Source organism: Giraffa tippelskirchi, chromosome 7 (genome assembly GCF_054371585.1).
Source record: "Giraffa tippelskirchi isolate mGirTip1 chromosome 7, T2T-mGirTip1v1.2.pri, whole genome shotgun sequence".
Classification (NCBI taxonomy): domain Eukaryota; kingdom Metazoa; phylum Chordata; class Mammalia; order Artiodactyla; family Giraffidae; genus Giraffa; species Giraffa tippelskirchi.
The window spans coordinates 114019948-114308305 of record NC_137281.1 but is presented as its reverse complement, the minus strand read 5'-3'; the positions used below and the strand labels follow the sequence as shown (position 1 = coordinate 114308305).

General features: G+C 40.7%; 3 protein-coding genes and 4 long non-coding RNA genes across 13 annotated transcripts; 4 read left to right on the top strand and 3 right to left on the bottom strand.

The window, feature by feature from the left end:
• Nucleotides 1-49853: 49853 nt before the first annotated feature.
• Nucleotides 49854-169085, bottom strand: ALDH1A2 (aldehyde dehydrogenase 1 family member A2). 5 transcript variants are annotated; one of them, XM_081510079.1, is made up of 13 exons: nt 168698-169085; nt 117502-117606; nt 117181-117321; nt 114255-114384; nt 98252-98313; nt 96126-96254; nt 95901-96014; nt 63948-64050; nt 61561-61745; nt 59988-60152; nt 59149-59306; nt 58640-58714; nt 49854-51731 (listed from the first exon to the last, which is right to left on the bottom strand). In XM_081510079.1, the coding sequence occupies exons 1-13, from the start codon at nt 168812-168814 to the stop codon at nt 51659-51661; spliced, it is 1557 nt and encodes a 518-aa protein (XP_081366205.1). In that variant the 5' UTR covers nt 168815-169085; the 3' UTR covers nt 49854-51658. The 5 variants fall into 5 exon arrangements, with proteins under 5 accessions (XP_081366205.1, XP_081366207.1, XP_081366208.1 ...); XM_081510081.1 differs by lacking the exon at nt 168698-169085 and adding an exon at nt 167957-168637; XM_081510082.1 differs by lacking the exon at nt 95901-96014.
• LOC145513512 (uncharacterized) lies at nt 135435-137806 on the bottom strand. Its single transcript, XR_014059456.1, has 2 exons — nt 136457-137806; nt 135435-135919 (listed from the first exon to the last, which is right to left on the bottom strand). It is a non-coding gene; the product is annotated as an uncharacterized LOC145513512 (long non-coding RNA).
• Nucleotides 138681-140848, top strand: LOC145513514 (uncharacterized). The gene is made up of 2 exons (XR_014059458.1): nt 138681-139638; nt 140500-140848. It is a non-coding gene; the product is annotated as an uncharacterized LOC145513514 (long non-coding RNA).
• LOC145513510 (uncharacterized) lies at nt 168629-213600 on the top strand. Of its 2 annotated transcripts, XM_081510094.1 has the most exons (5): nt 168629-169588; nt 183503-183699; nt 186558-186653; nt 208700-208911; nt 213269-213600. In XM_081510094.1, exons 1-3 carry the CDS (start codon nt 169237-169239, stop codon nt 186570-186572), a joined length of 564 nt encoding a protein of 187 aa, XP_081366220.1. In that variant the 5' UTR covers nt 168629-169236; the 3' UTR covers nt 186573-186653; nt 208700-208911; nt 213269-213600. The 2 variants fall into 2 exon arrangements, with proteins under 2 accessions (XP_081366220.1, XP_081366219.1); XM_081510093.1 differs by lacking the exons at nt 208700-208911; nt 213269-213600 and adding an exon at nt 197400-197502.
• On the top strand, nt 170833-173352 carry LOC145513515 (uncharacterized). Its single transcript, XR_014059459.1, has 2 exons — nt 170833-171894; nt 172268-173352. It is a non-coding gene; the product is annotated as an uncharacterized LOC145513515 (long non-coding RNA).
• On the bottom strand, nt 205171-214509 carry LOC145513517 (uncharacterized). Its single transcript, XR_014059460.1, has 2 exons — nt 213395-214509; nt 205171-207202 (listed from the first exon to the last, which is right to left on the bottom strand). It is a non-coding gene; the product is annotated as an uncharacterized LOC145513517 (long non-coding RNA).
• A 29861-nt stretch (nt 214510-244370) lies between these two features.
• On the top strand, nt 244371-288092 carry AQP9 (aquaporin 9). 2 transcript variants are annotated; one of them, XM_081510077.1, is made up of 6 exons: nt 244371-244773; nt 270981-271107; nt 277464-277601; nt 279241-279359; nt 281487-281704; nt 286932-288092. In XM_081510077.1, exons 1-6 carry the CDS (start codon nt 244663-244665, stop codon nt 287104-287106), a joined length of 888 nt encoding a protein of 295 aa, XP_081366203.1. In that variant the 5' UTR covers nt 244371-244662; the 3' UTR covers nt 287107-288092. The 2 variants fall into 2 exon arrangements, with proteins under 2 accessions (XP_081366203.1, XP_081366204.1); XM_081510078.1 differs by lacking the exon at nt 281487-281704 and having other exon boundaries at nt 286932-286943.
• The last annotated feature ends 266 nt before the right edge of the window (nt 288093-288358 follow it).

The following is a 288358-nucleotide window of genomic DNA, read 5'->3' as shown; positions in this document are numbered from 1 at the left end:
ATGATGCCCACAACAGTCTTTCCTTCCTGACACTCCCACTTCTTGGCTCCCAGGGTACCATACTCTGACTCTACAACTCTTCACACTGGGCTTCTCTTTCACCATCCTTGGGGCTCAGTCCTTAGTACTCTGCTGTGGTTCCCTTCAAAGGTACCTCCCTCAATGCGGTGTTGGTCTCCCACTATATCAAGAAATCTCCAGCTCATCGAGCTTCACCCTAAGAGTGCCACAAGTTCACTGGCTTTCCGATTCCTTTCCTTGAGATGCACTGCCATCTCTGAAATATAAATGAACAAGCAACTACTATGTGCAAACTGCCATGGGGATGCATTTTAATCTTTTTACATCATCAGAGTTAATTGGAAGAAATGCAGAACAATATCGGCTCACAGAGAGGGAGCTGGAGGTGGACCCCACCTGGGCAGAACGTATGTGCATGGGACCTATTTACTGCTTTCATCACTTGCCTTCATGAGACGGAGCTACATCTGGATCCCATTACAATTATGAAAGGTGCAGGCTTCATGCTTGCTCCAAAGCCCAGCTCTGATTTCACAACCAGCCTGGAGAAGCAGGAGGCAAGTAAATACTTCCTGTTCCATTTGTAATCAACATGCACTTGACATCAATAAACTAGGATAATTACATTATCATTATCATTACCATCATTATTATTGGACACAATTGAGGAGACATTAATAGAGGTTTCTGCAGGATCCCCTTGGGATAGATAGGCCTAACACTGGAGTAAAGGATGAAGGGGGTGCCATTTGTCTCTTTCCTTAACCAAGGAGATGAGACAATTCTTTAGATGCTCTCAAAAGGTTTGAAGATTTGACCAATGTAATAGTAATTGATCACTTCCATTGTTTCTTCCATACAAAACGACAAGATCTCTAGGCCTTGAGCATTTTCTGAGACCCTAGAACATTAGAGGAGGAAGGGTCCTTAAAGATAGGCAAGTCCAGTCTTTCTCTCTCCCTCTCTTTATTTTATCTTATATTTGCTACTGAGGAAATGGAAGCCAACAAACTCGTGAGCATGTTACTTTGTGGAACTCAAACTAGAACCCTGGCCTGTCCACTTTCTTAAGAAGAGTTTAACCAGGAGTCCTTCACTTTCAAAGGGCAATTTCCTAACCAGGAATTAGGCTTTCTAATGGCTCAAGGGTCTTCACTTTAGCCCTTAGGCCTTCTATAGTCCATTATCTAATGTAATATAAATATTTGGAAAACCAGCTACTTGGCCTCTCCCCTGAAGACAGAATTGGGAGGAGTGAACTTTACAGCAGATGAGTTCTGCTGTAAACCCTCTGGGCAGTGTGGGCTGTTAGACATTGGCAAGAATTGTGGAGAGATTTTTCTCTTTTGGGAAAAAACCTCTACATTGGAGATTTATATATAGTTCCCTTTGTTTTTGGATGGTTTCTTTATCATCAGATGAAATCCAAGGGAGGAGAGATGGTGGTGGAGAGAGACAAGCAGATAATTTTGTGTTCTCCATTATTTTGCACGATATCACGCCTACAATCCTGCTGTGTTTTGGAAATTATTCATTTGAACAGTCAGTAAGTCACCTAGTTAGTGAAAGTACCTGGTATGTCCTCACTCACAAATGTGCATAAGTGTACATACACACACACACACACACACACACACACACACTACTTTCTCATCTTCGTTACTTTTTGCTCCATCACCAAAAAATGTGCAAAGAGAAACAAAACCATCCAGGATGTGTATACACACAGCGGTCCCAGTGCATGAATGGGAACCATGGAATGGGATCATCCCTGAATATGTCTCCAGCCCTTGGCGTCTCAATTAATAAACACTGTTGATACTAAAATTACTTTAATTGTCATTTTATAATATATAAATAATAAGTAAATATTTACCCACAGTGCCTCTTAAGTCACTTCTTCAATGAGCATTTTAAAAGAGATAAATTATGGGACATATCTTAGCAGCAATCACCGACCATGTCACAGGGACCCTTTTTAAAGGCAGCTTTTCTGTTCAGAAAAAGGGACAATGGGGCCCATCCAGGGTGGCTGTTCTGAAGAACTGGCTGGGCAAATGCAGAGAGGTGTCCTCCTCCAAATTTGGCTCTGGCTCATTTCCTTCAATTTGCTCACCTTTCTTGTATGAAATGACCTGATTTTCCTCAACATTTTGATGATTTATTTTAAATAAGGGTTATTTATAAGAAATCTTCCTGGAGGAATAGCAGAATTATGTAATGGCTTCCCAGGAGGCCAGTTGAGCACTGTAACACCCCTTCCTCCAATTCAGGGCAGAAATGAGAAAATAAAACCTCATTTAACTGTTTATTCAACCAAAACAAACCTAACTCCAGGGCCTGCCAAGATTTTACTGTGCTAGAGGCAAGGGGGCGAGAAACCAGAAAGGGAATGGAGGAAAGATCTGTAAAGCATGGGCAAGTCAGGGAAGAAAACAATTCACGCAGCATGAGTTTCCTGCCTCCTCAGACCCTGTTTATGAAATTTGAGCTGCTGCACCCCCGGCATATGGAGCCAGGATACAGAACGGATGGAAAATGAGAAAATTTCAAGCCATTTCCTGACTTCTCCAGTGTGTTCTCACCTTTTACCAGTTGGGCCCCAGACTAGACAGGTGTGGACAACATTTCCCTCACACTGTGTTCTCATTCCCCAGTTCTTGTTCCTGGGAGTTCTGAGGGGCTGTATGCTGGAAGGTCATGAAGTTAATTCTGTTGCTTTCGGACAACAATAGCTCACTGGTGAAGAGCACATACTTTATTCTGAAATATTCCACTATCCCTATTGGTCGTCTGTTTCAAGGTTGAACCATTCTATTTCCAAAATGTTTTCTACTTAGAAGTAAGGGAGAAGGGAGAACTTTGTGAAAAACAAACTCTGTCTTATAGTCCTTCCCCAGGTCTGAAAATGACTTCTTGAGCTCCCACAACTTTGGACCAGTGTGACTGAAGCCAGAAACCAGGCCATGTGATTCTCAGAACAATTCTCTATGTCATCAAAGTATTGAAAAGTGGATGGAAGGTTAAAATGCACAAATAGTAGGTACAGAGAACAAGTTTCAAAATACTGAGAAGGGATGCGCATTCCGTGAAAAGATGTTCAAGAACCAAGGGAGGCTCTTTATTTACTTAATTTTGAGACAGAAGATACATGACTGTGTTTACAGGGTAAGAAAGTGGAGACAGTGAACAGGTGAGGCAGAATAAACAGGACGAAATTTTAAATAGAGGAAGTGATAAAGCAAGAACCTGGAGGAGGTAGGAGGGTTTGTGGTACACAATTCAGGTGGAGAAATGAACCCTGAATGTCAGAAGGACATTGCCTTCTCTGAGACTGAAGGAAAGAGGTGAAGGTGGTGGTGGATGCACAGAGATTTTAGATGGAAATACAGAGAACCTACCTGATAGCAAAGGTTAACGTCATCTGCTGAGTGAGAGGGGCAGGGCTTAGTAGGAAGTTTGAGGAAGGCAGTGAGGATTTTAGTGGCCACTGTAGGGATGGGAGAGAGCATTACTAGGGGACGAGAAGCTTTGCAGAGCAGAGGGTAAGGCAGTAAACTAGAAGTGACTTCCACTCAAAGCCTAGAGATGTCTTTCTAGCATCACTCACAAGTTCAGGTTCAGGAAGGGAATCCAGGATGGTTGGGATAACCCAGAGTTGAAGGTCTGTTGAAAGGAGTATAGAAGGATGAGGTGCAGAAGTTGAAGTTGCTGGTAATAATGATCTTGACTAGGGGAGGAAGAAACAGAGCTAGAAGGAGACTGAACGATGGGGATGGGGAGAAATGCAGGATCAGGGAAGCTGGATATCAAGAACAAGTTGAAGAGTCAAAGGCCTGGAAATGTGGATGCTGGGATCAGAAACTGAGATCTTAGAGGTAGAGCAGTTGACCAGGTAGAGAAGTGGCTTTGAAAGTGGGTAGCTAGAGATGAGAATAATATGAGACCAAAGGATCATACCCTGTTCTTTGGGTAGGGAAACTGGGGGCCCTTCTCAGATACCCACTTGGTGGTGGGGCACATAATGCCCTGACTCCTTATTCCTCTTGTCTGACCATAATTCAAACTCAAAACTTCTATCATGAATGTTACCCTGAAGGTCCTATGAAATAAGCTGACAGTTAACACAGCTACTGCAAGTACTATATTTACTATATTCCTGGATTAGCTCTGCTTGGAGTGTTGACCCAGGCCCCATCCAACCTTACTAGATTGAGCCTTTTGCAGCCAACTCTCTTTTCTGACAGAGGCACTGACAAAGTTTCTTTGTTTGGTCAAACTTTAGTCAGGCTCCTGAACATTCTCCTAGGTCCATCTATGTACTTTCTTATAAAATCCAGTTCTAGTAAGAATCATGCTAAGTCAATAACCAGAACGTCCCACCCTCGATATCTGGTCAAGTTCCACGTCCTCCACCCTCTCCCAGCTGTCCGACCACCCTGGCCTGTCTTCAGCAAGAATCCTGTTAGGTCAGTTTAGTCAGAATCCCCGTAACTCCTGATGTTTCCTCTTAGTCATCTCCCATACAGACACTGCTACACTGTTCCTTGGCTATAAATTCCCACTTGCCTGTGCAATATTCAGAGTTGAGCCTGGTTCTAGTCTGGGGTCTCCTATCCCCTATTGCAACAGTCCTAAATAAAATCTGTTTTTACCACTTTAACTACTGTCCAGCTCTGGATTTTCTTTGTAGCACTAAGGGGTTTTGAAGAATCTTCTTGATTTTAACCTTGAAAGCTTAGGGGTATGAATCAAAGAGTCATAGTATCTCTTAATGACTATTATCTGTAATTTAATGTCAGTTTTTTGGAACTCATTTGTGTTATCAGCATGTACCACACGCTGGGATAATGTGTTACATAAATTTGTCATTCATTCATAAAGTAATAGTTTCTTACTTGCCCTGAATTTGTCCTTTTAAGCATCAAAAGATAAAGTGTTTGGATTCACCTACTTTATAACTTTAGAGACCGTTTTTTTCCCAACCTTTGTAGGGTTGAGTTCTAATCTGTTTGTTTGTTCATATCCAGTCTGACTCCCTTCACCATATATCCTTCTCTAAGAGTCTTCTTGGTCAAGATAGTGATGACGATTTGATTAGCTTTATAGCTTTCAAAGTGCTGTGTCATAACTCATCTCATTTGATCCCCACTGTAATCAAAAGAGTAGGGAAGAACATCCTTCCCATCACACAAATCAGAGAGAGGTTGACTTGTCCAAGGACACACTTGACTTATCACTCCAAGTTCTGGGCTTTCTCCCTACCAGAGGCAATACAGGAGCATGACTTTTTAGGTTCTAGGTTCAAATCTTCACCTGTCACTTTCTATGAACTTGGACAAACTATTGAATTTCTGCAAGTCTGAATATTTTTATAATTAAAACCAAGATAGATGTTCTTATCCTGAAAGCCTGTCAAGTGGAATAAACGAGATAATATCTATGAGCACTCAGTCTATTGTAACTACAATTCCAAATGCTTTATGTCTTTCTTGAGAATAAAGTTCCTGGTCCTTTTCCTGAATCATAATGAAGATCTTGACATTCATAATTTATAATTATAGTTTGGAAATTTCTTCTATTATTACACTACTTAATACTTTGCCAGACATAAACTCATATGTCATTGAAACAGTCCCACAACAGCAGAATACACATTCTTTCTAAGTGCATATGGAACATTCACCAATATAGATCATATTTTGGGCCATGAATCAAGTTTCAACCAATTTGAAAGGATTAAAGTCATACAAAGTTTATCCACTGATCACAGTGAAATTAATGAGAAATAACAATTATTTATTCCTATAAATCAACGTTTATAGGAAAATTAGCATGCCAATATTATACGTTAATATTCATATACTACTAGGAAAAAAGGTCTCAAACAAATGACCTAAACTTCTATATTGAGAAACTAAAAATAATAAAGAATAGAAATCAATTAAACAGAAAAGAGAAAAATCACAGAGAAAATCAATAAAGCAAAAATTGATTCCTTAAGAAGATCAATAAAATTACTAAATGTCTACTCAGATTGATCAAAATAAAAACATTATGTCATAGAATATCAGGAATGAAGAAATTAAGAATAAAAGGAATGAAGGAGGCATCATCACTACTGGTATTAAAGACATTGTAAGGACAGGAAGGTAACTTGAACAAATTTACATTAATACATTTAACAACTTCGATGAAATGGGCAAATTTCTTGAAGAATACAACCAAAGCTCACTCGAGAAGAAGAAGAGGAAATCCCAACACATACATTAAAGAGGCAGAATCTGAAGTTATAAACTTTCCTATCACACGAACAAACAAACAAATACATCAAGTCCCAGATGGATTTACTGCTGAATTCTATGAAATATATAAGGATGAAATAATACAAATTCTATGTATGTTTTTCAAGAAAATTGAAGAGGAGGGACCATTTTCCAACTTAATCTATTAGAACAGCATTATTCTGATGTGAAAGCTAGATAAAGACATTGAAAAATTATAGACTAAACTCATAAACACAGATGTAAAATCCTTAACAAAATTTTAACAGATCGAATCCAAGAAAAAAGATAATGTATCATGAAAACCATGAGGTTTATTCCAAGAATGCAAGACTGGTCTAAAATTTAAAAATCAATGTGATTAAGCATAGTGATAGAGTAAAAAAGAAAAATGTGATCATGTCAAAAGATCAAAAAATAGACAAAATATAATATTCATTTATGATTAAATGAAAACTACCAGAAAACTAGGAACAGAAGGTAACTTATTCCACCTGATGAAGGCCATTGATTGAAAAATCAACAGCTAACATCTTTCTTAATATTAAAAGAATGCTTTCCCCCTAAGATTAGGAACAAGGCATGTATATCTGCTTTTAACACCTCATTCAAATTGTCCTGGAGGTGCAATAAGGCAAGTACATAAATAAAAGGCATCTAGATACAAAACTGTCTTTATTTTAAGATGACATAATTGTTTACTTAGAAGATGCTAAGAAAGTTTTTAAAAGCCAGGAGAGCTAATAAGGGGGCTTTATAGTAGTATAAAAAACATGAACTATTTATGTATAAATCTTACAAAATATGTGTAATATTTGTATTACGAACATACCAAAAATAGTTATAAAACATCAAAAAACAACTACAAAATACTGATGAAGAAAATCAAAGATCTAAAAAAAAAATGGAGAGATGGTAATATGATATTTTTGGATTAGATGTTAAGTTACTACAGATAAATCTATAGGTTCAATGTAATTCTTCAATATAAGTCTGAATTTTGCAATAAGGAGTTCATGATCTGAGCCACAGTCAGCTCCTGGTCTTGTTTTTGCTAACGGTATGCAGCTTCTCCATCTTCAGCTGCAAAGAATATAATTAATCTGATTTCAATATTGACCATCTGGTGATGTCCAGGTGTAGAGTCATCTCTTATGTTGTTGGAAGAGGGTGTTTGCTATGACCAGAGTGTTCTCTTGGCAAAATTATGTTAGCCTTTGCCCTGCTTCATTGTACTCCAAGGCCAAAGTTGCCTGTTACTCCAGGTATCTCTTGACTTCCTGCTTTTGCATTCCAGTCCCCTATGATGAAAAGGACATCTTTTTTTTTTTTTTGGTGTTAGTTCTAAAAGGTCTTGTAGATCATCATAGAACCAATCAACTTCAGCTTCTTCAGCATTAGTGGTTGGGGCGTATACTTGGATTACTGTGATATTGAATGGTTTGCCTTGGAATCGAACAGAGATCATTCTGTCATTGTTTGAGGTTGCATTTCGGACTCTTTTGTTGACTATGAGGGCTACTCCATTTCTTCTAAGGGATTCTTGCCCACAATAGTAGATATAATGGCTATTTGAATTAAAATCAACTCATCTCACACTCTAGCAAAGTAATGCTCAAAATTCTCCAAGCTAGGCTTCAACAATACATGAATCAAGAATGTCCAGATGTTCAAACTGAATTTAGAAAAGGCAGAGGAACCAGAGATCAAATTGCCAACATCCATTGGATCATAGAAACAGCAAGAGAATTACAGAAAACATCTACTTCTGCTTTATTGACTATGCCAAAGCCTTTGACTATGTGGATCACAACAAATTGTGGAAAATTCTTCAAGAGAGGGGAACACCAGACCACCTTACCTGTCTCCTGAGAAATCTGTATGCAGGTCAAGAAGCAACAGAACTGGACATGGAACAATGGACTGGTTCCAAATTTGAAAAGGAGTATGACAAGGCTGTATATTGTCACTCTGCTTATTTAACTTATATGCAGAGTATATCAAGAGAAATGCCAGGCTGGATGAAGCACAAGCTGGGATCAAGATGGCTGTGAGAAATATCAATAACCTCAGATATGCAGATGATATCACCCTGATGGCAGAAAGCGAAGAGGAACTAAAGAGCCTCTTGATGAGAGTGAAAGAGGAGAGTGAAAAAGCTGGCTAAAAGCTCAACATTCTAAAAACAAAGATCATGGAATCTGGTCCCATCACTTCATGGCAAATAGATGGGGAAACAGTAGAAACAGTGACGGACCTTATTTTCTTGGGCTCCAAAATCACTGCAGATGGTGACTGCAGTCATGAAATTAAAAGACACTTGCTCCTTGGAAGAAAAGCTATGACAAAGAAGAATTGCTACTTTTGAATTGTGGTGCTGGAGAAGACTCTCGAGAGTCCCTTGGACTGCAAGGAGATCCAACCAGTCAATCCTAAAGGAAATCAGTCCTAAATATTCATTGGAAGGACTGATGCTGAAGCTGAAACTCCAATACTTTGGTCACCTGATGCGAAGAACTGACTCATTGGAAAAGACCCTGATGCTGGGAAAGATTGAAGGCAGGAGGAGAAGGGGACGACAGAGGATGAGGTGGTTGGATGACATCACCAACTCAATGCACATGGGTTTGAGCAAGCTCCGGGAGTTGGCGATGGACAAAGAAGCCTGGCGTGCTGCAGTCCAAGGGGTCACAAAGAGTCGGACACGACTGAGCGACTGAACTGAACTGAATATAATCTAATAAAAATCTATCTCAACAAAAAACTTTTGTGAAAATCTTCAAGTTCATTAAAAAAAATTTATGAACAGTCAAAGGAACAATTTTCAAATAGAAAAACAATGTTGGATACTCACACTGATTTTGAGACTTTCCAAAAAGATACAACAATCGATAGTATGGTGGTATTGACGTAAGAATAGACATAGACCAGTGGAACAGAACAAAGAAACCATAAACATTTACATCAATTGATTTTTGTTGAACGTGCAAAGGCAATTTAATTGTCAAAGAAGGCAATTTAATGTTTTCAACAAATAGTACTGAACCAAATGGATAGCTATATGGAAAGCTAAAAGCTAAAAACTCAGACCTTTTAAAACATACAAAAATTAGCTCAAAATTGTTGTCATAAATATAACAATTAAAACTATAAAATTTTTAGAAGAAAACTTAGAATAAAACCTTTGCTAGCTTTAACTTCCTCAAAACATCAGCAATAGCATGAGTTGCCTAAGAAAAAAAAAACTGATATACTGAAATTCAGTAACAGGAGAATGAAAATACAAGTCAAAAATTGAAAGAAAATATTTGCAAATCACATATTCCATAAAGAACTTGAATCCACATATATAGAGAACTCTCAAAAATTAATAAGAAAAGAAACAAAGTAAAGGTTTAAACAGACAGTTCACTACAAAATATAGTGACAATAAGCACATAAAAAGATGCTCAGCATCATAAATTACTTTGGGAAATATTGAAACTATAATGTGATACAATTACTCACATAATCAAGAGACAATTAGACAGCAAAACAAGCCTTAATTACTAAGCCTGAAATTCTCATACATTTCTCACAGGAATGCAAAATGGTATGGCCCCTTTGAAAAACAGTTCGGCAATTTCTATTAATGGCAAATATATACCTAAGTTACCCAGCAATCCGTCTCCTAGATATTTACCCAAGTGAAATGATAGCTAACATTCAAACAATAATCTGTACACAAATGTTTACAGCCATTTTATGCATAATTGGCAAAAACTGGAACTGAATGCCCTTCAATTGATGAATGGGTAAACTGTGGTGCATCCGTACAAAGGAACACTACTCAGCAATAAAAAGTAATAAGCTACTAATGCATATAAAAACATGGAAGGGTCTCAGGTGCATTAAGCTAAGCCAGACTCAAATGCTACATATTGTATTATTCCATTTAAATGACATTCTTACAAATGCAAACTATAAGGACAGGAAACAGATCAGTGGTTGCTAGGAGCTGGATTGGGAGCTGTCAACTACAACATGAAACGGAGGTTTTGGTGGGGTGGGGGTGTTCCATTTTTAAATTGCAGTGGTAGTTATCCAACTATACTTATTTACTGAAACTTACAGAACCGTACAGTAGATAAGGTTAATTCATTATGTATGTGTATATATATGTATATAATTCATAACAATTGTGGCAGAGACAGGGGCATTCACATGACCAGTTACTCAATCTTTCCCTTGTTATAATAGCTAAGGAGACTATGTGTATTCCACATGATCCACCACAAAACAATGGAACCTCTATGACTATTTGAAATATAAACCTTTGCTGTTAACACACAGATGGTGGAGCTGTTTGTTACTACAGCATAACATGTCCTGTTCTGAATTATACAACCACTGACTGATAGAATCACTATGTTGCACTCCCCAGTAGCTTCCTTTGGCAAGACCTGAGGATCTGTGTAGGAATGTTAGGTTATAACCCTGAAACAGCAGAGAGGAGAAAGTTGTTGAGGGTCTTGAATCCCAAACATAGAATATAGACTCTATTGAATAGGTGACTAGATCTCCCACATAGCTGAACATCCTGGATTCAGTCTTAAAGAACTATGAAAGAGCAGCAGTCTGGCTGCAGAGCTCTGCCCAGGAGCCATTTTCCTTGGTATAAAAAGCTAAGTTTCTCACTGGCAGTCTCTCCAAAGACTGAACCCTTTGGGCACCAAGAGTATCCAGAGCCTTCCTGTTTGGGATCTAGTGCCCCGGTCGGCTCCTGCACTTACAGGCAATGTTTTCCTGTTCAGGTTGCAATGTTCTGTGGAAAATGTGAAGCAGAAATTGTTGTGATAAGCCCGGAGCTGAGGGGCCTCTGAGGAGCAGCCCTAGTGAGCTGGGTCACCTCATTTCGTGAGGGCCAGCCCTGGGGGAGGCTCCACAGACTTAATTAAAGCCAGCAGGAGCATATTTGAAGCAAGAGAAGCAAAAGAGTAAGGGCAGCAAAGAGCAGGCTAAGCCAAGCCCACTTCTTCCCACTAGACACTAACCTGGGAGTTCTGTAGGCTGGAGCCCAGGTCAAAACCAAGGCACAGGATGCATGAGGGGCAGCACCAGGGGGAGGGCAAGAGGACTGGAGCAGGAAGGCAAAGTGATCTGAGGATGCTCGGGGGCGATCACAGCTCTTTTTTTGGAAAACCAGTTCCCAGGGATAAGCTGCTGGTGATCACCAGAGTAACCAGCTAGGGTGTAGGGGCCGGAGGACACAGGAATCCCAAACAAAAAGTGCTCATCAAAGGTTCAGGGTAACATTTTAAAGCCAGATCCTGCTACGATACTTTCTTTTGGAAGGTCTACTCACCGCCCCCCCACTCCAGAGAAACCTCTTCCTCCTGTGGAGGGTCTCCTTTTCTGCTGTTCAGTGTGTAGGCAGCAGGAGCTCTGGCTTCTATCCCTAACCACAGCTGCTCTGCAGACCTAATGGGAGCTGCCTCTAGCTTCCGGGGCCACCGGCCCCATACCATGCTTTGGGCTGGAGAAGAATGGATTTCTTTTTCCTTCCATAACCATGGGCTTTGGAAGTGCTTTTGAGAGGACTTGACTCCTAGATAATAAAGGGTTGTCAACAAGCCTGAATGTGAATTTACACAGCAATTTAGAGTTTGAAAAGCCCTTTCACATATCTTGTCTTATTTTCCCTCTGATTAACTGTGAGGTCATTAGAACAGGAATTTTTATTCCCATATTACAGATGAGGGAATAGAGGCCCAGGAAAAATTAAATAATTCACCAGTCACAGGGATAGACTCAGGAGCTTTTCCTACAGCATAAACCAGGATAGTTTTGAGGTTTTTTTCTGTCATATTTGAGACACTGGTAAAATATTTCTCTTGTAAATAAATAGCCATGTGCGTGCATGCTCAGTTACTTCAGTCGTGTCTGACTCTTTGGAATCCCATGGACTGTAGCCTGCCATGCTCCTCTGTTCATGGGATTCTCCAGGCAAAGTTATTGGAGCCGGTTGCCACGTCCTCCACCAGGGGATCTTCCTGACCCAGGGATCGAACCCTTGGCTCCTGAAACTTCTGCATTGCAGGTGGGTTCTTTACCCACTGACCCACCTGGGAAGCCCAATACATAGCCATAAAAATAAATATATAGCCATCAAAATTTGAAGATCAATACTCTGATTTTTTCCAATGAAGAAACAAAGACCCAAAGAGGTAAAATGATTTTCCCAAGTAACGCTAAGAAAGAGTTCAAGGTGAGGCCTGAACTCATTTCTCCCGCTTCCAGGTCAATTCCCCTCACCCAGTTTTTAAAAAAAAAAAAAAATTATGGTTCTGGGTCAGAATTGTGCATGTGTCCTTACTCTCTCCTAAGTCTTTCTTGCCAGGATCCAGACAAAACCTCAGAATTGAGGGCAGAAAGGAGCCTTAGTCCCTGTCTGAGGCATGGGGTTTTACATTTCACTAACAAGGACACCAAGGCCATGCAGAAGTGACTTTTCTCACATCATACAGTAAGTCAGAGGCAGAAACAGGAGGAACCAAGACCTCTTGGGTCTCCAGGGCAATGTTCTTCCACTGTCTCCTCAGGTTTCCCCGACTTCCTACCTCAAAAACTTCCTGACTCTTTACTCACTGACATCCAATTACCTTCCAGCTCCTCATAACCAGGTGAGGACTCTTCTCAACCCACTCCACGTTGATATTAATAGCAGTGGTTTTTCCCTCTGCATCCCTGCCCTAGCACTGGGTACAAGACAATGTATTTAAGACTATCTGTGCCCAAGAGGGACTTCCTGGTGTCTCAGATGGTAAAGAATCTGCCTGCAATGCGGGAGACCTGGGTTTGAATGCTGGGTCAGGAAGATCCCCTGGAAAAGGAAATGGCAACACACTCCAGCATTCTTGCCTGGAGAATCCCATGGACAGAGGAGCCTAGTGGGCTAAAGTCTGTGGGGTCACAAAGAGTTCGACATGACTGAGCATAGAGTCACAACCTACTGCAGGGTAGAGATGGCGGAGGTGAAGGAGGGAGGTGTCTTTCTGTCCACTTCTCTAATTCTGGAAAGCTTTTTATGCTTCCTCCCTTGGTAGCCCTTGATGTCATCATACTGTTGGCACAGGACTTCAAATCAGCCTCCATGGGGGACCATCAGACCACATCAAGGAAGGCTGATGGTGGGCTTCTGCTCTCCTCCTGCTCTGGACATATCTGACTCTCAGTTCCAGTCCAGCCTGTCTCTGAGGGGCTCATCCAGCTCCGCATTTCCAACATATATGCACAGTACCAGGAACAATGCTGCAGCAGATATTTGATATTTATTATATATTATTCTAATATATTATATTTATTAATGCAACATGTGTTATTTATGTTCTATTTATTTGTATGATCATATAATATTTATATACAAATGCATATTTATTAGCACCATATTATACGAATCATTATTACATATAGTATATAATGTATAGTAATATAAAATATACTGCCATATTATATATAATAGCATAATATATGGCATTAACATAATATATAACATAAATGTTATTTAATGTTAAGTGATCCATCAATAATTAATACATCCCTGTAGACTCATGCAGTACTGAACACCAAGGGAGACAGAAAGATCCTGAGCAATATATTTCATTAGTTACAAGAGTGAGAACTAAACCCCAAATGTGCTTCCCCAAATATTTATGTTACACATTTGTAGTATCTTTAAAGACTTCTTAGGACCTTCATTCTCATTAGTTTCTGTCTCCCAAACTACTAGTTTTCTAAGGCTGAAATGTACTAGCTTCACTTATGCTCCTGACATGCTGTAAAATTACTAAACAGTTATCAACAGAATGCTATGTCCTGGCCAAACCACACAGATGCCTGTCTGATGGTCTGGGGTTAGTTGGGAGCATGCAATCTGTGAGTTCTGCAAGATTCTAGATTTGGAAAATGCCCACAAGTGTCTGTGGGTAGAGAGGATGGATCCATGGTTGTTTCTGCATCTCACATCACCTTTGTCACATGTCTCAGTTTACTCACCTGTAACAGGGTTGAGTGAGGTCACTGGAATAATTGTCCCTCACAATGGGGCTGTGAGAAACAATTAGAGAAACATTGCAATGTGTTTGAATGAACAAATTCAAATGAAAAGCCACTTGAATGGGTCTCTGGGGAACAACAAACAGACTTTTACAAGTTCACAGTTACTTAGCTAAGATCAGGTGATGATATTTTATTTGAGAAAAAAGAAAACATTATGTGCTAGCAGAGTTGCCCACGCTTGGGCCAAGTGAGGGCCATCTGTGGGAAGGGAGGGGGTGCTGCCTGCTTTGGGGGCCCATGGGGAATAGTCACCCTTTCCGGTCACACGGTGGCAGTCGTCCCTATCGCTTTGGTCCTGCCATCTCCCTGCCCGGATGTTTGGTTTTCCCTGACATCCCCTTCCATGGCAGCCTTTCCACTTTATGTCTTCTTCCTGGGTTTTCATTTTCTCAGCTTTTGTCTTGTTTTAGAAAATTATCAGATAAAAATGCCCCCCTCCAAAGCCCAAGATCTAGTATGGTAGTATCTGTCTTTACCTCCCATTTTCCAGATTATTCTTCAGGAATAAGAGGGTCATATGTCCTCTCTGGCAAAGATATTTTTTCTTTTTTCCATGTTTATATAGTTTTATCTTTTCTTCTTTCTTTTCCTTCCTTCCCCTATTTTCTTCTCTCTTTCCTTTTAAAAAAGAAGATTTTCAGGATTCTTAGTTCAGTGTATAGATGTAGATATCTGTGGGGTGACATAAGTGGCTTTGTCCATCCCAACAGCTCAGCAGGAAATACTCATGATGCTTTATCTCAAAACTCATATAGACTGCTCTGCTCTAGTACTGAAAAATCACACCTCCATTCTCTTTGGAAATGTAAGGGGCCTCTGGGCCTCAGTTCCCATATGGAGTAACAGCAGCTCTGAGTCTGGAAGGATGGAGAGAAGCAAATCTATTCCCATCAGCCTCATCCGTGATGTGGTCCTGCTCCTCCACCTTTGAGGCTGTCTAGTCCCCAGGAAAATTAGCTGGTAGGAGACCCATGGCTGGACCGGCTATGAAGTAACTACTGTATTATTTTGACTCATCATACAGTTTCTCTGGATCCCATTTATTTATAAGTAAACAGGAGAAAAGTGAAAGTGAAAGCCACTCAGTGGTGTCTGACTCTTTGTGACCCCATGACTATACAGTCCACAGAATTCTCTAGGCCAGAATACTGGAGTGGGTAGCCATTCCCTTCTCCAGGGGATCTTCCCAACCCAGGGATCGAACCTGGGTCTCCTGCATTGTAGGCAGATTCTTTACCAGCTGAGCTACCAGGGACACTTGGACTGAATCAGTGGATTTCAAAATTTTACATTTTCAGCTGTGGAATGCTTTTCTCAAAATCTTGCATAGGACCTCATTATAGGAAACAGATAAAAGTGGAGCTACCCTGACTGAAGTTGCATAGAGGGCTCAGTTACTGAATCCAGGGCCCAGGCTGGAGAGCAGCAGAGGAGATGTCCACTGCCCTTCTAGTTCCAATAGGTGACGATTCTTGTGCCACAGCCTCTGACTCCCGCTGAGGATGCAGGAGAGGAGTAAGGAACCACAGTATCACCTTCTCTCCCTCGTGTCCCAGCATGCCTACCCACCTTCCTCATTCCACAATAACTGGTTGAAAATAGACTCCTTTGGTTGTGGCCTGACATTAGGGAAAAAACATCCAGGCCCCTCCCAGCCCCCATGGCCCACTGTTGCGTTCTTCCTTAGCCTCCCAGTTTCCGAGGCCCTGGCAGATGTGAAGGCTGACCTGGGATGAGACCTTGAGGGGAGCTGGTGACCTCACAGAGGAGGAGATCAAAGGAGGCTGAGCTCATTTGACCCACGCTGCAGAGTCAGGGCCAGGGAGAGCTGTGAGAACAGAGGGAGGGCACGGGAGTCCTCCAGGCAGGGAGCAAGGAGGATCCTGAATCTTCGCCGACGTCCAGGTGGTACCTGCTCTCCCTCACAGTCATTTTTGTGGCAGACAGTTGGAGAGAGAGAGTCGGGGGCCAGTACAATTTCTGGTTGTTTTGTTTCTTTTAACTAATTCCTCATCCTCTACTTCTCTCCCACCTCTTTAGACTTTATAGGAATTTTTGGTCGTTCAACACACCCTCCTTCCTGTCAGACGATATTTCATTTCTCACATTCCACTCCCGAGGCCTAGGTTAGCAAAGCCCAGCTGCCCCTGTTAACCTAGGTGAGATATTAAACCTCACCCACCCTGGGAGTCACCCATCAGCATACCCAAGCCGTGGGTCCTCTCCGTGGTGAAACGGAGGTGATAACAGTTCTCATGGTATTTTCAATTAAAAATTCCTGAAATGTTTCCAACATCAGCCAGCCAGAAAGGAGGGTGATAGAGAACAAATGGTGACAAGGAGAGAAAGAGAGAGGAGAGGAGGGGGCGGTGGGTGGGGGAGGGGAGCAAATATGCGAGGAGCCTGGAGTCAGCGAGGAGGCCAAGGGGGATGAAACCAGAAAAAGAGAGGCAGCAAAGAAGATGAAGGGCACAAATCAAGCTGCTAAAGTAGACCAGGAGGCCTAAGAGAGGAGCAGAACCTGCCTGTGGAAAAACTGAAACAAGCGAAAGATAAAGTGCTTTGGCTACCAGTCAAAAAACTGCAATCAAGTTAGCTGGCGTTTAGTTGGCATTCGTTAGCCAAGTTTTATGTAATGTCCTTAACTATTCTTTAGTATTGTTTTTTGCCATGTCCTATATTAAGCTAACCAGAGAGCCCATCCCCAAAATGTGCCTTAGGTCACAAGGAAGGGAACTACAGACATCTAAGCCTTTTCAGGAAGAAGTACAACTTTTGTCCCTAAGTCTCTGGTTGTCTTTTGAGCGGTTAGAGAACTCAGCCCAGCCTGACTGCCAAGGCAGGTATTTGGCAAACTCTTGTTGTTGAAACCGATGTGGTCACCCATCCTGTTGAGGAGGGAGGTCCACAGACAAAGATAAATATGAGAGATGGGGAAAGGCCGTTATGTAACATTCCCAAACACACCACTTCAGAGAGTGTGCGGAGGAGGAAATGAGAACCAGTCATTCATTTCAAAAGCATTGAAGCAAAAAAAAAAAAAAAAGCCCCATAGGCACCCAGTCCACACGGAGCTGTGCAGAGAAGGGGGATCACTGAATCTAAGGGAACCACTGCCCCCTAGGAAGCTGCCGGTGAATTCTCTTGAGGAAATAGCCACACAATGGTTTTCTTAAGAGTGTAGGATTCCCCTCCAGGGTTCCTCAGCCCAGGCAATGGTGTCCACTGCGATCCAGTCTGCCTGTGTCAGAAACCCTATCCACTATCCCCGTCCTCCCCCTCCACTATCATCTATCCCCACATCCTGGAAGCTGTAACCACAGCTCAGGCCAGCAGCCCATCTCAGCTGGGGTAGCTCCCCATGACCTCCCTGCAGCCGCTCTTGCTCCCTCTAACTGTCCACCCTGTAGCCACAATGATCTAAAAAGCACTGCTTTCATAGTAGCCTGCATATGGCTTCTCATGGCCCTCAAATCAAGTCCAACTGATGCAGCATGGGTGACAACATCTGCTGGGATTGGTCTCTGCATCTATCTAGCACCCCCATGCAACTCTCCCCTGACACACTGCTGTACCCGCCCCCAATCTTCTTCCTGTTCTGTGAATACACAAAATTCTTTCCTGCCACAAGGGTTTAGCACCTGTAATCTATATGTTGGGGCCTTTCCTTTCTGTGGTACAGGCATTCTCCCTTAGAGAGGGAAGAGAAATATCAACAGAAGGAGTTCTATGGTCTCCCTGGCTTCTAGGGTCCTCTGCTGATCTGTACTCTCTTCCCCTTTAGTAACTTCAGGATGTGACGCAAGGTCCAAGGAAAATCCTCAGTAGCTCCCCTGTCTCCTTACCTCCAACACCACCATGTCTGTTCCCACTGACAGACTGAATACTAAGTCCAAATTAGTCATTAGTAGCTGTTTTCCTGACAGTTTAAAAGAACATCCCTAAATGTACCACCTGGAAGAATAGGGAGTTCTGACTTACCAGGCTAACTTGTCCTTTGGGCTAAGCAAGTGTGTAAAGCCTGACCTTAGGTTTTAAATAGATAGTGTCCCTATTTGTCCCCCCTTGCTATGCATCTTTGTACTTACTTTTGAGGTCCTCTTTGAACTATCCACATCCAAAACTGTTATGGACTGAATATTTGGGGATCCCCAAAGTTCATATGTTCAAGCCCTAACCTCCTATGGGGTGGTATTAGGAGATAGGGGCCTTTGGGAGATAATTAGATATAGATGAGGTCATGAGGGTAGAGTCCTCACAATCGGATTAGTGTCCTTAGAAGAGAGAAAGACATCAGAACTTCCTTTCCACGTGCACATACAAGAAAGGCCATGTGAAGACACAGTGAGAAGATGGTTGACTGATTCAGCAAGTAGGCAGTCAGTTCAGTTCAATCATTTAGTCATATCCAACTCTTTGCAACCCCATGGACTGCAGCACGCCAGGCTTCTCTGTCCATCACCAACTCCCGAAGCTTGCTCAAACTCATGTCCATCGAGTCAGTGATGTCATCCAAACATCTCATCCTCTGTCATCCCCTTCTGCTCCTGCCTTCAATCTTTCCTAGCATCAGTCTTTTCCAGTGAGTCAGTCCTTCACATCAGGTGGCCAAAATATTGGAGCTTCAGCTTGAGCATCAGTCCTTCCAATGAATATTCAGGACTGATTTCCTTTAGGATGGACTGATTGGATTCCTTGCAGTCCAAGGGACTCTCAAGAGTCTTCTCCAACACCACAGTTCAAAAGCATCAATTCTTCAGTGCTCAGCTTTCTTTATAGTCCAACTCTCACATCCATACATGAGTACTGGAAAAACCATAGCTTTGACTAGACAGACCTTTGTTGGCAAAGTAATGTCTCTGTTTTTTAATATGGCCCAGCCCATCAGAACAAGACTCAGATTCCCCCATAGTCAGTCTCTGCCATCAGGAAGCTTCCACAAGCCTCTTATCCTTATCCATTGGAGGGCAGACAGAATGAAAACCACAATCACAGAAAAATAACCAAACTGATCACATGGATCACAGCCTTGTCTAATTCAATGAAACTATGAGCCATGCCATGTAGGGCCACCCAAGATGGATGGGTCATGGTGGAGAGTTCTGACAAAATGTGGTCTACTGGAGAAGGGCATGGCAAACCACTTCAGTATTCTTGCCTTGAGAACCCCACGAAAAGTATGAAATGGCAAAAAGGAGGCGCTCACCAGACATTGAATCTCCCAGCACCTTGATCTTGGACTTTTAGCCTCTAGAACTATAAGAAATAAATATCTGTTGTGTGAGCTACTCAGTCTATAGTATTTTTGTGATAGCAGCCTGAGCTAAGACACGCCTCAGGATTCTCACCCTTCTCGAGAAGAGCACAGTGCCCGTGGCTCCAGTGCTGGGAGATGTTAATGGGCCATTTCTCCTCCCAGGCTTCTCCCTTCCTGGAGGGGCAGAGTCCCAGCAATTGCTTCATCTGAATTTTTGTCTTTCTCCCTTGGGGGGAAGCCTATCACTGGTTGCTTCCTGAATCACCTACAAGCATATGCCATTGTGGAAACCAATTTTTTTCTTGATGATGACACAGTCTAATCTATGAATAAAACCCTTTTTTTTTTTTTTTAAAAATTTACATGACTCTGACCTTGTGAAATAACCCTTGTCTTTTTATGCCATATGTATATTTGTCTCCTTTCTGAACTATGCTCATTACAAAAAGCCCCTCACCTCAACTTCCATCCCCACATCAACTGCATTTCTCTGCCCCCATTCAGGATGCAGGGCATGATATTCATACAGTTTCCCCCTGGAAAGTGAAAGAGGGCTCATTTCAGTTCCTCTCCATTGGCATGCTTTACCTTCAGACGAGAATGTTCCTCCCTCCCCAGTTTTTTTATCTGATTGGCTTCTGCTTGTCTTTCACTTCTCAGCTCAAAGTTCCTAAGGGAGTTCATTTGTTCATTCATCAATTCATTTATTCCTTACTTCCTTGCTCCGTACCAGACCCTGGACCAGATTTTGATGATACAATGATGAGCCAAGACCGGCATGCCCCTTATGGAGCTCACAGTCTTGTGGGAGCCGACAGTCCAGTGGGAAGGCATAAGAGTAACACTGTGATAAGCTCCAGGAATTTGTCACTGGACAAACTGGGCCTATTTAGAGAGAGAAATGAGGGGGCCATATGAGCATTCCAAGAAGGGGAACAACCTGTGGAAAGGTTGTTCGTCAGGAGGGAGCAAAGCACATACTAGGAATTAAAAAAGCGTTGAGGTGCTGGGGCAGAGAGTGTAGACTGTGTTTCAGTATGAGTTTGGGAAAAGAGAAACTGGCAGAATATCAGGACTTTATGCTTTGGAGTTTTGATTCCAAGAGTAAAGAGACATTGAGGTTTTCAGTGTGGGGTTGGGTAGGGGTGTGGAAGGAACAGAGGTAAGGGTAAGAGTGACATGATCAGGTTTTCCTTTCAGAAGATCACTGTGGCTGTATTGTATATAAGGGCTTGCAAGGGCCCCAGGGATGGAGTCAGATCCAGTAGGTGTACTATAGATGAGAGATAACAGTGCTCTAGGAGACAATGCAGTGAGGATGCAGAGAGGGGCAAGATTCTGGAAGATACTTAGGAGCACAATCAAGGGGATGTGGTGAGGGACTGGGAATGGGGAGTAAGAGGGTATGAGGATGATTCCTGGGTTATTGGCTTCCACACAGGGGTTCGGAACAGGAGTCCTGATTTCCCAGATAGATGGGACTAAAACAGGACCTGTTTTGGGAGGGCAGATCATGAGTTCTATTATGCCCTCACTGTACAAACCCACACAACACTCAGTAGTGTTGTCATTAATCATTATCTGGGTAGTTGTATGTTTATTATATGAATTTCCTGGAGAATTATTAGTTCCATGAGGGTGGGACTTGGTCTTATTCACCAGGAAATTCACAGGGCCTGACTTGTTGGCTTTCAGCAAATGTTTGCTGAACGGATTAGTGACCATCTGCCTCAGTCTGTCTGCCTATGGGAAATCTCCATTTGAAATATTTGCCATTTCTGTAGCCTCCAAGTACCCTAGCCTGAATTTGTTACTAATGTCATATGTTGGAGTTGAAAAGCACTGGGCCTACAGTCAAAAGATCTGGGTTGAAGTCCCACAAGTTATGTGCTATGCTAGCAAAAGGTCTACAGATGAGTCAGAAATATTCAGAAGTAAGTTCCCTCTGGAATAGAGCAACCTGGAAGCCAAACCAATCAAAATACAAACACAGCAAACAGAGAAGTGGTGAGTATCATTCTGAAGGTGCTAGTTTTAACACATCCTATAAGAGCTTATTTTATCATTTCGTTTTTATTATTATTAAATGGTGGGATCAGAGTAAATCAAGGGTCTCTAAAAAGGGATTGAGATTTCCCTCAAAAGTGGGGCTTCCCCAAAAGGAATTTCTCCTGGAGACATTTCTCTAAGAGACCTTGCCTTCCATCATTCTTTTCTTGAGAAGAAATCAGATGACAGAGGGCTTAGGGTGTGGACTCTGAGTCACAGGAGGAGGTTGGGACCCAGCCTCAGAAGTCCTGGTTCCAGACCCAATCTGCCATGTGACGATAGATAAGCTAGCCCCACTCCAGCCAGAGCCTGAGTTTCTGCATGTAGAGCATGAAGACCTTGTACTAATTTAATGCCAATTCCCAGGGTGGCACTAGGTACTGGGGACATTGTTGCAGAGGCAGGAGAGGTGTTGCTTACAAGGCTAAAATCAAGGAGACCAGAGTTGGTGGGATGAGGCTGCTGACCTGACACCAGGAGGCACAAGTTCAAATCTCTAGGAGCTGGGGTCAATTCCGTTGACTTATCATCAGAACCCCAGTCTAAAGTGGGATCCCCGTTATTTTCTATCACAGTGCCCTATTTTTGAAGTAAACTATACAAATAATGCAACTTTAAATATTAATTGTGTGATTATGTTTTAAACATGTCCCTGCCACCAGGCTATAAGTTCTATTAAAAACCCATTCTGTATGAATAGAACTTAGCACAGTGCCTGACAGGCACAGGGTAAATGGAGATCTCTTGAAAGAATGGATGGACAGATGGGTAAATAGATGGAAGGAGGAGTGTGTGAGTAAATAGATATGGAAACAGCAGTTTCTAAGCTTCAACATTCCCTGTTGTGCTGGAACTTCTGCCTTCTTTTTATTTTTTATTTTTTATATAAACTCACTTCCTCTTCCCCAATGACTGCTCCCATCCCCAAACTTAGCAGAGCTCACACCACTGTCCTTGGCCCCAGGAGAAGACCTAGATCTCTTCAGCTCACTTGCCAGGCTCAGCAGTGGGACTCTCTTTACTCTTCTGTGGCTGCTATCCTGGTAATCTTTGCTTCTGTGATTAGAAGTGTTAGAAATTAGCCCAGTTCTGAAGATTGCTTCACAAAGATTAGCTGCCATTCAATTTCTGGTTTGCCAGGACTTTACCAATACCTCCAAGATGACTGTGGTTCTGACAACGACAGCAGCTACATCACTGTGTTCTTATTACTTGGCAAGTTGTGCTGAGTACTTCCTAAACATCATCACTCATTCTCCCAGCAACCCAGTGACATGGATGCTATTCTTAACTCCATTCGGAGATGGAGGCATGGAGGCACCGGGGTGGGGCAGGGGCTATCCATCATCACGCAAGTGGTGATGGACTGAGTTTGCGTTTGGATTCAGGCAGTCTGAGTGCAGAGACCATGCCTGTAGCCATACGATAACTTCTTGTTCTAAAACTGTGTTCCCTTCAGCTGAGTTCAGCTCCAGCTGTGAGATTACTATTCTGGGGTTTATATTGGGTCTCCAAGTAATGCCCAATTGCAAAGCGGGCTGGTGTGGAGAGGGCTGGTGTGTCGCTGGGAGAGGAAATATTTTGATTTTGGAGTGTCAGTGGTGCATACAAATTCTGCAGATTGTCCTCCAAGGGCTGCAGGCTGCGCTTTCAGGAAATGCTCATGTCCACTCTGGATGTGATCAGCCCAGGAAGGAGGGCCAGGTGCCCAGACTCTGAATGCCAAGTGTGGGCCTAGGACAGCAATGATTCTCACACCTTGACTTCTTGATGGCAGGATGCAGAAACTCTGCTGCAGCAGAGCTCATCTCTTTCTCACTGCATTTATTTCAATTTTAAACAACAAGGATTTTAAAAAATCAAATTTTGGAATTAAATCCCAAAGTGTGCCAAATAACAGACTATAACACATGGAGGATCGATGAGTATTTCGTAAAGCACCATCTTAATGTAATAGAAATGCTCCCAAATTAGTGCTTTTAACCCTTTTTTTTAATTGCTTGGATTAAAATCAACTCTTAAACAAGCCTGGAACCAATATGCCGTTGTTTCTTCTGTTTGTATCAGTCTTACAGCTGTTGCCTTGCTAGGATTAATTTGTCTCCAAGGGGTTTCAACACTATCCTCCCTAGTGTATTTTCAGAGCCCATAATGTCATATAATCGGGACCATGTTATTTTTGTCTGAATCTCTGGGAGTGATGTAAGAGGAAAAAGGAAACCAGCTAACTCCCAACCATTTGACCAAAGGTTAAATTAGTCTTGGCCTTTCCCCAGCTGGACAGAATGCTGCTCAGTCAAACATTTATTCCACCCAGCAGACTGGAAGTCCTCTTCCTTTCTTCTTGAATTATTTTCCTTATGATATTCTTCCCCATCGTGCCCCCAAATAATGCACCAATGCTCATTTCCCCCTCCTGGGCCTCTACCATCTTTACGTTGTTCATTATGGATCATTAGTATTAGGTAGAAACGTGTATAAAAAGTCCTATGAGATAGACAGAGATCCTGATGTGGGATCTGGAGACATGTTTTCCTGAAGAAAGACTTCAAGCTACTAAGTGACTGGAATGAGAACACTCTGCTTGGTCCCTTGGTCTTGTCACCAGTGCGGATGCACAGTGCTGCCAGCATCTCGGGAACACCCTGATAGCTCTGACAGTAGCTTCTTCTGAAGCCAAGCAGGACGAGCCAAAACCCCTGGACGAGCTAGTAGCTGGTTGTCTTATAAGACCCATAGATGTATTGATTGTCACTCCATCAAACTTCTACTTCCTGTAAGTGTAGGATGGAACCTGAGAGCAGGTCTTGAAAAATTAACATCTCTCCATTGACACTCTTTTATATGTCAAGAAACTTTGGGGTGTGAGTTGTGACAATTGAATGAGGTAGCAGGCCTGGTGAAATAGCCATATTTCCTTTGGGTGTTTTTCTTCTGTCAGCAAGCAGGTTTACCCAGTGGTAAACTCGAGTTTTCTGAAAAAAAGAAAAGTGCCCCCCTCCACTCCCAGAAGTAGGGGACACTGAGGTAGAGGAGAATGAGCTGAGACTTTGGAACTAGAAGGAAAAAAAAAGGCAACAGCTGACATCCACTGAAACTTTACCAGGTGTGTGCCAAGCACTCTACGTGAATGATTTCCTTCCGCCTGTGCAGTGATTCCAAGAGGCAGGTACTTTTGTTGTCCCCATTTTCCAAGAAGGAAACTGAGATTTTGAGAGTTTGGATAAAAGGTCTAAAGTCACAGAGACAAGAAGTAGGAGCTCAGTCGGATCGTTGGGACAGGTTTCCTAGGCTGCTCCATACTGCTTTACTGGGAGTGGGCTGTGCATGCAACCTTGACATCTTCTTCCTTGAAATGGAAACAATAAGACTTGTCTTTCCTGAAGACACGGTGGTTATAAGAATCTAGGGAGGTACAGATGTGGAAAAATGTGGGCCTGTGAAACCATGTGCAAATGTTTGTTATTTTATGGCTGAGAAGTGAGGAACCCCAGGGACTGGCTGCCTCATGAGCCTCTGTTCATAGCCTGAGCTCTTGTAATTTGTAGGATAGTTTGGGGCGATGGTGCTCTATGTGAATGGTGGTGGTGATATTTCAACTCTTAATGGATGACGTGTGAAGACAAGCAGAAGCAAGAGAACAGGAAAGGGATCCCAGACAACAAGGGCAACACCATGTCACAGAGAGAGGAGAGGAGACCAGATGTTGCAGTATCAACCCTCAGGTCAGTTACTTTCCGTCTTGCCTCCTAGCCTGAGGTCCATTTGTCCTCATCCAATCAGATTCTGTCAAAGGCCCCCTGCAAAGAGCTCTCACATCTGACTTCTCTGTCTGCTCTATGTCACTGTTTTGGTTCAAGTGCCCATCACCACTCACCTTGACTTTGTCATAGTCTCTACTTGCTTCTCCATGCCTCTAGTCTCATCCCCTTCCTCCACCCTGACATCAGAAATCTTACCCTTCAAAGGCTACACAATTCCTTGAAGAATCATGTCTAAATTCTGAGCATGAGTTACTACCCTTCAGGACCTGGGCATGTAGCCTCAGGTGAACCACATCTCATAGTCCTATATTCCAGCCACATCGAACCACTGGCCACTACCAATGCATGACATTTCCTTGGTTAACCTTTGTGCTTTTATTATTTGAGAGGTAGGGAAATGTCCTTCTCTTCCTTACCTAGAGAACGCCTATGCAAAGTCCAGCTCATGAATTGTCATTCTTTATATTCTGATTGTATTCACATTATCCAATAGTATTATTCACCACCTGATGTGAAGAGCCGACTCATTGGAAAAGACCCTGATGCTGGGAAAGATTGAGGCCAGGAGGTGAAGGAGGCAACACAGGATGAGATGGTTGGATGGCATCATTGACTCAATGAATGTGAGTTTGAGTAAACTCCAGGAGATGCTGAAAGACAGAGAAGCCTGGTGTGCTGCAGTCCATGGGGTCACAGAGTGAGACATGACTGAGCAATTGAACAGTGACAAATAGTATTGTAATTATTTAATACCTGTCATCCTCACTCAGGGGTTCTTAGCTCTAGGAACTATGTGTTAGTCCCTAGATCTTTAATCCCCAGTGTTGCTGTCAGGCACACAGAGGCACTTGAGAGGGGTCGTATGAAACAATGAATGAGCCTCTAAATCTGGGATTGAGCTCATATGCAAGATGGGTCTTCCTCTTCTCTTCCTTCAGTTCACCGGCTGTGTTCTCCCACAACTTTCATGTATTTTTCAACAACTGTAGAGACTGTATTCAGGCCTTATGATGTGATATGGCTACTTCTGATTATTCCTGAATTGGGGAGTGGGTGGCATGTAAAATATCTTAGAGCAAATAGGCCCTCCCGTAAAAGCTTTTCTTAATTGGAAGAAGAAAAGATTTTGGTTTAGTGAAAGGTTTGAACAAAATCTTTGCCTGTCAATTAATCCAGGAAAATGACCTCCCACACCTCCCTTATCTGCTCTTCTCACTGATTTAACAGAAAGAACTGGAATGTCGCTGACACCACCATGCTATCCAAAGAAGCAAGATTCAGAGCTGTTTTTTTCCATCAAAAGGAAGTTATGGAGTCTGCAAGCTGAAGCATGTTTCGGTTATTTTTTCATGAAAACCTATTCCAATTCAGTGGGTTAACCATAGCTATTTTGGATAAACACTGTATTAGATGGATAGTCTCAAAGCCAAAATGTCAGACATTTTAATTAGTCTAGTTGACTAATATTAATTATTTATATATATATAAATGAATTTATATATGTATAAATTCTGCTCTGAATTTTCCCCACCAACAAGCATATATAATAGCCTAAAAGTAGAAATAGATTTCACTTTTAACTGTTGCTAGTCTGATTACAAATGAGAAATCCTCTGTGGTTAAGAGCAACAACTTCAGGCAAATAAAAATGCGTAATGACCACAGAAAATCTTTCCTTAGAAATATTTCTTGGGTTTAGCCAGAGTTCTAGATGAAACCAATTTATTTTCTAGGAAGTTGCTATACTGGGAACAGTAATCTGGTTCAGTGGTTCACAAATACTAACCCAATGATGAGTGAAGGGCAGGTGGAAGATGGAACTTGAAAGGAGATTTTTAAAGTGCTATTTGTAGATCCCCTTAGATAGATTCACTTCCCTGGTGGCTCAGCTGGTAAAGAATCCTCCTGCAATGCAGGAGACTTGGGTTTGATTCAGGGAATGGCTACCCACTCCAGTATTCTGGCCTGGAGAATTCCATGGAAAGAGTTGGACACGACTGAGTGACTTTCACTTCACTAGATAGATAGTGATTTGGTGTGTCTGGGATGGGTAGCAAAATCCCAGCTAATCTGATGCAAAGCTGGGTTTGGAGTCCACTCCCATCCCATCCTTTACCTTGCATGGGTGCAACTTAAGACAGCACCTTGGTACTTCTTTAAGTGGCACATCTATCTGGAACCTAAACTGTGTGTGGCAGTGCCCTGAATGCTGGTGCTCTATAGCAAGAGCCACAGGCTACATGAAAATGTGTTCACCACTCAGAGAGCCAGAGTGTAGTGTTCCCAGGCAGTCAACAGCCTCTTCATATGTAAGTGATTTGTCACAGATTATTCTGGACTTACTCTATTGTGCAAGAGAAGTGGAATGGCCTAAGTAAAGCCACTCCTCAACAGCCTCTGCTCTCACGAATTCTGAAGTTTTCCCCAGATCAGGATGGAAGGGACTGCATCTTTCAAGCTAGCCTGTCTGTCCTCTTCACCTGGTACAGATGTGGCCTGTGCATCTAAATGCAAGGGCCTTCCCTCCGGGGTCAGTGGAAATCAGATACCTCAGCCTGTTCTCCAAGCTGTAGATCAGAGGCCTGACTGAGGGATAAACATTCTGAGGAAGCTTCTCAAGGATGAAGGGGTGTGCAACTACCGTAGAACACCCAGTAATTCCTGGACCCTCTTATCTTGAAAACTGATTATGCAGAAACATAGTGGGTTATTGGGAGATGGCTCATATACAAGGCAGTAGGTGACCAGAGGATATCAAACTGTTTCCTTTAATATGAACTGCTAAGCACTCTAGACTTCCTTATCATATTATATAAATGTATACAATAGATTTTAAAGAGTATTTCATATATTTAAATGATGTCCATAAATATGGGGAAAAAACAATTTAAAAAATGACTCCAGCTGACTGTACTACTCCATCTAGGCAAAGAGAGTCATTTCCGTTTGGAGAAAAGAGTTGAATCTTCCTTTTTCTTTCAGTTATAAGTTGTAATGAATAGATTTGAATTTCATAGTTTGATTTTTCTTAGTTTATTGATTTCTTGCTATATAATAAATTTCTCCAAAGGAAAGACAATTATCTAAGACAACAGCAGACAAAAGTGTTGAGAGAGAATTTTTTGTCTTTTTTTATTAACTTTGTCTGATATTAAAATTTTAACTTTTATGATTTTAAGAGAAACAGTATTAAGCAGCATGGGTCCAAGTGTTCAGGTGATTAGCACTAGTAGCAGGGGATTCCTAGGTGGCACTAGTGGTAAAGAATCTGCCTGCCAATGCAGGGGACATAAGGGATGCAGATTCAATCCCTGGGTCGAGAAGATCCCCTGGAGGAGGGCCTGGCAACACACACCAGTATTCTTGCCTGGTGAATCCCATGGACAGAGGAGCCTGGGGTCAGTGGACTCACAGAGTTGGACATGACTGAAGTGACTGAGCATGCATCCAGCACACAACAGAGATCATTTCAAAACCTCAACACAGTTTAAATGTTTCACTCTAAAGGCTATTCAGTTCAGATCAGTCACTCAGTCGTGTCCGACTCTGCAACCTCATGGACTGCAGCACGCCAGGCCTCCCTGTCCATCACCAACTCCCAGAGTTTACTCAAACTCATGTCCATTGAGTCAGTGATGCCATCCAACCATCTCATCCTCTGTTGTCCCCTTCTCCTCCTGCCTTCAATCTTTCCCAGCATCAGGGTCTTTTCAAATGAGTCAGTTCTTCACATCAGGTGGCCAAATTATTGGAGTTTCAGCTTCAGCATCGGTCCTTCCAATGAATATTCAGGACTGATTTCCTTTAGGATTGACTGGTTGGATCTCCTTGCAGTCCAAGGGACTCTCAAGAGTCTTCTCCAACACCACAGTTCAAAAGCATCAATTCTTCAGTGCTCAGCTTTCTTTATAGTCCAACTCTCAAATCTATACATGACTACTGGAAAAACCATAGCTTTGACTAGACGGACCCTTGTTGGCAAAGTAATATCTCTGCTTTCTCATATGCTGTCTAGGTTGGTCATAACTTTTCTTCCAAGGAGCAAGCATCTTTTAATTTCATGGCTGCAGTGATTTTGGATTCCCCCAAAAATAAAGTCCGTCACTGTTTTCATTGTTTCCCCGTCTACTTGCCATGAAGTGATGAGACCAGATGCCATGATCTTACTTTTCTGAATGTTGAGTTTTAAGCCAACTTTTTCACTCTCCTCTTTCATTTTCATCAATAGGCTCTTTAGTTCCTCTTCACTTTCTGCCATAAGGGTGGTGTCATCTGCATATCTGAGGTTATTGATATTTCTCCCAGCAATCTTGATGATCTAAAGGCTGAGCACCGAAGAACTGATGCTTTTGAATTGTGGTGCTGGAGAAGCCTCTTGAGAGTCCCTTGGGCAGCAAGGAGATCAAACAGTCAATCCTAAAGGAAATCAGTCCTGAATATTCATTGAAAGGACTGATGCTGAAGCTCCAATACTCTGTCCACCTAATACAAAGGGCCAACTCACTGGAAAAGACCCTGATGCTGGGAAAGACTGGAGGCAAAAGGAGAAGGGCATGGCAGAGGATAAGATGGTTACATAGCATCACCAACTCAAAGGATATGAGTCTGAGCAAGTTCTGGGAGATGGTGAAGGACAGAGAAGCCTGGAGTGCTGCTGCAGTCCATAGAGTTGCAAAGAGTTGGATATGACTTAGCAACTGACAGAAAACAATAAAACCCAGTTACTTGCTATCTCTAGACTTGTGTAGAGGTGAATTCTAGAATTTTTTGTCCTTCAAAGGTGACATGAACACAGTAAGAGCCTTATCCAGTCCTGTGTTTATAGACACAGCATTAAAGCCCAGATCAACTGTCTTGTCTCAGGCCATAGAGATGTGGCCATGCCAGCTCTGAAACCTGGGGTTGTGATATACAGCCAGGCCACAGCCCTTCCTTTCCCAATTCCTGGGACAAGGGATTAAGACCTTGACCAAAGGAAAGAATTGTGCTGCTAATATATGTTACCTTAATGATGTCAACTGACTCTGTCATTGCACATTCCTGTTTTCAGCATCTCCAGTTCCTCCCCCAAAATCAAAAATCAGCACTGTTAAAAATCAAAACTGTTCAAAAATCAGCAGTGTTAACATAAGTCCTTTCCCTGTATTATGTTCGAGTATCTGAATGACCAACACATACTCCATCTTTCTCTTTGGTAGGTATCAAGAACAGTGTCTGTGAGGATTCATTACCTCTACTTAGCCACTACTGCCTCTACTGAAGGCTCAACTTGTCCTTCAGATCAGACCAGCTCCTCTGCAGCAGAAAGCACGGCTCTATTGTTTGGCTCTGTGGAGACCCCACGGACTCCTGCACAGAGGGGCTGCTGCAAAGTGCAAGCAAGCAAAGTCTCTCATTTCTTCCTCCCTCCTTCCTTTTTTCTTTTTTTGTAATTTAACCTGGTCCCAGATATTAGAAACCTAGGGTGTGCTGAATGAGTCCCACACCACATGTTAGCAGCTGAAGACTTCCCTCACATTCCCCCATATCGGGTATGTGTGGAGTAGAGTCTACACAACCACCAACAGCAGACTTTGCCATCTGATTTTCTTTTCGGTTTCAGTAATTTTCACTGCTAATTTGATAAACATTCTACTAACAATGTATTTCCTATTTCTGTAGGATTTGAGATTGATATGCACAATTTCCCCTCAAAGCTATTGGTACGACATCCTTTCCTTTTCTTTCTTAGCCATCTATCTGTGAGGGCTGCTCTGATGGACAGACATTATCTTGGTATTAGGATCACAGACTCGACAACAACGTGTAGGTTCTCTCTGTCAGTATTATGTGGCAGTCTGAATGAGAGGGGAGTTTGGGAGAATGGATACATGTATATGTATGCCTGAGTTGCTCTGCTGTCCACCTGAAACTACAACACTGTTAGCTGGCTATGCTGCAGTATTAAACTAAGGTTGAAAACAAAACAATGTGTAGGTTCTCCACCAACCCCAAAGAGAATTCACTTCATCAACAAGCTTTTAAAATATTAATTCTTGTTGGTGGCATTCACTGGTGACTATTACAAATTACAGTGGAAGTAAGAAATAAATTTAAGGGATTAGATCTGATAGAGTGCCTGAAGAATATGGATAGAGGTTCATGACATTATACAGGAGACAGGGATCAAGACCATCCCCAAGAAAAAGAAATGCAAAAAAGCAAAATGGCTGTCTGAGGAGGCCTTACAAATAGCTGTGAAAAGAAGAGAAGCGAAAAGCAAAGAAGAAAAGGAAAGATACACCCATTTAAATGCAGAATGCCAAAGAATAGCAAGGAGAGATAAGAAAGCCTTCCTCAGTGATCAGTGCAAAGAAATAGAGGAAAACAACAGAATGGGAATGACTAGAGATCTCCTCAAGAAAATTAGAGATACCAAGGGAACATTTCATGCAAAGATGGGCTCGATAAAGGACAGAAATGGTATGGACCTAACAGAAGCAGAAGATATTAAGAAGAGGTGGCAAGAATACACAGAAAAACTGTACAAAAAAGATCTTCATAACCCAGATAATCATGATGATCACTTACCTAGAGCCAGACATCCTGGAATGCGAAGGCAAGTGGGCCTTAGGAAGAATCACTACAAACAAAGCTAGTGGAGGTGATGGAATTCCAGCTGAGCTATTTCAAATCCTGAAAGATGATGCTATGAAAGTGCTGCACTCAATATGCCAGCAAATATGGAAAACTCAGCAGTGGCCACAGGACTGGAAAAGGTCACTTTTCATTTCAATCCCAAAGAAAGGCAATGCCAAAGAATGCTCAAACTACTGCACAATTGCACTCATCTCACATGCTAGCAAAGTAATGCTCAAAATTCTCCAAGCCAGGCTTCAGCAATATGTGAACCATGAACTTCCAGATGTTCAAGATGGTTTTAGAAAAGGCAGAGGAACCAGAGATCAAATTGCCAACATCTGCTGTATCATCGAAAAAGCAAGAGAGTTCCAGAAAAACATCTGTTTCTGTTCTATTGACTACGCCAAAGCCTTTGATTGTGTGGATCACAACAAATTGTGGAAAATTCTGAAAGAGATGAGAATACCAGACCACCTGAACTGCCTCTTGAGAAACCTGTATGCGGGTCAGGAAGCAACAGTTAGAATTGAACATGGAACAACAGACTCGTTCCAAATCGGGAAAGGAGTACGTCAAGGCTGTATATTGTCACCCTGCTTATTTAACTTATATGCAAAGTACATCATGAGAAATGCTGAGCTGGAAGAAGCACAAGCTGAACTCAAGATTGCCGGGAGAAATATCAATACCCTCAGATATGCAGATGACACCACCCTTATGGCAGAAAGTAAAGAAGAACTAAAGAGCCTCTTGATGAAAGTGAAAGAGGAGAATGAAAAAGTTGGCTTAAAATTCAACATTCAGAAAACTAAGATCATGGCATTTGGTTCCATCACTTCATGGGAAATAGATGGGGAAACAGTGGAAACAGTGACAGACTTTATTTTGGGGGGCTCCAAAATCACTGTAGATGGTGACTGCAGCCATGAAATTAAAAGACGCTTACTCCTTGGAAGGAAAGTTATGACCAAGGTAGATAGCATATGAAAAAGCAGAGACATTACTTAGCCAACAAAGGTCTGTCTAGTCAAAGCTATGGTTTTTCCAGTACTCATGTATGGATGTGAGAGTTGGACTATAAAGAAAGCTGAGCACTGAAGAATTGATGCTTTTGAACTGTGGTGTTGGAGAAGACTCTTGAGAGTCCCTTGGACTGCAAGGTGATCAAACCAGTCCATCCTAAAGGAGATCAGTCCTGGGTGTTCACTGGAAGGACTGATGCTGAAGCTGAAACTCCAATATTTTGGCCACCTGGTGTGAAGAACTGACTCATCTGAAAAGAATCTGACACTGGGAAAGATTGAAGGCAGGAAGTGAAGGGGACGACTGAGGATGAGATGATTGGATGGCATCATCGACTCAATGGACATGAGTTTGAGTAAACTCTGGGAGTTGGTGATGGACAGGGAGGCTTGGTGTGCTGCAGTCCATGGGATCACAAAGAGTCGGACACGACTGAGCGACTGAACTGAACTGAATTACAAATTTGTGCAAGTTATTCCTTAGGGTGGAGACTTTTTAAAAAATCTTTTGGCAAGCAGAGAGATATTCACTAACATCTCCTGGCATCATCAAAAAGCACTGAAAGTCAAGACCTGACTCATAGGAGAAACTTCTGCTGATCAGTATGTGTATCTCCTACAGTGACAGTGAGAAGAAGAGCAAGCCAGGGTACCAGCTCCTTGTGAGCCCCATGCCACATACAAGAAAGGACAACCTGGGGACAAAAGGGCTGGATGACCACAAAGGGGACAGCAGCTCCTCCCAGGCTCCCAACCCTTAAGAGAGAGAAGCTGAAAGTAAACTGTGTACTGAGGAGCGTGCTCAATTGCTACAGACACTGGAAAAGGAAGATGAGCCACTAACACCCTCCAGGCTGCATATAAAAGATGGCAGGTCTGTACCATAAAAACAAAGATTCTCAGATGCTACTGTGAGAATCTCATCACCAGAGTGGTCCAGGGGGCAGCTGGAGTCTGAAAGCTGGCTAGGCGGAGTAGCCCATGCTCCATCCATCACCTTCAAAGCAGCAGCCTACTAAGCACTTAGTAGGGTAGGCTCTGCTGAGCAAACAAGTGTCCCATTTGCATTTCTTTGTTGCACTGTTTGCATTTTGCACTTCACCACTTGTCAGTACCCAAAGGTAGAAGTTCACTAAAACATCCTCCAGACTACACAGTCCTTCTCAGGAGATATGGTTTCCCTTCCCCACAGGAAAAGGTCTTACTTCAGGGAAGTCCAAGGAGGCCCTTTTTCTTCAAGACAAAGGAACTTGGTGCAAACCCCTTCCTCTTCTCATTTATATCTATAGTGCATGCCTCCATAGACATCTCTCTCCCACTCTGGTAAGCCTCTCTTGATTAAATTTGCAGGTTAGAGAGAGTTAAGTGCTTGACTCTATTCACATAAACTTTTGGATGGACAGTGGGTCTGACTGGATGCAGTGGGATCAACCAATACATCTCTGCAGACACATGCCCTGTGTTTAAGAACTGAGTATCTTTGTTCCCAAAAGCATCTTCTGGAAGTGATGAGCGCTGACTCCCATGGAGAGTATTTGTCTTTAATATTCCTATGTCATCTCCAGCTACTCTGGATCTGTTGACAGTTGGCACCTCACGAAGAGGGGGGGACCTCACATGATTCTTGGCATGTTTTGATGAGTTTTTGAAACTTTTCTTAAAAGGCCACTTGGCTCTATTTATCTACTTATGCTTATTTGCCACCCAAAACTAAAAATAAATGTGTAACATTAGAAATTATGATCACTGTTTCATTATGATACTTTTGACCTTTAGTGAATCTTGAGTGAAAATAGTGTTTCACTGTATTGTTAACTACTTTTTCTCAGATGGACATCAGTGTGCAAATTCTGTCAGTAGGGCAAGATATAGAGAATATCTATACAAATATATGTTCTCATGGACTGTGTTTTAACACGTTTATCCCAGCTCTGCAAAAAATGACAAAAACCATATTCCAAACCTTTTTCATTGCTTAAATTAAAAAAAATTAATTTAAAACATGCCATTTAATTTAGCAGAAAGTTAAATCTTTTCTAAAACTCTTGGGCGCACTACTTAAATGCTCTGCATCTTGATTTCCCCCTCTTTAATTTGTGAATAATAACAATACCTGTCTCACTGAGTCTTGGAGACCACATGAGATAATATATGAACGTGCTTTGAAATTCGAAGACTAATTAGTGACTTATTTCCCTGGAGCATTGATTTGGAACAGGAGAATCACCACAACCAGGATGTGTTTCACCACTGCCCTCAAGCAAAATACTTAGGCCATGAGTTAGGCTTTTACTGGAGTCACACTTTTCCTAAGGAATTCTGGTAAGATGTGTGTAAAGAAAAAGACATTAACATTTTATAGGCACAGAAATGAAGCTGAGTCCAAGTGTTTTTATACCTTGGAGAATTTAATTTTGTATTACTAGAGCACTAAGACTTGGGAACCAGAATCTGAATTGGGAGTGTAAAACTTACTGTATCACTTGGACAAGTCACTGAATCTCTCTGGTCTTAGTTCCCATGTCTATAGAAGGTCACTGGGCTAAATGTGGGCCTTCCTATCTCCCATACGGGATGATTTTTGCCACCCCATTATAGGAAGGAGAGCAATGATAGTAAAAGTTTTATTATTAAGCCTTTCTACATGCCAGGCACTAAGTTGTTTACATGTATTGATTCATCTGTCTGCATAATAACTGCCCTTGGCAAATTCTACTATTATGCTTATATCAAGAATCAGGAAACTAAGGCAGGAGAAGTTAGATGACTTGGCTAAGCTCAGAGTAAATGGTGGAGCCAAGGTATGCACTGGATAGTCCAGGTTCTGAGCTGGAAATGTTAACCATACCTCACGCTGAGATAAATTCTTATATAGATGCTAAATTTTTACTCACTTAATGTACCCATTTAATGTACCCATTGTGAGAGTCGGACTGTAAAAAAGGCTGAGCACCGAAGAATTGATGTTTTTGAATTGTGGTGCTAGAGAAGACTCTTGAAGATCAAACCAGTCAATTCTAAAGGAAATCAATCATGAATATTCACTGGAAGGACTGATGCTGAAGCTGAAATTCCAATACTTTGGCAACTTGATGTGACCAGCTGACTCACTGAAAAGACCCTGAGGCTGGGAGGGCAGGAGGAGAAGAAGGTGACAGAGGATGAGATGGTTGGATGGCATCACTGACTCAATGGACATGACTTTGAGCAAATTCCAGGAGATAGTGGAAGACAGAGGAGCCTTGCGTGCTGCAGCCCATGGGGTCGCAAGAGTTAAACATGACTTAGTGACTTAACAACAACAAGTACTCATTTAAATTAATCTATGAACACATTCTTATAAGAAGTTGAAACGTTCCTGATACAGCTAAAGTGTCCTTTGACAGTTCCCACCAACCAAACATGGCAGGCCCCTCCATTGAGGTAGCCACTGATAAACATTTGGTGGGAATATTTTTCAGTCTTTTTCTAGACATTTACAAGAATACAAGTGCACTATGGACATACAGAGTATGCTTGTGTATGTTTCAATCTGCATTGTATCATGCTTTATGCATTATTATGCAATAAATTTTCTTCACTTAACATTATGTTTAAAAACACATTATTTTCCCTCTGCCCAGCAGTGGAAAGGAGTCAGTAAGTGTAATTCATTTTATGGGAAAGCTACACGAAAGTATATTTAACCAATATTAATGGCATCTCATCACTGTGAATCTGCATTGCTGAAATTGCTGCTAAGAATAAGGATATTTTCGTATGCTAACTGAACTGGCCTCTATATTTATTCTTCTATTGAAGAAAACATATTTTTTGGAAGGGGTGATACTGAGTTTATTGAATTAGATTTTTCTATTTACAGCTGAGATCACATCTACTTACTATTTTGCGAGTCTACATGAGTACATTGTTTCTAACGTGTTCACACTTATGATGAATGGGCTCAGTCATACAAAAACACACCCAAGTGCTCACATTGTTTTAAAACAGCAGTGCACACATTATACTCCTCGTACAAAGCCACCTTTGATTAAAAACCACTAGTTTCAAAGATCAGTCTGATTTTGAACATGAACCAAGATACATACTGTATGATCCAGAAATCTATTTTAGCCATTTTGTAGTTGATGTCTTACTGCACTATATATATATATATATATATAATATTGTATATTATATATTATATATATATATTAAAAGGACACTGATGAGGGGCACCATATGGTATTAACTTTAATTAAACAGCTGACTGTCTCCCCCTCCCCCCAAAAAATCTTTGGCCAAGAGTGCTCCATTGTGAAGACTGAAAGTATCTGGTGATACTTTAGCAGCAGTCTATTGGCCTGTCTTTTTCTTATTGATTTCCAGAAGCTCTTTATATATTCTGAATAGTGATAATTTGACTGTTACATATGTTGCAAATATTTTCTCCTAGTTTGTTGGGTGCATACTTTAAATCCTCACAGCACTGCAATCTATTTATTATTCTCTCTCCTCAGTTTTATAGGGAAGGAACAGGAGATATAGAGGATCTGCATCTTGCCTCAAGTCACAACAGACAGCAGAGCCAGAATTTGAAGCCTACCTGCTTCCAGACTCAGTCTTACTATTACTTTTGACTTTGTCTATTCTAACAGTCCCACTTGGTTAAGTGCAAGGATTCTTGTAATAGACAATGAATATAAACTCTTTAATTCAATTAGTAAGTTCTCATCCATTTCCATTAATGTCATTTGGTGTGACAATGTGCAAGCAGATCCAAAAAGCATAAATCAAACCAAACCTCTGGAAGGAGGGAGCCTAGTCTGGTTGGTGGCGCTACACCAGAGCCCACTGCAGTGCTTGGCAGGTGAACGCGCTGGGCACCCACGAGGTGAAAGGTCCTGTCTCTAGCAGGTAGAGTTCTACTTGCCTGATGTTGCTGCCCATGGGAGGATTTGTGTTCTTCAGAAAACCCCTGAGGTTGATTACATGTACTTTGGGTTTTCTTTTGTTTGCTTATATCTGTGCTCTTTCTCCCCTAGAAGTTAATGTCCCAGAGTCAGTATGAAGTTAAGTAAGACGCTGAGCTCTGGATATGCCTCTGAATCTCCTCGCGATGTGCTACTGGGAGAGTAAGAAGTGCCTGATATGTAGTAGGCTACATGATAACCCATCACGTTCTCATTCCCTGATCTCTACACAGTATTCATCCTTCTAAAAAACTTTTGGTAGTAGGGAGGTATTTGAACAAACTCAAATGTCACTTTCTCTATAAAATATCCCCCCAAAACTCACCCTAGCTCCTGCTCAAATAAAAATATATCCCTTTCTTCCTCTGCCTTCCCATTGCAACTTTTCTTCTTTCTAGTACAGCATTTATGACATTATAGTGATTTATTTACTTCTCTGTCTCTCACATTAGACTGTGAGCTCCAGATAACCAACACATCTCACTGGCTAGGTATTCCCAGCACCTAGTATACACCTGACACGGAGCACAGGGCAGTCATTCTGCTGAAATGTGTAAGTAAATGACAGAAAGAGAGGGGAAGTCAAGGGATGTGGGGTCGAGTTCTGGGTGGGTGGGGAGTGAGTGTCAGTGAGCAGAGTGGGAACAATAATGAAAGGGCGAGCTGGAGTTGGAGGAGCAGAGGAGGGGGAGGGTGTGGTGATGGAGACATGTGGCTGGGCAGAGGCTGGGGGTTAGGGTCCCATCACTTCTCCTGATGGATGGAACAATGCCTGGAATACCAGTCCATATACTGCTGCTCCCAAGTTCCTCTCAAATCTCATTGCCATCAATAAAACAGGACTCATGTGCCCTCTTCTCAGGGCAGTGATGAGACTAAAGTAGAACAATGCAACATGGGGAAACTTCATGGACGAGAGGCACTAGCATGTGCACAGCAGGAAGCTGGCCCCGAGGGTGTGGAGTCAGCACACAGCTGGGACCAGAACCCAGGTGCCTGGACTGCTCGTCAGGGCCCTTCCCACTGCACAGGGCTGCCCCCCGGGAGCTCTAGAGAGGGGAACATCAGATTTTAAGTAATGCAAAGGAATTCTTCGTATGCTTGCACACAAATCCTATACTCCCGGCCAGCTCCAAGGCGAGCCAATTGGATGCTGAGAAACAGGAAACAACCAAGCTATGAAGTAAACTGATCCAAGTGTTGAAAAGATAATTTGTCCAAAACCAGACCCCTGGTGAAGCTTCACTGTGTTATTTATTAGCTAAGGGCAGGAGTATGTGGAAACGAAGGGTTGCTGGGACCATTGCTGGAAGATCCTTAAGGCCATTACTAAGTTAAATATCAGGAGTGAGAGCTCTTTACTCTCTAGAATTTCCAGCTCCTTTTCTGGGAAGATTTTCCAGTTATGAAATCAGTCAATTTGGAGAAACATTTCCTGCATTAAACTTTTTGATGCCACCAAAGGCGGAGAGAGGAGGGAAAGAGGCGGTGCCTGTAGTGGAGTGCTTATCTTCCCAGGGGCGTGGGAAGGAGATGCATTTATTCACCTTGCCAGGCTTCCTTCTGAGGCAGCGTCTGGGGGTCCCATAGTCGTTCATCCAGCAGTTCTGAAGCCCAGCCTGGTGTTTGGCTCTGAGTGTGGGAGACCCTTCCTGGCAAGGTTCCATGCTCGGAGGCAGACACCTCATAGCCCTTCAGTCCCACACAGCAGTGGCCCTCAGCAAGATAATGACAACAGCAAGGAGAAGCCTTAAGACACGCCAAGCACAGATTCAAGAGCACTGGACAGCAACACTGCTGTCAGTTCCCAAACACTCCACGAGGAGTGATATTTTAATGTCTCCAAGCTTTATTTCCCTCATCTCCAGCAGGAAAACTCTAGCGCAGACATCCCAAATGCCTGTTTTCAAACCAGCTGTACCACAATCACCTGGGCTACATGTTAAAACCATCAATGACATCTTTGGAAAGATACCAAGAAACTGATATCAAGTCTATTTCAAGAGGGATGGTACACGAGGGCAGAGAATTGGAAAGGAACTTCCCAGTATACAAATACTTTCTTTTTTTACTTTTGAATCCATTGCATGTAATACTTCAAAAACAACAAAATAACTCACATTTAAAATAAGATGAACCACAAATATATATTTCCAGGTCCTACCTGAGTCCAGAAAAAATGGGGCGGTGCTTTTAAACCAGTCTCCAAAACAAGTCTGAAACCAGATTCAAGGACTCCTATCCTCCAGGATGACTCCTCCCTCCTGACGGAAGATCCTGTTTAACAGATAAAACTGAGTTCTGAGAAGGGTGGGGATCAGGCCAAGTCACACCGTTACTTACCTAACAGTAAGTAAAATCTGAGTTTTCAGTGGCAGGTCTTCAACCTGCTGTTTTATGTGCTCACCCCACCGTGGCCCCAGTATCTTCTTCTCTCAATTCTACTTCTCTACACAAGAAAGACTTTTCTTGTCTCAGATCCCTTGCCCTTCAAACCCTGCTTTCTTCAAGCTAATCTGGTAAACGGAGTGATGATGTGTTTAGTGGGTACTAATGGGCCGATGCACTCTATTAAAAGACACTCATGAACCCTTCTGGAAACATTTGAATCAATGACTGCATTTCACTTCTGTAAAGTAATATGGGGGATTCAGTATAATGATTTTTCTAAAATTCTATCCCAGAAGGCCGGGGAGAAAAAGCAGCAGACTCAAGTCCCAAGACCTGGGTTGAAAGGTTTACCGTGTGGAAGTCATCTCTTTTTTTGGCTCATTTTCTACATGTGTAAAATGAGGGCATTAGACTGAATAATCTCAAAGGTCCTCTTAAATGCTTAACATTCTATTATATAATCCCTGCCTAAATCTGTCCTTTCTGTTTAAATCTGCATGTTCAACCATAGGCTCTAGAAGATATAATTGTGCTTTTGGAAAAGAGTTCTCAGTAACTGAATATTTTGTAACTCTGAGCTTGAGTAGCATATTTTTAGCCATTTCAGGATTAAGTGGGTGGCAAGGAGGACCTTGGGGCTTCCCAGGTGGCACAGTGGTGAAGAATCTGTCTGCCAATGCAGGAGACACAGTGGACGCATGTTGGATCCCTAGGTCGGGAAGATCCCCTGGAGGAGCAAATGGCAACCCACTTCAGTATTCTTGCCTGGGAAATCTCATGGACAGAGGAGCCTGGCAGGCTTGAGTCTATGGGGTCACAAGGAGTCAGACATGACTGAGTAACTGAGCATTCACACATGCAAAAGGGACCTTTCAGTGCAAATTCAGTCTTGATCACAAAAAAGAGGAATAGCTTGGGATTCATTAAAAAGAAACTGAAACCAAATAAAAGTTAAAGATGGAAAATAGCCTATTAGAATTGGAGAAGACCCAACACAGGAAGTTGCATGTCAGCATAGATACACTTGACCTCTAGTGATTTCTGCTTCTGCTGAGGGAGGAAAGCCAGGTATGTCTGAGAAAGAATGTTCCAGAAGAGATGCTATAGTTGGCAGTGCCTTAAGTTCCCCCTGTACCAGCTGGGATAAAGAGCCTTGATCTAAGGTTTCTCTCCTGCTAAAATGCAAGTGTCTTGAGACAATACTACCCACCCCAAGTATATATGAATTTTTAATTGGCTGCATCGGGTCTTAGTTGCAGCACATTGGATCTTTCATTGTGGCCCATGGGCTCCAGAGTGAGCAGGCTCAGTAGCTGCAACACATGGGCTTAGTTGCTTTGTGGCCACAGGGATCTTAGCTCCCTATGCGTGCATGCATGCTCACTGAGTTGTGTCCAACTCTGATCGCAGGGACTGTAGCCCGCTAGGCTCTGTCCATGGAATTTCCCAGGCAATTCCATGGGTTGCCATTTCCTCCTCCAGGGGATCTTCCCTGACCCAGGGATCAAACCCTCATCTCCTGTGTCTCCTGCACTGGGAGACAGATTCTTTACCACTGAGCCACTTGGGAAGCCCTTAGTTCCTTGACCAGAGGTCAAACCCTGTGCCCTGCATTGCCAGGCAGATTCTTAACCACCGGACCACCAGGGAAGTCCCATATATAGGAATTTATCAAATCTTTTTATAAATAGAGTCTTTTAAATTGTGATAAAATATACAAAAAAAAAAATGTACTATTTTAACCATTTTAAAGTGTATAGTTTTGTGGCAATACATTCATCATTGTGCAACCAACACCACCATCCATCTCCAGAACATTTTCATTCTTGTCAGCTGAAACTCCGCACCGATTAAATAACAACTCCCCACTTCCTCCTCCCCCATTGCCAGGAACCACTCTTCTACTTTCCATCTCTGTGGATTTGACAATTCTGGTACCTCTTATAAGTGGAATCATGCAATGTTTTCCTTTTGTGACTGGCTGATTCCCTTAGTACAATGTCTTTAAGGTTCATCTGTGTTGTAGCATATGTCAGAGCATCCTTCCTTTTTAAGCCTGGGTAAAACTGCATTGTATGCATTGCTGTTGTTTAGTCACTAAGTCCTATCCAACTCTTTGGGACCCTATGGACTGCAGCATGCCAGGCTTGCCTGCCTTCATTATCTCCCAGAGTTTACTCAAACTCACGTCCATTGAGCTTGTGATGCTATCCAACCATCTCATGTTCTGTCACCCCCTTCTCCTGCCTTCAATCTTTCCCAGCCTCAGGGCCCTTTCCAGTGAGTTGCCTCTTCGTATCAGGTGGCCAAAGTATTGGAGCCTCAGCATTAGTCCTTCCATTGAATATTTAGGGTTTTATAGCATATTTTGTTTATCCATTCAAGGTCACTTGGATTGCTTCGATTTTTACTATAAATAACACTACTGTGAACACAGGTGTACAAATACCTGAGTCCCTGTTAAAACTAGGTTTTGGTGGAGTTGGAGGATCAACCCCCTCCCCTTCAGGGTTTCTCATAACCTTCCCCTGGAGCGGGTCCCCCACCCTCATTACTTTAGGTCTGGTCACACCCCGGCATTGACCACAGCAGATGGAGCCCCCCTCATCAGTGAGCCCTTGCTAGTAGGCGGCTGTGTCCAACACCACAGGCTCCCCTTCCTGACCAGCGAGGCCCTGGCACAGCACAGTTTGGTGGAACGTTTTCCTCACAAGCATGGACCTTCCTGCCTCTTCAGCTGAGGACACGGACTCGTGACTCAAAGTCACATATGAGAATATCTTCCAAAGTCTAAATGACCTTCAAAATAGGAAAAAACTTAATTGAAGGGTATGGGAAACTCTCTCCTAGAGTAGGACTTTAAAGGTTACCAAAACATTTCTGAACAATGTGTTGAATAGACAAGACTAAAATTGTGGTTGAGTTTCCTGAAAAGAACTCCTGACAAGCTTATTTATCACAAAGCCCTTGATATCGCTGAGGGTAAGTGGAAAAAGAGACAAGCCTTTCCAATATGGATGTGGCTTTGCACATTAATTTATTTGTTATCTTTGAGAAGGAAAAGGAAAAAAAAAAAAAAAGCCAAATCAGAATCCTGGGTCATGATGCCCCAAGCCAGGGTGGTTTTATTTTCCCCAGGTTTTTTAAGGTTATCGATTCTTCTTGTGGGTGAGACTTGTATCAAGTTCATAAGAATAACCGTTTCTTGTGGGAATGAAACAGAACAAACAGGCAGCAGAAGAATGTGTTCTGGGCTTTTTTCAGGTTTGCCCTCTGCAGTCCTTCGGGTTGAGCTGATTTGATGCAGCTAAACCCTTGGCAGAGGGTTCCTGTTTTCCAGAATCTGGGCCTAAGCTCCATGGAAAGGGCCAAGAGCTGGCAGAGAGCTCATACTTTGTAGCTTTGTGAGAGATCTTTGTGAATGCTATTCCTCCACAGGTGACACCATCCCCTTCCTGAGAATCCCTGCTGGGCTCCCATTTAAATATTCAAACTAGACCAGTGATTCCCCTTCCAGGCAAAAAAAGAAAAAAAAAAAGCCGCCAAGTTCCTTCAATTAGAGAACAATGATAACAACAATAATAACAATGCTGCTAAGTCGCTTCAGTCCAGTCCGACTCTTTGCGACCCTATAGACAGCAGCCCACCAGGCTCTGCCGTCCCTAGGATTCTCCAGGCAAGAATACTGGAGTGGGTTGCCATTTCCTTCTCCAAATAATAACAATAATATTCTATTATTTTCTCTTATACATATAATAGAAAAATAACATCAACACAGCTCACATTTATTCAGCACAAGGTGGCAAAAGTCTCTTCTAGTGACTTCTCTGGTGATCCAGTGGCTTAGAATCCACACTCCCAATGCAAGGGGCCTGGGTTCAATCCCTGGTCAGGGAACTAGCTCCCGCTGCTCCCGTGTGCTGCAATGAGGGCTGAGGATCCCATGTGCAGCAACTAAGACCCGGTGTAGCCAATTATTAAAAACAAACACACACAAAAAAAATCCTTCTTCTAAATTAACATTGGCTTCCCTAACCCACGTGCCCCTTCTTGCTACCTGTGCTTTTAAACAAATGGGCGCCAGGACATCTTCTGGGTAAGAAATTCCTGGATCTTGGTGATTCAGCAAAACTGACTGGGCACTGGTGTGGTTTTAAATTATTATTATCCTTCTGACCTCCTCGCATTCACCAAGATTCCTGGTTCCCATACCACCCTTGAAGGCCACCTTCACACAGGTGTCCTCCTGCCTCTCCTCTGCATAGGAGACTAAGGCCTCAACGTGCTAGACCAAGGAAGGCAATGTGAGATTTACAGCTTCTCTGGGACTATAGCTTGCATGAATACTTACATATTTGTTCATGTCCATCAGTTGCTACTTTTTTTCCGAGCTCTTACACTGCAAACTATTATGTACATGCACTTTCTGGTTCCACACTTCTAACAACGATGAGAGGTAGATGATTGTATCACCCTGTTTTCCAGCTGAGGATGCTTAAGGGTTAGGATGGCTAACTGATTTTCCAAGAGCCCATAGCTGGTGAGATGTGAAACACTTTAGGATTCTCTGTCTTTGCCCAGTAGAGAAGTTCTTTATATTACTAACAGGCTTCCCTTTCCTAAATTAGCATGTCAGATCTGAATTTAAAAGACTGAACACATGGTGGATGGGCAATTTTCTATACACACACACACAAACAAACCCCTAGTCCCCAGTCTTCGCCTGACAAACTCCTGTTCCCCCCCCTCCCCCCCATTACAGGATGGGAGAGGACATGGCTGCAGGCTCTGAGAATGTTTGGGCATTACACCTCCCTCAGGGCCACTAGGGAACATGAGCTAATTGTATTAACAAGTGGCATCTGGAATTTATTCAATTTTACATGAACGCTGTGTTGTTTATGAATGAACCTCACTTGGGAAATGGAGACTAGGATCCCAGCTGTTTAACAAACAGACCCTTCCCTTGGGTTTGCCAAGCTGTGGCAAACTAACGAAGCACTTGGGTTTATGTTTACTGCTATCCACTGGCTACCCCATGGGAGTCCTGAGAGTTCTTACTCTAGGTTATCAACCAAGAGGACTTGGGCAAAGGTCCTACACATTATCCTTCCATAAACTGGATGCATCTGCCTGGAGTCAGAAAGACAGAAGTCTTCCCAGGGTCCTAGAATCCCCATGTTTGGCTCCAGAAGGGGTAGGGATAGGAAGGGTCCCTATTCTTTGCCGCTCAGGGGCACCTGGATTGGTGTGCTTTTTATCCTACTCAATATAAAATATGAAACCAGGTGTGCATTTCTGAAAGACTGGGGAAATGGTTACCGTCAAAGCTCACTGGGGTCCCTGGGATAAATAAGATGGAGTCTGGGTGATAAGATAAAGGCTACCACTGGTCTCTTGCTGCCTTAAATTGTCTGGGATCCTCACTCTCCCAGAGGTTAGAAACCTGGTGGTCACTCGGGGATGTGGACGGACAGGGCCAAGGCCTGGGACAATCAGGTGTATCTGAAGGGGATGGGGAGAGGTCTTGCTCCTCCACCCGGAGTTATGACGATGCCCCAAATCAGCAGGAAACGGTTACAGACTAGCACCTGTGCCCTTGAAAATGAGAATCAGGATAAAAGACAGAGGAGGGACTTGTCACCAGCAAAGCCCATTAACCATTCCAGGAAAGAAAAACAGAGTTTGGTTAATAAAACAAGGCCTACCTGTTTTTCTCTTCCTTGGTGCTTAGTCTGGTTTCACTTGCTCACAGGGGCCAAGGACAGAGGCCTTGCACCTAGACCTTCGGACCAAAGTTCCGAGTATGAAAGGGCTTCCCCAGCATCTCATCACCAACCACAACACTGCTACTCAAGATGGCGGCAGCCCACGCAGAGACGCTGCCCGAGGCATTGTGGTCCAGAGCCGCGAACTGTGCCCTAACCCCGCCCCCTCCCAGCTGGCAGGATCCCTATAAAGCAGCCCCACCTGTCTGGGAGACCGTGGACTCTAGATCCAGAGCTCACTTCTTTTGGTTTTTTGATCAAAGAATAGTTTTTCTTTGCTTCTAAACCAAACTCAGTCTCATTCTGTTGGCTCCAATGACACCAGCCAGGAAGATCTTTGTTGGGGACTGACTTGGGAAGGTTGGCAACAAAACTGTGTTATAAAAGAAATTAGTCAGCTCAAGCAGACTTGGTCAGTAACATAGCAGGTCAGTAACAGGGACCTGCTCTTGAGAAACACACTAAAAAAGCTGGGCCAAAAGACCTTGAAGCCATTCAGGGGTGTTCACGCTCCAGCAGGAATGGGGCCCGGGCCATGCTGGTTTCAAGTTCCTCCTTGCTACATAAATGGCCAAAGGAAACATTATCCAAGAGTTTCACATCAAAGGCTAAATGGCAGGCTGATTTTCCTTTTAATCTGTCCAATAAGCAAGTGAGGATTAGACAATGTACGTGCTTAGGAAGAAGACTTCATGCTGTTCCAGAGTGGACTTTCCCGTGCTCTCGTTTCCAGCCTGCCCCACTGAGGAGCAGTTGTGTGAACAGGGTGGCACAGACAATCTCTATAGAGTGTCTGAACAACATACTGAATAAATGGAACTTAAACCTGGGGAACAGTTGGAGCTGCAATCACCCCCTTTACTCCCAGCTCGCTTTAGGAATTCAAATGAGGTCCACCCCTGGGAAAGGAGGCCTCCTGGAAACCACAGGAAACCTGCCCTAAATAACCAGGGTCTACATGATGGCTCAACGCTGCATGAGAAATGATGGCTTCTGATGTCCTGTGAACTAATCTGCAAAGCAATGAAGTCTTTTTTTTTTTTTTTTTGGAGTTTTAGAGTTGTGTGTGTGCAGCCTGGTGTCTCAGACCAATGGATGAGATCCATCATCCGTGACGTTGTTTAATTCTCACACAGTATTGTGTGGTATGCAGGGCAGGATTGATCATCTGGATCCTACACAGGAGGAAGTGGAGGCCCACGGAAGTTACATGACTTATCCCAAGCCACACGATTGCAGACTGGCCGGGATGGGACTCCAGGTGAGGACTTCTGATCACTTCTCCGACCCTCTGATGCCATGTGCTTTTCACTCTGCCATGTTGCTAATGGGCTGTTTCTCTGTGCAAAGTTGTCACTCTGGGTTACCTAAAGGACCTGGGAAAGGTCTATGTTATCCTTCCATAAATTGAAGGTATGTGCCTGGTAAGGTATTACAGCGAGACAGCAGAGAAAACTACCGACTCTTGGGTCTGAGTTGCCATATTAGACCAGGAGCTTCATGAGGGCAGTAACCAGGCCTGGCTCGCTCTGTATCCCAGGACCTGGCATAGTAAACATCTGCACAGGGTGGGAAGCGGAGAGAATGGGAGGGACGAAGGGAGGTTAATTTCTTAGGATCACTAGCCTGCTGTGTCAGCTCTTCTCTCATTAGATTATCTGAGACGCTCAAGCTGAGTCCTAGGCTAGGACTTTGTAGAACATGTTTTTTTCGGTCTCCTTCTGGCTGTGTTAGTTTCTCGCCTTTGTTTTTTCTTTACTCCTGCTTTTAATTCGCGTGGATTTTGTTGTTTTCACTTTTTCTGCTATACTTTAAGCATTCTTGTGGCTGGCTAAATATTTCTGTGACATTAGTCCATCAAAAAATAAGAAAAAAACTTAGAAAAGCAAATGAATAGCTATACACACACATAAATGGCAGTGAACATTTCTATTTGTGCACCCCCAACCAAGAATGCAACCCATTCAATATTAACAAATTTCGAGATTTTTTTCCCAGCAGTTCTGCTATTCTTCCTTTTCATATCTTCCCAAATTCTACTCACCTATTCCACCAAGTTTCCTCCCTGACCTCAGCCAGCTAGTCCAGCTCCAGAATCTTCTAACTGAAAGTGGCATGTGCTACTTGTGAGCTCTGAGGCTAGCGGGAGCCTGGGGCAGAGCAGTGCCATGAAACTCACTGGCCAATCCCCCACCCCTCGCAATCTGACCGAATTCCAGCATGTGGTAACTGCTCTTGCCAGTCCATCCCCTACCACAAGAGCATGCCTTGGCCTCCCTCACCTCTGCTGACTCTGAAGGTTTATTGAAATTACTTTCCTACCTCAAGCCTTGTTTAAAATCCATCTCTTCCAACAACTTGTCTCTGTCCTCTTTTCTTGAGTGCCTTCCTATATTAACTACACATTCCAGTAGATTAAATGTTTCTGTTTTTTACTCCCTACATTATATTTTGCCCTTTATTATCTAAAATGTCATGAAAAAGAATATTATCCCTATAAATGCACTGAGGATGATTTAGAGGAAAAGGTACAATGGAAATCTCTGGGGTGAACAAGAAGACTGTAATTATGTAGTGCTGATGACAAAGGACCAATGGGTATCTCTGTGTTGTTTTCATTAATGACCCCTGTAATGCCATCTTTGTTTTCCTTTACATCAGGATCATAAACAGATGAGATTTGAAGGACTTTATGCTTTGAAGAACTATCAAATTATGTCTTACCTTATTCTGGATTCCTGTTATCTGTAACCTCTACTTGGCATCTAACAAAGCACTTTTACATGACTATTCTGTGTCCATCTTGTTCTCATTTTCTTCTCGACATCTCAAAGTATTGAACACGAGGGAGACTCACAGAGAGCCTACAGCTTACATTTGAGAGTTCACCCCATCCCCAGGGATGGCATTCTCCCATGCTCAATTTGTTCCTCTGAGGAACAAGACACCAGCAGTCCGAGCAAGTAATCCCAGTCCAAAGCAACATGTCTCTCCCCGGGACCCACTTCCTTTGTGTCGAAGTCATCGGTTTTTGTTGCACTTGTCCAGGATTTGGGTGGGGAAGTGGGGTTGGTGGAGGGGATGTGCTGGTCTGAAGGGTGGAAACCACTCTCCTAAAGCACCACCCTGAGAACACACGGAAAGCAAACATTCTCTGGCTGGTCCTACAGTCACCATTTACAGCTTCCTTTCTACAACTGCAAAAATATTGCATCAGGTTGTCAGTTTCTGACTTTGTTTTAGTTTAGTAAATAAAAATAAAGCTACCGATAAATGCCATTAGGAAATGTGGGCTCTCGTCTCGTGGTCCATGTTTGTGAGAACAAGGCCTGAAGACTCCTCTATATGTTAACTCTCCTGGAGGCTACTCTGGATGAAACTGTCATTTTCTATGTTTCATGCAGGGTTGGACTGGTTTGCCACATAGAACTGTATGTATACCTGGCTTTATTTAAATAGAGTCGGAAATAAGGGCTTCATTTACCTTATGGCAAGAATATCCTCCCAGACTGCTCAATAACCAGAGCAGGCAACGTACCTGAAAAGTCCAGCTGCTGAGTCAAGTGCCTAGATGGACTCAGTATGACACGAAGACACTGATAAACATACCCAGAAGATCCCAAGAAGTACACAATATAAATGCTTTATTGCTAGCACAGAGGTTTCTTTTTAAGTAAATTAAAAGAAATAAATCTTCATTTTCACATTCTATATTGCAGTTCAAGGTAACTAGCTGGTTAGTGGATATGTTCATGGGGGACACAGGCTATAGGAGGAGAGCATGACATTCACACGAAAGAACTCAGAAATGTGGCATCTCTCAAGGCATCCAGCCACTGTCCTTTGTCAATAACAGCAAGTAGAGATTTCTTTAAAACATCATGAGTAGACACAAGGGTTATAAATAGACAACTGGCAATGTTAGAAAGCAGAAAACCATTAAATACAGAAGGCTATATATGTGTTGCTCATATTTCATATACTCTAGGTTAGGTTTGGTACTTTTAAATAAGTGATCTTCATCTAGGTTAGAGATGAACTGGATTCGGCAGCTGGAAAGGAAGTTGACACTGCCCACGTCATGGAGCCTTCAGTGGGAAGCAGCAGTGGGGTGCTCAGTTGGGAGGAGAGGGGGAGAGGGGGCTGGCCTGTTTCACGCCATGCCCCCACCCTGCCAGGAGGCCAAGAGGCAAGAAAGGTGTGTGGACGGGCCACGGGCATGACAAGTGGAGCTCTGGTGGGGCATGGCAATCATGGCAATCATGGCACACTGGAACACTACAAATGGAGAAGGAAACCTCCAGGCCTGGCCAGATCTTCCAAGGTTACCGCCAGTAGATCTAGGGCATGGGTGCCAAAAGTAACACTTGCTGCACCAGGACTAGCAGGTGGTGGGCACAGGGGACTGGGGGGCAGAAGAGGCTGTGGATTCCAACTGCAGGGAGAATTCACTTCATACGAATTGTCTGTAGAATTGGACATGGAATTATTTCTACAAGGCACCCAGCATTACCTTCTTTCCAAATTCTCAAGTCCACTCAGATCACTTTTTGGTTGATTTGAAAGACAAGCTTCAGAAAAGATCTTATCAATCTATGAAAAACAACCCAGCCCCTGACTTATTCCAGAATAATCAAGAAGGAATTAAATGCATACATGCACATGTACACACAAACACACACACACACACATCTCACATACACACCCCCAAACCATGCAGTGAGCTCCGAGGCTGTGAACTACACAGAATGGTCTCTGGAGCTCCATCTCCTGATCTTTCACTCAAGTTATTTATGGATGTAAGAAAGCCAGACTGGGTCAGAAACTTCCTAAGTTCTTTCTCCTTAGTACATCTGCAGTGTACCAGCTCCTGGCATTTTCAATCTGGTCTGGCTCTAACTAAAACCATTTCATGTTTTGCTTTGAAGAAATGGATAACATGAAACGGTAATTTGGCTGCAAAACCTTGGAAAATTGTTCCCGGCCCAAACATCTGCCCCAAATGAGCTCAGCTGAGATCTCCTTGGAGGAGCAGGAGGGGAGCATGAACAGAGAGAGCCTGGAAGAGGGAAACGAAGACAATGGAAAGACTACCTTTGCTCATGAGTGAGGTCCTCTGTGACAGAGGTATCAAACAGTACAGCTCCCTTACTCAGCCCCTCACTCCAGAAAGACACACTGGATGTGCCCACAGCTGCTCCCCGGGCCTTTATCCCATTTCCAATATTTGGTATCATTAGGGTGATCCCTCACAGAGTGCCAAGAAACCACACCCACTGGCTTGCATTCATTACACCCAGCGAATGGTCTACATGCTGTCATTTGAATTGTTAAATAAGGACTGAGTATTGGGATTCCTGAGAGCTGGGCCCCACAGGGAAAGCAGAGAGGGGAGTCGTGCAGGCTGGTCTTCACCTTCCTTCTTGGCCACCTTAAGAGTTCTTCTGGGGGATCTTTACTGTCACAGTCTTAACTTCAGAGTACTCTCGCAAACCAAATTCTCCCCTGAAAAACAGAAAAGGGCAGAATCAGGCACCTGAGGCCAAAACAGTCCACCGTGGGCTTTCCCCTTCAGAAAATGGGGTAGAAACCCCATTCCTACCACTGGACACTCGGGATGTGTCTGTGCTCTCTTGGGTCTCCTGGAGATCTAGTCCACTTCAACTGAAAGAAAACCACAAGGTTCCCAGGTAACAGTCCTCTCGGCTTGGGATTCTACATTCCTTCTCATTAGTCCTTAGGTTTAACGTGTGTGCTCAGTCGCTGAATCGTGTCTCTTTGCGACTCCCTGGAAGCCAGCCAGGATCCTCTGTCAGTGGAATTTCCCAGGCAAGAATACTGCAGTAGCTTGCCATTCCCTTCTCCAGAGGATCTACCTGACCCAGGGATTGAACCCAGGTCTCTTGCATCTCCTGCATCCTTTACCATTGAGCCAACTGGGAAAGTGGAAACAAATACCTAGAAGCCTCCCATGGAGGAGTACAAATCACCAATAATGCCTTAAAAATAGAATCCTAAATAAATACTGTCCACAGTTCTCCACAGAGGCAGGGGAAAGAGTCAAGAAATCAAAATAACTGACTGAAGAGGAACTGGGATGTGGTAGCAAGCTATTCCCCAAGACTTGCCTTTGGTCACTTCCCCTCCTGGCTCACGGCACTCTCTGGGATCTTGGTCATGGACCAAGGAGCCTGTATCATTTGGTAAACAAACACTGATGGCACTACTACCATGGGGCAGCACTGTGCTGGGCTGGGTGAAAGAGAAACTACATAACTGATCCCAGCCCCTGAGCAGCCTGCAGGTGGTCCGGCCTAAGAGGGAGGGGTGGGCGCCAGGTCACCTGCCTAGGTGGCCACAGGAGGCGAAGCCCCGCAACCTCTGCTCTAAGGATGCTGGGGCGAGGACAAGCCTCCTTGACACCATGCTCCTTTTCTTCACCTCTTTTCTCAAGTTCCTTCTCATTTTACCTCTCTTTAAATGCCTTTTTTTCTTTCCTCTATTTCACTGTTATATCAACTATGTTCTCTTAATTTTTTTCTATAAAATACTTGAACTTTTTTCTTCTTTTCTTTTTAAAGTCACTCCTCTGTGAAGCTTCTCCTCACGCTCTCAGAAGGAGTGCGCCCTAATCCTCTGTGTTCAGAGCACCTTGTACTCGCCTCTACTACTGCGCTGGCTGCACCAGGGGGCGGGGTGGGGGAGGGTGGTGGTCGCTCTGGCTCCCCCACCAACCTGTATCTTACTGATATAGCTTTCTGTCCTCGCCCACACCTAGTGTGTGGCCCACAGCACCAGGCTCAAAGAAGGCGCCTGATAACTGTGGGAGTTATCTGAGAACTTTCCTGGCACCACACAAGGCTCCTCATGCATTTCCAGCAGGTCCTCTGAGCACCGGGGCACCTGAGTGGTCAGGCCCCCCTCCCCCCAGCCCCCAGGACATCAGAGATTGGGGGAAGCGTGCTGTCCTCTCATCTGCATTGGCCACCTTGCTCCAGGGATGAGAAGAATAAACTTGGGATTGCCCCACTGGGTATATGGTTCCCTTGCTGGCTCCAACCAGGCTGGCTCTTTATTAGCAGCTCAGCTCTGGCTCTCACTGGACTTTTTTCCTGCCCTTGGGCAACTGTGCATGTGTCCCTTCATCACGGACATCATCTGCCTCCTGTTTGAAGTGTGGTTACTCCCTTCTTGTTCCCTTGCTTGTGCACGCACTTGGGGCAGACCCTGAACCACTCCCCTCAGATCTCTAACTAGGCTGAGAGAGACCTAAGAAAGCCTTTAGAGGCAGGCACTTGCATTCCAGTGTGACTGTCAGATCCCAAACCTTTGGGTGCTCAAAGCAGTGGAAAACCCTGCTGGACTGGGGGTGCTCTTCTCTTGGATCCCAGGCAGCTAGCTGCTGTAAGCGTTCAGACTGCTCCAAGAGGGAGGACTGGGTTCAAATCTGCCACAAAAGGAAATAATGCCCATGGGCCCGGACTGCCAGGAAAGCCAGTGAGAGGTCTCAAGGCAGTGAGTGGAGCAGAATACTGGGGCAGGGGGTCAGCAGACAGCAGTGCCACCTCAGCCCTGTGTTAATTGCCTGTATGACTCCAGCCAACTCATCTCCATCTCCTGGCACCCAGCTATCTTTCTGACATCAGTTCCTATACATATCACTCATGAAGCTTGCTTAAAGAGTAGGTTCCTGACCAATCCCCTCCTAAGATTCTGCTCCATTAGGTCTGGGGAAAAGCCCAAGAGACCATGAGGTGGGTGGTTATTCGGCCCAGACTTTGAGCAATACTGCTGTAAGGTCTCTGAAAGCCTTGACATATTGCCATCTCCTTCCAGGGTCTTTTTCTCAAATCTACTGATATTTTTCTTAATCCAGATTAAGATTAATTTCTTAATCCAGTTAAATTCTGTGGTACAGACAATTTCACAGTTAAGGAAGAAGCTCACTGCTGCACAAAAGGCAGATGCACTGTTACTGACACGCCCCAATATCTCTATATGGTCATCTGTCCAGCTGGGTCATGGGTCAGGGCACAGGACATTTAGAAGACTGTATTCCTGCTTCTTGACCAGACGAGGTTATATTTCCAAAGATGAACCAAACTTGGCGTACATATGAAGTAAAGTAAGATGTTAAATTTTGGTGTTTCTCAATCAGCCATTTTAGGAAATCACTCAGACTCACGCATAAAACAAACAAGGATTTCTGCCTAGGGCGTCTGTTTCCCTGCCCTTTCCTTTGGCCTACAGCAGCATTTCTCAGAGCAGGATCCCCGGATCACCTGCACAAGAATTATTCCAGAAATTTGTTAAAAATGCAATCCTGGGCCCTAGCCCAGATCTACTAAATCAGAACCTCTGAGAGGGGCGTCACCAGATAGGCATGCTTGGCAAGCCCCTCTCCCAGCCTGCAGGTGACTTTCCCATGCACCTGCATACTGTACGTACACACACACACACACACACACACACACACACACACACACACACACACCACACACACACACACACACACACACACACACACACACACACTCAGGGGATCCAAACAGCGCTTCTTGTCTTCAAAGCCTGTGTCCTTAAAATGCTGAGGTTCACAGCTTTCCATCCCCCAGGTTTGTGACACATATTTTATAGCTTGGGCTTGGGCTTTATGACCTCTTGTTTCAGGAGAGCTTAATGAGATGCGAAAGGACATGAAGACTAAAATAGATGGAACTAGCTGAACAAGCAGAACTGAGAGAAACTCAGCCCAAGTCTCTGACCCTAGGAATTAGAGGCCAACCCACTAGGTGAAAAACCAACTCTGAATATTCATTGGAAGAACTGATGCTGAAGCTGAAACTCCAATACTTTGGCCACCTGATGCGAAGAGTCGACTCACTGGAAAAGAGCCTGATGCTGGAAAAAACTGAGGTCAGGAGGAGAAGGGGGTGACAGAGGATGAGATGGTGGGATGGCATCACCAATTCAATGGACGTGAGTTTGAGCAAACTCTGGGAGTTAGTGAAGGACAGGTAAACCTGGCATGCTACAGTCCATGGGGTTGCAAAGAGTTGGAGACAACTTAACGACTGAACAACAACAATCACCAGGTAACCTGCAGAGGGCAGCCCTCTCCACAGCTCTCTGTAGGGGAGCGATCAGAGGCTCAGACAGCCCTCAGAAAGTGCTACCTCCCTTCTCTGTGCCTCTTAGACGCGGGCAAGGCGATGCCAGGAACCAAAGTTGCATGGAGCCTGCAGGTCTTGAGAGAAACAATTCTGTGCAGCTGGAAGGTGAAGCAGAGTTTCTGGGACTGTATTAAATAAGACGGAAGAGTGAAGGACCAGGACAGGGCAGGTTCTTCTATTTGAAGCATTTCCTACCACTCAAGGTCATTTAAGGAAGAGAAAACATGTTTTGGGGGCAAACAGGAACAAAGACAAGAAGAAGTGAGTCTCATCAAAGAGCACTGTTTCCTAATTATTTTTTAACTGCACAGAGAAGGCCAAATCACTGTTAGTGCCCATGAGATGAGTAGAGAGAGAGGCCACTAGTCTGTGTGGTTCTGACACAGCCAAACTGTTCCCTGGACCTTCTTTCTAGGCAAGGGCAATGTTTCCGATAGAAAGTTCTGCACTGGACAATGTCACAAGCTTGAATCCTGGTAGAAGGCTTGCCCATGATGAGCATCCAGGGCTAGCCTGGGATGAGAAATCACCAACCAGCAGTTACATATGACAAGTATTTTATGCCCATGACACACCCTGTTAATGATCTGTAACAGTCTATGTGAGCAGCGTTTCCAGAGGCTGGGAGAGCACAAACACAGGGGCAGGAAATGAAACAGGTTGAATCCATCTTGAAAAGCAGGAGCAGAAAGTTAAGGCAAGTTAAGAAGAGATGAGTACATGAAGACTTTATAAAAGCTGAAGGAATACTAAGAACAACAAATGGGTTCTGGCTGTAGAGCAAGTGGGAGGCCCTGAAGGCCAGAAGCAAAGGTTCACACAAGAGCAGCTTCTCGCTGGTGTCACCACAGACAGAAAGCAGGTTGATGATACTAGCTGAAATTTAGGAAAACCTGTGCTGCATTTCTAAAGTAATGCATTTATTAAGAGAAAAATGGATTGTCTACTTGGCAGTCATTTAGTTGATCAATAATGATGATAGTAGCTCACATTTTCTGAAGGTCTGTCAGACACCCTGATGGATATTTGGCATACTTGATTCTCACATTTAATCCTCACAGCAACCCTGTGGGGGAAGTACAATAACAATTCCCATTCTATAGATGAGGAGACTGAAGGTTAATGAGAGTAAGTCATTTGTCCAAGGTGGCACAGGAATTAAGCAGTAGAGCCAAGGCACACATCTGAGCTGTGTGATTCTAGAAACTCTGCTCTTAGCCTCAAAGCTAAGCTTCATTTTCACGGTTTAATGGCTCAGGAGTAGAAATTATTGGCTACAGTATGTAAAGATGTGAATCTTCTGTGCTGGTCACAGGTTCACTCCTCTTCTCCCTAAACACCACACATTTCTCCCATAGAGCCTTTGCTCACCTTCCCTCACTGCCACCCTGTTTTGCCCACCAACCCTAAAAAATTATTCCTCTCTCTTCATCTACTTAAATGTTCCTCTTCTTTCAAGGCCAATTCACATCCCTGTAAAAGATCACATCTAAAGTTGTCCTGGACTTCTCTGGCTCACACCATCTCTATCACCCATGAATTCCTCTATTACTTCACAGGCTGTTCTGGAATTCTTTTGATTCTTTAAGTATTGTGTATTTAATTTATCCAACAAAATTTTAAGTGATTCAATGAGCTGGACATTTCCCCACAGACCAAGGATCATGCTTTGCACAAAGTATATGCTCAGTACTTGTTAGCAGATTAATTGTGAACTGAACATTTGTTTAAAAAAAGGATATATTCAGTAATGCCAGGAAGAGTGGGCATAGAAGATATTTCCTCTTAAGAGTCACATGGATCCACCTCTTTTCAAAATGAGTGAAAATTCAAGTTTTGGGGATGAGGGGAGGTATCAGCTCAGGAAGACCCTAGCTACCATTCCTTCTTCAAAGCCATTCTAAAAATCCATCTATATATGAAACTGCAAATACAACCCCTCTGGTTTTCCTCTGCCACAGTCCCATTTTTCACATCCTTAGCATCACAAGAGGGCAGTCCAGCTCTGATCCTGACCCGGAAGAGTCCTTATTAAACCTGATACCCACCTTCCTTGGCCAGACATCACAGAAACTAAGCCACCAAAGTTTTGGTTCTAAGCTCAGATCTGCTATTTACTGGCTGTGTAACTTGTGCAAGCTACTTAACCACTCCAACATTTAGTTTCTCATCTGAACCATCTATGAGATAAACATAAATGTATCTATTCCATAGAATCACTGTGAAAAGCAAATGAGACAAATCAGACAATGTTAGGTAAGAAGGGAGAATAAAGCTACATGCAGAGCAGGCATCTGATTAATACCTATTACTGTTATTGCAAAATCCTCATAATGGGTCACCTTCCTGTAATCTCTACCAAAACATCCTCTCTACACCAAGAATGCTGCCCTTAAAATCTCTGGTATCTTCTCAGTTCCCACATCTGCCATCTAAAGACCTTTCAGACTGGGTTTAAAGCAACCTCTCCACTTGCATCTTCAGCAAGTCCCCTCCGTCCTCCCCATGTCCAAGCTCTACAGCCCCAGACTCAAAAGACCCAATAGGCACCGAGCAGGTGACAATGAGCGAACTGGGTATGTGTAAAAATAACAATACCAATATTAAGTTCCGTGAACTGCAGAACTCACAGCTGCAGCAATTCCACTATGGGAGAATGAAATAAGCAAGAAATTTAGATTTTATGGAAAGCCTCCTCTTTTTGGATGTTAGGTAAAGATTTTTAAATGTTATGAGGGAAAAAAACCAAAACATTTCTCTAGGCCAGATTTGTCCCTGAGTAGGCAGTTGGTGACCTGTTTTAAATACACCCAACTCTGTCTTGTGTCTGGACTATTCTATACTTGCTGTGACTTCATGCACAGGAAGTGTTCTTGCTATTCCCTCTGCCTGGAATATCTTCTCCTAGAAAAACTGAAATGTTATTCCTTATGAAACTTCATAGGCAAAATTAATTGATTTTTTCTCTGTACTTAACAAGATATTTAACCTACTTCTATAATAGCACATATTACATGAGATGATTGGTGCATGAATTTTTCTCCATTCTCACTTAAGGTAAGGGCATTGTTGTGTTTTAGTTATCCTTGTAAAGTGTGCTTTGTTTATAGACATGTGTTTTCAACATAGTGTTTGTTTAATGAATGGATGAGAGTAAGAGAATTCACTGATGTGAGCCCACTCTATGCTGCTATTTGCAACTCTATTTCTCTTTGGGCACCAGCAACTTTGGACACTTACATTTCTCTCCCATTTCCAGACATCTTGAATCCCCCAAAGGGGCTCTGGGCATTTAAGGCATTGTAACAATTGATCCTGAAAGAATAAAACATGTACTGTTAGCGTGAGTTCTGTTTACACAGAAATAATCCCACTGGAATGATATTTCTTTTGCAAGTTCTATTTTTTAATTCCTTTTCCCACATGAAAATTTTATAATTTAAGATTTGTGTTTTTTTAAATTGTTATTAGAGGATAATTGCTTTACACTGTTGTATTCGTTTCTGCTGTACAACAAAGTGAATCAGCTATATGTATACATATATTCTTCTCTCTTGAGTCTCCCTCCCACACTTTAGATTTCCTGATTTAGTCAATAGGAAGTATCCCTTCTCAGGGTGAAGTCTTTGGTTGATCTCCCCCATCTTTCCAGAGCATATGTGCTTATTTCACACAGGCTCTGAAGAATTACAAGGCCCCACCCCCCACAGAATGTTTTATAGCCAGAACAAGACTGACCCTGATCTTACCAAACAGTCCCAGCTTGCATTGCAGAAGACACCGTGAGGGCCTTGTTGATGTCATTAGTAAAGACAGCTGCTACAAGTCCGAAGTCTGAGTTGTTGGCTCTTTCAATAACTTCATCCATAGTCTTAAACCTCAAAATTTCCTGAACAGGGCCAAAGATCTGCAACAAAATAGATTGATCCAACATGAATGCTTTGCCATCCTTTCACCTGTTCTCCAAATTTCAGGCAAGTGTATTCTGCCTTCATCATTTAAATGATGTTTAAGTTTAGCAGAACGTAACTGTAAAATATCCCAAACTTTCCCAGAGTAAGATTACATAAGTCTACCCTTAGAGTTTAACACCTCCACTCCCCGGCCCTGCCTGGTGTCCCTTGATTTCATTTTATGTTCTAAAGCTGTGTTCTCCACAAGCCCCCAGGCACTGCTCCAGAACTGAGAGCTACTGCTCTGGGTTGCTGGTTGATCTGCAACTGGTCCTCTCCTGCAGAAGCGTGATGATGCTTGGGTGCTTTCTCTTTCCTGGTTAACAGCCTAATGACCCACATCGGGGGGAACTTAACTGTTATCAATGTATCACTGAGACTAGTGATTGATTTTTATGATGGTTCTATTGCCTGATAACAACTACAATCATCATGTGTCATCACTTGGCCTCCATCTAGCTTGCTTGCCTTTTTGTCTAGCTTTTTTCTTGAAAGTGGCATGTCCATAGCCATGTTTATTGCTATTGTATAATGTATATAAAGCACAAAGAACTAAACCTCTAATACTGTCTACTAGAAATGCCCTGGAAACAACCCCGGGGAAGACGTGGCTGCTGTTGAGGTCTATGAGCTACCTCCTCCTTGGCAATCCGCATGTCGTCAGTGACATTGGAAAACACCGTGGGCTCGATGAAGAATCCCTTTCGGCCCAGCCCCTTGCCTCCGCACTCGAGCTTGGCGCCCTCAGCCACACCGCTCTGGATGAGCTCCAGGATCTTGTTGTACTGTTTCTTGTCAATCTGCGGAAGAAAGCACCTAATGACTCCAAGTGAAATCTTCTCTGAAAATGGAGTAAAATATACTCAAGAATCTCTCATTTGTGATTTTTTTTCAAAGATTCATTATACCTAGTCAAATCACATGGAACTGCTGTTAATTAACCATTTTTTATCTACAAAAAGGGAAATTTTGTATGGTTCAACCTAATACATCAAGAATTCCAATAAATGCACTGCTCTGCTGATACTGACAAATCGTTAAGTACCAGTTCAAGATTTAAGCAATGTTTCTCAATGACGGAGATATTGGTTGATTGACTACTGACTTTTTACAGAAGTAAAAATTAGCCTTATAGACAAATGAATAGTGTAGCAACTTGTACTGATACTAAACAGATGAAAAGAGCAGAGGCGCTAACACACAGCCCCTGTACATGGTGCTACACATCAAATCCTATTGGGGTAGTATTTTTATGGAACTACAGTTACACCATCAGAGGAAAGGATTAAGCTTAAAGAGTGAGAGCTAGCATCCTAGTCCATAAAATAAGGTCATTCTTGCCTCCCCCACAAGGCCCCCAAGTTATAGAGTTATTGCTCAATTGCTATTGTAAATAAAATAAAAACCTACACTCACCTGTGTTTGAACTGCTGTTAGAACTTTAGTCTTCTCTCAAATGGCCCCTAAACTAAGGAGATGTTGTTTCTTATCAGGAAAACCCATGTTCTCATGATCCAGATGAGATCTGGTCTACATATTCCTTTAAATACTCTCAGTTCAAAACTAGAATTTCCGGAATTCATCTGGAAATACACCTAGATGAGTGGGGAGGACCTGCAGAGCTCAGGAGTGCAGTCTGCATGGGGTCTGTGGGCCTCCTCCTTCACCGCAGTGCATGAAGCATTTAGAGTAAGAGAGAGCCACATGGCCGAGGAAAAAGCAGATGGCTCTTGTTCCCTACACGTTTACAAGCTGCAAGTGGTTTCCCCCGAGTGGGTCAGATTGGTGGAAAGAAACCTTGGCAGCCGGTAAAAGGATAAATGGTTTCTGGGAAGGAGAAATACCTGCCCTCCTTGACTGTGGCACCTGTGGGGATGTCTTGACTCCAACAGTTAAGAACTGGGTTCTAGTTAAGATCCATCTTGCCATGCCTGGATCCTTCTTTAGAGCCAAGAGACTCCAACTTACCCCCAAAGTTGATGATACCCTTAAGGCAGTCCTAATCCCTTAGTTTTTCAGAGATAAAATTTAGAAATGAAAAGAGAAGTATAAGACACAAGCAAGTAATGCCTTGATGGCTATATTTTCAGCCATGAAGACAACTGAGGAGGAAGAGTAAGGAGGATGGTGCTTTGTTGGGTTCCATTACAGTGTCCTATTTCTGTGCTCACCAGGGATTAAGAAAGGACATGTCTATGATTTCTCTACCTGGGGTCCCTGCTCGGTGGTGGGGTCAAAGGGACTCCCCACTATGCGCCTCTTGGCCCGCTCCACACTTCTTCTCACAAATTCTTCATAGATGGACTCCTCCACAAAGATTCGAGACCCTGCAGTGCAGCACTGGCCTTGGTTGAAGAACACACCCTGGTGAGCCTGCTCCACAGCATAGTCCACTACAAGAGGAAACAGCCATGTTCTCATCACCAATCTATGGGACTGCCTCCCTCCCCTCCCCAAAGAACCAGGCATAAGGTCATGCTCACTGCAGAGCAGAACCGTGAGCAGCCCAGTGAAAAGCACTGGACTGAGAACACAGCTTTTTTCTAGTTCTAACCAGACCCTGACACTATTGGCTACGTTAGCTTGGCAATCTACTCTTGGAATCCCTTTCTTCTTCTATAGAAAAGAGGAATCAGACCACATTACCTATAAAAGGAGTCTCAAACCCCAATAATCCAAGGGGCTGGGCAGATAATGCAATGGTAGTAAAGCAGTGTGACAGAGACTCAGAACCCCTATGCATAGACATAGCCCAGGGTTGCCAGATTCCAAGTTTAAAGAAAAAACAGAAATCAATATTTTGTGTAATATTTAGAAGTAAACATAGCTATGGGGCTTCTTAGGTGGTGCTAGTGTTAGAAAACCCACCTTCTAACGCAGGAGACATGGGTTCACTCCCTGGGTCAGGAAGATCCCCTGGAGGAGGGCATAGCAACCCACTCCAGTATTTTTGCCTAGAGAATCCCATGGACAGAGGAGCCTTGTGGGCTATGGTCCATAGGGTTGCAAAGAGTCAGACATGACTGAAGTGACTTAGCACACACAGAACAAACATAGCCATACCCTGCATTTGGCCTATAGACTGCCAATTTGCAATCCCTAATCTATAAGACCTTGCAGTTATGCTTTTAATTAGTGTTTTGGTGAATTAAACTGTAACAGCAATGATCGTCTTTGAAGACACTAAATTTTCTCTATATTTACATGGAATTATATAATAGCATGTGGTAACTCATTTTCAACTCTTGTATCTGATACTTGAAAACAGTATTAATAAACCTGGTGTCTGCGTGCTTAGTCATATCTGACTCTCTGTGACTCTACGGACTGTAGCCTGCCAGGCTTCTCTGTCCTCGGGATTTCCCAGGCAAGAATACTGGAGTGGGTTGCCATGCCCTCCTCCAGGGATCTTCCCAACCCAGGGATCGAACCTGCATCTCCTGCAGCTCCTCCACTGCAGGCAGACTCTTTACCTCTGAGTCACGGGGGAAGCCTGGTGTCTGCTAGTTGCTAAATGACTGACTCAACGAATCAATCAATGTACTCTCAGTGGAGTACCTACATTTTAATAGGAATTTTGTTATAGAATTCTGATCCCTTTGACAACTAGTATAAAGCTAAATTCTTTGCAAATTCCAAGCTAGGGCTGAAATTCAGGCAATCTGCTTTCTGTTTTCTGACATCTCTAATAGTGAAATTGAGGGAGCAGGGCTGCCTGGCAGGATGTGAAGAAGAAAAAGGATGCTTGAAAGAAGTTTTGTAATTTTATTTCCTGGGAAGTTTTCCCAAACAGAAGGACCACTCCCATGCAGAGTGGACTACAGAGCAGCCTATCAGGAGACATGGGGTTTCCTAGATTGTAGCTCTAAGCCTCTGTATAGTCTTACTGCCAATGTGTGATCATCTCCAATTTAGGTCTGTTCATACAGAACTGTGGAGAAGGGAATGGTAACCCACTCCAGTATTCTTGCCCAGAGAATCCCATGGACAGAGGAGCCTGGTGGGCTATAGTCCATGGGGTCCCAAAGAATCGGACGTGACTAAGGGACTAACACAACACACATACAGAACTGACCAGAGTGTGTCATCAGCCTGACTGAAAGCCACAGGAGCAACAGAAAGGGGAGTGGGCAGCTAAACAGGGAAGAGGGTGTGGGTTTGGGACAACGTTGGCAAGGCTGGTGAACTAAAAAATTTTTAATGATCTACAAAGCTACCAGGCATACATGAGACGTTTCAGATTTCTTCAATCTAGGCGGAGGCTACATTTCCAGTGTTGAGAGGCTTAAACCACACTGTTCTTTCCACTGTGCAACACTGGCCAAGCCTTCACCTCTTCTATTATACTCTATAACATCACAGAATCAAAATGGCTTATGATGTCTAGAAAACAAGCTCTATCTGATTATAAGTGGTCTTTCCCAAAAATGGAGAGAGGTTTTTCTCCTTAGAATGAAGGGTCTAGACTTTTCTCCTTGAATGCCACTTAGCTTCAAAGACCTTTCTCTGCATGTTCTGTCTAAAGTGAAGACAACAAAAGTGAGCACCACAGGGCAGTGTGCCAGGACAAGGTAGCACATATGTGGTGGACTTACAGTCAGCATCTGCAAAAATAATGTTGGGACTTTTTCCTCCAAGTTCCAGGGTTACTCGCTTCAAATTGCTTCTTCCAGCTGCTTCTTGGATAAGCTTTCCAACCTGAAAGAAGGGCAATGGAGAGAGCTTTTGCACATCTTGCAGTTGAGACCATAAAGTGGCCAGAGGCAGCTGTAGGCAACAGTGGGACAGGGTAGTAGTGGACCCTGCAGGGCAAAGCCCCTGCTGGATACACAGGATCAGCTCCTGTGGTCACCTTGTGTAGACATGTAATTTGGGATGCAGTTTCATGTCTGTGCTGGAGGTAGTTGGAAGACAGCTTCAGTTTCATGATGGAAGGAGCAAGGAAAAGGGGGTTAAGCCTGATTCTTAATCACTGAACGATTTCTCTAAAGACAACTGGCAAGCAAACTGTAACTAGAGATTTTCCATCACTGCACTGTGGCTTTTAGCTTTGGACTCTGGCCTCTAGAAAAAAAGCCAACTGGCTCCACTTGAAAGACTTTTATGAGTAGAAAACAAACTCTTCATGTGTCTCCAAAATTGCCAGGTATGACTTTAATCACATGGTCCAAATATATATATATATATATATAGATGTGATACCTCTGCTTCTGCCTAGGGCTATAGTAAAAGGATTCCAGAAAGCTGAGGACCTGTCTTTATTTGTGCAATGCCCATTAATCTAGAATCCAAGCAAGCAAGAGGTGAGTTTGAAGAAAGCATCTCCCATTGTGTAGACTCACACTGTTAACAACATTGAAAGTATCAAGATAGAAGCATGGATGCAGCACCGAAAGCCCCCATTCAAGAAAGAGTGCACTGCCTCAGTGACTAGGAAAGCTGTCAGTGCCTTCAAAATGGGAGAAAATAATAGCAAACAAAGCAACTGACAAACAATTAATCTCAAAAATATATAAGCAACACCTGCAGCTCAATTCCAGAAAAATAAATGACCCAATCAAAAAATCAGCCAAAGAATTAAACAGACAGTTCTCCAAAGAAAACATACAGATGGCTAACAAACACATGAAAAGATGCTCAACATCACTCATTATCACAGAAATGCAAATCAAAACCACAATGAGGTACCATCTCATGCCAGTCAGAATGGCTGCTATCCAAAAATCTACAAACAATAAATGCTGGAGAGGGTGTGGAGAAAAGGGAACCCTCTTACACTGTTGGTGGAAATGCAAACTAGTACAGCCACTATGGAGAACAGTGTGGAGATTCCTTAAAAAACTGGAAATATAATTGCCATATGACCCAGCAATCCCACTGCCGGGCATACACACCGAGGAAACCAGAATTGAAAGAGACATGTGTACCCCAATGTTCATCACAGCACTGTTTATAATAGCCAGGACATGGAAGCAACCTAGATGTCCATCAGCAGATGAATGGATAAGGAAGCTGTGGTACATATACACAATGGAATATTACCCAGGCATTAAAAAGAATACATTTGAATCAGTTCTAATGAGGTGGATGAAACTGGAGCACATTATACAGAGTGAAGTAAGCCAGAAAGAAAAACACCAATACAGTATACTAACACATATATATGGAATTTAGAAAGATGGTAACGATAACCCTATATGCGAGACAGAAAAAGAGACACAGATGTAAAGAACAGTCTTTTGGACTCTGTGGGAGAAGGCGAGGGTGGGATGATCTGAGAGAATAGCATTGAAACATGTATATTATCATATGTGAAACAGATCGCCAGTCCAGGTTCGATGCATGAGACAGGGTGCTTGGGGCTGGTGCACTGGGATGACCCAGAGGGATGGGATGGGGAGGGAGGTGGGAGGGGGGTCCATGATGGGGAACACATGTAAACCCATGGCTGATTCATGTCAATGTATGGCAAAAACCACTACAATATTGTAAAGTAATTAGCCTCCAACTAAAAAAAAAAAAAAAAAAAAAGGAATGCTGTCAGCTCCTTCTGAAAAGAGCTTCCTCACCCAAGGGGACACCCTCCTCCCCTGGGGTCCCACATCCACTGCCTGTCGGTGGCAGTGGTACCACCACTAGACAGCTCTGCTCCACCACACCCATGTGCATGGCTGAGGCCATCAGGCCTACACTGCAGCTCCGCTGCCTCTGTTTCCTCTGCCCTTCAGCTGGGATTCCCCATAACATATAACCTGCATGGCAAACTCCACCTCAGCAACACCTTCCAGGGCACCTGGTCTGCAACAGATGCTGTTCTACTGGAGGACAGAGGTCACTCCGTGGAAAGTGCTGAGCCACCATATAGTTCTTATAGGCAGTGTGCCCTTGTTGAGATGAAAACAGATGCTCATGCATGCAATCCTACTGAAAACAACGTAATTTAAAAGTCTAGGGGAAGAGAAATACTAAATATATGTCGGACTCCTCTAGTCTCTGATTGAGATCCTGACTGATAACTCCTCAAGCAGTGTAGAGCAGTTAATAGTACCTGGAACCTAGATTTTTTTTTTTTTTAACTGATTATAACACTTAACAACTGTTTGAGCTTGGGATTTTAAAAAATCTTTTCTGAGCCTCCATTCCCTCCCCCATATATGGAGCCATTCCCTCCTCCGTAAACACTACCTGCATCAGAACTTCACTGGCAAATAGAAGGGGAAAAAAATGGCAACAGTTACAGATTTTATTTTCTTGGGCTCCAAAATCACTGCAGATGGTGACTGCAGCCATGAATTTAAAACACACTTGCTCCTTGAAAGAAAAGCTACGACAAACCTAGAAAGCATATTAAATAGAGCACAGACATCATCACCTTGCCAACAAAGGTCCATATAGTCAAGCTACGGTTTTTCTAGTAGTCATATATGAATGTGAGGGCTGGACCATGAAGAAGGCTGAACACCGAAGAATTGATGCTCTCAAATTGTGGTGCTGGAAAAGACTCTTGACAGTCCCTCGGACAGCAAGGAAATCAAACCAGTCAATCCTAAAGGAAATCAACCCTGAATATCATTGGAAGGGCTGATGCTGAAGCTGAAGAGACAACACTTTGGCCACCTGATGTGAAGAGGTAACTCACTGGAAAAAACCTTGATGCTGGGAAAAGACTGAAGGCAGGAGGAGAAGGGGATGACAGAGGATGAGATGGTTGGATGGCATCACCGACTCAATGGACACGAGTTTGAGCAAACAATGTGAGATAGTGAAGGACAGGGAAGCCTGGGCGTGGGCACAATGAGTTGGACATGACTTAGCAACTGAATAACAACAACAACATCAGATCTTACTTGTCCTGAGGATGCAGTGATCTAAGATCAATGGCCCTCAGAATCCAGGCTGGCACACAGTAAGTGCCCATATGAGTTACCCACATCCAGGTGCAAGAGGCCAGCCCCCACCTTGCCCCAGAAGAGAAACAGAGATGGTCCATAAGGGGTGGGGCCTTCCAAAGCCAGTCTCCTCTCAGGGCTCCCAGCTATGTATGCACATCAATTACCTTGGGAAAACACTGAGGAAACTCTCTGACATGCCACCAATCTCCAATACTGCTCATTAGCTGGATTAAATGCTTTTTATGTTTTTATTGTTACTCTACCTCCTGGCAAGAAAAATTTGGAAAATATACTCCCATTCTGAGGAAATCTAACCTTGGTAAAAGAGGTAAAATTAAGAGTCTCTCAGACGCAGAACACTATTGCTCATTGAAGGTGTAAGAAACACCAACATCTGATCCTAAGGATTAATGCACAGACCAGTCCATGGCCAGACTGCCCTTATCCACTTGCCGGTGGCGCGTCTCTTCTACTTCCCAGGAATACGGGCTAACAAAGCCCTCATTCTCAAGCAAATGTGCTCTTTCTCTTGCATGAGGGAAGTATGGATACACAAAAGTAAAGGAGGATTTGGGCCTCTATGCTGGTCAGAGAACAGCAGGCAGGTGAGATCAGGACTGAAACCTGAGAGCCCAGTAGAGGGGAACCCACACGAGGGCGATAGGGCTTGGCTCTTTCTGCCTCGAGGAATCCATATTAACTGATGGGGATTCATTTCAAAGTCCAGGAAGATAAAGAGAGAAGAGCTTTCTCAAAGAAGATAATCACTATCACTAGAAGTCATAAACATTATTATTAATTATATTCAAAAACTAGCATTTACTGAGTGGGTTTATATGAGACATTTACATGTATTCATTCATTTAGGCCTCTCAAAACCCCTACAAGGTAGGTATTATCTCATTTTAAAGAACAGTAAGCTTAAGTTAGAAATCAATGGCTGTTACCAGGTTACCTGGATGGTTACTGCAGAGCCTGTTGGGCTCTGCGCAGGCTGACTTCAGGTTCCAAGTGTGGACCACTTCCTCTCCTTCCCTTAACCTCCTCCCAGCACACTGCCTTCCTTTACATATTTGCTGAGCACCTAACGCATGCCACATACCACCAAAACCTTGTCCTTGAATTTAGAAGAGAGGAGGAATATCACTTTTTACAGACACAAATAATGATCATAGTTCATCAGCTACATAACTTATATTATGCCTTCAGACTGACTTTTGAAAACCAAGCAAAAGGAAGCAGAAACCACGCTTTTTACACAAAGGAAGATGCTGAATAAATGTTTGGCATTGGTGAAGAGAGTGCCAGCCTGCTGGCATGACATTTCTGTTAGCTCTGTTCCCCGACATTCATCAAAGTGTTCTACGGCTTGATATCTGTTGCACTAAGAATGCTGTCCAATGATTAGTATTTTCATGGCTACAGTAACTATACAAAAATCTTTCTCAGTCAATGGTCATCAGAGAAGAATACCTAAGAATAATTTTTTCTGTGTCAATGCTTTGCCAACCTTTCCTTAGAAACCAAATTTGTACTAAACACTGCAAGGCAAATCTCAGAGGAATAACGCTTTTCCTTTTCATCTTTGGAAGAAGGTCAAGTTGCAGCCCAGCCTCAAGAAAGAACTGGATGTGTTACCTACGCTACAGGAGAACCACGGCCGTCTAGAGTGGCCTCATGACAGAATACTCTGAAAAATCCCAGTTTCTCATCAATCCCCTTCATTCAACATGTACTCCTGGTTCTCCTCCTGTGTGTCAAGCACAACGCTAGGTACTGCTCCTTATCCAAAAGGAACTCACAGCTAAGAGGATTCCCATGTAAACCTAACAGGTGTTCAGTAAGTACAGAAAAATCTGGGCCTGACTTATTATTAGATCTCAACAGTGTAATTATGATTGTGCAGCATTTTGTTGTAATCCAGGGTCAAGCTCCTTTGAACCTCACCCAGAGAAGTGGGCTAGGATGAAATCTTCATTAATTACAGGATTGGGTATCATAAGCCTTCCCATTTTACTCTCAGTTTCCAGGTCAGACTATCTTTGGAGAATACATTACTACTCAGGAATTCTCCCCACAAATGGAATGAAATTCATGGGAAATAGATGGGGAAACAGTGGAAACAGTGTCAGACTTTATTTTTTTGGGCTCCAGAATCACTGCTGATGGTGATTGCAGCCATGAAATTAAAAGACGCTTACTCCTTGGAAGGAAGGTTATGGCCAACCTAGACAGCATATTTAAAAGCAGAGACATTACTTTGCCAACAGAAGTACGTCTAGTCAAGGCTATGGTTTTTCCAGTGATGTATGGATGTGAGAGTTGGACGGTGAAGAAAGCTGAGCACCGCAGAATTGATGCTTTTGAACTGTGGTGCTGGAGAAGACTCTTGAGTCCCTTGGACTGCAAGGAGATCCAACCAGTCCATCCTAAAGGAGATCAGTCCTGGGTGTTCATTGGAAGGACTGATGTTGAAGCTGAAACTCCAATACTTTGGCCACCTCATGCAAAGAGTTGACTCATTGGAAAAGACCCTAATGCTGGGTAGGATTGGGGGCAGGAGAAGGGGACGACAGAGGATGAGATGGTTGGATGGCATCACTGACTCAATGGACAAAGGTTTGGGTAGACTCCAGGAGTTGGTGATGGACAGAGAGGCCTGGCATGCTGCAGTTCATGGGGTCGCAAAGAGTCGGACACGACTGAGCGACTGAACTGAACTGAAGAGAGGTACTCCTCACTACGCTCAGCGGGAAAGAGACAACAGGAAGAACAGATGTGACTCCAAAGCACGGAATTCTTAGAAGGAAAGAATAATGTTTAAAAATAAAGAGTTCAGGTGAGAACTCTTACAAAATATGATATGTCCTGTGCAAAGCAACCTAAAATATTATTTGTCCAAATCCCATGCAAAGGTTTCCGAAGTTAAAATCTCTGGGGTAGGAAAGTCCAGGAAGAAGTGAAGTACAAACATCAGATGAAGTATAGACCTGGGATTAGGTAGCTCATGTTAAAAAAGTTCCGTGGGGATATTTATGTGCCATGCCAGTCATGTTTATACATGAGCAGAAAGGAGGAACATATGATGAGCTAAATGAAGCTGCCAGGATGGACAGGCCTTCTGAGTGGTTCAAGTCAAGGCAATGGGGTGGACTTTGTAAAACTAAACCCTATTCTGATAAATAGCCAATCTGTGAGATAAAATAGAGAAATAAACAGTTTGAGAAACTAAATCCTATATGTGAATACGGATTAAATAGAATAAAGGCACAGAGAGCAGATTTTGACCAAATTTATCATTATCTTTTTTTTTCAAATAAGATTTTCCAATATACTTACTATACATCCTGTCCTATTTTCTGACAACCTAGCTAATTATAACCACGACCAGGTTAATAGGCTACAATTTGGCCCACAGGAGTGAGAAGAACTATTTACTACAAGCCCTGGCTTGGTTTCTAACTAACCTTTGATTTGGGAAAGTCACTTCACCTCCTTGGGCCTCAGCTTCTTCATCTGACGGATGAAGACACCCACCAAGCAGTTAACCTGGCCCTTAGTGCCCCAGTACCAGGCCTCCCCAGTGGCTCAGCAGTAAAGAATCTGCCTGCAATGCAGGAGACCCCAGGTTTGATCCCTGGGTTGGGAAGATCACCTGCAGGAGGGCATGGCAACCCACTCCAGTATTCTTGCTGGGAAAATCCCATGGACAGAGGAGCCTGGTGGGTTGCAGTCCATGGGGTCCCAAAGAGTTGGACACCACTGAGCAACTGAACACACACACATACACAGACCCAGTAAGTTGGAAGAGTTAAAAGAGACTCAGGGCCCCTGTTCATTCTGAGAGTCTGTCTACAATTCTACTGGATTCTTCTTGTCTTTGAGCAGAACTCAACTTTCATAGAGGCATCACAGCTGCACTGAATGGGAAATAAGCCTGATCTTTTTCAGTTTCCCACAAAGAGTTCATTATGAAAGAGTAAGTGATCTTGTTTCTATCATGCGGTGTCTTAACTTGGCACCCTCTGCAGAGTCTCTCAGCTGTATCTGTGTCCCCTGAACAGGCAAGGGCGGGGACCTGGGGCTCACCCACACATAATGGAACTGGGCTAACTCTCAGCAGGAATGTTGGCACAAGTCAACTCTGACTCCCATCCTCATTTCGAACAGGCTTCAAGATTGATATCAGGAGTATCCCTGGAAGAGCCACAGTGTACCAGAACCATGCTCATGGCAATGCAGTAGGGTAGGAAATGCAATTTGGAGCTTTGCATGGAAAATAATTTGTTATACAGGACAAAAAAGACCATGGAAGGCTTCCCATGCCCTCTTTATTTAAGGTTGTTGTTCCCTGAACAGATCTAAAGTCTGGTAAAATTTTTCTTTTTATTCATTAGTTAATCACCCATATTTCTAGGATGGGTTTCTTTTCAGAGATACTTCTTTTTCTTGATTAGTTAAGTACACATGTTGGAGTGGATTCCTTCTAGAGATATGCCACCTTTTTTAAGAAATGGAAAAATCTCTAGTAGAGACCTCAATAAACAGGTTGAAGATGAATGATTTTTACAATATATTTCATTTATTAAACCCCAAACAAACTCTGGTTCTTCCCACCTCTCCTTTCTTGATGTTCACTGTGCTCTAGGTTCTGTCAGGATAGAAACAGAAATGCCCCCAAATATGTGTGTACTGTAGTGTTAGTTGCTAAATTGTGTCTGACTCTTTTGCAACCCCATGGACTGTAGCCCACCAGGCTCCTCTGTCCATAGGATTCTCCAGGCAGAAATACTGGAGTGGGTTGCCATGCCCTCCTCTAGGGGATCTTCCCAACCCAGGGATTGAACCCATGTCTTTTATGTCTCCTGCACTGGCAGGTGGGTTCTTTACCATTAACGCCACCAATATGTGTAACTGGACATTTCTTGTCTCTTGGAAATATCCAGAAATAACAGACCAAATCAGTCTGTTTGGATCTGCACCAGAAAGTAACAGGACTAAGGTATTAAAGAAGCTCCTTTAATTTAAGGGATAAAAGCAATTTCAAAACTTTGTGAAATTCAGACTGGAAAGACCAGTGCAGCCACTGATTATGCCTCCAGCCCCTCTTCCACCATCGTTCTCACCACACACTTATTATTCCAGCATATGAACCACTTGCCCTTCCCAGGATGTGACTGTGTACCTCTATCAGCTCTCTCCTCTGCTTGAAATGCCTTTCCTCTCCTTGCTTACTTATTTTTCCGGCCCTACCTTTGCTACCTCCTCTGAGAAGCTAGCTTTCTGGATCTGCCCTCGCTACAGGGTTTGGTTTTTCCACTTTTCTGATCCCACATAACTCTCATACTCTTCTTGTTTAACTGTTGTCTTCCCTACCAGACTGACAGTAAGCAGAGGGACTCCTGTGCGTGTGTACATGCACGCACGTGTGAGCACACACAGACATTTTCAACATCTGATGAGTCAATGGGCCAGACATGACAGTTGCTCTTCAAGTCTCTGGAAATTGGAGAATATGAAGTCTTTAAGGAAACGGAGGTGAGAGATTGGCAGACAGGATGTCTGTGTCCAAGGCTCTGCTTTGCCACCACTGCCACCACTGTCCTTATCTTTGGCTGAAATTTCCACATCTTTAATGAAGGGAATGGCTTCCTGGTTCTAACACTGAATGCATATCTATATTCCTGAAGCTCTTAAAAACTTTTTGTCTGGGCTCTACCTCCAGAGATTCTGATCATGGTGTCTGCAGTGGGTATTTTTAATGTGCTGCTAGGGTTAAAAACCATGGGATTAAACAATCTCTAAGGGCACCTCTCTCATACTATCTCTAATCTTCCCCTATTGGTTCTATTTTTCAGTTGTTGAACATTCTCATTTACTGAGCACCTATTCTGAACTGCTTGTTCTTATAAACATTATTTAATCCTCATGGTGATCCTGTGAGGCAAGAATTATTACCCCATTTTAGGTCTGAAAGAAGAAAACATGACTCAGGTCAAGCAATGACTTGCTGACAGGCACCCACTGAGTGGCAGGGCCAGTACGGCTGCTCTTCTGCACGTGTGCTCCTGGGATTAGATACCTTCTGCTCTGAGCAGAACCCTGATGGCTAAACACACTCTCCACAACTAACAGAGTGACTGCCTTGAACATTCAGCCTGCTTCTGTTACATAAGACTCTCCTTTTTTATTTCAAATAAATTTTAAAAATTAAGACTTTGATTTTGGGGAGGTCTCCTTTGATAGGAAGAAGCCTAGAATCCTCAAGTACCACATGTCCCATGAACCAGGTGATCTAAAGGGATGAGCTTCTTAGGATCAGTTCATACTCAGCCTGAGCTCTGAGGTGAGAGACCTACTGCAGAATGAATCATGGCATCTCAGGGTGGCAGGCAGGGGCTACAGCACACTCTTTCTTATTCTTCGGTACTCAAATTTTTCTTTAAGTGTTAAACAAGAAATGTAATAACTTAAAATCTGTACATCCAAAGGTTTTGACACAACAAACTGGTATTTTTGAGTCAAACACTGGATAGTTTACTAATGGACTCATACAACCTTAGAAAGACACTTGCTTATAAGCTGTTTTTAAAAAATAACTAAAACTCTGGCAGGCCACTTCCTCCCACCTACAAAGAGGGGTGAGGTTACCCAGAGGGGAGAGCTGACCCGATTCATTACTCAAGCAGCAGAGAGGGTGTCCGTACCATGTACGATGACATTCATCTCACTTAGGAAATGAAAAGAGAACCCCGGCTGCGTAAATTAGAATCAGTGATAATACAGCTGTTAGCTACAAACATTTGTTTGGCATGAATCAATCTGGACTCTCCTGTAGTTTGCTTTGATGGTCTCTCTGTTATCTTGTTGACTAATGATGAAATCATGGTTTGTTAACCTAACTGAATAAAGAAAACATCATACTAAGCAAAATGCAAACTGTTTTCCTATACTTTACTGAGGTTGTTTATTGCCTCTGTGTTTATAAGAGCCCTTTCATAGTCACATATTAAATATTTACATTCATTGCTTAAGTATTTAGCTGCATAAGGAGAAATTAATCCTATCTTTGAGTAACTTGTTTTCTTTTTAAAGGTCTTTTTCTAAAGTAAAATGGAAAGCAGCCACCTCAAATAAGCTTCTTATTGCTGACTGTTCCAGACGTTTTGTGACACTAGGATAATCATTAGTGGAGCCACATTCAAATCCGTATTTAAGTGATATGTACCCTCTGGAAGAATCTATACAATTTCTCATGCAGCATACAAAATTAAGAGAGGATAGGTAAATAAAGAAGTAAAAAACTACAAGATGTAAAGCGGTTTGGGATTATGTGATTATTAGACTTGCCTGTGAAAGTTCTCCACTTGCCACCATTAATATAATTATAAGCTGGCTTTCTTATTCTAGTCAGATACTCTGGTCTTCTATTGGGCTTCCCTTGGTGGCTCACTGGTAAAGAACCCACCTACCAATGCAAGAGATGTGGGTTTGACCCTGGGTTGGGAAGATCTCCTAGTCCAGTATTCTTGCCTGGGAAAGCCCATGGACAGAGGAGCCTGGTGAGCTACAGTCCACGGGGTCACAAAAGAGTGGGGCATGACTTAGCGAGTGAACAACTTGGTCTTCTATTACCCATCAATTATATCATCCCAGAGAAGAAACTGGGAGATACTCCAGATGCACAGGGTTGGTTTCCCTCCTATTAAATACAAACCCCTCCAGAGAAGTATCAATAGATACCACCAGAAAACTTTGGGGGAAACTTGCTAATGCACACTGCTATAAGCTATCTCACTGAATGAATGTTCCTAACAGCAAAATGGTTCATGGGGCCACCTTGCATCTTATTCTCTTCCCCAAACTCTCTACTCTCTCTCAGCTCCCCCTTTGGATATCTGCACCGATGAAGATAACATATTCAGTGTTTAATGTTCTTCCTGTGAAGATAAAGTTTTTTGTGTTATATAAAGCAACAGTGAGATAGCACTGTACCCCTATCAGAAAGGCTAAAATTATAAAGACTGATTGTACCAAGTGCTAGTGAGGATGTGAAGGAGCTAGAAGTCTTATACATTGCTGGTAAGATGATGCACCCACCTTGAAAAAAAATTTAGCAGTTGCTGAACCTAATATGATTCAGCCATTCCATTGCTAGACATTTGCCCAAGAGAAGAAAAGAATCAACCAATCTACATACACACATATGAATTGGCACAGAAAATGTTCATAGGAGCTTTTATCTGTAGTAGTTCCCAAATGAAAACAACCTAAAAGTCCAAAATGTCCAACAGGCAAATTGTGATGTGTCCATAAAATTGAATATTACTCAGTAATAAAAAGGATTTTTGATATATATATGGAAAAATGTGCATGGATCTCAAAATAATTGTGTTGATTACAAATGGACAACAGAGTATATACTGTATGCTTTTATATATATAAAATTCTAGAAATGCAAATGACCTATAGTGGCAAAAAGCAGATGAGTGCCTGGGAATGGGAATGGAGGGGAGGAGAAAGAAGGGAGAGAGGCTACAAAGGGGCAGTAGAAAATGTCTGAGGGTGATGGATGTGTGCACCATGTGAGAGCTGTGGTGATGGGTTCACAGGTGGATACTTACGTCAAAACTACCAAACTGTACACTTTACATATGTGAAATTCATTGTATATCAATTATACCTCAATAAAGTTGTTAATAAAGATATATTAAGCAGTAAAAATGTTACTTTATTAGAGTAATTATGCCATACATCTTTTCATTGTCCTCTGTGAACTGTTGGTAGGGAAATGATATTGAATCCGCATGACTATTTCAAATGTGATTTAGTGGTGTTAATTAAAGTCAAATGCATTAGAATGAATTAATTAAATTTTAAAATAATTAAAGCCCGAAAGGGAAAAAGAATAAGTGAAGAGTAAAAAATATAAACTTACAGGAAAGCAAAAGGTGGTGAAAGTAAAGAACAGATTAAAGGCTAATAAAAGAAATTACTGGAAGTAAAAGGGTGACAATTTTTGAGATTATGAATCTAAATAAGAATAAAGCATCATACTCATTATATAAGTTGACCAGTTCTCATTTAACTGCACAGGTGATAGAACAGAATCATTGAGCTAGGAACTCATTGAGTAGATGATGGAAGGGTGGTCATTTCTATCAGAAAAAAAAGGCATGTGCATGGTCACAGTTGAACTGTGAAAGGCAACTCACATTTGAAGATCTGCAAGCAGTCTGGTGAGGCTAGAGAACATGGGAAGGTGCAGGGTTCAGGTCATGAATCAACCTGTTACCTGAAGCAGATTTAATATCCAGGTAGACATGTCCACTCCAGAGCTACAAAAAGAAGTCTGGAGCTCAAAAGAGAGGTTCATAACTATAAGTGACTTATTTCAGGGAAATATTCCACATGAAATACCGCACCAACTGACTTACTTGATTACTTTCACACTGGTAAATAAAAAACTTAATGAACCAATTAGGTTGCTATGGTAGAAAATCTTTTACACTGATGATCTTACAGGGAAGGAAGAGAGTAGGAGTGGGAAATGGTGGTGAATTTCCATGTTCAGAAACCAACAATTATAACTGAAATAAACCTTGGACCTTCCATTAGGAATATTGATTTTCTGCAGATAAGGGCTAAATCAACAAAAATTTTTCAAGAAGAAAATCTGACCAGCTAAGCCTATAGGATAAAGTTTTCTATGAATCCATCAGTTGATTTCTCTGGGCTCCCGTAAGCAACATAAAATTCCTCTTTCATCCAATAAGCGATTGTAGTCTCTCCCATGTTCCAGGCACTGGTAAAAATTCCCTTAATTCACTCCTTATCTTACAAATGAAGGAATTCTGGGGTTCACCTGGCATGCAGAGCATTGAACTGACTCTTGGTAAAATCACCTGAATTCTTCCTGAACTTAATCCTCCCCATCTTCTCTAGTTCTCCTGTGCTCTGGGCATGTTTCCCCAGAGGATTTTGTAAGGTTAGCACAGCTCCAATGCCATCATACAGCATCATTTCATATGGCATTCCATACAGCATGCCCAGGATCATTATGGGCACCTCTTTGTAGGTTGCTTCAAAATACGTGTAAACTGGTGATTCTTGAATGTTAATAAACATAAGAATCACTAGGAAAGCTTATTTAAATAAGAATTCCTGGACCCACTTGAAAGTTTCTAATTTAGAAGATCTTGGGTGGCGCTCAAGAATCTGAATTTAAACAAATCACTCCTCTCTCCCCCAGAGCTCACCTCCCCATTACTATAGGGAAGGTAGTAATACTACTGAAAAACAATCGTAACTACATGACAGCGAACAACAATGGTAATTACATTATAGTTTGCTACAAAGAAATTTCTCCCTACACCGGAACCTAATTCTAACAAGCTCTGGTTGTAGGATTGGCCCCTGATCTAGGGCATAGTAAAACCGTGAGTTCCTTAATAGGTACCAAGTGTCCTCTGACAACACTACTCTCTAAATGGAGTACCCTACTCCATTTAAAAAAATAAAAGAAGAATTCATAATCAGTTTATTTAAGCAAGCACCCAGGCGCTCTTCCAAAAAAAGTGAAACAGAACAGCAAAACAAACCAAATAAACATTTATTAGAAGACAAAAATATTTGTAAAATATTTATAAAAGTCATAAAACAAACAAAAGGAAAGTAAAATTTCTAGAGGAAAGCAGAGATTAGTTTTTGACAGACATTCTCTGCAAATAGATTCAACTAGAATCAATCAGATTCAACTAGTATTCTCTGAATTCTCACAATGTGCCAACAACAGGACTGGAACTTTCAAATAAACTAGCTCCATTAATCCACAAATAAACATGTAAGGAGTTCTTCCTAACCCCTCTTAACAGATGAAGAAATGAGAGATGAGAAAGATCAAATAATGTGCTAAAGAGAGCCAGGATTTGATCCAAGATTGGCTGAATCCAGCCCCCTTCTCTATTACACATTTTCCCAAGACTATATTGTTATATAAATTTCATTTAAAAATAAATATAAAACAATAACAGCTAATATTTATTGACACCTTACTAAGAGCCAGGCCCTATGTTAAAAACTTTAGATATACTAGCTTACTTCAACCTCACAATCGATGAATTAGGTACTGCTGCTGCTGCTAAGTTGCTTCAGTTGTGTCCGATTCTGTGCGACCCCACAGACAGCAGTCCACCAGGCTCCCCTGTCCCTGGGATTCTCCAGGCAAGAACACTGGAGTGGGTTGCCATGTCCTTCTCCAATGCATGAAAGTGAAAAGTGAAGACGCTCAGTTGTGTCTGACTCTTAGCGACCCCATGGACTGCAGCCTACCAGGCTCCTCTGTCCATGGGATTTTCCAGGCAAGAGTACTGGAGTGGGTTGCCATTGCCTTCTCCAGAATTAGGTACAATCACCCTTTATCTACAGACATGCATCTGAGCATGGGAAAGATTAAATATTAACATGTACTGTGAACAAAAGCACATCACCTTTACAGAGGCTTAAATTATGTCTAGTTTTCTAATATAGATCTGATATTTAATCTTGTTTGCATGATTTGAAGACTGTGTTTGGCATATCTTACTGAAAAAATACCTTCCTCTAGTTTTTTAAGAGGTGGAATGATGCAGCATTCTTTCCAGTTTTCATTTCAGCAAAGCCATGAAGAGTACTTTATTGTTTTTAGAGACTCTAAATAAAGGACTGAAATAAATACACTCAAGGTGAACTACATTAAAGCTCTAAACTCCCTAAATGAATGTAAAATTCTGTGAGGAGGTCTTCTTTGATCATGAGATAGATCAGATAGATTATTAACCTATCAGCTCAGTTACTATCTTTGCTTGCTGCTGCTGCTGCTGCTAAGTCGCATCAGTCATGTCCAACTCGGTGCGACCCCATAGATGGCAGCCCACCAGGCTCCTCCATCCCTGGGATTCTCCAGGCAAGAATACTGGAGTGGGTTGCCATTTCCTCCTCCAGTGCATGAAAGTGAAAAGTGAAAGTGAAGTCGCTCAGTCGAGTCCAACTCTTCGCGACCCCGTGGGCTGCAGCCTACCACGCTCCTCCGTCCATGGGGTTTCCCAGGCAAGAGTACTGGAGTGGGGTGACATTGCCTTCTCCGACTACCTTTGCTTATTTGGCATAAAACACTGGATAGTTCTGTAGATGGAAATTAACTTGGCCTGAATATAGGTGAGAGTAATATAATCTGAGAATTAGAAAGATGATCTATGGAAAATCAGTATAGAAGAAAACCTAATACTTAACTTTTGCACACTTTTGTGTCCCTTAAATATAAAAATAATTCCACTAGAACACTGGAAAATGTGTTGAGCAGTCACTGAACATCTGGTGTCCAGCACTGTCTCACTCTCCCAAGTGTTCGAGGCACGAGGAAATCAGACACACACTAACTCCTCAACAATTCCCATATGTCATGATTTAGAGTCACAGGGCTATTTTTTCCCATCTCTATCAGGCTTCTCACTTTAGAAGAGATTTTAATTCCAGAACATGTCATATCCATTAGTAGTCCTTCCCCATTCTCCCCTCTTTTCTGCACCTGGAAGCTACTAACCTACTTTCTGTCTACAGATCTGCCTATTATTGACACTTCATAGAAATAGTATCACACAATACGTAGCCTTTTGTGACTGGCTTCTTTCATTTAGCATGTTTGTAAGAATCACCATGGCAAAGCATACACTGGCATTTCTTTCTTTTTTGTGACTGAATATATTCCACTGAGATGGCTGGATGGCATCACTGATTCAATGGACATAAGTTTGAGCAAACTCCAGGAGATAGGAAAGAACAGGGAAGCCTGGTGTGCTGCCTGTTTGCATGGGGTTGCAAAGAGTCAGACGTGCAATTGAACAACAACAATATTCCATTGTATGGATATGGACACACCCACATTTTGCTCATTAACTCATCATCTAATGGATATTCTTATTGTTTCCACTTTTGGCAATTAGGAATAATATTTTTGTATGCTTCTATGTGGTGTTTGATTTTTTCAGATGATTTTTTCTCTCTACACAGATGATTGTATGGTTTTGTCCTTTGTTCTAGCAATATGGAATACTACACTGACTGATTTTTTGGATATTAAACTGACCTTCCATTGCTGGGATAAATCCTATTTGGTCATATTATATAATCCTTTAAGTTGCTAATTTCTGTTTGATAGTATTCCGTTGAGGATTCTTGGGTCTATATTCATAGAGAATATTGGTGTATACTTTTTATATGATGTCTTTTTCTGAGAAGTCTTCTACACTCTGGCCTCAAGTTTTAAACTGAGAATTATTTTCAATAGCTTGATTTTCAGAACATTACTTTCTAGTTCGTCTGCCTCCCAACATTTCTAAGCCCTTGCTCAATCCCTATTCTCTTCACTAAGACTTTCTGTACTCTCCAGCCTCTAGTTGTTGAAATACTACTTCTTCCCAATTTACTCTACTTACTCATATCCTATAAGACTTATATCAAATCCCTCTTTCTCTTGAAGCCTTGACACACCATCCAACCTACAGAGCTCTCTCATTTTTTTAGGATGCTAATAACATATTACAAACTAACATTTGCTTGTTGCTTACAACTTATAAAAACTCATTGTGCATTTAATTCTCACAACTCTGAAAAATGTATACTTACTATTAAGCAAATTTTGTACAGAATTAAGTGGTTCATAATTATATAGCTACAAAGTAAAAGTATTAAACCCTAAGCTATTAGTGGCATTTTGAAGCAAGTGTTCATCACCTTCTAGCTCTGGGATTAAACTTTTATTTCTCAAATTTAATCTTTCCTCCTTTGTGTACCTAACAAATACTTATAATGATTGCTGACTACATCAGATGCTACTTAGGGTAGTGAGAATAATGACTAAAGGACAGACTTCAGTGAAAAATAATGCAGCCTCCCCAAATCTATGTATATGACCAGAAACTGTAATCTTCAAAAATTAAAGCTTAAAAAATCAATACTAAACTAATAAGCAAATTATCTCACCCCAAAAGATTAGAAATTAGTCATTTATAGGATTATAATCCTTTAAGAATAACCTACACCAAGAAACCAAGGACTTCTAAATCCAAACATCATTAGGGTTGTATTCTTATGACTTAAGCTGTATAAACAGAAGTATATAAACTTGTAACCTCATTGAGTATAATATATCCAATTTGAGACTATGATAAACTATGAAAATTTGCCTGAAACCTACCTAACCAAAGGCAATTTAGAATATCCATGGTGATTATGGGAAACTTTTGAAATCCTTGAACTTAAATAGCTCTAAAATTTCCAAAACTGAATGAAACACATATTTCAATTGGTAGTTTGAGGTTTCCATTGTCAGGAGCCTAAAACTGCCTTTCCGCAAAGTAAGATTTTAAAATTAAGATCCAAAGAAAGATAAAATAGGAGGAGTGGCCAAGATCATGGAGTGGGAAGACATTGAACTTGCCCTCCTCCCTCAGGCACAGCAAAATTACAACTATTTAAAGAGTTTTTGGCAAGAATGACTGGAAGACTAGCAGAAAAGATCTTCTGCAACTACATATATAAAGAAGGAGCCACAATGAGATGGATTAGAGAGGCTGAGATGCAATATAATCAAGACCCACACTCCTAGACAGGTGACCTGCAAGCAGGAGAATAAGAACAATTGTGGAGACGCTCCCCAAGGAGCCGGGGTCTGAGCTCCACACCACGTTTCCCAGCCTGGGGACTCTGTACCAGGAAGAAAAGCCCCCGGAACATTTAGCTTTGAAGGCCAGTGGGGCTTACTTTCAGGACACCCAAAGAGTTGTGGGAAATAGAGACTCCACTCCTAAAGGGCACACACAGAACATGTTCTGAGACCCAAGGCAGGAGCAGTAATTTGAAAGAAGCCTGGGTCATACCCACCAGCTGATCTTAGAGAGTCTATCAAAGAGGAAGGGGGACCCTGGGGCTTACTCAAAATGAGGTGGCAAAGGAATATGCTCCAAATGCAAGAACAAGATAAAGTACCAGAAGAACTAAGTGAACTGGAGATAAGCAATCTACCCGATAAAGAGTTCAAGGTAATAATCATAAATGTGCTCAAAGAACTTGAGAGAAGAACAAATGAACACAATAAGAATTTTAACAAAGAGTTAGAAAATATAAGAACCAAACAGAGCTGAAGAATCCAATACCTGAAGTAAAAAATACACTGGAAGGCATCAACAGTAGATTGTATGATCCAGAGGAACAGATAAGTGAACTAGTAGACAGAGTAGGGGAAACCATCCAAGCTGAACAAAAAAAAATATTTTTTTTAAAATGAGGGCAGTTTAACAGACCTCTGTGACAATATCAGATGTCCTAATATTCACATTATAGTGGTCCCAGAAGAAGAAAGAGAGTAAGGGGCAGAGAACACATTTGAAGACATAAGGGCTGAAATCTTGCCTAATTCAGTTCAGTTCAGTTCAGTCGCTCAGTCGTGTCCGACCCTTTGCGACCCCATGGATTGCAGCATGCCAGGCCTCTCTGTCCATCACCAACTCCTGGAGTCTACCCAAACCCATGTCCATCGAGTCGGTGATGCCATCCAATCATCTCATCCTCCGTCGTCCCCTTCTCCTCCCGCCCCCAATCCTACCCAGCATTAGGGTCTTTTCCAATGAGTCAACTCTTCGCATGAGGTGGCCAAAGTATTGGAGTTTCAGCTTCAACATCAGACCTTCCAATGAACACCCAGGATTGATCTCTTTTAGGATGGATTGATTGGATCTCCTTGCAGTCCAAGGGACTCTCAAGAGTCTTCTCCAACACCACAGTTCAAAAGCATCAATTCTTCGGCGCTCAGCTTTCTTCACCATCCAACTCTCACATCCATACATGACCACTGGAAAAACCACAGCCTTGACTAGACGGACTTTTGTTGGCAAAGTAATGACTCTGCTTTTAAATATGCTGTCTAGGTTGGCCATAACCTTCCTTCCAAGGAGTAAGCGTCTTTTAATTTCATGGCTGCAGTCACCATCAGCAGTGATTCTGGAGCCCAAAAAAATAGTCTGACACTGTTTCCATTGTTTCCCCATCTATTTCCCATGAAGTGATGGGACCAGATTGCCTTATTAGGGAAAAGAAATGCAATGTCCCATATAGGGTTAACCCAAAGTGGAATATACCAAAGCATATTGTAATTAAAATGACAAAAATTGAAGTTAAAGAGAGAATATTAAAAATTGCAAAGGAAAAGCAACTAGTTATAAGGGAACTCCTGTAAGACTATGAGCTGACTTTTTAGCACAAACTCTGCAGGCCATAAGGGAGTAGCATGATATATTTAAAATGATGAAAGGAAAAAAACCTACAATCAAAAATACCCAGCAAGACTATCATTCATAGTTGAAGGGAAAATCCAGAGTTTCACAGATAAGTAAAAGCTAAAAGAGTTCAGCAGCACAAAATAGTTTTTACAAGAAATGTTAAAGAGACTTCTCTAAGCAGAAAAGACCACAATTAGAAATATGAAAATTATGAAAGGAGGAATCTCATTGGGAAAGGCAAATATATGATAAAGATAGTAAATAAACCACCGATAAAGCTGGTAGAAAAGTTAAAAGACAAAAGTAGTTAAGTTATCTACATCCACAATAAGTAATTACGGAATACATAAGACAAAACTGATCAACCTGGTTTCTCTTATTTACATCTGCTAGTTCATATGCTTCCTGGTGAAGGCCAGGCCCAGCATTGGATGAAAACTGCTAACAGGGAAAATCCTGAAACGTGTCTAGAATTAAAGCTGGAGATGAGCCCAGTAAGTTATTATATGATCAGACTCAGGCAACTGCTACACAACTTCATCAAGCAATTTCTGGACTTTTCCAAAGCCTGTTGACTGGGACAAAATTTAAGCTTGCACACAAAATCCTGCCGAATCTGTTCATGACAATTATAATCAACTTCAGATTGTTAAGGAAAATTTTGGTCTTCCTTCAAATGTTGATCCCACCTGGGGAGCTTTTGATTTTGTGTTTATCAATGGGGCTGAACTGGGACCTTTCCCTTCTAGTAAATAGGACCAGGATGGGATGGGTAACTATGTCCAGTTCAGATGCAGTTAATCTGGTATACCAGCTCTCTCACACTTTAGAGGAGTCATCTAAAAGGAAGATCAACAAAATTCTTAATCTTCAACTCAAGCAAATGAAGACCCCTTTAAAAAAAAAACAACAAAAAAAAACCCTCCTAGTTGCTGTTACCTTTGGAAAAGAGACTGTTACAAATTCAAACTTCTGGCACCTTCAGGTCTCTTAACTAGTTTTTCCATTGTCCTCCTAATCCTCAAGGAAGTGGCTCTGAGGAACTACAGGGGGCTCCTCCCAACCCTCCCTCTTAATCATCTTAGAGAAATGTTTCTCCAGATTGGGGCTGAATCTCTTCCAGTCCTAACATCAGAGTCACATCTCGGTGCTCAACTCCACTACTATAAAGCAGCCTCTGTTTCAGAGTACTGAGACAGTTCAAACAGTGAGGCTCCCTAGTGAACTTCACGAGTTTCTTTCTCTGAATCTATTCCCTTTGGTTTAGACCCTTTGAGAAATACACACTCTTTTCTCCTTAGTTCCTCCATCCATATCCATTTTCACCTGAGACTTCTTAGGGAAGTATAATTCCAGAATTCCTCCAAGAAAGAGGGGAAAATTAATTACTTTTCCCTTCTTTAGCTCAAAAACTGCCACTGCCCTTTTGGTGAAGGCCACCATAAAAACTGTTATAGGATCCCCTTTAACCACTTTTGTACCTCATGTAGGAAAAGCTCACCTGAATTCTCATCATAGTTAACATTTCTCAGACAGCTGCTTCACCTCCTATGAAGTCTTTATGTTAACTGCTCTTCATAGAACTCTTTCACAAAGTAAAGGTAACCCTGCTGCTCTTCTCCCCTCTGTCACTGAAGTCCCTCATGACTGCTTAACACTGACAGGTCTCCTCTTGACTCCTTGAGATGATACCCAGGAAAATGCTTTAGGAAACACTGACTTCTCATGGTTCTCTGATGGTTTCTTTTTAAAAAGTGACAATGACAAATACTGTGCTGGGCATGATATTACAACTCCTTTTAATACTGTTGAAGCAGCATCTTTACTTATGGCTACTTTGGCTAAACAGGCTGAATTATATACCCTTACACAGGCTTGTCCTTCAAAGTGCCACTGATAGTAGACATGCTTTCAGAGTAGCTCATGATTTTGGAATGTTGTAGGAGCAACATGGCTTCCTTACATGTGTGCTTAGTCACTCAGTCATGTCTGATTCTTTGTGACCCCATGGACTGCAGCCTGCCAAGCTCCTCTGTCCATGGGGATTCTTCAGGTAAGAATACTGGAGTGAGTTGCCATGCCCTCCTCCAGGGGATCTTCCCAACTTAGGGATCAAACCTGGGTCTCCCACATTTCAGGCGGATTTTTTTTTTACTGTCTGAGTCACCGGGGAAGCCCAAGAATACTGGAGTGGATAGCCTATCCTTTCTCCAGGGGATTTTTCTGACCCAGGAATCGAACCGGGGTCTCCTGCATTGCAGGCAGATTCTTTACCAGTTGAGCTACCAGGGAAGCCAAAATTTTAAATGGCCCTTATATTCAGGAATTACTGGATGCAATACTTTTTACCTGCTGCTTTAGCTATTATTAAGATTCCAGGATATGCTAAACTTGACTTTCTGGAAGCTATAAGAAATCACCTTGTTGACATTTCCAGAAAGAATGCTGCCCTTAAAGAAACCAACAACAACCAAAACTCTGGCATGGTCCAAAGAGATATTTCCCCAAATGGTGACTTAGAAAAACTATAGAAGCCAAACCCAGTTGGCCTCAGAGAAGGGAAAACAAGACTAGAAATTCAACAATTCTTGGTTTGACAAAAAGAGGAAGCTCTGGTTTGGACCAAATAACAACTCAGTCCTAGTGGAGATTCTAAAATTCTCACTCCTAAACACTGTATATACATTAAACCATTGCTCTACCGACAAAATGATAGCATTCATGAATCAACATTGGTGAGGCAACATTAAGGCAGCTCCAAGAAGTTATCACTTAATCCACTTGTCTGAAATATATACCCCAAATAAGCCCATCTGCACTGCTCCTGGACATTTCAAACTTCCTAATGACCATCTGAGGTCTGGAAAAGGATTTCATACAACTTCCTCTATCTCATGAATATAAATATGTTTTAGTTCTGGTCTGTATGTTTTTACACTGGGCTGAAGCCACCTCCTGCAGACAGGCTACTGCCTCTTCTGTGACTAAAGTCCCTTTGAAAATGATTATCCCTACCTGGACAACTCTTGAACTTCATAGTGATCAAGAACTCATCTTACTAGTCAGGTAAGAGAACTGTGCACTGTTTGGCCAGTTTCACAACACTTTGACCATACCACTGTCAAACCTCTAGTTTAGTCAAATGCACTAATGATATTGTTAAGATTCAAACAGGAAATTTGTAGAGTCCCTAAAAACACCTTGGCCAAAAGCATCACCATAGCGGTCCTTCTAGATCTTAGATCGATATCTTTTGGAACTCATAAACTCTCACACTTTGAAACAGTCATTGAATGCCCAGTGCACTTGGCTCCTGCCTCTTGATTCACTGGTAAGAAAGATCCTGCAATATTGCAAAGGCCAAATTACTTCTATTAAAAACAATCATGTTTTGGTACAGCAATCTTTTTACAGCGTGCTCTTGGGAGACAAAGACGTTGAGCATCACACCTTACACTCTGTGGGGATTTTATCTAGTGGAAAAAACTTCCAGAAAGACTTTCTTCAACCTTGCTGGAAAGATCCCTCTATCTAGTACTGCTAACCAACCCAAGTGTCACTGAACTCCAGGGAACAGACTTTGGATTTACATGATACAGTAAAAGAAAGCACCAAACTCTAGCTGGACCTGCACATCATTGGGGACCTGAAAGTAAAGATTCCCTGGAATTGAAGCAGACAATACCTGATGAGACAGCCTTTCCAAGATAATCTGGACCAGATCTGTTGGAAACTTGCCTGCCAGACCTTTAATGATGGCATGATACTTCAGAAGATCTCCAGTGTCTATGATCTTGATAACACAAGGGTTTTACAAAACTGCCTGGGAGTTCTCCCTCCTACCCCTCCTTGTTACTAGAATGTGACCTCAATAGGTTTTCAGTCTGCATGCTTTCCTTCTGATATGGGAAACTACATCAAAGGTCCTTCCTGGCACTGAGAGAGAAAATGCTGCTGAAACCAGAAAACTGGACTCCTTATCAGCAATGCTTTCAGAGAAATGTCTTAATCAAAAGGGGAAAATATAAAAAACTAATAAACAGAAACCTCAATTAAAATAGAGTTGGGAGATCAGAAAAGGGAGGTCTACCACTTATGACAGTAGCAGAGCCCAGCAGAAAAAAGAAAAATTTCTTCTTACCTGGCAAGAGTTCATGCAATGAGAGGAGACTGTCACAAGTCAGGCAACAAAAAGCAACTATACTTCAAACTCTCAATTTCTCCAGTGGACTCTGTTTACTACAGCTCTCCAATTTCCTTTTCCCTTCTTTAAAAGAGTACTCTCCTTGCTGTGGAAGGATATGCATGTGGTTTGCCATGGCTGTAGACCCTAAACTGCAATTCTTTGCTGATTCTGAATAAACTCATTCGCTATGCTATGCCATGCTATGCTAAGTCGCTTCAGTCGTGTCCGACTCTGTGTGACCCCATAGACGGGCTGTAGTAATAACTGGCAGTCTATTTCTCAAAAACTGTCACTGAACTTGCCCTCGCACTGTAAACAACTAGAAAAGTACATGAAATTGCTTTCTTTAAATGGAATATCATGCAGTATGGGACCGTGATTCTAGACATAAAAGAAACAAGGGAATGAAACCATCACAATATTGTAAAGCAATTGGAGCACAATCCAATTAAAAATAAAATAAAATTTTAAAAAAATTAAAAAAGAAAAGAAACAAGGGAAGACCTTTTGCATCATGGGATGTTAAGACCAAAGTAGAATGTGCTAGTCTCATTGAAATGATGAAATAGATTAGAGAGAATGAGATGGTTAAAAAGTAAAAGGCTTAGTACCAGAGAGTACTGACAATGCAGTCAAGAAAACTTATGGGGGTCCCATCAATTCTCTGGCTGAAGACTAAACTAAAGGGTATACCTGTGGTGACTGGTATACTTCACAAGACTGGATAAAGAACAAAGATCAGGGAATTTGTATGCTGAACAATCCTCAGAGCTCATATAGGGTTGGAGACATCTGAGTTCTGACTAACCAGAATAGAAAGACCTAGTTGAACATTGAGAACATTCACTATAAAATCCAGAGGGATCCCAACTTAGTAATCTTAATATATTTTATTATCTTAGTAAAAGATAAACTAATCCTTAATGAAGCTTAAAATTAAGTGTCAAAAGGGTCAACCTGTACTGCAAGTGACTTAATTACCTGACAGAAAAAAGTCCAGCACTCTTAAAAGAAAGAAAACAAAATCCACATGGTCCATAATGTAATGGTCACAAAGTTCAGCATCCTTTCAAAAATTAATAGACCGGAAAAAGCATACATATTTGAAAAAACATTATATACAGTAAAACAAAGATAAGAATGACTGCTAACTTATCAGAAACAGAGCAAGTCATTAAAAAAAAAAAATGACATCTTTAAAGTGTTGAAAGTAAAATAAAAAACTGTTGAATCAGAATTTTATATTCAGAAAAAATCGTAAAAAATAAATACATAATCAGACAAACAGAAGCTGAGAGAATTTGTCACTAACAGACCCGCAGTATAAGAAATGCTAAAGAAAGGTCTCTATACAGAAGAAGAATCATATCAGAAAGAAACATAGTTAAGAACACATGTAAACCCATGGCTGATTCATGTCAATGTATGGCAAAAACTATTGCAATGTTGTGAAGTGATTGGCCCCCAACTAAAATAAATAAATTTATAAAAAAAAAAAAAGAAACATAGTTAAGAAAAAAAAAGAGAGGGTCAGAAACGGTAAGTATGTGAGTAAATGTAAAATAATTTTGTTTTCTCATGATGGCTCAGATGGTAAAGAATCTGGCTGCAATGCTGGAGATCCAGCTTTGATCCCTCTGTTGGGAAGATGCCCTGGAAAAGGGAATGCCTCCCCACTCCAATATTCTTGCCTGGAGAATTCCATAAACAGAGGAGCCTGGTGGGCTACAGCCCATGGGGTCGCAAAAAACCAGACACGACTGAGCAACTAACACTTTCACTTTGAAGAGATAGTTGAATTTTTAAAACAAGAAGTGTAGCAATGTACTGTTGGCTACATAACATACATAACAGTGAATTCTAGAACAGCATCAGCATGAAGGATGCAATGAGAAACAGAAGAATTCTGTTGTACTGTTATTACATTATATATGAAGTAACATAATACTTTTAAATAGTAGACTGTGATTAAAAGAGACATTGTAATTACTAAAGCAACCACTTTAAAAAGAGGCTTAGCTAATAATCCAAAATAAAAGATAAAATGGAGTACTCAATTCATCCAAAATGAGGCAGAAAAAGAGGAGAAAGGGAACAAACAAGCAGATGGGACAAGTAGAAAACAAAAGTGAAAATGGGAGATTCAAATCCAATCATATCAATAATTCATTAAATACTGAACAACAAACCCCTCACCAAAAAAAAACAAAACAGGCACGGGAGAGTACATATTGTATATTCCCTTTATATAAAGTAACAGAGGAAGGAAAATTAACAAAGAGGGTCACTGATTGCCTGGGGCTAAGGGTATGAGAAATCTTTTCAGGGTATGGAAATATTCTATATCTTAGTTTGGGTGATGGTTATGTGACAGTGTACATTTGGTACTTAAATGAATGCATCTTATTATATGTAAATTATACTTCAATAAAGTCTTTTTAAAAGTTTAAAAAACTTTCTGAATGGCAAAACAGAGATTTAAACCCAGGCAACTTGGAAATAAGCACTTATGTTCTTATTGATGCACTATGCCACTTCTTGTCTGGCCTGAAAGTTAAGTCATCCTCTCAACATGACTTTCCAACACACGGTATTGGGACTTTAAAAAAAGTGCTCAGTTTTTAAATTGAAATATCCTTGGAAGAAAAAAATCCCTAAAAATTAGTTTATCAAGGCAAGCCTAAGATGTAAATGATGACATCAGTGATGAATACTGTAGGACAAATAACTGAAGAGGTTTGCACCATGTTCCTGGAAGAGATATCAGTCTTCTAGAAAGAACGCTCATCTTCAATTTAACAGACAGGTAATGGGATGCGAGGCAGCTGCGATGGGTCCGTGCAGAAGCATGGCCGAGAGGAGATAGGCCAGGCTGGGGACCGGGGGCGGCAGCTGGGAGGAGCTAGGCCAGGCTGGGGGCCAGGGGCCAGGGGCGGCGTTGGAGAGGAGCTAGGCCGGGCTGTGGGCCAGGGGCCGGAGGCAGCAGCCGAGAGGAGCTAGGCCGGGCCGGGGGCCGGGGGCCGGGGCGGCGGCGAGAGGAGTTACCCCATGCCCAAGGAGCAGTGGCTGCGTGGGCACAGGAGGGCCGGGAGGAGTTAATCCACATTCAAGGTCAGGAGGGGCCGTCGTGAGTAGATACCCCTTGTCCAAGGTAAGGAGCAACGGCTGCACTTTGCTGGAGCAGCCATGAAGAAATACCCCACGTCCAAGGTAAGAGAAACCCAAGTAAGACGGTAGGTGTTGCAAGAGGGCATCAGAGGGCAGACACACTGAAACTAAAATTACAGAAAACTAGCTAATCTGATCACATGGACCACAGCCTTGTCTATCTCAATGAAACTAAGCCATGCCATTTGGGGCCACCCAAGACGGATGGGTCATGGTGGAGAGGTCTGACAGAATGTGGTCCACTGGAGAAGGGAATGGCAAACCACTTCAGTATTCTTGCCTTGAGAACCCCATGAACAGTATGAAAAGGCAAAAAGATAAGACACTGAAAGAAGAACTCCCCAGGTCAGTAAGTGCCCAATATGCTACCGGAGATCAGTGGAGAAATAACTCCAGAAAGAATGATGGGATGGAGCCAAAGCAAAAACGATACCCAGCTGTGGATGTGACTGGTGATAGAAGCAAAGTCCGATGCTGTAAAGAGGAATATTGCACAGGAACCTGGAATGTTAGGTCCATGAATCAAGGCAAATTGGAAGTGGTCAAACAGGAGATGGCAAGAGTGAACATCCACATTCTAGGAATCAGCGAACTAAGATGGACTGGAATGGGTGAATATAACTCAGATGACCATTATATCTACGACTGTGGGCAAGAATCCCTTAGAAGAAATGGAGTAACCATCATAGTCAACAAAAGAGTCCGAAATGCAGTACTTGGATGCAATCTCAAAAACAATAGAATGATCTCTGTCAGTTTCCAAGGCAAACCATTCAATATTACAGTAATCCAAGTCTATGCCCCGACCAGTAACACCGAAGAAGCTGAAGTTGAACAGTTCTATGAAGACCTACAAGACCTTCTAGAACTAACACCCAAAAGAGATGTCCTTTTCATTATAGAGGACTGGAATGCCAAAGTAGGAAGTCAGGAAACATCTGGCCTAACAGGCAAATTTGGCCTTGGAGTACAGAATGAAGCAGGGCAAAGGCTAATAGAGTTTTGCCAAGAGAACGCACTGGTAACAGCAAACACCCTCTTCCAACAACACAAAAGAAGACTCTACACGTGGACATCACCAGATGGCCAACACTGAAATCAGATTGATTATATTCTTTGCAGCCAAAGATGGAGAAGCTCTATACAGTCAGCAAAAACAAGACCTGGAGCAGACTGTGGCTCAGATCACAAACTGCTTATTGCCAAATTCAGACTTAAATTGAAGAAAGTAGGGAAAACCACTAGTCCATTCAGGTATGACCTAGATCAAATCCCTTATGAGTATACAGTGGAAGTGACAAATAGATTTAAGGGACTAGATCTGATAGACAGAGTGCCTGATGAACTATGGACAGAGGTTCGTGACAGTGTACAGGAGAGAGAGATCAAGACCATCCCCATGGAAAAGAAATGCAAAAAAGCAAAATGGCTGTCTGAGGAGGCCTTACAGATAGCTGGGAAGAGAAGAGAAGCAAAAAGCAAAGGAGAAAAGGAAAGATATTCCCATCTGAATGCAGAGTTCCAAAGAATAGCAAGGAGAGATTAAGAAAAGCCTTCCTCAGTGATCAATGCAAAGAAATAGAGGAAAACAACAGATTGGGAAAGACTAGAGATCTCTTCAAGAAAATTAGAGATATCAAAGGAACATTTCATGCAAAGAGAGGCTTGATAAAGGACAGAAATGGTACGGACCTAACAGAAGCAGAAGATATTAAGAAGGGGTGGCAAGAATACACAGAAGAACTGTGCAAAAAAGATCTTCACGACCCAGATAATCACGATGGTGTGATCACTCACCTAGAGCCAGACATCCTGGAATGTGAAGTCAAGTGGGCCTTAGAAAGCATCACTACGAACAAAGCTAGTGGAGGTGATGGAATTCCAGTTGAGCTATTTCAAATCCTCAAAGGTGATGCTGTGAAAGTGCTGCACTCGATATGCCAGCAAATCTGGAAAACTCAGCAGTGGCCACAGGACCGGAAAAGGTCAGTTTTCATTCCAATCCCAAGGAAAGGCAATGCCAAAGAATGCTCAAACTACCGCACAATTGCACTCATCTCACATGCTAGTAAAGTAATGCTCAAAATTCTCCAAGCCAGGCTTCAGCAGTACGTGAACCGTGAACTTCCAGATGTTCAAGCTGGTTTTAGAAAAGGCAGAGGAACCAGAGATCAAATTGCCAATATCCACTGGATCATCAAAAAAGCAAGAGAGTTCCAGGAAAATATCTATTTCTGCTTTATTGACTATGCCAAAGCCTTTGACTGTGTGGATCACAATAAACTGTGGAAAATTCTGAAAGAGATGGGAATACCAGACCATCTGACCTGTCTCTTGAGAAACCTGTATGCAGGTCAGGAAGCAACAGTTAGAACTTTACATGGAACAACAGACTGGTTCCAAATAGGAAAAGGGTACGTCAAGGCTGTATATTGTCACCCTGCTTATTTAACTTATATGCAGAGTACATCATGAGAAACGCTGGGCTGGAAGAAACACAAGCTGGAACCAAGATTGCCGGGAGAAGTATCAATATCCTCAGATATGCAGATGACACCACCCTTATGGCAGAAAGTGAAGAAGAACTAAATAGCCTCTTGATGAAAGTGAAAGAGGAGAGTGAAAAAGTTGGCTTTAAAGCTCAACGTTCAGAAAACTAAGATCATGGCACCTGGTCCCATCACTTCATGGGAAACAGATGGGGAAACAGTGCAAACAGTGTCAGACTTTATTTTTTGGGCTCCAAAATCACTGCTGATGGTGATTGCAGCCATGAAATTAAAAGACGCTTACTTCTTGGAAGGAAGGTTATGGCCAACCTAGATAGCATGTTTAAAAGCAGAGACATTACTTTGCCAACAAAAATCCGTCTAGTCGGGGCTATGGTTTTTCCAGTGGTCATGTGTGGATGTGAGAGTTGGATGGTGAAGAAAGCTGAGCGCCACAGAATTGATGCTTTTGAACTGTGGTTTTGGAGAAGACTCTTGAGAGTCCTTTGAACTGCATGGAGATCCAATCAATCCATCCTAAAGGAGATCAATCCTGGGTGTTCATTGGAAGGACTGATGTTGAAGCTGAAACTCCAGCACTTTGGGCACCTCATGCGAAGGATTGACTCATTGGAAAAGACCCTGATGCTGGGTAGGACTGGGGGCAGGAGGAGAAGGGGACGACAGAGGATGAGATGGCTGGATGGCATCACTGACTCGATGGACATGGGTTTGGGTAAACTCCGAGAGTTGGTGAGGGACAGGGAGGCCTGGCGTGCTGCAGTTCATGGGGTTGCAAAGAGTCGGACACGACTGAGCGTCTGAACTGAACTGAACTGAATGGGATGCCAATCAAAATTCCAACGAGAGCTGTGTGGAGGAAGGTAAGGTACTTGGAAAACCAAACTGAAATTTTATCTGAAAGAATGGGCAAGAACAGCTGAAAGGTTTTGAAAAACCAAATAAGAGGGTATCTTGCCTGCCATACTCCAACACATCTTTTAAAACCTTATAATTAAAGCAATCTGGTACTAGTGAAAATACTGAGGAGTGATGTTACCAAGATGGCAACACAGACTGCTCCAGACATTGCTTTCCTTCACAAGAAGCGTAAGGAACAATTGTTAAAAAAACAAGACGTTCCTGAGAGAAGCCTAGAACACAAGGTTAAGCGGGAAGCACTCCCCTGTACCAGAGACCCATGAGAAGGGTTAAGAAAAGCAGCTACATTGTGACTGCACTGCCCTCCCCCAGACCACTGCAGCACCATGGGGAGACATTTCTCCTGACCCTCTGGCTTCTCCAGTGGGAAAGGAGAACTCAGAACTGTGAGCTGACCTGTGGGAGCCACTACTCTGATCTCACACCATGAGCACTGCAGGGGAATCTGCAGAGTTCAACCACCACCGAAATGAGACTGCAACAGAGAGAGGGGGAGGGGCTGCAACACACAAATCCTGGCAGACTGAATTCACATCTGCAGTGACCAAGCAGTAATCCCAACCAGTGGCTCCGCTCATCTGCAGAACCAAACTGGGGGCACACTCTGACCAGGGAACACAGATGGGTGCAGATTGGCCTGATTCATCTCCTCAAATGAGGACTTCTGCCAGCCCTAGGGCCCAGACTGCTCTGCCCAAACAAGAAGCTCAATCACGGCACCATTCACTGAAGAGTGTCTTCTAGTCGCATCTGACCAGAATGGCTGATAACTCCTGAAAGACATGTGGCCCAGTAGTGCTTGAGCCAAGAGGTGGACAGGCAGGCAGAGCCCACTGACCCCAGAGCAAAGTCAGTACAGAACATGCAGTGCTCTCCTGTAGCTGGGCTCAGCTCATACTACATTACCTATGGCTACTTTGTGCTCCAGGGGCAGAGTTAAGTAGCTTCAATAGAGATCATATTGCCAGCGAAGTCCACAACATTTGCTATCTGGCCGTGTTTTGCAGAAAAAAATTGCTGATCTTTACTCTCTATGACCCTTTAAGGCTCATGGTCATAGTTAGCTGCAAACAGCATCTACAGGAGTTGGGGATATAATGATAAGACAAAGCTGTGTTTCCATTTTCATCTTGACCAGAGATTAATTTACATCTTCAGTTCTTAATTTGTGTTCTTGATTCAAGAAAGTGTTCAGAACTCCAGCTTCTGGGGTAGACTCTTTTGGAACAGGTTGTTAGTTTGTTTTTGCCTCTAATACATGTTCCTTTTATTTCAAAATATAATAGGGTTTTGCTTTTCTGGGACAGGTCTCATATAAATGGAGCACACAAGAGTCCAGAGATCTGAGGCACAAATAGTCAATGTCCACCTTTACTTTGACACCCATCAGTCTTCTAGCTATGATAAGACCTTGTTAAGGTCTTATCTGCTTGTTAAGACCTTGAGTAGTCACTGCTCTTTGGGTGTTCAGTCCATGGGTAACATTTTCAGTTTTCTCTCAAACCCTCTACTCATTTTGCAGAACTGGTCTTTAAGCTGTGGTTTCTCAGGCACCTACCTCAGTAGACCCTGTGAACGCAATCTTGTCTATGCCAATGTGAGAAGCTATTGCTGCCCCAGCCGTTGGCCCGTATCCTGGCAAAATATTGATGACTCCTGGTGGAAAGCCAGCCTAACAAAACAGAATTGGAGGAAACGTGGCTTGTGAAAGCTGATGAAGCACGTTAAATCGGATATGCTCTAGTAGGCCCCAACTGTAAGGAGGGTGGGAGCCACTCCTTACCTCCTTGATGAGGGCTCCCATGTAGAGCGCGCTGAGTGGTGTTTGTTCTGCTGGTTTAATAACTACTGTATTGCCACAGCACAGAGCTGGAGCAATTTTCCAGGCAAACATCAGCAGGGGGAAGTTCCACTGAAAGGCAAAATCTCAGGGTTGATAGATGGAAAAATATCCCTCCATTACTTTGTTTTCAAGCTGTGACTTCTCAGATTTCTCAGACTGGTCTTCAACATAAATCTTGTCCCACCACAGAGTACAGATGTTTGGATTTTTTAATTACTTCATTAAGAAGAGAACAGGATTGACCTTGAAAATCTCCCGCATTCTCTCTCTGGTCAGCAAATTACTATTTTCCAGCTACCCACAAAAAGAAATCTTATCGTAAAAAGGGAGTCTTTGTTTTGTTTCAACTTTTCATTGTTGCCATTTGATATGTTTTTAAAATTAGCCTTTGGTTCCAGTAAGTTCTTGTGTATGAAAACTTTTTCTTGCATTTGTGATTTTTTTATACCAGGGTTTCAGGCTGGTATAAAAGCTCTTCAGAGAGGAAGACCTGGAAGTCAGCGTGCATTTCAAGGCAGTACCTTTTTCTTTACCTACATGTGTTGTCACAAAACACACAATTACAAAAAATAAAAGTCCATCTACTGATGAGGATGCAAAAATCTTAGTTTGTCTCCTGGCCACTGCAAAATAAACTAATGGAGACTAAAAAATATATGTGTGTATCTGAGCCTGGGGCCTAAGATGGTTTAAACCAATTTTAAAAAGGATATTAAGCTTGTATAGTTATAAGTGCAGGCATGAGCCTCAGTACTATCAGGTGTCATTGATAATTTCATTAAGAAAGAAAACAGAAATCCTGGTGCCCTGGCTCCAGCCCCTGATCACAATGTGTTTCTGCCTGAAGCATCTCAGCTGCCATCCTTGAAGGATTCTCACTGGCCCTAGCAAGCTTGCAAAAATATACAAGTGTCTTGCCTTCACCAAACACCCAATTTCTTTTCCCCTTAGTTGTTTATAAACTTGGGAGTACACAGTGATGTTTTAATTCCATCTACAGTATATAAATCTTGGGAGCACAGTAATTGAGCCGAGCTGGCTGACAAGCGGCTCTTGTCCTGTCAGTGAAAGCTGCAGCTAACTGAGTCTGGGGAAGGCAGGAAAAGCAGGTTTGAGTTCCTGCAATTAAGGTGACAGACCTCAACCCGGCTCTGATCTGAGTGGGATTTCCCTGGGTGGTTTAGGGGCAGAAGAACTTAAACCAAGTCTCTCACCTTCTCCTTTCATTCTTGAATAAATTTCACAGTAACCCAGAGTTTGTGGACCTTTAAAATAATTTATTAATATGTCCCCCAAATCTTTGGCTCCCAAAGCTGAAGATTATCTTGAGTTATTCTCCTATATTTTGAGAAAACTTCTTGTCTGTACTCTAAGAATTTAAATTGAGGCTCCCCTGAAATCCTTGCCAGAATGATTAGCTAGACTCTTCTGCTGGAAGACTCAATGATGTTTTATATAGTGCCAAGGCTATGTATGAGGCAGAAAGGGGAAAAAAAAGACAATGTTTAATGTTCCAATCCAAATACTAAGCACTACATCTATTTCCCTGTACAAGACACACAACAGCCCAGCATGGTTTCAATTATGACTGTGACGTTAAATGTACTGCTGTGTCTTCTTTAGGGTCTTCTATCTAGATTCTTGTGAAAAGAAACAGTGGGAAAGAATGGAATTAAAAGACCATATAAAACAATATGCCTGAAAAAATGGTGAGTCACAGTTCTAAAAAATAAACAAGCAAATCTAACAAAGCATTAATTTTCCATAAGCTGAATGGACATCCATAACTGAGGGCAGGTTATTAATACACTGGGCTTGGCTTTGCTTATTTAAATCATGAGAATTCCATGACTTGAGAATTCAACTCCTGGTAACGAAGCTGAAACCCTATTAACCTGTTCAAATAAGCATTTGCAGGGAGGCTGTTAAAGATATGTCAACAACATGAGCTCAGTTTTTTTCCCCCAGTAATGGAAAACACACATTGCTGAGGTCCATGTTTTATGTATCTTTAAGAGAACTGGTTCAAATGAAAATAAATACTAGGCGTGAGGAGATACACTCACCGGGATGATCTGTCCACACACGCCAATGGGTTCATGTCTTGTAAAGGTAAAATAGTCTCCATCTGAAAGAAACGAGCACAGTCACTGCCACGGAGTTCAGATGAGAAGAAGAACTGCAGAGGAAGAACACGAGTGACAGCAAAAAGCAGAAATAAAGTTGAAAAAACTTTTTTGTCATGGTTCCCACTCCACTGTGTATTAAAGCTAGTAGAAGCTATCACTTGGCAAAGAGTTTCTCCACATCCGGTTCCCAGACACCCAAATAGAGTACTGGTAGAGGACCTTGAAGGCAAAATAAAGGGCGATTTTATCACACCAGATGCAGTCCTGGGGGTGGACGGTGGGGAAGGGACAGGGCGGGGAGTGGCTGGAAACTGGAAAACATTAAATATTATATCAACTATCAAAATGATACTTATATATGGAATAGTTAATTGAGTTAAAAACTGAGGTTCCTCAAAATTTTAAATAGCCTTCTGAAAATATTTAAAAAAAAGAAGTAAAATGCTATTGGATAAATTTAAAATGCTAGGCAACTGGAAAAGGTGAGATTTAAAAGTAAGATCTATTTCATAACTCAGTCTTGGTGTCCAAATGCACTTCTGGGCACTGGGGGAACCCAGGCATGTCTAAGCCTATTTCAAGAAGGCAAAAGTCCACTTCAAAGAAGATTCCATCAATAACCCAAAGCCTCCACCTTCAAACCAGCCATGGAAATGAGGATGATTTAACGACCTTGTTTTCCCTATAGGAGCAAGCGGCAGTTGGAACAAATACCCAGGAAATCCAAACCAAATTCTTCTTTAGGAAAGTACCATTATGTTTATCTGAATTATTTTAAGTGGCTAAAAGAAATAACCAAAGAATGCCTGTTTTTAGCGTAAAGCTTTTCATTTTTGTGTTGGGTCTTCTCCGCCGCCCCCCATTAATTGTCAACCCTTTGGCCACTTCACTGATACTTGTTTTCCCTCTCAAAAGATGTTCACTGGGTAAAGTGGAGACCCTCTGTTAATACTCAGGAAGAGCATTACTATTAGAGATGTGGATAAGAGTGGGGACAGGAGGAGATGTTAATTCTTCCCAGAATTAACAGCTATCTGTTGCTGGCACATCTTTTCAAAGAACTTTCCCCCCCACACACATTAGCATCCTTTTATTCTCTCTCTTTTTCAAAAGAATACAAATAGGACTATATTATACACAGGCTTCTACACTTTGGTTTTTCCCACTTTTTTTTTCATATAAAGCTAACACACTTTTTAAGCTGCTGAATGTTTTGCCACTGGCTCAATAAATAATGCTGCTGCTGCTGCTGCTACTGCTAAATCGCTTCAGTCATGTCTGACTCTGTGCAACCCCATAGACGGCAGCCCACCAGGCTCCCCCGTCCCTGGGATTCTACAGGCAAGAACACTGGAGTGGGTTGCCATTTCCTTTCCCAATGCATGAAAGTGAAAAGTGAAAGTGAAAGTGAAGTTGTGTCCAACTCTTAGGGACCCCATGGACTGCAGCCCGCCAGGCTCCTCCGTCCATGGGATTTTCCAGGCAAGAGTACTGGAGTGGGGTGCCATTGCCTTCTCCCAATAAATAATGGTACCGCTGTAAACTGTCCTGAGGGACCAAAGAGACAGCTTTCAGTGTAAGCTATTACAAATAATGCTGTAACACTATTTTATATATCTCTGCATATTGGTGAAATTTCACAGTCAGAGTATACATGCATTTCACATTTTGATAAATACTGCCAAATCACCCTTCAGAAAAAATTATTCAGTTCATAATTCCAACAACATGTTTTTTTCATCCCGGCCTTTGTCATGTGTATATGCAACATTTTCCCCTAGTCTGCTACTTGTCTCCTAATTTTGTTTGATGTATATACTTTAAAGACTTTAGGAAGTAGGTAAACTCAGTAACTGTAGGAAAGAAATTATTTTAGAATGTATCTCCACTAAAACAAAAAATAGCCCAAATATGGAAACCATCCACAGGAGAACAATAAGAAGTCTAAGTAATATTTTAAAAATCAAGTTAACTATCTCAGCTTTGTATGAAGACAATTCAAGAATTTTCATAGATATCTTTCTTTACGATAGTGCCAGTTACCACCCTTCTTCAATTTATAAATCTCTGAAAAAGTTTTTTTCCTATTAATACTTTTTAATGTTTCACCTTTTTTCCTTTAGAAGATATAAATGTGATGTTTGTTTCTTCTCCCTGGGAAGATTTTTCATGGGGAGCAAAAATATGATCAAGAGGCTAACGAGTATCATTTGCAAGGAAATTCTTCCCAAATATATGCTGCAATCTGGATAAGGTGATGGATTCAAGTATTAATCACAGACTATTTAGAAAGAGACGGAGAAGGCAATGGCAACCCACTCCAGTACTCTTGCCCGGAAAATCCCATGGACGGAGGAGCCTGGTAGGCTACAGTCCATGGGGTCGCTAAGAGTCGGGCACAACTGAGCGACTTCACTTTCACTTTTCCCTTTTGTGCATTGGAGAAGGAAATGGCAACCCACTCCAGTATTCTTGCCTAGAGAATCCCAGGGACAGCGGAGCCTGGTGGGCTGCCATCTATGGGGTCGCACAGAGTCGGACACGACTGAAGTGACTTAGCAGCAGCAGCAGCATAGAAAGAAAGTGTAACGTCAATATGGAGTGCAAAAGGGCTGAGGAAACAAATTGGAATATGAACTGAAGAGCAACACAGGTGCTTATTTCAGCAGCACTGGAACGGTTCAGAAGAATTCACAGGACACTGGCACAAGCACAGCGTGGTCATTCATAAAGCATTTCCCTGCCTCCATTCTAAATGCTGAAGAAGTTAGTTGTACTAATATTTCTGAAAGTTACTGAAGGAAACGAAAGAGAAGGAAAAAAAAATGTAGGGCAATCTTTAAAAGCTGACCTCAAAAGGAAATGAACTTAACTCCATAACTACATTCAAAGGGAAACTGAGTTATGGGGAATGAGAACTTTCCTGGATAAATGTTCACAGAATCAACATTTAGCTAAAGCTGGCACAAGGAAAGAAACGGAAGACTCTTCTAAGTTTCTCTAAGCAGTAAATAAATAAAGGGTATTTTGGTGCTTGAGCTCTTCCCAAAGGAGCACTAAATGAAAGAGATAAAGAAGGGTTCCCAGACCTCGAGTTCAGTCTGTATTATAGGATGGTTAGTGGAAGAGGATTCTGAACACCTTTAGTCTAAGCAGGGTGCTGGGCACATGAGAACTATACCTCCCACATGTAACCCCTGACCAGGGCTGGAGGCACCCCAGAGGTCCCACACAGCTAGTATGACCCAGCTCTGACTCTCACCAGCTTTTAGACCAGGGTTCCCCAAAGGCCAATCACATAAGAGCCACCTTCCTGAAATCCAAAACAGAGGGGATATATGCATACGTATAGCTGGTTCACTTTGCTGTACAGCAGAAACTAATTAAACATTGTAAAAATACTACACTCCAATAAAATTTTTTAAATTGCAAAAAAAGACCATCTTAATTTTTACTGTATCCAAGTGTCACCTACCCTATTACTTATAATATATTAAATTAACTCATCTTTTAAAAGCTACTTGTTAGCCTCACCTTCAGGAAAATCTAAGAAATAATAGATTTCATGAGCTAGAAATACTTTCTTCTAATATTCTTCAAGCCTAATAATTAAAATAAACATGCATTCAGTTCAGTTCAGTTGTTCAGTCATGTCTGACTCTTTGTGACCCGATGGACTGCAGCACCACAGGCCTCCGTGTCCATCACCAACTCCCAGAGTTTACCCAAACTCATGTCCATTGAGTCAGTGATGCCATCCAACCACCTCATTCTCTGTCGTCCCCTTCTCCTCCTGCCTTCAATCTTTCCCAGCATCAGGGTCTTTTCAAATGAGTCAGTTCTTCGCATCAGGTGGCCAAGGTATTGGAGTTTCAGCTTCAGCATCAGTCCTTCCAATGAATATTCAGGACTGATTTCCTTTAGGATGGACTGGTTGGATCTCCTTGCAGTTCAAGGGACTCTCAAGAGTCTTCTCCAACACCACAGTTCAAAAGCATCAATTCTTCGGTGCTCAACTTTCTTCACAGTCCAACTCTCACATCCATACATGAGTACTGGAAAAACCACAGCCTTGACTAGATGGACCTTTGTTGGCAAAGTAATGTCTCTGCTTTTTAATACGCTGTCTAGGTTGCTCATAACTTTCCTTCCAAGGAGTAAGTGTCTTTTAATTTCATGGCTGCAGTCACTATCTGCAGTGATTTTGGAGCCCCCAAAAATAAAGTCAGCCACTGTTTCCACTGTTTCTCCATCTATTTGCCAGGAAGTGATGGGACTGGATGCCATGATCTTAGTTTTCTGAATGTTGAGTTTTAAGCCAACATTTCATTCTCCTCTTTCACTTTCATCAAGAGGCTCTTTAGTTCTTCTTCACTTTCTGCCATAAAGGTGGTGTCATCTGCATATCTGAGATTATTGATATTTCTGCCAGCAAACTTGAGTCCAGCTTGTACTTCATCCAGCCCAACATTTCTCATGATGTGTTCTGCATATAAGCTAAATAAGCAGGGTGACAATATACAGCCTTGACGTACTCCTTTTCCTATTTGGAACCAGCCTGTTGTTCCATGTCCAGTTCTAACTGTTGCTTCCTAACCTGCACACAGATTTCTCAAGAGGCAGGTCAGATGGTTTGGTATTCCCATCTCTTTCAGAATTTTCCACAGTTTATTGTGATCCACACAGTCAAAGGCTTTGGCATAGTCAATAAAGCAGATGTTCTCCTGGAACTCTCTTGCTTTTTCAATGATCCAGCAGATGTTGGCAATTTGATCTCTGGTTCCTCTGCCTTTTCTAAAACCAGCTTGAACATCTGGAAGTTCACGGTTCACGTATTGCTGAAGCCTGGCTTGGAGAATTTTGAGCATTACTTTACTAGCATGTGAGATGAGTGCAATTGTGCGGCAGTTTGGGCTTCTTTGGCATTGCCTTTCTTTGGGATTGGAATGAAAACTGATCTTTTCCAGTCCTGTGGCCACTGCTGAGTTTTCCAGATTTGCTGGCATATCGAGTGCAGCACTTTCACAGCATCATCTTTTAGGACTTGAAATACCTCAACTGGAATTCCATCACCTCCAATAGCTTTGTTCACAGTGATGCTTCCTAAGGCCCACTTGACTTCACATTCCAGGATGTCTGGCTCTAGGTGAGTGATCACACCATTGTGATTATCTGGGTCGTGAAGATCTTTTTTGCACAGTTCTTCTGTGTATTCTTGCCACCTCTTCTTAATATCTTCTGCTTCTGTTATGTCCATATCATTTCTGTCCTTTATTGAGCCCATATTTGCATGAAATGTTCCCTTGGAATCGCTAATTTTCTTGAAGAGATCTCTAGTCTTTCCCATTCTATCGTTTTCCTCTATTTCTTTGCACTGATCGCTGAGGAAGGCTTTCTTATCTCTCCTTGCTGTTCTCTGGAACTCTGCATTCAGATGGGTATATCTTTCCTTCTCTTCTTTGCCTTTCTTTCACTTCGCTTTTCTCAGTTACTTGTAAGGCCTCCTCAGACAACCATTTTGCCTTTTTGCATTTATTATTAGATATTAAATACAGTTCCTTGTGTTATACAGTAGGTCCTTGCTGTTTATTTGTTTTATATATAGTAGTCTGCATCTGTTAATCCAAAATTTCAAATATATCCCTCCCTTACCTTCTCACTTAACTGTAAGTTTGTTTTCCAAGTCTGTGAGTCTATTCTGTAAATAAGTTCATTGTCGTCATCTTTTAAAGATTCCACATATTAGTGATACCATATGATATTTGTCTTTGTCTAACTTAGTACTAACTTAGTACTAACTTAGTGGATCACAATAAACTGTGGAAAATTCTCAAAGAGATGGGAATACCAGACCATCTGACCTGTCTCTTGAGAAACCTGTATGCAGGTCAGGAAGCAACAGTTAGAACTGGACATGGAACAACAGACTGGTTCCAAATAGGAAAAGGAGTACGTCAAGGCTGTATATTGTCACCCTGCTTATTTAACTTATATGCAGAGTACATCATGAGAAACGCTGGGCTGGAAGAAACACAAGCTGGAATCAAGATTGCCGGGAGAAATTCAATAACCTCAGATATGTGGATGACACCACCCTTATGGCAGAAAGTGAAGAAGAACTAAAGAGCCTCTTGATGAAGGTGAAAGAGGAAAGTGAAAAAGTTGGCTTAAAGCTCAACGTTCAGAAAACTAAGATCATGGCATCTGGTCCCATCACTTCATGGGAAATAGATGGGGAAACAGTGGAAACAGTGTCAGACTTTATTTTTTGGGGCTCCAAAATCACTGCTGATGGTGATTGCAGCCATGAAATTAAAAGACGCTTACTCCTTGGAAGGAAGGTTATGACCAACCTAGATAGCATATTTAAAAGCAGAGACATTACTTTGCCAACAAAAGTACGTCTAGTCAAGGCTATGGTTTTTCCAGTGGTCATGTATGGATGTGAGAGTTGGACGGTGAAGAAAGCTGCGCGCTGAAGAATTGGTGAAGAATTGATGCTTTTGAACTGTGGTGTTGGAGAAGACTCTTGAGAGTCCCTTGGACTGCAAGGAGATCCAATCAATCCATCCTAAAAGAGATCAATCCTGGGTGTTCATTGGAAGGTCTGATGTTGAAGCTGAAACTCCAATACTTTGGCCACCTCATGCGAAGAGTTGACTCATTGGAAAAGACCCTAATGCTGGGTAGGATTGGGGGCGGAAGGAGAAGGGGACGACAGAGGATGAGATGGTTGGATGGCATAACCGACTCGATGGACATGGGTTTGGGTGGACTCCGGGAGTTGGTGATGGACAGAGAGGCCTGGCGTGCTGCAATTCATGGGGTCGCAGAGAGTCGGACACGACTGAGCGACTGAACTGAACTGAACTGAACTTAGTACTCTTAGTATGATAATTTCTAGGTCCATCCATGTTGGTGCAAATGACATTATTTCATTCTATATATGGCTGAGTAATAATACTCCATTACATACACACACACACACTCACACACACATATCTTCTTTATTCACTCATCCGTCAACAGACATTTAGGTTGCTTCCATGTCTTGGCTATTGTAAATAGTGCTGCTATGAACACTGGGTGCATGATTTTTGAGTTAAGAGTTTTCTCCAGATATATGCCCAGCAGTGGACTTGCTGGATCATATGACAACTCTATTTTTAGTTTTTTGAGGAACCTCCATACTGTTCTCATTCTGGTTGCACCAATTTATATTCCCACCAATAGTGTAGGAGAGTTCCCTTTTCTCTACACTCTTTCCAGGATTTACTGTTTATAGACTTTTTGATGATAGCCATTCTGACCAGGGTGAGGTGATACCTCAATGTGGTTCTTATTTTCATCGTGCCACCTAATATGCCACACTGTGCTTCTCAAATTTAAATGTGTACACAAAGCATCTGGAGTTATTAAAATGCAGATTCTGAACCTGTAAGTCTAGGGTGGAACCCAAGAGTCTGCATTTCTACAAGCTCTCAGGTTACACCAATGCTTCTGATCCACAGACCAAGTACCCAGGTTCAGAGGAACCAAGTGGATAAAGGGTAGTCCCCAGGTATTGTGATGACCTACAGTTGTTGACTTCATTTCTATTTACTTTTGGCCTCTCTGATAACTACTAATTTGCCTGAAAGGAATGTGAAGTGTAGAAAAATCTAAGCAATGCTTTTAACACTTTTAAATTACAAAAATAAAAAAAAAAACATATATAACTTTTACAAAATATTTTCATATTTTTGCCTCATTTCATGCTCAAAACAACGTATGGAAAAATTAAGGCAAGTATTATTATTTGAAATTTACAATTAGTGAAAATATGCCACAGACAGGTTAAGTCTGAAGTAGTATCACTGGTTAAGTAGTGGCTCCTGAACTTGAAACTGGGTCATCAGACTTCAAGTTCACTTCCCTTAGAAACATACCAAAGGCTCTTCTGTGAATAAGGTTTGGATTTAGATGGATATCACAAACCACAGAATCAGAGTGTAATGTCAAGGAATGCAGATGGGGGAAAAAAAGGGTGAAGATGATTCTTCAAGGATGTAGCGTGTGGACAGAGAACCCACATAGACTCCTGTATCTCAAACTATAAGGGAATAGTTTCCTCTCAGGTTGGGGAGTCTAAGGCTGAGCGCCTCTCTGCATCTGGGATAAGTGGACTCCAGTGGGCGGCAGTGTTACCTCTCCCTCCCTCTCTTCTGTACCTAAGACAAAGTATGAGTACTCCTCTTTGCCTAGAAGAAAAATCACAGCCACTTCCCATTTTTTATGTTAATGTGTTCAGTCACTCAGTCATGTCTGACTCTTTGTGACTCCATGGACCACAGCCCCCTAGGTTTCTCTATCCATGGGATTTCCCAGGCAAGAATACTGGAGAGGGTTGCCATTTCCTCCTTCAGGAGATCTTCCCAACCTAGGGATCAAACCCACATCTCCTGCATCTCCTACACTGGCAGGCAGATTTTTTTTTAAACCACTGAGCCACCTGGGAAGCCCAAAGTGAAAGGGTTAGTTGCTCAGTCATGTTCGACTCTTTGCGACCTCATGGACTATATATAGCCTGTCAAGCTCCTCTGTCCATGGAATTCTCCAGGCAAGAATATTGGAGTAGATAGCCATTCCCTTCTCCAGGGACTCTTCTTGACCTAGGGTTAGAACCTGGGTTTCCTGCTTTGCAGGCAGATTCTTTACCATCTGAAACACCTTTAGTCTTTTTGCTGTAACACTATTTAATATGGCAAGATGATTAAAAAGATTGTTTCCATCATTTCTCTAGCTTTGCACTATAAAGCACATCAGCTTGACAGAGGAAAAAATCTCCATCCAAACTCAGATACTCCACTTTAGGTTACAATCATCTTAGGTCTTACCAAATATGAGGCATTACAGAGAGAGCTCAGACTCAGCAAGAATGGACTGCATTTGATGAAAATAACAAATAAATGTTCTGAATACCATATTCCAAGCCAGCAAGTTAGCATACAACCTTGGTGGATAAAACTAAACAAGAGATGAGACACCAAGACAGAAATACTAAATCTCATGTTTAGGACTTTTTATCTCTCAGCCTCTTTTCCATTTCATTCAAGAAAGTAAAAACTACTGTTCTTAAAAGGAGTTTAAGACACACCCAGAGACAACTTTTCTGATGTGTTTTCACACCTCAGTGTTATATACCTTGATGAAGAATTACAATTAAAAGCTTTATCATCAATTTAGTTGAACTATGGATCAAATTTTACTGAGCATGTATAGATTAAGCCATTTCTTAGTTTGGAGTTAAACAAAGAAGAGTCTTTGTCCCTAGAGATGAGTAACAGAAAAACTTCTTCCATATTTGTGAATGTGGAGCCACTGTTCTATGTTATTTAATGGACATGAGTTTGAGTGAGCTCTGGTAATTGTATGGACAGGGAAGCCTGGCGTGCTGCAGTTGCAAAGAGTCAGACATGACGAAGTGACTGAACTGACTGACTGACATCAAATTACACAGGAAAGATAGAAATTACTTAATTAGAACAATTATGTGGGTTATTCCTTCAGGATAAACATTACTCCTTAAAGCAGATTTTATAGCTGCTTGAAAAAAAATTTAACAGAATTATTATTCTCATAAGAATATCAGGCATTGACACAATCTATATATAAACTAGAATATGATTAGGTAATATGTATGGTAAATGAAATCAGAAGAATCTGAAATGTGCCAGAAATTGAGGAGAAATTTGTTAAATATGGACCTCAAGAAATGGCTCCCAACTACAATACTAAGAGCATTTCAAGAACTGCTACAATTTTTATATACCTGGTAACAGTAAAAATGAGTTTATTTAACAGCATCAAAATCTGTTAAACAATACAATGAATGGATGGCTATCGTCCAATCTCTAATTTGTGTACAGAATTACCTTTCAAGGAGCTAGCAGTGACCTTTTGGTGACCCCAGTAATGAACAATTAGACCAACTACACTGAACTAGTTCATTATGTCCTCTAGCAGATTCCTATGTATTCTGAGACTGAGCAGATCTCACTGGACACTTCACAGCTGTAATGATAAACTCCATAGATGCCTATACAGACAATGGAGATTCTACAATAGCATACAGTGGAGATTACACTATTCCCCCCCGGGTGTCAAGTGGTAGCATCCCAGAAGTTTAACTACATGCTCCTGAGTCGATTATGAACATACCTTAGCTCTACCACTACACATTATATGATATTGGAAAAAAAGCTACTTTACTTCTCTGGACCTTAGTTTCTTTGTCTGAAAAACGAGGAGCATGGCCTTAGGGATCCCTGAGTTTTCTTCAACCTGCCTCTCAAAGAGGTTACATGTGAAGCAGACTCCATGATCTCCTGTCACTACCAATTCAGGTAACTCTACCTGCTTTGGGTTTCCCTGATAGCTCAGCTGGTAAAGAATCCGCCTGAAATGCAGGAGTCACTGGGTCGGGAAGATCCACTGGCGAAGGTATAGGCTATCTACTCCAGTATTCTTGGGCTTGCCTTGTGGCTCAGCTGGTAAAGAATCTGTCTGCAATGCGGAGACCTGGGTTCAATCTCTGGGTTGGGAAGATCCCCTGGAGAAGGGAAAGGCTACCCACTCCAGTATTCTGGCCTGGAGAATTCCATGGGGTTGCAAAGAGTCAGACACTTTGTTTCTTTCTATCTGCCCTGGGTTCTGCTTAGGTGGGTAGAGCAAACAGCTCCTCATTCTCATTGATTGAACAAGATCTCACCATATGGGTTCTCTGTTGACAACATTAAATCAGATCGAGCTATTGAAGGCAAAACCTTAGGATTCAAGACAATTTCTGCACATTTTTAGCCTATCCTTTAATTTAACAGGTAAAACTGAAAGGAGGCAAACTGGATAAATAATTACAGGTGGCCTGTGTAGCTTTTTAACCTTTTGATATGCTAATGTATCATAAAGTCATTTTTATATCAGAATTTAGCTAAAATATGAACTACATTTTCTCTGCTTACATATCACAAAACAAATCAACACTGTTACAGAGAAAAATCATAAGTAATGTAAACCAAAACCTCGACTTCTCCCTCAGTGAACTAAAGATAATCTTTGTTCCTTCCTCTAGCACAAGGATTTTGTGGCCATCAGAGGAGCAGAGAATTTTGGCACAGGTTAAAAATGATCAAAATGGGGATAAAACTACTTCCCCTGGAGGGCTGCTATGAGATTAGAGATACTATAATAGGCACAAGGAAAGTGTACAATAAATCATAATAATGATTATTATTTATCATCATAATTAGCAGATGTTATAGCAGAAGGGTCAAAGAATAGGATTTATGGTCAGAAAAAACGGTTCCATTGAGTACCATGGTCAGAAATTATAGATAATGTTGTAAAGACAAGAACATCAAGACCATCATGAGTCAAACTAAAACTGCACGATTCTGTGAAAACATCCAACTGTGGGCCTTGGTTGGGATGTAACAGAGAGGGATGAGGGAATCTCTCAGTTCAGAGGGAGAAATGGCTGTCCAGTGGAGGCTCAGCAGTGGTCATGCTGTAACCGTTTTCTCCTCCTCTCAGATATTCCAGAGGGAGGCTACCCTTCCAGGGGAGGGGGAAAAGTACATACTTGCTCTCTGCAACTGATTATCCATTATGACATCAAAATCACTTTCTAAAACCAATTTTGATCAAGGCACTCATTTACTTAAAATAATTCAGTGACTCACCATTACTGTGGAATAAAACTTGTAGCCCTTTCCCCAGGCCCAGGGCCCCACTGTCTGCTAAAACTGGCTACACTAGCACACAGTACTCTGCTCACTCCATGCTCTGCCCAGACTGTTACCACTGCTGGTGATCGCCCTGTCTGCATCTTCACTTATCAGCCCTTGTACAGGTACCAACTGTGTAGCTCACTTCCTTCTCCAGGAAGCCTTAATGCTGAGTGATACGCCTTTCCTACAGAGTACCCACTGAACTTTGTACGTCCATATGTGAACAGGCTACTCTATATTGCACTCAGCTGTCTGTCTGTTTTCCTTACTATTCTATGGGCATCTTACTTGTTCACCTTTGTAACCCCAGTGTTTAACACAGGTGCTTAAAAAAATCTGCTCAATGAACATATGAATGAGGGGATGCCTGAGAGACTGAGGTTGACGCATGGTAGAACAGGTAAAGGAAGAGCTCTTCCCATTATGAGGCAGAATGCCCAGCCTTCCTAAATGGGAAGGAGTCCAAGAGACAACAGCATAATTCTTCACACTCTGTCTGGGTCTTGTCCTTCAGTGTCAGGATACTAAGTTGGATGAACCACGGAGTATGATTCAATGTAACAAAGCAGTCATATATTAAAACAAAGACTTTCAGATTTATTTTTATAACTGCTTTCTATCCTTGTATTTCCTCTAGAAGCAATGGTTAATGCTAATCTAAAAATCTGCAGAGGGTTAAAGACTTCACCAGGTTGACTGGCCTCTTCCTTTTCCCACCCTGCTGATAGGTCTCTACCAGAGGGTCTACAATGGCTTAGGCAGAGAGAGACCTGGGTTTGAGTCTCAGGCCTGCCACTTACTCACATGTGACCTTGTTCAAGACACTAAACCCTTGCTGTCTCATTTTCTTACCTGCAAAATGTGTACAATACCTTTTAAAAGCTGACTTGTTTCACAGGATCACACATAGAATCACACAGATCCTGTATGTGAAAGATCTTTTACATGCTCAAACATAAAGTGCATTATTTCTTTACATTTATAATTTCAAACAAAATTAGGCTGTTTCACAGGAAAATGTGACTCAGCAGTAAAGTATCTGCCTGCAATGCAGGAGCCGCAGGAGACCTGGGTTCAATCCCTGGGTTGGGAAGATTCCCTGGAGGAGGAAATGACAACCCACTCCAGTATTCTTGCCTGGAGAATCCCATGGACAGAGAAGCCTAGCAGGCTACAGTCCACGGGGTCATGAAGAGTTGGACACGACTGAAGAGACTTGGCACATGGAGACGTATATAACACAATAAAGACCTCATGGTTAAAGGCTAACAGCTTCCTCATGGTTCAGATTTCATTGAAAAAAGTCAAGAACACAGAGACAAAAATCAAGCTGATATTAAATTATAAAGTTACAAATGACAATAAAGCACAGATGGACTGATTGAACAAATTTGAGAATAAATAAGTGAATAATAATGACCCTCCCTTTCCCCGGTCTTCTACTATGACCCCCTGGTTTAGCCAGCCAGATTCCCTAAGCAGTGAACTAGTCAAAAGGGTTGTGAGATGAACACTCAGTAGCCTATAGGCATGCCAAAATGTATCTAAAACTGGAACAGAAAGGAAAGTGGCCAAGTTCATGTCTGTCTTCATCCTTCCTTCACTTGCCTGAGGCACCACAATGAAAGATCTTATGTCCCAGACCCACAGCTTCCCAGGACCTCTGCCTAACGACCTGAATCCCTGGAGAGTTCTTCATCCTAATATCCCTCTACATGCACGTTAGGGGAAATCAGGGAAACAAAAATTACTTAGCATTTTACAGAATTCCTCCTCTTTCTTTCCTTCACAGGCTGGACACCAGTTTATGAGTAAAGGTGCGAGAGACTACTGTGAATGTCTTTTCTAAGCCCTGTACTTCTAACTCAGAATCTCTAAAGAGCATCAGATGAAAACACTGAGGCTTATAAACCAACCACCTCTACTGCCAGATAAAGTTATAGTAAAGTATCAAATATGATCAAAATTTCCAACAAATCTTAATCTAATCAATCAAGGACTTCTCTCCTAAGGAGGCAAAAGAAAACCAAGACATTGTTAGGCCAAGTGAGCATTTATGTATACCTACCGCCTTCGAGTTCATCTTATTTCTAAGATCTCTGTATATCATTTGAAAAGATGCTGAAATATCCAAAACAGTGAAATGGCAGGTGGGGTGGGATGCAAAAAAACCAGGGCCTTTGATCCTGATAATTTCCTTTATGCGTTGAAACAGCAGTGGTCAGCCTAAAAAGGCTGACGCATGTCCTGTTCTTGAAAAAGGCCCTCCTACAGGTACGCATATACCAAACTATGACTCTGTCTCACTTAGGCCATTCTTCGATCCTACAAATCCTACAAAGAACAGTGGTCTGTAATATCCGAGAGCCAGGACTAAACTAAGATTCTGACATTCCTTTATCTTCTCCATCCTTCTGCATCTGAACTCAGGAAACTTCTGGATGGCAGGGAAGAGTCTCTATAACCAGAAACCCATTTTATAAAACCAGCATTCCACGTGTCACCATCATTCATGGAGATAATTTTAAAATAGTCCTTTGAAGTCTCATCTCTCTTCTTTGTCTCTGTGACTCCTCTTCTTGCTAAATGAGGCATCACAATGGCCACGTGGTTAGTGCTGGTCTCTGTCTAGTCTCCTCACTACTTGAGGCACAGAACCAGCAGCACGGGCATCACCAGGCAGCTGGTTAGGAACACAGATTCTCAGACCCCATCCTAGACCTGCACTTGAAGACGATTCCAGGTAATACATATGCACATTCAGGTTTGAGAGGCACTGCTCTAAGCCAGCCACACTATCAGCCATCGGTTTCCTTTTCTGGGAAGCCAATCCTCCTTCATAGGGGAAGGCCCACACCGGGCCCTCCAGGGTCCCCAGCATCATGCTCCACTCTCTCCAGTGTGCTCTTCTCCAGAGAACACAGGTAGAGTACCGGGTACACTACTCAGCAGCATCCAGGAGCCACTCAGACACATGGATTTTCTTTCTGTATACCTATTCACCACTGCCAATATCCTCATACCTCTTCCAGTTGGCCCCTTTCCTGTCATGATCTCTCTTCCTCCCAGTTTCTAAAACAGATTCTCTAGTGAAGTGATTCGCCAGGCTCTAACACCAAAGTTTTGGCTCTTCAGTTTATTTGCTGGGTGAATCAGGAAGACAATTTAACATTTCTAGGCCTCAGCTTTCTCCTCTGGTAATAACAGCTCCTACCCTTGGGGCTGCTGTGAAAGCACTTTATTTCATATTACTACAGCACAGTACTCATGCTTGGGCTGCCCAGGTGGCACTAGTGGTAAAGAACCTGCTTGACAATGCAGGAGATGTAAGAGACGCAGGTTCGATCCCTAGGTCAGAAAGATCCCCTGGAGAAGGAAATGGCAACCTGCTCCAGTATTCTTGCCTGGAGGATCCCTATGGACAGAGAAACCTGGCGGGCTTGTGTTCATGCTCAGACCGAGACCTTTCCACTGACTTAGTTTGGATGCCTTCCCATTGCTTTAAGGGCCACAGCACTGACAGGCCAAGCCACACAGCTTAGCACCTAATTGTAACTCTCCTGTAGAGATCTTTGTTTTGTCTTATTGGTTTTGTCTCCAAAACTGGATCTTAAAAGACAATGTGTCAGGATGGCGGTTGTTTTCACAGATGGTAAAAGTAGTTCATGGTCTTTATAGGCAATACAGAAAATATTGAGAAATATGAAAAAGAAATAATAAACAATCCATAATCTCACCACTAAGAGAAAATAACTGTTAACATTTTAGAGGATTTCTTTCCAAACAAGAGGATCTTAGGTTTCAGGGAACCAAGGGCCAAGTCTTAATCTTCTCAGAGTTTTCCCTGGCTTTCCCACACCCAATGCTTGTCCTGCCCCCAGCACCTAAGCTAGCATGGTGCAAGGCACTCTGCAGCTGACACACACTTGTTCTTTAGCTGACTGAAGTACTGATACGGCTTTCTCTGCATCTATGTGTGGACTGTCCACATACTGAAATAGAGATACTGTCAAAAGCAGTGACAAAATCTGTTTTGTTCTTTGTTCAGTTCAAGCTGCTGTAAGTGTGCTCAGATCTGTACTCCACGTGACTGCTGTCTGTGTTTGGTGGTGACAATGTGTTTCTGCTGAGGTCTCATGTTTCCCTTTTCAAGGTACTCAGGTCTCACATACCTACAGGAATGGTCATCCCATGAATTTTATCAGCCCAGCCTGCATAATACCGAAGGGTTTTGATGACTCCTTGCAAATCGACATAAAATGCTTGCAGGAACGGTTTGCCACCATTGAGGGATTCCATGGTCTGTGGGAAAAGAAATAGAGAGAATTTTCCAGTGATACACTAGGTGATTGCTGGAGCAAACAAAAAAAGGAATGGAAAGAATACAAATGAATCTGAATAATGACACATACCTGGTCAACTCTCATTTCCCAAATGAAAAGGTTTTAGTACTGCTTGTTGAGTTTAGTTTCCAGTAAAAGCCACCATGAGTATGTATGTGCGTGTTCTTGTGCTTGGATGTGTGTTTCCAGTAACCACTATTCCAATACATAAACACTACTGGTGATAAAGAAAGTGTTCTGCTTGTCAACCAGCTTCTGTTACATGAATGATCAGAGCTGTGTGGGGATTTTTCAGAGTCTACATCAGTAATCTGAATCCATAAAGAGGAGCAGGGACATGGGCTTTCATGCACTTGATGAGAATATAAAACGTTCTCCACAGCTGCCAAGACCCCTGCTGAGAAATGGAATGGCCACGGTGTACAGCGAATTTATTTATTACCACCAAATAAACAAGATCTTCTCTAGGGAAGCTCATACTGTAACAACATGAGGGCTGGTTTTCTGTAAATATTTAGCTTAACAACCATTATCTATTAAGAGTGAAGTCCTCGGTCCATTTAATAAAAATAGAGTTAGAGTTATTAAGCAGTTTTAGATTATAAATGTTATTATTTTAATGACACATTCCTAAATAGGATAAGTCTGTAATGTAAAGAATTTAAGAAGAATTCACTGGAATGAGAAGAGTATTTTGACTTGAGAAATAGTAGAGGTTTTTACATATTTAACAAATAATATAAACAAAAACATATGTTTGCAATCTCATGTCCTCTTCCTCAAGGACATTCTACAATATATACTGGCACTAAAATTATCTGAGTACTAACAAAACTAAAACTGAAATACTCTCCATTCAGTGACATGAAAATAATGTTTACAGTGTAATTTATTCACTTACTATAAGATGGAACTCATTGTAAAATATTATGTGACCTATTCACTGTATATTAGCAAAACAAGGTATTTTCCAGTTCTTTTTAGAATATTTATAGGTCTGTGAGATGAGCATTATATTCTCTACACAGAGGGCATAGAACCAAGGTCTAGACTACAGTAGACTAAAGTAGAGTCATTCATCAGATTCTAGGCCACCTAAGTGGTCCATCCCTATGAGCTGTTGATCACCTGAGAGTTGCCAGCCCTGGGTTTATTCTCAATTGTGTTTACCTGGATGCAATATTAACTTCAGTATTCTGGTCAGGAGTTTCCCTATATTCAACAGGCTACCTCTTAATAAAACTCATTCGTCACATGGCTTAGGAATGTTTAATAGCAGGACCCTCATTTAAGTGTGATGGGAAAAAGGACTTGACCACAGTGAGACATGTCAGAGAAAGGATGGCATTTGAATTTTATGACATGAAAAGATAACTGCAGAAATGAACTTCATCTTTATCTAGTAAGTACTGCTAATCTAATGTTATGAATACTGTATGGATTTAACTGAAAGAGATACTTACAGACCATCAGTGTGCCTCCATCACATTATGTACGTGCCAAGAACTATACTCAGATTACAACAAAAGGAGTAAAACACACTTTTCACTCTCAAAGAAATCACAATCCAGTAAAGAGACAGCATACAGACCAGCATTCCCCCAAGGTACTCCAAAGAATTCTGTTTTGTATGATATTGACAGGTTAGCCAGAAAATTAGTGTTGAGGCTCCAACAGGGTTGAGACACACTGAGTAGGGCTTGTCAGTCTTTAATATGCCAAGTGTCTTATGAATCTCCATGAAACACCTTTTCCCAATATGTAGAAACATCTCTCTGGAGAGAGCATTCCTTGAAGTACCAAACCAGAAAATGCTTTTATGGACAAATAATGTTATGCACAGGAAAAGTTCCAAACCATCTCCATAAAGCGTCCATTTTTGTTTCCACACTAGAAATAGATCCATGAAGGGGATGGAAGAAGGGAGAGTGGTGGCAGAAGTGACACTGCTGAAGGGACTGATGCTCCCCTCCCCCAAAGGAAACCCAACAGTGATGTGACTTTCCAAGCAGAGGGGATACCGTAGTATTCATGGCCTTAATGTACTGACTTGACAAGGATGCCCTCAATATTAAATGATCAACTATGAGTCATGCAGGTGGAGACTACAGGCATTCCAAAATAGTTCCAGTGTCCAAAAGAGTTTGTATTCTTGAAGAAACTGACTTCTATTTTTAAAACAGCAACAACAACAACAAACCACTAGGAAAGGGAATGTCCCATATGTGAGAAAATGATTGTTGTAGCAAAAGAAAGTTGCTGTCTCCTGTCTCTCCTTTCTATTCATTCTGGAAAGTGCCAAAAGAACAAAGGGAGCAGAGCTATATGAGAGGTCTGCATCACACCTTCTGCTTCTGAAGGATTCTCTTTGGTCAAGAGGGGCTCACACTGGAGAGGCAAAACTCTTCTGAATGCCAACCTAGTGATTTGGCTTCCTGCAGGCAGCATGGTCACTTTCCCGATGCTGGACTGTTTTTGTTCTTTTCGTTGAGGGTGGGAGGGAGAGGGACAAGGAAAGCAGCAAGGTCCTTACCAGTCATGGGAAGCTATGGTTTTGTTCTTCAAAATTCAGTAAGAAGAGACACTCAGCTGGTCCCCCAAAGCCAAACCTCTGCCCTTTTTCATGAGTTATCATGTACTCCTTTACTTGTTCCCCAGATCTGCTTCATATCATGTTTTCAGAAAGACTGAGGAATCTAAATTTCAATAGATGGTAAATTTGGCGGTAAAGACGATGTTTTCTTAGGTTACTTACTGCAAGGACTGCTCTGTCTCGTTCCACCAAGTCTGCAAGCTTATCCAAAAGACGGCCTCTTTCTGAAGCATCCATCCTTCTCCACACTGAACCCAGAGAGAAAGCCAGGCGGGCTGCCTGCACTGCTTTGTCTATGTCTGCCTGTTAGAGAGGAAGAGAGATAATGATACAATTAAGGAAGAAACATTTGCTTTCACACACACACACAGAACAAAAAGTGATAAATGAACGCTAGTTGTGATGTCTGGAGAGCATAAGTTTAGTGTTTTGCTGTCTGAATGTAGTTATTTCATAGCAATTTTTTTTCTCAGATGAACATACCTTGTCTGCTTCTTGAACTTCACACACCTGTTCTCCTGTGGCTGGATTATAGACAGGGAACACTCTCCCACTCTCTGAGTTCTGCCACTCGTTGTTAATAAAAATCTAAGGGAGCAGACAACAGAATGGACTCCATGAGACAACTGGCAGAAAGTCAGTCAATGGTGCTGTATTATAAGAAAGTACTATGGTAGTAATACTTGCTCTGCCAGTATTCTTGGGCTTCCCTGGTGACTCAGATGGTAAAGAATCCACCTGCAGTGCGTGAGACCTGGGTTCAATCCCTAGGTTAGGAAGATCCCCTGGAGGAGGGCATGGTAACCCACTCCAGTATTCTTGCCTGGAGAATCCCCATGGACAGAGGAGCCTGGCAGGCTAGTCCAGGGGTTGCAGAGTTGGACATGACAGCATACTTGCTGGTGTATAACTAAAGTACAGAATTTGAAGAGTTACAAGAAAACCTTGATCATTATGCAGTCTAGCCTCACCCCCAAATCAGAAATCTCCTTTGTGGTATTTTTACCTCAATGTCATCCAACGATTAAATATAATGCTTACCTTTAGTGAATCTGTCAATTACTGAAGAGAGTCAAACAAGGAAGAAGGAGAGTCTCACCTACATACAAAGCATATACTGAGGCTGAGAAAGTATTTATTATAGTACAAGCTCTGGCCAATACACCAAAATGGTAAATCGTAGATCAAACTGACAGTCATCCAGCCTGAGCTACTAGTTTCTCTGTCAGAGGCCTTAAGTGACTTCACAGGGAAACCTGAATGGTGCTGGAACAAGCATTTGCCCAATTTATAGTCAGAACCAGGACACAGCAATGACTGACCAAACCAACTGGTGAGTTGAACAACTTACATGTGTAAACCCCAGTTAGATCTCTTTCCTTTTGCTGAGTAGACAAAGGGAAAAGGCCTGTAACTTTTGAATTGGTCTCTCTAGGATTTTTCTTAAGAGCCTTGGTTTCTTTATATAGGAAATGAAGGCTATCTTAAAATGGCAAAGAGACTAATGATCTAAGAAATTATGCAAGTCAATTTCTCAGGAGATTTGTAAGAGATGAGTTAAAGGAGGAGGGAAAATATGGGCAAAAACATTAAATATTTACTGACATTACGAGAAAGTTCAAACTAATATTTTGGACTATGAAAGCTCAAAGAATACACAAAGATATTTTACTCTATAAAATTTATGGCACAACAACAAAAATTTCTGAACTTATGAACCACTTAGTAGCCAGTCAATTTAGAACAAACACAATGATAAGGTGATTTGCTACTGCCTGGCATTTTAATAATTACAGATGAGGCTAAGTGAGTGTATATCTACAATTTTAAATATTAAGCTCTAGATTATGTCAGATCTTTGCTTTTTCCTTGATTTGATAAAACAATGAACCTGTGTTGAAGGAGTCTTCTTTTACTGAAGACTTTTTAACATAAAAGGAGGAAAAAAAATACCGTAAGCCTATAAACACACTTAATACAAATGTATTGAGCACAAACACAATAACTTTGTAACAATTTTTAAATTTTTACTATGAATGTGTAAACATGCTTAACATGCTGTATTCATTTGTATAATGTATTTAATAAATGCAAGATATTTCTAGACACAGGAGAGGCAAGGATGATTAAGAGTTCCAGTCTTCCAGGGTCAACAGTCCCTAGTAGTTCATTAAATACTCACAACAACCCTAATGGCAGGATTTTATTATTTCAACTGAAGATGAAAACATTAAGAGAGGTTAATAGTCAGAAAAAGCAGGTCATCTCTGGGGCTCTGATTCAGTCTGCTGCTCTTCTCACTACACCCTGGTTTCCAGACTTGCTCAGCCCAAAGAAACACAACAATTTAATAGTTATAAGCCTATTTTCACTCCATTTAACAAATTTCCTAACATTTTACAGCTCATCGAATTTGTATACCCCTTTGAAATGCAGTATGATCTTAAAGGTAACAAAAGAAAAACATTTATTAGAGGTTAGTTTCATTAAACATTCACTTCTAGACGTTATCAGGTTTAAGGGAGAATGGAATGGGTCTTGCCAATACTGTTTTTATTCACTATTTGACTGAAACTCCTTAACTCTTGATATATCATTAGATCCAATTACAGTTTTCAAGCTTTGTTGAGCAGTTCTAAATGCATGTGGTGGTGGTGGTGGTTTAGTCGCTCAGTCATGTCTGACCCCATGGACTGTAGCCCGCCAGGGTCCTCTGTCCATGGAATTCTCCAGGCAAGAATACTGGAGTGGGTTGCCATTTCCTCCTCCAGGGGATCTTCCTGACCCCGGGGTCAAACCTGGGTCTCCTGCACTGCAGACAGATTCTTTACTGACTGAGCCACCAGGAATGTATGTAAGGATTGATATTCCATGACATTTTATTGTTTCTTAGAGGTCTTCCAAAGATCAAAGAGAAAAATTACTTATTTTTTAATAGCATAAAATTTATCCTCTTACTGTTATTTAAGTCCATGGACAATTTTCTCAATATAAAATACAGTATGGGATCTTTTTTTAAAAAAATAATTTATTTATTTTAATTGGAAGCTAATTAATCTACAATATTGTGGTGGTTTTTGCCATACATAGACATGAATCAGTCATGGGGTACATGTGTTCCCAAATCCCAACATCTCCTCCCACCTCTTTCCCCATCCCATCCCTCTGGGTTGACCCAGTGCACCAGCTTTGAGTGTCCTGTTTCATGCATCGAACTTGGACTGGTCATCTATTTCACATATGGTAATATACATGTTTCAATGTTATTCTTTTCCTATTTGGAACCAGTCTGTTGTTCCATGTCCAGTTCTAACTGTTGCTTCCTGACCTGCATACAGAGTTCTCAAGAGGTAGGTCAGGCGGTCTGGTATTCCCATCTCTTTCAGAATTTTCCAGTTTATTGTGATCCACATAGTCAAAGGGTTCGGCATAGTCAATAAAGCAGAAATAGATGTTTTTCTGGAACTCTCTTGCTTTTTCGATGATCCAGCGGATGTTGGCAATTGGAGCTCTGGTTCCTCTGCCTTTTCCAAAACCAGCTTGAACATTTGGAAGTTCACGGTTCACGTATTGTTGAAGTCTGGCTTGGAGAATTTTGAGCATTACTTTACTAGCATGTGAAATGAGTGCAACTGTGCGGTAGTTTGAGCATTCTTTGGCATTGCCTTTCTTAGGGAATGGAATGAAAACTGACCTTTTCCAGTCCTGTGGCCACCGCTGAGTTTTCCAAATTTGCTGGAACAACAGACTGGTTCCAAATAAGAAAAGGAGTATGTCAAGGTTGTATATTGTCACCATGCTTATTTAACTTATATGCAGAGTACATCATGAGAAATGCTGGGCTGGATGAAGCACAAGCTGGAACCAGGATTTCTGGGAGAAGTATCAATAACCTCAGATATGCAGATGACACCACCCTTATGGCAGAAAGCAAAGAAGAACTAAAGAGCCTCTTGATGAAAGTGAAAGAGGAGAGTGAAAAAGTTGGCTTAAAACTCAACATACAGAAAACAGAGATCATGGCATCTGGTCCCATCACTTTATGGCAAATAGATGGAGAAACAGTGGAAACAGTGGCTGACTTTATTTTTTGGGGCTCCAAAATCACTGCTGATGGTGATTGCAGCCTTGAAATTAAAGGACGCTTGCTCCTTGGAAGAAAAGTTATGACCAACCTAGACAGCATATTAAAAAGCAGAGACATTACTTTGTCAACAAAGGTCCATCTAGTCAAGGCTATGGTTTTTCCAGTAGTCATATATGGACGTGAGATTTGGACTATAAAGAAAGCTGAGCACTGAAGAATTGAAGCTTTTGAACTGTGGTGTTGGAGAAGACTCTTGAGAGTCCCTTGGACTGCAAGGAGATCCAACCAGTCCATCCTAAAGGAAATCAGTCCAGAATGTTCAGTGGAAGGACTAATGCTGAAGCTGAAACTCCAATACTTTGACCACTTGATGTAAAGAGCTGACTCATCAGAAAAGACCCTGATGCTGGGAAAGATTGAAGGCAGGAGGAGAAGGGGACAACAGAGGATGAGATGGTTGGATGGCATCACCAACTCAATGGACATGAGTTTGCGTAAACTCCGGGAGTTGGTGATGGACAGGGAGGCCTGTCGTGCTGCAGTCCATAGGGTCGCAAAGAGTTGGACACGACTGAGCGACTGAATATTATTCTCTCAAATCATCCCACCCTCGCCTTCTCCCACAGAATCCAAAAATCTGTTCTTTATATCTGTGTCTCTTTTGCTGTCTCATATATAGAGTCATCGTTACTATCTTTTTTAAATTCCATATATATGCATTAATATACTGTATTAGTGTTTTTCTCTCTGACTTACTTCACTCTGTATAATAGGCTCCAGTTTCATCTACCTCATCAGAACTGACTCAAATGCGTTCTTTTTAATAATTGAGTAATATTCCATTGTGCATATGTACCACCACTTTCTTTTTATTTTTTTAATTTGTTTTTTTTATCGAAGGATAATTGCGTTACAGAATTTTGTTTTCTGAAATTTTATTTTCTGAGGTTTTCTGAAACCTCAACATGAATCAGCCATAAGTATACATATATCCCCTCCCTTTTGAACCAGCCTCCCAACTCCCTCCCCATCCCACCCCTCTAGGTTGATACAAAGATCCTGTTTGAGTTTCCTGAGCCATACAGCAAATTCCCATTGGCTATCTATTTTACATATAGCAATGTAATTTTCCATGTTACTCTTTCCATACATCTCACCCTCTCCTTCCCTCTCCTCATGTCTGTTTCTCCACTGCTCCCCTTTAAATAAGTTCTTCAGTACCATTCTTCTAGATTCCATATATATGTGTTAGAATACGAATTTATGTTTCTCTTTCTGACTCACTTCACTCTGTATAATAGGTTCTAGGTCCATCCATCTCATCAGAACTGACTCAAATGCATTCCTTTTTATGGCTGAATAATATTCCATTGTGTATATGTACCACAACTTCTTTATCCATTCATCTGTCGATGGACATCTAGGTTGCTTCCATATTCTAGCTATCATAAATAGTGCTGCAGTGAACAATGGGATACATGTGTCTCTTAAATTTTGTTTTCCTCAGGGTATATTATGCCTAGGAGTGAGATTATTGGGTCATATGGTGGTTTTATTCCTAGTTTTTTAAGGAATCTCCATACCATCTTCCATGGTGGCTGTATCAATTTACATTCCCACTAACAGTGCAAGCGTTCCCTTTTCTCCACTCCCTCTCCAGCATTTATTGTTTGTAGATTTTTTGATGATGGCCATTCTGACTGGTGTGGAGTGATATCTCATTGTAGTTTTGACTTGCATTTCGCTAATAACGAGTGATGTTGAGCATCTTTTCATGTGTTTGTTAGCCATCTGTTTGTCTTCTTTGGAGAAATGTCTGTTTAGGTCTTTTTCCCACTTTTTGATTGGGTTGTCTGTTTTTCTGGCATTGAGTTGTATGAGCTGCCTGTATATTTTGGAAATTAATCCTTTGTCAGTTGTTTCATTTGCTATTATTTTCTCCCATTCTAAGGGTTGTCTTTTCACCTTGCTTATAGTTTCCTTTGCTGTACAAAAGCTTTTAAGTTTATTCAGGTCCCACTTGTTTACTTTTGTTTTTATTTCCATTACTCTAGGAGGTGGGTCACAGAGGATCTTGCTTTGGTTTATGTCATCAAGTGTTCTGCCTATGTTTTCCTCTAAGAGTTGTATACTTTCTGGTCTTAAATTTAGGTCTTTAATCTATTTTGAGTTTATCTTTGTGTATGGTGTTAGGAAGTGTTCTAATTTCATTCTTTTACATGTATCTGTCCAGTTTTCCCAGCACCATTTATTGAAGAGGCTATCTTTGCCCCATTGTATATTCTTGCCTCCTTTGTCAAAAATAAGGTACCCATTGGTGCAAGAGTCTATTTCTGGGCTTTCTATCTTGTTCCGTTGGTTTATATTTCTGTCTTTGTTCCAGTACCATACTGTCTTGATGACTGTAGCTTTGTAGTATAATCTAAAGTCAGGAAGGTTGATTCCTCCAGCTCCATTCTTCTTTCTCAAGACTGCTTTGGCTATTTGGGGTCTTTTGTGTTTCTATATGAATTGTGAAATTTTTTGTTCTAGTTCTGTGAAAAATGCCATTGGTAATTTGATGGGGGTCACACTGAATCTGTAGATTGCATTTGGTAGTATGGTCATTTTCACAATATTGATTCTTCCTACCCAGGAACATGGAATATCTCTCCATCGGTTTATGTCATCTTTGATTTCTTTCATCAGTGTCTTATAATTTTCTGTGTACAGTTCTTTTGTCTTCTTAGGTAAGTTTATTCCTAGATATTTAATTCTTTTTGTTGCATTGGTGAATGGGATTGATTCCTTAATTTCTTTTTCCGATTTTTCATTGTTAGTATATAGAAATGCAAGTGATTTCTGTGTATTGATTTTGTATCCCGCAACTTTGCTAAATTCACTGATTAGCTCTATTAATTTTCTGATACTATCTTTAGGGTTTTCTATGTATAGTATCATGTCATCTGCAAACAGTGAGAGTTTTACTTCTTCCTTTCCAATCTGGATTCCTTTTATTTCTTTTTCTTCTCTGACTGCTGTAGCTAGGACTTTCAGAACTATGTTGAATAATAATAGTGGTGAAAGCTGACACCCTTGTCTTGTTCCTGATCTTAGGGGGAATGCTTTCAGTTTTTCACCATTGAGAATAATGTTTACTGTAGGCTTATCATATATGGCCTTTACTATGTTGAGGTAGGTTCCTTCTATGCCTATTTTTGAAGAATTTTTATCATAAAAGGGTGCTGAATTTTGTCAAAGGCTTTTTCTGCATCCATTGAGATTATCATATGATTTTTATCTTTCAATTTGTTAATATGGTGTATCACATTGATTTGTGTATATTGAAGAACCCTTGCATTCCTGGAATAAACCCAACTTGATCATGGTGTATGAGCTTTTCAGTGTATTGCTGAATTCTCTTTGCTAAAATTTTGTTGAGTTTTGTATCTATGTTCATCAGTGATATTGGTCTGTAGTTTTCTGTTTTTGTGTTGTCTTTGTCTGGTTTTGGTATCAGCGTGATGGTGGCCTCATAGCATGAGTTTGGAAGTGTTCCCTCCTCTGCAATTTTTTGAAAGAGTTTTAGAAGGACAGGCATTAGCTCTTCTCTAAATGTTTGAGAGAATTCTCCTGTGAAGCCATCTGGTCCTGGGCTTTTGTTTTTGGGAGATTTTTTAATCACAGTGTCAATTTCAGGGCTTGTTATTGTGTTGTTCATAATTTCTATTTCTTCTTGGTTCAGTCTTGAAAGATTGAACTTTACAAAGAATCTGTCCATTTCTTCCAGGTTACCCATTTTATTGCCATATAGTTGTTCGCAATAGTCTCTTATAATCCTTTGTAGTTCTGCATTGTCTGTTGTAACCTCTTCTTTTTCATTTCTAATTTTGTTCATTTGATTCTCTTTCTTTTTTGATGACTGTAGCTAAAGGTTTGTCAATTTTGTTTACCTTCTCAAAGAACCAGCTTTTAGTTTTATTAATCTTTACTGCTGTTTCTTTCGTTGCTTTTTCATTTATTTCTGCTCAGATCTTTACGATTTCCTTCCTTCTACTAATTTTGGGTTTTTTTTGTTCTTCTTCCAGTTGTTTTAGGTGTAAAGTTAGGTTGTCTATTTGATATTTTTCTTGTTTCTTGAGGTAGGATTGTATTTCTATAAACTTCCCTCTTAGAATTGCTTTTGGTACATCCCATAGGTTTTGAGTTGTTGTGTTTTGTCATTTGTTTCTAAAAATTTTTTGATTTCCTTTTTGATTTCTTCAGTAACCTGTTGGTTATTTAGAAACGTGTTGTTTAATCTCCATGTGTTTGTGTTTCTTACAGCTTTTTTCTTGTAATTGATATTTAGTCTCATAGCATTGTGGTTGGAGAAGACACTTGGTACTATTTCAATTTTCTTAAATTTATTGAAGTTTGATTTGTGACCCAAGATGTGGTCTATCCTGGAGAATGTTCCATTTGCACTTGAGAAGAAGGTGTATTCTTCCGCACTTGGATGGAATGTCCTGAAGATATCAATAAGATCCATCTTACCTAATTAATCATTTAAGACTTGTGTTTCCTTATTAATTTTCTGTTTTGATGATCTGTCCATTGGTGTGATTGGGATGTTAAAGTCTCCTACTATTATTGTGTTACTGTCAATTTCTCCTTTTATGTCTATTAGTTGTCTTATGTATTGTGGTGCTCCTATGTTGGGTGCCTAGATATTTACAATTGTTATGTCTTCCTCTTGGATTGATCCCTTGATCATTATGTTGTGTCTTTCCTTATCTCTTGTAATCTTCTTTAAGATCTATTTTGCCTGATATGAGGATTGCTACTCCAGCTTTCTTTTGCTTCCCATTTGTATGGAATATATTTTTCCATCCTCTCACTTTCAGTCTATATGTGTCCTGAGGTCTGAAGTGGGTTTCTTGTAGACAGCATATATATGGGTCTTGTTTTTGTAACCATTCAGCCAGTCTGTGTCTTTTGGTTGGAGCATTTAATCCATTTACATTTAAAGTAATTATTGACATATATGTTCCTATTGCCATTTTCTTAATTGGTTGGGGTTGATTCTGCAGATCTTTTTTCTTCTCTTGTATTTCTTGACTATATAAGTCTCTTTAACATTTGTTATAAAGCTGGTTTGGTGGTACTGAATTCTCTTAACTTTTGCTTGTCTGAAAAGCTTTTGATTTCTCCATCAATTTTGAATGAGATCCTTGCTGGGTACAGTAATCTTGGTTGTAGATTTTTCCCTTTCAGTACTTTAAATATATCCTGCCATTCCCTCCTGGTCTGCAGAGTTTTTGCTGAAAGATCAGCTGTTAAGCACATGGGGTTTCCCTTGTATGTTACTTGTTGCTTCTCCCTTGCTGCTTTTAATATTCTTTGTGTTTAGTCTTTGTTAGTTTGGTTAGTATGTGTCTTGGTGTGTTTCTCCTTGGGTTTATCGCGTATGGGACTCTTTGCGCCTCTTGGACTTGATTGACTATTTCCTTTTTCGTGTTGGGGAAATTTTCAACTATAATCTCTTCAAAAATTTGCTCATACCCTTTCTTTTTCTCTTCTTCTTCTTCTGGATCCTCTATAATTCGAATGTTGGTGCGTTTGATATTGTCTCAGAGGTCTCTGAGACTATCCTCAGAGTTCTTTTCATTCCTTTTACTTTTTTCTGCTCTTCAGAAGTTATTTCCACCATTTTATCTTCCAGCTCACTGATTCGTTCTACTGCTTCAGATATTCAGATATTGAGTCCTCAAGTATTTTTAATTTCAGTAATTGTGTTGTCTCTGTAGGTTTATTCTTTAATTCTTCTAGGTCTTTTTTAATTGATTCTTGCATTTTCTCCGTTTTCAAGGTTTTTGATCATCTTTAATCATTTTTCTGAATTCTTTTTCAGGTAGTTTGCCTATTTCCTCTTCATTTATTTGGACTTCTGTGTTTCTAGTTTGTTCCTTCATTTATGTAGTATTTCTCTGCCTTTTCATTATTATTTTTTTAACTTATTGTCTTTGAGGTCTCCATTTCCCAGGCTTCAAGGTTGAATTCTTTCTTCCTTTTGGTTTCTGCTCTCCTAAGGTTCGTCCAGTGCTTTGTGTAAGCTTTGTATAGGGTGAGATTTATGCTGAGTTTTTGTTTGTTTGTTTGTTTTTCCTCTGATGGGCAAGGCTGAATGAGGTGGTAATCCTGTCTGCTAATGATTGGGTTCGTATTTTTGTTTTGTTTGTTGTTTAGATGAGGCCTCCTGCACAGGGTGCTACTGATGGTCGGGTGATGCCAGGTCTTGTATTCAAGTGGTTTCCTTTGTGTGAGTTCTCACTAACTGATACTCCCTATGGTTAGTTCTCTGGTAGTCCAGGGTCTTGGAGTCAGTGATTCCACTCCAAAGGCTCAGGGCTTGATCTCCGGTCAGGAATGAAGATTCCACAAGTGGTTTGTTATGGCATTAAGTGAGATTAAAATAAATATCCAAAAATGAGAAACCAAAGATGAACCCCAGAAAAATGGCAGTTACAAAATCAGGCAAATAATAATTAAAATAATGGAATATATACATATATACCCGTGAGCAAACTCAAAACAGTCCAACAAAAATAAAGTACAGTAGACTGACCTGGCAAACAAAGGAAATAAAAAAATTATATTTACCAGTTAAGAACAAAACTAACTAAAGCACAGCTGGAAAACAAAACTAAAGCAATGTGCCAAGCAGGGAATAAAGTAATGAAAACAAAACTAACAAATATGTTGGGAGGAAAGGAAAGAAAGAATAGATATGCCAAGTTAAATAGAGGTAGATGAAGATTTATACACATTAAAGATTAACTGCAAGGGGAAAAGAATAGTAGGAAAGGCAAACAAAGGAATAAATGTAGAAAAAATATAACAGGCTTTAAAAATTAAAATTATAAAAAAGAAAAGAAGAAAAAAAAAAAAAACGAAGAAGTAAAAAGGAAAACTCCACAGAATTGCAAGAGCCCAACATAGAGGAAGAAGTTTATAACAACAATAAAAAGTGTGACTGAATATACACATATACATATACACCTATAAGCAAAATCAAAATGGTCCAACAAAAATAAATTACAATAGGTTGACCTGGCGAACAAAGGAAACCAAAAATTATATCTACCAGAACAAAACTAACTAAAGCACAAACTGGAAAACAAAACTAAAGCAAGGTGCCAACTGGGGAATAAAGCAATGAAAATAAAGCTAACAAATATGTTAAGAGGAAAGGAAAGAAAGAAAAATAGATATGCAAAGTTAAATAGAGATAAAGAAGATTTATGTACATTAAAGATTAACTGCAAGGGGAAAAGAATAGGAAAAGCAAAGGAATAATGTAGAAAAAATAATAGGTTTAAAAATTAAAAACTGAAATTAAAAGAGAGAAAAGAAAAAAAGGGAAACTCCACAGAACTGCAAAAGCCCAATGTAGAGGCAGAGGTTTATAACAACTATAAAAAATGTGGCTGAGGGGAAAAGAAAAAAGCTCAAAAGCTTAACTATATTTCATAGTGCCAATAAAATCGACAACTACAACAGAGAGAGGAAGAAAAAGGAAAAAAAAAATCCAAAAGAATCTACAGAACAAGTCAAAACATAAGAATAACAAATGTTTTTCTTGAGTCACTGCTGTCAGAGCCCTCTCCCTCGCTGGGTGTCACAGCCCACCTCATCTCCCCAGCATGTCCTCCAACACTGTGCTGATCTCTGGACCTGCTGTGGGAGCATCTCAGATTCTAATCTGGTCCTACTCCCGTGTGTTCTTGCCTCCAATGTCCACAGCTATCAGAGCTAGTGCGTTTTCTTCTGCAGAAGCTCTCAATGACCTCTTATACATTCCATAGACCCAGTGTCTGCCGAGTTGATCATGTGGATTTAATCTGCAGCTTGTACAGCTGGTGGGAAGGTTTTGGGTCTTCTTCCTTAGCCATACTGACCCTGGGTTTCAATTATGGTTTTATTTCCACCTCCGCATGTGGGTTGTCCACTGGGGTTTGCTCCTGAGGCTGCCCTGGAGGACTGGGGTTTGCCCCCGTGAGGGTCAGGTGTGGAGGTGGTGCGACTGCTCGGGTTGCAGGGGTTCTGGTAGCACCAGGAACTCGGGGGAGTTGGCGGCTAGGGTAGCAGGAAATATATTGGCCCATACACTCCAGTACTCTTGCCTGGAGAACCCCCACCCCTGACAGAGAAGCCTGGCAAGCCACAGTCTACAGGGTCGCAAAGAATTGGACACTATTGAAGCAACCTTTCATGCATAGGCGCAAGACTTTTTTTTGCCTGTGGCAGCTCTGCCCCAGTGAAGAGTTGAGTGTGAAGGTGGCGCAGCTGCTTGGCTTTCCAGGACCCTGGCGGCGCCAAGTGTTCAGGGACATGGACTGCCTCCATCGCAAAGTTATGGCCCTATTAGAGTCTTTTTTCGAGCCTCTTGTAGCTAGCGATCAGAAGGCCTCTTTGGCCAGTCTATCTCCGTAGCTCCGCCATTCAGACACTCAGAGGGCTTCCTTGCCTCTGGTCCTTCTCTGTTGTTTGGCACATCAGGCACATAGAGGGGCCCCCTGTCTAGGGTCCTACTCTGTCAATCAGTGCATCAGGCACATAAAACAGCACCCTGGATGGGGTCCTACTCTGTAGTTCAGTGCATCAGGTGTTTGATGGGCCAGCCTCTCGATTGTTCAGCTGCCCATACTGGTGTGTGCAGAGAGAGGCTATGGTGATGGCTCCACCCGCTACGCGTGACTCTGCAGTATTGCTTTGCTTCCATGGCTGCGGGGCTTTCCTCCACAGGCATTTGCCACCACAATCTCCTCCCTCACATCCCCTTGATCCCTCTCTCCACAGTCAACATCAGCCCTCACCATGGGAATACTCCACAATTCCCAAACTCCAGCTCCCAGCCGCTGCACCCTCCAGGGTACCTGCGTCCTGTCAAGGGTATGTACGGCTGCGGCAAGGACTGTCTAATTCTCATTCCATTTAGGCTGCTACAGATAAGCTGTTTCAGCCTTAAATGTTTCTCCTCTGACTCAGACAATTGCCCTGATGTGGGGATCGGACCCCTGCTTCAGTTCCCCCAGCGGCTGAGGGCAGGTCCAGTCCTACTAACACTTCTGTTTTTCCCCCTAGTTCCTTCGTCCTACAGAGTTTTACGTGATTCTATATATTATTTTCCACTGGTCAGGTACTCCTGTCTGCTCTCAGCTGATGTTCTGCAGGCACTTCTGTGTCTGAAGGTGTATTCCTGATGTATCCGTGAAGAGATGTACTCCACGTCCACCTACTCCTCCGCCATCTTGTTCTCTCCTATACCACAACTTTCTTATCCATTCATCTGCCGATGAACATCTAAGCTGCTTCCACATCCTAGCTATTGTAAACAGTACTGCAATGAACATTGAGGTACACGTGTCTCTTTCAATTCTGGTTTCCTCAGTGTATATGCCCAGAAGTAGGATTGCTGGGTCGTACGGCAGTTCTGTCTCCAATTTTTTAAGGAATCTCCACACTGTTCTCCATAATGGCTGTAGTAGTTTGCATTCCCACCAACAGTGTAAGAGGGTTCCCTTTTCTCCACATCCTCTCCAGCATTTATTGTTTTAAAATACAGTATGGGATCTTAGTGAGCTTTTTTTATATCTTGCAAATTTCTTCATTCTAGGCAATATTTCATCATCACTCATCAATTATTTCCAACTATGCCAAAAATTTTAAAATAATAAGGAAATGAAAAACATTATGAAACTATCTAGAAATGACTAAATAAATATGTCACCAGCAGGAGGAGAAGGCGACAACAGAGGTTGGGATGGATAGATGGCATCAGTGACTCAATGGACATGAGTTTGAGCAAGCTCCGGGAGATGGTGAAGGACAGGGAAGCCTGGCGTGCTGCAGTCCATGAGGTCGCAAAGAGTCAGATATGACTGAGCAATGGAACAATTTCATCATCCTTTGGTTTTATTAATGTATTATCCAAAGTAATGCATTATTATGTCTCAAAAGGATATAAATAAAAGAAGTATGATGACACCAGCTTAGTCATATTCTTTTTTCCTTTCATTGAACACAGTTAAGAATTCAGAACTTTTCATTTCTGTTCATTATGAGAAAAAGAAGAAATCTAATAGAAAAAGACATTTCATAACTGCTAGATGAGTCAGCAGCTGAAAGCAAAGAGACAGAAACACTAGAGACACTGTTGATGAGGGTGAAATTGACTGTAAAAGAAAAATCTTGGACTATGAGCCCTTAGGATAAATAAATGCATTTTCTTCAAATTAATAATCAGAGAGCAAACAAGATAATTATAAACATAAAAAAGGAAATATGATAGTCTAACCTAGCTAGCTATTCAATAGGAAGGACTTAGTAATTTAAAACCATCCTGTTTTGATTTAAAAAAAATGTAAGAATTCTTTTATCTTTTAAGATATTTGTGGGCAAAAATTTAGTTGATATGATTTATAAATGGACAAATGCTAAAAGTATGTGTATATACAAAGGTGACTGAGAAGGACAGATATTATGTAGAAATAAGAAGTTCATTGGGATGATCAATCTAATTTACATTTATAAACTAAAAATGAAAATCTTTTAGTAATTATGGAACAAAAATGGCCATGTTCTTTTCTACCAAATTAAGAGCCTTCAAAATTTTCAATAGTATTACATTATGATAAGGCAAACACAAGAAGAACCAGAACAATAAGACATAACCTATTAGAAATGTGTTTAAATATGCAATCAGTATTTATGACATATATATTTCCAGTTTCAAACATGATAGCTGATGAGCAGATGTATATGTGTTCAGTCATTCATTCATGTCCAACTCTTTGCAACCTCATGGGCTATAGCCCGCCAGGCTCCCCTGTCCGTGGAATTTTTCAGGCAAGAATATTGAAGTGCGTTGCCATTTCCTGTTCCAGGGATCTTCTCGATACAGAGATCAAACCCATGTCTCCCGCATTGGCAGGTGGATTCTTTACTACTATGCCACCTGGGTAGCTGCATTCAAAGGCCATTGCTCATTTCATACCTCCAACACCAGGAAAATATGGAAGAAACATTGGTTTTGTTTTAAATTCTTGTTCTATTGCTTTCACTATCTCTGTACTTTTACTTTTCTAAATTTTTCATAAAATAACTTAAAGTTTTAAAACTATATAGCCTCCACTGGACCCAGATGGTAAATATGATGACTATTTTTCCTGGTACACTAAAAGTTAAAATATTTGATATTCTTACTATGCTGTTATTTTTTATAGACTGAGCTTCCCTGGTGGCTCAGACAGTAAAGAATCTGCCTGCAATGCAGGAGACCTGGGTTTGATCCCTGGGTTGGGAAGATGCCCTGGAGAAGAGAATGGCAACCCATTCCAGTATTCTTGCCTGGAGAATTCAATGGACAAAGGAGCCTGCCAGGCTCCAGTCCATGGGGTCACAAAGAGTCGGATATGACTGAGTGACTAACACTTTCACTTTTTTTCACCCTTATGACAAAAAACAAAGGAAAACAAATTCCCCGAAAATACTTGAAGGTTTTCAGATTTTCTGAGCATTTTCAAAAGTTTTGAATGCTGTCTAAAGTGTTCCCCTCTAATCAAGGCTCCCTGAAGAAATACTGTATCTCAAGGCTGTAGAGGAAAAGGACAAGATGATCTCGGAACACTGTGGTGCAGGAAATTAAGTAATGCTCAAATCCTGATGGGGACGTATCAGAGGGACACAGGAGATAACATGAAGGGGGTCCCAGTGGTCAGTTCTGGGATAATTCAAGCAACAGAACAACTGAGATAGTGATGGATTATTACCCAAAGAACAAAAAGGCATCCAAAAGTCCATAATGATATACATTTTCTAATGGATAAATAAATGAAGAATAAGGAAAAGCTGTTCTTAACAGTAGAATTCAAATTAATAGTTATCAAGGAATGATGGGATTAGATTGTCACCAGGTGTCAAACCCCACAATAGTAATTGTTTCATGCAAATATCATTAAATGGATGGTAAAATTAGTGGGTAAAAGTATAATGAAAAGTTGGACATTTATGTAGTCTCAATGTTTCTCCTCTCAAGATACTTACTAATTACAAAGTAAAAAATAGTAACTTATCATTGAAGAAACATGGCAGACAGTACCTCAATCAAGTTATCAAAGTCAGTATCACCAGTAATGGGACAAACTGATCTTAATTTATTAAGTGTTCATCTGCTTGTCCTACTGATAATTAGAAAGCTATGTTGAAATCTTCCACTTTGGTGTCAGACCTGTCAAAATATCCCTTAGTTCTATCATTTTTACACTTATAAATTTTATGTTATTTTATTACTGAATTATGTAGAACTATTAGATTCTCTGATAAAACCATTTCTCAATATGCAGTGACCCTCTTTATTACTAATAAAGCTCTGGGTCTTAAAGACTATTTTGTTTAATACTAGTAAAGCCATCTAAGCTTTTCTTTAATATTTTCTTGATATATATTTCTCATCACATTACTCTCAATTACATCTTTATTGTTTTGATGTGCCCCTTTAAGTGATGTATGAATGACTATATTTTATTCAATACGAAAATATCTGTCTTTTAGATGGCAAGTTTAATACATTTGTATTTATTATGATCATCTTTTGTGTTAAATTATGTGTTTTGTGATATTTGGACTTAATGTTTCCTGTCTGTCTTGTTTTATTTTACTTCCTATTTTCTCCTTTCTTGATTAACGCTTGTTGTTTGCTTTACAATTTAATTTCCTGCTTTCATCAGTTTCGAAGCTGTACATTCTTTCATTGGTTATCCATGATATTTTATCATGCATATCTAACAAAATTAAGTCTAAAGTTAATATATATTTTAAAGGGCTCAGGGCCGGGGCAATGGGATGACCCAGAGGGATGGGATGGGGAGGGAGATGGGTGGGGGGTCCAGGAAGGGGAACACATGTAAACCCATGGCTGATTCATGTCAATGTATGGCAAAAACTATTACAATATTGTAAAGTAATTAGCCCCCAACTAAAATAAATAAATTTATAAAATTAAAAAAAAAAAAAATTTCCCCCAAATAATTACAAGGGCCTTAGTACACAAAATCTAATCACTCTTCTCCAGGGGTGTGTTATAAAATCATTACTTTATGCAGAAAAGGATTTCCTATATTTAGTAAGCTTTAAAATTTTTTCTCAACATTTCATAAAATTCAATTTAATAAATTTATTGGGAGTAAAGTCTCAATTCCTAACATATATTTATTGCATCCTCATACTCAAAACATATCACAATACTTTAAGACCATTATTCCAGTATTTTCTATCTTGTAATGGTGCTTACAAGAAATCTCTGCTGCAAGTCTGGTTATCATTTCTTTGTTGGTGACTTGCTTTTTCTATCTAGTTGTTTTTCATGCCTTGTCTTTGGCTTGGTGTTTTAAGTTTTAACATAATGTGTCTATGTGTCAATTTTTTTATTTTGATAGTTAAGCATTGTGCTTGTAGCATCTGTGAGTTTTTGTCTTGTAATTCCTGGATATTCTTAATCATTATCATCATTTCCTTAAATATCATTATTTATATTCTCTGCTCTGGAATTCCAACTATACATTTTTAGTCTATCCTCGGTGTCTTTTAACCATTCATATTTTCCATCTCTTTTAAAAACATTTTATGTAAATATAACTTTTTTGTGTTTGTAGATGTGCGAAAAATACTGTTCTAAATAATTCAAACTATACAAGAAAGCAAAAAATCACCTCAAATTTCATAATCCAGAAATAACTAAAGTTCACATGTTCATGACCATCCTTCTAGACATATCTCTGTGTGTATATATATGTATACACACACACACACACATATACAATTTTCCAAAACAAGATCAATTTTACATGAGCTTCATAATTTGCTTTTTTTTAAGTTAATATATGCTATAGACATTTTAAATGGTTTCCTTGGACTCCAATGTGTATTTTTGTTTGTATGTATACAGGTATGTTGGAGAAGGAAATGGCAACCCACTCCAGTATTCTTGTCTGGAGAATTCCATGGATGGAGGAGACTTCTGGGCTGCGGTCCATGGGGTCGCAAAGAGTCAGACATGACTGAGCAACTAACACACATATAGGTATGTGTGTGCATGCATGCATGTGTGTGCATGGGCATAGATTAATTTAGTCAATCAGCCCTAAACTGAAAGACATTCAAGTTGTTTCTATTCTCCTTTTCTTTCTGTCCTGCAGTTGAATAATTTCTTCAGATCTATTATCCAGTTATCTTTACCAAGGTCTAATCTGCTAATTTTAACTTTTATTCCTATAAGTTCTGCTTTATTTTTTTTCAAATCTGCTTGGTCTTTTTGTTTTTGTATTAAAAATTAATACTTTAATTTTTAGAACAGTTTTAGGTTTACAGACTATTGAGCATAGAGGTCCTATCTCTCTGCTATTCCCCTCCCCACTGTCTTCTGCTTTTAGTATCTTGCTTTAGTGCTGTATGTTTGTTACAACTGATGGACCAGCATTGATAAAATCTATAGACTGTATCAGGCTTCACTATTTCTTTGTGTTATAAACTTCTATGGGTTTTGAATGTGTCCACCATCACTTAGCACAGAATAGTTTCTTCACTGCCCTAAATGTCCTGGGCTCCACCTATTTATCTCTTCCTCTTCCCCATAAGCCCTGACAAACACTTACTTTTTACTGTCTCCTTTACTGTGCCTTTCCCAGAGTTTCATAGAGCTGGAATAATACAGTTGTTGTTCAGTTGTTCAGTCGTGTCTGACTCTTTGTGACCTGGTGGACTCCAGCATGGCCTGGCTTCCCTGTCCCTCACCATCTCCCAGAGTTTACTCAAACTCATGTCAATTGAATCGATGATGCCATCCAACCATCTCATCCTCGGTCATCCTCTTCTCCTCCTACCCTCAAATCATCCGGGTCTTTTCGAATGCATCAGTTTTCTGCATCAGGTGACCAAAGTACTGGAGTTTCAGCTTCAGCATCAGTCCTTCCAATGAATATTCAGAACTGATTTTCTTTAGGATGGACTGGTTTGATCTCTTTGTTGTCCAAGGGACTCTCAAGAGTCTTCTCCAACACTACGGTTCAAAAACGTCAATTCTTCGGTGCTCAGCCCTTCTTTTTAGTCCAACTCTCACATCCATACATGACTACTGGAAAAACCATAGCCTTGACTAGATGGACCTTTGTTGGCAAACTGATGTCTTTGTTTTTTAACATGCTGTCTAGGTTAGTCTTAGCTTTTCTTCCAAGGAGAAAGCATCTTTTAATTTCAATTTCATGGCTGCAGTCACCATCTGCAGTGATTTTGGAGCCCAAGAAAATAAAGTCTCTGTTTCCATTGTTTCCCCACCTATTTGCCATGAAGTGATGGGACTGGATGCCATGTTCTTAATTTTCTGAATATTGACTTTTAAACTAGCTTTTTCACTCTCCTCTTTCATTTTCATCAAGAGGCTCGTTGATGTCTCTTCGCTTTCTGCCATAGGGTGGTGTCATCTGCATATCTGAAGTTATTGATATTTCTCCCCCTAATCTTGATTCCAGCTTGTGCTTCATCCAGCCCAGCATTTTGCACGATGTACTCTGCATATAAGTTAAATAAGCAGGGTGACAATATACAGCCTTGACGTACTCCTTTCCCAATTTTGAACCAGTCCATCATTCCATGTCCAGTTCTAACTGTTGCTTCTTGATCTGGATACAGGTTTCCCAGGAGGCAGGTAGGGCAAGTAAGATATGGTTTGGTATCCCCATATCTTTCAGAATTTTCCAGTTTGTTGCGATCCACACAAAGGCTTTAGTGTAGTCAATGAAGCAGAAGTAGATGTCTTTTCTGGAATTCTCTAGCTTTTTCTATTATCCAGTGGATGTTGTCAATTTGATCTCTGGTTCCTCTGCCTTTTCTAAATTCAGCTTGTACATCTGGAAGTTCTCAGATCACATACTGTTGAAGCCTAGCTTGAAGGATTTTAAGCATTACTTTGCTAGCATGTGAAATGAGCACAATTTTGCAGTAGTTTGAACATTCTTTGGCATTGCCCTTCACTGGGATTGGAAAGAAAACTGACCTTTTCCAGTCCTGTGGGCAGTACTGAGTTTTCCAAATTTGCTGGCATATTGAATGCAGCACTTTCACAGTATCATCTTTTAGGATTTGAAATAGCACAGCTAGAATTTCATCACCTTCATTAGCTTTGTTCATAGTGATACTTCCTAAGGCCCACTTGACTTCACACTTCAGGATGTCTGGCTCTAGGTGAGTGATCACACCATCGTGGTCATCCGGGTCATTAGGACCTTTTTTGTATAGTTCTGTGTATTCTTGCCATCTCTTCTTACTGTCTTCTTCTTCTGTTAGGTCCATACAGTTTCTGTCCTTTATTGTGCTTATCTTTGCATGAAATGTTCCCTTGGTATCTCTAATTTTCTTGAAGAGATCTCTCGTCTTTCCCATTCTATTGTTTTCCTCTATTTCTTGCATTGTTCACTTAAAAGGACTTTCTTATCTCTCCTTGTTATTCTCTGGACCTCTGCATTCAGATGGGTATATATTTCCTTTTTGCCTTTGCCTTTCACGTCTCTTCTTCTCTCAGCTATACAGGCCTCCTCAGACAAACATTTTGCCTTTCTTGGGGATGTTTTTGATCACCGCCTCCTGTACAACGTTACAAACCTCTGGCCACTGTTCTTGAGGCACTCTATCAGATCTAATCCCTTGAATCTATTTGTCACTTCCACTCTATAATCATAAGGGATTTGATTTAGGTCTTACTTGAACAGCCTCGTGGAATCATACAAGGGTAGCCTTTTCAGACTGGCTTCTTTAACACAGTAATTTGTACTTGGTATACAGTGCATAAAAAAAGGCCTTGGCTGCTCAGGGTCTTAACTGCAGTGTGTGAGATCTTCCATCTGTGCTGCATCATGGGGGCTCTTTTATTTATCTGTGCTATGTGGAATCTAGTTCCCTGATCAGGGATCGAACCTGGGCTCCCTGCATTGGGAGCACAGAGTCTTAGCCACTGGACCACCACAGAAGTCTCCCATTCACTTTTTAAAGGACATCTTAGCTGCTTCCAGTTTGGAGAAATTATTAATAAAGTTGCTATTAACAGCTGTATGCAGGTGTTTGTGTAAATATAAATTATCAACCCATTTGGGTAAATGCCTAAGAGAGTGACTGCTGGATCACATAAGCAACACTATTAGCTTTGTAAGAAACTGCCAAACTGTCTTCCAAAGTGAGTGTACCATTTTGCATTCCCAACAGCAAGGAATGAGTTTTTGTTGCCTCACATCTTTGTCAGCGTTTGGTGATGTCAAGTTTGTTCTGTTTTGTCTAGATCTTAGCCATTTTAATAGCTAACGGCACCTCATTTTAGTTTGAAATTCCCCAATGATGTATGGTGTGGAGAATTTTATCATATGCTTATTTGCAGCCTGTGTATCTTCTCTTCCCTTTGTCCTTTATTTAATGAGTTGTTTTCTTAGTGCTGAATTTTAGAGTTCTTGGTCTATTTTGGATATAAGTCCTTCTTCGAACACGTGTTTTCCTTTTACATTAATTAACAATATTATTGGCTCTTCTGCCTTTCCATATCAAACTCAGAATTTATTAATATCTACAAAATAACTTATCAGGATTGTGCTTGGGATTGCATCGAGTTTACAGATCAAGTTGGAAAAAACTGATATTTTGACAATATTGAGTTTTCCTATCCCTGGCTTATCTTCTCATTTATTTAGATTTCCTTTGATTAATTCCATCAGGGTTCTATATTTTTCCTCATAGAGATCTTGTACATATTTTGTTAGTTCTGAACCTATGTATTTTTCTTTTTGTGGCAGTGAAAATGGCATTGTGTTTCTTATTTTAAATATCAGTTGTTCATTGCTGGTGTATAGGGAAACTAAATGACTTTTGTATATTAACCCTTTGTTAGTTCCGGAGGTTTTCTGTTCTTCTTCTGGCTTTTTTTTTTGGTTTTTTTGGGTCAATTCTAGGGATTTTCAACATAGAAATCATACCATAAGCAAAGACAATTTTATTCCTTCCCATCTGTATATCTTTTATTTCTTTTTCTTAACTGTATTAGCTAGAACTTCAGTACAATGTTGCATAAGGATTCAACATTGAAGAGAGAACATTTTGCCTTGCTTACAATCATGGAGGAAACACATCTAGTTCCTCACCACTAAGTATGATATTGGCTATAGGGTTTGTACAGATGTTCTTCATCAAGCTGAGGAAGTTTCCTTCCATTCCTGGTTTGCTGAGGGTTTTTACCATGAATGGATGTTGGATTTTGTCAAGTGCTATTTTTGTATGTACTGATATTGTCACGTGATTTTTCTTCATTAGCCTGTTGATGTGACAGATTATGATAACTGATTTTTGAATACTGAACCAATCTTGTATACCTGAAATAAATTCCACTGGGTTGTGGTGTATAATACATTTTTAAACATTGTTAAGATTTTATTTCCTAATATTTTGAGGATTTTGATTTTATGAAATGGCAACCCACTCCAGTATTCTTGCCTAGAGAATTCCATGGACAGAGGAGCCTGGCAGGCGACAGTCCACAGGATTGCAAACAGTTGAACACAACTGAGCAACTATCACTAATGAGAGATATCAGTTTGTAGTTTTCCTTCCCTGTAATATCTTTCTAGTTTTAATATTATAGGGATGCCAAGCTTATAAAATAGGAAGTGTTCCTTCTGTTTTCTGGTAGAAATTATAGGAATTGGTATGATTGGTAGAAGTCATCACCAAAGCTATCTGGACTGATACATTTTTAATGGGGGAGGTTATTAATTACTGATTCAATTTCTTAACAGATACAGGTGAGGTCTATCCAGGCTTAGGCAGTATGAGTCTCCATCCTCAGCTCCCATCAGCAATTATTCTATCCTTTTGGGTCTCTAGGTCAACCTCAGGAGAAGGGGAGTTGATTGGGTTCCAGGTACATCCTTTCAAGTCAGGCTTCAGATGTAAATTAAATCACTGCCCTTGGATCCAAACATCTGTAACCAGGATGCAAAAAGTCATGCAGTACAGTTTAAGGCCATTTAAACCCCAAGTCTTGGGTCAGGATAACCTACAATCAAAAAAACATGGAAGGGCAGGCAAGAAGTAATGACTATTTCAGGGACTATGTGTACTCAGTGGTGTCTGATTCTTTGCAACCCCATGGACTGTAGCCAGTCAAGGTTCTCTGTCCAGGGAATTTCCCAGGCAAGAATACTGGAGCAGGTTGCCATTTCCTACTCCAGGGCATCATCCTGACCCAGGGATCAAACCTGCAATGCCTGTGTGACAGGCAGATTCTTTACCACTGAGCCAACTGGGAAGCCCTGACTATTTCTGTTAGGGTGCCAATCTGTTAGGTGTTGGGATTTTAAATATATATTTATAATGTCTTTGGTTTTGATGTCAGGATAATGCTGGTCTCAAATAATAAGTAGGGAAGTATTCTCTCCTCTTTAATTTTCTGAAACAGTTTATGTAGAAGTAGCATTATTTTTTCCTATTTTATTTTTAAATATTTGTTAGAATTCACCAGCAAAGGCATCTGGGCCTGGAGCTTTCTCTGTGAGAAAGCTTTTTAGCAACAAATTCAATTTCTTTAATAAATACAGACCTATTCAAATTATCTACTTCTCCTTATATGAGCTTTAGTAGAATGTCTTTTTAAAAAATTTTCCCATTAGTTATCAAATTTGTGAGCACAGAGTTGCTCATAACATTCCTCTGTTATCCTTTTAACGTCCATGATGACTTCTCTGTCATTTGATATTAGTAATTTGTGTCTCCTCTCTTTTTATCTTTGTTAGTCAGGCTGGATGTTTATCCATTTTATTGATCTTTTCAAAGAACCAGCCTATGGTTTCAATTATTTTTGCTATTGTTTCCTGGTTTTCAATTTCACTGATTTCTGGTATAATTTGTTATTATTTTTCTTCTGCTTAACCTATGTTTATATTGCTCTTTTTTTCTGTTTCCTAAGGTAGAAGCTTAGACTATTTATTTTCTAATATACGTACTCAATGCCATAGATTTCCCTCTAAACACTGCTTTCAATGCATCCCACCAATTTTGATAAGTTGTCTTTTCATTTAGTTCAAAATATTTTTAATTTATCTTGAGACTTACTCTTTGATCCAAGTGTTGTTTAATGTCCAAATATTTGGGGATTTTCCAGGTTATCTTTCTGTTATTAATTTATGTTTTAATTTCATTGTAATCTGAGAGTGTATTTTTATATGATTTCTACACTTTCAATTTTGCCAAAGTGTGTCTTATGGCCCAGGATGTGATCTAACTTGGTTGAATGCTCCACGTGAACTTGAAAAGAATATGTATTCTGCTGTTGCTGGACAGAGGTTTATTTTACTATTCCTAGAACTAGTATTGGCATTTGATTCTAGAAAAAAACCCAGCTTTTACATTTTCCCTCAGCCCCTTGATTCATTTTCAGATCATTGTTCTTTTAATTAAGCAATATATTAAAAATAATATATGCAAGGATAGCTGTTCCCACGATTTAATATTGCAATAATATCTGATATTATTAGGCCAAAAATTTGAAAGTAAAATTGGTAATATTTTCTTTATTTTCAGAAGACATGATTGTATAGAGATTTCTGACAAATGTACCAAAAATTACTGGAAGTATAATTTAGCACAATCCCAGGATACAAGATCAGTAGGCTATCAACAAATCATTGGAAAATGAAATTCAAGTACATATACTTACACACACATTAATTCATACAAGAGCTGGTTGCATTCTGACTGGAGGACCCTTTAGAGTAAAGACAGTTTAAAGCCAGAAGCAGAAATCCTGGACAGCAGCTCTTACTCTTTTAACTAATATGAATTTAAAAACAATAATCTAAAACAGAGTTACGGCTCTTAGTTGCCATGCAACCACTTCGTAAAACTGAGGGAGCTGCTAAATCCTCTCAATTCTCCTCTGTGAAACAGGTTTGTTAGAACAAAAACAGAATGAGTTCAAACTAAGAGGGAAAGGAATAGCTGAGTAGAAATTTGACTTTACAGAAAAAACTGCAAAATGTTTATTAAAGGCCTATTCTAAACATGGAGATGTTTGTAGGTATTACTAAAAATCTACAGAAGACGTGTCCTCTGCTGTCCTGGAGCTTAAAATCATGTTTCAAAGACAAGATTAGTTTCAGGAAAGTTAAATAATGTAAGGCACTCTATGATTTAGTGCCAAGATGAATGGTAGAGATAAGCACCGCAGGAGTTCGTTTCAGAGAAGGGAGATATCGGTGTGGGCTGACATGTTAGAAGAACACTTCAGGGAAACAAGAAATAATGAGGGAGTATGACCTGGGGTAGGGCATGAAAAAGGTAGAAGAAAGAAACTCTATCCCTAATAAAATTATTCAGCTGGCCTCAATAGCCCCTCTTCCTAGACTTCAACTCCTCTCAAAGATTATCTGATACCCAGGTTGAAGAGGCGTGACAGAGATGGAAGAAATCCAGGTTTAGCTTCTCATCTTCCTACCTACAAGTCCTCGGACCCTACCACTAGCTTCAGTGGTTGAGTGACACCTGAGTTCTCAGCATCGCCCTTCACCACAGCATTGCCTTCAGAATAAGCAAGGTGCCTTCAGGAAAGCACTCAACGAAAATGCACAGAGTCAGTTAATAGGTCAGAAACTCACAAACCTGACTAGTGAAATAGAGTCATATAAAGAAGGAAGTCATGAGAAAAGAGAGAAGAATTTTAAAAAATATAAATTAATCACATTTAAGAAGAGCAGCAATTAAAAGGAGTGAAAAACACTGTGGAAGAAATAAGACGGGGAGACTTCTAAAAATAAGGACATGAATATTAAAAGTGTTAGAAAACATATGTTTATTTTAAAAATACAGTTCTCTTTGAATAAAAGAGACTGAGACAAATAAGCCTTGACTTCATACTGACAAACGATGCACTGAGAAGGAGAACAAGGATGAAGGGAAGACAAGGGACAGGGAGAGGACCCAACAGGGAAAAGAGAGGGAGAGCTCACCTGCCACGAAAGCTGGAACTATTCAGTGCTGCATGACTAGCTTTCTTTTCTTTTTGCACCATGAAAATACTGCTAGAAAAAGCACTTAAAGCAAGACCAGCTAGAAAACATGCACAGTCTGTGGCATGAAAACAATCTGATAGCCATACACTTGTGCCATCAGAAGCCTGCTGTTTGCAGACATATACCATGCTTGTGGTTCTGGCCAATTTCTGCATTTTGCTAGTATCCCACACAATGGAAAAGGAATTATACTGTAGGGGAGGTGTGGTATTCCTTGGGTAGCAGAATTCAGATACTTATAACTATGTGTACTTGGGCCAAAAGGTTCTCAGAAGCCATGCAAAGAAATGCAGAAATAAAGACAAGGATTCCCTGGCAATCAGTAGGGACTTTTTTTGTTTTAAAAAGTCTAGTCTAAACACAGCTGAACTCATGAGGATATGTCTCTTAAAATACGGGTTTCCATGCTCCTTTCCTATTAATCATCCTCCCTTCCCTTCTTCCCTTCCTATCTCCTCCAACAATTTTTATTGAGTGCTTACTCTAGGCATTGTGCTCACTGGTGCCTCCTTAGATTTCTATATTTTCTTTTTTCTCCAGTCTGAGCAAATTATGTCTTTCAGGCTAAATATATCTGCCAGTATACGATCTCAAAGAGTATGAGAGGGCTAAAGGGGTTCCTGTTTCAGTCATCCTAAAAGACAAAGGCCAGTGCTTCCATGCAGAGCACCAAAACACATCCAGATAATTTTTTAGGAGAAAATACATGACTCCCAGTACCAATTTGCTTGTAGAAAACAGACCTGGCTAAAATAAACTCCGTTTTGTGTAATCAGGGTACCTACCTACTCTACTGTCCCATGATTCCCATATCGAAGAATGCTGTTCTTATCTGTTTTAGGAAAAATAGTAGGAAACAGTCAACTGGTCTGAGCAGCCTTATCAGAGCCGCATTGAACTATAGCATTTGTTACTCTGTTAACGTGTTGTAGCAACATGGCATTAGAGCCACATACACATCAATGTCAGTTGTGACATAGTCTCAAATTGGAAGACACTATGCTTGCCATCAGTAATGTGGTAGAAGGCAATGGGAATTGCTACTGGTAATGGTTAATGTTCATTTCTTCCTGTTCCACTTTCTATAAACAAGGTAATGCCTATACAAGCTCATTACTGTAAACTGAGCACATTTAAATTGGCAGTAAAACCAGAGTATTTACTCTAGTGCACATATAAAGTGCCTCATCCAATGTTTTGGAAATGTTTCAAGTTTTGAAACCAAGCAGCTGGCAGCTTTACAAGCCAAACCTTACACTTAAATCACTCACTCTGGAAAGTTTTTTGGTGTCCCGTGTCAGGTAGTACCATTCAGCAGACATTCATTCCCCACCCCTTGGATTCTTTTGCAATAAATTTGCATTCATGGGGCTCTTATAACTGTTCCAGCACCACAGACTCTAATGGCTGTTGATTAAATGTATATACCCTGTACATTTAATCTGACTTTCATTATGGCCACTTCATAAAAATGCCACAGACTGGACAAGTGATGACACATAGCAAGAACCTGGAACCCCTGCAAAGCCTCAGATTAGCTTTTTTTCTGTGTCTTTATTAATAGTGACCATTTTGTGGCCCAGCTCTAAATCAGCAAAAGTATTTGACAGCAAATGTTCCTATCTATGGATTATATATAACCTGTCCTAAACACCAGATGAAAAAGGGATAACCCCAGGAAAGGAAGGGCTGGCTTCCATGTAAATCATGTTACAAATTGGACAACACCCAGAGAGTTCATTGTTCAGCCTCAATTGTGAAGGGCCATTCCCATTTACTGTTCCCCTAGAATCAATGTTAATTAAGGCAGACTGAGATCATAAATCAGTGAGGGAGTTTATAATGCAATTCAGCATTGAGCATATATATTTAAATTAAAAGTAACTGATTAACCACAAGAGTTTTTCCAAAATTGGCTGAGGCCATTTCTTCACGTGAAGACATGTCACCTTCCATTTTTGTGAAAAGGGGAAATGACAGAAATATCTTCTAAAAAGGTGAATTAAGGGTAGTAAATGACTCATGACACTAGTTATTGGGAGGAAGGGAGGAGATGAAAAGAAAGGGGAAAGAAGAAAAAGAAAAGACAGTCATGTACAAAGGGGAATACCTATGTTCTATCTCCCTTGAAGTTATTAATGTTTCCATGTTCACAAGCACTTATTATGAACCTGCTGCATGGAAGGGACTGTGCTAGGCACTGGAGATACAGAAATAAATAGAGTTAGCCCTCCCTCTTGAAATGAGTGTTCAGCATTGCAGTGGAGAAGACCAATACAACAACAGCTCCAGTGATATGATGTGGTAACAACATTCAAAAGTGTTACTGAATACTTACTATGAATATGCTTTAAGGATAAGATAATTTATATTTTAATTTTATAAAACACTGCACTGGACAAGTAATTTGTGTGCCAAAGAGAAATGCAACCAAAGAGACACGCTGGCCTGACAGAAGCCAAGAGAACATCCTTCTAAGGAGAGCTCTTGGGCTTCATCAAAGAAAGCACCAGATCGTCAAACCCTCAGCTGAAAAAGCAGGATTGTTTGATAAGTTAAGTCCTTTTCCAAGAGCTGTGCTAACAGAGCACATCTACACCGGCCCAGCTATACCATGAAGACTAAAACATCCTGCAGAGATCGACAGAGAGGAATTCATTTTAATTCAAAGTATATGGACAATATACATTCAAAAAGTAATTCAGATGCTTAACATTATTGAATAGCCACTGTTTACTGAGCATTTTCACTACTCCACTTACTATTTAACAAATCTATGATGTAGGTATTTTCCTTCCAGACAAGTAAACTAAGATTTATGTCCAAGTAAATACTGCAAATAACTCACAGGGCAAAAATTTGAACCTAAGTCTCCTGAAGTTAAGTACAGGGCTTTTTTTATGCCTGTTAACATTAATGGTTTTTCCCCATCCTCTCTGCTAAACTATAACTTTAAGTTAAAGAGCTGTCTTCAGTTAGGCCAAACGCATTAGAACAAACATAATTAGGAAATTTACTGTAAAGTCAGAACTGAAAACCAAATGGATCAAGAGAATAATAATGAAAGTTAAATGTGAGTGCTTATATGTTCCAGGCACTGATTCAGACACTTTACATGTAGTAACTCATTTAATCCTCAAAAATACCACATGCGGTAGGCAATGTCATCATTCTCATTTCATAGATGAGGAAGTGGAAGCTCAGAGATGTAAAGGAAGTGGCGCACAGTAAGGGATGCAGTGGAGCCGGGATCCAAAACTGATGCAGTCTGGTACCTACTTGTATGTAACAGACTAGAACTCTGGGGCAGTTTCCTTATTGCTGCATAACCTTTAAGTGGCCAAGTGAACTGTTTCAAAATAAATTATGTAAAGATGTTTCTTCCCAAGAGGTAGCTTCCTTCATAACTTGGTCCCAACCAATCTTTCTGGTCTCATCTCTGGCCATTCCTCACTAAGGATCTAAGCCAGAATAACATCCATAGCACAGTACCATTTACATAAATGTAAAACAGACAAAATAATACCATTTCCCCATCAAGGATATATCTGGATCTAAACGTAGGCTGGAATGGATGCTTGTGGGGAAAACAGGAGGAGTCTTGCACAGACCAGTGTCTTACAGTGTGCCATCTAATGAGGAGTATAATAATTTAAAATCTGTGGATCTAAGTTCCTCCCTAGTGACTCTCTAGACTAAAATCACACCTAATTCTAAATATGCTATGAACTTTTATAAGGATCTTTCAATACAAACATACTTTTTCACCTGATAAAACATTAGAATCTTAGTCATCCTTCAAAACTCAATTCAAATACAACTTCTTGGTAAAGCCTGCCCAAATCCCTTCAGACAAAGCTAAATGCGGTCCTCTGGCTTCTGCCTAGTATCATACCATCCTACAATATTTTACCTCTGGTCAAAGGTATCTGTCCACTATTAAATTGTTCCTTCCATAAGGACAAATACTATGTCATCTTTATTTTTGTATCTCCAGTACCTAGAAAAGGAACAGTGAAATAGTAGTTGCTTTGAAGAAGGAAATGGCAACCCACTCCAGTGTTTTTGCCTGGAGAATCCCAGGGACGGAGGAGCCTGGTGGGCTGCCGTCTATGGGGTCGCGCAGAGTCGGACACGACTGACGCGACTTAGCAGCAGCAGCAGCAATAAATGTTAGGTATGTCTATGTACCACAAAGAAGTACTTTCGTAAAACAAAAAGTAAAACAATATGTTTTGAATTCCAGGAGTCAAAATTCTTGCAACTCAAGAATCATTTTCATCTATCCAGGGAAGCTGGTCCCTCAACTGACACTGAACAGCATCTCACTAACACCATACGCTTCCCACTCTTTTCTTGTTTCAACTGAGGTTATGATAATCAACCTTCATCCAGAATACGCTTTTGGATACACACTGTGACCACTGAGACAATGGAGTTATTTACTTACCTAGGAAGACTGCTGTACCACGTACCCTGCCAGTGAAAGTGGTTCAGAAGGAACTACCTTCCTTTGGGGCCTTAGGCCGTAACACTGGAATTCTCTTGACTGATCTGAAATCTGCAGAACCAAACTGGAATTTCAGTTTCCTCCTTTGACCACTACCAATTATGTAGTGTGGCCATTTTATAGCTCATTATTTAGGCTGACTACACCTAGGGGCTATTTATAAGAGGATACTACTTTAACAGTCCTGTTTTCTTCCACAGTGAAAGAAGGAAGAATAGGTGAAGTGCTTGTGTTCTGGTCCTGGTTTCACACTAAACGCTCAGCAAGTCTCCCACCTTCCCCAGCCCTCTTTCATCTAGAACATCAGACTTAGTAACCGAAGACAGGCTCATCCATGGCGCCTGTGATACAAATCTTCCGCCTAGCCCCTTGACAGACATTCATAATTGACTGTGACACTTTCCAGTTGAACTCCTGAATATTTTTCAGCATGGCACATTAGAAAGCTACTACCAACTGAATGGAAGATGCCATCTCTAACGACTTCTTAGTTCCAATACTCTGCCTGAGGTACACACATGTGTCCACTAGTGGGCGCTCAATAAGAGAGTTTATCAGAGGTTCTGTGACTGCAGATTTGTCTTACTCCTTCTCTAAGTGCATGCTGGTGTTTCATAACTACTTGAATAATAGTTAATAGATCTCCATGCCCATAAAAGAGTCCATCCTCCAGGTTAAAAGTTACTTCCTTTTCCAATTATGTCTAATACTTGAATATGCAGCTAATGTACTAGAAAGATGTCATTTGAAAAAAGGTAAATTTAGGTGGAAAAAAGTCCTGTAACAAACATTTTTAAACTCATGCAAAGTGGCCACCAAGAAAAACTGGAAATAGCCCACTCACCCCCAACTGATTTTAGTTTCTTACTGTGAAATTATGCAGCATGCCAAGCTCATACATTTGACATCCAAGTCTCATCAAAGCACTATTTTTAAATGCACTAATGAATTAACACTCTTTATTTTTTTGTCTAAATATAGTAGAGGCTGTTTTAATGAGGAAGAGAGAGATTCAAAGAACCAAAAGGGCCTTACATAAAATCTATACTGAAGGAAATTGTTATATTGTCAAAAAGGAGTCCAATGACTGGCCCATGGTCATACAGCCCATTAGTGGCTGAATGGGGACTGGAACCCAAAATCTTGATTTCCAGCCCAGGGCTTTTGCTAAATTTAAATTTTGTTTAGAAAGCAGATTTAATGGTTGACCAGGAAATATAAGCATGTCTTCCACAAAGCCTCTTCAAAATGATTCACCACAAGGAATTTTGTTTGAGTCTTTTTTTCCTTCAGCACAATCAACACAGGTGACAGCAAAATACTTTTTCATTTCCTTTCTCTAAGGCAAAATGTGTTAGGGAAACAGTGGTGGTTTACATTCCTAGTGGATTCCACTCAGAGGTGAGGTCCTGGGACATTTTCTGCATTCTCCTCACCTGCAGTAGCAGGCACTTCTGCCAGAGGACAGCAGCCACACTACTGTAATCCTCAGATAGAAAATTATTTTCCCGAGGCTTCTTAAAGAAGAGTTTGTGCACTTTTACAACCACAGGGCTATATCTGAGGGTCCAGGAAGGGGACTTCAAAACCTATCCCTATCCTAATGACTTCCCACAGAAGGGCTAGTTTTGGATATGCAGATGAAAAAGGAAATGGCCAACCTTGCCTGTTTTAAGGGCTGGTTATAAGTTCACTGCATCAAAACAATTCCTTTTTCATATGTTCCTTTCTCTGCCAAATCTAGGTATCAAAACAGGCATCAAAATGCCAGTCTTTATGAAACGGTCACACCTATATGTCTCTCAGTTACCTCACCAGCTAAGGGAATTAAAACTAAATTCATAATGACAGTTTATTAGGGACATGCCACATAGGTAGCTGGACAAAACCTGTAAGTACAATTTCCTTCTGTAATTATTTCATAGCATCCTAGAATTCTGGGAACCTGGTCAGGAAATGTCATCTATTTCCCCATCTCACAAATTTTATTCCCTTCCTGGTGGGATGCTTTTAAGAACTCTAAAAAGGACAATTCTCCATGGGTCTTCTGCCAAATAGAAGTGTCCCTTCCCAAACCAGAAAGGAACAGACATCTCATGGCATTCAAGAGAAGTGGCCTGAAATATGAATGAAATATCTGGTTGTGTCCTTGGCTTTAAACAGTAAAGATTATAAAGGCAGGCTTTTTGAAAAGGCAGGCCAGTTCAAAATACTGGGTTGAATTTACATGATTTTTTTCAAAAGACACCCTCAGGATAACAACATAATAGGCAAGTCTCTTCTCCCCAGGACAAGTGTAGAGACTGAAGTTGCTTAATTAAATCAACAGTAATGGTTAAATGCCATGAGGGTCATGTCTCTGTATGTGAAAAAAAAAAGCAGGAAATTCACTGAGGACTGAGGTGACTAACCTTACATGTACTTCTTTATCTTCCTTATAGAACAAACTAAAATGGAAGTACTAGAGTTGAAAGATCTCCAGTTAAAATCAGCCTGCCTTTTACCACTTGAGTAAGCCTGAAAAAGTGAAGTGAAGTGAAAGTCGATCAGTTGTGTCAGACTCTTTGCGACCCTGTGGACTACAGAGTCCATGGAATTCTCCAGGCTAGAATACTGGAGTGGGTAGCCTTTCCCTTCTCCAGGGGATCTTCCCAACCCAGGGATCGAACCCAGACCTCCTGCATTGCAGGTGCATTCTTTACCAGGGGAGCCACAAGGGAAGCCCTGTGTAAGCCTGAGCCATCTTAAATAGACTTTCAAACTCTTTGAGCTTTGTTTCCTTTCCAGCAAAAGCAGAAGTAAGGCCTAGTCCTTGCAAAACTGCTGCACAATCAAGTGAGCTAAAATGTGATTATGCCTAAGGCTTAGCTAGCTACAACGGAAGTTTCTCCCTTTCCTAAGTTCCCTGAAGAAAGATCTCCCAGCAATATTTGGAGTCCTCTATGTTCTACAGGTTCTAACACACCATTTAACATGCAGTCAGTATTCAGAAGATTTAATAAATCAAGTTACTGGGGAAAGAAGCAAAGGTGGGATAAGGAATTCAGACTGGTTGTCAACAGGAATTTGATTCTTTCACAAGCTGTTCTAATTTGTTTTATAAATCTCAGCAGTTTCTTGGATAAAGATTCAAAACAGTGCACCTTAGCCACACAAGCCAAGCCATATCACTTGGCCACTTCTGCAGCAGGAGGATAATGGAGGACAAATCAGGCTTACCACACTTTCAGCCCACAGCAAAGTGGCCGTGACAACACAGAGAGGCTGCCATGGATTTTCTAATTGTAGGATCTAAACCCCTGAGGAGTTCTCAAAGCAGCAGGTATTAATAGGAGTTAGGTGTAAATAATTTCCTATCCTCAATGAATCTTTGACATAAAGCTGCCATGGTTTTATTTCAGTAATAAAAGGTTTTGTTTTTTTTAATAGTAAATGCTTCAAATGATCTGTATTAAATCCTGCAGTAGATTATGCTTTGGAGAGTTGAATTTTACTTGACTTGCCACTACACTGCTTTTGGTTATCAAAGGAGAGTACTAAATAGCAAATCAATAACCAGACTGATCTATTTATAGGAAAAAGTTCAATTACTTTTAATTAAGAGTAGAAAGAAGTAGTCTGAAGACTTGTCATATGTTAGTTATCTCCTTTTACATGATTGTTTCTCCTGACGTACTTCAAAGAGATTTCGGTCAATAAAGGACAGATAGCACTATCATTGAACTACATGAAATTAAATTTCTATTGTTATAAAAAATTATATTGATGATCACCTCAAGATACTACCTTGCAAAGGTGGTAGCCTTTGAATATTTTAATCTAAGATAATAAAAGTATTTTTAACTTAAAGGAAAAAAATCCTGACCTTATTTACTTGCAGTTAAGAAGTCACTTATATAAAATAAAAGAAGCAAACGTCCAGATCACTTATGGGGTTAGGTGAGAAGTTTCCTATTGAAATATTTAGGTAGTCAGAGCAAAAGTGGTTCTCCCGTCTTCCATTCTTTGCTTTGCTTCACGCCAAAACATCTGGCTAAAAAGTGAAAAAACACCCAAATGGCATTGTATAGGAAAACACCTAAATGATTGATTACATTTTTCACTTTAAAGTCAATGTTTTGATATTATAGAGACATGGCCTTTGTTCAATAGGTGTAATCGGTTACTGGCAAAAAGCATGGTTTTACAAAGCCTGTTTTGACAAGGACTAGTTTATCAATCTTAATTTTAATCAATTAACAGTTTTAAATAACAGACCCAATATTGTATGCCCTGAACCCCACTTATTCTGAGTCCTAGGCTGAAAGGCAGGAAAAAGGGAAAGTTTTCATTAGAAAAGACTGCAAACTACACTTTCAAAGTATGCGGAAAGATCAAGGTCAAAGAAATGAGAAACCAGAGGAAACATTTTTAAATAGCTTTAAAATGTTAATCTAAATTGATTGTGCCAGAGTATTTTAAAATAAATGGCTATATGCCCAACATATTACACTAACACGCAATGATTACACAAATTGTGTTAATATTGTAAACAGAAGTAAGTTAGGACATTAGCGGAGTTAGGTACCCAAGATCCACCCAGCTTCTCACATATCCATCTAACCTCACGATCTGTTTCTGAAAGTGAAAGGACACTGATGAGAGTACAGAGACAAAAGATCATTAGTCATGTTCCCCAGAGAACAGTTCAGTTTGGGCAGCCTTCAGGACACAAGGCTAGAACCAAATGACCTGGGAGGTGAGGTATGGGGGTGGGCGGGGGGGGGGGGGCGGGGGGCTGCCTTCTTTCCCGGAATGAAGCTACTTGGATCATTTAAAGGGCTCTGGGGGTAATTCCAAGAACCTTTGATACAAATTAGAGCAGATCTAGTGTTCTAGCTGATTCAGGACCCCAACGGTTATGGCAAGGTATCTCTTCCGCACACCTCAACTGCCTAATTTCCCCAGCCTCCCTTAGTAATACCACCAGGTTTGACTAGCACCTATATCGAATCTCATGGAGATTTTTTTGGTCGTCTTAGGTGTCCTAAGATCAAATTCTGTCTCCCCACTGCTTTCAAACTATTTCTTTACAGATCAAATTTCTACATGTATAAAGACTGCTAAATGGTGTGACTTAGGTGTGTCATTTGATCTTTCTATGGCTCAATTTTCTCATCTCTAAAAGGAGAAAATCAGCTCATCCAGTCGCTGGAAAGATTAAGTGAAATACTGGATGGCTGAAAACCTGATATAGTGCACACTCAAATTTTTACTTGATTCTGATTCTGAATGTAAATCATCAATTCAAGGCAATTTATTAATGCTCTTAAAAAGTTACTCACTCCTTGTTCTGTGTTTATCTGTTCATTTATTTTTCTATTGCCAGTAAGATCCCTTTGTCAAACCATGAGACACACAGGGCAAAAGGATGGGAAAAGAAAGTAAAGATGGTGAAGGTCATCCAGCACGCTGACTGGTCAGAATTTCTGATTGAGACCCTTTCCAGATTCAGCCATGAAGACAGTCTAATGCTGGAATGTTCAAACACACTACTAAAACCTGGCCCTGACAGGGTCTGAGCAGTGGTGTGGGACATACGCTTGGAGAAGAAACTTCAGGACAGGCTTTAAGGCTTTCTGTCATCTTGAGAAAGCAGAATGTGACTTGATTTCTTTTTGTTTCTGCTTGGAAACAAATGTTCCTTTGCCTATCTTTCCTAGGTTTAATTAGTCTTCTGTCTTTCTCAGAATTCAGCCTGTTCATTTGCAAATGGAAGACATCAGAAAGGCTAGTGAGTGTGGGTGTTGGGGTGGGAAGGAGACTGAAGTGTTTATTTTCAAAGCCACGGGGGTCCCCATTTGAAAAAGCACCCAGCTTATCTCAGTGTTTTTGTTTGTATGATTCTGAATTAAAAGGTTGGAGCAATTCATTTAGGAGATTAAGCTGTCTTACAATGGGCCTAGTTGCCCTATTTATTTACTAGTATTGCTAGGGTTAAAAAAAGGTATTTCTACTATACTCATTTTCATTATTCAAGCGCAACAATTTTAAAGGATTCCTTTGGTCTTTGATTTTATTGCCAAGTAATTTTACATTAAAATGATATTTATTTGTTGGTCACAGATAAAAATCACAAGCCATGCATGTAACAGTTTAGGGTTGTCAATCTGTTAAATATGAATTTCAGAAAAATAACAAATTAAATTTCAGTATAATAATGTCCCCAAATCATGGGGCATCCTTGTATTTAAAAAGTATTCATTATTTATCAACAATTCAAGTTTAACTAGATGCCCTATATTTTACCTGGTGACCCTACCAGGTTTTCATGGATGTTATACACATTCCAAGGACGAAAACTGGGAGATAGTCCATGTTATTATTATGTATTATATTTAAACTTGCTTCCTGCAGATCTGAAGTACTTCATCAGTCAGAATAATAATTTCCAGTTAATAAACAGATATACTGACACCTCAGGAGATCAACTGAATTCTGACTACGGGATGAGACCTAGTTATAACCACTAAAGTCCATTCCATTTATGGTAATTTTTCTCATTTAGAAAAAGTAAAACACAAAAGGGACAAATGATATGTTCAGTTGAATTAGAAGTTAATGTCACAAACTACTACATTTAATGACCAATATCATCTTTCATTATGTTACAAAGCAAACATTCTGCGCAAAGAAGAGCTTGAAGCCCTCTGGAGCCCTTGTATATCCTAAGGTTGAAGAGGTCTTTGAACCAATAAATGAGTGTTTTCTCCACAAGAGACTAAACATTTGCTTGTGATGGTAAACAAATAAGCTGAATTTTATATTACACAACTATTTTCATGTGTCTGTTGATAAAAAATAAATAAATAGTGTGTAGTTACTAGATTTTTTTCTTTCAGTTAAAATATCTGTCCACAACTTAAATGTCAGCAAATATTTTCAAACATAATTATACCTATTTTGTACTTAAGTAATTAAATTCTTCCTCTTTGCTCTTGGTCATTACAAATATACAGAAAGGTCTACCTGATGCCTTCCCTACCCTGAGAATTAAATAGTCATATTTGTAGTAATTCATTCCTAAAAGTCCTGAGTTAATAAAATGTGATGAACTAATGAGCCTAGTTGAGCATAGCTTATAGAGTCAATTTCATTATCTTAAAGTCACATCTAATATTTAGAAAGCAAGTTTTTTTTGTACACCTAAAATCACCTTAATTTTTCTTCTCCTTTCTTTTTTCTTTTTCAAAATAGTTACCATCCCAGAAAAGGGGTGGAGGGAGGAGACATCAAATGAAAAGCTCAAATTAACCATCAATATTTGGTGAAGAAATTCGGTTTTCCTATTTACATAAAATATAAGAAAAGTCTTGCTAAGATGTGATTTTGAAATAAATCTCATGTTGGGGTTAAGGCTTGCTAAGAAATGCCACTGAAAGCTGCCACTTGACCCGGAATTCCTCTACAAGAAAAACTAGCCACAACTACATGTGAGACTTATAAGAGAAACTGCCGGAATGTCAACTTCATTTGCAGAGGCCCCATATGGCCTGATCACTCTCCCTGGCATGATAAATCACTGGCAGAATCCTTACCTTCCTGCGTTTGATCTCTTCTCAGCAAGATGTGGTTTTGATGTGAAGAACTCCAGATCTCTTGGGTCAGAGACAAATAGCAGTGGCACTGACCTGCCAAGTGCTAAGTCTCTATTAGACTCAAGTGAAAAGCCGTAAGCTTCTGACAAGTTCCCTCTCCACACAGTTTACCCGACCCACTGTGGTTTTCATGAGCTGAGGTTGACAGAGAAGCTGCCAAAATCCTTTGGCGGAAAAGTGCCAACAAGCCCTTTTTTCCTACCACCATTACCAAGTATTAAAATCAATGTTCCCTAAGACTTTAAGGAAGAATTCTCTTGGGAGTTACTAATCGAATTTCTAGTACTCTACGTGTTCAGTAAACACAACGATTTTTTATTTCCAGTGGATCTTTATGACACCGCTAATCACTCACTTATATAACTAGAGTCATTAACAGAGATTTCTACGGACTACTTTTTGGTAATTATAAGGACATCCTTGGGAAAATATTTTTTAAAACCACTGTTCTGAGTGAAAATCTGGGGTCCCAGAAAGCCTGTAACTAGATGTACAAACAAGTTTGGTATTTTCCTTCTGATCTCATAATCCCAAATCGGGACCCAGGAAATTAGAGTTCTGAAGAGTAAGGGTGGGATGAAGAAATCTTACAATTCATCTAGTCATGTTCATAAATACTAGACCGCTAAAGGAGCACACATCCCTGGCAGAGCTGGGACCAGAACGCAGATCTTCTAGTGCACAGTCCACTGCCTTGTTCACTACTCTACAGCACACCCTGAGGGGCTTCTATTTCAAAGAAAGGAACAAGCAAGTGGGAGTGGAGGAGGGGATTTTTCCATGAGAGAAAGAGAGACAGAAGGAGGGAGGGAGAGGGAATATGTATATGTTTTCTCTAAAGAGAGAAAGCTATTTATTTCAAAACACTTTATCCTGGAATTCACTTTCTAGTCCCAGATTTTTGTCTATTAGTAACTCTGCATATGGATCAGACAACATTTTTTTCTATTAACAGTATTCATCCATTTACTCACTTATTCAAACACAAAGATGTGTGGACCATACTTTGTGCCAAAGCTGCGATGATAACAGGTTTCATGAAAATCTGAATCCAAGAAGTAGCCTAGGCAATAAGCAACAGTCGGATCCCTTGACGTGACATTATCAAACACACAAGTTATACAGCAGTAATAATAAAGATCTGAAATAAATCTTAAAAAACACATGTGAAAGGTTTCTCCCTTTGTGTTCAGAAATTGTGTTCAGAAGTCATTTGTGACTATAAAAATAACAGGCAGAATCACTTCAAAAATTGTAAGACAAAAAATGATGTGAGATTTTAGTTGGCTGTAATGATGACGAGTTCTGAGAAAGCAAAAAGTGTGCTATCATGTTAACAGCTGCATTATTTCAATAGCTATCCCACTACACTCTCACAATTAAAGACACTCATAAATAAGCCCTTCATTAGCTCTCTGTAGAACCAAGTCACTGACTTTACCAGTGTTCATAAAAGCAGAATGTTGGTTTCTATTTTAGCTAAATGTAGTTTATGTACTCACATTTGTACATACATGTCTATGCTCAATGTTGAGCAATCATCTCTCTCCTTGATTTGGATCATCAAGAGTTCCAAAAATCACTGCATTTAATGTACTTTTCTTTATTTCTTCTCTGTTGGAATTCCCGGTAATGATACCAGAATGTGGGCAAACCTCATTAGTCTTCCTGCTGTTTACAAGACAGGATTTATGCTCAATGTGCCGAACACAATGACACATATCACTAAGTGGCTACAACTACCACCCAGGCTTTCATCTGAGAAATTTCTCACAGGGTACAAATACCTATCAGCATGGAGAAACACGGAAGAGCAATTACAGCCAACACGTGTAGTCTTTTAAGAGTACCTAATAAATACCCATTTGTGAAGGTTAATTTAATGCAACCTAGGCTGTTATCTGGAATAGTATATGTCACCAATTCAATCCATTAAGTAATTACTAAATTCTCAAGAGGGCTCACAGAAGTCAAATGTGGTTATTCCAGGTTCATTGCTTCTGGTCTCCCTAGGGACCATTCAGGCCAACAGCTGGAAGAGCTGACTACAAAGGTTCCCAGGCACAACTAACCATTGTTATGAAAACAGGTAAATTGAGTCTAACCAAGGAATGAGGGTCATCACGGGCTTGTCTGAGAGGAATACTTTGGGAAGGAGAAGAGAAGCACAAGTGTGCAAACAGTTTTAAAGGAGATGAAAACGGTAAGAAGAAGGGGTGTCTGGCTGGGAAGTAGTGGATAAAGAGAAATGCTTTCTCTCTAAAAGTGAAGACAGAAGTCTGGAGACTATAACCTGGCTTGAGGGCAATAACTTGACAGTTGTTTCTTTAGATAGGATTTCTGAGCCATTTACAACGAAACATTAATTGTGTATCCCAATCACTACCAACTTCTGTCACCGAAACTCTGTTGAAATTTGAAAACTGCTCTTTATTTCTCTATTCTGAATCCCTGCTGAAGTGACATGGAATAGATGGATCCAAACAAGTCAAGTCTTAGTGAGAAATGGTTGCTCGTAAAAGGCAAGATACAGAATATCCACCCAACTCTTTCTAAGTCAAGTGCCTCTCCCACACCGTTTACAGTCAAGTAACACAAAATGATGGCTTATGCATAGTGGGAGAGAAAAATCTGAAAGACTGTGAAATATATTCACTTTCAACAGTCTCATTAATCCTCACTCCCAAGTGGATCTGAAATAACCATACCAAAGAAAAGCACTTTTTGACTGAAAAAACAAACAAGCAGGTGTTATTAAGGGCCCTGTGTGACTTAGCCAACCAGTGAGAACCCCAAAATACAATTCTTTCCCATAGCCTATGGAATCACATCTACCCAGGTGACTCATATCCCAAATGTTGATTGCATCAATTGTTTTTTTGTTTGTTTGAACACACACTCTTATCTTTATGTCAGGCAGTAATTATGGCTGATGATAGCTATGGCAATATCAACTGGACTTAAGGTTGGGATTTAAAGTCAGAGAACTGGGTTTGGGATTATCTTGTAAAACATTTAGCAGAGCTTTAGGCTAATAATTCAATTTTTTTTTCTTGGTCTTTGTTGTGGTTTTTGTGCTTGTTCTTGTTGTTATGAGGAGGGAAGGAAAAGGATTATTTGAGGCTTAGAAGATCTACCTACAGCTATCGATCCTGGAAAAATTAATTAACGTTAATATGCTTGGTTGTACCACTTATAAAATGGGGATGTTAATAGAATAGTCACATAATAGGACTGCCACAATTATTAAAAGTAATCAATGTGAAAAGTACTTTGGAAACTGTAGTATTAGTAATGAAAGGGTAATATGTTAATTAAGAAAGTATTAATCAAAAGATAATTCATTGCTATTAGTACCTATCAGTGATAAAATATAACAAGTATTCACTCAACAAATACTTCCTAAGCATTTACACTGTAAGACACTAAATTAGAGGCTTCCACATACCAACATGAATAAAAGTTTATAATCTAGTACAGATTAAGAGTAGACGAGTACACAGAAAAATATAATACAAGGCAAAAATTGCACATTTTAGTAGCAGTACAAACAAGTAACAAGGACTTTCAGAGATCATATTCATGCTAAAAAAATAAGTGTTGGGTCAACTCCATTAGGTATTACATAAGTAAAATGCCTAGAAGGACTAGATTCAGTTTTAAGGTTGGAGAATTTCATTCTTCAGTTGGTTCTTTAGAATTAGAGGCACACATGCATGGATCAAATAACTTACGAAATCCAAATACAATGGTAAATGTGTAACACCAGCTTTGAGTTTAAAACACAATGAGTTCAAATATTAACAAAAAACAAAGTGATGTTATTTTCAAGCCCAGCACGAAGGAATAACTTAAATTCTCTAAACTAACAGGATGAAGCACAGTACTGAATCAGTTAATCAAGAAAAAGGTCTATTATAGATGTTAGTTTTCACATTATAGTAATCATCACCTTTCCATTTTTCTCCAGTCCCAAACACAAAGGGCACACAGTGAAGAATTCTGGACCTCTTAATCTCAGTCCAAAATTGCACAGAATATAGTTTTAACTTTCTTTATACAGTAATATTGTTTGATTTTCCTCTATGTTACGTTGTTCATCCTTAACATTTATCTGTATCACTATATACAAACAAATAGCAATTATAGATGAATTAAGACACAGAGGCAAAAGGTAAAATTTGTAATAATAAAAATAAACTTTCAGAAAACTATATAGAAGAATATCTTGAGAAACTTGCAATAAGTTTCTTAAAGAGCAAGTTCAAAATTACTAAGCATAATGGGGAAAAGACAGAAAATCCCTTTATAATTATACCAAAAAAAGGAGAAGGAAGAATAAGCAAAAGGGGAAGAAAATGTTCACAGATTATGTAACTATCAAAGGATTGTAATCCGGTATATATAAAAATTGCTACAAATCAGTAAAGACACACATATATACAAACAGAAATGAGCAAATGATATACTAGCCAATTCACAAAGGTGGAAAGCCAAATAGCCAACAAACATATAAGATACTCAACCTCACAAGAAATCAATGAAATGCAAATTAAAACAGCAATGAGATAACATTTCACACTCAGCAGGTTGGCAGAATTCAGGAAGTATGGGAACTCCAAGTATAAGTGAGGATATAGAGCAGTGGGGACTTTGATATACTGCTGATGGCAATGGAAACTAGTATTATGTGTTGGACAAATATTTGTCAATCCCTGATAAAGCTGTAGATATATCCATGATTCAACAATATCACTCTAAGTATATATCCTAGAAGGTTTCTCACCCAGGCAGATAAGGAGATATGCTTAAGAATGTTTACTGGAATAGCAAAATGCTGGCAGTATCTTACATGCTAATAGTAGAATAAATTAAAACTTGGGTATACTCAAAGAATGGAATACTATGCAACAATGACAATGAATGAATTACAGGTATATCCAACAACATGAATGCATCTTGAAAATACTATGCTAAGCCAATAAAGCAAACTGCAAAGAATATATATGGCATGATTCAGTTCAGTTCAGTCACTCAGTCATGCCCGACTCTTTGTGACCCCATGGACTGCAGCACACCAGGCCTCCCTGTCCATCACCAACTCCCAGAGTTTACTCAAACTCATGTCCATTGAATCGGTGAAGCCATCCAACCATCTCATCCTCCGTTGTCCCCTTCTCCTCCCGCCTTCAATCTTTCCCAGCACCAGGGTCTTTCCAAATGAGTCAGTTCGCATCAGGTGGCCAAAGTATTGGAGTTTCAGCTTCAACATCAGTCCTTCCAATGAATATTCAGGACTGATTTCCTTTAGGATGGACTGGTTTGATCTCCTGGCTGTCCAAGGGACTCTCAAGGGTCTTCTCCAACACCACAGTTCAAAAGCATCAATTCTTTGGCGCTCAACTTTCTTTATACATCCGTACATGACTACTATAAAAACCATAGTCTTGACTAGACAGACCTTTGTTGGCAAAGTAATGTCTCTGCTTTTTAATATGCTGTCTAGGTTGGCCGTAATCTTGGCATAGTATGGTACCATTTATATTAAAACGCTTAGAATGTGAGACAATAGTACACATCATTTATGAATATGTGTGTATGAACATACATACACCAGTGGGAAAGATAAATGCCAAATACCTCTGAGGAAGAAAGGAGAGGAGAGAGGGGACTGGGAGAAGTTCACAGGTGGAGCATCAATGTATTTCTTTAAAAAGATTAGAAGCAAATAGTGCGAACAGTTAAGAACAAACAAATCTGGGTAAACGTATACATGTTTGTTATATTGTCTACACTCTCCTGTATGACTGAAGTATCTGATCTCCTCTCAAGTACGTCTACGAATACAAAGTGCTGCTGATGTGCTGAGCCTGAAACATCCCTTCTTTGAATCATCATGGTGCTTCAAGTACATTCATGTCAAGAATTCAGCATCTTCTATCATGTGCCACATTTATTGGTGTGCATGTCATCATCACACACCCAAGCAGGAATCCTCTCTAGCCTCTTCAGGACAATGCACACATCTATGTATCTTTTCGTGCCAGACAGTGACTAACAATGCTTTGGACACAAGAAGCTCTAATAAGTGATGAATAAATGATGATAAGTAAATAAATTCAGGAAAGCAAAAGGGTGAGCTCTGGCTGCAGTTAAAAATAAAAATAACCCTGAGTAATGCAATTAGATAATCTTCCCTGTGAAAATCAAGTTATATTGGTACATTGGTTATCAGACTCTAAAATATAGAGAATTCACTGGCTTCATGTTCAACCAACCAGTCTCATACTATTTCCTGATTTCCACCCAAAAAGGATTCAGTGAGGGAGTCCATTTTTCACACCTCATGAAATAAGACTTTATGTTATCCTCTGTTGATCTGTAGAGATGGTTCATGACTCTGTCTTCCCAGTCAAGGTCTTTTTATTTTCCCCTTTCCTTCCCTCTAAACCCTCCAGCACTACACATACCTCAGTCCATATGTTTGGTGTTAGTCAGTGATGGGGGTTGCAGGAGGAGGGAAACAGGTGATTTCTGCCTCTTAGTGAGTTTATTAAATTCACACTACTTTGGCAGATCTACTCACCTGGAGGTAGGCTCCATCCTTTCTGTGGGAAGAAACATATTGCTTATACAATTTTTTGACCAAGCTTAATCTCAGAAATCCCTAGAAATGACCTGGGGCAAAATCCTAAGAGTCACTGGACTTGAAATCCAAAGACAGGTTAGAAAAATTAATCATATAGAAGAAAGTGTATAAAACATAATCTTTAATTATTTTTTTTATCTATAATTTATAACCAATATTGGAAACTGTTTTGGTACCCATGATACCCTCAATTCTGTCTAAATAAGGTGTTTTCCAATTTCAACTGGACAATAGGTTTTATCTTTACAGAGATCTAGAAATAAAGAAATTGCAACTCTGGCTCTCCAAAGGTCAGACTGTGGTAAGGAAAGGAAACAGAGCAGATATCTACTTTTGGAGGCAACAGAGCTGAACTGCAGTAAAAGGAAAGCTTCCTTCTATAATAAAAAATTAGAATGTTCACTCACAGACATTCTAATTTTTAACCACATTCTACAGAATTCAATAAACCCCTGTGTTTAGCCCCAGGCTAGTTTGTTGCGAGCCCAGCTAAAGTCTAGATGGTGAAAGCACTCGATTATTATTCCAGCTGGAATTTTCAAAGGCTGGAAGTGTTTTCAAATTATGCGATAAAATAGAGAGTTGTTGTGAATAAACCATTAAGATTTGGAAGGGAAACAATTTATACATAACTCTACCATCTTACAAGCAGACAAACTAGCAAGAGAGAAATGCCAGAGATAAGAAATTCACAATTTGGGTTATCTCATATATCTGAAAGGTAAAATGGAATAAAGCTCAAAGACATGTCTGAAAAGGCAACTAAAAATTAACCGAGGTGACATTATGGCAATCCATTTCTGTGCTTTGGTTTGGTGTCTAAGGGGAAATGACTAGCTTTGAAATTAATTGTCACAGTTTTAGGAAGACTTTCAAAATAGTCACTATGTGGTGCCTTTATTGTTTGGCGGGTGAAGTCCCCCCAAACCGGGAAATCAGGACCACTGAAAGGCTCTTCAATCTTAAATTGTATAAACTAAGATTATTTTCCATTTCAAAAGGCATCCACCTTCTGAGAATGTCCTCCTATGCTATCATACTTCCCAGATTTATGCACCAACAACTTGACAAGATCTTTAAGCTACTCAAAACACCAGAAATGACTCTGCCATCTGACATTCAGGACTGGGTATAAAAGGCATGTTGATGCAGAGTTTTGGCACATGTGTTGACAATAACTGATTTGATCATTAAAATCTTGGCTGGAAATTGTTTGATTCAGTAACTTTTTAGTAATGAGAAGTCCTTGATAGGGAAACCTCCAGTGGGTCCTATTTGATAAAAATCCAGTGTAAACACATAATGATTCCACAGCTACCGAGAATATTAAACCCTTATGACTAATTAGTAAACAATGGACTTTCAGAAAACAGAAAACAGCTCTTGACTATACAATTCCAATCTTCCTTAAAATGGACATCCTTCAATTTGAAGCAAAAATATATTCATCACTTCCCAAAAATGAAATGGAATTAGACTTTGGCTGACTGTCATTATATGCCACTTACTTTTACATACTTGCTCAGTCCTGACAACAACCATCATGTAAGGTAGGCACTACTATTACCTCAGTTTTGACAGATGTAGAAATTGACACTCAGTGAAGAAACTCCCTGAGAGGAGACACCGTTCATATGTTGGTTACTATTCCATCTCTAGAATCTGGCACCGTATTTGGCACTATGTGGTGAATAAATGTTAAATGTGCACAGCACTAAGAATTACAAATCTGACCTAGATTTGAACAAGGGCCTATTTTTAACCAAGAGCCTTTCTTTTTTCTAAGTAAGTCAAGGGCTTATAAACTTAATGTGGGTCATACAGTCCTGTTGTAACTACCTGACTCTGCCATTGTAGTTACAGCCACAGACAACATGTAAGTGAATGGTTGTAGATGTGTTCCAATAAAACTTTATTTACAAAATCAAGCAGAGTCTACAGTGTGCTGACCCCAACAAGCTGTCACTAACTAAAAGATAAAAAAATAAACATCAATATTTGTATTCCATTATCCAACTGAGAAAGACTTGAGAGAAAACTGTATATGTTGATATTTGAGATATTTTTGTTTTGGTCATGGATTGATCATCAGGTTAATCATCATCTAACATGAAAGAGAACTCACTATGCACTCCTGGCTTTTCTCAAGCCAGGCTGCAAGAAAATCAGAACATGTTCCTCAGAAGGCTTTTTACCCTCATACAGAAAAACTATAATTTCTCATTTTATAGAAATAAAGGACAAAAGCACCTCAGCAAATGATTCCATATGATTCCTGCCTATTTAACCGAAGGCATCAGACAGAACCCAGAAAAATTACCTAATTCAAGTTCTACAATGAAGTTGTTTAGCTTCCCTGGGTTAAATGGAGATGATACAAACATAAGAAAGCTGTCCAATTATTAAAAGTATATTTTTGAAAACCCGAGGTCTCCTATAAACATGAAATTTGATTAACAACTTAGGATCAAGAAGAGAATCTTGATTAGAGGTTTAGAAATAACCAAACCTTAAAGAGATAATCCCTGGGATAGATAAGAATCCTGCCCTAGACCTAAAAGAACCCCCCACAAGCTCATAGAAATAGCAAATAGAGTCATTTAAAGTCAGGAAATCAGAGGTGACAAAAAGGAGTTCCTACTTAAGAGGACTCGACCAGTTCATATTCTCTCCGTGTTTCCAACAGAAGCAACACATAAAAATAAAGATTTAAACTTCTCAAAAAAAAAAAAAAAAAAAAGCATGAGACTGTTAGGAAAAGCAAAGTGTATGGTGAGGCAAGCTCTATCAATTTTTCGTAAGTCAAGGCCAAGGTCTTCCTTATCAATTATTCCTATTTCTTCCTACTCTGTGTCCTTCAAAATGTTTTGCAAGGATCTCAGATACATATGAAAGTGCTAGGTAAGCTGTTAGGCTCCATCACAATGTAAGTGGCATTATAAATGTTATCATTATCATTATTATTACATTGATCTACTACTACTACCATGCTGATAACCAAAATTTGGCATTCCATCTTTCTAAAAAGGCCCTAAGCTCCTAGGATGCTTCTGCCAGAGCCCAATCAGTGTAATGAAAAGCACTATTACAGGAAGACAGCCACTTAAAAAATTCTTTGAACTGAACTGAAATTGATCCCAGAAAACAGTAGATGTTCAAGAAAAGGTTGCTAAATGAATAAATAAAAGAATAAATAATAGTTGCTCAATGCACATTAGCTCTAATTTTCAGTTTATTGCCTTCCATTTTTTTTTTCTCTTCTAGTTCCATGGGTCAGTTCTCCATAACCCTCTTCTTCCCTATGAACTAGCTCTCCACAGTATCAAATCCCTCCACAGTATCAAATCCTGAAGGAAAACAAAACACTACTCTTTATGGTAGTGTTCGTTATGGGCATAACCTTTCATTGAAAAAGTGATCAACAGAGAGACGGCACAATGTCTGTGTGTGTGTGTGTGTGTGTGTGTGTGTGTGTAGTGGGGAGTTGGGGCAAGGAGGGACTAACAGAGCCAGAAAAAGATGATAGAGACAATAGAGAAGGTAGGGGTGGGATACAGTCCGAAAATTTCCAAAGATCTGGGAATCTGGAAGAGATCTTCCCTGAAGTTAGGGGCAGTCAGCAAAGTGCAAGCCTTGGTTTTATCATGTGTATACTCGTACAATATATTCAAATATACAAAAATTTAACAATCAGACTGATAAAACAGGAACAACTCAGAAAAATCTTTAATCCATAAAGGCACAGCTAACAACAATCACACTCACTCCTGTGCAAGCCGTTAAGCAATCTTCTCAGGATACAAGGAAAAGAGTGCACATTCTCCTGGCCCCAAAGTGGTCCCTTTGCTACTTCATGTTGATGGAGTTATCAGTCTTTCTTGACTAACAGTCTGCAGTTTTTTTTGTTTTAACATATTCCTTTAAAAAGAATCAGTTTTAAAACTTGTTGGGGTCTAGCTTGCTATATTAGGAAAATAAAATTAGACATATTCAAAAAATGGTACTCTTGATCATTAAGTCTTAAATGGGTGTTGGAATTTCAGAGAGATAGGCTTATTTTAAAAACTAGATGTAATTGCCTGAGAGTCAATACAAAACCACGAGTTTAGCCCTTTCAGCATTCTTGGGGATTGAACTTTAATTTTGGAGCATTTTCACTGGACAGACAACAGCAGTAACTTTTATTTCTTATGGTCTCCTTTACTCCCCTTTTATAAAAAATGTAAAATACTTTTAGAAGAAAGAAATGGTGAAAAATATTAAAAAATAACATCACAAGTGCAAGTTTTCTGAATGCATGGTACTTAAAATTCTCAAAATATAACCATTTACATGTAAGTATGACTCTACGGGTCCCCAGATAATATTTTAAAATCCTATTGTTACATATCCTTCACTAAAATTATTCATTTAACAAGACAAAAATTATTAAGGATCCATCTATATTTATCTGGTACCATTTTCTGACATAAATACTGTATTTCTTTCCTATGTGTTATTCAACAAGCTCTCTAGCATAATATTTTAGCTATTGCCTTTTTAAAAATTCCTAATGAATGCGGTATCACTATTCTAAAGGACCAACTATTGTACCTTGTTCATGCTTCTGCTTAAAATCACTAATATAATTTCCCTTGCTTCTGATAAGTGAATTTTTTTTAAAACTCTCCATTAATCTTATTTTCCTTTCAAGTAAAAAATCACGGCCCAGTACCCTAGGCTATCAAAAGAGCAGCTTGTGCTCTCCGTGCTAAAGATGCTGCTTGCCCATACCACTTGTCTCAGAAAATTCAGAAGTCTCACTAAAGGGCCAAGGAGCAAAACTGCTGGGAATGTTCACAGATACCTGATTTTACAAGATTTTGTGAAAAGAGCTTGCCTTTACATTAGTATTGCTCAGTGTTTATGAGGGTTGTTTGTCAAGCCTAAAATAAGATGCCTCCTCCCCACAAATTAAAGAATCAAGTTACGATCCATTATTTCATTTCTGATTGTTTTTCTTTGTAATAAGTGGGAAAGTGGATACTGGATAAAAGTCTCCCCTGAGCTAAAGGACTCCACATTAAAGGCTTCAATTAGCTATAAATCAGTTGTCTTTCCTACTGGGGCACAACAAGAGAAAAAAGGAAGCGGGGGTTGTCAGAGAAAAAGAGAGCTGGAAAAGCTTCCAAATTAAATTCCTAGATACCTACTGCAAACCTAAAACTCCATTCAGGGGCCGTGAGGAAAATTCAATCCAAAGTAAGACTAAAATCAAACCCTCCCCAATCTGAGGTCCCCTCTCCAGCACAGCTCTTGCATCCCGAAACCTTTTAAAGAGAACCTGAAGAGGTTAGGGACCCTCATAAAAAAAAACTCGTACGCTATAGGCTTTCCTTGCTTGTTCCCAAACCCGGAGAAGTGCCACACATTGGCACCATTGTTATACAAACAATGCCTAAATGGTTGTAACCATTAACGACCTCTCATTAAAAAGGCTTTCAAAAATTTGTCACACCATCTAAAAAGCTAACAGGTACATTAAATCCATCTAAATTGGCATTCAAAACACGAGCCACCCTGCTTTTTATCCTAAAATTTAGCGGGTAAAATTTCAATATTCTGATGGGTTTTTAAAAATATTTCTCTTTCAGTCCTTAAGACAAAACCAAACAATTCGTTCCTGGACAAAATTTAGTATATCTCGTAATAAGCATGATGGAAAACAACTTTAACCGTGTTGCGTGTGCGCAGTATGCGTTTAGGTTGAATGGGCGATGTCTGGAGTAGAAATCAACGGAAAGGAATAGAAAATCAAGACAACTGTAAAAGGAACTCCAATAAACATCATTTTAAACTGCATCTATTTATCTCACTCCAATGCCATAACATAACCTCCCCTGTATGTGTAATCAATATATTTATTCTATGTCCAATTTGTGGAAAGTAAATTCTACTTACATTAAGGTAGCGAACGCATTTCCTTTTTATGTTGTGGTGCAAGAAAAAATAATTCCTGCTTGGGTAACCCGAGATGTCAGAGTTCGTTATAAAAAGCATTTTTTTTTCAGTTCAGAAGCGAACCCGTTAATATGCACGAATTTAAAGACTTCTCAAGTTTTCCAGGAAAACTGCCACTACCTACAAAATTCGAATAAAATGCTGATATTGGATCTACTGTACTCAGAGGCCAGGTTTCCATGAAATCTGCAAAGGCGGCCGCAGCGCTGTGAGCCTGGACAGCCGCTGGCCGCGCCCCGCTAGGGCTGCGGGGTACCCGAGACGGTCCACTGAAGGTGGACGGCCGAGAAAAGACGGCCAGACTGCTCGGCCAACCCGGCCGGGAACCCTTCGAGGAGTGGAAGCGGTGCCGACGCCTTCCCCGCAGTAGTCGGGGCCCGGAGAACCGGACGAGGAGGCAGCGGCGGACGCGGTTTGGGAAGCAGCCGTTGACGGCGACTGCCAGCGCCGCGCGGCAGGCTGGCGAAGGCAAGTCCCCGACGCGTCCCAAGACCCCGGCGGGACTTGAGAAGCCCCAACGCCGAGGACCGGGTATCCCTCTGCTGCGCGGGCTCGACGGGCTTGCCCGGGAGTCCCCGGCCCCACAGCCCGTCACGCCGGCCGCAACCCCTAACAGACCACGGAAAGGAAGGAAGGTTCTAGAAAGTCTCCGTGGACGGCCGGCCCGCCGCGGTGCCTTACCTTGGTGTACTTGATCTCGAGGTTGGGCGTGGGCGACGGCAGGAGGTGCAGGGACGCCATGAGGGCGGCGGGGTCGGCCTTCACCTCGCCGGGCATCTCGATCTCACTGGAAGTCATGGGGGCGGGCCGGGGTCTCGCTCGCCCGCGGCGTGGGCAGTGCGGGCTGTGCGCGCGGTCCGAGAGCCGGGGGCGCGCTCGCCTGTATATAGGCAGGTGTCAAGCTGGGGCTCTTCTTATTGGACGTGAGGGCCGAGGCGCGGGGGGCTGGTCCATCCTACCTAGGACGCCCCGGCGTAGCCCGGATTTACATAAAGCCCGCCGCCCAGCGCCGCGCGGCTCGGACGCTCGTGACCCACGGTCAAGTGCGCCCGCCGCCCCCCTTCACCCTGAGCACCCGCGACCGCGGGGACCGGCCCACGCGGCCGCCGCAGTCCTCGACGGCGGGAGCGCAAACTTGCGCCACGGCCGCGCGGGGCTCAAACGCCGGGACTGGCCTCGCTCCGGCCGGGGCAGCGTCGGCGGGAAGCACACCTTGGCCGATGTCGGGCGCCCGTCCCGGCCCTGGAAGCGGAGCGGGGGGCTGGCGAGGGGACCGGAGCGGCCCGGCGCTTACTCGGCCCCGAGAGCGGGACGCGGTGTCGGTGGGAGAAGCCCGGGCCCTGAGGGGTCCGGCCAAAGAAGCGGCAACCGACGCTGCAGCCGGCGCAGAGATCCCCTCCCGCCCCGGACCCGCGGAAGCCCGGCTCTCCTTCTCTCCCGGGGACTCGCGGGACTCCCTTCGCTCTCCTTCTCCAGCCAAGGGCGCCGGGCCCTCCGTCGCTACCGGGTTCCCGCGCAACCCACTTCCCGAAACGCGCCCCGAGGTGCGCCGTGGCCACAGGGTCGGAGACGGTTAGTGATGAGCGAGTTTCTCGCTCCACTACTCAAAAAGAGTGTCCCCGCAAGCCTGTCGACGCCGCGCGGCCCTCGCCGGGACTCTCCCGCCCAGCTGCTGCCCTCTGCTGGTCGGGACCACCCCGGGCGGTCTGGGCTGCGCCGGGAGGACGGGGCCTTAGGAAGATGGGGCTGCTCCGCGGAGTTGCAAGCTGCGTTGGCTTTTCTGGTCCTTCCTGATCCCTCTTTCTAGCGGGAAACAGGGACTCTCCTCGTCCCAAAACACACAAGGATACAACTAGTTTTGTTTTTCTGTAGTTCTCCACGCTAACAGCTATCATGCTGCCAGACATTACGCTTCTCACTGAACTGCCCCCTTTAGAGTTGAGCTCCCTAATTTAAGCCTTTTCAAAGCTCCAACAGATCTAGTTCTTGGAACTCTAGAGGTCAGCATGTAGGTCTACGTCAAGAACACAGAGATCCCCATCTCACAATGGGCTTTGGGGTCTGTGGTCTAAATCTAGGATCCAGATCAAAAGACCTTTTTGTAGGTCACTTGCACTCTCATTGTAAGCCTGACAGAGGTCTACTGATTCTTTGGATTTTAAGTGTCCGCCAGAAAAGATCCTGGCTTAGACACTTTCAGTAACTAAAACAGCCCTATATTTATTGCTTGGAGAAGGCAATGGCACCCCACTCCAGTACTCTTGCCTGGAAAATCCCATGGACGGAGGAGCCTGGTACGCTACAGTCCATGGGGTCGCTAAGAGTCAGACACGACTGAGCGACTTCACTTTTACTTTTCACTTTCATGCACTGGAGAAAGAAATGGCAACCCACTCCAGTGTTCTTGCCTGGAGAATCCTAGGGACGGCGGAGCCTGGTGAGCTGCCGTCTATGGGGTCGCACAGAGTCGGACAGGACTGAAGCGACTTAGCATAGCATTAGCATAACAACAGTAGAAATAGACTTAAATATATCATTTCAGTATTAGGTCTAAAGAAATAACTTCCAGCCTCTCAGAACCCAACATATCTACATTAAGTTACCAGAGTGAATTGCGGGTTGTTTGTGTGTGTGTGTTTTGTTTGTTTGGAGAAATTATGGACCTTAACTGAGGATCTGACAAAGTGGTGAGATTTCAGTTCACAGGGGCTCTCAATGACTAAAGATTATGCTTTAATAATAACAGTATATGTTCATGAAATAGATGAAAACCTTAGAGGGTTAGAGATACAACTGAGAGATTAAAAAGTAAGGTTAGTTGAGAGAGGGAGAAGTCTGTAGTGAGGGAAATCAGTGGTGCTTGTGGAACAATTCTACAAACATGTTTTGAGTGCTTTCTGATGCAAGGCATTGTGTAGAGACTGGGTTACAAGTAAGACAGACAGCTCTGGACTCTAGTGAACTTAAACCCCCCACGGAGAAGGAGATGTCTATGAGAGGCTGTGGGGAAAAGTTATGGAAAGAGCATCCACAACACCATCTGGGTGCCCCACCAAGGAAGAGGCCAGCTCTCTGGGGAAACTGACCTTAGAGGTTGGCCTTAAAAGGAAGGTCAGCCTTCAGCATGGAGAGGACAGAGTAGGCAGAAGGGTCCACAAGAGCAAAGGCATGGAAATGTGTAAATGCTTTTTAGGGACATCGGTGGTGCTGAAGAAGCAGCAGATGAGGCTGGCAAGGCAGTTGCTTCAAGGTTGTAAGGGCCTTAACTCGAGATACTGAGAAGGACAAGTCATCAAAAGATTCTGAGGAAGAGAAAAGGGAAAACTGTATAAATTAAACTGATGAATGAATATGGTCAAGAAAGACTGTTGCAAACCAGAAACCACTGATTTATATTCTCCTCAAAGTATAAGACAGAGATATTCACCCTTGACGCCCCTCTGGTGTGCTAACTCCAGTTCCATCACTGTGGCTGGAAGGAAAGACATGATAGAGTTATCAGCATTTGTTACACAGTGCATGCGTACTAAGTCACTTCAGTCGTGTCCAACTCTGTGTGACCCTGTGGACTGCAGTCTGCCAGCCTCCTCTGTCCATGGGTTTCTCCAGGCAGGAATACTGGAGTGGATTGCCATGCCCTCCTCCAGGGGATCTTCCCAACCCAGGGATCGAACCCATGTCTCATTATATCTCATGCATTGGCAGGCAGGTTCTTTACCACTAGCACCACCTGGGAATCCTAGTGAGGAAGAGCAATAAACAGATTCCCTTCTTATTTGGGCCAGAAAGGAAGGATCTCTTGGCTTCTCCTAAACATTTTCAAAACATTTCTTCTAAACAGTTCCATTTCCGCTGACTACTTCAACTGTAAAATGAAGGTAACTTTCCCAAGCTCTCTGATTAAGGGACATTTTCTCTTCCTGAGCTTACATTTTGTTTCACTTTTCCCCATCTTTTACTATAAACTTATCTTCTCATAGGTTTCTAAGAGTTTTTTTGTTGTTTGTACAGTCATTCTCTTTTCCCCCTATCTGCAGCTCATAATTGTGGTCTTTTTTTGCGCAAATTCTTAATTCAAAACGGGGGACAAGATTTAGCAGAAAAGAATAGTGAATTACAACTACTTCAGTCTTGTTGGTTTATATTGGTAGAATTTATTCTTCTGTTACTTACTTTCAAAGCTGCCTTAGCAACTCTTCTCATATTCCTGTTGTTTTCTCTTGTTTTATTGTCCTCTTATTTTCTCCACAGATTTTACAGTGGTTGAGGTAGCAGTCTTTATCTTCAGGTTTAACATTTTGAATGTAAGTCTTTCCTGATTTAGCTAAGGAACATTTTTTCCCAACTTTATAATGTTTCCTTCCTCCACCCTCCCCCATCTGTAATTATTTATTGTTTAGGATACATCTTGGTTAAAGCCCCCTGCACAGGGGAACGTACACTACAGCATGCTCTATTTATTTCCTTGTGAAAACAATTTATTAGGCCTGGTGGAGCCAATATCCTGGAGTCGTAGAGGAGAAAAATAAATTCTTGCCTCATATTTCCTCACCTAAATAGCAGAATGCAAAGTTGTAATTTTCAGGCATCAGCTTTATGTGAAGCTTGACTTTAGGTATGAAACCCTAACAATTTAGGCTTCTTTTCAGATTACAATTAAGGGGGGAAAGTATCTGTTAAATCGAGAAACATCTTTTAGAAGTCAATGAGGGAGACTAAGTAGAGCACAGATATTCCTTCCAACGAAGGAACACTTTTGGTTTTGGCAATAGCTGAATGTCCAGCTTGAACGTCACGCTTCCATGTTTAGGCACTATTTCAGCCTCAGGTGGCCCTGCTTAATCGCCCCCTGTTCCCATCACTAACCACACTGACAGCCTACCTTTTCTAACAGATACACTTGCATTTTAATTTATCTGCAAAAATAAATCACACACTATAGCATTTCCTTCTTCTGGGTTAATTGAATCAGTTCCTTAAATGTCTGTAAGTCTAATGATTTGAAAGGAGCATGGTGTTTGAAATATTTAAAAAATTAGGGCCCTTGGGTTGTATGCAGAATGATCTCAGTGCTTATTTCAGATATAAGGGTTTCCTAATGATCTCATTCATCTCAAATGGGATATGTCTGGCTACTTCATTTCAAATGTTTCCTGAAAACTCTTAACAGGAAAGCTTAATGTAAGGAATATTTACAGAGAAATGGTATTTAATACACTAACAAAAGCTTATAAAGAGCTTTACATATTTTAATCCAGAAATGCTTAATGAAGTATTTTGGACCCATTATGAAATCTTCTATAAAATAAATTCACTTACATTTTTTTATTTAACGTGAATATTAACTTTTTATTTGGGATCTAAATGCTCACTTAATTATTCTTTTCCTTCCAATATCTAGAGGAAAAAGGGGTGAGATTGTGGCACTTATTAACCATAAAAATTCTCTACATATTAATTCCCTATGCCCAATGTGGCCTCTGGTCACTATATTCTATGAAAAAGAGTATTTATAGTTGCAAGGAGTAGATTCCTAATTGGTCATGACTCCAAAAATCATGTTTTGATGCAAAACACAATTCTTTCCTTTTAAAATATATATTCCAGCTTTTGAGAACCTCAGGAGACCATTTTAAAAGTGGAAACTAGATTCCTCTTTGTTGTAAAGCCCAGTTCCACCTCATATATGTTTTAAAGGCTTAAATTTGATTGCAGAGATGAGCTCATAATCTTTATTAATAATCACACTTAACAGGCATAGAGAAAAATTAAAATCTCAGTTATGGAGTCTTTTCAGATGGCCCTGAGGGAAAAAAGGCATTAGCTCCCTCTGCAGTTGATGGTATGTAGGTGCAAGTAAATATTGTCATTTAAAAAGCAATAGCTTGGATTCAATGTATGCATCTGATACTGGTAACAACTCTTTTGTTAGATGTTACAGTTTTAATCTGAATTACTTTAGAGGAAAAAAAATACTTGAGATTCAGACAAATTTGACACTGCAGTTAGACTATCATCAAAAGATCTTTTGTGACCCTTAAGAAAAGAACAATAGGGTTCATTAGCCAAATTTACCATAAAAGGTGCAGTACTTAGAACCCTACAGATCATTCACATGCTAGATAAGAGAAGGTAATATCCCAGAGCAAGTCACATGGGTGTGTGGTAGATTGGAAACAAGTATTATTTCCAATTCCTCATTGTGGGTGAGGAAGAGTTACTAATGGGCAAGCCCCTGCATTTTTATGTTTTCCTTCACCCAGATAAGTGCTTGGCATGTAACTAAGCTAAATTTGCTCTTCTGTTCAATCCCTGGGTTGGGAAGATCCCCTGGAGGAGGGCATGGCAACCTACTCCAATATTCTTGCCTGGAGAATCCCATGGTCAGAGCAGCCTGGTGGGCTACAGCCCATAGGGTTGCGAAGAGTCAGACACAACTGAAGTGACTGAGCGTGATGCATTTTTACATATAAACTTCTTCCCCAAGTCTTTCTTTCCTTATGCAGTCATTTAACAAGAGGGGCTTTGGGCATAAGTAATCCTCATGTGAACTTTGGTGATATTTGGGACAGGGATCCATGTTCATGGTCATTAGAATACAAGGTTAAATGAACAGTAATTATTCTCCTCTACATGGTAGAAGGAGCCATTGACAAGATGATGAGGAACATTTTAAATAGACAACAGAGAGGGAATGACAGCCTCTTTCTTCTCAACCACACAGTTCAGTCTGTGAAAAGCACAGGTCAAGGGTATGAGGCATTCAGAGCCAGGACACAGACATCCAATTTGGACATCCAGTCCTAGGTTACAAAGTAAGGGTTTCTTGATTCAGACATACCTATTCCCCATTTCAGAGCATCTGTGACTCCTTGACCACATTGCTAAACCTGGATTTTTTTCCCCTCTATCAAATAGCTTCAACTGAACAGATATTCATTGATGATATATTATGGGCCAAGCATCAGCATAGAGTCTATGAAGAACAAAAAAGAAGTGTGTGGGATGACAGTAACTACATATGTGAAACAATTCAAGGACCATATGAGACAGGAAAGAAGTTAGAACATGCGGGGCAGAATGAGAGTGAAAGAGGATATCAGAAAGGAGACAACCTATTATAAATGCTTTTGCTGGAGTTTCCATAAGTCTTAAACTCTTCCAGGTGCTATGAGGGACAGAAGACACAAGTGATGAGAGAACATTTTCCAAAACATAACCCAACAAAGAACTCCTTTGACATTTTTTAGTGTGAAGGTAACTAATGTTATCCAGTAAGTTAACTATTTGCAAAACTGGAACTCCCAAAAGCAAACACCTGGGCCTGGGATTTCCTCCCATCTCCAAAATCCTAGTTAAATATTCTCAAGTAATAGACTCTTTATGGGCTTCCTCGGTGGCTCCCTGGTAAAGAATCTACCTGGCAGTGCAGGAGATTCAGGTTCATACACCGGGTCAGGAAGATCCCCTGGAGAAGGAAATGGCAACCCACTAAAGTATTTTTGCCTGGGGAATCCCATGGACAGAGGAGCCTAGTGGGCTATAATCCATGAGGTCACAAAAGAGTTGGGACAGGACCTCATAACCAAACAAAATTAACAGTAGACTCTTTGACACAGACATAGCCAGAAGAGTAAACGCAGTAAGGACTAAGGGCAGTTTATTTTTCCCCCTCTTAGTAATGAAAGAGAGCATTAAGTTTGACACTACTAATGCTTGCATACCAGCCATTGACTGATGTTGCTGTTTTACTCCTGCTATTACATTCATGGAACAGTCCAATGGTTTTTAGCCTAGTTTCCTATTAAAAAAATTTAGGGGTCTTTTATGGCTTCTCTGATGGATCAACAGGTAAAGAACCCGTCTGCCAATGCAGGAGACATAAGAGATGCGGGTTCGATCCCTGGGTCAGGAAGATCCTCTGGAGGAGGAAATGGCAACCCACTCCAGTATTCTTCCCTAAAAAAAAATCCCAAAAAAATCCCGTGGACAGAGGAACCTGGTGGGTTACAGTCCAAAGGGTCACAAAAGAGTCAGACATGACTGAGCAACTAAACACACATACATAGGGAGCTTTAAAAATTACAGATACCTGGTCCCACCTCCAGAGATTTCAATCAGTTTAAGTTGGGGCCCTAGGCATTGATAATTTTAACAAAACTTCCTGGTGTCTATAAGACACAGCCCAGCTTGAGAACCACTGGTTAACCGACAGAATGTTAACTCTGAGGAGTTACTTGAGTCCACACTGCTGTCTCTGGATTGGAAAAGTGGACTTCATGTTTCTCACTTTGATTTGCTATTTTTAATTTACTATTTGAAAAACACATCAAACCTCAAATGGATTGACCTTTCTGCTAATGTATTTCACCTAAATTAACAGAGGCAATTAACTAATTTATATTGGAATTGTGCACTTTCCAGGCCACATTTATCAACCCTTAAATGCTTAATCTGGTGTTTCAGTTTAAATTTTTTATTATTACCCTTTAAATCTGAAGACATGTCTTACATCTAATTAGCCAAACTTACATATTCAATTAATAGATTGATTACAGGCTAATGAATATGGAGACAGCACCAGGGTAACATCTGCTTGCCAGTTGAAGAGACTCAAACTTTTCTAGTATGAAAAAAAGAAAAGTGTCTGTTGTATACATAACTAAGACAGCTTGAGCTTTCAGTTTTAGCATTTCTGCATACTGTGATGTTCTCAAATGGGCTGGCTAACCTGGGAAAAGCAATATATTGTCCAGTGATAGCTGCCTTCCCAGAGAAATATAGAAATCAGAATTGCAAAACACACACCTGAAGACACTTTTCAATATGAAAATGTATAGGTTAAGACTGTCATCTCAAATTATTAAGTTTTTCTAACCTGAGTTTTTTATTAAAATGCCTAAGATAATAAACTTAGTAAGGAAATTAATACCATAAATTAAACAAAACCTTTAATTTACTGTAGTATATGTTAGGATCACCCCCAATTCATGTGATTTTATGTGTTTAAAAGTATGGCCAGACACTATTTTGGAAACTAGATGTTCCAATAGTCAGTTATATTTGGATTCTAGAAAATTCAAAAATCTGAAATGAATTTCCACAATATTTTCTGTTATTAAAATTTTGGGGTTTCCTTTCTCTGGCTATGTAAAACAGGCAATTTTAATAATTATGAAAAAGCCATGAGTTTCAGGAAAGGTGGGTGAGAGCTAGAATTCACTTGAATTAGAGGTGGCAAGAATGTGAGGAAAATCTTCAGAAATCACTTCTAAAGCACGTAATATCTGCCATGTAACTGTCAAGTGACTTTGGACCAAAGTCTGCAGGGAGGAGTAATTAAGGCATGTGCATGATACTCTATTAGGGCGTTAAAAGTCTTTTTCTTCCATTTTACTCCTTACATTCAAGCTGACACTTGTACTATTAAAAGACCAATATTTCTTGCTTTCAATTATACAAGTGCAAAGTCCCAATATCCTTGTTACAGTATCAATTGCACACTAATCAAATATTCTAAAAACGAATCACTGCAATATTTGTGTGCCTCATATTAATGGACTCTTATGTACCTAGCACTGGCAAGACTTCCTGGGAGTATGTAAAAGAAAACTATAAGATCTAGTAATATCCCAAGAGATTCACAACTTGATTCTTTTGAGGAAAATCTTCATAACTGACAGCAAATACTTAGGCCCACAAGATTTAATGTGTTTTAAGGACAGTTAATGCTCTTCAGTATCTGAAAAATAGTGTCAGGGTGAGTAAGTGGTAAAGAATCCGCCTACCAATGCAGGAAACACAAGAGACGCGGGTTCAGTCCCTGGGTCGGGAAGATCCCCTGGAGAAGGAAATGGCAACCCACTCCATTATTTTTCCCAGACTTCGTATGATGGCTCAGATGGTAAAGAATCTGCCTGCAATGCAGGAGACCCAGGTTCAATCCCTGAATCCAGAAGATCCCCTGGAGAAGGAAATAGCTACCCACTCCAGTATTCTTGCCTAGAGAATTCCATGGACACAGGAGCATGGCAGGCTACAGTCCATGGGGTTGCAAAGAGTTGGACGTGACTGAACATACATTTTGCAACATTAAACAATTTATAATACTCTGAAATCTGTACTGTATACATGTAGGTCTAGACATAACTTGCATTAATTGTGATAATACTGATGCTTTATGTCAGCAATTAGACATTAAACTCTAGATTTTCTAATAGTTTTTATAAAAACATTTTATGAGCTATAATTATATTTTTAAAAACTGAGTAATTTTATTAAGTTTGACACATCAATTTTAATTTCTATTTTGCCTTTTAACTTTAATTAAAATTTTTAAATATTTTAGGAAAAATAACTTTTTTAAAATATAAGAAATACTTCAATGTTTCTACTTTCATTTAATTAACATTTCTGACGAAATATATTCAAGCGTGTACACTTCAAATTATTTTTTAAAAGAAACTTTTAAATTATTACTGTCAAAATCACCAAATTATGTGAAAATCTTGGTTATAACAATACAGTGATTTTGATGAAATAAAGTCAAAAGGTGCATTTTGTGGAATAAGTATATAATTTATGAGTCACACATCTTTATTACTTACCCCAACATTGCTGGCACATCAACAGAACATTAGGACATACTCAGTAATAATGAAATTCAGTAGTCTTGATAATTTACTGTCTTTCAGTCAAATAAAAAGTAGAGCTTTACAAATTTAAACATTTTGCCACCACGAAGTTCTACTTGTTAAAGTGGAAGAGAACTCTATATTTAAGAATTTAAAGGTCTAGTTAAAAATTGTAAAATATTCAAAAGTATGGTAATGGGGTCTTCATTTGTCTCCTTTATCTGGACCCCACAAATGTTAGAGGTGGACCTAGATATGTAGGACTTCCCTTGTGGCTCAGTTGGCAAAGAATCTGCCTGCAATGCAGGATACTCGGGTTCGATCCCTGGGTCAGGAAGATCCCCTGGAGAAGGAAACGGACACCCACTCCAGTATTCTTGCCTGGAGAATCCCATGGACAGAGGAGCCTGGTGGGCTACAATCCATAGGGTCATAAAGAGTCAGACAGGACTGAGAGACTAACACTTTCACTTTCTCTTCAGATACAAGGAGTTGTTCTTCTCTATGGGCTTAAGAGATCACTGTTTCTTTATGTCCTGGTTCTGTGGTACTTTCCAGAGACATCTTGATTAGTTTGCATTGATTTTGCTGTTGTTGATCGTCCCGTGATAATCCTCCTGCATATTTTTAAGGTTTCCTCTGAAAAAAACATGTAAAGTATCTCCACAAACACTGCTTTAATTTGAACTCAATATATTAATTGGCTTCTCATTGTAAAGTGGTATTCATGTATCATTAACAGGTTGAGTCAATGTTGTCAGTTTCTCTATGCTGTAATAATTTTTTATTTGGTTACCTTATTTCAATATGGAAAAGGCACTGGATCTAGATTTAGTGGTGGTTTAGTTGCTTAGTCATGTCCTAGTCTTTGCAACCTCCTGGACTGTATAGTCCACCAGGCTCCTCTGCCCATGGGATTTCTCAGGCAAGAATACTAGAGCAGGCTGCCCGTTCCTTCTCCAGGGGATCTTCTCAGCCCAGGGATCAAACCATCGTCTCCTGCATTGGCAGGCAGATTCTTTACCACTGAGCCACCATGGATTTAGGAAACCTAAATTTTAGTCCGGACTCTTCCCTTATTCACTGTGTTGAGCCACTGAAGTGTCCCCAATAGAAAATGTCCATGCTAATGTGACTGTACCCTCATGAAGACTGCCAAAGTTTGTATTAGGAAATCTGCATTATTTTTTTAACTACAAAAGGAAAACAATTCCAATTTTCTACCTATATCATAAAGTTATTCTCAAAACTGTGGAAAAAAGAATTAGGGCATGGTTGAGCTAAAGAAGTTGTGGTTTAAGTAAAATACGATCATTACATCTTCATAATCTCACAAAAACAAGCATAGCATTCTTAAGAACTAAAAAAGTACATAACCATCATCTCACAACAAGGAGCTCCAAGTTCAGGCCAGTAGGGAGCATAGTTGTAGCATCATGCTCTACAAAGCTACAGAGATCAGAAGAGAAAGTGGTTATGTCTCCATGGGAATCAGAAAGATGGCATTTGAGCTGTACCTACATAATAGGAAGGCATGTAGGCAAGACCAGCATGGAGGCAGGAAGAATGGAACAAACTGGAAAAGTGTAACTACCATAAAGGAATACTTAGGACATAGCCAAGATGATAAACTAAGAAACTGATTGAGTAGAATGGTGAGCTAGGGTAAATCAGCTCTCTTGCTCACCTTTTTACTCTGGAATCTTGTATGTGTTAGGTGGTAGCAAGTCCTAGAAAAGTGTGATGTGTAAGTTATTGCCATTAAACATGGCAAATAGCCAAGCAAAAGCAGAAGAAGGTCCAAAAGGTCTATGCATGCATCAAAGGATTATCAGGTGTGAGAGAAATTCCTAGGGCCATTGGAAGAGACCACAGATGATGAAAAAGAAAGGGTTGTGAGAAGCCTGAAGGTGCCACTGACTACAAGATCTTACAAGGCACAGCCTGGTCTCTGTGTTAACCGTTTTCTTACCAAGTTCTGCATCTTCTATCTTATTCTCATTCCCCTGTACTGCCCCTTCTTTCACCTCCAATGCTACGGCTTTGCTCCTCAGCTCTTTTTAAATTATTATTAACTAATTAATTTGCCTGCACCAGGTCTTAGTTGCAGCATGTGGGATCTAGCTTCCTGACAAGGAATCAAATCTGGGCCCCCTGCATTGGGAGCATGGAGTCTTAGCCACTGGACCACCAGGGAAGTCCCAGCCCTGGTCTCTTGAATAGCATTTGTAGCTGTGAATGATGACAATGAATTTCAGTTAAGTGATACCAGATGAGTTCCTGCAGTATACGGGAAGCAGAATTGCTCCAAGACACTAATGAGAAAAGAGGATTTCTGTACATCAGTTCAGTTCAGTTCAGTTCAGTCGCTCAGTCGTGTCCGACTCTTTGCAACCCCATGAATCGCAGCACGCCAGGCCTCCCTGTCCATCACCAGCTCCCGGAGTTTACACAAACCCATGTCCATTGAGTCTGTGATGCCATCCAACCATCTCATCCTCTGTCGTCCCCTTCTCCTCCTGTGCCCAATCCTTCCCAGCATTAGAGTCTTTTCCAATGAGTCAACTCTTTGCATGAGGTGGCCAAAGTACTGGAGTTTCAGCTTCAACATCAGTCCTTCCAATGAACACCCAGGACTGATCTCCTTTAGGATGGACTGGTTGGATCTCCTTGCAGTCCAAGGGACTCTCAAGAGTCTTCTCCAACACCACAGTTCAAAAGCATCAATTCTTTGGTGCTCAGCTTTCTTCACCATCCAACTCTCACATCCATACATGAACACTGGAAAAACCATAGCCTTGACTAGATAGACCTTTGTTGGCAAAGTAATGTCTCTGCTTTTAAATATGCTATCTAGGTTGGTCATAACCTTCCTTCCAAGGAGTAAGCGTCTTTTAATTTCATGGCTGCAATCACCATCAGCAGTGATTTTGGAGCCCCAAAAAATAAAGTCTGACACTGTTTGCACTGTTTCCCCATCTATTTCCCATGAAGTGATGGGACCAGATGCCATGATCTTAGTTTTCTGAACGTTGAGCTTTAAGCCAACTTTTTCACTCTCCTCTTTCACCTTCATCAAGAGGCTCTTTAGTTCTTCTTCACTTTCTGCCATAAGGGTGGTGTCATCCACATATCTGAGGTTATTGATATTTCTCCCGGCAATCTTGATTCCAGCTTGTGTTTCTTCCAGCCCAGCGTTTCTCATGATGTACTCTGCATAGAAGTTAAATAAGCAGGGTGACAATATACAGCCTTGACGTACTCCTTTTCCTATTTGGAACCAGTCTGTTGTTCTATGTCCAGTTCTAACTGTTGCTTCCTGACCTGCATACAGGTTTCTCAAGAGACAGGTCAGATGGTCTGGTATTCCCATCTCTTTGAGAATTTTCCACAGTTTATTGTGACCCACACAGTCAAAGGCTTTGGCATAGTCAATAAAGCAGAAATAGATATTTTCCTGGAACTCTCTTGCTTTTTCGATGACCCAGCGGTTGTTGGCAGTTTGATTTCTGGTTCCTCTGCCTTTTCTAAAACCAGCTTGAACATCTGGAAGTTCATGGTTCACGTAATGCTGAATCCTGGCTTGGAGAATTTTGAGCATTACTTTACTAGCGTGTGAGATGAGCGCAATTGTGCGGTGGTTTGAGCATTCTTTGGCATTGCCTTTCTTTGGGATTGGAACGAAAACTGACCTTTTCCAGTCCTGTGGCCACTGCTGAGTTTTCCAGATTTGCTGGCATATCGAGTGCAGCACTTTCACAGCATCATCTTTGAGGATTTGAAATAACTCAACTGGAATTCCATCACCTCCACTAGCTTTGTTCGTAGTGATGCTTTCTAAGGCCCACTTGACTTCACATTCCAGGATGTCTGGCTCTAGGTGAGTGATCACACCATCGTGATTATCTGGGTCGTGAAGATCTTTTGTACAGTTCTTCTGTGTATTCTTGCCACCTCTTCTTAATATCTTCTGCTTCTGTTAGGTCCATACCATTTCTGTCCTTTATCGAGCCCATCTTTGCATGAAATGTTCCCTTGGTGTCTCTAATTTTCTTGAAGAGATCTCTAGTCTTTCCCAATCTGTTGTTTTCCTGTATTTCTTTGCATTGATCGCTGAGGAAGGCTTTCTTATCTCTCCTTGCTATTCTTTGGAACTCTGCATTCAGATGGGAATATCTTTCCTTTTCTCCTTTGCTTTTCGCTTCTCTTCTTTTCCCAGCTATTTGTAAGGCCTCCTCAGACAGCCATTTTGCTTTTTTGCATTTCTTTTCCATGGGGATGGTCTTGATCCCTGTCTCCTATACAATGTCATGAACCTCTGTTCATAGTTCATCAGGCACTCTATCAGGTCTAGTCCCTTAAATCTATTTGTCACTTCCATTGTATAATCATAAGGGATTTGATTTAGGTCATACCTGAATGGTCTAGTGGTTTTCCCTACTTTCTTCAATTTAAGTCTGTACTATAGTAAAAATTTTGTCCATAACGGCTTTCTCTTCTTGTACCACTTTTTACACTACCAATAGACTGGCCTTTCAACATCTTAAATATGATCGTGCTACTCTTCTCCATAGTGGCTTCCTGTTACTTATAAAATGATCAGAGCTGTGACTCTGGAGGGTAAATCATAATACCATGTGTTCGAGAAGAGAAAATGAAAATGAAAATTTAAATGAAGACCATTTATTCAAGCCCAGCAAGGGAATTGGAGGTTATCTAGTCCAGGCTTTCCTCAACTCTCATCACTTGTAAATATAAGAAATTTCTATGTTCCTCTCAGGCCTGCTGGATCATTTCCCAATGAAGGGTTCAGAGTCTGTGTGCTTAATCACCTGAGCATTCTCATTTTCAGGTGGTTTGGGAGATCTGATGAAGAAACTGAAGTCCAAAGAGACACATTTGTCGCAGAATCTGGAAAATGAGGGCCAGAGCCAGAATGGAAGGAGTAGAAAGGAGGGTAGCTGTGAATGGGGCTGCAGACCTCATGACATTCTCACCAAGGGATCGATGCCAGAGCCTGATAGAAAGGCCACTTTGGGGCTCCTGGAAGTAAGTGATCCATGCAGGGAGGGCCTCCCTCCTACCCTTGCCAGCCCTGAGGGCAAAACAGCAGGGCTGGAGGAGGCAGTAGGAGGGTAAGGGAGGGTGAAAAATCCTGGGCTATGTTCCTGCTAAGGAACCAGGCAGAACATGGGGTACTTTTGCCTCAAGCATCTAGCCCTGCAGAAACAGCTGAAGATAAGCAAGATTTGCCTAGAGGGAAAATTGTGAGCAAGGCAGAATTTGTTCCTGGTATTCACAGTCTTCCCTTTTTTGTTGTCTTTCCTTCCTTGTTAGTGTCCTCACTCCTCATCCCCCCAGTGTGTCTTTATTCTCAACTTTTTCTTTCCTAGAAGCATAGAAATGGCTTTGACTGAGGCAGTGTTTTGCCTTGACCAGCTTTCTCTACTCACCTTTCTTTACTTTCTACTTTCTCCTCTACTTCCTCCCTCTCCTCCCTCCCCTTCCTTCCCTCCTTCTATCCTCCTCCCTTCTCTCCTACTCCTTCTTCTCTTTCTTCTCTCTCTCTCTCTCTCTCATTCACAAATGTAAGGCTTAAAAAGTACAGTATTTCATCACCAGGCAACTTTTAACAACCTGTGGCATTTTGTCTTTATAAGCCTCTGATTGTTTCTGTTCCCCCAAACACTCCTTTGGGGTTTCCCAAATCTGTCTTCTGAATTGGAATTCCTAAGACCTCATGAATAAACTATTTTGTTACTGTAAAAAAAAAAAAAAGTATTTCAGGCAATAATAGAAGTGGAAAAAAATATTTGCAATAGAAGGTCAAGGGAGACACTCTACCCTTGAAATGATAATTTTCCAAAGTTTGCCTTAAAGTTTTATTCGGCCATTCAAGTCACATTTAATGAGTGAGGACTTAATGTTATGCACCGTGTTAAATATTTGGCATTCAGGAGGCAATAGGGAAATGTGAGGGGGAAAACAAAGAACAACAAAAAGAAAAGAACAAGTCTTAGTCCTTTTCTTTGAGTTGCTCGTAGTCTGTTAAGGATAAAAATTCGACCAGATAATACTGTAAGACAGAGATGAGCATACTATATATAGAAGCCTAGGCAAGAGAATAGTTAACCTTCTTTGGGTGGGACAAGAAGGCTTTGCAGCGATGTGGCTTGAATTTGGATTTGAAGCATGAGAAGGTTTTCACTAGGGAGTTAACAGAGAAAAGGAAGGATATTCCAAGCATAAGGAGTAGCATATAAAAGGGTTCGGAGGTGTGGAAAAGTTTGTCATCGTAAAAGGAAAAAACTAAACTAGATCAGTATGGAAAGTATAGAGTGAGTGGTGAGGAGTAGAAGGAAATGATGCTGGTGGAGGTGAAGGGTCAGCTTAAGTCATGTGGCAGGCTGTGTTTTTCAAAGATGACCTCACAATTACATAGCCCATCCCACAGGATCTCACTTTCCTCCATCTCAAGGTGGGTCTCTGTTGCCTCTCTGTGACCCTGGGCTCCTCTGTGACCTCCCTGACCAGTAGGACATGGCAGGAGTGATGCTGCATGGTTCCCAAGGCTGGGTCATAAAAGACAGGTGGCTTCTGCTCAGTGCACTTCCTCCTCTTCCTCTCCTCCTGCCTCTCTCCTTCTCTCTGGATCCTTGTCTTTGGAAGTCAGCATGTTGTGAGGAAGCCCAGGGCAAAAGGAGAGCGTTGGTATAGATGTTCTGTATCTTGGCCCCAGCCGGGCCCCAGCCAGCATCAGCCATCAGATGTGGGATGAATAGGCCTTCAGATGACTTTACCCAGTGAGTCTCTCTGCAGGGCCCTGGACACCACAGAACAGAAACAATCCACTCTTGCTATATTCTGCCTGGATTTCTACCCACAGTAACCATGGGAGACAATAAGTGATTATTGTTTTAAGCCATTAGGCTTGGGAGTAATTTTTTAAATTAATTTTTTAATTGAAGGATAATTGCTTTACAGAATTTTGTTGTTTTCTGTCAAACATCAACATGAATCAGCCATAGGTATACATATATCCCCTCCCTTTTGAACCTCCCTCCCATCTCCCTCCCCATCCCACCCATCTAGATTGATACAGAGACCCTGTTTGAGTCTCCTGAGCCATACAGCAAATTCCTGTTGGCTATCTATTTCACATATGGTAATGTAAGTTTCCATGTTACTCTTTCCATACATCTCACCCTTTCCTCCCCTCCCCATGTCCATAAGTCTATTCTCTGTGTTTACACAGCAGTAGATAATGGATTCAGTCATACCAAGGAGTTGCACACTCTGTTGAAAACACCAGGGAACCAGTGAAGGTGTTTTCATCAGGGAAGTGGCCGATGGCAGATTCATGTCAATGTATGGCAAAACCAATACAATATTGTAAAGTAAAAAAATTAATTAATTAAAAAAAATGTGAATAGATTATAACCTCCAAAAAATAAAAAAAGACTTTTGAATTAGAAAGATAGCCCGGGTGTCAATTTGGAAGTGGGGTATTGGGGGAAGGGTGAGTTAGAGGCTGGGAAAACAAAACTATGTTAGTTACCCAGGCCAGTGGGAACCATAAAGCTGGAAAATATTTGTGATTTTTTAGGAAAACTTTTAGTTTGGTTTAGGAACTCCTACTTTTCTGAATCCAAAAGGTGAAATGCAGTAAGAACAGCAAAATTCTTGAGCTGGTTCTTTCCCACCCTCCCCGACCGCACGTTTCCTCTGCTCCCTTACATCCAGATCCTGAACCTTTAGAGTCCACTTTCATGGTGCCTTCATCCTTCCCTATTGATGTCTACTAGCTGATGGTACACTCCTGTCAGTTGGGCTATTCTCCTTGCCTTCTCTCCAAGGATGAAGGTCATGGTGCCAGTCTTATAACCTAGAATTTCTGTTGTCTCTAGCTCATTGACATCTGAGGTCTTGTAGGAGATGTGGGAGGACATGTCTGAGGGAAAGAGGATCTTAAACTGTTGGGGATGCTGGCTTTTTTAACATAGGTGAGTGAAATAATGATAATCATGAAGTTTATATGACTTACACTGTTTTGTACTATTTTGACTCCAAAGATGATTGTAAATACTGAAAAAGTAACACCATGTTTATTAATATAGATGGTTTGATCATATAATGTTAAGTGCATAATATTAACTTACTTAGTAGAGCAAGACTCATTAACTGGAATATATGGTATAACGTAAAAGTCGAAGAGTCTAGGAAAGCAATTCAGGCCAAAAATAGAGTGGATTAAATCTTTTCCTTCACTTCATCTAGGCTTCATTCTTCCTACTAAATATTAGGCTCATCTCTCGGTTTATCTAGGAGTAGTTGGCACTAACATCTTACAGGCACTGTCATGCATTTTCATTCACCTAGGTAAGGTTTTTGACTCAGCTTTTCCTGAACTACTTTATTGAGCAATTTCTATCAGGATTTTTCATATTCATTATCTTACTCATAAATCGCCAAAGCAGTATTTTACCTTTATTTTTACAGTTAGGAAAAAATTTATGAATTGATAAACAGAAGGTTAAATAGCTCACAGTGATAAAGCAGGGCCTTGAAGCTTGGTATTTTGATAGGCTCAAGGTTAAACAGTTCACAGTGATAAAACAGGACCTTGAGGGTAGGCATTTTGACTCTAAACTCAGAATCTTCTCTTTTCACTGTGGACCAGAAAGTATGGCGAGCTCAAACCATATCTTTACAATAGCAATCAGTTCAGTTCAGTTCAGTCGCTCAGTCGTGTCCGACTCTTTGCGACCCCATGAATTGCAGCACGCCAGGCCTCCCTGTCCATCACCAACTCCCGGAGTTTACCCAAACCCATGTCCATTGAGTCAGTGATGCCATCCAACCATCTCATCCTCTGTCGTCCCCTTCTCTTCCTGCCCCCAATCCTACCCAGCATTAGGGTCTTTTCCAACGAGTCAACTCTTCACATGAGGTGGCCAAAGTGAGTTTCAGCTTCAACATCAGTCCTTCCAATGAACACCCAGGATTGATCTCCTTTAGGACAATAGCAATAACTGAAGGCAAATTGCATTTGTCGGTTACAACCACATAGTTTGTTTTTATCCACACAGTGACAGACTGACAGATGATACACACAAGGGTGTGTGGATGCTCTGATCTGAGCTGCTAAGCCTTTTCATATGTAGAAGTTTTCACTAGCCTTGTGTAAACATCTGCCCCAGCAATTCAGTCACTCTCCATCACACTGTCAGTCTGGCAGTGAGTCGTGGTGCTTAAAAAATCAGATTCTGGACAACTTTTTGGATTCAGATCCTAACTTGGCCTCTTGTGAGTTCTGTGATCTCAATCAATTATTCAACCTCTCTGAGCCTTAGTTCCTTCACCTTTGAAATAGAGGTAATAACAGTGTCTATCTTGTGAGTTTGTTGTTAGGATTAAATGGTTGATATAGATTAAATACTTAAAACACTGCCTGGAACATTCTAAATACTAGGTAAGCATTACAGAACCACATCTCCTGCCGATGCAGGAGACACAATGAGAAGTGAATTTGATCCTTGGGTTGGGAAGATCCCCTGGAGGAGGGCATGGCAACCCACTTCAGTATTATTGCCTGGAGAATTCCATGGACAGAGGAACCTGGCAGGCTATAGTCCATAGGTTCACAAAGGGTCAGACACAACTGAAGCAACTTTAGCATACATTAGACTTTTCATTATCATTATTATTACCACAATTTCAGGAACCTAAAGGCAATCAATAAATAATTATGAAATCTGTATGACACTTTAACAACACACATTTTTGTGTATATATAATGTATTAAAAAGCAGAGACATCACTTTGCCGACAAAGGTCAAAGCTATGGTTTTTCCATTAGTCATATAAGTATGTGAGAGTTGGACCAAAAAGAAGGCTGAGTACTGAAGAATTGATGCTTTTGAATTGTGGTGCTGGAGAAGACTCTTGAGAGTCCCTTGGACTGCAAAAGATCAAACTAGTCAATCCTAAAGGAAATCAACCCAGAATATTCATTGGAAGGACTTATGCTGAAGCTAAAGCTCCAATACTTTGGCCACCTGATGAGAAGAGCTGACTCATTGGAAAAGACCCTGATGCTGGGAAAGATCAAAGGCAAAAAGAGAAGGGGGTGGCAGAGGATAAGATAATTAGACAACATCACCAACTCCATGGACATGAATTTGAGCAAACTCCAGAAGATAGTAAAGGACAGGGAACCCTGGCATCCTGCAGTCCATGGGGTCACAAAGAGTCAGACACAGCTTAGTGACTGAACAACAACAACAAAATGTGTGGATATGTGTGTAGCTGTTTTTGTTTTTCCCTAACTGTCCCATTTTTGAGCCAAAATTTAAGAGTTCCAATTGTCTGGTACTTGAAAAATCTCTTTCTATCTTTGGTCATTATGATAGCTTAACAAACTAAGTGATGTCTTGCATTAGTTTACTAGAGACGCCATGGAAAAGTATCACAAACTGGGGGGCTTACACAGCAGAAATTTATTTATTTTTCAAACAATTCTGGAGGCCAGAAGTCCAAGATCAAGTTGTCAGTTTTAACTTAATCATCTCCTTTGAGGCCTTATCTCCAGAAACTGGCTATATTCTGAGGGAGGTGGGCTAGCTTTAAAACTTTAATTTGTGGGGGACACAATTCAGCCCTTCATGTGATTATTTAGTAGATATTGACATGTCTACTGGGTAGAGGCTGTGGTTCCTCACTAGAGTTATATAAATCCCTACAATTTCCCAAGGATATTGTCCTAAGTAGTAAGAGACATATATAGACACTTAGTTGAAAAATGGTAGCTTGTAAAACCCTCTTGGGCTTTCAACTGGCTTGCTGAATTCTATGCAAAGGTACATGAGAAATAAAACCACCCCTGAGGGTCCCCTGCGCAACCAATCATCAATCAGCCAGGGGCTGCTATGCTTATATGTAATATAAGAATATGTAAAAACAGAATATTTGCAACACAGAACCCTATGGGACCCAGAAAGTGGATCTGCTGGAAAATGCCCATGTTGATTAGAACATTTTCTGTGGATTAACTGCAAAAATTTTTGACAAACTTGAAAATAAAGTTAAAACAAAAATAGCTATAACATGGCGTTTTCCAGGCAATCAATAGAGGACCTGAATAGAAAGAAAAGGGAGGAGTTTGGTCAGCAAGATGGCAGAGTAGAAAGACGAACTCACCCCTTCTTACGAAAACACCAAATTCACAACTAACAGCTGAATAACCATTAATAACAACAAAAAACCCCACTGGAACCTACCAAAAAATACCCTACACCCAAAGCAAAGAAGAAGCCATAATGAGACAGTAGGAGGGGCACAATCATGATAAAATCAAATCCTGTACATGCCTGGTGGGCAACTCACAAACTGGAAAATAATTATACCACTGAAGTTCTCCTACAGGAGTGAAAGTCCTGAGCCTCACATCAGGCTCCCCAACCTGAGGGTCTGGCAATAGGAGTCAGAGCCTCCAGAGAATCTGGCTTTAAAGGCCAATGGGGTTTGATTACAGGAATTCCACAGGAGTGGAGGAAACAGAAATTCCACTCTTGGAATGTGCAAACAAGTTCCCATTTGCATCAGGAGTATACTGAGAATTATGTAAGGTATAGTTTATAGAAGTGTTAAGCCTAGCATAGGGCTTTACCCATAGAAAACACATGACATATTTTGCTTAAATACAAATCTGTCCTATTTGTAACTTTTTAAGAAAATTTATTGGAGAAGGCAATGGCAACCCATTCCAATACTCTTGCCTGGAAAATCCCATGGACGGAGGAGCCTGATAGGCTGCCAGGGGGGTCGCAAAGAGTCGGACACAACTGAGCGACTTCACTTTCACTTTTCACTTTCATGCACTGGAGAAGGAAATGGCAACCCACTCCAGTGTTCTTGCCTGGAGAATCCCAGGGACTGCGGAGCCTGGTGGGCTGCCGTCTATGGGGTGTCGCACAGAGTTGGACACGACTGAAGCGACTTTGCAGCAGCAGCAGCAGCAAGAAAATTTATAATGGAAATTTTCAAACATACACACAAGAAGAAGAATTCTAACAAATCCTAACATGTCCATTACCTACTGTTCAACATGTGTCAACAATTTGTCAAACTCACTTTACCTTTCTCTCAACACTTTTTGTTCTTGGATATTTTAAAGCAAAACCTACACATTATGTTATATAACATGTAATACTTTATTATGCATCTCAGGCTTATCACTATAACATTATTATCCATAACAAGATTGAATGATCCCTTAATATCATCTATAACCCAGTTGATATGCAAATGCTTTTGATTTTATTAAAGGTATTTTTTATCTACAGTCAATTCGTTGAAATAAGGATCCAAACAAGACCCACATGTTGCCTTTATTGTGTATCTTAAGTTTATTTTAAAATAGTCTCCAATCACTTTGTTGTTGTTGGTTTACTTTATGGAATCTATTTATTAAAAACAAATAAACATATTATTTGTATCATGGAATGGTTTATGCTCTGGATTCAGCTGTTCTGGATTCATGGTGTTGTTTAACTTGTTCCTCTATCTCCCACATTTCCTGTAAATTGGTTGTAAACTGGCTTTCTAAGACTAGACTACATTCATGTCCAAATTTTATAGATAAGAACACTCATAAGTGGTGCTAGAGTTAACAGTCTTTTGAGGATGATTAGTGATGTATTTTTAACTATTTTAAAACCCATCTCAGAAATCTTTGCCTCAAACCCAGTTACATCATGACCTGGGTGGTAGTTCCATTTGGTTGACTACAGAACTCCCTTAACTTATGTTGCTGTGGGATGTGGCTGTGTTGTTTTGAGTTTTTTGGTGTGTGTTTGTGTTTAAATACTATGATCTAGTATTGCTTTGGAAACTATGCTGCCCCTAACTCTAGTGACTAAGCTATTTTTTAAAGTCACTCACTATTTGTTTCAAATACACAGGTATTTAGTTAGACTTAGTACTGAGTCAAGTATATTTGAAACAGTGAGCCACTGTCTCAAATAGAATATGATAGGAATTATTCAAAAGACAACAATCATCTTCTCTGTGTTCATGCCTTAAACTAAAGATAACTGAAGATATTGATTCGGGATAACTCAGAATCTCCAAATAATTCTCCCTCAACTATCTAGATAGTCTTTTGAAATGTTGAGTCAGTTCACATGGTTCCACTCAAGTAGTTTCACAAGTAAGTATTATTGTACCACCACTTTGAATAGGTCAAGTTTGGGAGGTGCTACAAACATACGAAGATAAGACATAGTGTGTGCCAAGTCACTTCAGTTGTGTCCCACTCTTTGTGACACTATGGACTGTAGCCCACCAGGTTCCTCTGTCCATGGGATTCTCCAGGCAAGAATACTGGAGGGGATTGCCATTTCCTCCTCCATGGGATCTTCCCAACCTAATGATCAAACCCTCATTGGGAGGCAGGTTCTTTACCACTAGCACCACCTGGGAAGCCCCTAAGACATAGTACCTGCCCTCCAAGACTAACTTTGATAGAGAATATAAGATATAGTACCTGTCCTCAAGGACTAAGTTTGGTTGGGAAGAGAGTAAATACATAAACAATTTTAGCATAAAGTATGTGATATAATAGCGGCAAAAATAAAGCACTAAAAGTTTAGAAGAGTTATGGAAAAGCTTTTGGTGGCATTTGAAATGAAACTTGATCAGTAGAAGTTTTATGTTTCTTGAAAGATGGGGAAGGGTGGCTTTGGCAGGAATGAATAAACAAAAAAATACCTAAATATCCAGGCTTGAAATCACTGGCCATAGTTTGCCTCTAGATGAAGAGATGAGATAGGTGATAAGAGTGTTGTTGTTGTTGTTCAATTGCTAAGTTTTGTCCAACCCTTTGTGACTTCATGAACTGTAGCCTGCCAGGCCCCTCTGTCCGTTGGGTTTCACAGGCAGGAATACTGTAGTGGGATGCCATTTCTTTCCCCAGGGGATCTTCCTGGATCAGGGATCAAAGTCATGTCACTTGCATTGGCAGGTTGATTCTTTATCACTGAGCTACCAGGGAAGCCCTTAGGAGATAGAGATAGAAAAGCAATTGATATCGTTGAGATTACTGAACATCAAGCTGGTCCTTCGTTTCTCCTTCCCTCCCTCCCTCCCTTCCTTTCTCCTTTCCTTTCCTTCTTTCCTTTCTCTCTCTTTCTCTCTTTCCTTCCATCTTTACTTCTTACCTTTTTAATTCAAACAGTAACAGAAAACTACTAAAATGACATACAGTGATATCAAAGCCAAAAGAAGGAGAGTTTTAAAGAGGAAAGCAACATCATTCACAATATCTTGTAAAGTAGAAACAACTCAAATGTGCATTAACTAATGAATGGATAAACAGGTGTGGTAAATCCATACAATGGATTAAAAGTAATAAAAGTAAAAAAGTAAAAGGAGTAAAACTTCATTACATAAAAGTAATGAAGTTCTGAAACACATTATAATATGGATGAACCTTGAAAACATATGCTAAGTTAGGTAAGCCAGTCACAAAGGACTACATATAAGATTCTATTTATATAAAATATCCCAAATAGACAAATCCATAGAGACAGAAAGCAGATTAGTGGTTGCCTATGGCAGAGGGGCAGGTGGGGGAATTATGGGATGACAACTAAGGACAGTGGGTTTCTTTTTGGGGTAATGACATGTTCTAAAATGAACTGTGGGGGCTTCCCTGGTGGCTCAGTGGTAAAGAATCTGCTTGCCAATGGAGGAGACACAAGTTTGATCCCTGGTCTGGGAAGATTCCATATGCAGTGAAGCAATTAAGCCTGTGTGTCACAACTATGACTTCCCTGGTGGCTCAGAGGTTAAAGCGTCTGCCTCCAATGCGGGAGACCTGGGTTCAATCCCTGGGTCGGGAAGATCCCCTGGAGAAGGAAATGGCAAACCACTCCAGTATTCTTGCCTGGAGAATCCCATGGACGGAGGAGCCTGGTAGGCTACAGTCCACGGGGTCGCAAAGAGTCGGACACGACTGAGCGACTTCCCTTCACGTCACAACTATTGAGCCTGTGCTCTAGAGCCTGGGAGCTGCAACTATTGAACCCACATGCTGCAACTACTCAGTCCACATGCCTTAGGACCAGTGCTCCACAACAAGAGAAGCCACCACAATGAGAAGCCCTTGCACTGCGACTAGAGAGTAGCCCCTGCTCACTGCAAGTGGAGAAAAGCCCATGCAGCAACAAAGACCCAGTACAGTAAAAAATTAACAATTGTTTAAAAATAAAATGAATTGTGATGATCAGTGCACAACTCTGTGAATGTATTAAAAGCCATTGGTTTAAATGCTTTGGATGAATTGTATATGCGAGTTATGTCTCAATCTATCTGTTTAAGAAAAACATGGTGAAAGGAGTGGTCTGTAGTATCAGTTTTTGCAGGAAGATCAAGAAGGATGGGGGCTTCCCAGGTGGCGCTAGTTGTAAAGAACCAGTCTGCCAATGCAGAAGACATAAGAGACATGGGTTTCATCCCTGGGTTGGGAAGATCCCCTGGAGAAGGGCATGACAACCCATTCCAGTATTCTTGCCTGGAGAATCCCCATGACAGAGGAGCCTGGGCAGGCTATAGTCCATAGGGTCACAAAGAGTCAGATATGACTGAAGCACCTTAGCCCACACACACACACAAGAAGGAAGATTACCAAAAAAGGGCTATAGGATTTTATAAGTTCACTGATGACCTTTGAAAAGGAAATTTCTTCCCTGAAATGATGGGAGCAGAAGTAAGTCGGTGGAGAGGAAGTTTGGTCATGAAGTGTGAAACCATAGGACATGAACTCTCACAACTTCCCCCTACTCCGCCTCAACATTTATTTTTAAACATTTTCTTATTAACATTAATTATTTCTGAAGAAAGGCATCTTTTGGGGCTAGGGTTTGACTCTTCACTTGAGCTTACTTTCTGCTCTCAGTCTCAGAATCTTGCCTGATGTATTGTGTTCTTTCTCCATTGAATCATGAAGAAATATCAGATAGTCTTAAAGATGAATGAGATAGGAGGACTTGCTCTACCACATAACAAGATTTATTCCAAAGCTATAGTAATTCAGTTAGTGTGATATTTGTTTGGGGGTGAAGAAATAGAACTCTAGAATGAACAGACCTCTAAAGTCTGGAAGCAGATCTGCGTGAGGACTGACTGGGGGGCACTGCAGAGCAAAGAGGGAAAAGAGAGATTTTAAACAAATGGGGCTTGAATGACTGCCAAGTAAGGAAAAATGAAATCAGACTCCTACCTTGTACCAGACAGAAAAATAAATACCTACTGATTAAAAATCAAATGCAAGAAATAGAATTAGTCATCCCTACAATTACATAAAGAATATCTTCATGACCTTAGGATTTGGTAAGGATTTCTCAAAAAAGACATTAAAAAATGTAAAGGCAAAGACTGATAAGTTGAATCCCACTTAAAGTTAAAAGTTTTCAGTCATTAGTTTTGTATTCTTTTACTAAGAAAACATGCAAATTGTCTATTGACAGGGACCTAAAGCCTGGATCCACATCTGCTGCTGCTGCTGCTAAGTCGCTTCAGTCGTGTCTGACTCTGTGCGACCCCATAGACGGCAGTCCACCAGGCTCCTCTGTCCCTGGGATTCTCCAGGCAAGAATACTGGAGTGGGTTGCCATTTCCTTCTCCAATGCATGCATGAATGCTAGGTCGCCTCAGTTGTGTCTGACTCTGTGCGACCCCATGGACAGCAGCCCACCATGCTCCTCTGTCCACAGGATCCTCTAGGCAAGAATACTTGAGTGGGTTGCCATTTCCTTCTCCAGATCCACATCTAATCTTTTCAAACAATACCTTCTTTATTTTCTAAGCAACTTTATTCCCAAAGATGGTACTATAGATACAGGCTTTTTCTATTTATTTCTTAATCTTGAGGTTTGCAATAGTTTCACTGAAATATTTCTCTTCCTCAACCCAAGAACGATGCCATAATCTCTGTATAAGAAAAGCTTCTATTCCTTTTGATTAGTTCATGAATAAAATTGGGCTGCCCACATGGTGCTAGTGGTAAAGAATCCATCTGTCAATGCAAGAGATTTAAGAGACACGAGTTTGATTCCTGAGTTGGGAAATCCTCTGGAGGAGGAAATGGCATCCCACTCCAGTATTCTTGCTGGAGTATATCATGGACAGAAGAGCCTGGTGGTCTACAGCCTATGAGGTTGCAAAGTGATAGACACGACTGAGCATCTGAGCACACACACATGAACAAAATCAGCCACCATCTTGAGGTATAAGCCAGATGTCAAACCACAGTCATAATTAACACAGATAACAAAACGAAGCCAACTTAAGATCACTTGAGCCTACAAACTATGTGATTCCAAGAGTCTAGGCCATTGACCTCTACCTCTCTTGGTCCTAGGACCACGTCAAACATAAAGGAATTTCTCTGGTTCCTCTTAACTAGGCCTGGCAAGGAACTAATATATGAGTGCTCCATAGCCCACATAGAACTGATCTCGCTATCTTTCTAGTTTAAAATCATGGTTACTAACCTCACCAATAAATCAAGGAAAGACAATTAAAATTGCTCTTTAAAGCCTAAACACTCATATTTTGAAGCTCTACCTATTTTGAGGTAAAATTTCCACGGGACTATAAGACTTGTTTCCCAATAATTTAATCCTTATTTCAGCCAGGCTGAAGCTAAACTGAATCCGTTTAGGCCAAAATTACACTGACCTAGATCACATCCAAGTCCACCATAAAGGACCATATACCAAATATACTTTTGAAGGCTGTGTTGGGCTTCTCCAGTCATAAACAGCCACATAGCTGTAAAAACTTGCCAACTTATAAATTCTTTCAGACTGTCAAAGGTGAAAACCCATGCACCCTCAAACATGAAGTCCTAAAGTACCTCAAGTGAATACCCCAAAAGCCTCAACTACTGCATAATATTTTAGAATCCATAGTGTCAGCCCTTGTCTATTTAAGATTTCTAGCTAAGCTGGAAACCAGGGATTTTAGGAGGCCAAGTTCAGAACCAGTTGAAAAATAAGACACAGGAGTTTTCCTGCAGACTTTTTAAATCTACTTTTTTGATAAATTGGGGAATGTGGCTTGAATTTGCAGCCACAAAGGTATCTTGATATGTCTCCCCAGAATTGAAAAGTCCCAAACTATAGGATTCCTTTTAGCTGGAACAGAGTCCATTCATGAGTTTCCACGTGAAAATGGACACAGGGACTGCACCTCACATTTAGTCAGATCTGAAAGAGACTCCAGAAGGGGATTCACCATGCAGCTATTTCTCCCAGACTCACCAGTAAGATGTCTCTTCTCACGCAGTAAGACGTGTGTAAGGAAAGGGGGAGATGCCAGGATAGTCCTCAAGCAAACAATCATTCAAGAAAACATGAGAAGTGGTGGTGATGTGCTCTGAAAATGAAGGGCCCAGAAGCCAAGGACTACAGGTGGCCTTTAGACACAGGAAAAGATGCAGTAAACAGAGCGCCCTCTGGAGACTCCATAAGAAACTGTTAAAATCATTAAACAAGGAGGCCATTAGACTGAGGTGTCTCTAAGGCCATGGCAGCCTACCTAAGTAAACCAAAATCTAAGCCTGTAAATGCCTCAAGATTGTGAAATAGAAACCTAGGACACCGAAACACAAATAGTCAACTAGGTCTTAAGCTAAAACCAATCAAATAATTTCCTTTTTCTGCTTCTGCCTCTTCTCTATACAGGTTTCACCCCAGCTGCCTTCACTGGAGTGCTTCTAACCACTTCTGTTTTGATAACTGCCCATTTGAATCAATTTTTTACTCAAATAAAGTCTTAAAATTTTAATATGCCTCAGTTTATATTTGAACAGAACACAGTTCTGAAGACACCTTGATTTTAACTCAAGAAGACACATGTTCAACTTCTGATCTCTAGAACTATAATATAATAGCTTTGGGTTGTTTTAAGCCACTAAGCTTGTGAGTAACTGGTAATAGTAGCTGTGGGAAGTGAGTACACACATCCTCTATCAGGACCATCCTCATGGCTGCAGGTGAGCACTGCTTCTGTGGATACTAGCTGAGTCCTTCAACTTAGCAACAGGTCCTAGAAGATGGCAAGTCCTTCGGCCCTTCCAACCTCTGCTAGGCTCCATGGTGACATGAATGGAACATCCGCTTCCAGGGCTTCTGCTTAGCTTTTTCTTTCTTTCTTTCTTTTTTTTTTATAAATTTATTTATTTTAGTTGGGGGCTAATTACTTTACAATATTGTAGTGGTTTTTGCCATACATTGACATGAATCAGCCATGGGTTTACATGTGTTCCCCATCCTGAACCCCCCTCCCACCTCCCGCCCCATCCCATCCCTCTGGGTCATCCCATTGCCCCAGCCCTGAGCATTTGTCTCATGCATCGAACCTGGAATGGTGTTCTGTTTCACATATGATAATATACATGTTTCAATGCTATTCTCCCAGAACGTCCCACCCTCACCTTCTCCCTCAGAGTCCATAAGACTGTTCTATGCATCTGTGTCTCTTATTCTGTCTCACATATAGGGTCATCGTTACCATCTTTCAAATTCCATATATATGCATTAGTATACTGTATTGGTGTTTTTCTTTCTGGCTTACTTCACTGTATAATGGGCTCGAGTTTCATCCATCTCAATAGAACTGATTCAAATGTATTCTTTTTAATGGCTGAGTAATATTCCATTGTGTATATGTACCACAGCTTCCTTATCCATTCGTCTGCTGATGGACATCTAGGTTGCTTCCATGTCCTGGCTATTGTAAACAGTGCTGTGATGAACATTGGGGTACACGCGTCTCTTTCAATTCTGGTTTCCTCGGTGTGTATGCCTGGCAGTGGGATTGCTGGGTCATATGGCAATTCTATTCCCAGTTTTTTAAGGAATCTCCACACTGTTCTCCATCGTGGCTGTACTAGTTTGCATTTCCACCAACAGTGTAAGAGGGTTCCCTTTTCTCCACACCTTCTCCAGCATTTATTGCTTGTAGACTTTTGGATAGCAGCCATTCTGACTGGTGTGAAATGGTACCTCATTGTAGTTTTGATTTGCATTTCTCTAATAATGAGTGATGTTGAGCATCTTTTCATGTGTTTGTTAGCCATCTGTATGTCTTCTTTGGAGAAATGTCTGTTTAGTTCTTTGGCCCATTTCTTGATTGGGTCGTTTATTTTTCTGGAATTCAGCTGCAGGAGTTGCTGGTATATTTTTGAGATTAATTGTTTGTCTGTTGCTTCGTTTGCTATTATTTTCTCCCATTCTGAAGGCTGTCTTTTCACCTTGCTTATAGTTTCCTTTGTTGTGCAAAAGCATTTAATTTTAATTAGGTCCCATTTGTTTATTTTTGCTTTTATTTCCAATATTCTGGGAGGTGGGTCATGGAGGATCCTGCTGTGATTTATGTTGGAGAGTGTCTTGCCTATGTTTTCCTCTAGGAGTTTTATAGTTTCTGGTCTTACGTTTAGATCTTTAATCCATTTTGAGTTTATTTTTGTGTATGGTGTTAGAAAGTGTTCTAATTTCATTCTTTTACAAGTGGTTGACCAGTTTTCCCAGCACCACTTGTTAAAGAGATTGTCTTTTCTCCATTGTATATTCTTGCCTCCTTTGTCGAAGATAAGGTGTCCATAGGTGCGTGGATTAATCTCTGGGCTTTCTATTTTGTTCCATTGATCTATATGTCTATCTTTGTGCCAGTACCATACTGTCTTGATGACTGTGGCTTTGTAGTAGAGCCTGAAGTCAGGCAGGTTGATTCCTTCAGTTCCATTCTTCTTTCTCAAGATTGCTTTGGCTATTCGAGGTTTCTTATATTTCCATACAAATTGTGAAACGATTTGTTCTAGTTCTGTGAAAAATACCGTTGGTAGCTTGATAGGGATTGCATTGAATCTATAGATTACTTTGGGTAGTATACTCATTTTCACTATATTAATTCTTCCAATCCATGAACGCAGGATATTTCTCCATCTGTTTGTGTCCTCTTTGATTTCTTTCATCAGTGTTTTATAGTTTTCTATATATAAGTCTAGTAGTGGTGAAAGTGGGCATCCTTGCCTTGTTCCTGACTTTAGGGGAAATGCTTTCAATTTTTCACCATTGAGGATAATGTTTGCTGTGAGTTTGTCATATATAGCTTTTATTATGTTGAGGTATGTTCCTTCTATTCCTGCTTTCTGGAGGGTTTTTATCATAAATTAATCATATGATTTTTATCTTTCAATTTGTTAATGTGGTGTATTACATTGATTGATTTGCGGATGTTAAAGAAATCTTGCATTCCTGGGATAAAGCCCACTTGGTCATGATGTATGATCTTTTTAATATGATGTTGGATTCTGTTTGCTAGAATTTTATTAAGGATTTTTGCATCTATGTTCATCAGTGATATTGGCCTGTAGGTTTTTTTTTTTTTGTGTGTGGCATCTTTGTCTGGTTTTGGAATTAAGGTGATGGTGGCCTCATAGAATGAGTTTGGAAGTTTACCATCTTCTGCAATTTTCTGGAAGAGTTTGAGTAGGATAGGTGTTAGCTCTTCTCTAAATTTTTGGTAGAATTCAGCTGTGAAGCTGTCTGGTCCTGGGCTTTTGTTTGCTGGAAGACTTCTGATTACAGTTTCGATTTCCGTGCTTGTGATGGGTCTGTTAAGATCTTCTATTTCTTCCTGGTTCAGTTTTGGAAAGTTATACGTTTTTAAGAATTTGTCCATTTCTTCCAAGTTGTCCATTTTATTGGCATATAGCTGTTGGTAGTAGTCTCTTATGATCCTTTGTATTTCTGTGGAGTCTGTTGTGATCTCTCCATTTTCATTTCTAATTTTGTTGATCTGATTCTTCTCCCTTTGTTTCTTGATGAGTCTGGCTAATGGTTTGTCAATTTTGTTTATCTTTTCGAAAAACCAGCTTTTAGTTTTGTTGATTTTTGCTATGGTCTCTTTTGTTTCTTTAGCATTTATTTCTGCCCTAATTTTTAAGATTTCTTTCCTTCTACTAACCCTGGGGTTCTTCATTTCTTCCTTCTCTAGTTGCTTTAGGTGTAGAGTTAGGTTGTTTATTTGATTTTTTTCTTGTTTCTTGAGGTACGCCTGTATTGCTATGAACCTTCCCCTTAGCATTGCTTTTACAGTGTCCCATAGGTTTGGGGTTGTTTTGTTTTCATTTTCATTCGTTTCTATGCATATTTTGATTTCTTTTTTGATTTCTTCTGTGATTTGTTGGTTATTCAGAATTTTTAATAGTTTTTTTTCCTGTAATTGAGGTCTAATCTTACTGCATTGTGGTCAGAGAAGATGACTGGGATGATTTCAATTTTTTTGAATTTCCCAAGGCTAGATTTATGGCCCAGGATGTGATCCTGGAGAAAGTTCCGTGTGCACTTGAGAAAAAGGTGAAATTGATTGTTTTTGGGTGGAAAGTCCTGTAAATATCAATTAAATCTAACTTTTCTATTGTATCATTTAAAGTTTGTGTTTCCTTGTTAATTTTCTGTTTAGTTGATCTATCCATATGTGTGAGTGGAGTATTAAAGTCTCCCACTATTATTGTATTATTGTTAATTTCCCCTTTCATACTTGTTAGTATTTGCCTTATATATTGTGGTGCTCCTATGTTGGGTGCATATATATTTATAATTGTTATATCTTCTTGGATTGATCCTTTGATCATTATGTAGTGTCCTTCTTTGTCTCTTTTCACAGCCTTTATTTTAAAGTCTATTTTATCTGAAATGAGTATTGCGACTCCTGCTTTCTTTTGGTCTCTGTTTGCATCCCGAATATGTTTTTCGATCCCTTCACTTTCAGTCTGTATGTGTCCCTAGTTTTGAGGTGGGTCTCTTGTAGACAGCATATATAAGGGTCTTGTTTTTGTATCCATTCAGCCAGCCTTTGTCTTTTGGTTGGGGCATTCAACCCATTTACATTTAAGGTAATTATTGATAAGTATGGTCCCGTTGCCATTTACTTTGTTGTTTTGAGTTCGTGTTGAAACATCCTTTCTGTGTTTCCTGTTTAGAGAAGATCCTTTAGCATTTGTTGGAGAGCTGGTTTGGTGGTGCTGAAGTCCCTCAGCTTTTGCTTGTCTGTAAAGCTTTTGAATTCTCCTTCATATCTGAATGAGATCCTTGCTGGGTACAGTAATCTGGGTTGTAGATTATTCTCTTTCATTACTTTAAGTATGTCCTGCCATTCCCTTCTAGCCTGAAGAGTTTCTATTGAAAGATCAGCTGTTATCCTTATGGGGATCCCCTTGTGTGTTAATTGTTGTTTTTCCCTTGCTGCTTTTAATATTTGTTCTTTGTGTTTGATCTTTGTTAATTTGATTAATATGTGTCTTGGGGTGTTTCGCCTTGGGTTTATCCTGTTTGGAACTCTCTGGGTTTCTTGGATTTCTGTGACTATTTCTTTCCTCATTTTAGGGAAATTTTCAACTATTATCTCCTCGAGTATTTTTTTATGGCCTTTCCTTTTATCTTCTTCTTTTGGGACTCCCATGATTCGAATGTTGGGGCGTTTCATATTGTCCCAGAGGTCCCGGAGGTTTTCCTCATTTCTTTTGATTCTTTTTTCGTTTTTCCTCTCTGCTTCATTTATTTCCATCATTCTATCTTCTACCTCACTTATCCTATCTTCTGCCTCCGTTATTCTACTGTTGGTTCCCTCCAGAGTGTCTTTTATCTCCTTTATTTCATTATTCATTATATATTGACTCCTTTTTATCTCTTCTAGGTCCTTGATAAACATTTCTTGCATCTTCTCAATCCTTGTCTCCAGGCTATTTATCTGTAACTCTATTTTGTTTTCAAGATTTTGGATCATTTTTATTATAATTATTCTAAATTCTTTTTCAGATAGATTTCCTATCTCCTCTTTTGTTTGGTTTGGTGGGCATTTATCATTTTCCTTTACTTGCTGAGTATTTCTCTGCCTTTTCATCTTGTTTAGATTGCTGTATTTGGCGTGGCCTTTCTGTATTCTGGTAGATTGAAGTTCCTCTTTATTGTGGAGGTTCCTCACTGTGGGTGGGGTTGGACGGGTGGCTTGTCAAGGTTTCCTGGTTGGGGGAGCTTGTCTCAGTGTTCTGGTGGGTGGAGCTGGATCTCTTCTCTCTAGAGTGCAATGGAGTGCCCAGTATTGAGTTTTGAGATGTCTATGGATTTAGTATGCCTCTGGGCAGCCTGTATATTGATGCTCAGGGCTATGTTCCTGCGTTGCTGGAGAATTTGCATGGTATGTCTTGCTCTGGAACTTATTGGCTCTTGGGTGGAGCTTGGTTTCAGTGTATATGTGGAGGCTTTTGGATGATCTCTTATTAATTTATGTTTCCTCTGGCTTTCAGTCTTTTTCCTGCAGTAGCCTCAAGACTTCTCCATCCATACAGCATCGATAATAAAACTTTTAGGTTAATGGTGAAAAGATTCTCCACAGTGAGGGATACCCAGAGAGGTTCACTGAATTACATGGAGAGGTGAAGGGGGGGGGGTGGGTTGAGGTGACCAGGAGGAGAAGAGGGGGACTCAAACGTGGAGAGAGCAGTCTAGCCAGTAAGCACTTCCCTCTGTGCTCTCCACAGTCTGGAACCCTCAGAGAGGTTCACAGAGATACAAAGAGAGGGGGGAGGAAGGTAATAGAGGTGAGCATGAGTAGAAAGGGAGGAATCAAGAGGGGAGAGAGAGATCTGGGCAGTATTCTGTTCCCAAAGTGTTCTCCAGTGCCCAGAACACCCTCAGAGATTCACAGAATTGGGTTGAGAAGAGAAGGAGGAGGGTGGGAGATAGAGGTTCCTTGGGGGAGAAGAAAGAGCGTCAATAGGGGGAGAGAGTAATCAAGCCAGTAATCACAGTCCTGAGTAAAAATGGGTACTAAAGATTGGGTTCTTTAATGTACAAAATTGATATCAAATATGTAAAACAAAATTAAAAATCTAGAGTAGAGGTTAGATTCTTAGAAAAATACAATATAAAAAAAGACAAAAAGAAAACAAAATCACAAAAATATAAGATATATGTATGCAGTTTGCTTTAAAATTAGTTGTTTTTTTTTTTTGCAAGGTAATAGTGGGTTATAAAAATGAAAATTAAAGGTGTAATAGAGGACTTAAAGTAAAAAAAAAAAAAATTTTTTTTAATTAAAAAGAAAAAAAAAATGATAATAGTAAAAATATATCCAGGACTTTCTCTGGAGCTGTTGTGAGCAGTGTGGGGTCTGTTCAGTTTCAGATAGATCCTTGTTCCTGCTTATACTTTTCAAGATCTATAGGCCCCTTTCAATGCAGTCGGTGATAACTACAGGGATTTTAATCTGTTGGCCTGTCACTTCCAAAGCGCTTCCTTCTGTTTATTTGGCTTCTGTTTGCAGGTCTCTTCAGTGTCTAATTTCCGCCCTGCCACAAAGGGGCGGAGGTGGTCTCTTTAGGTTCGTCGCTTGTTCAGTCATGCTGTGGGGAGGGAGGAACACTGCAAACCAATATCACTGGCATGTGTGTGGAGAGCTCGCAGTGTCTCGGCCGCACTGGGTTCGTCCCCGCTCACGGCTTGTGTGCTTTCCCAGTCTACCCTGCTCAGGCTTCAGGTTACTCGGCCAAGGAGTGGGCCCTGAGATGCGTGCACTTCCCAGGTCTAAGCCGCTCAGGTTCAGGTTCCCGGGTACTCCACAAAGGCGCAGACTCAGTTGGCCCGCGGTTTGTGCCGTTTCCAGTCGGGGCAGCTCAGGCAGCCAGGAGTTTGGCGAGTGCACTCTCCCCTGTTGGGGCGGTGCGGCTTATCACCTCCCTGGTCCCCGCCTCAGTTTACGGGCGCGCCCGGCTCCAGTGTGCTTTGTGTTAGTTCTGGGGAGCTGGTCTCTGGCTGCGACCCTCCCGGTGGCTGTCGACCCTCCGGGATCTCAGGCAGTCTTTGCTTAGAAACTGGAAGCCTGTTTGCAGTTTGGTAGGGGGTGCCCTCTCTGGGGCCGAGTTTGCCCCTTTCCAGCTCTGGCTGGTCCCGCCTGCCCGCTGTGTCCGGCAGGGGATGGGGCGGTCCGCAGCCGGCTAGCTCTCCTCTAGTATTGCTCAGTCCTTTGTTCTGTGAGCAGGCTGGCAGTGCCTTAGATTTGGGCTTTTCGCAGGATAGTTTTCTCTCTCTGGCTGTCCCACAGTTTAGGTTGCTATCTCACGTTAGCTCCCTCAGATTGCCCTCAGGGCATTCAGCCCGGTCCTTACCCTAAGCAGTGCCGCCCACTCCTCTCTATTCAGCCCCCACTTGCTGATGGCGGATGCGAGCATCTGGGGTTCTTTGCTGGGAGTTGCCTTTAGGCACGTAATCTGTGGGTTTTATTTATTTTTTCTCCCGGTTATGTTGCCCTCCGAGATTCAAAATCTTCCCCCAAACCTGCCGGTGAGAGGGTTTCCTGGTGTCTGGAAACTTCTCCTCTTTTACAACTCCCTCCCTGGGACGGGTCTCCGTCCCTAACTCTTTTGTCTTTCTTTTTATCTTCTATATTTTCTCCTACCTCCTTTTGAAGATAATGCGCTGTTTTTCTGGACACCTGATGTCCTCTGCCAGCGTTCAGAAGTTGTTTTGTTAAGTTCTGCTCAGCGTTCAGATGTTTTTTCGATAAATTTGTGGGGGAGAGAGTGGTCTCCCTGTCCTATTCCTCCGCCATCTTAGCCCCGCTCCTGCTTAGCTTTTTCAAAGGCTACTGACTTGTTGCTACAGTATACCTCTTACAAATTGGAGAGTATTTGTGAGGATTCTCAGGATTGGGTTCACTCTCCTTCTCCCTTCACTAGGCCTCTGAGAGGCGAGGGGAGGTTTAGAGGCCATTCTGGACTGCTTCAGACTCAAATCTCCATGTTTTGCTCATTACCTTTTTGGACAATTGTCCCACTTTCCTTGACTGGTTACTGTTTATGAATCTCTGACCCTCTCTTCCCTATTTTTAGTTAATCTCCAAGAACAGGGAGGTGAAAAAAAATCAGTTATCTTGCTTCAATCTACCATCCTTACCTACAAGTCTTCCATTACAGTTTTTAAGTTTTCATCTCCACACTTTTTTTAAAATTCTCAGATAATTTTGTCTTTTGTTCTTTCATCATCTTGAAACCATTAATTAGAAATTATTCAGAATTATCTTTTTAAATATAAGGAGTAAAATTTTTCATAAGAAACATTTGCTCCCATTACACAAAATGCTTTTTATCTTTTTTTAAAGCAAAATCTTTTTGTATGCCTGATGATTTTATTTTGATTGCTTTCCATTTACTTATTTTTAAAGAGGCCTATATTGGTCCAAACTATTAAGATGTGATATGTTGGGAAGAAATTGATATAGGTTCCCAAGCAAATGTTCAAGGCCCAAATAAAGAATAAAAAATTTTTAAATGTTCATATTTCCTCTTTATGACTCTAAATATACAGCAGCATGGGGAACAAGGGAGGCACCTAGTGTCTGATGCATTGCAGAAGAAAGCTTTGCTATGGTAGCCAGGAGTTAAGCAGTCCAGGGCCTCTGCAGGGTAACCTTAGAAAAAGAGCTGCTACCTACTCCTCCCAGGTGTTTCCTTGTATCAGAAGATAGATTATCTTCTATTTTTCAAGTTGATCTCTAGTATATCCTCACCTACAGCTCTCACTGCTGAATGAGTATTTGATGGATTTCCATCAAAGTGTTCTTTTTAGTCTACTAATTTGTCTTCTTGAGAACAGAAGTTCCCTGCACCTTGAAGATTAAGTAGAACTTCTGTAAAAAACAGGACCACAAAGCAACAAGAAACAATGAAAAGTGAGTGCCCACAATACTTTTCAGTTCTTCTTTTCCCATTAGACTCTCAAATTTGCTTATAGATGTCATTCATTCATTTTCTCATTCATTTATTCATTCAGCATTTATAGGCCTAAGAGCCTGGCTTTATGCAGGGCAAAAGGAATACAAAGATAAGTAAAATGAACTCCTGACAAGATGCTGATTAGATCATCAATGTGATATAAATATTAAAAAACAAATCTGAAGCAGCGCCAGAAACTTGTAAAGGGTGACATTCAAATATTAGTTATTATAGAGGAATTTCTCCCAATTATAGTTTATATAGAATTAGATTAAAGCAGGGGCCAACCTCTGGCTTCCCTCATGTAAAACAGCAGTGAACTCTCAGGTCATTCAAAGGTTTGACAGTCTAAAATTTGTCAAAAGAGTTGTAATCACTTGGCAGGGACAATTCTACTCTAGTTCAGAGAAGCAGAGTCCCCAAGAAGTGTCTCCATTGACAGCAGTGGCAGCAGCAAGGAGATAGGGCTTTTATATTCAGTATAAAGCAGAAGATAATAAAATTAGGTTCTTGATTATTCTTTGGACAATTTTTGTGTGTTGCTAATTAAATGCATTGTATTTCTTTTAATTAGGAAACAGGTTTAATTTGTTTTTACTTATTAGTGGTCAGTAGATTCCTTTTTCAATGTGGTGTGTTTGTATATATATACATACACATATATATGAGTAGGGGCACAGCAACCCACTCCAGTATTCTTGCCTGGAGAATCTCATGGACAGAAGAGCCTAGTGGGCTGTCATCAAGTGGGTGGCAAAGAGTTGGACACGACTGAAGCAACTTAACATGCATGCATACATACACACATACACACACACATACATATGAAAGTGTTAGTCGCTCAGTCGTGTCCAGCCCTTTGTGATCCCATGCACTGTAGCCTGCCAGGCTTCTCTGTCCATGGAATTCTCCAGCAAGAATACTGGAGTGGGTAGCCATTCCCTTCTCTAGGAGATTTTCCCAACCCAGGGATCGAACCTGGATTTCCTGCATTGCAGGCAGATTCTTTATCATCTGAGCCACCAGGGAAGCACACATATGTGTGTGTGTGTGTGTGTATGTATGTATATATATATATACACATACATACATACACACACACATAAATATATACACAATAGAATACACACACATACACACACACAGATATATACACACACAATAGAATATTACTCAGCTATCAAAAAGAATGAAATAATTCCATTTGCAACGACATGAATGGGCCTAGAGATTATCATACTAGGTGAAGTAAATCATAAGAGAAAGACAAATACCATATGATATCACTTATATGTGGAATCTAAAACTTGATACAAATTAACATATGTGTGGAACAAAAAAAGACTCACCAGTACAGAGAACAGACTTGTGGTTACCAAGGGGAACAGGAAGGAAGAGGGGAAGATTGGGAGTTTGGGACTAGGAGTTTGGAATTAGCAGATGGAAACTATTATAGAGGATGAATAAACAACAAGGTACTACTGTATAGCACAGGGAACTATATTCAATTTCCTGTGACAAACCATAACGGAAAAGAGTATAAAACAGAATATATATATATATACACACACACATACACAGCAAAGTGACTCAGTTATACATGTATAACTGTATACATGTATAACTGAGTCACTTTGCTGTGCAGAGGAAATTCATGCAACATTGTAAATCAACTATACATCAATAAAATTTTTTAAATTTAAAAATTTTGAAAAACTCTTAAAGCAATCTGGAGTCTTATCTAGCTGCTGGGAAAAACGGATCAAAGGCTAAGTAAATCATGCCAGTATTTACTATTCAAGTGGCATTACCAAATACAAGGTTCAAAAAACAGAAGGGCAAAAGGACAATTTATGTATTTAGTTGAATATTTTTTTCCTTAGAGAAATTAGCTAGTGGTGCCAAAAGTATTACCTTGTTGTTACTAAAGTCACTCTTCTAATGCAAAACTTAGCACTTCAAAACTTTGTATCTGAGAATCTGGATAAAGAATAACATTATTACATATTTTTAAAAGTGAAAAGTTTAGCCCTTGTCTAATCTGACATTTAACAGTTATTACATATGAGCTCAGTTAATAAGAATGGATTATTTGATGAAAATAGTAAACAGTTAATGCTTACTATGTGCCAGGCATTATGCTAGGCACTTATATAATTGTCACAACATTCGTCTGAGATACATACCATGATTATCTCCATTTTACAGATAAAGAAACTGAGGCACAGCAAGTATAAATTATTTGCCCAAAGTCAAGCAATTGCTAAGTGTTGGAGATGGGATTTGAACTCACAAGATCAGTCTGTAGAACCTGACCTCTTAACCATTTCACCTTTAATTTGACATCAAGGAAGGATATCCTATTATAAAAGCAACTACTGCTATCACAGTATCTCAGCATAGCATCTTAGCATAGCAAGGTAAGTTTTGAGATCTGCTAGCCCTGAATTCAAGCCAATTACCTTTGGGCAAGTTACATACTCTCTAAGCCTGACTCTTATGAAGATTCAATGACAACATATACAAAACAGTTAGCACTTGGTAAGTAATTAATCAACACTACCAACAAAATTAGTGGAGATGATGGAATTCTAGCTAAGCTATTTCAAATCCTAAAAGATGATGCTGTTAAAGTGCTGCACTCAATATGTCCACAAATTTGGAAAATCCATCAGTGGCCACAGGACTGGAAGAGGTCAGTTTTTCATCCAAATTACAAAGAAGGGCAGTGCTAAAGAATGTTAATTGCACTCACTTCCCATTCTAGTAAGGTTATGCTCAAAATCTTTCAAGCTAGGCTTCAGCAGTACATGAACCGAGAACTTCCAGATGTACAAGTTGGATTTAGAAAAGGCAGAGAAACCAGAGATCAAATTGTCAACATTCATTGGATCATAAGAGAAACCAAGGGAATTCCAGAAAAACATCTACTACTGTTTCATTGACTATGCAAAAAGCCTTTGACTGCATGGATCATAACAAACTGTGGAAAATTCCTAAAGAGATGGGAATACCAGACCATCTTACCTGTCTCCTGAGAAACCTGTATGCAGGTCAAGAACCAACAGTTAGAACTTTATATGCAACAACGGACAGGTCCCAAATTGGGAAAGGAGTATGTCAAGGCTGCATAATGTCACCCTGCTTATTTAAATTACATGCAGAGTACATCAAGCAAAATGCCAGGCCGGATGAACTACAAGCTGGAATCAAGATTGCTGGAAGAAATCAACAACCTCAGATATGCAGATGATACCACTCTAAATGGCAGAAAACAAAGAGGAACTAAAGAGCCTCTTGATGAAGGTGAAAGAGGAGAGTGAAAAAGCTGGCTTTAAAACTCACCATTCAAAAAACTGAGATCATGATACCCAGTCCCATTACTTCTTGGGGAAGTGTAAGAAGGGGGAAAAGTAGGCAGTGACACATTTTCTCTTCTTGGGCTTCAAAATCACTGTGGATGATGACTGCAGCCATGAAATTAGAAGATGCTTGCTTCTTGGAAGGAAAGCTATGACAAACTTAGATAGTATATTAAAAAGCAAAGACGTCATTTTGCTGACAAAGGTCCATGCAGTCAAATCTATGGTTTGTCCAGTAGTCATGTATGGATGTGAGAGTTGGACCATAAAGAAGGCTGAGTGCTGAAGAACTGATGCTTTTGAACTGTGGCGCTGGAGAAGACTCTTGAGAGTCCCTTGGACAGCAAGGAGATCAACCCAGTCAATACTAAAGGAAATCAACCATGAATATTCATTGGGAGGACTGATGCTGAAGCTGAAGTTCCAATACTTTGGCCACTTGATGTAAAGAGCCAACTCATTTGAAAAGACCCTGATGCTGGGAAAGTTGAAGGCAAAAGGAGAAGAAGACAGAAGAGGATGAGATGATTGGATAGTATCATTGATTCAATGGTCAAAATCATCGTCAAGATTCAGCAAGAGGGCCAGGGAGCTCCAGCACGAGAGCCCATCATTAGCAGCGAGGAGCAGAAACAGCTGATGCTCTAATATCACAGAAGACAGGAGGAGCTCAAGAAACTGGAAGAAAATGATGATGACTCCTGTTTAAATTCTTCGTGGGCAGATAACACTGCTTTGAAAAGACATTTTCATGGAGTAAAAGACATAAAGCGGAGACCCAGATGAAGTTCGTCCGTTGATGAAGCTTTCCAAAATATTAGCTCACCTTTCTTTAGGCAAAATAATAACAACCATAACTTAAAAGAAGACAGCCACCACCCTTTGTGAACATTGTTGAAATCTCTAGTTTTTCTTTTAGTTTAATTTTTTTTTTTTCAGTTTGAACTTGGGCAAACTCCAGGAAATAGTGAGGGACAGGGAGGCCTGGCGTGCTATAGTCCATGGGATCGCAAAGGGGTGGACACGACTTAGCAAACAACAACAAAATAATCAACAGATGTTTGCTATTAGAAGCATAAGTTATTGGAGTGACAGAATTGGAAGGGTCTCAAGTTTATTGTTTAAGCAATTCATTTCACAAATCTGGGAACCAAAGCTCAAAGAAAAGAAAGCTATTCTTAGGGCCTCATGACTTGTTAGGCTTTTCATTTGTTCATTCATGCAAGCATTCTTACATGCATTCACTGAAATGAACATTTTGAATGTTTTAAGTTCAGTTCAGTCGCTCAGTCATGTCTGACTCTTTTCAACCCCAAGGACTGCAGCACGCCAGCTTGTTTATTTTTTAACAATTAAAAGAAAGCCACACAGGCACAGAACAGAAAGTACAGAACACTTTTTAAACCATTGTCCAGGTCAAGAAAGAGAATTTTTGCAGCCACTCTAGAAGCCCCTTCAGATATCATCCTGAGACAGCTCGCCCATTTGTCTATCCTGATTTTGAGAGTGATCTCTTCCTTATGTTTGCTCAAGAGTTTGTGATGACTCGTGTGTGCTCCTAGATATTACCATGTAATCTTGCTCACTTTGTAAAACTTGATGTGTCCTTTAGGTGTCTTTTAATCCACAGATTCTCCCTCAACTCCTTTCTTTCCCTTATAATTTATCTTTTAAAGAACTTGGGTCATTCAACCCGCAGTTTCACAAAGTCTGGATTTTACTGATCTTGTCCTCACTGTGCAGTTCAGCTTGTTTCCCTGTCCTCTGTGTTTTCTGCCAGTTGGCAGTGGGATCCAGAGACTTGAATCAGATCCAAGTTTAATCTCTTTGGTAAAGTTATATGTGACATTGTGTTCTCTTATTCAATTCAGTCATTCAGCTGTGTCCGACTCATTGCAACCTCATGGACTGTAGCATGCCAGGCTTCCTGGTCCATCACCAACTCCCAGAGCTCACACAAACTCATGTCCATCGAGTTGGTGATGCTATCCAAACATCTCATCCTCTGTCGTCCCCTTCTCCTCCTACCTTCAATCTTTCCCAGCATCAGGGTCTTTTCAAATGAGTCAGTTCTTCGCATCAGGTGGCCAAAGTATTGGAGTTTCAGCTTCAACGTTAGTCCTTTCAATGAATATTCAGGACTGATTTCCTTTAGGATGGACTGGTTGGATCTCCTTGCAGTCCAAGGGACTCTCAAAAGTCTTCTCCAACACCACAGCTCAAAAGCATCAATTCTTCAGTGCTCAGCTTTCTTCATAGTCCAACATCTCACGCTACTGGAAAAACCATAGCTTTGACTAGATGGACCTTTGTTGACAAAGTAATGTCTCTGCTTTTTAATATGCTGTCTACGTTGGAAATAGTTTTTCTTCCAAGGAGCAAGTGTCTTTTAATTTCATAGCTGCAGTCACCATCTGCAGTGATTTTGGAGCCCAAGAAAATGAAGTCTGTCATTATTTCCATTGTTTCCTCATCTATTTGCCATGAAGTGATGGGACCGGAGGCCACGATCTTAGTTTTTTGATTGTTGAGTTTTAAGCCAGCTTTTTTACTCTGCTCTTTCACTTTCATCAAGAGGCTACTTAGTTCTTCGCTTTCTGCCATAAGGGTGGTGTCATCTGCATATCTGAATTTATTGATATTTCTCCCAGTAATCTTGATTCTAGCTTGTGCTCCATCCAGCCCAGCATTTCACATGATGTACTCTGCATAAAAGTTAAATAAGCAAGGTGACAATATATAGCCTTGATGTACTCCGTTCCCAATTTGAAACCAGTCTGTTGTTCCATGTCCAGTTCTAACTTTGCTTCCTGACCTGCATAAAGATTTCTCAGGAGGCAGGTAAGGTGGTCTGGTACTCCCATCTCTTGAAGAATTTTCCACAGTTTGTTGTGATCTACACAGTCAAAGGCTTTGGCATAGCAGAAGTAGATGTTCTTCTGGAACTCTCTTGCTTTTTTGATGATCCAACAGATGTTGGCAATTGGATCTCTGGTTCCTCTGCCTTTTCTAAATCCAGCTTGAACATCTGGAAGTTCAAGGTTCACCTTACTGTTGAAGCCTGGCTTGGAGAATTTTGAGCATGACTTTGCTAGCATGTGAGATGAGTTCAAGTGTGCGGTAGTTTGAGCATTCTTTGGCACTGCCTTTCTTTGGGATTGGAATGAAAACTGACCTTTTCCAGTCCTGGGGCCACTGCTGAGTTTTTCAAATTTGCTGGCATATTGAGTGCAGCTCTTTCACAGCATCATCTTTTAGGATTTGAAATAGCTCAAAAAATAGCTGTTTTTGTATACTAACTGGATTAAGTTTGTAGGAAGACATTCACCCCATGTATTATTTACCCTGTGGGGTAGTTTTTATAGGTGAGGAGGACAAATTCTTGGATTTTTATTTTATGTTTTTATTTTCCCAGGTTCTGGGTGACTCAGTGGTAAAGAATCTGCTTGCAGTGCAGGAAACACAGGTTTGATCCCTGGGTCAGGAAGATACCCTGGAGAAGGAAATGGCAACCCATTCTAGTATTCTTGCCTGGGAAAACCCATGGAGAGAGGAGCCTGGTGTGCTATAGTCCACGGGGTCTCAATCTTAAAGAGTCAGACACTACTTAAGTGACTAAACAATAGCAGCAACAAAGGTAATGGACAATTCAGAAGATGATACTTTAATTCCTGTTCCAAATCTGCAATCAGCCACTTCTCCAAGAAACATTATTCCTTTTAATGTAAAACAGTTTTCAAAGCCTCATATTATTGTTTGTCATTATTTCTAGGCCTTTTCAGTGCATAGAGAGTATATATACACATACATACATACATACTGAAGTTTCCAATTCAGATTCAAGACTACAAAATTTTTACATAACTCCTTTCTATTTCATCTGTATCTACTTTCTTTCACACTGAGAATCTTGATTTTCAAGGACACAAGGGATGATAGAATCAGAATCACAATATCCCATAAGCACTTATTTGCTTTATCTTGACTTAGAACAATATAGTCTAATACTACCATGACTAATTATGATTACTAAAAATAGTTACCAAAAAAATGGTGGGCATATGCTATCTTCATTCCTTCCCCAGTTTTATGATTTTATATAGATATATATGATGTATACTGAAATATCATATATCTTTTATATGCTAGCATTTCATCCTTTTAATCCCGATTAATCTTAGTTCTTTGGAAGAAAAGTTATGACCAACCTAGACAGCATATTAAAAAGCAGAGACATTACTTTGCCAACAAAGGTCTGTCTAGTCAAAGCTATGGTTTTTCCAGTACTCATGTATGGATATGAGAGTTGGACTATAAAGAAGGCTGAGTGCCAAAGAATTGATGCTTTTGAGCTGTGGTGTTGGAGAAGACTCTTGAGAGTCCCTTGGACTGCAAGGAGATCCAACCAGTCCATCCTGAAGGAAATCAGTCCTGAGTATTCTTTGGAAGTACTGATGCTGAAGCTGAAACTCCAATACTTTGGCCACCTGATGCGAAGAACTGACTCATTTGAAAAGACCCTGATGCTGAGAAAGACTGAAGGCAGGAGGAAAAGGGGACGACAGAGGATGAGATGGTTGGATGGCATCACCGACTCAGTGGACATGAGTTTGAGTAAACTCCAGGAGTTGGTGATGGATAGGGAGGCCTGGCGTGCTGCAGTCCATGGGATTGCAGCGAGTCAGACATGACTGAGCGACTAAACTGAACTGAACTGAATCTTAGTTCTATGAGAACTATATATTTAACACTTACCAAAAGTCCTTATGCTGATGTCTCCATAATTACTTTGGTTGTCTGAAGCTTATTCTTGAGTACATTTATTAAGAAGGGCTCATGGGATTTATATTTCCTGAGTTCTTGCATATGAATGTGTTCTTTATACTTTAAGGTCAGTTTTACTAAGGATATAAAATCTTTGTTGCACATTTGCTTTCCTTCAGTGTCTTAGATGTTACTCCATCTCTTTCTGGAATTAAGCATTGTTGTTGACAAAGTCTGTGATAATTGCATTTCATTTTCCTTATAAGTTACACACAATTTTTTTAATTGAACAATAGTTGATGTACAATATTATATGTTACAGGTGTACAATATAGTGATTCATGGTTTTAAAGGTTATATGCCATTTATATTATTATGAAATATATTCCCTGTGTTGTACAATTTATCCTTGTAGCTTACTTTAAATGTAGTAGTTTGTATCTCTTAATCCCCTACCCCTGTGTTGCCCTTTCCTTCCTCCCACTGGTATAACATACAGTTTTTAAAACATTTTTGGGGAAACAATTTTCAGCTTGTAGAAAAGTTACAATAGTACAGAGAATTCCAGTTATACCCCTCACTCAGCTTCCTCTGAGTTACACCCCTCATTCATCTTACAAACTATAGTATTACTACAGAAACCAGGAAATTCACACTAGTGTGGTATTAACCAATAATACAGACCTTATTTAAATTCTGCAAGCATTCTCTCTAATACCATTTGCTGGTCCAAGATCCAATTCATGATCCCATATTGCATTTGGTTGTCTTCTCTCCCTTGTCTCCTCCATCTCTCTTGCACGTTTTTCATGACTTTGACACTTTTGAAGAGATAGCTATTTTGCAGTTTCCCTCAATCTAGGTTAGCCTGATATTCTCTCAACTTAAACTGAGATTATGCATTTTTGGTAAGAATATCAGAGAAGTGATGTTGTGTCCTTTTTAGTGCATCATATCAGGGAATGTGTGCTATTGATACATCTTAAAGCTGAGCACCGAAGAATTGATTCTTTTGAACTGTGGTGTTGGAGAAGACTCTTGAGAGTCCCTTGGACTGCAAGGAGATCCAACCAGTCCATCCTAAAGGAGCTCAGCCCTGGGTGTTCACTGGAAGAACTATGTTGAAGCTGAAACTCCAATACTTTGGCCATCTCATGGGAAGAGTTGACTCACTGGAAAAGACCCTGATGCTGGGAAGGATTGGGGGCAGGAGGAGAAGGTGATGACAGAGGATGAGATGGCTAGATGGCATCACCGACTCGACAGACATGAGTTTGGGTAAACTCTGGGAGTTGGTGATGGACAGGGAGGCCTGGCGTGCTGCGATTCATGGGGTCGCAAAGAGTCGGATATGACTGAGCGACTGAACTGAACTGAACTGACGATTAGTGATGTTAACTTGCATCACTTGATTCAAAACAGATTTGTCCATTGCAGGGCTATTATCTTCTTTGTAATAAACAGGCATCTCTTTTTCTTGTAATCATTTTGTGTGGAATTTGACCTTGGTAGTTTTCTATTATAATACTAATTCTCCTATGAGAATATTGTTTTCCTGAATTTTTAGAAGGACGCTTGATTCAGATGTTCAGATAGCTCTTCAAACTCCACAGAGTGCCCTCTTCCATTGTCTTCAGTCAGTGTTAAAAGGTAAGGAGATTTACATTCTGAGTTAATGACTCTGTTCCCCTCCCCCACTCTCTTGATTCCATTCCTAGGAGTCTGACCTTGCACAGAAAGCGAGCTTTGGTGGGTCAGTTTGGAGGGTTTGGGACCGTGGTCCCTTTGCACTGACCTGCTTAGAGATGGCTGGAGCTCTCCAAGTGTCAGCTGTTGTTTTCACAATGCTCACCCCTCCCTCTGCCCTGACTATCTGTTGGCTGTTTCAGAGTTTTTCTGTTTTCACTCCTTCTTGCTTCTTCTCCCTTTGCAGAAGCCCATAGAACTCAGGTTATAAAGCTATCAGTGGTTTGCTCTCAGCTGTCTGTATTTTGGAAGTAATGGCGGGACTATGTCACTTATTTTTGTTATATCTGTTGATTGTGGGTTTTTGGTTTCACTATCTAGTCACTGCTTTAATGGGGGTGGGTTGGGGAGATAAAAGCTATGCTGCAGATCTACTTTAAATGTGCTAGATTTTGTGCCAGGGTCCCAAGAAAGGGGTGGGTATTAAGAGGAGTAAGTTGCAGTTTCTAGTTCAAAGAGCACACAGTTCAATAAAGGAGGCAGAGGAGCCAAAGTCATCAGGATGTGTGGTGCTCATGGCTTTGTGCACATGTATTATGTGTGCAAGAAGAGTCACCTAGCTTTGTGGAGCAGTGGTGTTAGGGGAAACACACTGACTGAAACCACCCACCCTGGCCAGGCACCTAGTAATCATTTGCATGAGTTGTTTTACAACAGGAGGTCCTGGTAAGGAACACGGAACTAATAAGCCACCACCAACCAGAAGAGTTCAGGAAAGGTCAAAAGGAGACACCACATGTCTGACCACCTCCCAGAATCCATCTTGGCTGAACAAGGCGTGCACCACCAGGAAGGACTCTGAGTCAGAATGATTGCCTAAAGACAACCCGGAAACTAATCCCATCACCATAAAACCCGAGACTGCAAGCCATGTGGCAGAGCTGCTCTCCTGGGTTCCCTTCCTTACCCTACTGCTCTCCACCCGGGTGCCCTTTCCCAGTAAAATCTCTTGCCTTTTGTCAGCACATATGTCTACTCGGACAATTCATTTCCAAGTGTTAGACAAGAGCCCAGTTTCAGGCCCTGGAAGTGTTCCCCCTTCCTGTAACAGTGGGGTCAGTGACCAGGGTAATCTTCTAAAGAGGTCATATTAGAACTGAACTTTGAAGGACAAATAAATGGAAGTTAACTAGAATGATGAAGTCAGAGAAGCTGTTCTACGCCAAGGAAACTGCACATGTAAAGGTGTGGAAGCTGGAGATGGCATGGTATAGATGGCTACCGTATGTTAAATTACAGATGTATAAAAATAGAGAGCAGGGTTCTCAGGGGGAAATAATGAGATCTGAACCCAGAAGAGTAAGTGGGACTAGTTTATGAAAGCTGAGGTTGTAGGCTGTGGGAAAGGATTCTGAGAATATAGTGACGGATTGCAAATAGGATTTTCAGGAGAGAGAGAGTTTAAGGGTATTTCCAGATGAAGTGACTGGGTAAATGGTAATACCATTCATGGATATAGGGACTCAGGAGGGAGAAAAGACTTTACCGGAAAGAGACTGAACTCAGCTTGGGGCATGAAGAGCTTGACACACTCTTGAGGGAATGCAAGTATGGATGCGACCAAAGGATGACAAAAACAAACAAACAAACAAACTGGATGACAGTGGAAGACAGTGTGACCCCAACAATTTGGAGCTGAAAGCAAATAGTGAAGACTCAGGGGCACTGGTCTCTTTCCCTTGTCTCAGAGATGCAGGCAGGAAATTGAATGTAGAAGAATGAGCCATTGGAAATAGAGTCACAAAGGAAAATGGGCTCTTAGAGGAAAGACAATTTGCAGTTAAAGCCAAGAGAAGAAGCTGGGAAGGTAGGGGTAGAGGAGTCCTATTGTCATCCAGGGGCTTTGCCCAGAGTTCTAAAGAGAATCTTATAAGAAGTTCTCCAGGATCTTTGAATAAACCCACCCCCCAATGGATGGGACAGGTTGCAGGTATTTCTAACTCACTATAGATAAACAACAAATTCCAGTGGTATTGTAGGTAAAGTAATCCTCCACTTCAAGATTTCCTAAATTGTGCCTTTTCTCTATCTCTGATGGTGGGTGGTAGGGGGGAATCTGAAAAATACCTCTCAGACTTTTAAATACCAGAGGTTGAAATAAAGACAGTTTTCTTTAAAAATTGAACATTTAAAAAATTCTGGTCCATGAAAGTTTTTTCTTTGTGTGAGTGACTTGATTTCAGAATATTTCAGAATAGCTAATGTTGGATGGTGGAGAAAGGACCAGAATGAAAGACACAGTGTATGTGCGGAGTATAGAATTGTTTTCTGGGTAAACTAGAGAGAAAAGAGAGAAAAGGAACTATTCATTCATAAGCTCCTCTAGGCATTTTGAGAAATGTGAAAGAAACTTTTGTCCTTGGAATACTTATTCATCCTCAGCTAGAGAATGAGTCAAAATAAAACATGATTACAGTGTTGGTCAACAATGAGTCTAAGCCTTCATAAAGGAAAACATTATGGATGATAAACGATATGAAAGAAAGTCTTTGATAAAAAGGGAGGAAATGACAGTGGTGGAGAGGAGTGAATCAGGAGGTTATTCTCAGCAATGAACAGTGTGAACAGGGTAGAGCTAGAAATAATAATGCAGTCTCAGGGGAATGACTTAAAGTGACCCAGTTGGGGAATGCTGGGGATGAGATTAGAGAGATGAATTTGGGCCCATTGGCTAATGGCCTTGAATGCTGGATTCTATAAGGTAAGATGTTACGGAAAAACCTGAGTAAACTTTTGGCCAACCCAATACATTGATCTGATAGGTAAGAGGAAATAATTATAAACTTATACAGGAGATAGCAAGATAAGAATGATGTTTGAGAAATAATATCTATGTGGTTGTTAAATAAGCATATTTGGGGTATTAACTCCATGGTAGGTTGCATAAAGGTCCCCTAAAGATGTCCGTATTCTAATCCCCATAGCCTGTGAATGTTACCTTATTTGGCGAAAGAAACTTCTCAAATGTGATTAAATTAAGGATCTTGAGAGGGGGAGAGAATCTTGGGTTACCTGAATGGATCCAAAGAAATCACAGGAGTCCTTATAAGAGGGAGACAGAAGATCAGAGTGAATACTAGGAGATATGACAACAGAGGCAAGAGGCTGGAGTGATGCAAGGAAGGAACCACAAGCTACAGAATGCAGGTGGCTCCTAGAGACTAAAAGAGGCACAGACAGAGGAGCTTCAAGAAGGAGTGAAGTCCTGCCAACACTCTCATTTCAGACTTCTGACTTCCACACTTGTAAGAGAATAAGTTGGTGCTCTAAGCCACTAAAGTTTCAGTAATTTGTTTCAGTGGTAATTGGAAAGCAACACAATCTCTCCAGAGAGATTGATGAAAACTATGATTTTACACAGAAAAATGTATGTATGCATTTGTTGTTGTTTTAGTTGCTAAGTCTTGTCTCACTCTTTGTGACCCCATGGACTGTACCCCATCAGGCTCCCCTGTCCATGGGATTTCCCAGGCAAGAACAGTTGAGTGGATTGCTATTTCCTTCTTCAGGGGAACTTCCTGACCCAAGGATCAAACCCATGTCTCCTGCATTGACAGGAGGATTCTTTACCACCAGCACCACCTGGGAAGCCCGTCATGTATGCATACCAGCACTTTAAAAAATAATTTCAGGGGTTTTACATGCCCATTCAAGCTCATCTGTGGCTCATCCAGGGGGTGTTTGTTTCCCAGGTTAAAAACTCTGGAGTTCATAGATTATTTTTAGTACTTCGTATACACAATGAAAAGACTTAGCACTGTTAGTGAGATAGGAAAAGATAATGTATATATAAGAGATACTATGACAGAAGGCTGAATATGTAGTATAAGGTCAGAAATATGTTAAAAGTGACTCCAAGATTACAAACCTGGGAGACCTAGGGAATAAAGGTATGGTAGCAAGAAATGGCAAAGGTAGAAGGATAAAACATTTGGCTGGAAAAGATAAAGGGTCAAGCCTATGATACAGAGCCTGCCATGTGGGGCCAGAATCAAAAGTTCCCAGTTCACCTCAGGACTTAGGGTCTCCAAGGGTAGCACTTGCGTGTGCCTAAACCCAGAAGCCAGACTCAGGCTTGAGGGAGCAGTCAAGGATAGAGTCTTTGGGGACTGTTTCCCCAGCTAGGAATCGAAGGGAGCTGGAGAAGCGACATGGAAGCCATAGAGGTGGATGTGAGGATGGTGCCCTTGATCTACAGTCACCTACAGTCCTCTAACAGTATGATGGATTGACTTCTACCCAAGAGTCTAGCCCAGGACCAATCCTGCCCCTAAAAGGAGAGGAATTTAGGAACTCTAGGTCAAGAATTTATTAACTCTAAATTAGTAAATGAGTCTTCAGTTAGAGGGCATTCAGTTGCTGTCCATTCCAAGCAAACATCCTAATACCAGGAAGTCCAGTTTTCTCAGCTTTAGAACGGCAAAAACAATACCACCCTTTATAAGGATGCTGCCAATGTTACATGTGGTAATATTCATAAAGCTCTTCATATGATGCCTGACACATTAAAAAGTGCTAAATAAGTGGTGGCTGTTGTCACTGTGATTAGGCAAGTCCTAAGTTGTGTATCCTGGAGATGGTATGCAAGTATGCACGTGCTATCTAATCTAATCCTGTCCTGTATCAAATCAAGAGGGTGTTACTCTGAAACTATAACCCACTCAATTGCATTTTGAAATATCTGAGGTCACTGTGCTCTCATAAAGGAAAGGGGCCACTTGGAATCCAGAAAAAGTTTAGACCAAGAGCAGCAACAGTACTGTGTGCCTACCATGTGCCATATAGACTGTGTTATATAAAATAATTCATTCACACCTCACCTCAGAACCTCTGAGGTATGAACTATTATAATCCCCTTTCTACAAATGAGGAAACTGAGGTGCAAAGCAGTTAATAACTTGCCCAAGGCACCATAACTATTAGTGGTGAAGAGAAAATAGAACCCAAGCTCTCTGATTCTAGGGACTGCAAATTCAACCCCACACTGAACTCTCTCAAAAGAAGAAATGGGCTCCAGTACTGCTGATGGAGTCACTACCACTGGACACAATGGTCTCGTTTCTTCTGTGGGCAGATTTATGTAGTAGAAATAGGTACATCACCATCAGGTTACTTTCTGAATCCCCTCCAGGACAAAGTGATGGGGATGGGGATGCTAGGCTTTTGGATGGAGACAGATTCTGGTTGCTGAGCTAGATGTGGGACTGAGCAGGGTCAAGAGTTAACTGGAGAACAGCATTGAGGAGTCAAAGTCAGGTCGAGATCCAGGGACCATCTAAGGAAACACCAACCCCAAAGCAGACGGACTGAAAGGTGAAAACCAAGAAGGTTGATAAAAAGAGAATATGAAAAGGAGCCAAGGAAATGAGGACCAGGAGGATCTGCAGCCTGGAGAGAGAATCCCTTAGTTGGAATGGGAAGCAAAGCCTCCCTGAAGGGCGCTAGCCTGTGAGTGAATGGAGCAGGTGTTGGGGCAGCCAGTTCTCCGTTCTGATCCACATTTTCCAAGCTTTCAAGAACGATTTGGCTTCCGCAAGGACTATTGCTAAGGACGTGTTTGTTCATCAGCCAAGAGGAGTAACATGGTTGTTTTTTCTCATTGTAAATTCATAAACAGACATCCCATTTGTTAGTCAGACTCTGATGAATTTGGTAACTTGAGTCAGTCCTCCAGGGCTTAGTCACACTTGAGTAACACTATGAAATTAAGTTTTAGACCTGTGAGGCTGCAGACAACCTCCTGGGTCTCAGTCGATTCCATTCAAAGGACAATCTCCTTTCATAAGAGAGTCCATCAGCCTCTCTCTATGATATCCTTTTGGGGCAAAAGTTCTGGGAATTCCATGGACTATGAGTTCACTTGTTTCAACCATTTATACGTGTACCAAATTTGCCAACTATCTATGTGGTTTCTTAATTAAATTGAGATCATCTTGAAGACCCAGTCTGCTTTTTATTTATCTTCATGTGCCCAGGACCTAGCCTAGTCCCAAGCACTAGCATATTCAACAAATGTTTGTTAAACTGAAGTGAATCAATGTGGATAAGAGCATTATATCATAACTATAGACAATACAAGCAACATGCCCAATATGTTTTCAGAGAGTAAATTAAACCACTTTCAAGATATCACTTTGCCCCTCTCCATGTATCAAATACATTATTTTACAATTAAAGATCAAATGATCATTTGATAAGTGTAATTGACTGCCCTTTTGTTTCAAGTCAACTAAACTTTTGTTTCAAACTAAACCTTTGTTTCAAGGTTTCCTTCATGTCCTTTAGTAGCACACCAAATTTCATCAGTCGAATCCTTTGATATCACAGAAATAACAAAAACAAAAGTGACCTTCCTTCGTTTAGTCAACACACTTTCCCTTAAATTCTCTCTGAGCAAATATTTGGGTAAACAGATGTTCTTTATCTTTGTACTCAGAATATCAATAAACTGAGATCAGAGAGGACATGACAGACATGGAATTAAAGATTCCCCTGGGCAAGCACACATTAGCTATTACTACATTCAATTCAGATCAAATGGAGTTGACTTTAAATTTTTTCTCTACTGTTTATGGGATCTTAATTGATTGGTTACTTTTATCAATTCAACTATTACAATGTACCTCAGCTAGGTGGAGATTCAATCAACTGTTCAGAAATTAATCTGCAGAAGGTCTATATGAGTAGCCACTATCACAGTCTCCATATTCTTTGTATTAATCCAGAAGATGTTTAGAGGTGTTTTGAGAGTGCACTTCCATTGAGAATATGGCACTTCAAAACACACCATTAACTCACCACCAAGGACAAAGTTTTCACTGCCAGTGGTATAGTCTGCAGTGGATTTCTAGATAATGGTATGTTTGAACTATATGGTTTTGTTTTAAAATTTCTTGAGGTCACTGTAATATATTTTTCACCATCTAACAAGTCAAATTTTTAAAAAATTGTAACAATAATAAAACCCTTGGTGGATTCAGGAGATGAAGGGAGTGTACCTTGCATGTGTGCCTCATTTTCTCATGGGAGTCTCCCAGAAGTCTATGGAGATTTCCAGGGTATTCTTTAGGTTAGGATGCCATGTTTTCTCTAAAAGCAAGGTAAAGGTCACCCTTTACTTTACCCTTTCCTGAGAAATGGATCAGTGACCAGTGCTGATTCTCCCCATTGTGCTACAACGAATATGAAGTTAGGAGAAGAGGGCTACCTTGGAAGGAGATTTCTGTGCCTTCTATACTTAATGAAACAGTTAGAATTGTAATTAGTGAAGTAACTTCTGGAAGAAAAGCCTGACTTAGCACTTTTACAGATACAACTGGCAATATTACCAACCAAAAAAGTGATAGCTACTTGCTAGAACAAGAAGGAATTCCCAGAGTCTTGGGACTATATAGACAGCACGCTGGGCTACTATATAGAACCAGTAGGCCTTTGGAGAGCTTGAGATCAAACCAGTCAATCCTAAAGGAAATCAACCCTGAATATTCATTGGAAGGACTGATGCTGAAACTCCAATACTTTGGCCACCTGATGCGAAGAACAGACTCATTGGAAAAGACCCTGATTCTGGGAAAGATTGAAGGCAAAAAGAGAAGGAGGTGGCAGATGATTAGATGGTTACATAGCATCACCAACTCAATGGACATACATCTGAGCAAACTCTGGGAGACAGCAGAGGACAGAGGAGGGTCCATAGGGTCACAAAGTCCATGGGGTCGCAAAGGGTAGGACATGGCTTAGTGACTGAACAACAATAATTGGCAGAGCTCAAAAAGTAGGCACTGGACTCCTATCCCAACTGTTGAGAGGGAGGGGGCAGCGTAGGGATGTGTTTAATACCTCTTTTGAGATGCTGTGTCCAGCATCTTCCTGGTGGAGGGAGTGTATGAACTTCCAGGGGAATGGGCATCCTTGTGGAATTTGTGATCCCTCACCCTGACCCCAAACCTGATGAATTATTTAGGTTCTTGAAATACTAAAGTTGCAGTTATAATACTAGCTTCCCTACACACAGTTGTTGCTGCTAATGTACTATCCACAGGGCAGAAGGTTTTGTGGGTTTTTTTTTGTAATTCTTGAGATGAATTTGCACAAGATCACCCCTGGCCCATATGATCAGCTGTGTGTAATTTGGAGATGCACATGGCTGGGGCTGTGGAGTCATCCAGGCCGAGTAGCACAAACAAGACCAATCCCTTGGCCTCAGCCTCACTCTCAGAGAGCTGCAATTCTACCAAAGGAATCTTTTCCCAACTATAGTGTATTCACTCTACAAAATAGCCTACTCATAAAGAAACTGAGAAAGATTGAATAAAAATCTACCCATAAGCCAAAATTTCCTCTCACTTTATGACAAAATGAGATTTCTTCACTGTGTCTGAGCAATGGTAGGTACACTGGATCCAAAGTCCAAGCTTTCAGATTTGAATCCTCACTCTCATAAACTGCATGGTTTTAGACAGGTTGCTGCTTTGTCTTAGGCTTCAGTTCTCTCAACTGTAAAGGGAGGGCTCTGCTTACTCCCTACTTCAACATATGTTTACTCAAAGATTATGTGCCATGGACGTACCACATACTGGGTATCTAATAGTCAACATGGCTTCTAATCCTCTAAACACTCACAGTGTAGTATAAGAGAGAAGGAACAAGAAATTGCAGTTTATATTTGTTCCTTTTACTTTATACGATTGTTTTGAGATGCAAATAAATAATTTATGCAAATATTTGATACACTGTGAAGAGTTATTTAAAAAAAAAAACACAATAGCATTCTGCCCACAGTCGATTCTTTATAAATATTAAGTTGTACTTCTTTGATGATAATTTTATTGTGAGATGATTTGTATGTTTGATAAAGACAGATATAAAGATTTTCTTCATTCATGAAAGTGGAGTACTTTAAAAGAAGGTGATATTTCCAAGGCGGAATATTTGCCAGGACCACCATGAAGTGGCTCTGTACTCTCTCTCTTATCCTTTCCTGAAAACTTATCCACCTCTCATCAACCCCTAAGACACACTATTCCTTACCTCACTCCTGAAGCCCCTTGGCCAAGGGTCATAGATAGGTTGAGTCTTTTAGGACACAGAGGAGTGGCTAGGATGGAGGGTCTATCATGCACATTACTGGTAAATTTTGTTTAAGCTGAACAGTTAAAATTTGTACCTTGGGTCATGTAAAAACATGGTACCTGGGTAAAAATGGCTACAACAGAATGTCAAGTAAAGGAGGATATTTCTGAAGAGGAAGTACGACTAGAAAATTTGAATGTCATAGCACATACTATTTCAAAATTAGTTCAAAATTAGCACCAATTTTGAAAACTGTTTCCATATTTGATTCAAGTTTGAGGCATTTTCAAAGTATCTCATGCCATTAAAAATTTTTGAGACAGGATCTTTTGTTACGACAAATGTTTACTGTGCTAAGCCCTTTAGGCCATACCAAGAATTATAAAGCATAGTCCTTATTTTTGATGAGTTTATCATCTATTTTGGGAGGGACAAAAAGCCACACGTGTGCATATCCACATATACACACTCAGACAAGAAGAGATAAGAAGCTATATATAATTAAGGGTTAAGTGAGTAATACACACCATAAATGGGGCATTTGATTACAAGACATTTCATTGTTCAGTGGAATTGGGAGCAAAGGGTTCATGAATGAGTTAGAAAGTAGTCACAGCCTTAGGAAGATGAGGTAAGCAAGGTTTGGATAGGAAGAGAGGCAGAGGAAGGACATTTGAGGTGAATGAAGAGAGCATAAGGAAGAACGTGTAGGCAGAAATGAGCAAGAAACTTTGTGCCACCTATAAGGGCCCTTCCAGAAGAAATGGAGGGCTGCATTTGGGGGGATATTGACACATATATTTGGGCAGGTCTGAAGGAGCCAGATTTGTGGAAGACCTTGAATATCAGCCTAGGGAGACTGGACTTCACTCTTTGGAGAATAGGGAATCACTGAGCTTTAGAAAAGGGAAAATTGTAACTAAATCATGTTTCAGAAAGATTTCTCTTGGAGTTCCCTGATAGCCTTGTGGTTAGGATTTGGGGCTGTCACTGCCATGGCCCAGGTTTCATCCCTGGTCAGGGATGAAATTGAGCAAGCCATGCAGCATGGCCAAATTATTTTTAAGAAAAAATTCAAAAAAAGATTTCTCTCCCAAAGACGTACAGAGTGAATCAGTGAGCAGAGAGCTCATTTCTTCTATTATTTTTTCCATGTTTTATTCACTTTTTCTCTTTATTAATAAAACACATGCAAGGTATAAAATTTTCATGATATAATGAATATCTGTGAACACATCTCCCAATTTATGATGAGCAATAGGACTATTATCTTACTGTCCCCTGCCTGAGCCATCAAATCCCTTTCTTCTTCTGCTCTCCTGAGACATAGACCCTAATAATTCTGCATCCATTTGCATTTCTTCATAGATTTACCACCTAGGTTTGGGTCCTAAAAATTGTTTAACAATTTTGTATGTTTTTTCATTAATGTAAAAGGAATCATTCTTTATAAACTCTCCTGCAATATGCTTTTTGGGTCAACATTATATTTCTGAGATTCATTTATGTTTTTTTTTTTTTTTTAACTGCAATTCATTAGTTTCAACTTCTTTATGGTGAAAGTGAAAGAAAGTGAAAGTCGCTCAGTCATGTCTGACTCTTTGTGACCCCATGGGCTATACAGTCCTTGGAATTCTCCAGGCCAGAATACTGGAGGGGATAGCCTTTCCCTTCTCCAGGGGATCTTCCCAACTCAGGGATCGAACCCAGGTCTCCCACATTGCAGGTGGATTCTTTACCAGCTGAGCCACAAGGGAAGTCCATCCCCTTGTAAAAATTTACTCAGTTTATTTATCCATTTAACTATTGTTTGAGCATCTGCGTTGTTTCCAGTTATTTTACTATTAGAAATAGTGCTGCTAGGAATCGTTTTGTACATCCCTGTAGGTATACTTACGCAATTATTTTCCCAGGGTGTATTTGTTCGTGTGGAATTGCTGGGTCATTGGGTATCCACATCTTCAAATTTATTAGATAATGCCAAACTGAGTGTGGTCACAAAACGGATTATGTTAATTTATACTGCTACCAGCAATGTACTGGTATTACAGTGCTCCTAAATCCTGGCCTACCCTGGATACTATAATATTTTTTGTTTTTGCCAATCTGATTGGTATGAATTGTGATCTCATTGGGGTTTTAATTTGTGTCTGTTCAATTACTAGCAGAGGGGAGCATATGTGAGGTCCACATGGCAGGCAGTGAGGAACAGAAGATAGATGAAAAGTGAGGGAGAAGAAAAATAAGCTGGAAACTACCAGCATAGTCAGGAGTCCACAAGCACAGACTGACAACTGCTGAAAACTGTCAGCTCTTATTGGCCCTGACTCTGAAGGTCTGAACATCCTACAGAAGCTAGGATACTTCATTGTGGTGAAACACACACACATACCCCACTAGTGCAGGAACAGAGAAACTGAAGTAGGAACCAGGGGAAGGTGGAGTGGGTACAACCTGGCTGCTGATTCACACCAGCAAAGTGAGCCAGCAGACAAGCAGTAAACCATGTTAACTATAGAATGGCTACTCTTGTACTTCTGCTGTCCACATCCAGTGAGAAGCTCTTTGGTGGCCCCACCCCAAGAGAAATATGCAGAAAGTGGAATTCTGGGAGAGGTATTGAGCCTAGCCATGTGGACACAGTACAGAGCCATCCCACAAACAATATTGCTTAGTATCAGTTCAGTTCAGTCGTTCAGTTCAGATTCTGCAACCTAATGGACTGCAGCATAGTGGCCTCCCTGTCCACCACCAACTCCCGGAGCTTGCTCAAACCCATGTCCATTGAGTCGGTGGTGCTATCCAACTATCTCATCCTCTGTCATCCCCATCTCCTCCTGCCTTCAACCTTTCCCAGCATTAGGGTCTTTTCCAATGACTCAGTTCTTTGCATCAAGTGGCCAAAGTATTGGAGTTTCAGCTTCAGCATCAGTCCTTCCAATGAATATTCAGGACTGATTTCCTTTAGGATGGACTTGTTGGATCTCCTTGCAGTCCAAGGGACTCACAAGAGTCTTCTCCAACACCACAGTTCAAAAGCATCAATTCTCTGGCACTCAGCTTTCTTTATAGTCCAACTCTCACATCCATACATGACCACTGGAAAAACCATAGCTTTGATCAGACAGAACTTTGTTGACAAAGTAATGTCTCTGCTTTTTAATATGCTGTCTAGGTTGGTCATAGCTTTTCTTCCAAGGAGCTAGCGCCTTTTAATTTCATGGCTGCAGTCACCATCTGCAGTGATTTTGGAGCCCCCCCCAAAAAATGTCTCTCACTGTTTCCACTGTTTCCCCATCTATTTGCCATGAAGTGAAGGGACCAGATGCCATGATCTTACTCTTCTGAACGTTGAGTTTTAAGCCAACTTTTTCACTCTCCTCTTTCATTTTCATCAAGAGGCTCTTTAGTTCTTCTTCACTTTCTGCCATAAGGGTGGTGTCATCTGCACATCTGAGATTATTGATATTTCTCCCAGCAATCTTGATCCAAGCTTGTGTTTCATCCAGCCCAGCATTTCTCATGATGTACTCTGCTTATAAGTTAAATTAGCAGGGTGACAATATACAGCCTTGATGTATTCCTTTCCCGATTTGGAGCCCAATTTCCAACCCTATTTGTTGTTTCATGTCCAGTTCTAACTGTTGCTTCTTGACCTGCATACAGATTTCTCAGGAGCCAGGTCAGATGGTCTGGTACTCCCATCTCTTTAAGAATTTTCCACAGTCCATTGTGATCCACACGGTCAAAGGCTTTGGCATAGTCAATAAAGCAAAAGTAGATGTTTTTCTGGAGCTCTCTTGCTTTTTCAGTGATCCAGCAGATGTTGGTAATTTGATCTCTGGTACCTCTGCCTTTTCTAAAACCAGCTTGAACATCTGGAATTTCATAGTTCATATACTGTTGAAGCCTGGCTTGGAGAATTTTGAGCATTACTTTACTAGCATGTGAGATGAGTTCAATTGTGCAGTAGTTTGAGCATTCTTTGGCATTGCCTTTCTTTGGGGTTGGAATAAAAACTGACCTTTTCCAGTCCTGTGGCCACTGCTGAGTTTTCCAGATTTGCTGGCATATCGAGTGCAGCACTTTAACAGCATCATCTTTTACGACTTGAAATAGCTCAACTGAAATTCCATCACCTCCACTAGCTTTGTTAGTAGTGATGCTTCCTAAGGCCCACTTGACTTCACATTCCAGGATGTCAGGCTCTAGGTGAGTGATCACACCATTGTGGTTATCTGGGCCATCAGGATCTTTTTTGTATAGTTCTTCTGTGTATTCTTGCCACCTCTTCTTAATATCTTCTGCTTTTGTTAGGTCCACACCATTTCTGTCCTTTATTGTGCATGATCCCTTGGTATCTCTAAATTTCTTGACAAGATGTCTAGTCTTCCCCATTCTATTGTCTTCCTCTCTTTCTTTGCATTGACCACTGAGGAAGACTTTCTAATGTCTCCTTGCTATTCTTTGCCTAGTACAGACATATATTAAACAAAATCTTCCAATAACACAGGAATTTCTTAAAATCATTCTCAGGATGAAAGATATGAACATACTTTTTTCAGGATTTGATAGGTTAAATGTATTAGACAAAATTCTAAGTTGGTCCCCAAGTTTCCCACCATTTGTTTATACACTATCATGCACTCCCCTTGCGCATGGGCCAGGCTTGAATACAATGGGACATTATTCTTGTGATTGTGTGGTTACATGGGTGAAGGGTTTTGCAACTATAATTTATACCAGTTGGCAACACTAATCAATTGACTTTGAGTTAAACAAAAGAGAGGTTATCCTGGTTGAGATGGATTTAATTAGGAGAACCCTTAAAATGTGGTCTAGGCCATTCCCAACTGAAAAAATTTCTACATGAGCCTTCAGATAAAGGACACTAGCTGATGGCTGGCCAACAGCTTGATTTCAGCCTTGTGAGATCTGAGCAGAGGAACTATCCATGCCACCTTGGCCCACACAATTCTGTCAGATAATAAATTTGTGTTGTGTTAAGATGCTAGGTTTGTGGTAATTTGTTATGTAATAATAAAAAACAAAAATAATAAATATAATAAAATAACAAAAATAAGCATTCTTCTTGATTATATGAATATATAACTTTGTGTAACATAAAGGACAGAAATAGTAAGGAGCTAACAGAAGCAGAAGAGATTAAGAAGTGGTGGCAAGAATACACAGAAGAACTGGACAAAAAAGATCTTAATGGCCCAGATAACCACAATGGTGTGGTCACTCATCTAGAGCCAGACATCCTGGAGTGTGAGGTCAAGTGGGCATTAGGAAGCATTACTACGAACAAAACTAGTGGAGGTGACAGAATTCCAGCTGAGCTATTTCAAATCCTAAAACATGATGATATTAAAGCGCTGCACTCAATATGTCAGTCAGTAAACTTGGAAAACTCAGCAGTGGCCACAGGACTAGAAGAGATCAGTTTTCATTCCAATCCTGAAGAAATATAATGTCAAAGAATGTTCAAATTATCATATAATTTCACGTGCTAGCAAGATTATGTTCAAAATCTCTCAAGTTAGGCTTCAGCAGTATGTGAACTGAGAACTTCCAGATATATAAGTTGGATTTAGAAAAGGTAGAGGAACCAGAGATCAGATTGCCTACATCCATTGGATCAGAGAGAAAGCAAGGGAATTCCAGAAAAACATCTACCTCTGCTTCACTGACTAAGCTACAGTATTTAACTGTGTGGATCACAACAAACTGTGGAAAATTCTTAAAGAAATGGGAGTATCAGACCACCTTTCTTGTCTCTTGAGAAAGCTGTATGCGGGTCAAGAAGCAACAGTAAGAACCAAACATGGAAGAATATTAGAAAACTTTCATTATATATTAGGCCACAAGAATGTTTACAATATATTCCACAAATTTGAAACCTTAGGATACATTCTTTGAATATTCTACAATAAAGTTAGATACCAATAAAAAAATTTCCTTGGATAGTACATTAAAAAAAAAATCACACTAACAAATATCTATTTGGTAAAAGGGAAATCAAACAGAAATGACAGATTTTCTAAGAATCAATAATAATTAAACACAATATACCAAAACATATTTATACAACTAAAGCAGTTCCTAGAGGAAAATTCATAACCGTAATTACTTCTACAAGAAAGAATATAAATTAATTAATCAGTAAACTTAAAGACATAAGAACAATGAAAGAAATTAAACTAAATCAGGAGAAATATATTAAGTTTATTTTATATAAAACTAAACTAACTTACACATAATATCAGTACATTGTTCTTCAGAAATAACTATGAAAGAGATATCTGTCTGGTTGGGATCAAGGCAAAAAGAGAGGAAAATATAAGTAAATAAGTTTTGAAATGAAAAATGATGCTTTAAAATTGTTTGCTGCATCAGTATTACTAATTTTAAAAATCTATGGCAAATAAAAGAATTTTTAGAAAAGACTAACTGACCAAAAATCACTTACGTGTGTTAGTTGCTCAGTCATGTCCAACTGTTTGCGACCCCATGGTCTGTCCATGGAATTCTCTAGGCTAGAATACTGGAGTGGATTGCCATTATCTTCTCCAGGGGATCTTCTCAACACGGGGATTGAACCCAGGGCTTCTGCATTGCTGGCAGATTCTTTGCCATCTGAACTACAAGGGAAGCCGAAAAATCACTTAAGACAAATAAATAAAAGTAATTATTTAGTAGGTACTAAAATCTTCTCAAAGATCTGCTAATCAAAGAGGAGATTGGCTCATGCTTGCACGCATGCATGGTAAGTTACTTCAGTTGTGTTTCTTTTCGACCCTATGGACTGTAGCCTACCAGGCTCTTCTGTCATGGGATTCTCCTGGCAAGAAGACTAGAATGGGTTGCCATGCCCTCCTCCAGGGGATCTTCTCAACCCAGGGATCAAACCCGTGTCTCTTATGTCTCTTTCATTGGCAGGCAGGTTCTTTACCACCAGCACCAGCTGGGTAGCCCAGATTAGTCCACATTTGTGTATAAATGGAACCCATTATTTTCAAGGAACATATCATTCTTAGGTTATTTAAATTGTTCTATAGGATAGAGAAATATGGAAAACTTTCCAGGTTTTTTGCTCATAAATAGTATGTCTGATATCAAACTCTGACAAATAAAACACAAATCACCTACTTATAATTTCCAAGCCAAAAGAAAATGAAAAAGTAAATATTCAAAAATTAAATCTAGCAGTATTTGTGTATGCGTATCATGACTAAATAGGGATCTTTTCAGGAATATAAGAACATTTAAAATATAGTATAATTAAGTAATAACATGACAAGAAACAGAAGAATTTTTTGAAATGTAATAGCCTCAGTAAATATTCAACAGACATTTTGATAGATTCCAGCATTCATTTCTGTTTTTAAAATCACATTGCTTAAATTTTTAAAAAAAGTCTCCTCATGATTAAACAAGAAACATGAAACTTAACAGTTCACTAAAGGCATTGTCTGTAAATTAACGAACAGTATGAGGATGCCTGTTTTTATTATTATGATTCAATATATTTGTAATGATTTCTACCCATATACTAAGGCAAGAAAAAGAAATAAATATAAAGATTAAAAAGAAAAAAGAGAGAGCAGAGGATGAATATTTATAGTTCATTATATTCTATCTTAAAAATTTAAAATAATGAAAAAATTTAGGCTTTTTAATATTGAAATGAACAGAAATCCCATTCAAACTGGTTTTGAAAATATTAAACATTATTGGTTTACATAACTATAAGTTCAGAAATGGCATGGGTCTCAGGGTTGGTTGATCCAGTAATTCAGTGATATCACTAAGGACTCAGCTGCATTCTGGTCCCTGTGTCAGCTTAATTAGAAGGCTAGCTCCCCTCAAAGTTATAGGATGGGTGTCTACAATAGTTGGAGATACAAGCTTCCTTGTTCACGTCCAGGGAATGACAGAGAACTGGTTTCTTACAACTTTCAGAGAGTTGAATATCTTTCCAAAGCCTCAGAAAGTTTCTTCTCAAATTTCATTGGCCCCAATTAAACCACATTATTATTTCTGAACCAGGCATGGTTTCAAGGGTGGGAAAATGATTCTCATAGGTTAAACTAGTCTATTTTTACCCTTAAACGTTAAACTTGTGTTTACCCTTAATCAGTGTTCTACCTAAAGCCTATAGTTGCTCAGAAAAAGCAGTGGATATCCAACTAAAAATCTAGTACTATTTGAAAGAGAGCTTAAAAGATGCCGAGTAGGACACTAATTCTGTTCACTACAATGTCAACTAGATAACTATTTAAAACTGTAATAAAGCTCATTAGGATGTGCATATTAAAGTCTTGCATGGAGAAATTTGCTTGTAATGATCAGTCATAATTATAAAGAAGATCTCATTCTAATTTCCCAAATAGAGACAACTAAATATCAAATGCCTAGAAATAAGAATTTAAGAATTTGCAAGACCCAATGGAGAAAATAATGTAAACTTACTTAAGGACATAAAAAAGACTTGAATAAATGGAGAGATAAGAATCATATTTCTGAAGGGAATATTCAATATTATAACTTTATCCATAAAGTTAATGCTCTTTCATTAATTAGAGCTGGGAGTATATGAAACTTTTTAAATGATTTTAAAGTTCACTTACCTAATAAATATTTGAAAATAGTAATAAGGAGGGACCTATGCTACCAGAAAGACATCAAAATGTATTGCAAGACTACAGTAATTAACATTACTACTTTACTTCCAGGATTTTTTTTCAAACCAAATAGTGTTGAAAAGCTTACCAAAATATTTTGGAATAATATTAGAGTTCTGCCTTACACTATATATCATAATATATCCTAAAAAAAATTAAAAATTAAGTGTGTAAAGTAAAATCATAAAAATATTGGAATAAAATATAAAACAAAGCTTAATATGTTTGTAATCTGGAATAATTTTAGCCAAATTAAATAAGTTTAAATAAATTAAATAAATTTTAGCCAGATCTTTTAGCATAAATATCAAATTTGGTAACCATACAGAAAAATGTTTATAGACTTAAGTTTACAAATTTTATAAGCTTCTATATGACAGCCACACATCGTCATTAAAAATAAAACATAAAAGATCAAGTGGAAAATGATTTGCTATATACAATAGATAAAAGGTTTATATTTTTATAATGTAAAGAGTGACAAAAGTTATTAAAAATGAAACTGATGGAAGGGGGTAGAGGACATAAATTGAAAATGTATAAAAGGACACAAATAGTTAGCACATGAAAGATACCCAACCTCAATCAGTCAGTTAAGTCACTCAGTTGTGTCCGACTCTTTGCGACCCCATGGACTGCAGCATACCAGGCCTCCCTGTCCATCACCAACTCCCTGAGTCCACCCAAACCCATGTCCATCGAGTCGGTGATGCCATCCAACCATCTCATCCTCTGTCGTCCCCTTCTCCTCCTGCCTTCAATCTTTCCCAGCATCAAGGTCTTTTCAAATGAGTCAGTTATTCGCATCAGGTGGCCAAAGTACTGGAGTTTCAGCTTCAGCATCAGTCCTTCCAATGAACACCCAGGACTGATTTCCTTTAGGATGGACGGGTTGGATCTCCTTGCAGTCCAAGGGACTCTCAAGAGTCTTCTCCAACACCACAGTTCAAAAGCATCAATTCTTCACTGCTCAGCTTTCTTTAGAGTCCAACTCTCACATCCATACATGACTACTGGAAAAACCATAGCCTTGACTAGATGGACCTTTGTTGGTAAAGTAATGTCTCTGCTTTTTAATATGCTGTCTAGATTGGTCATAGCTTTTCTTCCAAGGAGCAAGCGTCTTTTAATTTCATGGCTGCAGTCACCATCTGCAGTGATTTTGGAGCCCAAGAAAATAAAGTCTGCCATTGTATCTACTGTTTCTCCATCTATTTGCCATGAAGTGATGATCTTACTTTTCTGAATGTTGAGTTTTAAGCCAACTTTTTCACTCTCCTCTTTCACTTTCATCAAGAGGCTCTTTAGTTCTACTTCGCTTTCTGCCATAAGGGCGGTGTCACCTGCATATCTGAGATTATTGATATTTCTCCCGGCAATCTTGATCCCAGCTTGTGCTTCATCCAGTCCAGCATTTCTCATGATGTACTCTGCATATAAGCTAAATAAGCAGGGTGACAATATACAGCCTTGACATACTCCTTTCCCGATTTGGAAACAGTCTGTTGTTCCATGTCCAGTTCTAACTGTTGCTTCCTGACCTGCATACAGGTTTCTCAAGAGACAGGTCAGGTGGTCTGGTATTCCCATCTCTTTCAGAAGTTTCCACAGTTTATTGTGATCCACACAGTCAAAGGCTTTGGCATAGTCAATAAAGCAGAAATAGATGTTTTTCTGGAACTCTCTTGCTTTTTCAATGATACAGCAGATGTTGGCAATTTGATCTCTGGTTCCTGTGCCTTTTCTAAAACCAGCTTGAATATCTGGAAGTTCACGGTTCACATACTGTTGAAGCCTGGCTTGGTGAATTTTGAGCACTACTTTACTAGCATGTGAGATGGGTCCAATTGTGCGGTAGTCTGAGCATTCTTTGGCATTGCCTTTCTTTGGGGTTGGAATAAAAACTGACCTTTTCCAGTCCTGTGGCCACTGCTGAGTTTTCCAAATTTGCCAGCATATTGAGTGCAGCACTTTAACAGCATCATCTTTTAGGACTTGAAATAGCTCAACTGGAATTCCATCACCTCCTCTAGCTTTGTTCATAGTGATGCTTCCTAAGGCCCACTAGACTTCACATTCCTGGATGTCTGGCTCTAGGTGAGTGATCATACCATCATGATTATCTGGGTTGTGAAGATGGCTTTTGTATAGTTCTTCTGTGTATTCTTACCACCTCTTCGTAATATCTTCTGCTTCTGTTAGGTCCATACCATTTCTGTCAGGTCCATACCATTTCTGTCCTTTATTGTTCCCATCTTTGCATGAAATATTCCCTTGGTATCTCTAATTTTCTTGAAGGTAGTCTTTCCCATTCTATTGTTTTCCTCTATTTCTTTGCATTGATCACTGAGGAAGGCTTTCTTATCTATCTCTCCTTGCTGTTCTTTGGAACTTTACATTAAAATGGGTATATCTTCCCTTTTCTACTTTACTTTTTGCTTCTCTTCTTTTCACAGCTATTTGTAAGGCCTTTCCAGACAGCAATTTTGCTTTTTTCATTTCTTTTTCTTGGGGATGGTCTTTATCCTTGCCTCCTATACAATGTTACGAACCTCCATCCATAGTTCATCAGGTACTCTGTCTATCAGGTCTAGTCCCTTGAATCTATTTGTCACTTCTGTATCATCGTAAGAGATTTGATTTAGGTCATACCTGAATGGTCTAGTGGTTTTCCCTACTTTCTTCAATTTAAGTCTGAATTTGGCAATAAAATTTTCATAATCTGAGCCACAGTCAGCTCCCAGTATTGTTTTTGCTGACTGTATAGAGCTTCTCCATCTTTGGCTACAAAGAATATAATCAATCTGATTTTGGTATTGACCATCTGGTGATGTCCATGTGTAGAGTCTTGTGTTGTTGGAAGAGGGTGTTTGCTATGACCAGTGCATTCTCTTGGCAAAACTCTATTAGTCTTTGCCCTGCTTCACTCTGTACTCCAAGGCCAAATTTGCCTGTTACTCCAGGTGTTTCTTGACTTGCTACTTTTGCATTCCAGTCTCCAATAATGAAAAGGACATCTTTTTTGGGTGTTAGTTCTAGCACTGTTTTGGGTGTTAGTTCTATCCAACCTCATAGTTAACCAAATAAATGCATATGAAAACAATTTTATTTTTTAACTGCTATAGTGGGAGAATTAGAAAGAATTTACAGTAACCAATATTAAAGAGAATGAAAGAAATAGATACATTTTCCCCCTTGGCTCCACTGTGAGGCATGTAGGATCCTACCTGACCAGAGATTGAACCCATGCCCCTGCAGAGCAAGTGCAAAGTCTTAACCACTGGACCACCAGGTAAGTCCTGCAGAAGCAGGTACTTTTAAAAAACCTTATATATGCATATTCTTGGACCAGTAATTCAACTTCTCGACAGTTTTTCTAAGAGACAGACAGATAAGTATATACATAAGGATGGTCCATGGGGTCACTAGGAGTCAGACATGACTGAGAGACTTCCCTTTCACTTTTCACTTTCATGCATTAGAGAAGGAAATGGCAACCCACTTCAGTGTTCTTGCCTGGAGAATCCCAGGGACGGGGGAGCCTGGTGGGCTGTCGTCTATGGGGTCGCACAGAGTCGGACACGACTGAAGAGCCTTAGCAGCAGCAGCATTCATTTAATGTGTGTGTGAGGAGGTGGCAACAACTAATTGTCTATTGAAAGGAAGATGTTTAAATTATGGCACATTTGTATAATTGAATATTATACAGTCATTAAAAAGATGAGTTATACATTGGCATATAAAATGACAGAAAATTTTAAAACACATTAATCAAGTATGTAGAATATAATCCCACTTTGGGGGAAAAAGGGAGAAATATTTATGTAGATCTACTGAAAAAATTTTAGGAGGATATATTTCAACCTGTTAATAGTGATAAACTACAAGGGCTGGGATTATGAGAGATTTTGGGTTTAATTTAAATACTCCTGAATTTTTTTCAATTTAGTGTGATTTGTTTTGCTCAAGGTAAAGTGGTTATTTTTCCCCACTAGAAATGAAAAAAGGCAGATGAGACAGATGAAACAGTTGCTATGAATTGAATGTTTGTGTCATCCCCAAATTCCTAGATTGAGGCCCTAATTCCCAAATGCGGTGTTTTGATTGGGGGGACTTTGAGAGGAAATTGGTTTTGAATGAAGTTAAATCTGACCTGTCTCTTGAGAAACCTGTATGCAGGTCAGGAAGCAACAGTTAGAACTGGACATGGAACAACAGACTGGTTCCAAATTGGAAAAGGAGTACATCAAGGCTGTATATTGTCACCCTGCTTATTTAACTTATATGCAGAGTACATCATGAGAAACGCTGGGCTGGAAGAAACACAAGCTGGAACCAAGATTGCTGGGAGAAATATCAATAACCTCAGATATGCGGATGACACCACCCTTATGGCAGAAAGTTAAGAACTAAAGAGCTTCTTGATGAAAGTGAAAGAGGAGAGTGAAAAAGTTGGCTTAAAGCTCAACGTTCAGAAAACTAAGATCATGGCATCTGGTCCCATCACTTCATGGCAAATAGATGGGGAAACAGTGGAAACAGTGTCAGGCTTTATTTTTTTGGGCTCCAAAATCACTGCTGATGGTGATTGCAGCCATGAAATTAAAAGATGCTTACTCCTTGGAAGGAAGGTTATGGCCAACCTAGATAGCATATTTAAAAGCAGAGACATTACTTTGCCAACAAAAGTCCATCTAGTCAAGGCTATGGTTTTTCCAGTGGTCATGTATGGATGTGAGAGTTGGACGGTGAAGAGAGCTGAGCGCCGCAGAATTGATGCTTTTGAACTGTGGTGTTGGAGAAGACTCTTGAGAGTCCCTTGGACTGCAAGGAGATCCAATCAATCCATCCTAAAAGAGATCAATCCTGGGTGTTCATTGGAAGGACTGATGTTGAAGCTGAAACTCCAATATTTTGGCCACCTCATGTGAAGAGCTGACTCATTGGAAAAGACCCTAATGCTGGGTAGGATTGGGGGCAGGAGGAGAAGGGGACGACAGAGGATGAGATGGTTGGATGGCATCACCAACTCGACGGACATGGGTTTGGGTAGACTCCGGGAGTTGGTGATGGACAGAGAGGCCTGGCGTGCTGCAATTCATGGGGTCGCAAAGAGTCGGACATGACTGAGTGACTGAACTGAACTGAACTGAAGGGAGTGGAGTCTCCATAGTGGGATTGGTAGCTTTAAAAGAGGATCAAGACTAGAGCTCTCTTTCAGCCATGTGAGGATGCAACAGGAAGGTAGCTATCTACACCAGGAAAGAAGCCCTCACCCTCTCCCAACCTTACCAGCATCCTAATCTCAGACTTCCAGCCTCCAGAACTGTGAGAAATAAATGATTATTGCTTAAAACACCCAGTCTATGGGATCTTGTCATAGTAGCCCAAATGGATTAAGACTGTGAAATTTAAGGTGAAATACTCCTGAAGGAACATTTTGCAGGAGAATTAAGACCTGAACTTCTTTTTAAGACCCAGGAAAGAAGCCAATGGGGGAAAGAGATTGAGAGAGTGAGGAGAATGTTAATTGGAAGGTTTCAGAGGGGCTGGGACAGTATACCAGCATCAGAGCTAACTTTAGAAAGGAAAGGAAAGGAAGACATTATAAATAAAATTAGGGCAACTAACTTTTTGAAGAGAAGAGGTACAAAAGCATTACAGCTAATGAACCTGTTTGTTTTCTCAATGGATTGGGATAAAAGATCATCAGCTGAGTAGGAGGATCGGAACAGGAAACTGGAGGAACATAGAAGAAATATATTGCTGCTGCGTAGAATGAAATAGTGTGTGGGAGCTGAACTACCAGGAATACATGCAAGATTCTTGGGCTCCATCCAAGATCTACCAAATCATAGTTTCTGAAGTTGGGTGATATGAAAGCATCCTAAAGTCTGGAACCTTTGAAATAAAAGATCAACCAAAGATATGGAGCCATTGCTGATGCTAGATCACAGCTATCTTTACGGTCAATCAGTACCTTTATATAATTTTTCAGCATTATTCAATATTGTGGGAAGAAAGTATTTGAGAGAAGTCAATAGTTGAATTTACTCAGAGTTGGGCTTTGGCAATGTGGGTGTGGAAAAAAGTCAAGGGGTCAGTGGAACCAGAGATACTGGTAAGTGCATCATTAACCTGGGTGATAGTGAGGTAAGAGCTAGGTGGAGAGGGAGGAGTTGACAGACTGTAATCTATGAAGACTGTAATCTATGAAGCAGATTGGTGAAAGAGAGTGGGTGAAAGGTGGAAACTGGAAGTTTTAGTCAGTGGGATGTATCCTGGTATGAAAGATTTTGAGAGAGGAGATGGTGACACAACCCCAACAGTGGCCATCAAAGGGGCTTCTGAACTAGAGTAGGGGATTAAGTTGGCCAAAGTAGAAGAGGTTGGGCAAGTCAGGTCAGAATAAGAGATGGTTCTCCTTAAGAACAACAGACTTATTGAATCCCACGATGGTGGCAAAGATAGTTTCTCTTCTTCAGGCAAAAGCAGAGAAGAGAATGTTGAAGTTAGGGAGGGACAGAGAAGGAAGGGGAAAAATAGAAGAGCTGGGTACAAAATTGTAAATCAACTATACTCTAATAAAAATTTTTAAAAAATAAAATAAAAGATGAGGAAACTGAGGTAAATAAATAAATAAAAGAGCTAAATAGGCTAGCTCCAGAGATTTAGCCTGGCACTATGTCTAGATAGGCACAATTTTAGGACTGTTGGTGGCAGAATGAGTCATTGTGTTGGCACTGCACAGCAGCCTCTAGGATATCTATGTGGTGATAAGTGGGGTTTGGGTTTAGTATTTTGCACCTGCTTCTGCTTTACCATATGATCTATTCATGTGGAGATATCTGTCGCTTAGACTGTATAAATTCTTAGAAGTAGAGATCTGTCTACCTTATTTTTGAATCCTTACTGCTTAATGCTGTGTGTGATGTACAGTAAATAATAAAAGGTTTTTCTGGATGAGTAAATGAAAGAAATTAAGCAGCCCCATTACCCAACAGGACCTTTGGCATGAGGGTGCTTTGCAAAGGGGAGTGTGAGTGAGTTAGGTTTGAGGATGAATTCATGGTGATGGATATGAAAAGAGTAACTGTCCTCTGAAGGTAGAATGAAAGAAACTATAAAGATTTGAAATGTTTAGTACCACAAGCTCAACTTCTGCTTTCTATAAACACTCTCCTAAGGTAACCTTATCTTTTTAAAAAATTTGATTCAATTTTATTTTATTTTAGGTATGGCATGCATGCTCAGTTGTGTCTGGCTCTTTGCAGCCCTATGGTCTACAGGCCACCTACCAGGCTCCTCTGTCCATGGGATTCTCCAGGCAAGACAACTGGAGTGAGTAGCCATTTCCTTCTCCAGGGAATCTTCCCCATTCAGAGATCGAACCTGCATTAGCAGGGGATTCCTTACCACTGTGACACCTGGAAGCCTGTAACCTCATCTTTATTCAAGGCTTCAGTTATCACCTCGATGAGCACATGGACCTTTCTTCTGAATACAGACCATTTCCTACTTGACATCTCCTCTCAGGAGCACTAGAAAGTCCCTGAGGCTCAACCTGCACAAGCATAATTCACGACCTTCCCTTGCAGCCCTGGTCCTCTTCCAGCATTTCCTCTCTGGATGCTTAGCCCCTCTTTCCCCCCAACAAGCCAGGAATATAGCCATTAATCTTGAGTTCCTTTTCCTCATCCTTCATATCCAATCCATCAAGCCCTTCCAATTTTAAGATATAAAGAACTCTTCCATTTCTCTCCATTGTGAAAGCTACCACCTAGTCCTGGCATTCTGTATTATCCCCCAATGTCTACATATATCCACTTTAGGCCCTCTCCAATACCCCCTCCACCTCACAGCTAAGATGATCTTTTTAAAACTCTAATATGGGGGCTTCCCTGGTGGTTCAGTGGTTAAGAATCTGTCTGCCAATGCAGGAAACATGGGTTTAATCCCTGGCCCAGGAAGATTCCACATGCTGTGAAGCAACTAAGCCCATGCACCACAACTATTAAGCCTGCATTCTAGAGCCCACAAGCTGCAACTACTGAGCCCACATGCCTAGAGCCTGTGCTCCACAGAAAGAGAAGACTCCACACCTTAACAAAGAGTAGTCCCCACTTGCCACAACTAGAGAAAACCCAAACATAGCAGTGAAAACCCAGTGCTGTCAAAAATAACAAATATTTTTTTTTTCATACTCAAATCTAATGGTGTCCTGTTCCTGCTTAAACCACTTCAGTGACTTATTATTGCTCTTATCTTGAACATGATTTACAAGGCTCAGAATGGTCTGTCCCCTGAATTAGGCTCATTTTGCTCTGTGCTCCTTTGCTGCCTCTGGGAGACAGTCATTTCTCTCATTCTTGGATAGGCATTATATTGTTCCCATCCCCACCCCCCAAAACATTTCCCACTTCATGTGATTTACCTCTATACTTCCTTCTGATCTCAGCTCAGACATGATATCCTTAGAGAAGCTATCAGAGATCTCCAGCAAGGTGAAATTCCCTGCTTACATTTGCTCATAGAAATATATCCTCTACCTCCATAGCATACGTCTCTGTTGTGATTTTCTATTTCAGTGTGTGTGATTATTTTACTCCTGCTTGCTTCCCTCATGAGACTCTGAGCTCTGTAAGGGGCAAGAACCCCATGTGCTTGTGTTAAGTACAGTGCTTGGCACAGCACACAATGAGTACGCCATAAATATTTGTTAGGTGAGGGAGTGGACAAACCAAAGAACACCCTTGTGTGGTATTAATTGTAAGCGCAACAATAAAGTCCTGTTTCTCTGGCCCATCCACTGCGACTTGGGAATAGTGCAGTCATAAATAACTCTTCTAGACAATAGTATCCATAACTTAACCAGGAGTTAGTCAAATGCTTCATTACTGTTTTGGCAATGGCATATTCTCAGGCAAGTTATAATCTCTTTAGACCTAAACTCTTGATTTCAATTATACACTAGGTATGTCTTCTGTCCTTGAAATATCTGCAGCTCTTTTCTCCAGGCCCTTCCTTCTCTTCCAGTCTGCCTCCTTAACTGGGAATAACTGTGGGGCTCCTGCAAAGACAGGGGAGGGCCTGAAACAGAGCTGGCTTCTCTTGGGAGAGCTGGGAAGAAGCACACAGCATGGGTACTAATTCCATGGGACTGCTTTGGGATTCAGAAGCAACCACTGGATTCTACTTCTTCAAACTAGTTTTGAAAAACAAGACTTGAATTTTTGATGTGCTGAGAAGCTAGTCTTGGACACAGTTTGCTGTCTATAGGGATGTTAATTCATCAAACTTAAAAAAATATAACCCAGGAGACTTGTTCAGGTATCTTTACTTCCTTTCTTGCTTAATTGGGGTGGCATATACTCAGGCTGAGCTCTTTCTGACTCAGTGGCCTCTAAGCAGTATAGACTTTCAAGCTACTGTTGTTTACGTACTATGGATTTTGCCTAAGTATTTCATGGTAAATGAAGGAGAGCAACTTGGTTTTCAAACTAAAATGCTTCTTAAGAAGTTGGTTTCTCCATCATTCTGATTCTTGATTCCAAGCTATCTTTAGTAGATGAATCCCAGCTACAGGATCGGAGCAGGAGATCCCATTCTGTTCTATAGACTTGCCATGTGAAACTTGCAATTGTCTCTCTGTATGTTAATTTCTTCCGGTCTTCCCAGGTGGCTCAGTGGTAAAGAATCTGCCTGCTAATGTAGGAGATGCAGTTTGGATCCCTGGGTCAAGAAGACCCCCTGGAGAAGGAAATGGCAACCCACTCCAGTGTTCTTCCTGGGATAATCCCATGGACAGAGGAGCCTGGTGGGTTACAGTCCATGGGGTCACAACGAGTGACTGAAACACTGAGCACACACATGGTAATTTCTTCATCTCTAGAACAAATGCAGTGGTTCTCAATATCATCAAGGAGCTGTAATTAAATCACCAAAATGTTATTAGAAGAAAAAAAGAGTGATTAATCTTGCAGAACAACACATTTATATTTTATTCATGTTCTCTAATGTGCATGAAAACACCTTCAGAGAAGAATGTTTACACTGGATGTATATGTGCCTGATTTGACAATTCCAAGCTACACTTCAACCAACCATTTCTGAATAGGAAAAAAAAAGTCAGAAGCTTGCAATTGTGCAACATGTAAATCTCTCCTGGACTGGAGCCCATCGCTGTGGTTTGGCAACGACGCAACCAATACATCTCTTTTCTCATCTCTCGAGAAAAAAACCAACAGAGAAAAAAAGTACCATGAAAATAAAGGTAATGATTAATCTATCAGGTACAAAAACGGTCGTTTTCAGGATTTTAGGTTCTACCTCACCATTTCAAACAAACAGCAGCAACCACGGAATGACAACTTCACCACCAGAGGAGTAAACCACAGGTTCTAATTGGGACTGGATAATCTAATCAGGTATCTCCAGGAACCTATGAGCAGTTGTTAAAAACTTTTATGTGCCAGTGAAGTAGGGATCAGAAGAAGCAGGTGTTGGTGAAAGAAGTGGTCTTTGGAGAAGCCCCAAGATGCAGCCTGAGATGGAACAAAAGAAAAAAAGCTTGAAGCAGAGATTGGTCTTGAAGAACACCTTAGCCAAGGAAATGCTCTCTGAGTTCTTGGGCACATTTATAATGATTGTGAGTATTTTCTGATTTCCTGAATTTTGAGCCAAGGATGCCTCACTTGTAACCTAGCTGATGATAAAAATTTTTATCTTTGTTTTGAGTTCTTCATTAGACTCACTTCTTTGAGCAATCAGCAAGTTACTTCCAGGCTGTTTGGCTACTCAGTGGCCAACATTTTAGGTTTCTGTTTACTCACTCCATTTAGCCACAAAAGTGGATGAGAGAGGAGGAGGGGCATGAAGTACTTTCTTCATTTTACAGATTTACTTAGGCTCTAAAATGACTTTGTGACTAAAGTCAGCTGTTAGAAAATTTTTCTCTTTGCTTAACTGATTTATACTCTGCTTATTTCCCCACAAATGTTAAGCTGAATTATCAATAATCAATAAATATGGATGCTAAGAGACAGCTTGTTATTACAAGTGTTTGGCAAAGATTGTGTTGTCAGATCACTTGATTTTTACTAAATTAAAAAATGCACTAATTTATTAGGTAGAAATAGTGTACTGTGCAATGGTCTAGCTGTAGTTTTATATTATTTTCCCCCTCTATTTAACTCAAACTAATCTCTAAAGAGTTTCAATTAGAGAGTCATAAAAACTTGTCAGATATAAAGGAAGGATGTATTCTAAGAACCTTTTGAGGATTTTGTCTGAAGACATGCACAACTTTCCAAAGTCTGGAAAGTATACTTAAGTGGCATTGGCTCTAGGTTTTCATCCTGTTGCATGTTCCAGCATTCTCTGTATCCTGAATTTTTAGCTGGGCTCAAACCATTAGTGAGCAAAAATTAAATGTGTAATTATTTTCATGAGTAGCTGCTACTGATTTTAACTTGCTTTAAAACAATAACAAAAATCTGCTCGAAGATCCCCTACTCTAGTTATGAATAATTTCATTTTTAAGATTATAGAGGATTATCCATAAACTTTGTATGTTAAAAGTTCTTGGGTGATATGCAGCATGGTGACTACAGTTAATAGTATCATATTACATATATGAAAATTGCTAAGATTATATCTTAAAAGTTCTCATCACAAGAAAAAGTGTATAACTATGTATGGAGATAGACATTAGTTAGATTTATTGTGATGCTCATTTTACCATATGAACAAATATTGAATTAGGATATTATACACCTGAAACTAACATATTGCTATATGCTAATTATACCTCATTTTTTTAAAGTTCTTTGCTTTGTGTAAATACATACTATTTCAGGAGACTAATCCAAGATGAAGAAATGAATATGGACTCAAAAAATTGAACTAGTATAAAATGAGACAGAGCAATATGTTTTCTGGTTTCTAAAAACCTCTCTGTACATGATTCATTCAAGTATCTTCAAGGTATTAGGACAATTTCTTACACTCCCTCTTGACCATCCTCCCCTCTCATCTATGTGACTTAGACCGGGGCAGTATTGGGGAGAAGGGCGTTGGAAAGAAAAGAGACGGAAAATAGAAATCCAAGATTCTTCTGATTCTAGTCACTCTTTACTGGAAAATTGCCCTCAGGAAGTCGAAAATCCTGTGGTTATGTTACTTGACAATTTGGTCCCAAAGGGAAGAATGGTGTCCCAGCCTAACTTCATCCTCAGGGTGACCTGTGATACAGAGAAGTGAAGTAAATTCAGTTACAATTCTAAGCGCTCTGCAAATAAAATAGAGGAGGAAGTGAGTTAACATCTGTGTATTTTGTAACCAAAAAACCCTCTTTATTTCTTCATAAGAATCTATTTCATAATCTCATCCTGTCTGAATTGAGTAAATGAAAGTGGCTTTTAGCCATTCACTATTCTGCTCAAGCAAATAGTAATGTCTCTTCCCCTACAATTCAAGGTGGAAGCTACAGAAATAATATCTTGACACTGTATGCTGAAAAATTAAATTTTGTATCTTCTGGCTAAATCCAATCATTTCCTGAAATGTTTGATTACTATTTATACTGTTCTAAAGTGAATCCTAATGAAATCTTTCTGATTATAATATTCAATTTTGTTGAGGCTTGTGGGGATGTATAAACAAGAAATTTCCGCAAAAATGTATTTTTTCAATATACATGTAAATTAAAATTTTAGTTTTTAATAAATCTATATGGTTTTGCTCAAAAGTTATCCAAGTAATTATTTCTGCCTTATTAGAAAATGTGCATTTTGCCTTACTTTCTCTAGTAAAAAGTTTGCATGTTGATAAGGCATGGAGCAAAGGGAGCACTGAAAAATGGCAGAGTGTATATGTAGGACTCACTTTATTTGTAAAGTTAATTTTCTCCCAGACACTGGGAGTCTGATGCCATTTTCACCCCAATCTTGAAAAGTGCTCTTAAGGGAAGCACCTCAAGCTCATTCACACTGTGATATAAATGACTGATAAGGGCAACTGGTAGCATTAAAGGAAGAGAAGTTCCATGAAAAATTCTCTGTATATTAAAGTAATTAAGTCATAAGCTAAAAAATTAGCTCTAATTAGGTATTTTAGACATTGGGATGGATGGTGGTGGTGGTTTAGTAGCGAAGTCATGTCCGACTCTTGTGACCCCATGGACTGTAGCCCACCAAGCTCCTCTGTCCATGGGATTTTCCCAGAAAGAATACTGGAGTAGGTTGTCATTTCCTTCTCCAGGGGATCTTCCCAACCCAGGGATCAAACTCGCGTCTTCTACATTACAGAAGATTCTTTACTGCTGAGTCACCAGAGAAGTCCAGACATTGGGATAGGCAGGCCTTTTTGCCTTTACTGGTGTGAGGAAGACAGTCTGCAATGCATCTTTCCCATCACAGAGAAGAGGTTTAGAAGCACTGAGCTGCAAATATAGGGAATAAGTAATAAGTATCTACTGTTTGTTAGCTTCTTTACCTACATTTATCACCCATAAACAGTTGAAGAAATGAGGGATCAAAGAGATGAAGTAACTGGCCAAAACCAGTGCGTTTTGCAGTGAACTGGGGTTCTTTCTAATTACAGAGCCTACGCTTTCCACATACTTCCACCCATTGCTGGAATTCCTTTGGTAATGTCCTTGATAGATGGTAAATCAGACTCTGCTTTAATATTTCTATAGACTGGAGCCTTGAGTTAGCACTGTGTGCATATGTTTTTAATTAATGAGCACCTGATGAGACCAGATCATTAGTTGGGCCACCAAGAAGAAAAGACTACTCAACTCAGGTGGAAGGGTGTAAAGGTGAAGGCAGAGAACAGACTTCTCAGCCCCCTGCATGTGGGCCCGTGACGTGTGGGTTTCAGGTTGTACATTAAATATACACTACATGTAAAATTCCTGAGATAGGAAGCTCATTACATGTTAGCTCCCTTTCCCCTTGATCCTTCTGCTCTTTTACTTGAGAGTCTTTGTAGTATTTAAAAATAGCTGCTTTGTCCCCTCCTGGGCATCCTGCCCATACCTTTCCCTAGAATTGACTACAGAACTCTATCCACACATAAACGAACCCCATCAGTGTGTGTTGAATTAATAATTCTTTTAGGAGGCTGAACTTCCCAAGATCTCTCATCATTTCTCACAGGAGCTATGTTCACTCCTCACTATTCTGTGTACCCTCCTCTCTCTCCAAACATTCCAGGATTCTTTGATACAGAGCCCATCCTATTGAAGATGCTAAGGTGAACAGCCCAGCCAGCAGCCATATTTCTCCTTGTGGTGGAAGGACATCCTTCCAGGGCTGGACTTAGGAGTAGATAGCATCTACTTGTGTATTGGGAAAAGACCCTACATTTTTTCCCTCACCCTGTCAAGCCTGTACATTAGACATCTACCTTTTGGCCTATCTAAGAATGAAATAATGCAAGTACTTTTGCTAAAAGTAATATCTTTGATCTGTGCCCTGAGGGGAAATAGAAAGGGCAGAGGCTGGCTACAGAAATTACAGGGCTCTCAAATAATTATTACAAAGTGTTCTCAGATCTTGGAATAGGTCTGGTCCATATTAGGAAACTGTTGAAACTAAAGAATATAGGATTAGCATTCAGTGTGAAATAGGAAAGTTCTTAAAATTATCCAGTTCTTAAACTAAGGCTGCTTTGCAAGGTGTAATTTAGGGCAATCCTGGCCTACTACATTATCTGGAGTTCCCAGAGACTGGTAGGACAACTGTGAGGTAAGAGTGAGGTGAATGTCCTTTGCGCTTCTTATTGATGGGAAGCCAAGGCACAGGCTGATGCAACTGTAGGTCCTATGAATCAGCATGGAGCCCAGTTGCCCTGTCTTATGCACATACTGGGCCTTGGGTTTCCACTCTGCTTTTCCTCTAAGAGGCATGGAGTGTTTTTTCATCTGGACTGTTGCTTATTTTTTATAACTCTCCATGGAGAGGAGGGGGAGAGGGAGGGGAGGAGTGGGAGAAAGAGAAACATGACGAACTCCATTTTGCCAGATGGGAAAACAGATGTAACACAATCATGAGGTTCACCCAAGGTCACCCAGCCCATGAACACAAGAGCTAGGCTTCATATCTCGACTTCAGTCACTCCTAATATATTTGGTTGGCCAAAAATTTCATCTGGGTTTTTCCATTACATCTCACAAAAACTTAAATGAAATTTTTGGCCAACCCAATACCAGTATTCAATGAGAATTAGCACCTTTCATGTGGAAGTCCAAGAGAACTTTATTAATTTTATAGCCTAAGATACATTAGACAGTAGAGTGTCAAAAGATTATTATATAGGACAGACATGACCATGACATGAACATTTTATAGAAGATCTATTAGCATGAAGTTTTTAGACTTCTTAAATGGCAACCCACTCCAGTATTCTTGCCTGGGAAATCCCATGGACAGAGGAGCCTCGTGGGCTACAGTCCATGGGGTCACAAAGAGTCAGATATGACTTAGCAACTGAGCACACAGGCACGACCACCTACAAACACATTCAAACCTCCTGTAACACCAGGACTCTAGGGTGGTTCAGCCATCTCTTCATGGCTCTAACAAACATGTTGGCCGTGCATGGCACTCTGTTTTTCCCCTAATATTTCTATTTTCTAGATCCTCCTCTGTGAGACCAATCGGTTCCTTAGAGCAAAGGAACTAAAAGGAAGCGGCCCTTAAGAGACTTCATAAATCTTTTGTCTTATCTCTGGCTGGCAAGTCCCCTGTCCTGTCTTCTCTCTGCTTGGTTCAAGCTTGTAGCTTTGCAAAGCTGTGTCCTACTCCAGGCCTACAACCTCCAGGACTGTGGATCCCATAGAGCTAGAGTTGTCAATATGTTGGCCAATAATAGGCCAGGAGCCTCTGTTGATCTTGGATGGCTTGTTTCCCAGAGCCGTGGAGGGATCCTCATCCATAGGCCCTTACACTGGGATGAAGTTGTCTCTGTTGTCTGATCCCTGCGTCTTTCCAATGAGGAAACAGAGACCCATAGGCTCGCTCACAGAATTCTGTCAAATGCTCTTTCTACCACAGCAGAACATGGGAAAGAACATCCACCGCCAACGCTATCTGCTCCTTTTATTTATTACAGTGTATGTCTAGTACTCTGCCTTTCCTGAATCTATACTTCTGCATGTGGGTGCTTTGTCACTTTAACAAAGCCCAAGGTTCTAAATCTGAAGTGTGGAAGAGCCAGCCATGAGGTCTTTTGTGGGTTCTTGCCCTGTGCCTTCAACGCGGGTGCAGAGGGGCCTGAAGTGGAAGATCCTTTCACTCCAGTTATGTGATGAAGTCAAAGGATGGTGAAGGGCATTAACACTCACTTTAATCCTGGAAAAATCTAGTGAGATAAGGAAACTGTTCTTATTTTACAGGTGGGGAAATGAAGGCTTAGTACATGGAACACCTTGCTCACAGGCAAATGTGTGGTGGAGCTGGATTTAAAATCAGACCTCTCTGGGTTCTCTCCATTTTTGCACGTGCTTTTGCACTTTACTATTGCCTCCCATGACAATCTATGTTGCTATTTTGGATGTTTCATAAACTTATATGTGTGACTTCATAGTTTTTATACCTTCTATCATTTGAGATTTTTTTTTCCCTCAAAGACATTTTTTGAGATTTATCTATTTGGGGCCATGTTGACGTGGGTAATCCATTTTAATTGTTGTGCTGGACAGCTAGTGTGTATATCCATTCGCGTCACGAACTGTTACCAACTCTGCTGTTAAAGACAGCCTGTTCAGGCCTCCTGGTACATGAGTTCCTCTTTTAGAAGTGGGTTTTTTGGCCTTGGGTGTGTCAATCTTCACCTTTATGTGTATTTTAACATTGCTCTCCAAAGTGGTTTCAAATTTATACTATAGGCAGCAATATAAGCATTCCCATTTCCATACACTCGTCAACTCTTGATATGCTTCAACTTTCTATTTTTGTCCATTTGATATACCAGAAATAAAATTTCACTAGAAATTTCAACGAATTTTGTGTTTTCTAATTACAGCTTAATATTTTGCTTTTCACATTTAGGTGCTTAAATTATTAGATTTTTTTTAAAAAAATTATTGAAGTATAATGATTTACAATGTTGTGCTAGTTTCAACACAGTGATTCAGTTATATATATATATATATATATATATATATATATAATTTTTCAGATTCTTTTCCATTATAGGTTTTAATAAAATACTGAGTATAGTTCCCTGTGTAGAATTTATTTTGGGGTAGAATGTAGAGTAGGTGTCTCTTTATTTGGAAGGATCACCAGTTGTTCCAGTACCATTTTGACTGGTCTGTCCTATCTCTACTGGTTGTAATGCCATCTCTATTACATACCAGTTCCCATATAAATGTGGTGTATATCTAGACTTGATTTAGTTCCATTGATCTCTCTGCCCAAACCCATATCACTGCCACATATTTTTGTTATAATTGCTTTCTAAATAATTTCTGTTATCTCGTGTTTTTCTTCCTTGTTATTTTTTCAATATTGTCTTAGCTATTTTTAGCCTTTTAGTCTTTCACATGAATTTTAGGATCTGTTTATCAAGTTCCATACATACCCTGTAGAGATTTTGACTGGAATTGCACTGAATTTGGAGAAGGCAATGGCACCCCACTCCAGTACTCTTGCCTGGAAAATCCCATGGATGGAGGAGCCTGGTAGGCTGCAGTCCATGGGGTCGCGAAGAGTCGGACACAACTGAGCAACTTCACTTTTACTTTTCCCTTTCATGCATTGGAGAAGGAAATGGCAACCCACCCCAGTGTTCTTGCCTGGAGAATCCCAGGGATGGTGGAGCCTGGTGGGCTGCCATCTGTGGGGTCGCAGAGAGTTGGACATGACTAAAGTGCCTTAGCAGCAGTAGCAGCACTGAATTTACAGTATTCTGGACAGAACTGACATTTTAAAATAGTGAATCTGCTCACCCATAAATAATTCTTCATTCATAGTTTCATATTTCTTTCCAAAGTTTTATAATTTACTTGGTATTAGTCATACATTTATTTTTGTTTGATATAGTTCTAACTATCTTATGGTTACGATCACTACTGTGAATAGTACCTTTTAAATGATATTTTCTAATTGGTTATTACTAGTGTTTAGAAACAATACTGAGTGTTATATACTGATTTTGCATTCAGCAAACTTGGTCATTCTCTTATTAATTCAAATAAGTCTACGATTGTCTTAGATATTCTGTATAGTTCAAGGCTGTCAAATTTGAGTGCCACTACCCATATGTGGCTACTTAAATTAAAATTAATCTTAAATAAAATAAGAAATTTAGTTTCCATCCTTCCTAGTTCTATTTTATGTGCTCAAGAACCATATATGAATATTGGATACCATATTGGACAGCAGAGATATAACAATAGAACTTTCCACTCATTGAAAAATGTTCTATTGGACTGTATTGACATCGGTAATACCTTTTTCTCTGAGAATATGGGAGTTCTTAATTTTCTTTCTTTTTAGTCGTTAAATATTTAATTTCTTATTATTATTATAATCAAAACCTCTTGTTCAATGTTACTAGAAGCTATAATTGTGTCATTCTTGTTCTATCCCCAACTTTCAAAAATCTGCTTCTTATATTTTACCATTAAACAATAGTTTCTGTTGGTTTTGGGTAGACATTCTTGATTTGAGAAAGGAAATTCCTATCTCTCATTTACTAAAACCCTGATTAGGAACAATTGTTGAATTTTTTAAAAAATACATTTCTACATCTATTGAGATAACCACATGGGTTTCTGTTCTTATCTGTTGATAAAGAAAATTACATTGATAAATATTTTTAGTGTTAAATCATCCTTACATTCCTGAGATTAATTCCCACCTAATCACAGCATTTAGTTTGTGATGTTTTATTAAGGATCTGGACTATAATTTCAATTATTATATTGTCCTGTCTACTTTTATTACCAGCAGCATATTAACTTCATGAAATATATTGGAATTTTTTCCCACTTTTTGTTTTCTGGAACACTTTGTATAAAATGAGGATTATCAGTTCATTAAAGATTATACTTAGCATGTGAACTGAAAGAGAGATGTTTGGAAGTAAATTTCTCTAAAGCTATGTTTCATTTAGATTTTCTGTTATTAATTCTATTTTGGCAATTTATTTTTTTCCAGAGAACTGTGCTTCATTTCTGTTTTCAAATGAAGTTTTTAAAATTTTTTAATACTTTCAAAATTAATATAGTGAAAGCAGTAATTTTGAAATGATTTTTCATAGTATCGGCTTCCAGCTTTTAAAAATCTCTGCTGTACCTGTGGTGATGCCCTTTCATTTTTATTTATTTTTTATTGAAGTATTTTGATTTATAATATGCTGATCTCTGCTGTACAGCAAAATGACTCAGTTATACACATATATTCATTTTGTTCTTTAATTTTTAATGTGGTTTCTGTTTTCCAGTTAGTTTCTACTTTGACATTTCTTACATTCTCCCATTGAGTTGATTCTCCTATCAGCTTTCTTTATTTCTCCCTTTTCTCCTCTGCTTACTCTTTCTATTCTTTAAGTACTTATCCTTACATTTAACAAAATGTATTATTGCATTAACAAACTTTAAAATGAATTGACATCTCTTTCCTTCTGAACAACACAAAAATGTTTTAAAAGCCTAATTTTAATCAACTACTCCATCTTATGGCATTATTATCTAATATTCTACTCATTGTGCTTAATATTAGTGTTTTGAATAGTGAATACTTATTTGAATTTACTATCAATTACCAATTTATTTGTTAATCATTACTGCATTCACCCTTTATTTTCTTTCAGGTGCTGGCTTCTTTGTGCAGGAAAAAAAAAAAAGATTTCTTAAGGAAATTTTGCAGGAAGGGTAGTCTTTGTCTGATTACGTCTTTATTTCACTCTCAAGCTTCAATGATAAATTAGCTGATAAGTTTTATGTTGATGATTGGTTTTGTTTAGCAATTTGCAAGTATCATCACAGTATCTTTATTACTGCTATTGACAAGTTTATTACTGGTCTAATTTTTGTCCTTAATAATCTGCATTTCTCTGACTACTATTACAGATTTCCCCTTTTCTCCTGACACTTCACTATAATATGACTAGGAATGAATTTATTTTCTTTGTAGTGCCCAGGATTCATTGTTCATCTTCAATTTAAAGATTTGCAATTTTCACCAACTTTGGAAAATTCTCAGCTTTATCATATTTTCTCTCCTCCAGACTCTATTTTTTTCTTTCAGAATTCCAATTATACTTGTATATATGCTTGATGCTCTCACTTTTTTTCATTACCTCTCCCAACCACTTTGACAAATCTATCTAGACATCTCCATGATGAATTTTGTGTAGTGCTCTCAAATCTGTCTGCTGATTCACTAATTCCCTATTCAGTTATATCTAGGCTTCTGTTTAATATGTTTATTAAGTCTTCAGTTTCCTTAATATGTTTTCATTTCTAGAAATTCTATTTGGTTCTTGTACTTAATTGCTTTTATTTTCTCTCCTTATGTGTTTATTTTTTTAATCTGTGTAACTAAAGTCTAACATATTTACAGTACTTTATGGTATTTTATTTCCATCATCTCAAGTTTTGGAATTGGTTATCATCCTGCTTATTTTATCCACTGCTTCATTCACAAAGGATCATTTCCTTTAGTGTTTTGTGAATTTGTATTGTAAGCTCTTTAGGAAGGTTTATTCTTCAGTGTGGGAAATCTTTAGGGCCCAAATTTTGGCATTGCTCTTCCAGAACAGGTGTGCATTGGCTTCTGCTAGGTTGCCCAGGTATATCACCAACCAGAAATGATTACCATAAGGTGGAAAACTGAAAAAGAGAAGGCTGATGAGTATGGGTGCAGTGGTGAAGAGCTCTCTGCTCCCTTTCTCCCACCTGGAATATGTGACCATGAGTGACTAGGGAAACCCTATCAGTTCAGTTCAGTCACTCTGTTGTGTCCAACTCTTTGGAACCCCTTGGACTGCAGCACACCAGGCCTCTCTGTCCACCACCAACTCCCGGAGTTTACTCAAACTAATGTCCATTGAGTTGGTGATGCCATCCAACCACCCCATTCTCTGTCGTCTCCTTCTCCTCCCATCTTCAATCTTGCCCAGAATCAGGGTCTTTTCAAATGAGTCAGTTCTTCGCATCATGTGGCCAAAGTATTGGAGTTTCAGATTCAGCATCAGTCCTTCCAATGAATATTCAGGACTGATTTTCTTTAGGATGGACTGGTTGGATCTCCTTGCAGTCCAAGGGACTCTCAAGAGTCTTCTCCAGCACCACAGTTCAAAAGCATCAATTCTTCGGCACTCAGCTTTCTTTATAGTCCAAATCTCACATCCATACATGAGTCCTGGAAAAACCATAGCTTTGACTAGACGGACCTTTGTAGACAATGTAATGTCTCTGCTTTTTAATATGCTGTCTAGGTTGGTCATAGCTTTTCTTCCAAGGAGTAAGCCTCTTTTAATTTCTGGCTGAAATCACCATCTCCAGTGATTTTGAAGCCCCCCAAAATAAAGTCTGTCGCTGTTTCCATTGTTTTCCCATCTATTTGCCATGAAGTGATGGGACCAGATGACATGATCTTAAGTTTTCTGAGTGTTGAGTTTTAAGCCAACTTTTTCACTCTCCTCTTTTACTTTCATCAAGAGGCTCTTTAGTTCTTCGCTTTCTGCCATAAGGGTGGTGTCATCTGCATATCTGAGGTTATTGATATTTCCCCCAGCAATCTTGCTTCCAGCTTGTGTTTCATCCAGCCCAGCGTTTCTCATAATGTACTTGGCATATAAGTTAAATAAGCAGGGTGACAATATACAACCTTGATGTACTCCTTTCCCTGTTTGGAACCCGTCTGTTGTTCCATGTCCAGTTCTAACTGTTGCTTCCTGACTTGCATACAGATTTCTCAAGAGGCAGGTCAGGGGGAAACCCTATGCTTTCTCCAAATGAGGCTGAATCTCTTCAAATCCTTAGACCCTGAGTCAGTATCAGCTGAAGAAGGATTTCCCTGCAGTCTTCCCCTTATCAGCAGTGAACATGAAGGACCATACTAACTTGGGAAATTTCAGAGTTCCAAAGAACCTGGGGAGAAAAGTCTGTTCTGAGTCACTGATCTAAGGGCTGCAGACTCATAAAGCCACATTTGATTCTGCCAAAAATAAACTCTGTGATCCCTGAGTTTTAATTTTGTCCCAGAAAACTTGCTATTTTCATTACTTTTGAAAGGGAAGTATTTTCGTTTTTTACTTTCCAGAAGTGGAGTTGCTTAGTTTTTAGTGACAAAGTTTGTTGCAACATGTTCTCAACTTCACAAGAAAGGAGAACGTGGGATGAGAGCGGAAGCTGGCTCCTCCTTATTTATCAGCCTTGTGAAGCAGAGGACTTGTATTGTGAGGACTATGAGGGAGGGAAGCCTCAAAGAAATGAGATCACAATCCATAGAATCAATCAAGATGTAAAAGCACCCAGGAGTGACTTTATGTATCTAGTGGGCACCTTATTTCATGTCTGAGGTAGGATTGCTATGTTCACTGACCCTGCAAAGCAAAGCAAATGATTTAAAAGTAAATATGCCAGCAAAATGTGCACCCCACCCCCCTAGCCATCTTGATAGATGGGCTGATACACTCTAAGCTACACGGCTGGGATAGTCAATCAATACCAAAAAGGACCTGAGGGCTTATTCCTCATCCTAGAATAAGTCTAAATGGCTTAATCTCTTTCTTTGCAGGAAACCTCCCCCTAAATCCTATGCCTCTATCAACAGGTAGTTTAAAGAAATTGGAGTGTATTGCTGTAATGGACTCTTAAGCAGCTGTTAAACATAATGAGGCCAATATTCATATGCTAATATAGAAAAACTCACTAAGCTTTTAAAATGAAAAAGCAGGTAGAAAATATTCCCATTTGTATAAAATGTACACATGTTTAATAGGATACACCAGAAAATATTGTTAATAGTTACCTGTAGAGAATAAAATATGAAATCTGGAGTGAGAAGGATACTAATTCTCATATTTTATCATATGCCCTTTATAACTGAAAATTTTCTACATGTTCATGAATATTTTCTTCACTTCTCTGCTCCCCATAAAAGAGCTCACTCAGCGGAATTTATCTCTTCCAAGTGATTTAGGGAGTTGCTCAAACTGTGTTCTGAAGAACACTAGTTCTGTAAAATGCACGCAAGAACTACATGAAAGAAAATGCTGTCCTTCCCAAATACACATTGGAAACACCGGGATAAACCAAGCTAAGCAGTTTTTTCAACTATAGGAATTATCAGAGCCTTTAACCTTCACTGTAAATCTCTAAGAGGGGACTAGAATATACAGTTGTCCCCAGACTAACTTGGTGACAACCCCCATTTTGTGAGGAGCATCTCACGGAACTGATGATCCATGGAACATACTTTAGGAACTGCAAGCTCTGAAATGAACCTAAGAAACAAATCAGGGCTCTAAACCTTTCCATCTTCAAGGATCTTCCAGATTGAGAATGACCTGAAATATACTTGACATTGTTGGACCACTCTGAATGAAGTGAGAATTGTCCTCAGCAACCTCCCATCCATACCCAGCACACTCAGCCCCATAGTTATCCTGATATGAACACATACACACCTTAACAAATTATTCATTAGTTTCTTATTCTGACCCCTATCCTGGCATTATTTGGGGTGAGCTGGGGGAATGAGTGACTGGGTGCAGATCAGAAAAGCAGGTCACTATTCTTTTCAGCTTAGTGGAAATAGTGGAGTTTAGCCACCTCTCATTTCTGAGATCTGTGTTGGTTCTGGGTACTCTTCTACTTGGAGAGCTATAAGATTGGCCATTTGCCCATTCAGTTGGTTCTCAAATCTCAGATTCCTCTCTTTTTATGAGCCTGCCTTAATATCATCTCTTTTGAAATACAGTTGGTTCTTAGAGGTGATTGATCGTGTTCTGATATTATCTCAGGTTACATGCCACCCAATACTTTATTTTTAACCAGAATGTCCAGATGTCAGTCTAAGTTCTTTGTGACTATTTTTGTTATGAGTAAGAAAGTTTTATTTTCCAACTGGAAATCTAACCAACTGGAAAGCTGTGCATAAAGAGGCATTTTGTCCTAATAAAGAAACCAAGTAACCCCAATGAGATAGTAGCAGTTGTCACAGGAGAAACACTGAGCTGGGAATCAGAGACGTTATCTCCAGATTCAGATTCTGCCACTTGTTAGCAATAGGATTTTTTATTAAGTCATCCAGTTTTTCACTTTTTAAATGGGAATTTAATATTGGGAGGAATGTTGTTCAGTCACTAAGTTATGTCCAACTCTTTGCAACCCCATGGACTGTAGCACACCATGCTTCTCTGTCCTTCACCATCTCTCAGAGTTTGCGCAAACTCATGTTCATTGAGTCAGTGATGCTATCTAACCATCTCATCCTCTGCTGCCACCTTCTCCTTTGACCTTCAATCTTTCCCAGCATCAGGGTCTTTTCCAATGAGTCGCCTCTTTGCATCAGGTCACCAAAGTATTGGAGCTTCTATTACGGAAGTAATAGAGGTGAGACACTTTGTCCATTGTATACATGTTGTAAATGCTTGCTTATTCACCCATCCAGTGGCCAGAATTAAGTACAATTAAACCTGGACCTTATGACTTGCTGCCTCTGTGAATGTGAGGAATTCTCTTGACCTCTTAATCTCTCTAATCTTTGTTTCCTTATATGTAAAGTGGAGACAATAAGAGGAGCTGGACTCATTGGGTCCTTGCGAGGCTAATATATGCTATTATACAGGCTAATATTATAATACAGGCTAATATATGCTATTATACTCAGTAATCAGTATTTGTTTCTGTTGTTGTTACTATTATTATTACATGTTCCAATAGGCAAAGTCACATAAAATAAATAGGTATATTAATATATAGACAGATGGAGTAGGATGTGGGACTTCTGGTAACAGACACCTACAGCACAGGCTGGAGTGCCAAGGTTTGCTGAGACCAGGGTCCTGACAGGTGGGAATTTATTCTTCTTCCTCTCCAGGGACAAAAGATAGAATGCTTACAGGGAGAGGAGACACTCTGGCAAGCCCCCAGAATTACTTTTGTCTCAAGAATAGGACTGTGTTTTTTGGTCTTCCTATTACTTAACCTACTTAGATAAAGTTTTACCCATAGTCAGTCCTTCATTTGAAGGTAACCACAGATCCTTTCTCCAGGAAATGGGAGGCTGTCTTTCATCTCAGGCCAGGTTTGCTATCACCACAGTGTCTGTGGGGCCAGAAAGTTACAAGCCCGAAAATCTAAATGGTTTTCTCTTCCTAGGATTTAAGATGGTACTCGAAAACCCCAGAGTCTATTGAAACCAGACAGGTAAGATATCTGAGTGAAGTGGGCCTGGTGGAGTTAGGGAGGAAGTGGGCAGCGTATACCATGTCTTGGGGGCATCTCATTTGCCACTCAGACCATCTCCACTGTGTCTAAGCAGGAATGAGGTAAAGCTTCATCAAATATTACAGTTTTGCAAGAATGATCAGAAATCCAGAGTTCTATGTATAATTTTTCTATTTTTAAATACTGGCAGCAATTTCTAAAAATCACCATGTGGGCCAAACAGAACACATCTTTGAGTCAATCCTACTTAAAGGCAGTCTTCAACCATGGCCCACTAGTTTGTGACTCTGCTCTGAAGGTGTCCTGAACCACATTCTACAAAGACAAAATATTCTCACCAGGAAAGCACAGATGGAGAGATTGTTGAAGGTCTAAGTCTGCTGTCTGATATTACCTGTTTACAAGAGGATTGGCTAATAGAAATCTAAGTCCTACATGCAAGAATGTGTTCCTTTTCTCTTCCCATCCTACCCTCTGGCAAAACTGGTTGAGGCAATAGTGTAAAAATCATTTTATTTCTGGCAATATCAGAAGATAAATCTTGATCTTATATTATCATAGTCAAGTTCTTCATGAGACCAATCTGTTACATACTCATGTGATATATTAATATATCTCAGATTTGATGTCAGGTGGCTCGATAATTTGAGGTATTAATCAAGTAATTCAAAAATTTGGGGAGACTTAAATGTCAAAATTTCTATCATCTAGTTAGCAAGGCTGAATTACAAAACTACATCCCCATATGCACTTTCCGTAGGCATAAATACTTACACCATTCATGAGTAACAAGCTTGTAACATAAAATGACAGTGCATCACTTCATACAGTTCTCACGATTCTTACCAGTTCCCAGCTCCTACCTCTCCTACTGCTCTGTGACCTTTGAGAGGCCCTGTCTGGGTTTTTGCATCCCTCCTACACCAGGCAGGATGCATGGCACTTAGAATTTTTAAATGGACATGAACAGAGAGGAATGGACGAAGAAAAGTGAATACCAAATCTCAATGAGAGGTATTTGTAGATTCAGAGATCTTTGTTTCCTACAGTTTGATTTTTTTCCTATTTTTTAGTTTAAATACATATACATTTACTTAAAATTTTTACAATGTTGTGTTGATTTCTGCCATACAGCAGCGCAAATCAGCCATAATTATATGTACATCCCCTCCCTCCCTCTCCTCCTTCTCCTCCCCCCTCCCATTCCTCTAGGTCATCACAAAGCACCAGGCTGGGCTCCCTGTGCTACACAGCAATTTGATTTTTTGAAAGACAGACTTGGGAAATACAAATCTGGACAAATGATTTATTTGGCTCAGGTACAGTCGAGGGCTGTTCATGTAAGTGAAGGAACATCAACTTTGGATGGAAATGTTAATTTGGGGTTCAAAAAGATATTTTCACTAGCTGTAAGTCCTCCGATAAATTACTTAATTGCTTTGGCCTAAGGTTTCAGTTTTCTTCCCTCTTAGGTTTTTACTGGGATTAAATGAGATTATTTATATCATATATATATATATATATATATATATATATATATATGTGCGAGGAGTGTACGTATACATATCTGACAAAAACACATACACTCACCCACCTACACATAAAACAAATCAGTTTACTTAAAATTTGTGTTGCCACAGATAGGTTCTTTTAATGCTGACTTCTGTTCTATGAATATTTATATCACTTTATGACAAATTACCTACTGAAGAATATTTTTCACTCAAAATATATTCCTTACCTATTTCGAGGAAGACCTCCAGCAATATAAGGTGAACAGTCATACATGATTCCTGTCCTTGCACCATATTGCTGCTGCCCACAGTGGGCACAAACTGGCACCACCGGGTTAAAGGAGGATATTGGCTTCCTAGGCAAGTTTTTAAAAGTACAATAAAACACTAGCCAGGTGTGCTTTGAAGGTTCTAGAGCACTTTAGAATGGTCACCTGGCTTAGTTATTTGGCTCTGATTCAGTAAAAGGTATTAAAGGGGCATGTGGGGCCTGCAAAGAGAGGTGGAATTGTTTGACTTCTTGAGTCTTGTTGTTGTGATAGGTTTGAATGCTAAATAAGCGCCCTAAATGTTGGCCAGCTCCACAAGAAATCCACGTGGCTCATGGGTGTGGTTGGTAAGTGTGGAAAAGGCCCACGCCACCTTTCTCTCAGCCGGGAGTAGACAGGTTTGGTCAGCATCAGGGGGAGGAGTGTGTCTTCAGCTGATGACTACAAGACAGGGAGACACTGTGAGGAAAGAAAAAAGCAAAAGAAAACAAGACAGGGAAAGGTTTCACTCCGCCTTCAGGTCTAATTTTCCCTGGTGAGCACTTGGTCGTCTAGTGGAAGCTCTCTCTGCAAGGGGAGTTAAAAATCAAGCAAACAAGAATCAAAAAACTAGGTTGTGCACAAACTGAAAAAGCTGCACTCAATCATCAACATGTCTCATTTATCTCTGAGAAAGGAAGGGAAATGGGGCTGAAAAGGATTTTTCTCCAGGTCATGGGAAGCTTCAGCAATAAAGTACAAGTGTTGGTGTTTTTCTGAACCAGAGTGACCACATATGTTGTCACCAGAAAAGCCACTTGTCCTGTCACAAAGAGCAGGCTCTCTGAGGCTTCCAAATGAGCTTCAACCTCAGTACTTTCTCCTCAGACTGTATCTGGTCTACAGGGAGGCCTTAAATATTGGGTGGTTTGGTAATAGATGGCTGCTGCCTCCAAACCCTTCCACATTCCCAGATAGTCTTTATTCTCAGTATGCAGATAGGAAAACTGGTATCCCCATCTTACCTCCTGTGGAAAACCCAGTGTCCTCCCTGAAACTTTCCGTGAATTCTTGGGGACCTTGGTTGCTTGTGATGACCTTTTGCTCTGTCCAATATGTAATGGTTAGGAGCACAGTCCTCTGACTAAGACAGGCCTGAAATCAAACCCTGGTTCTGTCTCCCTTCCTTTTATGATGTAACATTGGGAAAATTGCTTGGCCTTTCCCAACTTCAATTTTCCTCATCAATAAAATGGAGATAACAATACTTCCCTTTCAGAGGGATCATAAGTTAATGGGATGATGATGAAATAATACTGTACCTGTATTACAGCACTTAGCATAGAATTGGCACAAAGCACACATCAAATAGATGGTAGCTGGTATTTGCATTCTTTTACTCACATAACCCTAAACAGATGAGTAAAGATAGTCAAAGTTTCATTCAGCCTTTACTACAAATTCCATGACAATGTTTCCCAAGGAGTTTCTTTCAATGTTGAATATTTTCAGGAACTCTATAGGATAGAAACTGTTTTTTAGTATCCATTAATTCTGAAAATACTGAAACAGAAAATTCCAGAAGGTACGACCTGGGTGACTGGGAATGACTGGGGTTACCTCAACTCACCAATCAATCTTTTGTAGGAATTCTGCCTTCCAAATGTCTTTCTTCCTTTTCCACTGAAATTCTTTCTCCTACTCCTGCCATGCAAAGACCTTGATAACAATAGTATTTACCCCTCTTCTTTTCTTCTTCTTTTTTTTTTTTCTCTGTTGTTGTTTTTTTGTTTTTGTTCTTTTGGCCATGTCGTGCAGCTTGCAGGATCTTAGTTCCCTGACCAGGGATTAAACCTGAGCCCCAGCAGAGAAAGCACTGAGTCCTAACCACCGGACATCCAAACACTAAAGCCTTGCCAACTGTAAAATGACTCATCTTTGGAGAGTAATCACAAATAGGCAAAACACCTTGAAGATACAAGACATGTTAATTATTTTCCTTCTTTGGACAGTCTTGATGTGCACAGGGAACCACAGATCACTTGTGATAATCAAAATTCCCCAGTAATCGCTGGCCCCAGCTGCTGCTGCTGCTAAGTCGCTTCAGTCGTGTCCGACTCCGTGCGACCCCATAGACGGCAGCCCACCAGGCTCTGCCGTCCCTGGGATTCTCCAGGCAAGAATACTGGAGTGGGTTGCCATTTCCTTCTCCAGTGCATGAAAGGGAAAAGTGAAAGTGAAGTCGCTCAGTCATGTCCGACTCTTAGCGACCCCATGGACTGTAGCCTACCAGGCTCCTCCATCCACGGGATTTTCCAGGCAAGAGTACTGGAGTGGGGTGCCATTTCCTTCTCCAGCTGGCCCCAGAGTACATGCATTTGCCAACATTTTACTAAGGAATCATCAACCTTCACTAACTGCTTTTCTGAATGTGCTCAGCTTTCATATATCAAGCAAATATTTTGGGTGTCTGTTATGCACTGTGTTTTCTGTGCTAGGAATATCTTGGTTAACACTTTGAAGGAAGTAGTAGATACAAAGGAGATTTGAGAAAGGTCACATGAAATAAAATCTGTGGACTCATGAATCTTTGTCCTCACCTCCAGCATTTCAGTTTACGGTAATCACTTAATCATATGAGGTTTCACATTGTGTCCAGTAGTCAGCCTGTCATAGGATTCATGGCTCAGTTGGGAAATTTCCAACAGTCTCAAGAGGTATGTCTCAGAAATTACACCTCCCACTTTTTACATTGTGCCCCCAAACTAACTTTTTCTCTTGAAAAGGCATTTTGGAGCTTCCCTGGTAGTCCAGTGGTTAAGAATATATCTTGCAATGCAGGGGACTCGGGTTTGATCCCTGGTCAGGGAACTAAGATCCCACATGCCACAGAGTAACTAAGCTCATGCTCCTGCATCTACTGAGCCTGCATGCTCCGGTGCCTACGTGCTGCAACCAGAGAGTCCTTGTGCCACAACAAAAGATCTTACATGGCAAAATGAAGACCCCACATGCCACAACTAAGACCCAACCCAGCCAAATAAATATGTTAAAAAAGAAAGAAAAGACATTTTAGGCAGGATTTTTTTTTCCCATTTACTCTTAGATATTTTAATATCTTTTTATAAATATTGTTTGAGCACAGAATATAAAGAAGCACAAGTGAACTGGTGAGCATTATGGTCTTGGTGGAGTGCCACAAGGCAAGGTGGGGATAACATAAAATGACATTGTAAAGACATGATGAAATAAGCAGGAGAGGTCTTTGGGAGCTTCAGTTGCCAGAGAAAGCCCTACAGAAAAGGTAGCATTTTAGCTCAGTGTTAAGAATAGATTGATTTGGGCTGGGGAAAACGCAGAAAAGATATTGTGCTGGAAGGGATGGCATGAGCAGGTGTGCAGAGGAGGAAATGAGCTTCAAGTTCAAAGGACTCAAAGTGAATGGGTTGCCAGCCTGGCTGATGGGAAGATTTATTCTGGGGAGAACACTGGGCTGGGACTCATGAGGCATGGCACCAGAGAGCCCTGAGAGCCAGGCTGAGGGGCTGGTGCTAGTACTTCCTGAGCAATGGGTGTGGGCCAGTGTGCAAGGTGTGCTTCATCTGGCACGCTAGCTGAGTGGGGAGATACTAGAACCAGGGATACAGGTCAGAACCCACAGAAGGCTCCACAGAAGCCCACAGAAGAGATATGGAAATAATTGACCGTGGGTGAAGAGAGAGAAGAGGACAGAGTACCAAAAAAAGTTCAAAACATGTGGCTTTGGTGACTGAGAATGACTGAGGGTACCTCACTCACCAGTCAATCTTTTGTAGGAATTCTGCCTTTCAAATGTCTTTCTTCCTCTTCCAATGAAATGCTTTCTCCCACTCCTGCCATGCACAGATCCTGATAGCTATGGTATTTACCCCCCTCCTCTTTTCTAGTCTTGCTTTACTACCAAAAGCACTAAAATCTTGCCAGCCATGAAATGACCTCACTTTGGAGAGTAATCACAAATACACAGAACACCTTGAAGTTCTTGTCGTTTTCCCACTTCTCTTCTTTCCGCAAATTTTGTTCTCATGTTTGGAATGAAATAACAGCTATTTATAATTTCGGTCACAGATGTGTTTTCTCTCCCATTTTTATTGCCAGACAGTGAGTTAGGGGTTAAGTCCATGAGTCCCTTTGCCTGAATGTATTCACCTTGTATTGGGGTTTTGCTTTTGAGTTTATACTAAAGGCAATAATATCCTTCACCTATTATTGTCCTTTGTTATTTAAATAGTGCCTTCATTAAGGTTGCCCCATTTGAACCTTTGCTGAACAATCTTATGAAACAAGGCAAGCAGGTGTTATTTTTTAATAGATGAGCAAGCTGAGACTGAGAAGTAACATGTTCATTTACACAAACACCAAGTGTCATAATTGGAAATAACACCTAGGATCTGGTTATTTAATTACCTCCAATGTGCTAGATTCTGTTACAAAGTCAAAGAAGTTCATTACATGATCCCGAGTCTTATAAAATTGGGAAAACCAGGCATTAACATGTGAATAGTAGAATTACATCCTGTGGTTAAGTGACCCGCTAGATGGCAATAGAAGCAATGAACAGAAGGTATCTAATTAATTACAATGTCATAATATGATGGCATAATATGATATGATGTACAAACAAGGGAGGATTGCCTACAAAATAGAAAATATTTGCAAACAATATATCTGATAGGGGGTTAATATCCCAAATAGGCAAAGAACTCATACACCTCAACATCAAAAAAAAAATGTGTGTTGAGGTTTGACAGAAAACAACAAAATTTTGTAAAGCAATTATTCTTCAATAAAAAATAAATAAAAAATTTAAAATGTGTATAGGACCTGAAGAGACATTTTTCCAAAGAAGACATGGTCAGCAGACACATGAAAAGATATTCAACATCACTAATCATCAGGGAAATAAAAATCAAAACCACAGTGAGGTGTCACCTCACACCTGTGAGAATGGCTATCATCAAAAAGACAGCAAATAACAAGTGTTGGCAAGGATGTGGAGAAAAGGGAACCTTCACATACTATTCATGGGAATGTAAATTGGTGCAGCCACTAAGGAAAACAGGACAGGGATTTCCCAAAAAATTAAAAATAGAACTACCACATGATCCAGCAATTCCATTCTTGGGTATTTATCCAAAGAAAATAAACACTAATTTAAAAAGTTATATGCACCCCTATGTTCATTGCAATACTAATTATAATAGCCAAAATACAGGTACAACCTAAGAGTCCATCAATAGATTAATGATTAAAGACGATATGGTATGTCTATGCAATGGAATACTACACCACCATAAGAAAAGAATGAAATCGTGCGATTTGTGGCAATATGGATGGACCTCAAGGGTATTACGCTAGGTAAAATAAGTCAAACAGAGAATATAAAATCAAAATAAATGAACAAACATAACAAACAGAAACAGACTCAAGGATATGAGAACAAACAAGTGGTTGCCAAAGGGGAGGGCAGTGGGGGGATGAGTGAAATAGGTGAGAGAAATTAAAGAGGTACAAAGTTCACATTATAAAATAAATGAGTCACAGGAATGAAAAGTATAGCATGGGGAACATAGTCAGTAATATAATAAATTTGTATAGTGACAGACAGCAACCAGACTTGCAGAGATCATTGTACTGTATGAAAATAATGAATCATTGTGTTGCATACCTGGAACTGACATTGTAGGTCAGTTGTTGTTGTTGACAGTGTTGTTCAATTATGCTTATATAAATAAATATTTTTAAAATTACTGGGGAGAAATAAGCCAAAGTTTTATAATGTCTGTTCATAGATAAAGTCATTGTGATTATTTTTTTTCTTTATGTTTTTATATATTCCTCATATTCTCTCTAAGAGAGAATTTAGAGAATTAGAGAATTCTCTAAGAGAATCTGTACAGGATTTTAGTCTTAAATAAAAAACATTTTTAAAGGCTTCAAAAAAACAAGGGAGGATTGTGCCCATTTGTGGGCTCTGTGTTTTAAGAGAGGTGCTAACAACCTCGAGCTTATCCAGGCGAGACTCATTGGGATCTGAGGAGCCCTAAGGATCCAAGATGAAGGGACAAACATTCAGCAGAAAAAAAATTCAGGGAGGATTTTTCGCTCCCTCCAGTTAGTGGAATGTCTGGTGTGTAAAACATGCTTCTTCCCTGAAGTCCCAAGACTAAGCCAGGAGCTAATGAACAGAAGTTACAGGATAAAAGACTACCACTTCATGTAAGGAAGGGCTCCCCAACCACTGGAACACCAAAAATATATAGAACAAGCTACCTGATGTGGTAATAAGCTCCCTATTGCTAAAGGCAACCAACATGGGCCAGGTCAATGGTTATTTTGGATGTTGTAGTTTGTGTGCTATCAAATTCAGAAGCAACACAGTGCCATGGCTGAAAGGTAGCATAATGCAGGGTTTAAGAATGCAGGCTCTGGAGGCTATCCACGCTCACCTCCTGGAACCTGGCTAAGCCACACAGAGGCCGTGTGTAGGTGTGCTGGCCACCATCCCAGGGGAGGCATCAGTTGCCTGCCGACATCAACCTCTAGGCATGTGACTAGGTGAGCCTTCAGATAATTCCAGTCCTTCAAGTTTTGAATCATCACATTTGATACCAAGTGGAGCAGAGATAAGATGCTCTACCAAACTTTGCCCAAATGACAGATTCACAAGCAAAATAAACATTGCCATTTTAAACCACTAGGTTTGGAAATAGTTACATATCACTGAATAACTAGAATGCAATGTTTATGTGATGTTCTGAATTGCCACTGATCTTCAAGGCCACTTAACAGGTGCTGAGTCAAGTAAAAGGAGATATTATTTTCAGAAAGGGAATTGGGTACCTTGGGTTAATGAGAGAAGAGAAGGTTTGGTGAAACTATTGGGAGAATATGAAAGAGGATTTTGGGCAGCACAGTGAAGGCTAGATGCGTGGCTTTGTAATACCCTCCCTCCCCTACATGGTTTTCTAAGTCTTCTGGAGAAAGTAGGTGCTGGATCCTGGCATGAAGGTGGAAGAGACATTGGAGGTCTGTGGCTGGCAGGCACAGAAGGAGTGGTGGTAGACTTGGGAAACACACCACCCAAGGAAACAAACAGACTAGCCTACTATCACCTGTTGGTATGCAAAGGAATCTTTGAGATTGTTTTCTAGATAAGGAAATCAGGATCAGGCACTTGGAAAACAACTAAGTACAAATTGTTCAGTAGGGACAGTACAAATGAATTACAGAGAGAAAAGATTAGGTTTAGTGAGAAGAGTATGAAAGGGTGATGAGTCCAAAATAGATTTCTTGATAGCAGAGACCAGAAAAATTGAGACAGCATGGCTCTTTCTGTGTCTAAGAAGGGGAACAATAAGGCAGCTCTTAATGGTTAGAGCATGGAATCATGTTGGAAATTCTATCAGCAATACCATAAATGACAGTTCTCTCATTTTTTAAAGAATAAAATTACAGTGGCCACACAGAAGAAGGAAACAAGGGTGAGTGACCAATTCCCTAGTGATCAGTGTATGATAACATCAGGATATCCAAGGTCTACTTCCCTGGTGCTGTGAATGCAGGAGAGAAGAAGCAGGCAAGAAAAGATACTAGCAGGCAATTACTTGTCTGCCTCATTAATTTTCAGGCTATAGTAAGAGTATTTAAAAATTAGGAAAAAATGATTTCAACATGGGCTGAAATCCTCTGAATAGCAATTTCTGACTAGGCAAACTGAAGTGCTCACCTTGTTCATTTCTCCTTCCGCTCACTTCCTGCAGTGCACAGCATCAGTTCAGCTTTGTTCAGTGCTCAGTAGTGTCTGACTCTTTGTGACCCCCATGGGCTGCAGCACGCCAGGCTTCCCTGTCTATCACCAATTCCTGGAGCTTGCTCAAACTCATGTCCATTGAGTCGGTGATGCCATCAGTTATCCTCCCTAGAAAAGAACAAAAGAGCAATTTCAGCATCTAGGGTGGAAGAGGACAGTATTAATCACAATGAAGTTTGACAGAACAGAAACCTCCCCAGGTCCACTCAGACCTTTTAAAGCTTCTACGTCCCCTGTAGAATATCACAAGTCCATGAATATCAGACCATAAAAGAGGGAAGAAGCTTATTTGGAAAGCAGTAATAGCTCAGGACTGGCCCATGTCTGAATGTGTCTCTTCTTACCCCTGGTTGTCTAAATCAGGTCTTCTAAGCGTCAGGAATGTTTTGTTTTGTTTTGTTTTCTTCTTTTCAGAAGAGGCTGCCAAAATGACAGTTAGCCTGGAAGTTGTACTTGGGGCATTTAATTTGTCTTAAATTAAAAAGAAAGACAGCAGTGTGGTTTTAATTCTGACATTTATTAGAACAGATAAGGATTCTAGAAAAAATAATGTCAAGTCTAGGTGAAATTGGTAGGCTGTGAGACGGACCCAGGGAAATTTTTTGTTTCTTAAAAAGGGAAGAGGAACCATGTTCCTGCTGCAACTTAACTTGGCTCTCAGTATAGGGTCTGGAGCCAAATCTGTGATTAACATCAAAGACAGCCCCATGCCTGTGATGTGCAGCCCTGGTGCATCCCTCCAGATGTCAGGTCCTCCTTCTCCCTACTGTCTAGCAATTAGAGTTAAGTCGATATATCTTAGAGTCAGGGACTGGAGGGGATGTTAAAAGATCATCTAGGTAATTTCTCTGCCTTCAGGGAGGAGTAAAACAAAACCATTCTATATGTGTTAAACATCCCTTGTTTATAAATCGTATTTCTTTGAAGGACTTCACAAATGAGCTCCAAGGGAGCTATTTAGAATTAATTCATCACTATCAGGAAATAGTTGATGTGCATCCTCTCTTATTTCAGGTTCCGATTTCCCTTCTCATCCTTTTGTGAAGAGACACCGTAGTTGGTTATTATCATCCCGACGAGAAGCCTTCCTATTCTTCGTCTCTTGTTCCTTGAATACATTTGCTTCTGAAAACTTTCTTCACATACCCTCAAATCATATCCATTACTTGATGCTGAGTCATCCCTCCAGTTGGTGCTCTTCTTTAGTTAAGAAACCCAAACTGGGGTCTGTATTCTAGAAAAAGTCTGGCTACTTGACATCTACGAACAATGATCTAATGATCCCACAGCCCCAGACATTCCTTCAGGACCACACTGGCTCTTTAAACCACAGCGTGAGGATGGCCGATGGTCGTGTGTTGTCCTGCTGTTTTCCTACCAAACTTTATGCAACTGTTTCATCTTTCCCAATAACCCTCCCTCACCAAATGTTCCTTTCCTCCCCCACCTTCTACCCTCCCTTCCTCTTGCCCTTTCTTTTTGAAGTATAATTGACATACGACATTATGTTAATAGTTTCAGTTTTATAACATAATGATTGGATATTTATATATAATGAAATGATAACCAAATTACCCAATTTATAGATTCATTAAAAATTTTAACACTGTGAAGGCCTAAAAAACTCATCCATAATCCAGATGCAGCCTCAGGACCAGCATTTTGCTTTCTGTGCACAGTTGGAAGATTATAAGCTGATTTATACAAGGCCTGTGGCAGCCTGGTTTGTGAATGTGCTTGAAAAATGCTGCTTGTTACTGTGACTTCCCATTGTCTTTGACGGTGGCCATCTTCACTCACTTGTTGAGTTTCCTCTCATTCCAGGTCCTTGGATGTGGTTCTGTTGCCCAAGCTGTTCTCAGTCGAGGACACTTTGGAGGAATCATCACTATCAATACTGGATTTTCAATGGCAGTTGCGATGGCCATTTATGTGAGTGCAGGTGTCTCTGGTAAGTACCAGAAACAATGACAGCTACTACTAACTCAGCCATCCCAGTGTACTATCACTGTTCTGGGTGCTTTACATATCTTAACTGTTTTAGATCTCAGCAGTCCTACAAGAATATGTCTTTGATTCTATTTTTATAAATGACCAATTTTAAATGGCCAGCAAATAAATGCTAAGTGACTTGCCGCTTTGGCAACCTGTAGCAAGAGACAGAGATGAGGGTTGGAACTCAGAACTGACTGATTCCTAAATCCAGCCACTGAACTGTATTCTTCACCTGTCAATACATTCTTTTATAAGCTCCATCTCACGCTTGAAAACCACTTCCCAGATATTCTGCGAATGGCTCTATGAAGATCACTCCAACAGAGGCAATTCCCTAGACCTTTATCAGAGCAATCACAGAGAGCCCTGGGCCATTTGCAAAGTAGCTGGCACTTTCATGGAGGTGCAGGGCCAGTCAGGAGGTCTTGGTCCAACCCTGCCCTGAATGGTAGGCTAATTAAAAGCCATTCTCGAGGTTCTGAGAAGCAAAATGAAACGATACTTAATGTAGCCTGGACCTTAGGAAGAAGCTGTGGAAATGATCCACTTCCTAAAGGCTTGCGGAATCTTCAGCAGTCTTGTCTTGGGGACTTAAAACACTAAGGTAAGACTGTTGGTGATAAGGGAAGAAGAGAACCCCAGTGTGCTGGGTACTGTATGGGGTGCTGTATACAATTTATTTCCTCTCTCTTCTACACCAGCACTCTGAGGCAGATATTACTGTCCATTCTACAGAGAAAACTGGATCCCTGAGGATTTTTGCTTTTTGCTTTGGGTTTGTGCTCAGTCATGTCTTTGCAACCCCATGGACTATAGCCCACCAGGCTCCTCTGTCCATGGGATTCCCCAGACAAGAATACTGGAATGAGTTGCCATTTCCTACTCTAGGAGATCTTCTCAACCCAGGGATCAAACCTGTGTCTCTTGTGTGTCCTGCAATGGCAGGTGGATTCTTTACCACTGTGTCATCTGGGAAGTCCCCAAGGGGTTAAATTAATTGCCATACATCCCACAGCTGGTAAAAAGGCAAATCAAAGATTTGGCCCGGGTCCATGAGACAGCAAAGCACAGGTCCCCATTACTAAACAACACTTCCAATGATCTATCATGGGAAAGGCAGTTTAGACAGGGGTGTACAGGTCCAGTACAGGGCAGGATGGTCCAGGGGAGGATCCTGCAGGTGAGTTTGCTGGACTGGTGACAAGCACTGCCATTGTACACTGAAGAATGACTGCCCAGACCCCCTCAGAGCCTCCAGGGACTAGGTGCTCAGAACAGTCATTTGCTAGCTGGCAGCCTTTCCATATCATAGGGGCACTCAGATCCTGAAGCAGTTCAGGTTACAGATTCCCATGTATGTGGTTCGTTAGGTAGGAACAGTGTTTCTGTTCAAACTCATGCCAAGCCTTTGCTGTGATTCCCAGCACTCTACTGCCTACCTGAGATGCAAAAATAACCAGGGAGCCACCCTGAATGGGCCAAGGCTTGACGACAGTGCAGGTCTTGACACCAGAGACAGAACACCTTCTTGGCTTCAAACAAGCATGCAGAATGCTCCATTGCCTCCCCCCACACCCTCCCAACTACATTCAGACAAGTGTGATTTCCACAAACCATGCAATATAAATGTAGGCATATTCTCAGCTACTTTTTTAAGGTGGAGATGTGGGTTTGCAGTATTTCACCTACATAACTCCCTGAATTGAATATCATCAAATATTTACTTAGGATAAATTGGTCCCAGACCTTACCAATGTAGCTAACACTTCACCACCACCGCTGTCAATGTCTGTTTGCATACACTGATATATTTGGAGTTACCATGGGAGGAAAAGGAGCAGAGACCAGCAGGAAGGAGAAGAGGGAGTGAAAGATGGTGTGAGGTCTTCCCATCTGGCCTTTAGCATGGGTTTGGTTAAGCCCCTGTGCTCAGAGGAGTAAGCGGACTGTTTTCACGAAACGCTGTTTCTGAGCAAGGCTCGGGAGCTGTCCAAATTGTTTCGGAGAGACTGTGAGATCACCAAATGCAAGGAGAACAGTTTCTGAGCCTGGCTAATAGAAGGCAGCTATTGCTGTTGTTTAATCGCTAGGTCATGTCCAACTCTTTGCAACTCGATGGACTATAGCCCGCCAGCCTCCTCTGTCCATGGAATTCTCCAGGCAAGAATATGGAGTGGGTTGCCATTTCCTTCTCCAGGGATCTTCCAGATCGAGGGATTGAATCCACGTCTCTTGCATTGGCAGGCGGATTCTTCGCCACTGAGCCACCTAGGATGGCAGTGTTGATCTGGGGAAAGGGAGCTTATTTCCCATCTCTGTTTGGAACTAAGTGCTATTCAGGCTCCCTGGGAACTGGGGGAAACATAACACACTGGCCCAATGATGACATCAGTGCAGACTCAGTATTGGCTTTAACAGCCTGGGAATAGGAGAGGAAGACAGGGGGAGGGGGGCGGGAGGGGGTGATTCTCTCATAGTGGCTGCAACTAACATACTGGTTTGTGGACACTTGTGAGGCCCTCTTTGGGAATTCCAAAAGTAACCAATGTATATTAGCATAAACATAAATGGGATCCCACTTTGTGGTCCAGACTGGGAAGGTCAGCTGTCCTCTGGTTTTGGAACATAAAGCATTACTTCTCTGCACAGGAGTCACCTACCCTGCCCCCTTGTGAGCTTGCCCGGAGTCTGGCAATCCAGTCTGGCCAATCAGAACTCGCAATACCTTGATTACACAGCACCTCACACTCAGCATTTGCTCTGCTGACTTGTGCCTTGACTAGGGCAGCTGTTTCTGATGCAGCATTTTATAGGCAATAAAAACCTCCAGAAAAAAGCAAGATTGCTTAATCAGAGCTAAAATAGTAGGATTATCTCCATCATAGAGTTGTCTGTGGGTGGCAGGGAGAAAGCGACTCATCTAGGACATAACCCTGAACCAGATCACCTTGCTTATGTAAGACGTTCATCTCAGGCCTCCTCTGGTCTTCAGCTTCACCCACTGGGGTCTTTATATGAATAATCTGATCATCACAACCACTTTGACAGGGCCAAGATATGAGTGTGACCCTCTCCAACTCTAACACTCCTGTTTCTTCTGCAGTGCTGCTCTATTTTGTCTTTCAGGTGAGGGTGAGCCGGGAGATCACACATCTCTGCAAAGAGAAACTCTCCTCATTGCTTTGGAAGGCGCCCTCCCAGACACACCCTCTCTGACCCTCAAACAGCTTTCCCTCTGTATATCTTTGTAGCCTGAGCTATCTCAATAAAGACCTCTGGCTATTTATATCTCCAATTTAATATCTTGAACTAAGTGCCTTTTGGTATGTGAAGGTCAAGGTGAATAATAGTTCTGGCCTCAGAGTGCTTTTGAGAGACTAAAAGCATAAATCTTTTATGCTTTAAACCTACAGCAAGTTTTATTTTGGAAGAGGAGCTTGCTAAATAATAACTCCCATTGGCAGATTCATCTGAGGGGAGATATTTTTGATTGGAGGTGATTTCTTATGTCCCCGGGTCCTTTCACACTGGGTCCCTCCAGGCTGGCTGGGTGGCGGTGACCCTCCAACTAGCCTCTGGAAGAAGAGAAACAGGGCTGGCTCCAGGAACTTTTCCCCTGCCCTGTGTGGTCCCCTCTTCTAAGCCCTGTTTCCAGCTTCCTAGTAAGCTGTACTCTTGCCAGTCTCCAGAATTATGACTCTCTTGGGTTTAAAAGCAAAACAGAACAGGTGACGCATGTGTAAGTCTTCAGGGAGTCACCTGTGCTTTGATGTATTGATGTTTTCTTGTTCATATGAGCCCCTGGGGGGCAGAGTCAGGTGAAGACAGGGCCCTCACAGTTTAGCCAGCAGTCAGAATCCCTCCCCACTGCAAGCCCACCTTGGCTTAGAGATTCAGGAGAAGCATAACTTTCTTTCTGGAGGCAATGAGAGGAGGGAGGCTTCCAAAAACAAGTTTATCAATACGTTCTATGTGGAGTCAAATGGCAAAGTATCATCGTCATCATCACCATCATCATTATTATCACTGCTTTGTTTACAGCTATTTCCATACCCCAGAGGTCCACATTTCAGTGTGGTTACACTGACAGTCACTGTAACCCCCCCAACACACACACTAAATGTCTTCTGTACTCTTCACACGTGTGTCCTTCATCCCTAGGAATCAAGCCCATATGTTCAAAGATGACTTTTGAAATTTTTTTACTGGCCTTCTAAGGCAGAGAAACCCTTTATAAACTTGGTAAAGAAAATCTAGAAAAGTCAAAACATAGAACATAGGCCCTAGAGTTCAGATAAGCTTGGATTTGAATCCGAGACCTACTACTTATTAGCCATGTGACCATAAACTCTTACTTGACTTCTCAGTTTCCCCACCAGTTAACTGTAGTAGGACCCATCTCACCGGATTCTTAAGAGGATCATGTGCGTGTAATTACCCATATGACAGCATCTGGCAAGTGTTCAATATGTGCGGTTGTTCCTGCTACTAGCAAAGTCAGCTGGGGATGGCAATAACCTACCCCCGGAGCAAGTCTTCTGCCTGAACTTGCAAATGGATAACAATCAAAGTGGATGATTTCTTGAGTCTGAATTTAGGTTGGAGTGAAGAAAATGTTATTCCATTTCTGTGTGTGAGATATACATCGTCTATGCAGAGAAACTACAGAGAATCCACTCAGATGTTGTGACCACCTCAAAATAAACTGAGCCCCTTACCTCAGTGAGAGGCACAGCCCACCAATGGAGGGCCATTTCCCTTAAAGACATGTTTCTTTTTCAGTCCTAGTATTATTTCTATATCCTCTGGACATGGACTTAGGAATTACTAGATACAGAATTAAATCTTCTAAGTATATTATATAAATATATTGATTTAAAAATATACTGAAGCTAACAGTTTACATCAATCTCTTTGGGGTTACTGATTTATAGATAGGCAAAGCCCAGTAGAACAAACTGTGGAAAATTCTAAAACAGATGGGAATACCAGACCCCCTTACCTGCCTCCTGAGAAATCTGTATGCAGGTCAAGAAGCAACAGTTAGAACCAGACATGGAAAAGCAGACTGGTTTCAAATTGGGAAAGGAGTATGTCAAGGCTGTATATCATCACCCTACTTATTTAACTTATATGCAGAGTACATCATGCAACATGCTGGGCTGGATGAAGCACAAGCCAGAATCAAGATTGCCAGGAGAAATACTAATAACCTCAAATATGCAGATGACACACCATCCTTATGGCAGAAAGCAAAGAAAAACTAAAGAGCCTCTTGATGAAAGTGAAAGAGGAGAGTGAAAAAGTTGGCTTAAAACTCAACATTCAAAAAACGAAGATCATGGTCCCTCCGATCCCATCACTTCATGGCAAATAGATGGGGAAACAATGGAAACAGTGACAGACTTCATTTTCTTGGGCTCCAAAATCACTGCAGATGGTGACTGCAGCCATGAAATTAAAAGATCCTTGGAAGAAAAGCTATGACCAACCTAGATAGCATATTAAAAAGCAGAGACATTACTTTGACAACAAAGGTCCATCTAGTCAAAGCTATGGTTTTCCCAGTAGTCATGTATGGATGTGACAGTTGGACTGTAAAGAAAGCTGAGCACTGAAGAATTGATGCTTTTGAGCTGCGGTGTTGGAGAAGACTCTTGAGAGTCCCTTGGACACCCAGGAGATCTAACCAGTCCATCCTAAAGGAAATCAGTCCTGAATATTATTGGAAGGACTGATGCTGAAACTCCAATACTTTGGCCACCTGATGCGAAGAACTGACTCATTTGAAAAGACCCTGATGCTGGGAAAGATTGAAGGCAGGAGGAGAAGGGGACGACAGAGGATGAGATGATTGGATGGCATCACTGACTCAATGGACATGAGTTTGAGCAAGGTCTGGGAGTTGGTGATGGACAGGGAGGCCTGGTGTACTGCAGTCCATGGGGTCACAGAGTCAGACATGACAGAGTAACTAAACTGAACTGAAAGCCCAGTACAGAGAGATGATAGATAGACAGAATGATAGACATATAAATAGACAGAGATGGAAAATAAGCTACTTGAGTACAAGTTTCTTTATAAATTTGACTTTGAGAAAGCTAAACTTCCTGAAAAGTATCGAATGATGCCATGAGGATTAATAGCCCTCTCTTCCTCCCCACTCTCACACACACAGCCCTCTGTGTCCTCACATATGGTTCCTTACCTAGAAGACTGAGTTCTGCCTGCAGTCCCTAGATAAGCTTTTCTTAACAATAGTTCTCCCTGGCCTGCCCTCTGACTTTCTTAATCACCTTGTCTTCTTTGCAGGTGGCCACGTCAACCCAGCTGTTTCTTTTGCACTGTGTCTTTTTGGACGGATGAAGTGGTTCAAATTCCCCTTTTATGTGGGGGCCCAGTTCTTGGGAGCCTTTGTAGGGGCTGCAACCCTCTTCGGCATTTACTACGGTGAGTAGGCCCCTGAGTCCAGAGATTAGGGAGAGCTGGGTGTAAGCTGAAGTTCAGGATTACTTGGCAGGAACAGGTGCGATAAGGAAGAACAGGACACAGTCTATCAAACACTTGACAGGCAGGCAGTTCTAAGTGTCCTGAATAAAAGTGAAAGTGTTGGCTACTCAGTTGTGTCCAACTCTTTGAGACCCCATGGACTGTAGCCTGCCAGGATCCTCTGTCCATGGAATTCTCCAGGCAAGAATACTGGAGTGGGTTGCCATTCCTTTCTCCAGGGGATCTTCCCAGACCAGGGATTGAACCTGGGTTTCCTGCATTGCAGGTGGATTCTTTGCCATCTGAGCCATCAGGGAAGCCCTTCTAAGGGTCCTAAGTTTTAATTAATGGGGCCAACATTATTCTCAGGGCACATTCATGAAGCCTCTTAATGAAAATGATCACAACTTAAATGAAGGGGAGAACATAAAGGAATTCTATCTTTAGATCCAACCAGTACTACAGTGTAAACAATGCCAAAGCAAGCAACAGGCCACTGGCTTCTGCATAGCTTTCTCTGAATTGGCTGGGAGAGAAGCCATTAACTAGTGGAAAAGGGAATGGTGAGTAAGTATTTAGAGAAGGAATTTGGAGCAAAGCCTTTGAAGGAAGGAACACAGCAGAGAAATGGGGTGGGTAGGGAACCCCATCTCCCTTTTGTCCAATAGCCAGGGCTTCCATTTGGCAGCAGTCCTGGGGGAATCAAAGTTCTGACGATGGAAGACCCAGACTTTAGTTCCATGTGAACTCAGTAAGTAGCTGTGTGGCTTCAATAAGTCATCTGACGTTATTGGTCTCAGTTTCCTCCTCTGGAAAATGAGGGAATGAACTAGATGACCTCAGAACCCCTTCAAACTAAAAAATCTTGGGGTTCCAGAAAATCAACTGTTTAAGTAGTTCCTTCTATCTAACCCAAAGTAAATCTCAATACCTTATAACTCTCAAGCTGGAACACTTAGGAAACTAGAATTTATGAGTCAAGCCTAATAGAGGTACCTGTGGAAAGGCATCTCTTCCCGCAGACTATCCTAAGAATTAGAGTGTGAGAAAACTAAAGGAGAACTCAAGATCAGATCAGAAACCTGGAGAGTCAGCTGCTGGGTCAGGAGAGGCCCGGGGGTCTGGGACAACCTAGACCACACTGGCTATGTCAGGGTCTGCTGTGTCTCTTGCTCTAAGGGTGTCTTCACTGTACTTGATGCCCTCAAATGCTGGGCTGGTATTAGGGGTTACTGAGAACCCTCTGGGAATCATGGGTTCTGCCTAGAGCAGGTCTAAGCTGCACTTTGGCTTTTAGTCAATCTTGCAAATTCCAACAATTGCCCTCAGAGAAAACTGGTTCCCAAGACCCACTGAATAAGGATTTGGCTCAAGTGTGGAGAGAACCATCCAGGGCAGCCAGGGCTTTCTCTCTCTGACCCATCACCCTGGGACCTCTCTGGGCATCTCTAAATACTATGAGACGAAGAGAGGCACATGATATGGATCTGCCAAACTGAACCTGGCTATTTGTCTGTACTTGCTCAGCACAAGACCTGGCATAGGCCTCCCTCTCTTCTGCCCAGAGGACACTAACATGCCAGAGCTCTGTCTTCCATAGATGCATTTATGTCTTTTGCTGGTGGAAAACTGCTCATCGTGGGAGAAAATGCAACAGCACACATTTTCGCAACATACCCAGCTCCATATCTGTCTCTGGTGAATGCATTTGCAGAACAAGTAAGTGTATATGCAACAAAGACCCAACTTCAGTGAAAAGACATAATCTAATAAGGAGGATGCATAGGAACATTACAGGCCTATCAGAAAGGCAAGTCTGTGTTTCCAAAGTTGGAGGTCCCTAAGCATAACCCTAGCTTTCCTGACAAATTCTTGCACTTGCCAAAGTTGAACCACCAAGAGTTTCCTGCTTTCTCTTTAAAAAGTACACTTGTTTCACATCAGTTGAAGTTCAGAGAAAAGTGGAAGAGTGGACATTTCAACCCCTATAGAGGCAAATGGGGTTCGCTTTGCAAAATTGTCTCATTTATTCACATCATATAAGTGTAGAGATCTGGAGAAAAGATGTTTTGTTCTCAGTTCAAGAACTGTGAAGTGTGGTAGGTGAGTTTAGGGTCCTCGGTGTCTCCCCATATGAATAGGTTTATCTAGACTCTACAGGCAGCTAGAAGTGTCCTCCTTATTGACATTTAAACAAGAGGCATCCAAGCATTTGTCATGTAGCCAATAGCACAACTATTCTGGTCTTAAATCAGTTGTCTGAGTCTCATCATGATTCTTCTGCTTAGGAGCTCTGTGCCCTTGGGCAAGTTTCTTAACCTCTTTCAATCCTCCTTTCCTCATCTGTAAATTGTGAATAAATAGGATTTATCTCACAGATTAGTGTGAGTCTAATGAGAAAAAGCAATGAAGTACCTGGCACATAAGTATCTGGTGGCTGTCATTTAGTTGCTAAAATAAAATAGTAATACAATTTCCAAATAATAGTTTAGAAATTTTAGAAAGTAGAGACCAGGGGAAATACCCACTATACCACACCACTTCAAGATACCTGCTATCATTGTTTTTATAATCCCTTACAACTTGTCTTTTGTGTTATTTTCAAGTATAAAATGTAACACACATTTAATTTTTTACCTAATGTCATAAATATTTTTTAAATGTTACCACATGTGTGTGCTTAGTTGCTCAGTCGTGTCTGACTTCTGTGACCCCATAGACTGTAGCCCACCAGGCTCCTCTGTCCACAGGGGTTCTCCAGGCAAGGATACTGGAGTAGGCTGTCATTTCCTTCTCCAGCAGATCTTCCTGACCCAGGAATCAAACCCGGGTCTCCTGCATTGCAGGCGGATTCTTTACCAACTGAGCCATGAGGGAAGACTCTAATTTTTTTTAAAAATGTTACCTAATTTGTTGTTTTCTAATTTTTTTTTTCTGAAAACATACCTGTTCATTTTCATGTTAACCTAGAAAAATATTTCATGTTAACCAAGGTAAATATTTAATCATCACATTGTACAGACAGATTTCATATTTATTGTTTTTAGTGGCTGTATAACAGACTATAGAATGGGCACTACACAATTGCTTTTGCCCTGTTGATGTGGAATCCAGTTTTCCAGTACTATAAATAATGCTTAATTACGTATTTGCATATTCATTTTATGATTTTTCCATATTTTAGATTATTTCCAAGGTGCAGTTCTCAAATATCCAACTAGGTCCAATTGAGTCCACACGTTTATGGGGTTTTTAAAATACATATTGCTAAATCATTGCTAAATTACCTTTCAAAAGTATAAAACATGATTAGTTCAACCAGGAAAGCCTGAGAGAACTGATATCATTTCCTTAACATTTGGTATTGCTTGCATTTTTTTCATTACATATCAGTTTTCCCCACTTATTTGTTTTTCAAATCTATTTTTCTTATATGAACTGTCTTTTCATTTCCTTTGCCCATGTATCTATTGATGTCTCACATCGTTTTTCTCACCAATTTGAATGAGCCCCTTTGTTCATTTCTCAAGCCTGCAGCTTGCCCTCTATTTATCTCGTAGTAGCTTAGCAGGTCAGTGTAGTTGAGATACAGTCTCTAGAGTTAAACCCTCTGCATCCACACCTGATTGTCACTGACTGTCACCTCGGTCAGGTAACTAGTCTGTAAAGGAGAGGTGTTAGCACCCATGTCTAGGACTGCTATAAGAAGAAAAGGCTCTGACACAGTGCTCAGCCAGTGTATGTTGCTTATTACTAGGTTTGTTTTTAACAATAGGGGGTGCATTTTGAGGTGGGCCAGTGGGAAGAATATAAGCTGAACCCCTCGTACATTTTCTCCTTACCCAGGTAGTGGCCACCATGCTCCTCCTCATTGTCATCTTTGCCATTTTTGACTCGAGAAACTTGGGAGTCCCCAGAGGCCTAGAGCCTGTTGTCATTGGCTTCCTGATTGTTGTCATCGCCTCCTCTCTGGGAATGAACAGTGGCTGTGCCATGAACCCGGCTCGAGACCTGAGTCCCAGACTTTTCACTGCTTTGGCAGGTTGGGGGTTTGGAGTGTTCACGTAAGTAACAAAATGATCGGGGAAGAGGGAGGAAGATTCATGCTGCGCCTCAGTGGGTAGGGCTGGGCTTCGACCTGGAGATCCAAGAGAGCGCAGATGGGAGGGTGAGGGCAAGAGCACCCTCATCGTAAGTGTGGAACGTATCACTGGTGATTTATGATATGGTGTGTGTGTGTGTGTAAGACAGAGAGAGAGAAAAGGGGGAGGGAGACAAAGAGACAGACAGAAAGGAATCACTGACACTATTCTAATCACCACCACTGGCAGCATTAGAGCCACTACAGAGTAAGCATTGTGAGGACAGGGACCTTAACTGTGTTTTTACTGCTCTGTCTGCAGTGACTGAAATAGGGTCTAGCAACATAGAAAGCCTCAGTGAAAGCTACTGAATAAAAGAATGAAAAAATGCTCTGTGCCACATATGTTCTAGGAGATGAGGGATACAAAGAGAATCAAGCATCATTCCCTATCTTTTTTGTTTCTTTCTTTCTTTTCTCGTACTGGGTCTTAGTTGTGGCACACGGGATTTTCACTACATCATGCAGAATCTTTTGTTGCAGTGCACAGACTCTCTCTCCAGTTGTGGTATGCAGGCTTAGTTGCTCCATGGCATGTGGGATCCTAGTTCCCTGACCAGGGATTGAACACAAGTCCCCTGCATCACCAGGCAGATTCTTAGCCACTGGACCACCAGGAAAGTCCTCAGCATACCCTATCTTTAAGGAACGAACAATACAATGAATTTTCTAGAGCAGTGGTTCTCAGCCAGTGGCAGTTTTGCCCCCAAGGATATCTGGCAATGCATGGTGACACTTTGGGTTGTCACAGCTGGGGATGGTGGGGGCAGAACTTGTCACCAGTATCTAGTGGGTAGAGTCCAATAGGGGAAACTGCTAAGCATCTTACAGTACCCGGGACAGATCCCCACAACTAAGAATTATTCAGCCAAAAATGCTTAGAGTGCCACAGTTGAGGAGCTCTGTTCCAGAATGACCATACTAGAACATGAAAAGGTGGAACAAAATGTTCACAGCTAGGCTAGATCCTTTGTATTCTTCCAATGGACCATTGAGAACATATGTTAAAGGTCTCCTTCTTTCCAAAGCCCAGAATTAACCCATGAGTTTCCTTTAATACCAATTTCCTGAGGTTCACTCCAGGAGATCACTGTCCTCACCTCACCACCAAGACACCTCTGTGAGCTTCACACAGACCCCTAAAACAAAGAAGCGCCAGAGTGATCTGGCCTCGCTTTGAGCCTTGCTTGGTGATTCACGCAAAGCTCTAAGAGTGATGGTGGTCCTAAAACAGGTCTTGACTGTTCTCTTTGCTTTGTTGAGTATATGGCAGGAGCCCACATCTGTGATGCTGAAATCACCTAATGCCTAACTCTGAGCACCGCATCCCATATTAGGATCAGGATTTTTCCCCTCATACATGCATTCATTCATCCATGCAACTTCCTAATCCCTTATTCAAGGCCCAGTGCTAAAGATGCCCTTTACTGTTGTTGCCCTTCACTGCTTTGTTTATTTTCTATTTCAGAGTGTGAGCATAGGCTCTTATACAGGTTGAAGCTGTCAAATGACTAATCCCAGGAGTTGAGAGATTTGCAACTCCAAATTTAGGATCTATGGGAGTGGAAGTAGGGGCATTTCATAGTACTTGGTCATGTTCAATCAGGGACAGAGAGGCTATTTCAAGCAGAGAGGCATCTGTATCTAAAGACAGTATGTTAAAATGACACACGGTCTAGTCTAGTTGGAAGGGTGTATGAAGAAACTTAGGAGGGCAATTGTTTCAGATCATAGAGGACTAGATTTCTAGAACAAGACTCTGGGATTTTTGTTGCTCTCTTTTCTATAGATTATAGGGAGCAGCAAAGGATTTAGGGCAGAAATTTGATGTGTCTAGAACTTCAATTTACAAAAAATTAATCTGACATCATTATATAAAAGAAATTAAAAAGGAGTAGAAGGGGCAGATACCAGTTATGAAATAGCTAGGCTGGCTGATAATCCCCTACCAAAAGTTCAAAAGAAAACCTTTGAGCAGTAACAGAACTCCAAAGGGTCCCTAGAGTTCCATCCTTTCAGGGTTTTCCACCCAAGACAAGCATCTCAGGAGATTTCCTAGTTTGGATCCACATCAAGGATCTCAGATGAAACCTAGACTGCCTTATTCTCAGACCCTCATTTGCCTCTGTATGGCAAGGAGTAAAGATGACAGGGGAGTAGGTTCCCCAGGGTCTGATAAAGGCAAGACATACCCTAGCTGACTCTTGCTTTCCCTTAAGTATTAGGATGTAAAAGGGCTTCTCTGATGGCTCCGACAGTAAAGAATCTGCCTGCAATGAGGGTTCCATCCCTGGGTCAGGAAGATCCCCTGGAAAAAGGAATGGCTACCCACTCTAGTATTCTTGGGCTTCCCTGGTGGCTTAGATGGCAAAGAATCTGTCTGCAATGCAGGAGACCTGGGTTTGACTCCTGGGTCAGGAGGATACCCTGGAGAAGGAAAGGGGAACACACTCCAGTATTCTTGCCTGGAGAATCTCATGGACAGAGGAACCTAGTGGGCTACAGTCCATGGGGTTGCAAAGAGTCAGACATGACTGAGCAACTAACACACACACACACATTAGGATGTAAGCAAGTGGTCTTCATTAATTCACATTAAAGTGTTAATAGCTTAATAGATGAAGGATCTCAGGGGTGTTAATTTTTAAAATAACTTAGCCACAGAAATGAATCCTTGATGATAGTACCCTATGCAACTGACACAGACAGTTTTATGGTATCCCCCCAAATCACAGCACACCAGTGACCTTGTTTACCTGCAAGGCCAGGCAGGAAGCCATATCAAATCTCCTCCATTTAAGCCTTGTGAACTTAGCACAAAATATCCAGCTCAAGAGGGTCCAGACAGTGAAAGGAGGACATGCATGCTGGCAGGTATCTTGGCCCCTAATCTGTTAAATGACAGTAAGAGATTCACCACAAATCAGTGCTGGAAAAAAAGGAAGTGATGGGCCAAATAAGGTGGTTAAACTCACTTCATGTGCTGAAGAGAGCTTCCCCAGTGGCTCAGTGGTAAAGAATCTGCCTGCCAAGCAGGAGATGTGAGTTCGATCCCTGGGTCAGGAAGATCCCATGGAGAAGGTAATTGCAACCCACTCCGGTATTCTTGCCTGGGAAATCCCATGGACAGAGGAGGCTGGTGGGCTACAGCCTAGGGGGGTTGCAGAGTTGGACACGACTGATTAAACAGCAGCAGCATGTGCTGAAGAGAAGGTGCCTCTCACAGAAAATTCTTTTCATAGAAAATTTGGAGGCATGGGATAAGGTTCTGTGAGAAGAGTGGAGTGCAACGTCCTCTTTCCTGCACAGTAAGAGTGCCATCTGGTGGCCACTGTGCTCAATCTCCGTGCTCTTCCCTGGAGCCTGCATTTATGATGTAAGATTCAGGATCTAAGAGAGTGCTTCCATGATACGGGTGGAAAGGACCATGGTATAAATGGAAGTATGAAGCTCAGAGATGGGGAGACTTGCTCAAAAACCTTCTGTAGTCCTGAGATCCCAGGTGGCTCAGTGGTAAAGAACCTGTCTGCCAATGCAGGAGATGTGGGAGACTTGGTTTTGATGCTTGGGTTAGGAAGATCCTCTGAAGGAATAAATGGCAGCCCACTCCATTGGAGTAGAGAATCCCATGAACAGAGGAGCCTGGTGGCTACAGTCTGTAGAGTCATAAAGAGTCAGACACAACTGAGCACACACACACACACAGCAATGTGCTAAGTGCTCTAAACCCAGGACACTCCTGAGATTAGAACTAGGTTTCATGGATTCTAGAATAGGCCCCCTTTATTATTATTATTTTTATCATTGTAACTTTTTTATTGTTGTGATTATTATTCAGACAACCATAATTATTATTCTGATTCCTGGTGCTAAGCTTTTTTTTTTCTTTTTTCTTCTTTTTTTAGTTTATTTTCTGTTTTTTAACTTTACAATATTGTATTTGCTTTGCTATACATTGACTATTATTTTTTAAATAGTGTTATTAAAAATATATTAAATAATATAATATTTCCTTTATTATTCTTTCTAATAAAAGTTCAATAAAAACAGTTTCATGGAAATATGTATAGTTATTAAAAATGAAATTGTAAACAGCAGCCATGAATATGTCCTCCAAATAAAACACTGTGAAATTCCTATGCAGAATTCCTTTTGTTTCCTCTGCCTCCTCTGCATTACCCTGAACTTTTTGTTCATAATTATCCTTCTTTTAAAAAGTTTTATCTCAAATGCACATATCCTTAAACAACTACACAACTATACTGTATAGTTTTACTTGCTTCAGAGCACTCATGGTCCTTTCTACTGAATTATCTAAATGGATTTTCTGTCCCCAAAAGAGATGGTGACAATTCACAGAGACACCTGATTTCTCCCAGAACTAGACCTCCAATATAATGTACTGACACTGAGAACTTCTGGAGGGGAGAGGGAATCCTTATCAGAAAATACATTTAAGTAAGCTGTGACCTCAAAATATAAGTACGGAATTAAATTATATTTAGTATTTAATTCATATATCTACCTTTGAGTTTTTAATTCATTCATTGACAAATGTTTCCTGATTGTTTATCTTGTGATTGCCCTCATCCACCAATCATGCCCAGGAATCTCTCCACATCTCCCTTCCATTCACAATCCCCAGGACTCGCCACTTCAGTATGAGGGAAAGGCAACTCCTGAATAATTGACCTGAACTTGTCCTAGATGCTCTCAATTGTTGCCATGGGTTCAGGGACTATGTTTTCTTAAAGGAAAATAAATGGGACATTTCTCTCACAGGTACTAATAGAACAATGGAATTGGTCAACTGAAATCAGTATCCTGCAAAATAGTACCTTTAAGCAATTAACACAGACATTTTTCTGGCATCCCCTCAATCATAGGATGCAAATGACCTTGCTTACCAGTAAGGCCAGGCAGGGAACCTGCTCCTCCCTTTAAGCCTGGCACAACACATCCAACTCAAGAGGGTCCAGCCAGTGAAAGGATACTGGTTACCAAGCCACCATGAGTGCCATTCTACTTAGCTCTTGCTGATTTAAAAAGAGCCATGAGCAGAAGAACAACTAGCTGGTTAGTGAGTAACTAGCAGTGATACTAGAAGGAAGGCCAATTGATGTATCACTAATTTCTTTGTTTGCTTTCAGAGTTGGGAATAACTTCTGGTGGATTCCTGTAGTGGGCCCTTTGGTTGGTGCTGCTGTTGGAGGCTTCATCTATTTTCTTCTCATTGAAATGCACCACCCAGATCTGAACCCAGACTTGGAGGCAGAACCACCGGAGGACAAACCAGAGAAATATGAACTGAATGCAATTATGTAATAGCTTGCTCAGGTCTGGGTTTACAGTTGGCTACCTACTGGGCTTTACAAAGCATCTTCACACACATTACCTAATTGAATCCTCCTACTGATCATCTGGGGTAAATATCAAGCTGCTCATCTTTCAAATAAGAAAACAAAACCTTAGGGAAGTTGAGTTGCCTAAGGTCCCATGGAAAGTTGAACATCATCGAATGCATCCTACACATATCAGATTAATAACTGCACAAAAAGTTTGACCAGCCCCTCCTGGCTCACGAAAAGTGGGACTGGCAGCTGCCAGAATTTGTACACAGCCTGAGCAACATTCTTCTGGATCCTAAGTTATAGAGACTGCCATTGTCTGATTTTATCCCCAGAAACACTACAAAGGGAAGAGGTAGCCCATATTTTTCATCTGCTGAAGAACATTATCAGAAGTGACTAAGGGTGACCTGTCCCAGGCCACCCTTAGTCTTGCTAAGTCTTGATCTTCCTGACCATCTCAGCGTTGTACATTCCAGGAATTTCCCCTTGGTCAGGCTCCTCCCTGTCACTTTGGTCAAGAGTCAGTGAATTAGAGAACTCTGCTCAATGTTATGAGGCAGTCTGGATGAGAGGGGAGTTTGGGGGAGAATGGATACATGTGTATGTATGGCTGAGTCCCTTTTCTGTCCACCTGAAATGAAACTATCACTGCACTGTCAATCGACCATACTCCAATATAAAATTAAAAGTGTAAAAAAAAGTGTCTGTGAATTACAAGCATGAGAAATTGTCCTACATCAAGTGATGCACTTTTAGTCAAACTGTTACAAAGCTAGAATTCCCAGACTATCCAATTTCTCAACTGTTTTGTAATGATAACAGAACAACAAAAAGCACATGTGAAATGTCTCCAGGGGCCTTTAATAGACAGTAATAGACTGACATATAGAATTTCTTCTTGCTCTGAAACTACTGGCATTTCCTATTTGAAATAAATTTGGAGTGATGTGTTTGTTTGGAGTTTTTGTGAGTAATAAGATTGCTAAGTACACTTAGTTCAGAGGTTGTCTGTCCTATCTACAAATTAAGATCTCTGGGGAACTTCTAAAAAAACAGCTTGGTAAACATCTTGAGTGATTCTAATGGGTGTTGAGAACATTGACTTGGTTAAAGTACATGGGTTTCCTTGAGAAATATGTCTAGTGGTGACCAAGTAATTCCTGGTAGGATTCTCAGACTTGGGGTCCTCAGGGGTGAGAGGGAAGTGGCTCTCAGAAGGGGACAGT

Bases quoted from the DNA above. Each gene is read 5' to 3' on its own strand.
- ALDH1A2 (XM_081510079.1), bottom strand. From the start codon at position 168,814: ATGACTTCCAGTGAGATCGAGATGCCCGGCGAGGTGAAGGCCGACCCC. The intron at 61,746-63,947 runs GTAAGTCCACCA...TTCCTCTTGTAG, and splicing joins TATTTTTGCAGATGCTGACT to TGGACTATGCTGTGGAGCAG. The intron at 60,153-61,560 runs GTAGAGAAATCA...TTTCTTCCGCAG, and splicing joins CCACCGAGCAGGGACCCCAG to ATTGACAAGAAACAGTACAA.
- AQP9 (XM_081510077.1), top strand. From the start codon at position 244,663: ATGCAGCCTGAGATGGAACAAAAGAAAAAAAGCTTGAAGCAGAGATTG. The intron at 244,774-270,980 runs GTGAGTATTTTC...CTCTCATTCCAG, and splicing joins TGGGCACATTTATAATGATT to GTCCTTGGATGTGGTTCTGT. The intron at 281,705-286,931 runs GTAAGTAACAAA...GTTTGCTTTCAG, and splicing joins TGGGGGTTTGGAGTGTTCAC to AGTTGGGAATAACTTCTGGT.
- LOC145513510 (XM_081510094.1), top strand. From the start codon at position 169,237: ATGTCGGGCGCCCGTCCCGGCCCTGGAAGCGGAGCGGGGGGCTGGCGA. The intron at 169,589-183,502 runs GTTAGTGATGAG...TCTCATTTTCAG, and splicing joins TGGCCACAGGGTCGGAGACG to GTGGTTTGGGAGATCTGATG.